Raw genomic sequence first — 223382 nt, forward strand, 5'->3', positions numbered from 1 at the left:
AAAAACCCCAAAACCCGCCCAAAACCCCACAACCCCCCCAAAACCCCACAACCTCCCCAGAAACCCCACAGCCCCCCCAGAAACCCCATAAGCCCCACCAAAAACCCCACAACCCCCCCAAAAACCCCACAGCGCCCTAGAAACCCCACAAGCCCCCCATAATCCCACAACCCCCCCAAATCCCCCCATAACCCCAAATCCCCCCAAATCCCCCCATAATCCCACAGCCCCCCCCATATCCCCCCCATAACCCCATAACTCCAAATCCCCCCCGTAATCCCAAATTCCCCCCATATCAGCCCATAACCCCATATTCCCCCCATAACCCCCAAAACCCCAAATCCCCCCATATCCCCCCATAACCCCAAATCCCCCCATATCTCCCCATAACCCCAAATCCCCCCCACATCCCCCCATAACCCCAAATCCCCCACATCCCCCCATAACCCCATAACCCCAAATCCCCCCCACATCCCCCCCGTATCGCCCCCATAACCCCCAAAACCCCAAATCCGCCCTATAACCCCCCCCATAACCCCCCATAACCCCAAATCCCCCCCGTAACCCCAAATTCCCCCCATGTTCCCCCCATAACCCCAAATCCCCCCCATAACCCCGTAACCCCAAATCCCCCCCATAACCCCAAGTTCGTTTCGTTCATCAGTGCTTCCGGTTTTTTAATTAAGTGCTTTTTTAATTACAGCCTCCGTCGTTGGTCGTCATTGGGGGGGGGGGGGGGGGTCAATATGGGGTCTGTGGGGTCTCTATGGGGTCTCTGTGGGGTCAATGGGGCTCTATGGGGTCTGTAGGGTCTCTATGGGGTCTCTATGGGGTCTCTGTGGGGTCAATGGGGCTCTATGGGGTCTGTGGGGCTCTATGGGGTCTCTATGGGGTCTCTGTGGGGTCAAGGGGTCTCTATGGGGTCTCTATGGGGTCTCTATGGGGCTCTATGGGGTCTCTATGGGGTCTCTATGGGGTCTGTGGGGCTCTATGGGGTCTCTGTGGGGTCAATGGGGGTCTATGGGGTCTGTAGGGTCTCTATGGGGTCTCTCTGGGCTCTATGACGTCTATGGGGTCTATGATGTCTATGGGGTATCTATGGGGTCTGTGGGATCTCTGTGGGGTCTCTCTGGGGTCAATGGGGCTCTATGGGGTCTGTGGGGCTCTATGGGGTCTCTATGGGGTCTCTGTGGGGTCAAGGGGTCTCTATGGGTCTCTATGGGGTCTCTATGGGGTCTCTGTGGGGTCTGTGGGGCTCTATGGGGTCTGTGGGGTCTCTATGGGGTCTCTATGGGGTCTCTGTGGGGTCTCAGTGGGGTCAATGGGGCTCTATGGGGTCTGTGGGGCTCTATGGGGTCTCTATGGGGTCTCTGTGGGGTCTGTGGGGTCTCTGTGGGGTCGATGGGTCTCTATGGGGTCTGCAGGGCTCTATGGGGTTCTATGGGGTCTCTATGGGGTATCTGTGGGGTCTGTGGGTTTCTATGGGGTCTGTGGGGCTCTATGGGGTCTCTATGGGGTCTCTGTGGGGTCAAGGGGTCTCTATGGGGTCTCTATGGGGTCTGTGGGGCTCTATGGGGTCTCTGTGGGGTCTGGGGGGTCTCTATGGGGTCTGTAGGGTCTCTATGGGGCTCTATGGGGTCTCTATGGGGTCTCTATGGGGTCTGTGGGGCTCTATGGGGTCTCTGTGGGGTCTGTGGGGGTCTATGGGGTCTATGATGTCTATGGGGTCTCTATGGGGTCTGTGGGATCTCTATGGGGTATCTATGGGGTCTGTGGGATCTCTGTGGGGTCTCTCTGGGGTCAATGGGGCTCTATGGGGTCTGTGGGGCTCTATGGGGTCTCTACGGGGTCTCTGTGGGGTCAAGGGGTCTCTATGGGTCTCTATGGGGTCTCTGTGGGGTCAAGGGGTCTCTATGGGGTCTCTATGGGGTCTGTGGGGCTCTATGGGGTCTCTGTGGGGTCTGGGGGGTCTCTGTGGGGTCTGTAGGGTCTCTATGGGGCTCTATGGGGTCTCTATGGGGTCTTTATGGGGTCTGTGGGGCTCTATGAGGTCTCTGTGGGGTCTGGGGGGGTCTCTGTGGGGTCAGTGGGGGTCTATGGGGTCTGTAGGGTCTCTATGGGGTCTCTATGGGGTCTCTCTGGGGTCTATGATGTCTATGGGGTCTCTATGGGGTCTAATGGTCCCTGTGGGGTCTCTATGGGGTCTCTATGGGGTCTGTGGGATCTCTATGGGGTCTCTATGGGGCTCTATGGGGCTTTATTGGGGTCTCTATGGGGTCTGTGGGTCTCTATGGGGTCTCTATGGGGTCTCTGTGGGGTCAATCGGTCTCTATGGGGTCTGTGGGTCTCTATGGGGCTCTATGGGGTCTCTATGGGGTCTTTATGGGGTCTGTGGGGCTCTATGGGGTCTCTGGGGGGTCTGGGGGGTCTCTGTGGGGTCAGTGGGTCTCTATGGGGTCACTATGGGGTCTCTGTGGGGTCAAGGGGTCTATATGGGGTCTCTATGGGGTCTCTGTGCGGTCTGGGGGGCTCTATGGGGTCTCTATGGGGTCTCTGTGGGGTCAATGAGTCTCTATGGGGTCTCTATAGGGTCTCTATGGGGCTCTATGGGGTCAGTGGGGCTCTATGGGATCTCTATGGGGTCAGTGGAGCTCTGTGGGGTCTGTAGGGTCTCTATGGGGTCAGTGGGGCTCTGTGGGTCCTCTATGGGGTCAGTGGAGCTCTGTGGGGTCTGTAGGGTCTCTATGGGGTCTCTGTGGGGTCTCTATGGGGTCAGTGGGGCTCTATGGAATCAGTGGGGATCTGTGGATGTCTATGGGATTTGTGGGGCTCTATGGGGTCTCTATGGGGTCAGTGTGGTTCTGTGGGTCTCTATGGGATTTGTGGGGCTCTATGGGGTCTCTATGGGGTCAGTGTGGTTCTGTGGGTCTCTATGGGGTTTGTGGGTCTCTATGGGGTCTCTATGGGGTCAGTGTGGTTCTGTGGGTCTCTATGGGGTTTGTGGGTCTCTATGGGGTCACTATGGGGTCAGTGGGGTTCTGTGGGATCTGGGAGGTCTCTGTGGGGTCAGTGCAGCTCTGTGGGTCTCTATGGGATCTGTGGGGTCTCTATGGGGTCCACTGGGGTCAGAGGGGTCACAGTGGGGTCATGGCAGGGTTATGGGGGAGTCATAGGGTCACGGTGGGGTCACAGGAGGTCACGGTGGGGTCACACGGGGGCACAGCGTGGTCACGGGGTCACGGCGGGGTCACGGGGTCACACGAGGTCACAGTGGGGTCACAGTGTGGTCAAAGGGTCACGGCGGGGTCACGGGGTCACGGCGGGGTCACGGGGTCACACGAGGTCACAGTGGGGTCACAGTGTGGTCAAAGGGTCACGGCGGGGTCACGGGGTCACAGTGTGGTCATAGGGTCATGGCGGGGTCACGGTGGGGTCACGGTGGGGTCACGGGGTCACGGCAGGGTCACGGGGTCAGCTCGGCGCCCGCCATGTTCTCATAGGAGCCAGCATCTGTGGGAGGGACGGACAGACAGCCCTACTGTCCCCAATGTCCCCAATGATGACCCCATTGACCCCATTGACCCCATTGATCCCATTGACCCCACTGATCCCCATTGATCCCAATGTCCCCAGTGACCCCATTGATCCCCAGTGACCCCATTGATCCCATTGACCCCATTGGCCCCATTGATCCCATTGACCCCACTGACCCCATTGACCCCAATGTCCCCATTGATCCCAATGTCCCCATTGACCCCATTGAACCCCACTGACCCCCAATGTCCCCACTGACCCCATTGACCCCATTGATTCCTGTTGACACCATTGACCCCCATTGACCCCAATGTCCCCAATGACCCCATTGACCCCAATGACCCCAATGTCCTCATTGATCCCCATTGACCCCATTGATCCCACTGACCCCATTGAACCCCATTGATCCCATTGATCCCATTGACCCCACTGACCCCATTGATCCCCAATGTCCCCACTGACCCCATTGACCCCACTGACCCCACTGGCCCCATTGACCCCATTGATTCCTGTTGACCCCATTGACCCCCATTGACCCCAATGTCCCCAATGACCCCATTGACCCCAATGACCCCAATGTCCTCATTGATCCCCATTGACCCCATTGATTCCCATTGACCCCATTGATCCCATTGACCTCATTGATCCCATTGACCCCACTGACCCCATTGACCCCATTGACCCCATTGGCCCCATTGACCCCATTGATTCCCACTGACCCCATTGACCCCATTGACCCCCATTGACCCCATTGACCCCAATGTCCCCATTGACCCCAATGACCCCAATGTCCTCATTGATCCCCACTGACCCCATTGATCCCACTGACCCCATTGATTCCCACTGACCCCATTGACCCCATTGACCCCATTGGCCCCATTGACCCCATTGATTCCCGTTGACCCCATTGACCCCCATTGACCCCATTGACCCCATTGACCCCAATGACCCCAATGTCCTCATTGATCCCCATTGACCCCATTGATCCCACTGACCCCATTGAACCCCATTGATCCCATTGATCCCATTGACCCCACTGACCCCATTGATCCCCAATGTCCCCACTGACCCCATTGACCCCACTGACCCCATTGACCCCATTGATTCCTGTTGACCCCATTGACCCCCATTGACCCCAATGTCCCCAATGACCCCATTGACCCCAATGACCCCAATGTCCTCATTGATCCCCATTGACCCCATTGATTCCCATTGACCCCACTGACCCCATTGATTCCCATTGACCCCATTGACCCCATTGATTCCCATTGACCCCATTGACCCCATTGATTCCCATTGATCCCATTGACCTCATTGATCCCATTGACCCCACTGACCCCATTGACCCCATTGACCCCATTGGCCCCATTGACCCCCATTGACCCCATTGACCCCAATGTCCCCATTGACCCCAATGACCCCAATGTCCTCATTGATCCCCACTGACCCCATTGATCCCACTGACCCCATTGATTCCCACTGACCCCATTGACCCCATTGACCCCATTGGCCCCATTGACCCCATTGATTCCCGTTGACCCCATTGACCCCCATTGACCCCATTGACCCCATTGACCCCAATGACCCCAATGTCCTCATTGATCCCCATTGACCCCATTGATCCCACTGACCCCATTGAACCCCATTGATCCCATTGATCCCATTGACCCCACTGACCCCATTGATCCCCAATGTCCCCACTGACCCCATTGACCCCACTGACCCCACTGGCCCCATTGACCCCATTGATTCCTGTTGACCCCATTGACCCCCATTGACCCCAATGTCCCCAATGACCCCATTGACCCCAATGACCCCAATGTCCTCATTGATCCCCATTGACCCCATTGATTCCCATTGACCCCATTGATCCCATTGACCTCATTGATCCCATTGACCCCACTGACCCCATTGACCCCATTGACCCCATTGGCCCCATTGACCCCATTGATTCCCACTGACCCCATTGACCCCATTGACCCCCATTGACCCCATTGACCCCAATGTCCCCATTGACCCCAATGACCCCAATGTCCTCATTGATCCCCACTGACCCCATTGATCCCACTGACCCCATTGATTCCCACTGACCCCATTGACCCCATTGACCCCATTGGCCCCATTGACCCCATTGATTCCCGTTGACCCCATTGACCCCCATTGACCCCATTGACCCCATTGACCCCAATGACCCCAATGTCCTCATTGATCCCCATTGACCCCATTGATCCCACTGACCCCATTGAACCCCATTGATCCCATTGATCCCATTGACCCCACTGACCCCATTGATCCCCAATGTCCCCACTGACCCCATTGACCCCACTGACCCCACTGGCCCCATTGACCCCATTGATTCCTGTTGACCCCATTGACCCCCATTGACCCCAATGTCCCCAATGACCCCATTGACCCCAATGACCCCAATGTCCTCATTGATCCCCATTGACCCCATTGATTCCCATTGACCCCATTGATCCCATTGACCTCATTGATCCCATTGACCCCACTGACCCCATTGACCCCATTGACCCCATTGGCCCCATTGACCCCATTGATTCCCACTGACCCCATTGACCCCATTGACCCCCATTGACCCCATTGACCCCAATGTCCCCATTGACCCCAATGACCCCAATGTCCTCATTGATCCCCACTGACCCCATTGATCCCACTGACCCCATTGATTCCCACTGACCCCATTGACCCCATTGGCCCCATTGACCCCATTGATTCCCGTTGACCCCATTGACCCCCATTGACCCCATTGACCCCATTGACCCCAATGACCCCAATGTCCTCATTGATCCCCATTGACCCCATTGATCCCACTGACCCCATTGAACCCCATTGATCCCATTGATCCCATTGACCCCACTGACCCCATTGATCCCCAATGTCCCCACTGACCCCATTGACCCCACTGACCCCACTGGCCCCATTGACCCCATTGATTCCTGTTGACCCCATTGACCCCCATTGACCCCAATGTCCCCAATGACCCCATTGACCCCAATGACCCCAATGTCCTCATTGATCCCCACTGACCCCATTGATTCCCACTGACCCCATTGATCCTAATGTCCCCACTGGCCCCATTGATCCCATTGATCCTAATGTCCCCATTGACCCCATTGAATCCATTGATCCTCATTGTTCCCATTGACCCCATTGACCCCATTGGAGCCATTGACCCCATTGACCCCATTGGCCCCATTGGCCCCCAATCCCCACTGACCCCACAAACCCCATTGATCCCAATGTCCCCATTGATCCCATTGACCCCATTGACCCCACTGACCCCATTGATCCCATTGACCCCATTGATTCCCGTTGACCCCATTGACCCCCATTGACCCCACTGACCCCATTGATCCCATTGACCCCATTGACCCCATTGACCCCATTGACCCCACTGACCCCATTGATCCCATTGACCCCATTGATTCCTGTTGACCCCATTGACCCCCATTGACCCCATTGACCCCATTGATCCCATTGACCCCACTGACCCCATTGATCCCATTGACCCCATTGATTCCTGTTGACCCCATTGACCCCCATTGACCCCAATGTCCCCATTGACCCCATTGACCCCAATGACCCCAATGTCCTCATTGACCCCATTGACCCCATTGACCCCATTGATCCCCACTGACCCCATTGATTCCCATTGACCCCATTGACCCCATTGACCCCATTGATCCCCACTGACCCCATTGATTCCCATTGACCCCATTGATTCCCATTGACCCCATTGAACGCCATTGACCCCACTGACCCCATTGATCCCCATTGACCCCATTGATCCCCACTGATTCCTATTAATCCCCATTGATCCCATTGACCCCACTGACCCCATTCCCCCCCACCGTCCCCAATGTCCCCAATGTCCTCATTCCCCCCCCACCGTCCCCAATGTCCCCCCTGTCCCCCCCCAGTCCCCATTCCCCCCCACTGTCCCCAATGTCCCCATTCCCCCCCCGATGTCCCCGACCCCCCCTTCCCCCCCCAGTGTCCCAAAGTCCCCCCAGTGTCCCCCATTTCCCCCCGTCCCCAATGTCCCCAATGTCCCCCCCCAGTTCCATTCCCCCCCAATGTCCCCAATGTCCCCATTCCCCCCCACTGTCCCCAATGTCCCCCCTGTCCCCCCCCCAGACCCCATTCCCCCCCACTGTCCCCAATGTCCCCATTCCCCCCCAGTGTCCCCAACCCCCCCCAGTGTCCCCCATTCCCCCCCACTGCCCCCATTCCCCCCCCCCGTCCCCAATGTCCCCAACCCCCCCATCCCCCCCCCAGACCCCATTCCCCCCAATGTCCCCACTGTCCCCAATGTCCCCATTCCCCCCCGATGTCCCCAACCCCCCCATTGCCCCCCAGTGTCCCCAGTGTCCCCAACCCCCCCCAGTGTCCCCCATTCCCCCCCACTGCCCCCATTCCCACCCCCCGTCCCCAATGTCCCCAACCCCCCCATCCCCCCCCCAGACCCCACTCCCCCCCACTGTCCCCAATGTCCCCATTCCCCCCCGATGTCCCCAACCCCCCCTTTCCCCCCCCGGTGTCCCCAAGTCCCCCCAGTGTCCCCCTTCCCCCTCCTAGACCCCATCCCCCCCCCAGTCCCCATTCCCCCCCCCGTCCCCACTGTCCCCAATGTCCCCATTCCCCCCCGATGTCCCCAACCCCCCCATTGCCCCCCAGTGTCCCCAGTGTCCCCAATGTCCCCCCCCCTCACCATCCTCATTTCCGTCCCGTCGCGGCGCTGCCACCCTTCTTGTCCCCCCCATCTCCTCATAGGGCTGCGAACCTGGGGGGGGGGAATGGGGACATTTGGGGGGGGGTTGGGGACACTGGGGGGGGGCATTGGGGACATGGATTGGTGGCTTTGTGTCCGTCCCCCCCCCCCCCCCCCATTTGGGGACATTGGGAGTGACTTTGTGTCCTCCATCCCCCCCCAATTTGGTGGCTTTGCCCCTCCCCCCCATTTGGGGACACTGGGGGGTGGCTTTGTGTCCCCCCCCCCATTTGGGGACACTGGGGGGTGGCTTTGTGTCCCCCCCCCCATTTAGGGACATTGGTGGTGGCTTTGCGCCCCCCCCCCCCAATTTGGGGACATTGGAGAGTGGCATTTTATGTCCCCCCCCCATTTGGGGACATTGGGGGTGGCTTTGCCCCTTCCCCCCATTTGGGGACATTGGGGGTGGCTTTGTGTGTCCCCCCCCGATTTGGTGGCTTTGTGCCCCCCCACCCCCATATGGGGACATTTGGGGGTGGCTTTGTGTGTGTCCCCCCCAATTTGGGGACATTGGGGGTGTGGCTTTGTGTCCCCCCCCCCCATTTGGGGACATCAGGGGGTGGCATTTTGTGTCCCTCCCCCCCCATTTGGGGACATCAGGGGGTGGCATTTTGTGTCCCCCCCCCCAATTTGGGGACATTGGGGGTGGCTTTGTGTCCCCCCCCCATTTGGGGACATCAGGGGGTGGCATTTTGTGTCCCCCCCCCCCCCACCTGCAGATCCCTCGCTGCGCCCATCCCAGCGCTGTGCCACCAGCAGCGCCCGCTGCAGCCCTGGGGACAAACGGGGGACATTGGGGACACTGGGGACATTGGGGACATTGGGGGGGGGTTGGGGACATTGGGGGGGTTGGGGACATTGGGGGGGAATGGGGACATTGGGGACATTGGGGGGGGTTGGGGACAGTGGGGGGGTTGGGGACAGTGGGGGGGTTGGGGACATTGGGGGAATGGGGGACATTGGGGACATTGGGGGGCAGTGGGGACAGTGGGGACATTGGGGGGGGTTGGGGACAGTGGGGGGGTTGGGGACATTGGGGGAATGGGGGACATTGGGGACATTGGGGGGCAGTGGGGACAGTGGGGACATTGGGGGGGGTTGGGGACAGTGGGGGGGTTGTGGACATTGGGGACAGTGGGGGAATGGGGACATTGGGGGGGGTTGGTGACATTGGGGGGGAATGGAGACATTGGGGGGTTGGGGACATTGGGGGAATGGGGGACAGTGGAGGGGTTGGGGACATTGGGGACATTGGGGACAGCAGGGGGGGGTTGGAGACATTGGGGGGGTTGGGGACATTGGGGACATTGGGGACAGTGCGGGGGTTGGGGACATTGGGGGGGAATGGGGACATTGGGGACATTGGGGGGGGTTGGGGACAGTGGGGGGGTTGGGGACATTGGGGACAGTGGGGACATTGGGGGAATGGGGACAGTGGAGGGGTTGGGGACAGTGGGGACATTGGGGACAGCAGGAGGGGGTTGGGGACAATGGGGGGGGGTTGTGAACATTGGGGACAGTGGGGGAATGGGGACATTGGGGGGGGTTGGGGACAGTGGGGGGGTTGGGGACATTGGGGGAATGGGGGACAGTGGAGGGGTTGGGGACATTGGGGACAGTGGGGACATTGGGGGAATGGGGACATTGGGGGGGTTGGGGACACTGGGGACATTGGGGACATTGGGGACATTGGGGGGTTTGGGGACAGTGGGGACATTGGGGACAGCAGGGGGGGTTGGGGACATTGGGGGAATGGGGGACAATGGGGGGGTTGGGGACAGTGGGGACAGTGGGGGGCAGTGGGGACAGTGGGGACATTGGGGACAGTAGGGGGGGTTGGGGACATTGGGGGGGTTGGGGACATTGGGGACAGTGGGGACATTGGGGCAATGGGGACACTGGGGGGGGGTTGGGGACAGTGGGGGGGTTGGGGACATTGGGGACATTGGGGGAATGGGGACATTGGGGGGGGTTGGTGACATTGGGGGGGAATGGAGACATTGGGGGGTTGGGGACATTGGGGGAATGGGGGACAGTGGAGGGGTTGGGGACAGTGGGGACATTGGGGACAGCAGGGGGGGTTGGGGACATTGGGGGGGTTGGGGACATTGGGGGGGAATGGAGACATTGGGGACATTGGGGACAGTGGGGGGGTTGGGGACATTGGGGACATTGGGGACATTGGGGACAGTGGGGGGGTTGGGGACATTGGGGACAGTGGGGGAATGGGGACATTGGGGGGGAATGGGACATTGGGGGGTTGGGGACATTGGGGGGGGTTGGGGACAGTGGGGGGGTTGGGGACATTGGGGGAATGGGGGACATTGGGGGGGGTTGGGGACAGTGGGGACAGTGGGGGGCAGTGGGGACAGTGGGGACATTGGGGACATTGGGGGGGGTTGGGGACAGTGGGAGGGTTGGGGACATTGGGGACAGTGGGGACATTGGGGACATTGGGGACATTGGGGGGGTTGGGGACAGTGGGGGGGTTGGGGACATTGGGGACAGTGGGGACATTGGGGCAATGGGGACACTGGGGGGGGGTTGGGGACAGTGGGTGGGTTGGGGACATTGGGGACATTGGGGACAGTGGGGGGGTTGGGGACATTGGGGACATTGGGGACATTGGGGGAATGGGGACATTGGGGGGGTTGGGGACAGTGGGGGGGTAATGGGGACATTGGGGACAGTGGGGGGCTTGGGGACATTGGGGAGATTGGGGACAATGGGGGGGTTGGGGACATTGTTGGGGACATTGGGGGGGAAATGGGGACAGTGGGGGGTTGGGGACAGTGGGGACATTGGGGGGTTTGGGGACAGTGGTGGGAATGGGGGACAATGGGGGGGTTGGGGACATTGGGGACATTGGGGGGCAGTGGGGACAGTGGGGACATTGGGGACAGCAGGGGGGGTTGGGGACATTGGGGAGGAATGGGAACATTGGGGACATTATGGGGGGTTGGGGACACTGGGGGGGGAATGGGGACATTGGGGGGGGAATGGGGACAGTGGGGACATTGGGGACAGTGGGGGGGTAATGGGGACAGTGGGGGGAGTTGGGGACCTATAAGGGTTGGTGACCCTATAAGGGCTGGTGGCCCTATAAGGACAGGCTGACCCTATAAGGGTGTGCGACCCTATATGGGCTGGCTGACCCTATAAGTGTCGGTGACCCTATAAGGGCTGGTGACCCTATATGGGTGTGCGACCCTATAGGGGCTGGCTGACCCTATAAGTGTCGGTGACACTATAAGGGCTGGCTGACCCCATATGGATGTGTGACCCTATAGGGGCTGGCTGCCCCTATAAGGGCTGGTGGCCCTATAAGGGCTGGCTGACCCTACAAGGGTTGGTGACCCTCTAGGGGCTGGCTGACCCTATAAGGGTTGGTGACCCTATATGGGTGTGCGACCCTATATGGGCTGGCTGACCCTATAAGTGTCGGTGACCCTATAAGGGCTGGTGACACTATAAGGGCTGGCTGACCCCATATGGATGTGTGACCCTAGAGGGGCTGGCTGACCCTATAAGTGTTGGTGACCCTATAAGGGCTGGTGACCCTATAGGGGCTGGCTGACACTATAAGGGTTGGTGACCCTATAAGGGCTGGCTGACCCCATATGGATGTGTGACCCTAGAGGGGCTGGCTGACCCTATAAGTGTTGGTGACCCTATAAGGGCTGGTGACCCTATAGGGGCTGGCTGACACTATAAGGGTTGGTGACCCTATAAGGGATGGTTGACCCTATAAGGGCTGGTGGCCCTATAAGGGCTGGCTGACCCTGTAAGGGTTGGTGACCCTATAAGGGCTGGCTGACCCTATAAGGGTTGGTGACCCTATAGGGGCTGGCTGACCCTATAAGGGCTGGCTGACCCTATAGGGGCTGGCTGACCCTAAAAGGGTTGATGACCCAATATGGGTGTGTGATCCTATAGGGGCTGGCTGACCCTATAAGGGCTGGTGACCCTATAAGGGCTGGTGACCCTATAAGGGCTGGCTGACCCTATAAGGGCTGGCTGACCCTAAAAGGGTTGATGACCCAATATGGGTGTGTGATCCTATAGGGGCTGGCTGACCCTATAAGGGTTGGTGACCCTATAAGGGCTGGTGACCCTATAAGGGCTGCCTGACCCTATAAGGGCTGGCTGACCCTAAAAGGGTTGATGACCCTATATGGGTGTGCGATCCTATAAGGGCTGGTGACCCTATAAGGGTTGGTGACCCTATAAGGGATGGCTGACCCTATAAGGGCTGGCTGACCCTATAAGGGCTGGTGGCCCTATAAGGACAGGCTGACCCTATAAGTGTAGGTGACCCTATAGGGGCTGGCTGACCCTAAAAGGGTTGATGACCCAATATGGGTGTGTGATCCTATAGGGGCTGGCTGACCCTATAAGGGCTGGTGACCCTATAAGGGCTGGCTGACCCTATAAGGACTGGCTGACCCTATAAGGGCTGGCTGACCCTATAAGTGTTGGTGACCCTATAAGGGCTGGCTGACCCTATATGGGTGTGCGATCCTATATGGGCTGGCTGCCCCTATAGGGCCGTTACCTGTGATGAGTTTTGCTGCTCCAGGGCTCAGCGCTGTGGGTTCGCTGGGATTTGGGGTGGAGGCTGTAGGGTGAGAAAGGAGCGGCCCTATAGGAACCGGCGCGGCCCTATAGGAAGCGGAGCGGCCCTATAGGAACTGACGCCGCCCTATAGGAAGCGGAGCGGTCCTATAGGAACAAGAGCGGCCCTATAGGAAGGAGCACGGCCATATAGGAACCGGAGCGGACCTATAGGAAGCGGATCAGCCCTATAGGAAGTGCAGCGGCCCTATAGGAACAAGAGTGGCCCTATAGGAAGCAGCACGGCCCTATAGGAAGCGGAGCGGCCCTATAGGAAGTGCAGCGGCCCTATAGGAACTGGCGCGGCCCTATAGGAACCGGTGTGGCCCTATAGGAACTGGCGCGGCCCTATGGGAAGCAGCACGGCCCTATAGGAACTGGAGTGGCCCTATAGGAAGCAGCGCGGCCCTATAGGAACAGGCATGGCCCTATAGGAACTGGCGCGGCCCTATAGGAAGCAGAGCGGCCCTATAGGAACTGGAGCTGCCCTATAGGAACTGGCGCGGCCCTATAGGAAGAGGAGAGGCCCTATAGGAACCGGAGCGGCCCTATAGGAAGCAGAGCGGCCCTATAGGAACTGGAGCGGCCCTTTAGGAAGCGGAGCGGCCCTATAGGAAGAGGAGCGGCCCTATAGGAACCGGAGCGGCCCTATAGGAAGTACAGCGGCCCTATAGGAAGCAGAGCGGCCCTATAGGAACTGGAGCGGCCCTATAGGAACCGCGTGGCCCTATAGGAAGCGGAGTGGCCCTATAGGAAGCAGAGCGGCCCTATAGGAAGCGGAGCGGCCCTATAGGAAGTGGAGCGGCCCTATAGGAACTGGCGCGGCCCTATAGGAACCGGTGTGGCCCTATAGGAACTGGCGCGGCCCTATGGGAAGCAGCACGGCCCTATAGGAACTGGAGTGGCCCTATAGGAAGCAGCGCGGCCCTATAGGAACAGGCATGGCCCTATAGGAACTGGCGCGGCCCTATAGGAAGCAGAGCGGCCCTATAGGAACTGGAGCTGCCCTATAGGAACTGGCGCGGCCCTATAGGAAGAGGAGAGGCCCTATAGGAACCGGAGCGGCCCTATAGGAAGCAGAGCGGCCCTATAGGAACTGGAGCGGCCCTTTAGGAAGCGGAGCGGCCCTATAGGAAGAGGAGCGGCCCTATAGGAACCGGAGCGGCCCTATAGGAAGTACAGCGGCCCTATAGGAAGCAGAGCGGCCCTATAGGAACTGGAGCGGCCCTATAGGAACCGCGTGGCCCTATAGGAAGCGGAGTGGCCCTATAGGAAGCAGAGCGGCCCTATAGGAAGCGGAGCGGCCCTATAGGAAGTGGAGCGGCCCTATAGGAACTGGCGCGGCCCTATAGGAACCGGTGTGGCCCTATAGGAACTGGCGCGGCCCTATGGGAAGCAGCACGGCCCTATAGGAACTGGAGTGGCCCTATAGGAAGCAGCGCGGCCCTATAGGAACAGGCATGGCCCTATAGGAACTGGCGCGGCCCTATAGGAAGCAGAGCGGCCCTATAGGAACTGGAGCTGCCCTATAGGAACTGGCGCGGCCCTATAGGAAGAGGAGAGGCCCTATAGGAACCGGAGCGGCCCTATAGGAAGCAGAGCGGCCCTATAGGAACTGGAGCGGCCCTTTAGGAAGCGGAGCGGCCCTATAGGAAGAGGAGCGGCCCTATAGGAACCGGAGCGGCCCTATAGGAAGTACAGCGGCCCTATAGGAAGCAGAGCGGCCCTATAGGAACTGGAGCGGCCCTATAGGAACCGCGTGGCCCTATAGGAAGCGGAGTGGCCCTATAGGAAGCAGAGCGGCCCTATAGGAAGCGGAGCGGCCCTATAGGAACTGGAGCGGCCCTATAGGAACCGGCGCGGCCCTATAGGAAGCGGAGTGGCCCTATAGGAACTGGAGCGGCCCTATAGGAACCGGTGCGGCCCTATAGGAACTGGAGCGGCCCTATAGGAACCCACGCGGCCCTATAGGAAGTACAGCGGCCCTATAGGAAGCAGAGCGGCCCTATAGGAACCGGAGCGGCCCTATAGGAAGCGGCGCGACCCCATAAAGTTGTGGGGTCGGAGGAACGTTTTATGGGGTGCTCACCTGAGGCTGGGCTGGAATTGGGGTCGTTCTCGTAGCTCCCTGTGGGGTGAAAAGGTTGTGGGGTCCAGGGGGGGTGGGGGGTTCTGTGGGGTTTTTATGGGGTCCCTATGGGGCTCTATGGGGATTCTGTGGGGTTTTTATGGGGTCTCTGTGGGGTCTCTGTGGGGTTTCTGTAGGGTTTCTATGGGGTTTCTATGGGGTTTCTGTGGGGTTTCTATGGGGTTTCTTTGGGGCTCTATGGGGTTTCTATGGGGTCCCTATGGGGCTCTATGGGGATTCTGTGGGGTTTTTATGGGGTATTTGTGGGGTTTCTGTGGGGTTTCTTTGGGGTCTCTATGGGGTCTCTATGGGGTCTCTGTGGGGTCTATGGGGTCTCTATGGGGTCGCTGTGGGTTTCTATCGGTCTCTATGGGGTTTTTATGGGGTCTCTGCGGGGTTTCTATGGGGTTTCTATGGGGTTTTTATGGGGTCTCTGTGGGGTTTCTGTAGGGTTTCTGTAGGGTTTCTATGGGGTTTCTATGGGGTTTCTGTGGGGTTTTTATGGGGTTTCTGTGGGGTTTTTATGGGGTCTCTGTGGGGTTTCTGTGGGGTTTCTTTGGGGCTCTATGGGGTTTCTATGGGGATTCTGTGGGGTTTTTATGGGGTCTCTGGGGTTTCTATGGGGTCCCTATGGGGCTCTATGGGGATTCTGTGGGGTTTTTATGGGGTTTCTGTGGGGTTTCTATGGGGTATTTGTGGGGTCTCTATGGGGTTTCTATGGGGTCTCTATGGGGCTCTGTGGGGTTTCTATGGGGTTTTTATGGGGTCTCTGTGGGGTTTCTGTGGGGTTTTTATGGGGTCTCTGTGGGGTTTCTGTGGGGTTTCTTTGGGGTTTCTATGGGGTCTCTATGGGGTCTCTGTGGGGTCTATGGGGTCTCTATGGGGTCGCTGTGGGTTTCTATCGGTCTCTATGGGGTTTCTATGGGGTCTCTATGGGGCTCTGTGGGGTTTCTATGGGGTTTTTATGGGGTCTCTGTGGGGTTTCTGTAGGGTTTCTGTAGGGTTTCTATGGGGTTTCTATGGGGTTTCTGTGGGGTTTTTATGGGGTTTCTGTGGGGTTTTTATGGGGTCTCTGTGGGGTTTCTGTGGGGTTTCTTTGGGGCTCTATGGGGTTTCTATGGGGTCCCCATGGGGCTCTATGGGGTTTCTATGGGGTCTCTGTAGGGTTTCTATGGGGTCTTTGTGTGGTTTCTATGCGGTTTCTATGGGGTCCCTATGGGGTTTCTTTGGGGTCCCTATGGGGTCTCTGTGGGATCTCTGTGGGGTCTCTATGGGGTCTCTATGGGGTCTCTATGGGGTTTCTATGGGGTTTCTATGGGGTTTCTTTGGGGGTCTATGGGGTTTCTTTGGGGTCTCTATGGGGTCTCTATGGGGTTTCTATGGGGTTTCTTTGGGGGTCTATGGGGTTTCTTTGGGGTCTCTATGGGGTCTCTGTGGGGTTTCTATGGGGTCCCTATGGGGCTCTATGGGGATTCTGTGGGGTTTTTATGGGGTTTCTGTGGGGTTTCTATGGGGTATTTGTGGGGTCTCTATGGGGTTTCTATGCGGTCTCTGTGGGGCTCTGTGGGGTTTCTATGGGGTTTTTATGGGGTCTCTGTGGGGTTTCTGTGGGGTTTCTTTGGGGCTCTATGGGCTTTCTATGGGGTCTCTGTAGGGTTTTTATGGGGTCTTTGTGTGGTTTCTATGGGGTTTTTATGGGGTCTTTATGGGGTTTCTGTGGGGTGTCTGGGGTTTCTATGGGGCTCTATGGGGTGTCTATGGGGTTTCTATGGGGCTCTGTGGGGTTTTCTTTGGGGTCTATGGTCTGTCTATCGGTCTCTATGGGGTCTATGGGCTCTATGGGGTTTTGGGGTTTCTGTGGGGTTTCTATGGGACCGTAGGGGGTCCCTATGGGCTCTATGGGGTTTCTATGGGGTCTATGGGGTCTCTATGGGGCTCTATGGGTCCCTATGGGTCTCTATGGGGTTTCTATGGGGTCTATGGGGTCCCTATGGGTCTCTATGGGGTTTCTATGGGGTCTATGGGGTCTCTATGGGGCTCTATGGGTCCCTATGGGTCTCTATGGGGTTTCTATGGGGTCTATGGGGTCTCTATAGGGCTCTATGGGGTTTCTATGGGGTCTATGGGGTCTCTATGGGGCTCTATGGGGTCCCTATGGGCTCTATGGGGTTTCTATGGGGTCTACGGGGTCTCTATGGGGCTCTATGGGTCCCTATGGGCTCTATGGGGTTTCTATGGGGTCTATGGGGTCTCTATGGGTCCCTATGGGTCTCTATGGGGTTTCTATGGGGTCTATGGGGTCTCTATGGGTCCCTATGGGTCCCTATGGGTCTCTATGGGGTTTCTATGGGGTCTATGGGGTCTCTATGGGTCCCTATGGGTCCCTATGGGCTCTATGGGGTTTTGGGGTTTTTGTGGGGTCCCTATGGGGTCGCACAGACCAGCAGAGCTCCGTGACGCAGGCGCTCCGGGTTCGTTCTCGTATCCATCTGTGGGGTGGGGATCAGTGGGGCGGCGCCCCATAGCGCCCCATAGCAACCCATAGAGCCCCATAGCAACCCATAGAGCCCCATAGCGCCCCATAGAGCCCCATAGCGCCCCATAGCGCCCCATAGAACCCCATAGAGCCCCATAGCGCCCCATAGCGCCCCATAGCGCCCCATAGAGCCCCATAGCACCCCATAGCGCCCCATAGAACCCCATAGCGCCCCATAGAGCCCCATAGCACCCCATAGCGCCCCATAGAACACCATAGAACCCCATAGAGCCCCATAGCACCCCATAGCACCCCATAGCGCCCCATAGAGCCCCATAGAGCCCCATAGCACCCCATAGCGCCCCATAGAGCCCCATAGCGCCCCATAGCGCCCCATAGCGCCCCATAGAACACCATAGAACCCCATAGAGCCCCATAGCACCCCATAGCACCCCATAGCGCCCCATAGAGCCCCATAGCGCCCCATAGACCCCCATAGCACCCCATAGCACCCCATAGCGCCCCATAGAACACCATAGAACCCCATAGAGCCCCATAGCACCCCATAGCGCCCCATAGAGCCCCATAGCACCCCATAGCGCCCCATAGAACACCATAGAACCCCATAGAGCCCCATAGCACCCCATAGCGCCCCATAGAGCCCCATAGCACCCCATAGCGCCCCATAGAACACCATAGAACCCCATAGAGCCCCATAGCACCCCATAGCGCCCCATAGAGCCCCATAGCACCCCATAGCGCCCCATAGAGCCCCATAGCGCCCCATAGCCCCCCATAGCACCCCATAGCACCCCACAGCACCCCATAACTCCCCATAGCGCCCCATAGCGCCCCATAGCAACCCATAGAGCCCCATAGTGCCCCATAGCACCCCGTAGCGCCCCATAGCACCCCGTAGCGCCCCATAGAACCCCATAGCGCCCCATAGCACCCCGTAGCGCCCCATAGAACCCCATAGCGCCCCATAGCGCCCCATAGAGACCCATAGGGACCTATAGTGACCCATAGCAACCCATAGCGATCCCATAGAGACCCATAGCACCCCACAGCACCCCATAGAAACACCACAGCACCCCATAGCACCCAATAGCACCCCATAAAACCCCATAGCACCCCATAGCGCCCCATAGCGCCCCACAGCACCCCATAAAACTCCATAGCACGCAATAGCACCCCATAGGGACACCACAGCACCCCATAGCACCCCATAGCGCCCCACAGCACCCAATAGGGAACCCATAGCGACCCCACAGCACCCCATAGCACCCCATAAAACCCCATGGCACCCCATAGTGACCCCATAGCGCCCCATAGCGCGCCATAGAAACCCCACAGCACCCCTTAGTGCCCCATAGCACCCCACAGCACCCCATAGCACCCCACAGCACCCCATAAAACCCCACAGCACCCCATAGCACCCCATAAAACCCCATAGTGCCCCATAGCAGCCCCATAGCACCCCATAGCGCCCCATAGCGCCCCATAGCACCCCATAAAACCCCACAGCACCCCACAGCACCCCATAGCACCCCATAGCGCCCCATAGCGCCCCATAGCGCCCCACAGCACCCCGCAGCACCCCATAGCGCCCCATAGCGCCCCATAGGGACCCCACAGCACCCCACAGCACCCCATAGCAGCCCCATAGCGCCCCATAGCACTCCATAAAACCCCGTAGCACCCCTTAACACCCCATAGCACCCCACAGCAGCCCATAAAACCCCACAGCACCCCGCAGCACCCCATAGCGCCCCATAGAACCCCATAGCATCCCATAGGGACCCCATAGGGACACCACAGCACCCCATAGCGCCCCATAGCGCCCCATAGCGCCCCATAGCGCCCCATAGCACCCCACAGCACCCCATAGCACCCCACAGCACCCCATAAAACCCCATAGTGCCCCATAAAACCCCATAGTGCCCCATACCACCCCACAGCAGCCCATAAAACCCCACAGCACCCCACAGCACCCCATAGCGCCCCATAGCGCCCCATAGCACCCCATAGAAACCCCATAGCACCCCACAGCACCCCATAGAGCTCCACAGCACCCCATAGCGCCCCATAAAACTCCATAGCACCCCATAGAGACCCATAGCACCCCATAGCGCCCCATAGCACCCCATAGCACCCCATAGCGCCCCATAGAGACCCATAGGGACCTATAGTGACCCATAGCAACCCATAGCGATCCCATAGAGACCCATAGCACCCCACAGCACCCCATAGAAACACCACAGCACCCCATAGCACCCAATAGCACCCCATAAAACCCCATAGCACCCCATAGCGCCCCATAGCGCCCCACAGCACCCCATAAAACTCCATAGCACGCAATAGCACCCCATAGGGACACCACAGCACCCCATAGCACCCCATAGCGCCCCACAGCACCCAATAGGGAACCCATAGCGACCCCACAGCACCCCATAGCACCCCATAAAACCCCATGGCACCCCATAGTGACCCCATAGCGCCCCATAGCGCACCATAGAAACCCCATAAAACCCCATAGCGCCCCATAGCGCCGCATAGCACCCCATAGAAACCCCACAGCACCCCATAGAGCTCCACAGCACCCCATAGCACCCCATAAAACCCCATAGTGCCCCATAGCACCCCATTGCACCCCATAGCACCCCATAAAACCCCATACCACCCCATAGCACCCCAGAGCAGCCCATAAAACCACATAGTGCCCCATAGCACCCCATAGCACCCCATAAAACCCCATAGCACCCCACAGCAGCCCATAAAACCCCATAGCACCCCATAGCACCCCACTGCACCCCATAGCACCCCACAGCACCCCATAGCGCCCCATAGCACCCCATAGCGCCCCATAGCATCCCATAGGGACCCCACAGCACCCCGCAGCACCCCATAGCGCCCCATAGAGCCCCATAGCGCCCCATAGGGACCCCATAGGGACACCACAGCACCCCATAGCGCCCCTTAGCACCCCATAGCGCCCCACAGCACCCCATAGCGCCCCATAGCACCCCTTAGCACCCCATAGCACCCCTTAGCACCCCATAGCGCCCCACAGCACCCCACAGCACCCCATAGCGCCCCATAGCACCCCATAGCGCCCCACAGCACCCCATAGCGCCCCATAGCGCCCCATAGCCTCCCATAGCACCCCATAGGGACCCTACAGCACCCCGCAGCACCCCATAGCGCCCCATAGGGACCCCATAGGGACACCACAGCACCCCATAGCGCCCCATAGAACCCCATAGCACCCCATAGGGACCCCATAGGGACACCACAGCACCCCATAGCGCCCCATAGCGCCCCATAGTGCCCCATAGCGCCCCACAGCACCCCATAGCGCCCCATAGCACCCCATAGCACCCCATAGCGCCCCATAGCACCCCACAGCGCCCCACAGCGCCCCATAGCACCCCATAGAAACCCCATAGCACCCCACAGCACCCCATAGAGCTCCACAGCACCCCATAGCACCCCATAAAACCCCATAGTGCCCCACAGCTCCCCACTGCACCCCATAGCACCCCACAGCACCCCATAGCGCCCCATAGCACCCCATAGCGCCCCATAGAGCCCCATAGCGCCCCATAGGGACCCCATAGGGACACCACAGCACCCCATAGCGCCCCATAGCGCCCCATAGCGCCCCATAGTGCCCCATAGCGCCCCACAGCGCCCCATAGCACCCCATAGCACCCCATAGCGCCCCATAGCACCCCACAGCGCCCCACAGCGCCCCATAGCACCCCACAGCACCCCATAGAGCTCCACAGCACCCCATAGCACCCCATAAAACCCCATAGTGCCCCACAGCTCCCCACTGCACCCCATAGCACCCCACAGCACCCCATAGCGCCCCATAGCACCCCATAGCGCCCCATAGAGCCCCATAGCGCCCCATAGGGACCCCATAGGGACACCACAGCACCCCCATAGCACCCCACAGCACCCCATAGCACCCCGTAGCGCCCCATAGCGCCCCATAGCACCCCACAGCGCCCCACAGCGCCCCATAGCACCCCATAGAAACCCCATAGCACCCCACAGCACCCCATAGAGCTCCACAGCACCCCATAGCACCCCATAAAACCCCATAGTGCCCCATAGCACCCCACTGCACCCCATAGCACCCCATAAAACCCCATAGTGCCCCACAGCACCCCATAGCGCCCCATAGCATCCCATAGGGACCCCACAGCACCCCGCAGCACCCCATAGCGCCCCATAGCGCCCCACAGCGCCCCATAACCGCCCCCCATCTGACCGCTGTTGCTGTCTGGGTGCTCGTAGCCTTCGTCCTCCTCCTCTTCCTCCTCCTCCTCCTCCTCCTCCTCCTCGTCGTCGTGCTGTGGGTCGCTGCCCCACAGCGTCTGGGGGGGGGCGCCTATGGGGCTGCCCAGCTGAGCGGGGGGCGCTGGGGGGGAAGATGGGGGGCTGATGTGGGGCGGGATGGGGGGTGGGAGGTGGGGCAGAAGGGGGAGATGTGGGGCAGGATGTGGGGCAGGATGTGGGGTAGGATGGGGGGCAGAAGGGGGAGATGTGGGGCGGGATGTGGGGCAGGATGTGGGGTAGGATGGGGGGCAGAAGGGGGAGATGTGGGGCGGGATGTGGGGCAGGATGTGGGGTAGGATGTGGGGCACAAGGGGGAGATGTGAGGCACAATGTGGGGCAGGATGGGGGGTAGGATGTGGGGCAGAAGGGGGAGATGGGGGGTGGGATGTGGGGCAGGATGTGGGGTAGGATGTGGGGCAGATGGGGGAGATGTGAGGCACGATGTGGGGCGGGATGTGGGGTAGGATGTGGGGCAGATGGGGGAGATGTGGGACGGGATGTGGGGCAGGATGTGGGGCAGAAGGGGGAGATATGGGGCAGGATGTGGGGCAGGACGTGGGGCAGGATGTGGGACAGGATGTGGGGCAGATGGGGGAGATGTGGGGCACGATGTGGGGCACGATGTGGGGCAGGATGTGGGGCAGATGGGGGAGATGTGGGGCACGATGTGGGGCAGGATGTGGGGTAGGGGGGTGGGATGGGTGGCAGAAGAGGGAGATATGGGGCAGGATGTGGGGCAGATGGGGGAGATGTGGGGCAGCATGTGGGGCAGGATGTGGGGCAGGATGTGGGAGATGTGGGACGGGATGTGGGGCAGGATGTGGGGCAGGATGTGGGAGATGTGGGGCGGGATCTGGGGCAGGGATGTGGGGCAGAAGTGGGAGATGTGGGGTAGGATGTGGGGTAGATGGGGGAGATGTGGGGCGGGATGTGGGGCAGGATGTGGGGCAGAAAGGGGCGATGTGGGGCGGGATGTGGGGCAGGATGTGGGGTAGGATGGGGGGCAGAAGGGGACATGTGGGGCAGGATGTGGGGCAGGGATGTGGGGCAGAAGGGGGACATGTGGGGCAGGATGTGGGGCGGGATGTGGGGCAGAAGGGGGAGATGTGGGGCGGGATGTGAGGCAAAAGGGGGCAGGATGTGGGGCAGGATGTGGAGTGGGATGTGGGGCAGGATGTGGGGCAGGATGTGGGCCAGCATGTGGGGCAGAAGGGGGAGATGTGGGGCGGGATGTGGGGCAGGATGTGAGGCAGAAGGGGGCAGGATGTGGGGCAGGATGTGGGGCAGGATGTGGGCCGGCATGTAGGGCAGAAGGGGGAGATGTGGGGCGGGATGTGGGGCAGGATGTGGGGCAGATGGGGAGATGGGGGGCAGAAGGGGTAGATATGGAGCAGGATGTGGGGCAGAAGGGGGAGATATGGGGCAGGATGTGGGGCAGGATGTGGGGTAGGATGTGGGGCAGAAGGGGGAGATGTGGGGCGGGATGTGGGGCAGGATGTGGGGTAGGATGTGGGGCACAAGGGGGAGATGTGAGGCACAATGTGGGGCGGGATGTGGGGTAGGATGTGGGGCAGATGGGGGAGATGTGGGGCAGGATGTGGAGCAGGATGTGGGGTAGGATGTGGGGCAGAAGGGGGAGATGTGGGGCGGGATGTGGGGCAGGATGTGGGGTAGGATGTGGGGCAGAAGGGGGAGATGTGGGGCGGGATGTGGGGCAGGATGTGGGGCAGGATGTGGGGCAGGATGTGGGGCGGCATGTGGGGCAGAAGGGGGAGATGTGGGGCAGGATGTGGGGCGGGATGTGGGGCAGGATGTGGGGCAGATGGGGGAGATGTGGGGTAGGGGGGTGGGATGGGTGGCAGAAGAGGGAGATATGGGGCAGGATGTGGGGTAGATGGGGGAGATGTGGGGCAGCATGTGGGGCAGGATGTGGGGCAGGATGTGGGAGATGTGGGGCGGGATCTGGGGCAGGGATGTGGGGCAGAAGTGGGAGATGTGGGGCGGGATGTGGGGCAGGATGTGGGGCAGAAGGGGGAGATGGGGGGCGGGATGTGGGGCAGGGATGTGGGGCAGAAGGGGGAGATGTGGGGCAGGATGTGGGACGGGATGTGGGGCAGGATGTGGGGCAGGATGTGGGGTAGGATGTGGGGCAGAAGGGGGAGATGTGGGGCAGGATGTGGGGCAGGATGTGGGGTAGGATGTGAGGCAGAAGGGGGAGATGTGGGGCAGGATGTGGGGCAGGATGTGGGGCGAACTCACAGGGATGCGCCGTGGGGCAGAGCGCGTTCCCATAATTGTTGTGGGCCCCGGGCTCCGACACACGCAGAAATCTGTGGGGCAGAGGGGTGGCTCTGCCCCATAGATCCCTGCCCCATAGATCCCCAGCCCCACAGATCCCTGCCCCATAGATCCACTGCCCCATTGATTCCCAGCCCCACAGATTCCCAGCCCCACAGATCCTTGCCCCATAGATCCGCTGCCCCATTGATTCCCAGCCCCACAGATCCCTGCCCCACAGATTCCCTGCCCACAGATCCCCTGCCCCACAGATCCTTGCCCCATAGATCTCCTGCCCCATTGATTCCCAGCCCCAAAGATCCCAGCCCCACAGATTCCCTGCCCCACAGATCCCTGCCCCACAGATCCGCTGCCCCGTTGATTCCAGCCCCACAGATCCTGCCCCACAGATCCTTGCCCCACAGATCCCCTGCCCCATAGATGCCCTGACCCACAGATCCCAGCCCCACAGATCCCAGCCCCACACAACCCCAGCCCCACACATCCCAGCCCCACAGACCCAAGCCCCACAGATCCCAGCCCCATAGATGCCAAGCCCCACAGATCCCTGCCCCACAGATCCCAGCCCCACAGATCCCTGCCCCACACATCCCCAGCCCCACAGATTCCCTGCCACATAGATCCACTGCTCCATTGATCCCCAGCCCACAGATCCTTGCCCCACACATCCCAGCCCCATTGATTCCCAGCCCCACACATCCCAGCCCCACAGATTCCCAGCCCCACAGATCCCTGCCCCACAGATCCGCTGCCCCATTGATTCCAGCCCCACAGATCCTGCCCCACAGATCCCAGCCCCACAGATCCCCTGCCCCATAGATGCCCTGCCCCACAGATCCCTGCCCGAGATTCCCTGCCCCACAGATTCCCTGCCCCATTGATTCCAGCCCCACAGATCCCCTGCCCCATAGATGCCCTGCCCCACAGATCCCAGCCCCACAGATCCCAGCCCCACACAACCCCAGCCCCACACATCCCAGCCCCACAGACCCAAGCCCCACAGATCCCAGCCCCATAGATGCCCAGCCCCACAGATCCCTGCCCCACAGATCCCAGCCCCACAGATTCCCAGCCCCACAGATCCCAGCCCCACACATCCCAGCCCCACAGATTCCCAGCCCCACACATCCGAGCCCCACAGATCCCCTGCTCCACAGATCCCCTGCCCCATTGATTCCCAGCCCCACAGATCCCAGCCCCACAGATTCCCTGCCCCACAGATCCGCTGCCCCATTGATTCCAGCCCCACAGATCCCCTGCCCCATAGATGCCTTGCCCCACAGATCCCAGCCCCATTGATTCCCAGCCCCACACATCCCTGCCCCACACATCCCCAGCCCCACAGATTCCCAGCCCCACAGATCCCTGCCCCACAGATTCCCTGCCCCACAGATCCGCTGCCCCGTTGATTCCAGCCCCACAGATCCTGCCCCACAGATCCCAGCCCCACAGATCCCCTGCCCCATAGATGCCCTGCCCCACAGATCCCTGCCCCAGATTCCCTGCCCCACAGATTCCCTGCCCCATTGATTCCAGCCCCACAGATCCCCTGCCCCATTGATTCCCAGCCCCACAGATCCCTGCCCCACAGATCCCTGCCCCACAGATTCCCTGCCCATAGATCCCCAGCCCCACAGATCCTTGCCCCATAGATCCTCTGCCCCATTGATTCCCAGCCCCAAAGATCCCTGCCCCACAGATCCCAGCCCCATACATCCCCAGCCCCACAGATTCCCAGCCCCACAGATTCCCTGCCCCACAGATCCGCTGCCCCATTGATTCCAGCCCCACAGATCCCCTGCCCCACAGATCCCAGCCCCACAGATCCCTGCCCCAGATTCCCTGCCCCATTGATTCCAGCCCCACAGATCCCCTGCCCCATTGATTCCCAGCCCCACAGATTCCCAGCCCCACAGATCCCTGCCCCACAGATTCCCTGCCCACAGATCCCCAGCCCCACAGATCCTTGCCCCATAGATCCGCTGCCCCATTGATTCCCAGCCCCAAAGATCCTTGCCCCACAGATCCCAGCCCCATACATCCCCAGCCCCACAGATTCCCAGCCCCACACATCCCTGCTCCACAGATCCCCTGCCCCACAGATCCCTGCCCCACAGATCCCTGCCCCATACATCCCCAGCCCCACAGATTCCCAGCCCCACACATCCCTGCCCCACAGATCCCAGCCCCACTGATCCCCAGCCCCACAGATTCCCAGCCCCACAGATCCCCAGCCCCACGGATCCCTGCCCCACAGATCCACTGCCCCATTGATTCCCAGCCCCACAGATTCCCAGCCCCACGGATCCCTGCCCCACAGATCCCCAGCCCCACAGATCCACTGCCCCATTGATTCCCTGCCCCACAGACTCCCAGCCCCACAGATTCCCTGCCCCACAGATCCGCTGCCCCATTGATTCCAGCCCCACAGATCCCCTGCCCCATAGATGCCTTGCCCCACAGATCCCAGCCCCATTGATTCCCAGCCCCACACATCCCAGCCCCACACATCCCTGCCCCACAGATTCCCAGCCCCACAGATCCTGCCCCACAGATCCCAGCCCAACAGATCCCCTGCCCCATAGATGCCCTGCCCCACAGATCCCTGCCCCAGATTCCCTGCCCCACAGATCCACTGCCCCATTGATTCCAGCCCCACAGATCCCCTGCCCCATAGATGCCCTGCCCCACAGATCCTTGCCCCACAGATTCCCAGCCCCACAGATCCCAGCCCCACACAACCCCAGCCCCACACATCCCAGCCCCACAGACCCAAGCCCCACAGATCCCAGCCCCATAGATGCCTAGCCCCACAGATCCCTGCCCCACAGATCCCAGCCCCACAGATTCCCTGCCCCACAGATCCGCTGCCCCATTGATTCCAGCCCCACAGATCCCAGCCCCACACATCCCAGCCCCACAGATTCCCAGCCCCACACATCCAAGCCCCACAGATCCCTGCCCCACAGATCCCTGCCCCATAGATGCCCTGCCCCACAGATCCACTGCCCCATTGATTCCAGCCCCATAGATGCCCTGCCCCACACATCCCAGCCCCACAGATTCCCAGCCCCACACATCCGAGCCCCACAGATCCCTGCCCCACAGATCCCTGCCCCACAGATCCCAGCCCCATAGATGCCCTGCCCCACAGATCCACTGCCCCATTGATTCCAGCCCCATAGATGCCCTGCCCCACAGATCCCTGCCCCACAGATCCCTGCCCCACAGATTCCCTGCCCCACAGATCCGCTGCCCCATTGATTCCAGCCCCACAGATCCCAGCCCCACACATCCCAGCCCCACAGATTCCCAGCCCCACACATCCGAGCCCCACAGATCCCTGCCCCAGAGATCCCTGCCCCATAGATGCCCTGCCCCACAGATCCACTGCCCCATTGATTCCAGCCCCATAGATGCCCTGCCCCACAGATCCCTGCCCCACAGATCCCAGCCCCACAGATTCCCTGCCCCACAGATCCGCTGCCCCATTGATTCCAGCCCCACAGATCCCAGCCCCACACATCCCAGCCCCACAGATTCCCAGCCCCACACATCCAAGCCCCACAGATCCACTGCCCCATTGATTCCAGCCCCATAGATGCCCTGCCCCACAGATCCCTGCCCCACAGATCCCTGCCCCACAGATGCCCCTCACCTGCTGTCCCACAGGCGCTGCTGCCGTGCTTGGATCTGCCGAGCTGTGGGGCAGAGATTGGGGCGGCTCTTGTCTGCCCCATAGCGCCCCATAGCGCCCCATAGAGACCCCATAGACCCCATAGAGCCCCATAGAGACCCCATAAAAACCCCATAGACCCCATAGACCCCATAGAGACCCCATAGAGACCATACAGACCCCATAGACCCCATAGACACCATAGACCCCATAGAGACCCCATAAAAACCCCATAGACCCCATAGAGACCCCATAGAGACCCCATAAAAACCCCATAGACCCCATAGACCCCATAGAGACCCCATAGAGACCATACAGACCCCATAGACCCCATAGACCCCATAGAGACCCCATAAAAACCCCATAGACCCCATAGAGACCCCATAGAGACCCCATAGACCCCATAGAACCCATAGAACCCATAGACCCCATAGACCCCATAAAGCCCCATAGAGACCCCATAAAAACCCCATAGAGACCCCCCCCCACGACCCCATAACCCCACGGTGACCCCATAGACCCCATAGATCCCATAAAGCCCCATAGAGACCCCATAAAAACCCCATAGAGACCCCCCCCCCCACGACCCCATAACCCCACGGTGACCCCATAGACCCCATAGATCCCATAGACCCCATAAAGCCCCATAGAGACCCCATAGACCCCATAGAGACCATAAAGACCCCATAGAGACCCCATGAAAACCCCATAGAGCCCCCATAGAGACCCCATAGACCCCATAGAGCCCCATAGAGACCCCATAGACCCCATAGACCCCATAGATCCCATAGACCCCATAGAGACCATAAAGACCCCATAGAGACCCCATGAAAACCCCATAGAGCCCCCATAGAGACCCCATAGACCCCATAGACCCCATAGACCCCATAGACCCCATAGACCCCATAGATCCCATAGACCCCATAGAGACCATAAAGACCCCATAGAGACCCCATAAAACCCCCATAGAGACCCCATAGACCCCATAAAGCCCCATAGAGACCCCATAAAAACCCCATAGAGACCCCCCCCCCGCGACCCCATAACCCCACGGTGACCCCATAGACCCCATAGATCCCATAGACCCCATAAAGCCCCATAGAGACCCCATAGACCCCATAGAGACCATAAAGACCCCATAGAGACCCCATGAAAACCCCATAGAGCCCCCATAGAGACCCCATAGACCCCATAACCCCATAAAAACCCCATAGAGACCCCCCCCCCGTGACCCCATAACCCCACTGACCCCGGTGTCGCCTCCACAGCCCCACAGCCACCGCCGACCCCACAGCGACGTACAGGACCCCAAAAAGCCCCACAGGAACCGCGCGACCCCACAGCGCCGGGAACAGACCTGGGGTCAACGGGGTCAATGGGGTCACAAGGACCCCACAGATCCCAGAAACGGCCCCATAGATCCCATAAACGGCCCCATAGATCCATCACAACCCATAGATCCTATAAATGGCCCCATAGATCCCATAAATGGCCCCATAAATCCGTCACAACCCATAGATCCTATAAACGGCCCCATAGATCCCATAAATGGCCCCATAGATCCCATCGTGGCCCTATAAATCCATCACAACCCATAAATCCTATAAATGGCCCCATAGATCCATCACAACCCCATAGATCCTATAAATGGCCCCATAGATCCCATAAACGGCCCCATAGATCCATCACAACCCATAGATCCTATAAACGGCCCCATAGATCCCATAAATGGCCCCACAGATCCCATCGCGGCCCTATAAATGCATCACAACCCATAGATCCTATAAAGGGCCCCATAAGTCCCATAAACGGCCCTATAGATCCCATAAACAACCCCATAGATCCTATAAATGGCCCCATAGGTCCATCACCACCCATAGATCCTATAAACGGCCCCACAGATCCCATTCTGGCCCCATAAGTCCATAACCCAAAATCCACCCCATACCCATCCCATCACCCCATTCCTGATCCCATACCCACCCCATACCCACCCCATAACCTCATTCTTGACCCTATAACCACCCCATAACCCCATTCCTGACCCCGTAACCCCATATCCACCCCATACCCACCCCATAACCCCAATCCTGACCCCATAACCCCAATCCTGACCCCATAACCCCATTCCCGACCCCATAACCCCATTCCTGACCCCATATCCACCCCATAACCCCATAAGCACCCCATAACCCCATTCCTGACCCCATAACCCCATATCCACCCCAAATCCAGCCCATAACCCCATAACCCCATACCCACCCCATAACCCCATTCCTGACCCCATATCCACCCCATAACCCCATTCCCGACCCCATAACCCCATTCCTGACCCCATATCCACCCCATAACCCCATAAGCACCCCATAACCCCATTCCTGACCCCATAACCCCATATCCACCCCAAATCCAGCCCATAACCCCATAACCCCATACCCACCCCATAACCCCATTCCCGACCCCATAACCCCAATCCTGACCCCATAACCCCATACCCACCCAATAACCCCATTCCTGACCCCATAACCCCATATCCACCCCAATCCTGACCCCATAACCTCATACCCACCCCATAACCCCATTCCTGACCCCATAACCCCATTCCTGACCCCATAACCACCCCATAACCCCATAACCCCAATCCTGACCCCATAACCCCATTCCTGACCCCATAACCCCATTCCCGACCCCAGAACCCCATACCTGACCCCATAACCCCATAACCCCATAACCTCATACCCACCCCATAACCCCATAACCCCATTCCCGACCCCATAACCCCAATCCTGACCCCATAACCCCAATCCTGACCCCATGACCCCATTCCTGACCCCATAACCCCATAACCTCATAACCCCATAACCCCAATCCCGACCCCATAACCCCATACCCACCCCATAACCCCATTCCCGACCCCATAACCCCATACCCACCCCATAACCCCCTTCCCGACCCCATAACCCCAATCCCGACCCCATAACCCCATAACCCCATAACCCCATAACCACCCCATAACCCCATAACCCCGTAACCCCATAACCCCATTCCTGACCCCATAACCCCATTCCCGACCCCATAACCCCATTCCTGACCCCATACCCACCCCATAACCCCAATCCTGACCCCATAACCCCAATCCCGACCCCATAACCCCATAACCCCATAACCCCATAACCCCATAACCCCAATCCCGACCCCATAACCCCATAACCCCATACCTGACCCCATAACCCCATAACCCCATAACCCCATAACCCCATACCCACCCCATAACCCCATAACCCCAATCCCGACCCCATAACCCCATAACCCCATAACCCCATAACCCCATACCGACCCCATAACCCCATACCCACCCCATAACCCCATAACCCCCTTCCCGACCCCATAACCCCATAACCCCATAACCCCATAACCCCAATCCCGACCCCATAACCCCATAACCCCATTCCTGACCCCATACCCACCCCATAACCCCATAACCCCATAACCCCAATCCCGATCCCATAACCCCATAACCCCCTTCCCGACCCCATAACCCCAATCCCGACCCCATAACCCCATAACCCCATAACCCCATAACCCCATAACCCCATTCCTGACCCCATACCCACCCCATAACCCCATAACCCCAATCCCGATCCCATAACCCCATAACCCCCTTCCCGACCCCATAACCCCAATCCCGACCCCATAACCCCATAACCCCATAACCCCATAACCCCATAACCCCAATCCCGACCCCATAACCCCATAACCCCAATCCCGACCCCATAACCCCCCCCCTCACCGTCGGGGTCGCTGACTTGCAGCTCCACTTCCTGCACCCCCCCGCCTTCCTCTTCCACTTCCTTTTCCGCTTCCTCCTCCACTTCCTCTTCCTCTTCCTCCTCCTCCCCCCCCCCGCCCTCATCCCCTTTTAGGGGAGGGAGGGGGGGGAAATCCCAATCGCCGGGGGCGGGGCTTAACTCGGGGGCGGGGCTTAACCCGGGGGCGTGGCCTCGCTTAGGAGCGCGGCTATTGGGGTGGGCGGGGCTACCGGGATGGGCGGGGCTTCGATCGGAGGCGTGGCTCCCCGTGTGGGCGGGGCCACCGGGATGGGCGGGGCTACGGTTAGGTTTGCGAAAGTCGTCGTGGGCGTGGCTTCGGTTGTGGGCGTGGCCCGGAAGCCCCGCCCACTCGCAGCGGTACCGCCCACTTTGCGACGGCCGCAGCCCCCATAGGCGCAGCCCCCCCATGGCACCCAATGCCAAACCCGGCGCCGCCCAACCTTTTAAAATGGGGGGACCGGAAGTCCCGCCCCTAAGGTTCCCCCGGAACCACGTGACGTGGGAGGGTGGCGGGGGGAGGGGCTGGGGCGGATTTTTGGGTGGGGGGCGAGGGGTGGGGGGGAGGCAGGGGATCTCCAGCGTTGAACCTGGGGCGGCCCAAAGGGACTGCAGAGCTGTGGGGACACAGACACGGGGAACCCATAGGGACCCATAGGGACCCCATAGGGACCCCATAGGGACCCATAGATCCCATAGGGACCCCATAGAGACCCCATAGGGACCCATAGAGACCCCATAGACCCCATAGGACCCATAGAGACCCCATAGAGACCCCATAGGGACCCCATAGGGACCCCATAGGGACCCATAGGGACCCCATGACCCATAGATCCCACAAAGACCCCATAGGGACCCATAGATCCCATAGGGACCCCATAGAGACCCCATAGGGACCCATACAGACCCCATAGACCCCATAGGACCCATAGAGACCCCATAGAGACCCCATAGGGACCCCATAGATCCCATAGGGACCCATAGGGACCCCATGACCCATAGATCCCACAGAGACCCCATAGACACCCCATAGATCCCATAGGGACCCATAGAGACCCCATAGGGACCCATAGAGACCCCATAGACCCCATAGGACCCATAGAGACCCCATAGAGACCCCATAGGGACCCCATAGATCCCACAGAGACCCTATAGAGACCCCATAAAGACCCCATAGGGACCCCATAGAGACCCCATAGGGACCCATAGAGACCCCATAGACCCCATAGGACCCATAGAGACCCCATAGAGACCCCATAGGGACCCCATAGATCCCATAGGGACCCCATAGGGACTCCATGACCCATAGATCCCACAGAGACCCCATAGACACCCCATAGATCCCATAGGGACCCATAGAGACCCCATAGGGACCCATAGAGACCCCACAGACCCCATAGGACCCATAGAGACCCCATAGAGACCCTATAGGGACCCCATAGATCCCATAGGGACCCATAGGGACCCCATGACCCATAGATCCCACAAAGACCCCATAGGGACCCCATAGATCCCATAGGGACCCCATAGAGACCCCATAGACCCCATAGGACCCATAGAGACCCCATAGAGACCCCATAGGGACCCCATAGATCCCACAGAGACCCTATAGAGACCCCATAAAGACCCCATAGGGACCCCATAGAGACCCCATAGATCCCATAGGGACCCATAGGGACCCCAAAGGGACCCCATAGGGACCCCACAGATCCCATAGGGACCCATAGGGACCCCATAGGGACCCCATAGATCCCATAGGGACCCCATAGAGCCCCACAGACCCCATTTACCCCCATACCCCCCCCCCCCACGTGACCCCCCCGTGACCCCCCCGTGACCTCTCACCTCCCAACATCACGTGAACAGTTCCGGAACGTTCTCCAATAGCGCAATCGTAACGACCCACGTACTCGATTCTCATTGGTCCCAATTTAAGACCCACCCCTTCCGGCCACGCCCCCAAATCAAGGGGGCGACCCTCGTGGAACCAACGCGCGGGGGGCGTGGCTTGGCGAGGGGGCGTGGCTTGGCGAATGGGCGTGGCTTGGCGAGGGGGCGTGGCTTGAGGGCCATTTGTGGGCGTGGCTTCGGCGGGGGGCGTGGCCACGGGGCAGCGCAGGGTCAGATTGGAGCCAACGGGGGCGGCCACATAAAGCTTCTCTATGGGGGGTGGAAATTTTGGGGTAATTCGGCCCTTTTTGATCATTTTCCACATTTTTCCCCCCCTCCTCCCCCTCCCCCAGCCTCCCCTTCTTCCCGTTTGCTCCGTTTTTCCACACTTTTCCCATTTTTTTCTACCAGATTCCACACGATATTCCCAGTTTCTGCCCATTTCCACGTCCTTTTCCCCCATTTCCCCATTTCCTCCCGGTTTTCCCCATCGTTTTCCCACAATTTCCCCATTTCCCACCAGTTTCCCCATTCATTTCCTTAATTTCCCCATTTCCCCCCGGTTTTCCCCACCAATTTCCCACAATTTCCCCATTTCCCCCCAGTTTCCTCATTCATTTCCTTAATTTCCCCATTTCCCCCCGGTTTTCCCCACCAATTTCCCACAGTTTTCCCATTTCCACCCAGTTTCCTCATTCATTTCCTTAATTTCCCCATTTCCCCCCCGGTTTTCCCCATCAATTTCCCACAATTTTCCCATTTCTCCCCAGTTTCCTCATTCATTTCCTTGATTTCCCCATTTCCCCCCTAGTTTCCCCACCAATTTCCCACAATTTTCCAATTTCTCCCCAGTTTCCCCATTCATTTCCTTAATTTCCCCATTTCCCCCCGGTTTTCCCCACCAATTTCCCACAATTTTCCCATTTTCCCCCCCAGTTTCCCCATTCATTTCCTTAATTTCCCCATTTCCCCCCGGTTTTCCCCACCGATTTCCCACAATTTCCCCATTTCCCCCCAGTTTCCCCATTCATTTCCTTAATTTCCCCATTTCCCCCCAGTTTCCCCACCAATTTCCCACAATTTCCCCATTTCCCCCCAGTTTCCTCATTCATTTCCTTAATTTCCCCATTTCCCCCCGGTTTTCCCCACCAATTTCCCACAATTTTCCCATTTCCCCCCAGTTTCCCCATTCATTTCCTTAATTTCCCCATTTCCTCCCGGTTTTCCCCACCAATTTCCCACAATTTCCCCATTTCCCCCCAGTTTCCCCATTCATTTCCTTAATTTTCCCATTTCCCCCCCAGTTTCCCCACCAATTTCCCACAATTTCCCCATTTCCCCCCAGTTTCCCCATTCATTTCCTTAATTTCCCCATTTCCCCCCAATTTCTTCATTCATTTCCTTAATTTCCCCATTTCCCCCCCAATTTCCCCATCCATTTCCACCAGTTTCCCCATTTCCCCTCCAGTTTCCCCATGAATCTCCCCCAGTCTCCCCATTTCTGCCCAGTTTCCCCATTCATTTCCTTAATTTCCCTATTTCCCCCCCAGTTTCCCCATGAATCTCCCCCAATTTCCCCACTTCCCCCCAATTTCCCCATCCATTTCCACCAGTTTCCCCATGAATCTCCCCCATTTTCCCCATTTCTGCCCAGTTTCCCCATTAATTTCCTTAATTTCTCCATTTCCCCTCCAATTTCCTCATTAATTTCCTCAATTTCCCCATTTTCCCTCCAGTTTTCCCCATCAATTTTCCCCAGTTTCCCCGTTTTTCCTCCAATTTCCTCATTCATTTCCGTAATTTCCCCATTTGCCCCCAATTTCCCCAATATTTCCCCCAGTTTCCCCATTTCCCCCCAATTTACTCATCAATTTCCCCCAATTTCCACATTTTCCTCCCTATTTCCCCATGAGTTTCCCCCAGTTTCCCATTTGCCCCCAATTTCCCCAATGTTTCCCCCAATTTCCTCATTCATTTCCCCAGTTTCTCATCAATTTCCCCCAATTTCCCCATTGCCCCCCAATTTCCTCATTCATTTCCCCCAATTTCCCCATTTGCTCCCAATTTCCCCAATATTTCCCCCAATTTCCTCCCAAGTTCCTCATTCATTTCCTTAATTTCCCCATTTACCCCCAATTTCCCCAATAATTTCCCGAATTTCTTCATTATTTTCCCAAAATTCCTCATTATTTTCCCCAATTTCCCCATTAATTTCCTCATTTCACCATAATTTCCTCATAATTTCCCCAATTTCCCCATTTGTTCCTCAATTTCCCCATTAATTTCCCCATTTCCTCCCAATTTCCCTATTAATTCCCCAATTTCCCTGTTAATTTTCCCAATTTCCCCAATAATTCCCCCAATTTCCTCATTGATTTCCCCATTTCCCCCAATTTCCTCATTATTTTCCCCAATTTCCCCATTAATTTCCCAAAATTCCTCATTATTTTCCCCAATTTCCCCATTAATTTCCTCATTTCACCATAATTTCCTCATCAATTTCCCCACTAATTTCCCCATTTGTTCCTCAATTTCCCCATTAATTTCCCCATTTCCTCCCAATTTCCCCAATAATTTCCCCAATTTCTTCATTAATTTCCCAAAATTCCTCATTTTTCCCTCAATTTCCGCATTAATTTTCCCATTTCCCTATTCATTTCCCCATTCATTTCCTCAATTTCCTCATAAATTTCCCCAATTTCCCCATTTCTTCCCCAATTTCCCCGTTCATTTCCCATTTTTCCCCAAATTTCCTCACTTTTCCCCCAAATTTCCCCAATATTCTCTCCTATTTCTTCCCATTTCCCCTCAAATTCCCCCCTTTCCCCCCAAATCTCATTTTTACCCCCATTTCCTCCTGTTTTACCCCCAAATTTTCTCATTTCCCCCCCATTTCCCCCCCATTTCTCCATTTCCCCCAATTTCCTTTACCAAAATTCCCCTTTTTTCCCCCAATTCCCCTTTCTTCCATTTTCCCCCAATTCCCCCCCCATTTTCCCCATTTCCCAAAATCCCCTTTTTCTCCCCCCTCCCCCCTCTCTCTCCCTTTTCCCCCCACCCTTTTCCCCTCCCAATTCCCGCATTTTTCCCAAAATTCCCCTTTTTTCCCCCAATTCCCCCTTTCCCCCATTTTCCCCCAATTCCTCCCCAATTTCCCCCATTTCCCAAAATCCTCTTTTTTTCCCCTATTCTTCCCATTCCACCTTTCCCCCCCCACCCTTTTTTCATCCCAATTCCCCCATTTTTCCCAAAATTCCCCTTTTTTCCCCCAATTCCCCCTTTCCCCCATTTTCCCTCCATTCCTCCACAATTTTCCCCAATTCCCCTTTTCCCCCATTTTCCCCCAATTCCTCCCCAATTTCCCCCATTTCCCAAAATCCCCTTTTTCTCCCCCCTCCCCCCTCTCCGTCCCTTCCCCCCCCACCCTTTTTCCCTCCCAATTCCCGCATTTTTCCCAAAATTCCCCTTTTTTCCCCCAATTTCCCCTTTTCCCCATTTTCCCCCAATTCCTCCCCAATTTTCCCCATTTCCCAAAATCCTCTTTTTTTCCCCTATTCTTCCGATTCCACCTATTCCCCCCCACCCTTTTTCCCTCCCAATTCCCCCATTTTTCCCAAAATTCCCCTTTTTTCCCCCAATTCCCCCTTTCCCCCATTTTCCCTCCATTCCTCCACAATTTTCCCCAATTCCCCTTTTCCCCCATTTTCCCCCAATTCCTCCCCAATTTCCCCCATTTCCCAAAATCCCCTTTTTCTCCCCCCTCCCCCCCCCCTCCTTTCCCCCCCCACCCTTTTTCCCTCCCAATTCCCCCATTTTTCCCAAAATTCCCCTTTTTTCCCCCAATTCCCCCTTTCCCCCATTTTCCCCCAATTCCTCCCCAATTTCCCCCATTTCCCAAAATCCTCTTTTTTTCCCCCATTCTTCCGATTCCACCTTTCCCCCCCCACCCTTTTTCCCTCCCAATTCCCGCATTTTTCCCAAAATTCCCTTTTTTTCCCCCAATTCCCCCTTTCCCCCATTTTCCCTCCATTCCTCCACAATTTTCCCCAATTCCCCTTTTCCCCCATTTTCCCCCAATTCCCCCCCAATTTCGCCCATTTCCCCAAATCCCCTTTTTCTCCCCCCTCCCCCCTCCCTCCTTTCCCCCCCCACCCTTTTTCACTCCCAATTCCCGCATTTTTCCCAAAATTCCCCTTTTTTCCCCCAATTCCCCCTTTCCCCCATTTTCCCCCAATTCCTCCCCAATTTCCCCCATTTCCCAAAATCCCCTTTTTTTCCCCTATTCTTCCCATTCCACCTTTCCCCCCCCACCCTTTTTCCATCCCAATTCCCGCATTTTTCCCAAAATTCCCTTTTTTTCCCCCAATTCCCCCTTTCCCCCATTTTCCATCCATTCCTCCACAATTTTCCCCAATTCCCCTTTCCCCCATTTTCCCCCAATTCCTCCCCAATTTCCCCCATTTCCCAAAATCCCCTTTTTCTCCCCCCTCCCCCCTCTCTCTCCCTTTCCCCCCCACCCTTTTTCCCTCCCAATTCCCCCATTTTTCCCAAAATTCCCCTTTTTTCCCCCAATTCCCCCTTTCTCCCATTTTCCCCCAATTCCTCCCCAATTTCCCCCATTTCCCAAAATCCTCTTTTTTTCCCCTATTCTTCCCATTCCACCTTTCCCCCCCCACCCTTTATCCCTCCCAATTCCCCCATTTTTCCCAAAATTCCCCTTTTTTCCCCCAATTCCCCTTTCTTCCATTTTCCTCCATTTCCCCCCCCATTTTTCCCATTTCCCAAAATCCCCTTTTTCTCCCCCCTCCCCCCCCTCCCCCCTTTCCCCCCCCACCCTCCCCCGTCCACCAATCCCCCCCTTTTTCCCCAAAACCCCACTTTTTCACCCCATTTCCCCCCCCCCCCGCTCACCTCCACCCACCACGTTGACCAACGCTCTGCTTCTGACCCCGCCCACCCGACAAACGTAGGGCCCCGATTGGCTGAGCCGGAGGCGGGGCAACAACAAAGCCCCGCCCTCTCCCAGCCCCAAAGCCCCGCCCCTCCGACCGACAGCCAATAGGAGGAGGGGCGGAGCTCCGGCCACGCCCCCTCGCGTCCAACGTAACCGCGGGGGGAGAAACGAGGGGGGGGAACCGCGGAGGGCGGAGTCACAGCGGAGCAGCGCCGAACCTGGGGATATATCGGGATATATCGGGATATATCGGGACATATCGGGATATATTGGGACATATCTGGGATATATGGGGGCATATGGGAACCTATGGGGAAGTGTGGGGACGTATGGGGACATATCGGGATATATAGGGACATATGGGGCTATATTGGGACATATCAGGAGATATCGGGACATATCGGGACATGTGGGGACATATCGGGACATATAGGGGACATATGGGGGCATATGGGGACATATGGGGACGTGTGGGGACGTATGGGGACATATTGGGATATATAGGGACATTTGGGGATATATCGGGACATATCAGGAGATATCGGGACATATGGGGACGTATTGGGACATATAGGGCAATATGGGGACATGTTGGGACCCCATGGAAACCATAGGGACCCACAGGGACATATAGGGGCACATTGGGACCACGGGGACCCCATGGACCCCATAGGGACCCCATAGGGACCCATAGAGATCCATGGACCCCATAGGGACACATAGGGACACATGGAGACCCCATAGATCACATAGAGACCCATAGAAACCCCATAAAGCCCCATAGAACCCCATAAAACCCCACAAAGCCCCATAGAAACCACATAAAACCCCATAGAACCCCATAAAACCCCACAGAGCCCCATAGAAACCCCATAAAACCCCATAGAACCCCATAAAACCCCACAGAGCCCCATAAAACCCCACAGAGCCCCATAGAAAACACATAAAGCCCCATAGAAACCCCATAAAAGCCCAGAGAACCCCATAGAACCCCATAAAGCCCCATTTCCTGACCCCATTGCCACCCCATAAGACCCTGACCCCATTTCTCAACCCCATTGGCACCCCGTTATGGGAATTGGCCCCACAGATCCCAAAGAGCCCCATAGAACCCCTATAAAGCCCCATAAAACCCCATAAAACCACACAGAGCCCCATAGAAACCCCATAAAGCCACATAGAACCCCATAAAGCGCCATAGAACCCCATAAAGCCCCATAGAAAACCACAGAGCCCCATGAAACCCCATAAAACCCCACAGTGCCCCATAGAATCCCCATAGAGCCACATAAAACCCCATAGAGCCCCACAGAGCCCCATAGAAACCCCCATAAAACCCCATAAAGCCCCATAAAACCCCATGGAGCCCCATAGAGCCCCATAAAACCCCATAAAACCCCATAGAGCCCCATAAAACCCCATGGAGCCCCATAGAGCCCCATAAAACCCCATAAAACCCCATAGAGCCCCATAAAACCCCATGGAGCACCATAGAGCCCCATAAAACCCCATAAAACCCCATAGAGCCCCATAAAACCCCATGGAGCCCCATCGAGCCCCATAGAACCCCACAGAGCCCCATAGAAACCCTATAAAGCCCCATAAAACCCCATAAAGCTTCACAGAACCACACAGAGCCCCATAAAACCCCATAAAGCCCCATAGAAACCCCATAAAATCCCACAGGACCCCCATAGAAACCCCATAGAGCCCCATAGAAACCCCATAAAACCCCATAAAACCCCATAAAACCCCACAGAGCCCCATAGAAACCCCATAAAGCCCCATAAAACCCCATAAAACCCCATAAAACCAGACAGAACCCCCATAAAGCCCCATAGAACCCCATAGAAACCCCTTTGAACCCCACCGAACCCCATAGAGCCCCATAGAAACCCCATAAAGCCCCATAAAACCCCATAAAGCCCCATAGAGACCCCATAAAACCCCATAAAGCCCCATAGAGCCCCATAAAACCCCATGGAGCCCCATCGAGCCCCATAGAACCCCACAGAGCCCCATAGAAACCCTATAAAGCCCCATAAAACCCCATAAAGCTCCATAGAACCCCACAAAGCCCCGTAGGAACCCCATAAAGCCCCATAGAACCCCATAAAATCCCACAGGACCCCCATAGAAACCCCATAGAGCCCCATAGAAACCCCATAAAACCCCATAAAACCCCATAAAACCAGACAGAACCCCCATAAAGCCCCATAGAACCCCATAAAACCCCAGCGAACCCCATAGAGCCCCACAGAAACCCCATAAAGCCCCATAAAACCCCATAAAGCCCCATAAAACCCCATAGAGCCCCATAGAAACCCCATAAAGCGCCATCGAACCCCATAAAACCCCATCGAACCTCATAGAGCCCCATAGAAACCCTATAAAACCCGATAAAGCCCCATAGAACCCCATAAAACCCCATAAAACCCCATCGAACCCCATAGAATCCCATAAAGCCCCATAGAGCCCCATAAAGCCCCATAAAACCCCATAGAAACCCCATAAAACCCCTTTGAACCCCATTGAACCCCATAGAGCCCCATGGAAACCCCATAAAGCCCCATAAAGCCCCATAGAGCCCCATAGAGACCCTATAGAGCCGCATAGAAACCCCATAAAACCCCATAAAGCCCCATAGAACCCCATAAAACCCCATCGAACCCCATAGAGCCCCACAGAGCCCCATTAAGCCCCATAGAAACCCCATAAAACTCCATAAAGCCCCATAAAACCCCATAGAGCCCCATAGAAACCCCATAAAACCCCATAGAGCCCCATAAAACCCCATTAAGCCCCATAGAAACCCCATAAAACCCCACAGAGCCCCATAAAACCCCACAAAACCCCACAAAACCCCATAGAGCCCCATAGAACCCCATAAAACCCCATCGAACCCCATAGAATCCCATAAAGCCCCATGGAAACCCCATAGAGACCCCATAGAGCCCCATAGAACCCCACAAAACCCTCATCAAACCCCATAGAATCCCATAAAGCCCCATAGAGCCCCATAGAAACCCCATAAAACCCCTTTGAACCCCATCGAACCCCATAGAGCCCCATAAAACCCCATAGAGCCCCATAGAGACCCTATAGAGCCGCATAGAAACCCCACAGAGCCCCCTAGAAACCCCATAAAACCCCATAAAGCCCCATAGAACCCCATAAAACCCCATCGAACCCCATAGAGCCCCATAGAAACCCCATAAAACCCCATCGAACCCCATAGAATCCCATAAAGCCCCATAAAGCCCCATAGAAACCCCATAGAAACTCCATAAAACCCCATAGAGGCCCATAGAACCCCATAAAACCCCATAGAGCCCCATAGAACCCCATAAAACCCCATCGAACCCCATAGAATCCCCTAAAGCCCCATAAAACCCCATAAAACCCCATAAATCCCCATAAAGCCCCATAAAACCCCATAGAGACCCCATAGAGACCCCATAGAGCCCCATAGAAACCCCATAAAACCCCATAGAGCCCCATAGAACCCCATAAAACCCCATCGAACCCCATAGAATCCCATAAAGCCCCATAAAACCCCACAAAACCCCACAAAACCCCACAAAACCCCATAACCCCCCCCCCCCCCAAACCCGGATCATCACCCACCGGTGGCCGTCGCTTTTAGGGTGACCCCATAAACCGCCCCAAACCCCATAAAGCAGAGCAGGGCCAGCAGCTCCGCCATGCTTATAGGGTCAGAAATAGGGACAGGATGTGGCGTCACTTATAGGGCCGTGGGCCGTGACCGAAAAAGGGGAGGGTTTGGGGTGGGGGGGTCCCTGGGGACCCTACAGGTGGCACCGCGTCTCCTCCCAACCCCAAACTTTCTCATCGACCCTATTTCTCCACCCTATGGGCGGCCCTATATCACATCGTCCCCGTTTCCCGACCCCATTGGCAACCCGTTATGGGATTTGGCCCCACAGATCCCATAAAACCCCATAAAACCCCATGGAACCCCATAAAACCCCACAGAGCCCCATAGAAAGCCCATAAAGCCCCATAGAACCCCGCAGAGCCCCATAAAACCCCATAAAACCCCATAAAACCCCATGGAACCCCATAAAACCCCCACAGAGCCCCATGGAAACCCCATAAAACCCCATAAAACCCCGCAGAGCCCCATAAAACCCCATAAAACCCCATCGAACCCCACAGAGCCCCATAGAAACCCCATAAAGCCCCATAGAACCCCATAGAACCCCATAAAACCCCATTGAACCCCAAAAAACACCATAAAGCCCCATAGAACCCCATAAAACCCCATCGAACCCCATAGAAACCCCATAAAGCCCCATAAAACCCCATAGAGCCCCATAGAACCCCATAAAACCCCATAAAACCCCCACAGAGCCCCATGGAAACCCCATAAAACCCCATAAAACCCCATAGAAACCCCATAAAACCCCATGGAACCCCATAAAACCCCACAGAGCCCCATAGAATCCCATAAAACCCCACAGAGCCCCATAGAAACCCCATAAAGCCCCATAGAACCCCATAAAACCCCACAGAGCCCCATAAAACCCCATAAAACCCCATAGAAACCCCATAAAACCCCATTTCCTGACCCCATTGCCACCCCATAAGACCCTGACCCCATTTCTCGACCCCATTGGCACCCCGTTATGGGATTTGGCCCCATAGATCCCACAGAGCCCCATAAAACCCCATAAAGCCCTATAGAACCCCCACAGAAACCCCACAGAGCCCCATAAAACCCCATAAAACCCCATAAAGCCCCATAGAACCCCATAAAACCCCACAAAACCCCACAGAGCCCCATAAAACCCCATAAAGCCCCATAGAACCCCATTAAACCCCATCGAACCCCACAGAGCCCCATAGAAACCGCATAAAGCCCCATAGAACCCCACAGAGCCCCATGGAACCCCATAAAACCCCATAAAACCCCATAAAGCCCCATAGAACCCCATAAAACCCCACAGAACCCCATAAAACCCCATGGAACCCCATAAAACCCCACAGAGCCCCATAAAACCCCATAAAGCGCCATAGAACCCCATAGTACCCCATAGAACCCCATAAAACCCCATAAAACCCCACAGATACTCCATAAAACCCCACAGAGCCCCATAGAACCCCATAAAACCCCACAGAGCCCCATAAAACCCCATAAAGCCCCATAGAACCCCATAGAGCCCCATAGAAACCCCATAAAACCCCATAAAACCCCATAAAGCCCCCATAGAACCCCATAAAACCCCATCGAACCCCACAGAGCCCCATAAAACCCCATAAAACCCCATCGAACCCCACAGAACCCCATAGAAACCCCACAGAGCCCCCATAGAACCCCATAAAACCCCATAAAACCCCATAAAGCCCCATAGAACCCCATAAAACCCCCACAGAGCCCCATGGAAACCCCATAAAACCCCACAGAACCCCATAAAACCCCATAAAGCCCCATAGAACCCCATAGTACCCCATAGAACCCCATAAAACCCCATAAAACCCCACAGATAATCCATAAAACCCCACAGAGCCCCATAGAACCCCATAGAGCCCCATAAAACCCCATAAAACCTCACAGAGCCCCATAAAACGCCATAAAGCCCCATAGAACCCTCATAAAACCCCATAAAACCCCATCGAACCACATAAAACCCCACAGAGCCCCATAAAACCCCATAAAACCCCATTGAACCCCATAAAACCCCATAAAGCCCCATAGAAACCCCATAGAAACCCCATAAAGCCCCATAGAACCCCATAAAACCCCATAGAACCCCATAAAGCCCCCATAGAACCCCATAAAACCCCATAAAACCCCATAAAACCCCCATAGATCCCCATAAAACCCTATAAAACCCCATTTCCCGACCCCGTTGTCCCTTTATGGGACACCGTTATGGGGTCAGCGGGTTTTCTGGGGCCCTATAAATCACAGCCAACACAGGCAGCTTTTTGGGGTCGTTTATTGCCACGCCGTCCCCGTCCCGACCCCATAACCTTCCCCCCCCATCCCGTATCCCATATCCACGGGTCTTTTTATGGGGTTTTTATGGGGCCGTTGTGGGGTATTTGGTGCCCCCATAGATATGGGGCAGGATTTAGGGGGGAACTTATAGGGGAACGGGGAAACAATGGGGGAAATGGGGATTTTGGGGTCAGCGGGGACATTGGGGTCACAATGGGGTCAGTGGGGGAAATGGGGTCAATGGGGGAATGGGATCAATGGGGTCAATGGGGTCACAATGGGGTCAATGGGGGAAATGGGAACTTTGGGGTCAACGGGGAAATGGGGTCACAATGGGGTCAATGGGGGAAATGGGAACTTTGGGGTCAATGGGGACACTGGGGTCACAATGGGGTCAATGGGGGAAATGGGGACAATGGGGTCAATGGGGACATTGGGGTCACAATGGGGTCAATGGGGGAAATGGGGACTATGGGGACTTTGGGGACTTTGGGGTCAATGGGGACATTGGGGTCACAATGGGGTCAATGGGGCCACAATGGGGTCAATAGGGGAAATGGGGACATTGGGGTCACAATGGGGTCAGTGCAGGAAATGGGGTCACAACGGGGTCACAGTGGGGTCACAACGGGGTCAATGGGGTCACAATGGGGTCAGTGCAGGAAATGGGGTCACAACGGGGTCACAGTGGGGTCACAACGGGGTCAATGGGGTCACAATGGGGTCAGTGCAGGAAATGGGGTCACAATGGGGTCAGAACGAGGTCACAATGGGGTCAATGGGGTCACAATGGGGTCAATCCAGGAAATGGGGTCACAAGGGTCACAATGGGGTCACAATGGGGTCAATGGGGTCACAAGGATCACAATGGGGTCAATCCAGGAAATGGGGTCACAATGGGGTCAGTGCAGGAAATGGGGTCACAATGGGGTCAATGGGGTCAAAGGGGTCACAATGGGGTCAATGGGGTCACAATGGGGTCAATGGGGTCAATGGGGTCAGTGGGGGAAATGGGATCAATGGGGTCAAAGGGATCACAATGGGGTCAATGGGGGAAATGGGGTCACAATGGGGTCACAATGGGGTCAATGGGGTCACAATGGGGTCAATGGGGTCATTGGGGTCACAATGGGGCCACAATGGGGACATTGGGGTCACAATTGGGTCACAATGGAGTCAATGGGGTAAATGGGGTCACAATGGGGTCACAATGGAGTCAATGGGGTAAATGGGGTCACAAGGGTCACAATGGGGTCACAATGGGGTCAATGGGGTCATGATGGGGTCAGAACGGGGTCAATGGGGTCACAAGGGTCACAATGGGGTTGCAATAGGGTCAATGAAGGAAATGGGGTCAGAATGGGGTCACAATGAGGTCAATGGGGGAAATGGGGTCACAATGGGGTCAATGGGGTCAGAATGGGGTCAATGGGGACATTGGGGTCACAATGGGGTCACAATGGGGGAAATGGGGCCACAATGGGGTCAGTGCAGGAAATGGGGTCACAATGGGGTCACAATGGGGTCACAACGGGGTCAATCCAGGAAATGGGGTCACAATGGGGTCACAGTGGGGTCACAACGGGGTCAATGGGGTCACAATGGGGTCAGTGCAGGAAATGGGGTCACAGTGGGGTCACAATGGGGTCACAGTGGGGTCACAACGGGGTCAATGGGGTCAGAATGGGGGACGACGCAGCCGAGGTAGCTCAGAACAGTGTCATGTGACCCCTGTCCCAAACATGGACAGGAAGTGACGTCAGGAGTGACAGGAAGTGAGGTCAGTAGAGACAGGAAGTGACGTCAGTGCCGCCAGGAAGTGGTGTTAGTACTGACAGGAAGTGACATCAGTAGTGCCAGGAAGTGATATCAGTAGAGACAGGAAGTGAGGTCAGTAGAGACAGGAAGTGACGTCAGTGCCGCCAGGAAGTGAGGTCAGTAGACACAGGAAGTGACATCAGTAATACCAGGAAGTGAGGTCAGTAGTGAAAGGAAGTGATGTAAGTACTGACAGGACGTGATGTCAGTGGCGCCAGGAAGTGAGGTCAGTAGTGACAGGAAGTGGCATCAGTGCCGCCAGGAAGTCAGATCACTAGAGACAGGAAGTGAGGTCAGTAGAGACAGGAAATGAGGTCAGTAGGGACAGGAAGAGATGTCAGTGGCGCCAGGAAGTGACGTCAGCAGTGCCAGGAAGTGACGTCAGTGACGCCAGGAAGTGGGGTCAGTAAAGACAGGAAGTGACGTCAGTAGTGTCAGGAAGTGGTGTTGGTAGTGACAGGAAGTGACATTAATAGCGTAAGGAAGTGGTGTCCATACCAACAGGAAGTGGCGTCAATAGCGACAGGAAATGATGTCATGAGTGACAAGAAGTGAGATCAATAGCAGCAGGAAGTGACAGCAATCGCGACCGGAAGTGACGTCATTAGCAGCAGGAAGTGACGTCATTAGCAGCAGGAAGTGACGTCAGTAACAACAGGAAGTGAGAACAATAGCAGCAGGAAGCGACGTCAGTAGAGACAGGAAGTGATGTCAATAGTGACAGGAAGTGACATCAATAACGACAGGAAGTGACATCAGAAGTGGCCAGCGATGTCAGTATTGTTCCAGAAGAGACTTCCACAGCTTCAGGAAGTGACATCACTAGTGACAGGAAGTGACGTCAGCAGCAACAGGAAGTGCCGTCAGTAGAGACAGGAAGTGCTCAACCCAACCCACACGCACCCTCCGAATGGAGGGAGGGCGGGGCTAAGGCACGGGACCGGCCAATCAGCAGCGAGCAAGGGGGCGGGGCTAAGGCACGGAGCCAGCCAATCAGCATCGAGCAAGGGGGCGGGGCTCAGCCGGCGGTCACTGAAGCAGCGATGATGGTGATGAGGATAACGAGGGTGAGGACGAGGCAGGCGGCCATCATGAAGCGTTTCTGGGGGGATTAATGAGGGATTATGGGGGATTATGGGGGATTATGGGAGGATTAAGGATGGATTAAGGGGGGGTTGGGGGGATTATGGGGGGATTAAGGGGGATTATAGGGGGATTATGAGGGATTATGGGGGATTGTGAGGATTATGGGGGATTATGGGGGGATTATGGGGGATTATGGGCGGATTAAGGGGGGATTATGGGGAGATTATGGGGTATTATGAGGGATTATGGGGAATTATGGGGGACTATGGGGGATTATGGGGGATTATGGGGGATAATGGGGGATTATGGGGGGATTATGGGGGATTATGGGGGATGATGGGGACTATGGGGGGATTAAGGGGGGATTATGGGGGATTATGAGAGGATTATGGGGGATTATGGGGGATAATGGGGATTATAGGGGGATTATGAGGGATTATGGGGATTATGGGGGATTATGGGGGATTGTGAGGATTATGGGGGATTAAGGGGGGATTATGGGGATTATGGGGTGATTATAAGGGGATTATGGGGATTGTGGGGGATAATGGGGATTAAAGGGGGATTATGAGTGATTATGGGGGATTATGGGGGGATTATGTGGGATTATGGGTGGATTAAGGGGGGATTATGGGGAGATTATGGGGTATTATGAGGGATTATGGGGGATTATGGGGGACTATGGGGGATTATGGGGGATAATGGGGGATTATGGGGGGATTATGGGGGATTATGGGGAATTATGAGGATTATGGGGGATTAAGGGGGGATTATGGGGGATTATGGCGTATTATGGGGGGATTAAGGGGGGATTATGAGGATTATGGGGGGATTATGGGAGGATTAAGGGTGGATTAAGGGGGGGTTGGGGGGATTATGGGGGGATTAAGGGGGATTATGAGGGATTATGGGGGATTATGGGGGATTATGGGGGGATTAAGGGGGGATTATGGGGATTATGGGGGGATTATGGGGGATTAAGGGGGGATTATGGGGGGTTACGGGGGATTATGGGGGGATGAAGGGGGGATGAAGGGGGGATTATGGGGGGATTATGGGGGATTAATGAGGGATTATGGGGGATTAATGAGAATAATGGGGGATTAATTAGAATAATGGGTATTAATGGGGGATTATGGGGGATTTATTGGGGATTAAGGGGGATTATGGGAGGATTAATGAGGGATTATGCGGGATTATGGGGGATTAAGGGGGGATTATGAAGGAATAAAGGGGGGAAAAGGGGGGATTATGGGGGATTATAGAGGATAAATGGGGGATTATGGGGGATTAATGAGAATAATGGGGGATTAATGGGGGATTATGGGGGATTAATTGGAGATTAAGGGGGATTATGGGGGATTAAGGGGATTATGAAGGAATAATGGGGGATTAAGGGGGATTATGGGGGATTATAGAGGATAAATGGGGGATTACGGGGGATTAATGACTATAAGGGGGATTAATGGGGGATTATGGGGGATAAATGAGAATAATGGAGGATTAATGAGAATAATGGGGGATTAATGAGGGATTATGGGGGATTAATTGGGGACTAATGGGAATTATGGGAGGATTAATGAGGGACTATGCGGGATTATGGGGGACTGAGGGGGATTATGGGGGATTATGATGGAATAATGGGGGATTATAAAGGATAAATGGGGGATTATGAGGGATTAACGAGGATAAGGGGGGATTATGGGGGTTATGAGGGATTAATTAGAATAACGGGTATTAATGATGGATTAGGGGAGATTAATTGGGGATTAAGGGGGATTATGGGAGTATTAATGAGGGATTATGCGGGATTATGGGGGATTAAGGGGGACTATGTGGGATTATGGGGGATTATGGGGGATTATGAAGGAATAATGGGGGATTATAGAGGATAAAAGGGGGATTATGGGGGATTAATGAGAATGGGGCTGCTATGGGGCGGCTATGGGGCAGCTATGGGGCAGCTATGGGGCAGCTATGGGGTATCTATGGGGCAGCTATGGGGCGGCTATGGGGCAGCTATGGGGCGGCTATGGGGCGGCTATGGGGCGGCTATGGGGCGGCTATGGGGCAGCTATGGGGCGGCTATGGGGCGGCTATGGGGCGGCTATGGGGCAGCTATGGGGCGGCTATGGGGCAGCTATGGGGCGGCTATGGGGCGGCTATGGGGCAGCTATGGGGCAGCTATGGGGTATCTATGGGGCAGCTATGGGGCGGCTATGGGGCGGCTATGGGGTGGCTATGGGGCGGCTATGGGGCAGCTATGGGGCAGCTATGGGGTATCTATGATGCAGCTATGGGGCGGCTATGGGGCGGCTATGGGGCGGCTATGGGGCAGCTATGGGGTATCTATGGGGTATCTATGGGGCAGCTATGGGGCAGCTATGGGGTATCTATGGGGCGGCTATGGGGCAGCTATGGGGCAGCTATGGGGTATCTATGGGGTATCTATGGGGCAGCTATGGGGCAGCTATGGGGTATCTATGGGGTATCTATGGGGCAGCTATGGGGCAGCTATGGGGTATCTATGGGGCAGCTATGGGGTATCTATGGGGCGGCTATGGGGCAGCTATGGGGCGGCTATGGGGCGGCTATGGGGCAGCTATGGGGTATCTATGGGGTATCTATGGGGCAGCTATGGGGCAGCTATGGGGTATCTATGGGGTATCTATGGGGTATCTATGGGGCAGCTATGGGGCAGCTATGGGGTATCTATGGGGCAGCTATGGGGTATCTATGGGGCGGCTATGGGGCAGCTATGGGGCAGCTATGGGGCGGCTATGGGGCGGCTATGGGGCGGCTATGGGGCAGCTGTGGGTCGCACCCTCCTGGCCTTGCCCTGCTGTTCCCGCGCCGTCCTGAGCTGCCGCTGCCCTTTGTGCACCGCCGTCCCCGACTGCAGGATGTGCAGCTCGATGCGATTGATGGCCTCACCCTGAAACCAGTACGGACCAGTAGAAACCAGTAGGAACCGGTACGGTCCGGTAGGAACCGGTAGACACCAGTATGCACCGGTAGAAACCGTTAGGAACCAGTATAAACCAGTATACGTCACTACGGACCAGTATGGACCAGTTTCAACAGAATGGAGCAGTATGGGTGTGTAGGGACCAGTACAGACCAGTATGGACCAGTATAAACCAGTATAAGTCACTACAGACCAGTATGGACCTATATAAACCAGTACTGACCAGTACAGACCAGTACAGACCAGTATAAGCCAGTATATACCAGTATAAGTCACAACGGACCAGTATGGACCAGTTTCAACAGAATGGAGCAGTATGGGTGTGTAGGGACCTGTATGGACCAGTATGGACCAGTATGGACCAGTATGGACCAGTATAAACCAGTACAGACCCGTACGGACCAGTATGGACCTGTATAAACCAGTATGGACCAATAGAAACCAGTATAAACCAGTATAAGTCACTACAGACCAGTATGGACCAGTTTCAACAGAATGGAGCAGTATGGGTGTGTAGGGACCTGTATGGACCAGTATGGACCAGTATGGACCAGTATAAACCAGTACAGACCAGTACGGACCAGTATGGACCTGTATAAACCAGTACAGACCCGTACGGACCAGTATGGACCTGTATAAACCAGTATGGACCAATAGAAACCAGTATAAACCAGTATACGTCACTACGGACCAGTATGGACCAGTTTCAACAGAATGGAGCAGTATGGGTGTGTAGGGACCAGTACAGACCAGTATGGACCAGTATGGACCAGTATAAACCAGTACAGACCCGTATGGACCAGTATGGACCAGTATAAACCAGTACAGACCCGTACGGACCAGTATGGACCTGTATAAACCAGTATGGACCAATAGAAACCAGTATAAACCAGTATACGTCACTACGGACCAGTATGGACCAGTTTCAACAGAATGGAGCAGTATGGGTGTGTAGGGACCAGTACAGACCAGTATGGACCAGTATGGACCAGTATAAACCAATACAGACCAGTATGAACCAGTACAGACCAGTATGGACCAGTATGGATGTGTAGGGACCAGTACAGACCAGTCTCTCCCAGTACAACCCAGTATATCCCAGTCTCTCCCAGTCTCTCCCAATCCCTCCCAGTTCCCTCCCAGTCCATCCCAGTCCCTCCCAGTATATCCCAGTCCATCCCAGTATATGCCAGTTCCCTCCCACTCCCTCCCAGTTCCCCCCCAGTCCATCCCAGTTCCCTCCCAGTCCATCCCAGTCCCTCCCAGTATATCCCAGTTCCCTCCCACTCCCTCCCAGTCCATCCCACTCCCTCCCAGTTCCCTCCCAGTACATCCCAGTCCATCCCACTCCCTCCCAGTATATCCCAGTTCCCTCCCAGTCCCCTCCCACCCCCTCCCAGTCTATCCCAGTTCCCTCCCAGTCCCTCCCAGTCCCCTCCCACCCCCTCCCAGTTCATCCCAATCCATCCCAATTCCCTCCCAGTCCCTCCCAGTCCCCTCCCACCCCCTCCCAGTCTATCCCAGTTCCCTCCCACACCCTCCCAGTCCATCCCAGTTCCCTCCCAGTCCCTCCCAGTCCCCTCCCAACCCCTCCCAATCCATCCCAGTTCCCTCCCAATCCATCCCAGTTCCCTCCCAGTCCATCCCAGTTCCCTCCCACCCCCTCCCAGTCTATCCCAGTTCCCTCCCAGTCCCTCCCAGTCCCCTCCCAGCCCCTCCCAGTCCATCCCAGTTCCCTCCCACCCCCTCCCAGTCCATCCCAGTTCCCTCCCAGTCCCTCCCAGTATATCCCAGTTCCCTCCCAGTCCATCCCAGTTCCCTCCCACTCCCTCCCAGTTCCCTCCCAGTACATCCCAGTCCCTCCCAGTATATCCCAGTTCCCTCCCAGTACTTCCCAGTCCCTCCCAATCCATCCCAGTTCCCTCCCAGTCCTTCCCAGTCCCCTTCCACCCCCTCCCAGTCCATCCCAGTTCCCTCCCAGTCCATCCCAGTCCCTCCCAGTATATCCCAGTTCCCTCCCACTCCCTCCCAGTCCATCCCACTCCCTCCCAGTTCCCTCCCAGTACATCCCAGTCCATCCCACTCCCTCCCAGTATATCCCAGTTCCCTCCCAGTCCCCTCCCACCCCCTCCCAGTCTATCCCAGTTCCCTCCCAGTCCCTCCCAGTCCCCTCCCACCCCCTCCCAGTTCATCCCAATCCATCCCAATTCCCTCCCAGTCCCTCCCAGTCCCCTCCCACCCCCTCCCAGTCTATCCCAGTTCCCTCCCACACCCTCCCAGTCCATCCCAGTTCCCTCCCAGTCCCTCCCAGTCCCCTCCCAACCCCTCCCAATCCATCCCAGTTCCCTCCCAATCCATCCCAGTTCCCTCCCAGTCCATCCCAGTTCCCTCCCACCCCCTCCCAGTCTATCCCAGTTCCCTCCCAGTCCCTCCCAGTCCCCTCCCAGCCCCTCCCAGTCCATCCCAGTTCCCTCCCACCCCCTCCCAGTCCATCCCAGTTCCCTCCCAGTCCCTCCCAGTATATCCCAGTTCCCTCCCAGTCCATCCCAGTTCCCTCCCACTCCCTCCCAGTTCCCTCCCAGTACATCCCAGTCCCTCCCAGTATATCCCAGTTCCCTCCCAGTACTTCCCAGTCCCTCCCAATCCATCCCAGTTCCCTCCCAGTCCTTCCCAGTCCCCTTCCACCCCCTCCCAGTCTATCCCAGTTCCCTCCCAGTCCATCCCAGTTCCCTCCCACCCCCTCCCAGTCTATCCCAGTTCCCTCCCAGTCCCCTCCCAGTCCCTCCCAGTTCCCTCCCAGTACATCCCAGTCCCTCCCAGTATATCCCAGTTCCCTCCCAGTACTTCCCAGTCCCTCCCAGTCCATCTCAGTCCCCTCCCAGTCCCTCCCAGTCCCCTCCCACCCCCTCCCAGTCCATCCCAGTCCCTCCCAATCCATCCCAGTTCCCTCCCAGTCCCTCCCAGTCCCCTCCCACCCCCTCCCAGTCCCCGCCCCCCCCTCCCAGTTCCCTCCCAGTCCCCTCCCACCCCCTCCCAGTCTATCCCAGTTCCCTCCCAGTCCCCTCCCACTCCCTCCCAGTCTATCCCAGTCCCCTCCCACCCCCTCCCAGTTCCCTCCCAGTCCCCTCCCACCCCCTCCCACCCCCTCCCAGTCCCCTCCCACCCCCGCCCAGTCTATCCCAGTCCCCTTACAGTCCCTCCCAGCCCCCTCCCACCCCCTCCCAGTCTATCCCAGTCTACCCCAGTGGCTCCCAGTGCCCGACCTGCTCCTCCACGGCCGCCCCCACGGCCCCGAACAGCTCCTGCAATTCCCTCATCGCCCGCTCGAGGCGCTGCAGCTCCCGGTGCCGCGACGTCACCTCGTCCAACGCCGCCCGCGTGGCCCGGGCCGCACCGAGGACCTGGGGGCATCCCATAATCATCCCATCAACATCCCCATAGGGACCCCAAAGGGACCCCAGAAAGACCCCATAAGGACCCCATAATGACACATACCCATAGGGACCCATAGGGACCCATAGGGACACATAGGGACCCCATAGGGACCCATAGGGACACAGAGACCCTTAGGAACCCATAGGGACCCATAGGGACACATAGAAACCCATAGGAACCCATAGGGACCCATAGGGACTCCATAGGGACATAGAGACACATAGGGACCCATAGGGACCCATAGGGACCCATAGGGACACAAAGACCCTTAGGAACCCCATAGGGAACCATAGGGACCCATAGGAACCCATTGAGACCCATAGGGACACATAGGGACCCATAGGGACACATAGGGACCCATAGGGACCCACAGACGTCACCTCGTCCAACGCCGCCCGCATGGCCCGGGCCCCACCGAGGACCTGGGGGCATCCCATAATCATCCCATCAACATCCCCATACGGACCCCAAAGGGACCCCAGAAAGACCCCATAAGGACCCCATAATGACACATACCCATAGGGACCCATAGGGACCCCATAGGGACACATAGGGACCCCATAGGGACCCATAGGGACACAGAGACCCTTAGGAACCCATAGGGACCCATAGGGACACATAGGGACACATAGGGACCCCATAGGGACCCATAGGGACACAGAGACCCTTAGGAACCCATAGGGACCCATAGGGACACATAGAAACCCATAGGAACCCATAGGGACCCATAGGGACTCCATAGGGACATAGAGACACATAGGGACCCATAGGGACCCATAGGGACCCATAGGGACACAAAGACCCTTAGGAACCCCATAGGGAACCATAGGGACCCATAGGAACCCATTGAGACCCATAGGGACACATAGGGACCCATAGGGACACATAGGGACCCATAGGGACCCACAGACGTCACCTCGTCCAACGCCGCCCGCATGGCCCGGGCCCCACCGAGGACCTGGGGGCATCCCATAATCATCCCATCAACATCCCCATACGGACCCCAAAGGGACCCCAGAAAGACCCCATAAGGACCCCATAAGGACACATAGCCATAGGGACCCATAGGGACCCATAGGGACTCCATAGGGACACAGAGACCCATAGAGACCCATAGGGACCCATAGGGACCCATATGGAAGCATAGGGACCCATAGGGACCCATAGGGACCCATTGAGACCCATAGGGACACATAGGGACCCATAGGGACTCCATAGGGACACAGCGACCCATAGGGACCCATAGGGACCCATAGGGACACAGAGACCCTTAGGAATCCATAGGAACCCATAGGGACCCCATAGGGACCCATAGGGACCCATAGGGACACAGAGACCCTTAGGAACCCATAGGGACCCATAGGGACCCATAGGGACACAGAGACCCTTAGGAACCCATAGGGACCCATAGGGACCCATAGGGACACAGAGACCCTTAGGAACCCATAGGGACCCATAGGGAACCCATAGGGACACAGAGACCCTTAGGAACCCATAGGGACCCATAGGAACACAGAGACCCATAAGAACCCATGGGAACCCATAGGGACCCGTAGGGACACAGAGACCCTTAGGAACCCATAGGGACCCATAGGGAACCCATAGGGACACAGAGACCCTTAGGAACCCATAGGGACCCATAGGGACACATAGGGACACATAGGGACCCCATAGGGACCCATAGGGACACAGAGACCCTTAGGAACCCATAGGGACCCATAGGGACACATAGAAACCCATAGGGACCCATAGGGACTCCATAGGGACATAGAGACACATAGGGACCCATAGGGACCCATAGGGACACAAAGACCCTTAGGAACCCCATAGGGACCCATAGGGACCCATAGGGACACATAGGAACCCATTGAGACCCATAGGGACACAGCGACCCATAGAGACCCATAGGGACCCATAGGGACACAAAGACCCTTAGGAACCCCATAGGGAACCATAGGGACCCATAGGGACCCATAGGAACCCATTGAGACCCATAGGGACCCATAGGGACACATAGGGACCCATAGGGACCCACAGACGTCCCCTCGTCCAACGCCGCCCGCGTGGCCCAGGCCGCACCGAGGACCTGGGGGCATCCCATAATCATCCCATCAACATCCCCATAGGGACCCCAAAGGGACCCCAGAAAGACCCCATAAGGACCCCATAATGACACATACCCATAGGGACCCATAGGGACCCATAGGGACCCATAGGGACACATAGGGACGCATAGGGACACATAGGGACCCATAGGGACCCATAGGAACCCATAGGAACCCATAGGGACCCATAGGGACCCAGATGGAAGCATAGGGACCCATAGAAACTCATAGGGACCCATAGGAACCCATAGGAACCCATAGGGACACGAAGGGACACATGGGGACCCAGAGACCCTTAGGAACCCATGGGAACCCATAGGGACCTATAGGGACCCAGAGGGACACAGAGACCCATAGGGACCCATAAGGAACCATAGGGACACATAGGGACACATAGGGACCCATACAGAAGCATAGGGTTCCATAGGAACCCATAGCGACCCATAGGGACACATAGAGACCCATAGGGACCCATAGGGACACAGAGACCCATAGGAACCCATAGGGACCCATAGGGACCCATAGGGACCCATAGGAACCCATTGAGACCCATAGGGACACATAGGGACCCATACGGAAGCATAGGGATCCATAGGAACCCATAGGGACCCATAGGGACACATCGGGACACATAGGAAACCATAGGGACACATAGGGACCCATAGGGACACATAGGGACACAGAGACCCATAAGAACCCATACGGACACATAGGGACCCCATAGGGACCCCATAGGGACACACAGAGACCCTTAGGAACCCATAGGGACCTATAGGGACCCATAGGGACACATAGAGACCCATAGAGACCCATAGGGACCCATAGAGACCCATAGAGCCCCATACAGACCCCACAGAACCCATAGAGCCCCATAGAGACCCCATAGCAACCCATAGAGACCCCATAGAGACCCATAGAGACCCATAGAGACCCCATAGACACCACAGAGACCCCATAGAGACCACATAGATCCCACAGAGACCCCATAGAGACCCCATAGGCCCCATAGTGCCCCACAGACCCCATAGAGACCCATAGAGACCCCATAGGGACCCCACAGAACCCATAGAGCCCCATAGAGACCCCATAGCAACCCATAGAGACCCCATAGAGACCCATAGAGACCCCATAGAGACCCATAGAGACCCCATAGACACCACAGAGACCCCATAGAGACCACATAGATCCCACAGAGACCCCATAGAGACCCCATAGACCCCATAGTGCCCCACAGACACCATAGAGACCCATAGAGACCCCATAGGGACCCCACAGAACCCATAGAGCCCCATAGAGGCCCCACAGACCCCATAGAGACCGCATAGAGCCCAAAGACACCCCATAGAGCCCCACTGACCCCATAGAGACCCCATAGAGACGCCACAGACCCCATAGATCCCACAGACCCCATAGAGACCACACAGAGCCCATAGAGACCCCATAGAGCCCCATTGACTCCATAGAGACCCCATAGAGACCCCACAGACCCCATAGAGCCCCACAGACCCCATAGAGCCCCACAGACCCCATAGAGACCCCATAGTGACCCCACAGACCCCACAGAACCCATAGTGCCCCACAGAGCCCATAGAGACCCCACAGACCCCATAGAGCCCCATTGACCCCATAAAGACCCCAGAGAGACCCCAGAGAGACCCCACAGACCCCATAGAGCCCCAGAGACCGCATAGAGACCCCACAGACCCCACAGAGACCCCTTAGAGACCCCATAGACCCCCATAGAGACCCCATAGAGACCCCATAGAGCCCCATTGACTCCATAGAACCCCATAGAGACCCCATAGATCCCACAGACCCCATAGAGACCCCACTGACCCCACAGACCCCATAGAGCCCCATAGAGACCCCATAGAGACCCCACAGACCCCATAGAGCCCCATAGAGACCCCATAGAGCCCCACAGACCCCACAGACCCCATAGAGACCCCATAGAGCCCCACAGAGACCCCATAGAGACCCCATAGTGCCCCACAGAGACCCCATAGAGACCCCATAGAGCCCCATTGACCCCATAGAGACCCCATAGAGACCCCACAGACCCCATAGAGACCCCACAGACCCCATAGTGCCCCACAGAGCCCATAGAGACCCCATAGAGCCCCACTGACCCCATAGAGACCCCATAGAGACCCCACAGACCCCATAGAGACGCCATAGAGCCCATACACACCCCATTGAGCCCCATTGACCCCATAGAGACCCCACAGACCCCATAGACCCCACAGACCCCATAGAGACCCCATAGAGCCCCACAGACCCCACAGAGCGCATAGAGACCCCATAGAGACCCCATAGAGCCCCACTGACCCCATAGAGACCCCATAGAGACCCCACAGACCCCATAGAGACCCCATAGAGCCCCATAGAGACCCCATAGTGCCCCATTGACCGCATAGAGACCCCACAGACCCCATAGAGACCCCATAGAGCCCCATAGAGACCCCATAGTGCCCCACAGACCCCATAGAGACCCCATAGAGCCCCATAGAGACCCCATAGTGCCCCATTGACCCCATAGAGACCCCACAGACCCCATAGACCCCACAGACCCAATAGAGACCCCATAGAGCCCCATAGAGACCCCATAGAGACCCCACAGACCCCATAGAGACCCCACAGACCCCACAGACCCCCCAGAGCCCCCAGCTCACGTTGGAGACGAAGACTTCGCTCTGCCCGCTTTCCAGCATCTCCTCCAGTTCCTCATCGGTCACCGCTGAGTTTCCAGCTATGGGGCACCCCAGAAATCTTAGGGGATCCCAAAATACGGGGCCAGGCCCCCCAAAAAATCCCATAGAGATTCCCTCGGATCCCGAAACCCCATGGAATGAGCCCCAAATCCCACTGAGATCCCCCCAAAACCCCATTAATAGCCCCAAAAAAGCCATTAATAACCTCAAAAACCCCATTAATGGACTCCAAAGCCCCATTAATAGCCTAAAAACCCCGTTAATAAACCCCAAAGCCCCATTAATAGCCTCAAAAAGCCCATTAATAGCCCCCAAAACCCCATTAATAGCACCAAAAACCCCATTAATGGCACCAAAACCCCATTAATAGCCTCTAAAAACCCCATTAATAGCCTCAAAGCCCAATTAATTGCCCCCAAAACTCCATTAATAGCCCCAAAAAAGCCATTAATAGCCTCAAAACCCCATTAATAGCCCCCAAAACCCCATTATAGCCACAAAAACCCCATTAATAGCCTCAAAAACCCCATTAATAGCCTCAGAAACCCCATTAATAGACCCCCAAACCCCATTAATAGCCTCAGAAACCCCATTAATAGACCCCCAAACCCCATTAATAGCCCCAAACTCCATTAATAGACCCCAAATCCCCATTAATAGCACCAAAAACCCCATTAATAGACCCCAAAACCCCATTAATAGCGCCAAAAACCCCATTAATAGCCCCAAAATCCCATTAATAGCCCTAAAACCCCATTAATAGCCTCAAAAACAAATTAATAGCCTCAAAAACCCCTTTAATAGCACCAAAAACCCCATTAATAGCCTCAAAAACCCCATTAATAGCACCAAAACCCCATTAATGGCACCAAAACCCCATTAATAGCCCCCAAAATCCCATTAATAGCCCCCAAAACCCCATTAATAGCCTCAAAGCCCCATTAATAGCCTCAAAAACCCCATTAATAGCCCCAAAAACCCCATTAATAGCACCAAAATCCCATTAATAGCCTCAAAAACCCCTTTAATAGCACCAAAAACCCCATTAATAGCCTCAAAACCCCATTAATAGCACCAAAAACCCCATTAATAGACCCCAAAACTCCATTAATAGACCCCAAAACCCCATTAATAGCCTCAAAAACCCCATTAATAGCACCAAAACCCCATTAATAGCCCCAAAACCCCATTAATAGCCTCAAAAACCCCATTAATAGCCCCAAAACCCCATTAATAGCACCAAAACCCCATTAATAGACCCCAAAACCCCATTAATAGCACCAAAACCCCATTAATAGCCTCAAAAACCCCATTAATAGCCCCAAAACCCCATTAATAGCACCAAAACCCCATTAATAGACCCCAAAACCCCATTAATAGCCCCAAAACCCCATTAATAGCCTCAAAAACCCCATTAATAGCACCAAAACCCCATTAATAGACCCCAAAACCCCATTAATAGCACCAAAACCCCATTAATAGCCTCAAAAACCCCATTAATAGCCCCAAAACCCCATTAATAGCACCAAAACCCCATTAATAGACCCCAAAACCCCATTAATAGCCCCAAAACCCCATTAATAGCCTCAAAAACCCCATTAATAGCCTCAAAACCCCATTAATAGCCTCAAAAACCCCATTAATAGCACCAAAACCCCATTAATAGAAGCAAAACCCCATTAATAGCCTCTAAAACCCCATTAATAGCCTCAAAACCCAATTAATTGCCCCCAAAACCCCATTAATAGCCCCAAAAAAGCCATTAATAGCCTCAAAACCCCATTAATAGCACCAAAACCCCATTAATAGCCCCAAAACCCCATTAATAGCCTCAAAACCCCATTAATAGCACCAAAACCCCATTAATAGCCCCAAAACCCCATTAATAGCCTCAAAAACCCCATTAATAGAAGCAAAACCCCATTAATAGCCTCTAAAACCCCATTAATAGCCTCAAAACCCAATTAATTGCCCCCAAAACCCCATTAATAGCCCCAAAAAAGCCATTAATAGCCTCAAAACCCCATTAATAGCACCAAAACCCCATTAATAGTCACAAAAACCGGTTTAATAGCCCCAAAACCCCATTAATAGCCTCAAAAACCCCATTAATAGACCACAAAAACCCCACTAATAGCCCCCAAACCCCATTAATAGCCTCAAATACCCCATTAATAGCCTCAAAGCCCCATTAATAGCCTCAAAAACCCCATTAATAGCCCCAAAAACCCCATTAATAGCCTCAAAAAACCCATTAATAGCACCAAAAACCCCATTAATTGCCCCAAAACCCCATTAATTGCCCCAAACCCCATTAATAGCCAATTAATACCCCCAAACCCAATTAATAAATGTCAGTTTCAGGGCATTTTGGGGCCATTTCTGCATTTTTGGGGTCGTTTTTTAGGGCATTTTTGGGGTCATTTTTGGGGCCATTTTTGGGGTCATTTTTGCCATTTTTAGGGTCATTTTTGGGGTCATTTTTGCCATTCTTGGGGCCATTTTTGGGGTCATTTTTGCCATTTTGGGGGTCATTTTTGGGGCCATTTTTGGGTCATTTTGGGGTCATTTTTGGGGTCACTTTTGCCATTTTTGGGGCCATTTTGGGCGTCATTTTTGGTGTCATTTTTGCATTTTTGGGGCCATTTTTGCCATTTTTGGGGTCATTTTTGGGGCCATTTTTGCCATTTTTGGGGCCATTTTGGGCGTCATTTTTGGTGTCATTTTTGCATTTTTGGGGCCATTTTTGGGGTCATTTTTGGGGTCATTTTTGGGGCCATTTTTGCCATTTTGGGGGCCATTCTGGGGTCATTTTTGGGGTCATTTTTGCATTTTTGGGGCCATTTTGGAGTCATTTTTGGTGGCCATTTTGGGGCCATTTTTGGTGTCATTTTTGCATTTTTGGGGTCATTTTTGCCATTTTTGGGCCATTTTTGGGGCCATTTTTGGGGTCATTTTTGGGCCATTTTGGGGGTCATTTTTGGGGCCATTTTTGCCATTTTTGGGGTCATTTTCGGGGCCATTTCTGGGGTCATTTTTGGGATAATTTTTGCCATTTTGGGGTCATTTTGGGGGTCATTTTTGCCATTTTTGGGTCATTTTTGGGGTTCATTTTTTGGGTCATTTTTGGGGTCATTTTTGCCATTTTTGGGGTCATTTTTGGGGTCATTTTTGGGGCCATTTTTGGGGTCATTTTTGGGGTCATTTTTGGGGCCATCTTTGCCATTTTTGGGGTCATTTTTGGGGCCATTTTTGGGGTCATTTTTGGGGTCATTTTTGGGGCCATTTTTGCCATTTTGGGGGCCATTCTGGGGTCATTTTTGGGGTCATTTTTGCATTTTTGGGGTCATTTTTGCCATTTTTGGGTCATTTTTGGGGCCATTTTTGGGATAATTTTTGGGGTCATTTTTGGGATAATTTTTGGGTCATTTTTGCCATTTTTGGGGCCATTTTGGGGGTCATTTTTGGGGCCATTTTTGCCATTTTTGGGTCATTTTTGGGGTCATTTTTGGTGTCATTTTTGCATTTTTGGGGCCATTTTTGGGGTCATTTTTGCATTTTTGGGGCCATTTTTGCCATTTTTGGGGTCATTTTGGGCGTCATTTTTGGTGTCATTTTTGCATTTTTGGGGCCATTTTTGGGGTCATTTTTGGGGCCATTTTTGCCATTTTGGGGGCCATTCTGGGGTCATTTTTGGGGTCATTTTTGCATTTTTGGGGCCATTTTGGAGTCATTTTTGGTGGCCATTTTGGGGCCATTTTTGGTGTCATTTTTGCATTTTTGGGGCCATTTTTGCCATTTTTGGGCCATTTTTGGGGCCATTTTTGGGGTCATTTTTGGGGTCATTTTTGGGGCCCTTTTTCCCATTTTTGGGGTCATTTTTGGGGCCATTTTTGGGCCATTTTTGGGCCATTTTTGGGGTCATTTTTGGGGTCATTTTGCCATTTTTGGGGCCATTTTTGGGGTCATTTTTGCCATTCTGGGGGCCATTCTGGGGTCATTTTGGGGTCACTTATGGGGTCATTTTTGGGGCCACTTTTGGGGTCATTTTTGGGGCCATTCTGGGGTCATTTCTGGGGTCATTTTTGCCATTTTTGGTGCCATTTTGGTGTCATTTTTGGTGGCCATTTTGGGGCCATTTTTGGGGCCATTTTCAGCCATTTTTTCCCCTTTAAAGCCATTTGGGGGCCGTTTCGTTTCATTTTGGGGTCATTTTTGGGGCCCTTTTTCCCATTTTTGGGGCATTTTTGAGGCCATTTTTGGGGCCATTTTGGGCGTCATTTTTGGTGTCAATTTTGCATTTTTGGGGCCATTTTTGCCATTTTTGGGGTCATTTTTGGGGCCATTTTGGGGCCATTTTTGCCATTTTGAGGGCCATTTTGGGGTCATTTTTGGGGTCATTTTGCCATTTTTGGGGCCATTTTGGGGTCATTTCTGGGGTCATTTTTGCCATTTTTGGGTCATTTTTGGGGTCATTTTTGGGGCCATTTTTGCCATTTTGGGGGCCATTCTGGGGTCATTTCTGGGGTCATTTTTGCCATTTTTGGTGCCATTTTGGAGTCATTTTTGGTGACATTTTTGGGGCCATTTTTGGGCCATTTTTGGGGTCATTTTGGCCAATTTTGGGGCCATTTTTTGCCATTTTGGGGCCGTTTTCAGCCATTTTTTCCCCTTTAAAGCCATTTGGGGGCCGTTTCCTTTCATTTGGAGCCATTTTGGGGCCCTTTTTCCCATTTTTGGGGCATTTTGGGGCCATTTCGGGGGCCATTTTTGGGGTCCCTTTTGGGGTCATTTTTGGGGTCATTTTGCCATTTTTGGGGCCATTTTGGGGGTCATTTTTGCCATTCTGGGGGCCATTCTGGGGTCATTTTGGGGTCACTTTTGGGGTCATTTTGGGGCCATTTTGGGGCCATTTTTGCCATTTTTGGGGCCATTTTTGGGGTCATTTTTGCCTTTTTTGGGGTCATTTTTGCCATTTTTGGGGCCATTTTGGAGTCATTTTTGGTGACATTTTTGGGGCCATTTTGGCCATTTTTGGTGGCCATTTTGGGGCCATTTTTGCCATTTTGGGGCCATTTTGGGGCCATTTTCAGCCATTTTTTCCCCTTTAAAGTCATTTGGGGGCCGTTTCGTTTCATTTTGGGGCCATTTTGGGGCCCTTTTTCCCATTTTTGGGGCATTTTGGGGCATTTTGGCACTGACTGATGTGCAGATGGCGCCGCACTCGCTGCAGGCAGCGCTGCCTGTAGTGGCTCTGAGCTGCGTGGAGCCTCGAGGTCACATCCAGGAACTGCTGCAGGAGGACCCCGTGCTGCAAAAAACCCAAAAGCCCAAGAAATTAACCCAAAATCCCAACGAACGGCCCCAAAATCCCAAGAAACAGCCACGAAATCCCACCAAACGAGCTCAAAATCTCAATAAATGGCCACAAAATCCCAATAAATGACCCATAATCCCAATAAACGGCCACGAAATCCCAATAAACGACCCCAAAATCCCAATAAATGACCCCAAATACCAATAAATGGCCCCAAAATCCCAATAAATGGCCACGAAATCCCACCAAACGGCCCCAAAATCCCAATAAATGACACCAAATCCCAATAAACGGTCATGAAATCCCACCAAATGGCCACAAAATCCCAATAAATGGCCCCACAAATCCAACATATGGCCACGAAATCCCACCAAACGACCCCAAAATCCCAATAAATGACCCCAAATGCCACTAAACGGCCATGAAATCCCAACAAATGGCCACGAAATCCCAATAAATGGCCCCAAAATCCCAATAAATGGCTACAAAATCCCAATAAACAGCCACGAAATCCCAATAAATGATCCAAAATCCCACTAAACGGCCCCAAAATCCCACTAAACAGCCATGAAATCCCAAAAAATGACCCAAAATCCCACTAAACGGCCCCAAAATCCCATCAAATGGCCCCAAAATCCCAAGAAACAGCCACGAAATCCCACCAAACGAGCTCAAAATCTCAATAAATAGCCACAAAATCCCAATAAACAGCCACGAAATCCCATCAAATGGCCACGAAATCCCACCAAACAACCCCAAAATCCCAATAAGTGATCCAAAATCCCACTAAACGGCCCCAAAATCCCAATAAACAGCCACAAAATCCCAAAAAATGACCCAAAATCCCACTTAACGGCCCCAAAATCCCACTAAACAGCTACGAAATCCAATAAACAACCCCAAAATCCCAATAAATGGCCCAAAATCCCACTAAACGGCCCCAAAATCCCAATAAATGGCCACAAAATCCCACCAAACGAGCCCAAAATCTCAATAAATGGCCACAAAATCCCAATAAACGGCCACGAAATCCCATCAAATGGCCACAAAATCCCACTAAACGGCCCCAAAATCCCAATAAATGGCCACAAAATCCCACCAAACGAGCCCAAAATCTCAATAAATGGCCACAAAATCCCACTAAATGGCCCAAAATCCCAATAAACAGCCACGAAATCCCAATAAATGACCCAAAATCCCACTAAAAGGCCCCAAAATCCCAATAAACAGCCCCAAAATCCCAAAAAATGACCCAAAATCCCACTAAACGGCCCCAAAATCCCACTAAATGGCCCCAAAATCCCAAGAAACAGCCACGAAATCCCAAAAAATAACCCAAAATCCCACTAAACGGCCCCAAAATCCCACTAAACAGCTACGAAATCCAATAAACAACCCCAAAATCCCAATAAATGGCCCCAAATCCCACTAAACGGCCCCAAAATCCCAATAAATGGCCACAAAATCCCACCAAACGAGCCCAAAATCTCAATAAAGGGCCACAAAATCCCAATAAATGACCCATAATCGCAATAAACAGCCACGAAATCCCAATAAACGACCCCAAAATCCCAATAAATGATCCAAAATCCCACTAAACGGCCCCAAAATCCCAATAAACAGCCACGAAATCCCAATAAATGACCCAAAATCCCAATAAATGGCCCCAAAATCCCACTAAACGGCCCCAAAATCCCAATAAACAGCCACGAAATCCCAATAAATGACCCAAAATCCCAATAAATGGCCCCAAAATCCCACTAAACGGCCACAAAATCTCCCCAAATGACCCCAAAAGCAAAATAAATGACCCCAAATCCCACTAAACAGCCACGAAATCCCGTCAAATGGCCACGAAATCCCACCAAACGACCCCAAAATCCCAATAAATGATCCAAAATCCCAATAAATGGCCCCAAAATCCCAAGAAACAGCCACGAAATCCCAAAAAATAACCCAAAATCCCACTAAACAGCCCCAAAATCCCACTAAACAGCCACGAAATCCCAATAAATGACCCAAAATCCCAATAAACGGCCCCAAAATCCCATCAAATGGCCCCAAAATCCCAAGAAACAGCCACGAAATCCCACCAAACGAGCTCAAAATCTCAATAAAGGGCCACAAAATCCCAATAAACGGCCACGAAATCCCATCAAATGGCCACGAAATCCCACCAAACAACCCCAAAATCCCAATAAATGATCCATAATCCCACTAAACGGCCCCAAAATCCCAATAAACAGCCACAAAATCCCAAAAAATGACCCAAAATCCCACTAAACGGCCCCAAAATCCCATCAAATGGCCCCAAAATCCCAAGAAACAGCCACGAAATCCCAAAAAATGACCCAAAATCCCACTAAACGGCCATGAAATCCCACTAAACAGCTACGAAATCCCAATAAACAACCCCAAAATCCCAATAAACGGCCCCAAAACCCCACTAAACAGCCACGAAATCCCACTAAATGACCCCAAAAGTCCCCAAAAAGGCCCTTTTTCACCCCAAAATCCCCATCAACCCCAAATCTCCTCTTTCTCCCCAAAAATCCCCTTTTTCACCCCAAAATCCCCCTCAGAATCCCCCAAAAACACCAAAAATCCCACAAAAAAGCCCCCAAAAGCCCCAAAATGCCCCCAATTCACACAGCCCCAAAAATACCCTTTTTCACCCCAAATCCCCCTCAGAATGCCTGAAAAACACCAAAAATCCCACAAAAAAAGCCCCACAAAGACCCAAAATGGCCCCAAAAGCCCCAAAAATCCCATTTTTCACCCCAAAATCCCCCTCAGAATCCCCCAAAAACACCAAAAATCCCACAAAAAAGCCCCAGAAAGACCCAAAATCCCACAAAAAAGTCCAAAAAAGACCCAAAATCCCACAAAAAAGCCCCCAAAAACACCAAAAATCCCACAAAAAAGCCCCAGAAAGCCCCAAAATGCCCAAGATTCACACAGCCCCAAAAATCCCCTTTTTCACCCCAAATCCCCATCAACCCCAAATCTCCTCTTTCTCCCCAAAAATCCCCAAAAATCCCATTTTCACCCCAAAATCCCTCCCAATGTCCTCCAAAATGCCCAAAAATCCCCCCAAAAAGCCCCAAAATGCCCCAAAGTGGCCCCAAAAGCCCAAAAATCCCCTTTTTCACCCCAAAATCCCCCTCAGAATCCCCCAAAAACACCAAAAATCCCACAAAAAAAGCCCCACAAAGACCCAAAATGGCCCCAAAAGCCCCAAAAATCCCCTTTTTCACCCCAAAATCCCCTCTCAGAATCCCCCAAAAACACCAAAAATCCCACAAAAAAGCCCCAAAATGACCAAAAATCCCACAAAAAAGCCCCAAAATGCCCCAAATTCACACAGCCCCCAAAATCCCCTATTTCACCCCAAATCCCCACCGACCCCAAATCTCCTCTTTCTCCCCAAAAATCCCATTTTTCACCCCAAAATCCCCCTCAGAATCCCCCAAAAACACCAAAAATCCCACAAAAAAGCCCCAAAATGACCAAAAATCCCACAAAAAAGCCCCCAAAAGCCCCAAAATGCCCCAAATTCACACAGCCCCAAAAATCCCATTTTTCACCCCAAATCCCCACCGACCCCAAATCTCCTCTTTCTCCCCAAAAATCCCATTTTTCACCCCAAAATCCCCCTCAGAATCCCCAAAAAAGCACCAAAAATCCCCCCAAAAAGCCCCCAAAAACACCAAAAATCCCACAAAAAAAGCCCCAAAAAGCCCCAAAATGCCCCAAATTCACACAGCCCCAAAAATCCCCTATTTCACCCCAAATCCCCAACGACCCCAAATCTCCTCTTTCTCCCCAAAAATCCCATTTTTCACCCCAAAATCCCCCTCAGAATCCCCCCAAACACCAAAAATCCCACAAAAAGCCCCAAAATGAGCCAAAGTCCCACAAAAAAGCCCCCAAAAGACCCAAAATGGCCCAAATTCACACAGCCCCAAAAATCCCATTTTTCACCCCAAATCCCCACCGACCCCAAATCTCCTCTTTCTCCCCAAAAATCCCATTTTCACCCCCAAATCCCCCTAAAATCCTCCAAAATGCCCAAAAATCCCACAAATAAAGCCCCCAAATGCCCCAAAATGCCCCAAGTTCACACAGTCCCCAAAATCCCCTTTTTCACCCCAAAATCCCCGACCCCAAAACGGCCCCAATAGCCCCCAAAATCCCCTTTTTCACCCCCAAAATCCCCCCTCAGAATCCCCCCAAAACACCAAAAATCCCACAAAAAGCCCCAAAATGAGCCAAAGTCCCACAAAAAAGCCCCAAAAAGACCCAAAATCACACAGCCCCAAAAATCCCTTTTTTCACCCCAAATCCCCACCGACCCCAAATCTCCTCTTTCTCCCCCAAAACTCCCCAAAAATCCCATTTTCACCCCAAAATCCCCCCTAAAATCCTCCAAAATGCCCAAAAATCCCCCCAAAAAGCCCCAAAATGCCCCAAAGTGGCCCCAAAAGCCCAAAAATCCCATTTTCACCCCAAAATCCACCTCAGAATCCCCCAAAAACACCAAAAATCCCACAAAAAAGCCCCAAAATGGCCCCCAAATGCCCCAAATGTCCCTTTTTCACCCCAAATCCCCACCGACCCCAAATCTGCTCTTTCTCCCCAAAAATCCCATTTTTCACCCCAAAATCCCCCTCAGAATCGCCCAAAAACACCAAAAATCCCACAAAAAAGCCCCAAAATGACCAAAAATCCCACAAAAAAAGCCCCCAAAAGCCCCAAAATGCCCCAAATTCACACAGCCCCAAAAATCCCCTATTTCACCCCAAATCCCCACCGACCCCAAATCTCCTCTTTCTCCCCAAAAATCCCATTTTTCACCCCAAAATCCCCCTCAGAATCCCCCCAAACACCAAAAATCCCACAAAAAGCCCCAAAATGAGCCAAAGTCCCACAAAAAAGCCCCCAAAAGACCCAAAATGGCCCAAATTCACACAGCCCCAAAAATCCCATTTTTCACCCCAAATCCCCACCGACCCCAAATCTCCTCTTTCTCCCCAAAAATCCCATTTTCACCCCCAAATCCCCCTAAAATCCTCCAAAATGCCCAAAAATCCCACAAATAAAGCCCCCAAATGCCCCAAAATGCCCCAAGTTCACACAGTCCCCAAAATCCCCTTTTTCACCCCAAAATCCCCGACCCCAAAACGGCCCCAATAGCCCCCAAAATCCCCTTTTTCACCCCCAAAATCCCCCCTCAGAATCCCCCCAAAACACCAAAAATCCCACAAAAAGCCCCAAAATGAGCCAAAGTCCCACAAAAAAGCCCCAAAAAGACCCAAAATCACACAGCCCCAAAAATCCCTTTTTTCACCCCAAATCCCCACCGACCCCAAATCTCCTCTTTCTCCCCCAAAACTCCCCAAAAATCCCATTTTCACCCCAAAATCCCCCCTAAAATCCTCCAAAATGCCCAAAAATCCCCCCAAAAAGCCCCAAAATGCCCCAAAGTGGCCCCAAAAGCCCAAAAATCCCATTTTCACCCCAAAATCCACCTCAGAATCCCCCAAAAACACCAAAAATCCCACAAAAAAGCCCCAAAATGGCCCCCAAATGCCCCAAATGTCCCTTTTTCACCCCAAATCCCCACCGACCCCAAATCTGCTCTTTCTCCCCAAAAATCCCATTTTTCACCCCAAAATCCCCCTCAGAATCGCCCAAAAACACCAAAAATCCCACAAAAAAGCCCCAAAATGACCAAAAATCCCACAAAAAAAGCCCCCAAAAGCCCCAAAATGCCCCAAATTCACACAGCCCCAAAAATCCCCTATTTCACCCCAAATCCCCACCGACCCCAAATCTCCTCTTTCTCCCCAAAAATCCCATTTTTCACCCCAAAATCCCCCTCAGAATCCCCCCAAACACCAAAAATCCCACAAAAAGCCCCAAAATGAGCCAAAGTCCCACAAAAAAGCCCCCAAAAGACCCAAAATGGCCCAAATTCACACAGCCCCAAAAATCCCATTTTTCACCCCAAATCCCCACCGACCCCAAATCTCCTCTTTCTCCCCAAAAATCCCATTTTCACCCCCAAATCCCCCTAAAATCCTCCAAAATGCCCAAAAATCCCACAAATAAAGCCCCCAAATGCCCCAAAATGCCCCAAGTTCACACAGTCCCCAAAATCCCCTTTTTCACCCCAAAATCCCCGACCCCAAAACGGCCCCAATAGCCCCCAAAATCCCCTTTTTCACCCCCAAAATCCCCCCTCAGAATCCCCCCAAAACACCAAAAATCCCACAAAAAGCCCCAAAATGAGCCAAAGTCCCACAAAAAAGCCCCAAAAAGACCCAAAATCACACAGCCCCAAAAATCCCTTTTTTCACCCCAAATCCCCACCGACCCCAAATCTCCTCTTTCTCCCCCAAAACTCCCCAAAAATCCCATTTTCACCCCAAAATCCCCCCTAAAATCCTCCAAAATGCCCAAAAATCCCCCCAAAAAGCCCCAAAATGCCCCAAAGTGGCCCCAAAAGCCCAAAAATCCCATTTTCACCCCAAAATCCACCTCAGAATCCCCCAAAAACACCAAAAATCCCACAAAAAAAGCCCCAAAATGGCCCCAAAATGCCCCAAATGTCCCTTTTTCACCTCAAATCACCACTGACCCCAAATCTGCTCTTTCTCCCCAAAAATCCCATTTTTCACCCCAAAATCCCCCTCAGAATCCCCCAAAAACACCAAAAATCCCACAAAAAAGCCCCAAAATGACCAAAAATCCCACAAAAAAAGCCCCCAAAAGCCCCAAAATGCCCCAAATTCACACAGCCCCAAAAATCCCCTTTTTCACCCCAAATCCCCACCGACCCCAAATCTCCTCTTTCTCCCCAAAAATCCCATTTTTCACCCCAAAATCCCCCTCAGAATCGCCCAAAACACCAAAAATCCCACAAAAAAGCCCCCAAAAACACCAAAAATCCCCCCAAAAAGCCCCAAAATGCCCCAAATTCAGCCCCCAAAAATCCCATTTTCACCCCAAAATCCCCCTAAAATCCCCCAAAACCCCCCAAAATCCCACAAAAAAGCCCCAAAATGACCAAAAATCCCACAAAAAAGCCCCCAAAAGCCCCAAAATGCCCCAAATTCACACAGCCCCAAAAATCCCCTTTTTCACCCCAAATCCCCGCCGACCCCAAATCTCCTCTTTCTCCCCCAAAACTCCCCAAAAATCCCATTTTCACCCCAAAATCCCCCCTAAAATCCTCCAAAATGCCCAAAAATCCCCCCAAAAAGCCCCAAAATGCCCCAAAGTGGCCCCAAAAGCCCAAAAATCCCATTTTCACCCCAAAATCCCCCTCAGAATCCCCCCAAAACACCAAAAATCCCTCAAAAAAGCCCCAAAAACACCAAAAATCCCACAAAAAAGCCCCAAAAAGCCCCCAAACGCCCCAAATTCACACAGCCCCAAAAATCCCATTTTCACCCCAAAATCCCTCTCAGAATCCCCCCAAAACACCAAAAAGCCCAGAAAAAAGCCCCAAAATGCCCAAAACTCACACAGCCCCCAAAATCCCCTTTTTCACCCCAAATCCCCACCAACCCCAAAATGGCCCCAAAAGCCCCAAAAATCCCATTTTCACCCCAAAATCCCCCTCAGAATCCCCCAAAAACACCAAAAATCCCACAAAAAAGCCCCAAAATGGCCCCAAAATGCCCCAAATGTCCCTTTTTCACCCCAAATCCCCACCGACCCCAAATCTGCTCTTTCTCCCCAAAAATCCCATTTTTCACCCCAAAATCCCCCTCAGAATCCCCCCAAAACACCAAAAATCCCACAAAAAGCCCCAAAATGAGCCATAGTCCCACAAAAAAGCCCCAAAAAGACCCAAAATCACACAGCCCCAAAAATCCCTTTTTTCACCCCAAATCCCCACCGACCCGAAATCTCCTCTTTCTCCCCAAAAACCCCCAAAAATCCCATTTTCACCCCAAAATCCCTCCTAATATCCTCCAAAATGACCAAAAATCCCCCCAAAAAGCCCCAAAATGCCCCAAAGTGGCCCCAAAAGCCCAAAAATTCCATTTTCACCCCAAAATCCCCCTCAGAATCCCCCAAAAACACCCACAAAAAAGCCCCAAAATGGCCCCAAAATGCCCCAAATGTCCCTTTTTCACCCCAAATCCCCACCGACCCCAAATCTGTTCTTTCTCCCCAAAAATCCCCTTTTTCACCCCAAAATCCCCCTCAGAATCGCCCAAAAACACCAAAAATCCCACAAAAAAGCCCCAAAATGACCAAAAATCCCACAAAAAAGCCCCCAAAAGCCCCAAAATGCCCCAAATTCACACAGCCCCAAAAATCCCCTTTTTCACCCCAAATCCCCGCCGACCCCAAATCTCCTCTTTCTCCCCAAAAATCCCATTTTTCACCCCAAAATCCCCCTCAGAATCGCCCAAAACACCAAAAATCCCACAAAAAAACCCCAAAAAACACCAAAAATCCCCCCAAAAAGCCCCAAAATGCCCCAAATTCAGCCCCCAAAAATCCCATTTTCACCCCAAAATCCCCCTAAAATCCCCCCAAAACCCCCAAAAATCCCACAAAAAAGCCCCAGAAAGACCCAAAATCCCACAAAAAAGCCCCAAAAAACACCAAAAATCCCCCCAAAAAGCCCCAAAAAAGCCCCAAAATGGCCCCAAAAGCCCCCAAAATCCCCTTTTTCACCCCAAATCCCCACCGACCCCAAATCTCCTCTTTCTCCCCCAAAATCCCATTTTTCACCCCAAAATCCCCCTCAGAATCCCCAAAAAAGCCCCCAAAATCCCACAAAAAAGCCCCAAAAAACACCAAAAATCCCCCCAAAAAGCCCCCAAAAGCCCCAAAACGGCCCCAAAAGCCCCAAAAATCCCCTTTTTCACCCCAAAAAAAGGCACCTGCGTGCGCCTGACGCGGGCGCTGATGGAGCTGAAGTTTTCCTGGTCCTCCGGGCCGGGATCCAGGGCTGCGATTTGGGGTGAAATCCGGAGATTTTGGGGTATTTGGGGTTGGGGGGGGAGAAATGAAGGTTTTTTGTTTGTTTGTTTGGGGAGGGGGGGAAAATGGGGGAATTTGGGGGGAAATGAGGGGAAATTGGGGGGAAATGGGGGGAAATTGGGGGGAAATGGGGGATTTGGGGGGAAAATGGGGGTTTTGGGGGGAAATGAGGGGAAATTGGGGGGAAATTGGTGGTTTTGGGGGGAAACTGGGGGAAAATGGAGGTTTTTTGGGGGGGGAATTGGGGGTTTTGGGGGGAAATGGGGGAAAATGGGGGGGAAATGGGGGAAAATGGGGGGAAATTGGGGGTTTTGGGGGGAAATGAGGGGAATTTTGGGGGAAAATGGGGGATTTTGGGGGGAAATTGGGGGAAAATGGGGGGAAATTGGGGGATTTGGGGGGGAAAGGGGGAAATTTAGGGGGAAATCGGGGAATTTGGGGGGAAATGAGGGGAAATTGGGGGGAAAATGGGGGAAAATGGGGGATTTTGGGGGGAAATGGGGGAAAATGGGGGGGAAATGAGGGGTTTTGGGGGGAAATTGGGGGTTTTGGGGGGAAGTGAGGGGAATTTTTGGGGAAAATGGGGGATTTTGGGGGGAAATTGGGGGTTTTGGGGGGAAATTCGGGGTTTTGGAGGGGAAAGGGGGAAATTTAGGGGGAAATTGGGGAATTTGGGGGGAAATGAGGGGAAAATGGGGGGAAAATGGGGGAAAATGGGGGATTTTGGGGGGAAACGGGGGGAATTTGGGGGAAATTGGGGGTTTTGGGGGGAAATAGGGGGAATTTGGGGGGAAATTGGAGGTTTTGGGGGGAAACTGGGGGTTTTGGGGGGGAAAGGGGGAAATTTAGGGGGAAATTGGGGAATTTGGGGGGAAATGAGGGGAAATGAGGGGGAAAATGGGGGGAAAATGGGGGATTTTGGGGGGAAATGGGGGCAATTTGGGGGGATTTTGGGGGGGAAATGGGGGAAAATGGAGGGGAAATGAGGGGTTGTGGGGCGAAATTGGGGGCAATTTGGGGGGAAATGGGGGATTTTGGGGGGAAATGGGGGTAATTTGGGGGGAAAATGGGGGATTTTGGGGGGAAATGGGGGGAATTTGCGGGGAATTGGGGGTTTTGGGGGGAAATGGGGGAAAATGGGGGGGAAATGAGGGGTTTTGGGGGGAAATTGGGGGCAATTTGGGGGGAAAATGCGGGATTTTGGGGGGAAATGGGGGGAATTTGGGGGGAAAATGGGGGGAAATGGGGGAAAATGGGGGGGAAATGAGGGGTTTTGGGGGGAAATTGGGGGCAATTTGGGGGGAAATGGGGGATTTTGGGGGGAAATGGGGGGAATTTGGGGGGAAACTGGGGGTTTTGGGGGGGAAAGGGGGAAATTTAGGGGGAAACTGGGGAATTTGGGGGGAAATGAGGGGAAATTGGGGGGGAAATGGGGGGAAAATGGGGGAAAATGGGGGATTTTGGGGGGAAATGGGGGAAAATGGGGGGAAATGAGGGGTTTTGGGGGGAAATTGGGGGCAATTTGGGGGGAAAATGGGGGATTTTGGGGGGAAATGGGGGGAATTTGGGGGGAAACTGGGTGTTTTGGGGGGGAAAGGGGGAAAATGGGGGGGGAAATGGGGAATTTGGGGGGGAAATGAGGGGAAATTGGGGGGAAAACGGGGGATTTTGGGGGGGAAATGGGGGAAAATGGGGGGGGAAATGAGGGGTTTTGGGGGGAATTTGGGGGGAAAATGGGGGATTTTGGGGGGAAATGGGGGGAATTTGGGGGGAAATTTGGGGTTTTGGGGGGAAAACGGGCGAAAATGCGGGATTTTGGGGGGGGAATGAGGGATTTTGGGGGCATTTGGGGGGGAATTGGGGGATTTGGGGGGGAAATGGGGGTTTAGGGGGGAAATTGGGGGAAAATGGAGGTTTTTTGGGGGGGAATTGGGGGTTTTGGGGGGAAAATGGGGGAAAATGGGGGGGAAATGAGGGGTTTTGGGGGGAAATTGGGGGCAATTTGGGGGAAAAATGGGGGGAAATGGGGGGGAAATGGGGGGAATTTGGGGGGAAAATGGGGATTTGGGGGGAAATTGGGGGTTTTGGGGGGAAATTGGGGGAAAATGGAGGATTTGGGGGGGGGATTTGGGGTTTTGGGGGAAAATGGGGGAAAATGGGGGGGAAATGAGGGGTTTGGGGGTGAAATTGGGGGCAATTTGGGGGAAAAATGGGGGATTTTGGGGGGAAATGGGGGGAATTTGGGGGGAAATGGGGGAATTTGGGGGGAAACTCGGGGGTTATGGGGGGAAAGGGGGAAATTTAGGGGGAAATTGGGGAATTTGGGGGGAAATGAGGGGAAATTGGGGGGAAAATGGGGGAAAATGGGGGATTTTGGGGGGGAAATGGGGGAAAATGGGGGGGAAATGAGGGGTCTTGGGGGGAAATTGGGGGCAATTTGGGGGGAAAATGGGGGATTTTGGGGGGAAATGGGGGGAATTTGGGGGGAAATTGGGGGTTTTGGGGGGAAAACGGGGGAAATGGAGGATTTTGGGGGGGGATTGGGGGTTTTGGGGGGAAAATGGGGGATTTTGGGGGGAAATGGGGGAAAATGGGGGGGAAATGAGGGATTTTGGGGGCATTTGGGGGGGAATTGGGGGATTTGGGGGAAATGGGGGGAATTTGGGGGGAAATTGGGGGTTTTGGCGGGAAATTGGGGGAAAACGGAGGTTTTTTGGGGGAAATAGGGGGTTTTGGGGGGAAATGGGGGAAAATGGGGGGAAATGAGGGGTTTTGGGGGGAAATTGGGGGGGAAATGGGGGATTTTGGGGGAAAAAGGGGGGAATTTGGGGGGAAATTGGGGGTTTGGGGGGAAATGGGGGGAATTTGGGGGAAAATTGGGGGTTTTGGGGGGAATTTGGGGGGAAAATGAGGGATTTTGGGGGGAAATGGGATTTTGGGGGGAAATGGGAATTTGGGGGGGAAATGGGGGAAATTGGGGATTTGGGGGTGGATTTGGGGGATTCTGCGATGCTATAATGGGATTTTTTGATCCTATAGGGTTTCTTGGAGGGGAAAAATGGGATTTTGGAGGGGAAATGGGGGATTTGGGGGTGGATTTGGGGGATTCTGCGATGCTATAATGGGATTTTTTGATCCTATAGGGTTTCTTGGTGGGGAAAAATGGGATTTTGGAGGGGAAATGGGGGATTTGGGGGTGGATTTGGGGGATTTTGCGATGCTATAATGGGATTTTTTGATCCTATATGGTTTCTTGGAGGGGAAAAGGGATTTTGGAGAGGAAATGGAGGATTTGGGGGTGGATTTGGGGGATTTTAGGAATCCTATAATGGGATTTTTTGGACTTGTGGGGTTTCTTGGAAGGGAAAAGGGATTTTGGGGGGGAAATGGGGGATTTTGGGATGCTATAATGGGATTATTTGGACTTGTGGGGTTTCTTGGAGGAGAAAAAATGGGATTTTGGAGGGGAAATGGGGGATTTGGGGGTGGATTTGGGGGATTTTGCGATGCTATAATGGGATTTTTTGGACTTGTGGGGTTTCTTGGAGGAGAAAAAATGGGATTTTGGAGGGGAAATGGGGGATTTGGGGGTGGATTTGGGGGATTCTGCGATGCTATAATGGGATTTTTTGATCCTATAGGGTTTCTTGGTGGGGAAAAATGGGATTTTGGAGGGGAAATGGGGGATTTGGGGGTGGATTTGGGGGATTTTGCGATGCTATAATGGGATTTTTTGATCCTATATGGTTTCTTGGAGGGGAAAAGGGATTTTGGAGAGGAAATGGAGGATTTGGGGGTGGATTTGGGGGATTTTAGGAATCCTATAATGGGATTTTTTGGACTTGTGGGGTTTCTTGGAGGGGAAAAGGGATTTTGGGGGGGGAAATAGGGGATTTTGCGATGCTATAATGGGATTTTTTGATCCTATAGGGTTTCTTGGTGGGGAAAAATGGGATTTTGAGGGGGAAATGGGGGATTTTGGGGGTGGATTTGGGGGATTTTACGATGCTATAATGGGATTTTTTGATCCTATAGGGTTTCTTGGAGGGGAAAAATGGGATTTTGGAGGGGAAACGGAGGATTTGGGGGTGGATTTGGGGGATTTTAGGAATCCTAAAATGGGATTTTTTGGACTTGTGGGGTTTCTTGGAGGGGAAAAGGGATTTTTGGGGGGGGAAATGGGGGATTTGGGGATGCTATAATGGGATTATTTGGACTTGTGGGGTTTCTTGGAGGAGAAAAAATGGGATTTTGGAGGGGAAATGGGGGATTTGGGGGTGGATTTGGGGGATTTTGCGATGCTATAATGGGATTTTTTGATCCTATAGGGTTTCTTGGTGGGGAAAAATGGGATTTTGGAGGGGAAATGGGGGATTTGGGGGTGGATTTGGGGGATTTTGCGATGCTATAATGGGATTTTTTGATCCTATATGGTTTCTTGGAGGGGAAAAGGGATTTTGGAGAGGAAATGGAGGATTTGGGGGTGGATTTGGGGGATTTTAGGAATCCTATAATGGGATTTTTTGGACTTGTGGGGTTTCTTGGAGGGGAAAAGGGATTTTGGGGGGGGAAATAGGGGATTTTGCGATGCTATAATGGGATTTTTTGATCCTATAGGGTTTCTTGGTGGGGAAAAATGGGATTTTGAGGGGGAAATGGGGGATTTTGGGGGTGGATTTGGGGGATTTTACGATGCTATAATGGGATTTTTTGATCCTATAGGGTTTCTTGGAGGGGAAAAGGGATTTTGGAGAGGAAATGGAGGATTTGGGGGTGGATTTGGGGGATTTTAGGAATCCTATAATGGGATTTTTTGGACTTGTGGGGTTTCCTGGGGGGAAAAAATGGGATTTTGGAGGGGAAATGGGGGATTTGGGGGTGGATTTGGGGGATTTTGCGATGCTATAATGGGATTTTTTGATCCTATAGGGTTTCTTGGAGGGGAAAAAGCGGATTTTGAGGGGGAAATGGGGGATTTTGGGGCGGATTTGGGGGATTTTGGGGTCCCACCTTGGAGGTGGCTGCGGGTCTGGTTGGTGAGCTGCTGCAGCTCCTCCTGCTGGGCCTGCAGAGCGCGCTTCTGCTCTGATGGGGGAAAGGGCTGACGTGGGGGCTGCCCCATAGAAACCCCACAGAAAACCCATAGAAACCCCATAGAGCCCCATAGGAACCCATAGAGATCTATAGAGATCCATAAAGCCCCATAAAAACCCCATAGAGAACCATAGAGATGCATAGAAACCCCATAGAAATCCATAGAGATCCATAGAGATGCATAGAAACCCCATGGAAACCCCATAGAAACCCCATAGAGCCCCATAGGAACCCATAGAGATCCATAGAGATCCATGCAACCCCATGGAAACCCCACAGAAATCCATAGAGATCCATAGAGCCCCATAGAAACCCCACGGAAACCCCATAGAGCCCCATAGGAACCCCATAAAGATTCATAGAGATCCATAGAGGCCCATGGAAACCCCATGGAAACCCCATAGGAACCCATAGAGATCCATAGAGCCCCATAGAAACCCCATAAAACCCCATAGAAACCCCACAGACCCCATAGAAACCCATAGAGATCCATAGAGATGCATAGAAACCCCATGGAAACCCCATAGAAACCCCACGGAAACCCCATAGAGCCCCATAGGAACCCATAGAGATCTATAGAGATCCATAAAGCCCCATAAAAACCCCATAGAGAACCATAGAGATGCATAGAAACCCCATAGAGATCCATAGAGCCCCATAAAAACCCCATGGAAACCCCATAGAAACCCCATAGAGCCCTGGAGGAACCCATAGAGATCCGTAGAGATGCATAGAAACCCCATGGAAACCCCATAGAAACCCCACGGAAACCCCATAGAGCCCCATAGGAACCCATAGAGATCTATAGACATCCATAAAGCCCCATAAAAACCACATAGAGATCCATAGAGAAGCATAAAAACCCCATAGAGATCCATAGAGATGCATAGAAACCCCATAGAGATCCATAGAGCTCCATAGAAACCCCATGGAAACCCCATAGAGCCCCATAGAAACCCCATAGAGATCCATAGAGATCCATAGAGCTCCATAGAAACACCATGAAAACCCCATAGAAACCTCATAGAAACCCCATATAGTCCCATAGGAACCCATAGAGATCCATAGAGCTCCATAGAGGCCCATAGAAACCCCATGGAAACCCCATGGAAAACCCATAGGAACCCATAGAGATCCATAAAAACCCCACAGAGATCCATAGAGATGCATAGAAACCCCATAGAGATCCATAAAAACCCTATAGAGATCCATAGAGATCCATACAACCCCATAAAAACCCCATAGAGCCCCATAGGAACCCCATAGAGATCCATAGAGCCCCATAGAAACCCCATAGACATCCATAGAGCTCCATAGAAACCCCATGGAAACCCCATAGAAACCTCATAGAAAAACATAGAGATCCATAAAAACCCCATAGAGATCCATAGAGATGCATAGAAACCCCATAGAGATCCATAGAGCTCCATAGAAACCCCATGGAAACCCCATAGAGCCCCATAGGAACCCCATAGAGATCCATAGAGCCCCATAGAAACCCCATAGACATCCATAGAGCTCCACAGAAACCCCATGGAAACCCCATAGAGCCCCATAGAAACCCCATAGAGATCCATAGACATGAATAGAGCTCCATAGAAACACCATGAAAACCCCATAGAAACCTCATAGAAACCCCATATAGTCCCATAGGAACCCATAGAGATCCATAGAGCTCCATAGAAACCCCATGGAAACCCCATGGAAAACGCATAGAGCTCCATAAAAACCCCATAGAGATCCATAGAGATGCATAGAAACCCCATACAGATCCATAAAAACCCCATAGAGATCCATAGAGATGCATAGAAACCCCATAGAGATCCATAGAGCTCCACAGAAACCCCATGGAAACCCCATAGAAACCCCACGGAAACCCCATAGAGCCCCATAGGAACCCATAGAGATCCACAGAGATCCATAGAGCCCCATAGAAACCCCATGGAAACCCCATAGAGCCCCATAGAAACCCCATAGAGATCCATAGAGATCCATAGAAACCCCATAGAAACCCCATGGAAACCCCATAGAAACCCCATAGAGATCCCCATAGAGCCCCATAGGGCCCCAAAGAGACCCCACAGAGACCCCATAATGCCCCATAGGGCCCCATAGAAACCCCATAGAGCCCCATAATGCCCCATAGGGCCCCACAGAAACCCCATAGAGACCCATAGAGCCCCATAGGGCCCCAAAGAGACCCCACAGAGACCCCATAATGCCCCATAGAAACCCCATAGAGCCCCATTGTGCCCCAGAGAGACCCCATGACCCTGTGACCTTTGACCCCCATAGAAACCCCATGATGTACATGACCCCCAGTAACCCCATGACCTTCATGACCCCCCACAAGGCCATGACTCTTGATCCTACAAGACCCCATGACCTTTGACCCCCAATGACCCCGTGACCTTTGACCCTCGTGACCCCATGACCATCACGACCCCCCCACAACCCCATGACCCCCCACAACCTCGTGACCCTTGACCCCCCACAACCCTGTGACCTTCATGACCCCACGACCTTTGACCCTAATGACCCCGTGACCTTCATGACTCCACAACCCCACAACCTTCATGACTCCCCATGACCTTTGACCCCCGTGACCCCATAACCTTTGACCCCACACCCCACGACCTTCATGCCCCCCATAATCGCCATGACCCCCCATGACCTTTGACCCCTGTAACTCCGTGACCATGTCCTTCGTGACCCCATAACCTTTGACCCCCAGTGACCTCATGACCCCCACGATCCTGTGACCTTTGATCCCCATAGCCCTGTGACCTCCGTGACACCCCACAACCCCCATGACCTTTGACCCCCCAACCACATGACCTTCGTGACCCCCATAACCCTGCAACCTTCATGACCCCGTGACCTTTGACCCCACGACCCCATGACCTCCGTGCCCCCTCTAATCCCATGACCCCCCATGACTCCTGATCTTTAACCCCCCCATAATCTTCATAACCTCCACGACCCCCATGACCTTTGACCCCCGTGACCTTCCTGACCCCACGACCCCTCACCTTTGACCCCCCATTACCCCTTGACCTTCCTGACCCCCCATGACCTTCCTGACGCCCCATGACCCACAACCTTCCCGACCCTTCATGACCTTTGACCCCCGTGACCTTCCTGACCCCCCACGACCCCGTGACCTTTGACCCCCCATTACCCCATGACCTTCCTGACCCCCCATGACCTTCCTGACCCCCATCCTTCCCGACCCCCCATGACCTTTGACCCCAGTGACCCCGTGACCTTCCCGACCCCTGACCTTTGACCCCCCATAACCCCGTGACCTTCCTGACCCCTCATGACCTTCTTGACCCCGCATGACCTTCCTGACCCCCCATGACCTTTGACCCCCGTGACCCCATGACCTTCCCAACCCCCCCACGACCCCGTGACCTTTGACCCCCCCGTGACCCCACCGTTGTCAGGCAGCGCGTTTCCCAGCAGCGCCTCCTGCAGGGCCTCCAGCGCCGCCACCTTGTGCTCCATGGAGCGCAGCGCCGCCCGCACCGCCCGCGCCTGATTAATTACCCGTAATTAATCATTAGCCGCTAATTAGCGGCGCCTTAGGGGCTAATTAGGGGCTCATCGGGGACCCGGCTGACGTTTACCCCCGTTAAGCCCATCAAAACCCCTCGTTAGTGACAACATCGCCCCCCATTACCCATCCCTCCACAATGAGATGCTAATGAGATGCTAATGAGATGCTAATTGACACTAATTAGGGGCTTAGGGGTCTCCAGTGCCATTTCCCCCCGTTAAGCCCACTAAAACCCCTCGTTAGTGACACCATTGCCCCCCATTCCTCATCCCTCCACAATGAGATGCTAATGAGATGCTAATGAGATGCTAATGAGATGCTAATTGACACTAATTAGGGGCTTAGGGGTCTCCAGTGCCATTTCCCCCCGTTAAGCCCACTAAAACCCCTCGTTAGTGACACCATTGCCCCCCATTCCTCATCCCTCCACAATCAGATGCTAATGAGATGCTAATGAGATGCTGATTAGGAGATAATTGGCACTAATTAGGGACTTAGGGGTTTCCAGTGCCATTTCCCCCCCATTAAGCCCATTAAAACCCCTCGTTAATGACACCATCACCCCCCATTCCTCATCCCTCCACAATCAGATGCTAATTAGATGCTAAGGAGATGCTGATTAGGAGATAATTGGCACTAATTAGGGACTTAGGGGTTTCCAGTGCCATTTCCCCCCCATTAAGCCCATTAAAACCCCTCGTTAATGACACCATCGCCCCCCATTCCTCATCCCTCCATAATTAGATGCTAATGAGATGCTAATGAGATGCTAATTAGGAGATAATTGGCACTAATTAGGGACTTAGGGGTCTCCAGTGCCATTTCCCCCCGTTAAGCCCATTAAAACCCCTCGTTAATGACACCATCGCCCCCCATTCCTCATCCCTCCATAATTAGATGCTAATGAGATGCTAATTAGATGCTGAATAGGAGATAATTGGCACTAATTAGGGACTTAGGGGTCTCCAGTGCCATTTCCCCCCGTTAAGCCCATTAAAACCCCTCATTAATGACACCATTGCCCCACATTCCTCATCCCTCCACAATCAGATGCTAATTAGATGCTAAATAGATGCTAATTAGGGTGACTGGGGGCACCTCAGAGGTTGTCCAGTGCCATTTCCCCCCATTAACCCCATTAAAATCCCTCGTTAATGACACCATCACCCTCCATTCCTCATCCCTCCACCATCAGATGCTAATGAGATGCTAATGATATGCTAATGAGATGCTGATTAGGGTGACTGGGGGCACCTCACAGGTTTTCCAGTGCCGTTTTCCCCCATTAAGTCCATTAAAACCCCTCATTAATGACACCATCACCGCCCATTCCCCCACCTCCACACTGTCAATTGCTAATGAGATGCTAATTAGATGGTAACTGTATGCTAATTAGATGGTAATTAAGGGGTTCGGGGCACCCAATGCAACTTACCCCCATTAAACCCCTCGTTAATGACACCATTAACCCCCATTCCCCCACCTCCCCACAATCAGTTGCTACTCAAGCGTTAATTAGATGCTAATCAGATGTTAATTGGATGCTAATTAGATGTTAATTGGATGCTAATTAGGGGGGTTGGGGCACCTCGGGGGTCTCCCAATGCCATTTACCCCAATTAACCCCCCCCCCCTCGCCCCCCAGTGCCTTAACTACATACTCGACGCTAATTAGTTGGACGCTAATTAAAGCAGTTCGGGGTACTTGGCCCTCCTCTTATGCTAATTACATGCAAATGAGGTCCTAAACAGGATCAAGCAGCATGCCTGCTTGTGTTCCATCACCTCCACGCGTGCCCCCAATTAAACCTAATTAAACGATGGGGTTAATGAGCTCACAGACCCCCCGGATGCCCACCAGCGTGTTAATTAACACACTCTAATTATTCATTCCATGCTAATGACATGCTAATGACATGCTAATCACGCTCTACAAGCCATCCCAGAAAACCATGCGCCACACGTCGGTGTCCACAACCCCAACCGCCCCCCCAGCAACTTAATTAGCATCTAATTAGCTACGAGGCTATCCAATTAGGCTAAGAAATTAATGAGGCTGTTAATTAATCATGAATTAGTCGCCAATCAACAGGTGCTCAACACCTCCCCACACATCCCCCCATCAACTCCATTCCCCAAGCCACAACCCCGGCTCTACTTCCCCACCGCCGTGCTAATTAAGCGCTAATTAACCCCTAATTAACTCCTAATTACCCACTAATTAACCCCACCTTCAACAGCGTCTCATCCTCGCTGGACGCCTTCAACCCCACCAACGCCACCGTCTCTTCTCCTTCCTCATCGCTGGGGATGTAATCCTGCGGGCGGAGGACCCCCTCGTTAATGAGCGCTAATTAGCGCGTTAATTAAGCGCGGCCCCTTTAAGAGCGCCCGGCTTTTTTTTTTTTTTCCCGCGCCCCCCGCAGACCTGGAGGATTTCCCGCGTCCGGTCCCGCATGGCGGCTTCAAAGCCCCACTTCCGCTCTTAGCCACGCCCACTTCCGCCCGCTCACTTCCGATTGTAACCCCGCCCTTTTGCGGATCCAGAGCGGAAGTGGGGAGGTGCGCAGGGAGCATAGAGAGGGCCGCTCTAGGCGCGGAGTCCTCCGGGGGATGAATGAAGGGGATTGGAAGGGGGGGATGAATGGGGTTTTCTATGGGGTCTGCAATGGGGTTTCCTATGGGGTTTGCAATGGGTCTATGGGGTCTCCTATGGGGTCCGCTATGGTGTTATGGGGTCCTGTGGGGTTTGCAATGGGTTTTCCCGCGGGGTTTTCAATAGCATAATGGGGTCTATAGGTTTTCCTATGGGGATTGCAGGAGATTCTATGGGATTCTGGGGTTCGTTATGGGGTTTCTAATAGGTTCTATGGGGTTGTGGAGCCCATGGGGTCCGCTACGGGGTCTCCAATAGGTCCCATAGGGTTTGCAATGGGGTGATGGGGTTTGCAATGGGGTCTATGGGATCTGTGGGGTTTCCTATGGCAACAGACCCTATGGGGATCCCTAAAAACCCTATTTTTACGTCCCCTAAATCCCACTTTTCCCCCCAAAAAACCCCAGAGAATCCCCAAATCCCGCTTTTTCCACCCAAAACCCCGTGTTTTTTTTCCTATAAGGAATTCCCCTGCCCCTAAACCCCGGTTTCCTGCCCCTAACCCCCAATTTCCCACCCCATAAACCCCCTTTTCCTACCCTAAACCCCATTTCCCACCCCACATCTCAATTTTCCCACCCCATTTCCCACCCCACAACCCCATTTCCTGCCCCACACCCCCATTTCCCACCCCTTTAATCCCCATTTCCCACCCCATAAACCCCTTTTCCCTCCCCAAAACCCCATTTCCCACCCCAAAAACCCTTTTCCCACCCCACAAGTCCCATTTCCTGCCCCAAACCCCCATTTCCCACCCCATAAACCCCATTTCCTGACCCCATAAACTCCATTTCCTGCCCCAAAACCCCTTTTCCCACCCCAAATCCCCATTTCCCAACCCTTAAATCCCCTTTTCCCACCCTATAACCCCCATTTCCCACCCCATAAGTCCATTTTCCCACACCAAATCCCTATTTTCCACCCCAAAACCCCTTTTCCCAACACCTAAATCCCGTTTTGCCACCCCAAATCCCCATTTCCCACCCTGAAACCCCATTTCCCACCTCAAAACCCCATTTCCCACCCCTTAAATCCCCATTTCCCACCCCATAAACCCCATTTCCCACCCTAAAACCCCATTTCCCTGCCCCAAATCCCCATTTCCCACCCCATAACCCCATTTCCCATCCCTTAAATCCCATTTCCCACCCCTTAAATCCCCATTTCCTACCCTAAAACCCCATTTCCCACCTCAAAACCCCATTTTCCCCTACTTAAAACCCTTTTCCTACCCTAAAACCCCTTTTCCCACCCCATAAACCCCATTTCCCACCCCAAATCCCCATTTCCCACCCCATAAACCCAATTTCCCACCCCAAAACCCCCTTTCCCACCCCAAATCCCCATTTCCCTCCCCACAACCCCATTTCCCACCCCATCAACCCCCTTTTCCACCCCAAATCCCCATTTCCCACCCTAAAATCCAATTTCCCACTCCAAAACCCCATTGCCCTCCACTTCAATCCCCTTTTCTCACCCCATAACCCCATTTCCCACCCTATAAAATCCATTTCCTCCTCCTTAAATCCCCTTCTCCCACCCCAAAACCCCCATTTCCCACCCCATAACCCCATTATCCCACCCCAAATCCCCATTTCCCACCCCAAAACCCCATTTCCCACCCTATAAACCCCATTTCCCACCCCATAAAACCCCATTTCCCCCCCTTAAACCCTCCTTTCCCACCCTAAATCTCCCCATTTCCCACCCCAAAACCCCATTTCCCACCCCATAAATCCCCATTTCCCTCCCCATAACCCCCATTTCCCACCCCAAAACCCCATTTTCCCTCCTTAAAACCTCATTATCCCACCCCAAATCCCCTTTTCCCACCCCAAATCCCCATTTCCCACCCCAAAACCCCATTATCCCACCCCAAATCCTCATTTCCCACCCCAAAACCCCATTTCCCACCTCTTAAATCCCATTTCCCACCCCTTAAATCCCCTTTTCCCATCCCAAAACCCCCATTTCCCACCCTGAAATCCCATTTCCCACCCCATAACACCATTTCCTCCTCCATAAATCCCCATTTCCCACCCCAAATCCCCATTTCCCAACCCTTAAATCCCATTTTCCCACCCTATAACCCCTATTTCCCACCCCAAATCCCCATTTCCCACCCCATAAACCAGATTTCCCACCCCAAATCCCCATTTCCCACCCCTTAAATCCCCTTTTCCCACCCCAAAACCCCATTCCCACCCCAAAACCCCATTTCCCACACTATAAACCCCATTTCCTCCTCCTTAAATCCCCACTTCCCACCCCAAAACCCCATTTCCCTGCCCCCAATCCCCATTTCCCACCCCTTAAATGCCCTTTTCCCATCCCAAAACCCACATTTCCCACCCTGAAATCCCATTTCCCACCTCAAAACCCCATTTCCCCTCCTGAAACCCTATTTCCTCCTCCTTAATTCCCCTTTTCCCACCCCTTAAATCCCCATTTCCCACCCTAAACCCAATTTCCTTCTCCTTAAATCCCCATTTCCCACCCCAAATCCCCATTTCCCACCCCATAAACCCCATTTCCCACCCTAAAACCCCATTTCCCTGCCCCAAATCCCCATTTCCCACCCCATAACCCCATTTCCCACCCCTTAAATCCCATTTCCCACCCCTTAAATCCCCATTTCCCACCCCTTAAATCCCATTTCCCACCCCAAAACCCCATTGCCCTCCCCTTCAATCCCCTTTTCTCACCCCATAACCGCATTTCCCACCCTATAAACTCCATTTCCTCCTCCTTAAATCCCCGTTTCCCACCCCAAAACCCCATTTCCCACCGCAAATCCCCATTTCCCTCCCCAAAACCCCATTTCCCTCCCCAAAACCCAATTTCCTTCCCCTTAAATCCCAATTTCCCACCCCAAATCCCCATTTCCCACCCCAAATCCCCATTTCCCACCCCATAACCCCATTTCCCACCCCTTAAATCCCCATTTCCCACCCCATAATCCCCATTTCCCACCCTAAAACCCCATTTCCCTGCCCCAAATCCCCATTTCCCACCCCATAAACCCCTTTTTCCCACCCCATAACCCCATTATCCCACCCCATAACCCCATTATCCCACCCCAAATCCCCATTTCCCACCCCATAAACCCCATTTCCCACCCTATAAACCCCATTTCCCACCCCTTAAATCCCCATTTCCTACCCTAAAATCCCATTTCCCACCTCAAAACCCCATTTTCTCTTACTTAAAATCTTTTTCCTACCCTAAAGCCCCTTTTCCCACCCCATAACCCCATTTCCTCCTCCTTAAATCCCCATTTCCCACCCCAAATCCCCATTTCCCACCCCATAACCCCATTTCCCACCCCTTAAATCCCCATTTCCCACCCCATAACCCCATTTCCCACCCCTTAAATCCCCTTTTCCCACCCCAAAACCCCATTTCCTACCGTGAAATCCCATTTCCCACCTCAAAACCCCATTTCCTCCTCCTTAAATCCCCATTTCCCACCCCAAATCCCCATTTCCCACCCCATAACCCCATTTCCCACCCCTTAAATCCCCATTTCCCACCCCATAAACCCCATTTCCCACCATAAAACCCCATTGCCCACCCCTTAGATCCCCATTTCCCTCCCCTTAGATCCCCATTTCCCACCCCAAATCCCCATTTCCCACCCCATAAACCCAATTTCCCACCCCAAAACCCCATTTCCCACCCCTTAAATCCCCATTTCCCACCCCAAATCCCCATTTCCCTCCCCTTAAATCCCCATTTCCCATCCTAAAACCCCATTTCCCACCCCATAAACCCCATTTCCTCCTCCTTAAGTCCCCATTTCCCACCCTGAAACCCCATTTCCGATCCCATAAAACCCATTTTCCCTCCTTAAAACCCCAATTCCCACCCTAAAACCCCATTTCCCACCCCAAATCCCCATTTCCCACCCCATAAACCCAATTTCCCACCCCAAAACCCCATTTCCCACCCCTTAAATCCCCATTTCCCAAAACCCCAAATACCCATTTCCCACCCCTTAAATCCCCTTTTCCCACCCCAAATCCCCATTTCCCACCCCATAAACCCCATTTCCTCCTCCTTAAATCCCCATTTCCCACCCTGAAACCCCATTTCCCACCCCATAAACCCCATTTTCCCTCCTTAAAACCCCATTTCCCACCCTAAAACCCCCATTTCCCACCCCATAATCCCATTATCCCACCCCAAAACCCCATTTTCCCACCCCACATCCCAATTCTTCCACCCCATTACCCCCATTTCCCACCCTAAAACCCCATTTCCCACCTCAAAACCCCATTTCCTCCTCCTTAAATCCCCATTTCCCACCCTAAATCCCCATTTCCCACCCCTTAAATGCCCATTTCCCACTCCAAAGCCCCCATTTCCCACCCCAAAACCCCATTATCTCACCCTAAATCCCCATTTCCCTCCCCAAAAGCCCATTTCCCACCCCTTAAATCCCCATTTCCCACCCCATAACCCCCATTTCCCACCCTAAAACCCCATTTCCCACCCTATAAACTCCATTTCCTCCTCCTTAAATCCCCTTTTCCTACCCTAAAACCCCATTTCCCACCCCATAACCCCATTTCCCACACTAAAACCCCATTTCCCACCCCAAAACCCCCATTTCCCACCCCATAACCCCCATTTCCCACCCTAAAACCCCATTTTCCACCCTAAAACCCCATTTCCCTGCCCCAAATCCCCATTTCCCACCCCATAAACCCCTTTTTTCCACTCCATAACCCCCATTTCCCACCCCATAACCCATTTTCCCACCCCATAACCCCATTTCCCACCCCATAAACCCCATTTCCCACCCTATAAACCCCATTTCGCACCCTATAAACCCCATTTCCCACCCCTTAAATCCCCATTTCCTACCCTGAAATCCCATTTCCCACCTCAAAACCCCATTTTCTCTTACTTAAAATCCTTTTCCTACCCTAAAGCCCCTTTTCCCACCCCAAATCCCCATTTCCCACCCCATAAACCCCATTTCCTCCTCCTTAAATCCCCATTTCCCACCCTATAAACCCCATTTCCCACCCCTTAAATCCCCTTTTCCCTTCCCAAAACCCCCATTTCCCACCCCATAACCCCATTTCCCACCCCATAAATCCCATTTCCTCCTCCTTAAATCCCCATTTCCCACCCCAAAACCCCATTTCCCACCCCTTAAGTCCCCATTAGCCCACCCCAAATCCCCATTTCCCACCCCATAAACCCCATTTCCCACCCCAAATCCCGTTTTCCCACCCCCTAAATCCTGTTTTCCCAGCCCTTAAATCCCCATTTCCTACCCTAAAACCCCATTTCCCACCCCATAACCCCATTTCCTCATCCTTAAATCCCCATTTCCCACCCCAAATCCCCATTTCCCAACCTTTAAATTCCCATTTCCCACCCCTTAAACCCCCATTTCCCACCCCAAATCCCCATTTCCCACCCCAAAACCCCATTTCCCACCCCAGAAACCCCATTTCCCCCCCTTAAACCCCATTTCCCACCCTAAATTGCCCCATTTCCCACCCCTTAAATCCCCATTTCCTACCCTAAAATCCCCATTTCCCACCCCAAAACCCCATTTTCCCTCCTTAAAACCCCATTATCCCACCCCAAATCCCCTTTTCCCACACCAAATCCCCATTTCCCACCCTGAAATCCCATTTCCCACCTCAAAACCCCATTTCCCACCCCTTAAATCCCCATTTCCCGCCCCATAAACCCCATTTCCCACCCTAAAACCCCATTTCCCACCCCATAACCCCATTTCCCACCCCTTAAATCCCCATTTCCCGCCCCATAAACCCCATTTCCCACCCTAAAACCCCATTTCCCTGCCCCAAATCCCCATTTCCCACCCCATAAACCCCTTTTTTCCACTCCATAACCCCCATTTCCCACCCCATAACCCCATTATCCCACCCCAAATCCCCATTTCCCACCCCATAAACGCCATTTGCACCCCATAAACCCCATTTCCCACCCCAAAACCCCATTTCCCACCCCTTAAATCCCCATTTCCTACCCTAAAATCCCATTTCCCACCTCAAAACCCCATTTTCTCTTACTTAAAATCCTTTTCCTACCCTAAAGCCCCTTTTCCCACCCCAAATCCCCATTTCCCACCCCATAAACCCCATTTCCTCCTCCTTAAATCCCCATTTCCCACCCTATAAACCCCATTTCCCACCCCTTAAATCCCCTTTTCCCTTCCCAAAACCCCCATTTCCCACCCCATAACCCCATTTCCCACCCCATAAATCCCATTTCCTCCTCCTTAAATCCCCATTTCCCACCCCAAAACCCCATTTCCCACCCCTTAAGTCCCCATTAGCCCACCCCAAATCCCCATTTCCCACCCCATAAACCCCATTTCCCACCCCAAATCCCGTTTTCCCACCCCCTAAATCCTGTTTTCCCAGCCCTTAAATCCCCATTTCCTACCCTAAAACCCCATTTCCCACCCCATAACCCCATTTCCTCATCCTTAAATCCCCATTTCCCACCCCAAATCCCCATTTCCCAACCTTTAAATTCCCATTTCCCACCCCTTAAACCCCCATTTCCCACCCCAAATCCCCATTTCCCACCCCAAAACCCCATTTCCCACCCCAGAAACCCCATTTCCCCCCCTTAAACCCCATTTCCCACCCTAAATTGCCCCATTTCCCACCCCTTAAATCCCCATTTCCTACCCTAAAATCCCCATTTCCCACCCCAAAACCCCATTTTCCCTCCTTAAAACCCCATTATCCCACCCCAAATCCCCTTTTCCCACACCAAATCCCCATTTCCCACCCTGAAATCCCATTTCCCACCTCAAAACCCCATTTCCCACCCCTTAAATCCCCATTTCCCACCCCATAAACCCCATTTCCCACCATAAAACCCCATTTCCCTGCCCCAAATCCCCATTTCCCACCCCATAAACCCCTTTTTTCCACTCCATAACCCCCATTTCCCACCCCATAACCCCATTATCCCACCCCAAATCCCCATTTCCCACCCCATAAACGCCATTTGCACCCCATAAACCCCATTTCCCACCCCAAAACCCCATTTCCCACCCCTTAAATCCCCATTTCCTACCCTAAAATCCCATTTCCCACCTCAAAACCCCATTTTCTCTTACTTAAAATCCTTTTCCTACCCTAAAGCCCCTTTTCCCACCCCATAAACCCCATTTCCTCCTCCTTAAATCCCCATTTCCCACCCTAAAACCCCATTTCCCACCCCATAACCCCATTTCCCACCCCTTAAATCCCCATTTCCCGCCCCATAAACCCCATTTCCCACCCTAAAACCCCATTTCCCTGCCCCAAATCCCCATTTCCCACCCCATAAACCCCTTTTTTCCACTCCATAACCCCCATTTTCCACCCTATAACCCCATTATCCCACCCCAAATCCCCATTTCCCACCCCATAACCCCCATTTCCCACCCCAAAACCCCATTATCTCACCCCAAAACCCCATTTCCCACCCTTCAATCCCCTTTTTCCACCCCATTTCCCTGCCCCATTTTCCCACCTCAGCCCCATTATTTCCCCCCCATTCTTTTCCCACCCCCCCTATTTCCCCCCCTTCATTTCCCCCCAATTTCCCCTCCCCCCACCCCATTATTTTCCCGCGTCGCGCTCCCCTTTCTTGTCCTTACTTAATTGCTAATTCACTTATTTACTTAATTACTTACTTATTAACTTATTTACAGTTCTATTTATCTCCACGTCTATTTCCCGCGCCCGAACGACGCGCGCTTTTTTTCCCGCGCCCGCGCCCGGACCACGCGCCTTTTTTTTCCCGCGCCCGCGCTTTTTATTCCCGCGCCCGGACCACGCGCTTTTTTTTTTTTCCCGCGCCCGCGCCTGGATCACGCGCTTTTTTTTTTTTTCTGCCCTCGCCCCACGTGTTTTTTTCCCGCGCCCGGATCACGCGCGCTTTTTTTCCCGCGCCCAAACCACGCACTTTTTATTTCCCGCGCCCGCGCCCGGACCACGCGCTTTTATTTTTCCCGCGCCCAAACCACGCGCCTTTTTTTTTCTGCCCTCGCACCACACGCGTTTTTTTCCCACGCCCGGATCACGAGCGTTTTTTTTCCCGCGCCCAAACCACGCGCCTTTTTTTTTCTGCCCTCGCACCACACGCGTTTTTTTCCCGCGCCCGAACCACGCGCGCTTTTTTTCCCGCGCCCGCATCACGCGCGGTTTTTTTTTTTCTGCCCTCGGCCCACGTGTTTTTTTCCCGCGCCGGGATCACGCACTTTTTATTGCCCGCGCCCGCACCACGCGCTTTTTTTTCCCGCGCTCGCACCACGCGTTTTTTTCCCGCACCCGCATCACGTGTTTTTTTTCACGCGCCCGCACCACGCGTTTTTTTCCCGCGCCCGCATCACGTGTTTTTTTCCCGCGCCCGCGCCCTAACCACGGGCTTTTTTCCCGCGCCTGGACCACGCGCTTTTTTTTTCCCGCGCCCGCATCACGTGTTTTTTTCCCGCGCCCGCGCCCGGACCACGCGCGGTTTTTTTCCCGCGCCCGCACCACGCGTTTTTTTTCCGCGTCCGCATCACGCGCTTTTATTTTTCCCGCGCCCGCACCACGCGTTTTTTTCCCGCGCCCGCACCACGCGTTTTTTTTCCCGCGCCCGGGTCACGCGCGTTTTTTTTCCCGCGCCCGCACCACCCGTTTTTTTTTCCCGCGCCCGGGTCACGCGCGCTTTTATTTTTCCCGCGCCCAAACCACGCGCGGTTTTTTTCCCGCGCCCGCACCACGCGTTTTTTTTTCCCGCGCCCGGGTCACGCGCGCTTTTATTTTTCCCGCGCCCGCACCACGCGTTTTTTCGCGCGCCCGCATCCCGTGTTTTTTTCCCGCGCCCGCACCACGCGCGTTCTTTTTCCCGCGCCCGAACCACGCGTTTTTTTTCTCGCGCCCGCATCACGCGCGCTTTTTTCCCGCGCCCTGACCACGCGCTTTTTTCCCGCGCCCGCGCCCGAACCACGCGCTCCTTTTTTTCCCCGCGCATGCGCAGCGCTCTCCTCCTCCTCCTCCTCCCCCCCCCCCCTCGCCCCCCCATTTTCCCTCCGCCGCCGCAGCGCCCGCGCGCCCCTCCCCCCCCTCCGCTTTTTTTTCCCCTCCCTTCCCCCCCCCGCGCAGCGTAGGGAGGGAAAAAAAAAAAAAAAAAAAAAACCCCAAAACCCCCCGCATTTTTTTTAATTTAATATTTCAAAAAAGGGGGGGGGGGAAAAACCAAAAATAAAAAAAAAAAAAAGGAGGGGGGGGGAGAGGAATTAAATGTAAGGAGCTGCGGTTGGGGGGGGGGCGGCGACACTGCGGTGTTTTTTTTTTTGGGGGGGGGGTGAAATTTTTTGGGGGGGGGGTTTCGTTTTTTGGGGTTTTTTTTTTCCGGTTTTTCTTTTTTTTTTTTATCGGGGTTTTTTTTGCCCCCCGACACAGAGATGAAGGACCGCACCCAGGAGCTGCGCACCGTATGTGGGGCTTCTATGGGGCTGGGGGGGATCTATGGGGCTGGGGGGGGGGTCTGGGGGGCTGGGGGGGCGATTTATGGGGCTGGGGATGGTGGATTTATGGGGCTGGGGGGGGAATCTATGGGGCTGGGGATGGATTTATGGGGCTGGAGGGGTTTCTATGGGGCTGGGGGGGATCTATCGGGCTGGGGGGGGTTGGGGGGTTGGGGGGGATCTATGGGGCTGGGGGGGGTTGGGGGGGTTTCTATGGGGCTGGGGGGGCGATTTATGGGGCTGGGGGGTGCATTTATGGGGCTGGGGGGGGAATCTATGGGGCTGGGGGGGGTTGGGGGGTTTCTATGGGGCTGGGGGGGGGTCTGGGGGGCTGGGGGGGCGATTTATGGGGCTGGGGATGGTGGATTTATGGGGCTGGGGGGGGAATCTATGGGGCTGGGGATGGATTTATGGGGCTGGAGGGGTTTCTATGGGGCTGGGGGGGATCTATCGGGCTGGGGGGGGTTGGGGGGTTGGGGGGGATCTATGGGGCTGGGGGGGGTTGGGGGGGTTTCTATGGGGCTGGGGGGGCGATTTATGGGGCTGGGGGGTGCATTTATGGGGCTGGGGGGGGAATCTATGGGGCTGGGGGGGGTTGGGGGGTTTCTATGGGGCTGGGGGGGGGGTCTGGGGGGCTGGGGGGGCGATTTATGGGGCTGGGGATGGTGGATTTATGGGGCTGGGGGGGGAATCTATGGGGCTGGGGATGGATTTATGGGGCTGGAGGGGTTTCTATGGGGCTGGGGGGGATCTATCGGGCTGGGGGGGGTTGGGGGGTTGGGGGGGATCTATGGGGCTGGGGGGGGTTGGGGGGGTTTCTATGGGGCTGGGGGGGCGATTTATGGGGCTGGGGGGTGCATTTATGGGGCTGGGGGGGGAATCTATGGGGCTGAGGGGCTTTCTATGGGGCTGGGTTTATGGGGCTGGGGGGCGTGGATCTATGGGGCTGGGGGGGATCTATGGGGATGGGGGGGGTTGGGGGGGTTTCTATGGGGCTGGGGGGGAATCTGTGGGGCTGGGGGGTGGATTTATGGGGCTGGGAGGTGGGGGGAGGATTTATGGGGTTGGGTTTCTATGGGGCTGGGGGGGGGATTTATGGGGTTTGGGGGGGATCTGTGGGGCTGGGGGGGTGGGTTTATGGGGCTGGGGGTTTCTATGGGGCTGGGGGGGAATCTGTGGGGCTGGGGGGGCGGATTTATGAGGCTGGGGGTTTCTATGGGGGTTTATGGGGCTGGGGGGGCACTTATGGGGCTGGTGGGGAATCTGTGGGGCTGGGGGGTGGGGGGAGGATTTATGGGGTTGGGTTTCTATGGGGCTGGGGGGGATTTATGGGGTTCGGGGGGGATCTGTGGGGCTGGGGGGCTGGATTTATGGGGCTGGGGGGGCGATTTATGGGGCTGGGGGGGGTGGATCTATGGGGCTGGGGGGGATCTATGGGGATGGGGGGGGTCGGGGGCGTTGGGGGGGCGATTTATGGGGCTGGGGGGGGAATCTATGGGGCTGGGGGGGGTTGGGGGGGATTTATGGGGCTGGGGGGGCACTTATGGGGCTGGGGGGGGAATCTGTGGGGCTGGGGGGGATTTATGGGGCTGGGGGGGATCTGTGGGGCTGGGGTGTGGGTTTATGGGGCTGGGGGGGGTTGGGGGGGATTTATGGGGCTGGGGGGGTTTCTATGGGGCTGGGTTTATGGAGCTGGGGGGGGATCTATGGGGCTGGGGGGGATCTATGGGGCTGGGGGGGAGTCTGGGGGGCTGGGGGGGCGATTTATGGGGCTGGGGGGGGAATCTATGGGGCTGGGGGGTGGATTTATGGGGCTGAGGGGCTTTCTATGGGGCTGGGTTTATGGGGCTGGGGGGGGTTTCTATGGGGTTGGGGGGGCTGGGGGGCTTTCTATGGGGCTGGGGGGGGATCTATGGGGTTGGGTTTCTATGGGGCTTTATGGGGATGGGGGGGGTTGGGGGGGTTTCTATGGGGCTGGGGGGGCGATTTATGGGGCTGGGGGTGGTGGATTTATGGGGCTGGGGGGGGAATCTATGGGGCTGGGGGGGCGGATTTATGGGGTTTGGGGGGAATCTATGGGGCTGGGGGGCGATTTATGGGGCTGGGGGTGGTGGATTTATGGGGCTGTGGGGGCACTTATGGGGCTGGGGGGGCGGATTTATGGGGTTTGGGGGGAATCTATGGGGCTGGGGGGGATTTATGGGGCTGGGGGGGTTCTATGGGGCTGGGGGGACACTTATGGGGCTGGGGGGGGAATCTGTGGGGCTCGGGGGGTTTCTATGGGGCTGGGGGGGGATCTATGGGGCTGGGGGGGTTTCTATGGGGATGGGGGGGGATCTATGGGGTTGGGTTTCTATGGGGCTTTATGGGGATGGGGGGGGTTGGGGGGGTTTCTATGGGGCTGGGGGGGCAGATTTATGGGGCTGGGGGTGGTGGATTTATGGGGCTGTGGGGGCACTTATGGGGCTGGGGGGGCGGATTTATGGGGTTTGGGGGGAATCTATGGGGCTGGGGGGGATTTATGGGGCTGGGGGGGTTCTATGGGGCTGGGGGGACACTTATGGGGCTGGGGGGGGAATCTGTGGGGCTCGGGGGGTTTCTATGGGGCTGGGGGGGGATCTATGGGGCTGGGGGGGTTTCTATGGGGCTGGGAGGGGATCTATGGGGTTGGGTTTCTATGGGGCTTTATGGGGGTGGGGGGGGTTGCGGGGGTTTCTATGGGGCTGGGGGGGTGTCTGTGGGGCTGGGGGGGTTTCTGTGGGGCTGAGGGGGGTGGATTTATGGGGCTGGGGGGGGAATCTATGGGGCTGGGGGGGGTTGGGGGGTTTCTATGGGGCTGGGGGGGGATCTGGGGGGCTGGGGGGGATCTATGGGGATGGGGGGGTTGGGGGGTTTCTATGGGGCTGGGGGGGTTTCTGTGGGGCTGGGGGGGTGGATTTATGGGGCTGGGGGGGGAATCTATGGGGCTGGGGGGTTTCTATGGGGCTGGGTTTATGGGGCTAGGGGGGTTTCTATGGGGCTGGGGGGGGATCTATGGGGTTGGGTTTCTATGGGGCTTTATGGGGCTGGGGGGGGTTGGGGGGCTTTCTATGGGGCTGGGGGGGGATCTATGGGGTTGGGTTTCTATGGGGCTTTATGGGGATAGGGGGGATTGGGGGGGTTTCTATGGGGCTGGGGGGGCGATTTATGGGGCTGGGGGTGGTGGATTTATGGGGCTGGGGGGGAATCTGTGGGGCTGGGGGGTGGATTTATGGGGCTGGGGGGGATCTATGGGGCTGGGGGGTTTCTATGGGGCTGGGGGGTGGGCGGGGATTTATGGGGTTGGGTTTCTATGGGGCTGGGGGGGGATTTATGGGGGTGGTGGGGATCTGTGGGGCTGGGGGGGTGCGTTTATGGGGCTGGGGGGGGATCTGGGGGGCTGGGGGGGATCTATGGGGCTGGAGGGGGTTGGGGGGGATTTATGGGGCTGGGGGGGTTTCTATGGGGCTGGCTTTATGGGGCTGGGGGGTTCTATGGGGCTGGGGGGGCACTTATGGGGCTGGGGGGGAATCTGTGGGGCTGGGGGGGTTTCTATGGGGCTGGGGGGGTGGATTTATGGGGCTGGGGGTTTCTATGGGGATTTATGGGGCTGGGGGGGGAATCTGTGGGGCTGGGAGGTGGGGGGAGGATTTATGGGGTTGGGTTTCTATGGGGTTGGGTGGGCGATTTGTGGGGCTGGGGGGTTTCTATGGGGGTTTATGGGGTTGGGGGGGGATCTATGGGGCTGCGGGAGGGATTTCTATGGGGCTGGGGGGGAATCTGTGGGGCTAGGGGGGTTGGGGGGGTTTCTGTGGGGCTGGGGGGGCGATTTATGGGGCTGGGGGTGGTGGATTTATGGGGCTGGGGGGGGCTGGGGGGCTGGGGGGGATCTATGGGGATGGGGGGGGTTGGGGGGGTTTCTATGGGGCTGGGGGGCGATTTATGGGGCTGGGGGGGGAATCTATGGGGCTGGGGGGGTTTCTATGGGGCTGGGGGGCTGGGGGGGGATCTATGGGGCTGGGGGGGAATCTGTGGGGCTGGCAGGGTTTCTATGGGGCTGGGGGGGGATTTATGGGGCTGGGGGCTGGGGGGAGGATTTATGGGGTTGGGTTTCTATGGGGTTTGGGGGGATTTATGGGGCTGGGGGGGTTTCTATGGGGATGGGAGGTGGGGGGGGATTTATGGGGTTGGGTTTCTATGGGGCTGGGGGGGGCTGGGAGGGGGCTTCTATGGGGCTGGGGGGGATCTGGGGGGCTGGGGGGGGGATCTATGGGGCTGGGGGGGTTTCTATGGGGCTGGGGGGGCGATTTATGGGGCTGGGGGGGGTGGATCTATGGGGCTGGGGCGGGGCTGGGGGGCTGGGGGGGTCTGGCAGGGGGCTTCTATGGGGCTGGGGGGGGATTTATGGGGATGGGGGGGATCTGTGGGGCTGGGGGGGTTTCTATGGGGCTGGGGGGGATCTATGGGGTTGGGTTTCTATGGGGCTTTATGGGGCTGGGGGGGGTTGGGGGGGTTTCTATGGGGCTGCTGGGGGCTGGGAGGGGGCTTCTATGGGGCTGGGGGGGGAATCTGTGGGGCTGGGGATGGATTTATGGGGCTGGGGGGGTTTCTATGGGGCTGGGGGGGGAATCTATGGGGCTGGGGGGGGTTGGGGGGTTGGGGGGGATCTATGGGGCTGGGGGGGTTGGGGGGCTTTCTATGGGGCTGGGGGGGATCTATGGGGTTGGGTTTCTATGGGGCTGGGGGGGTTGGGGGGGTTTCTATGGGGCTGGGGGGGCGATTTATGGGGCTGGGGGTGGTGGATTTATGGGGCTGGGGGGGGAATCTATGGGGCTGGGGGGGCGGATTTATGGGGTTTGGGGGGAATCTATGGGGCTGGGGGGGGATTTATGGGGTTGGGGGGGGATTTATGGGGCTCGGGGCTGGGGGGAGGATTTATGGGGTTGGGTTTCTATGGGGCTGGGGGGTGGATCTATGGGGCTGGGGGGGGAATCTATGGGGCAGGGGGGGTTTCTATGGGGCTGGGGGGGCGGATTTATGGGGCTGGGGGGTTTCTATGGGGCTGGAGGGGCACTTATAGGACTGGGGAGGCGTTCTATGGGGCTGGGGGGCGATTTATGGGGTTGGGTTTCTATGGGGCTGGGGGGGGCTGGGGGGGATCTATGGGGCTGGGGGGGCGATTTATGGGGCTGGGGGGGTGGATTTATGGGGCTGGGGGGGGATCTATGGGGCTGGGGGTTTCTATGGGGCTTTATGGGGCTGGGGGGTGGATTTATGGGGCTGGGGGGTTTCTATGGGGCTGGGGGGGTGGATTTATGGGGCTGGGGGGGGATCTATGGGGCTGGGGGTTTCTATGGGGCTTTATGGGGCTGGGGGGTGGATTTATGGGGCTGGGGGGTTTCTATGGGGCTGGGGGGGTGGATTTATGGGGTTGGGGGGGGAGAGGGGTTATTATGGGGCTGGGGAGGAGGGAATCTATGGGGCTGGGGGGGGTTGGGGGGGTTTCTATGGGGCTGGGGGGGAATCTGTGGGGCTGGGGGATTTCTATGGGGCTGGAGGGGCACTTATAGGGCTGGGGAGGCGTTCTATGGGGCTGAGGGGGGATTTATGGGGTTGGGTTTCTATGGGGCTGGGGGGGGCTGGGAGGGGGCTTCTATGGGGCTGGGGGGGATCTGGGGGGTTGGGGGGGTTTCTATGGGGCTGGGGGGAGGGGGGGATTTGATGGGGCTGGGGGGGATCTATGGGGCTGGGTTTATGGGGCTGGGGGGGGATCTATGGGGCTGGGGGGGGTTGGGGGGATTTCTATGGGGCTGGGGGGGGATCTATGGGGTTGGGTTTCTATGGGGCTTTATGGGGTTGGGGGGGTTTCTATGGGGCTGGGGGTGGTGGATTTATGGGGCTGGGGGGGGAATCTATGGGGCTGGGGGGGCGGATTTATGGGGTTTGGGGGGAATCTATGGGGCTGGGGGGGGATTTATGGGGCTGGGGGGTTTCTATGGGGCTGGAGGGGCACTTATAGGGCTGGGGAGGCGTTTTATGGGGCTGGGGGGGGATTTATGGGGTTGGGTTTCTATTGGGCTGGGAGGGGGCTTCTATGGGGCTGGGGGGGATCTGGGGGGCTGGGGGGGATTTATGGGGCTGGGGGGGTTGGGGGGGTTTCTATGGGGCTGGGGGGGCGATTTATGGGGCTGGGGGGGGAATCTATGGGGCTGGGGGGGGCGGATTTATGGGGCTGGGGGGTTTCTATGGGGGTTTCTATGGGGCTGGGGGGGGATCTATGGGGCTGGGGGGGAATCTGTGGGGCTGGGGGGGGTTTCTATGGGGCTGGGGGGAGGATTTATGGGGTTGGGTTTCTATGGGGTTGCGTGGGGGATTTATGGGGCTGGGGGGGGAATCTATGGGGCTGGGGGGTGGATTTATGGGGTTGGGGAATCTGTGGGGCTGGGGGGCATTTATGGGGCTGAAGGGGTAGATTTATGGGGCTGGGGGGGTTTCTATGGGGCTGGGGGGGCGATTTATGGGGCTGGGGGTGGTGGATGTATGGGGCTGGGGTGGGATTTATGGGGTTGGGTTTCTATTGGGCTGGGGGGGGCTGGGAGGGGGCTTCTATGGGGTTGGGGGGGTTTCTGTGGGGCTGGGGGGGCGATTTATGGGGCTGGGGAGGAGGGAATCTATGGGGCTGGGGGGGGTTGGGGGGGTTTCTATGGGGCTGGGGAGAGGGGGGGATTTATGGGGTTGGGGGGTTTCTATGGGGCTTTATGGGGATGGGGGGGCATTTATGGGGTTGGGGGGGATCTATGGGGCTGGGGGGAGAATTGGAGGGGGATTTATGGGGTTGGGGGGGGATCTATGGGGCTGGGGGGGACATTTATGGGGTTGGGGGAGGAATCTATGGGGCTGGGGGGTGGATTTATGGGGTTGGGTGGGGGATTTATGGGGCTGGGGGGTTTCTATGGGGGTTTATGGGGCTGGGGGGGGATCTATGGGGCTGGGGGGGAATCTGTGGGGCTGGGGGGGGTTTCTATGGGGCTGGGGGGGATTTGGGGTCTGGGGGCTGGGGGGAGGATTTATGGGGTTGGGTTTCTATGCGGTTGCGTGGGGGATTTATGGGGCTGGGGGGGGAATCTATGGGGCTGGGGGGGGTTGGGGGGGTTTCTATGGGGCTGGGGGGAGGGGGGGATTTATGGGGTTGGGGGGTTTCTATGGGGCTGGGAGGGGAGGGGGGGCATTTATGGGGTTGGTGGGTTTCTATGGGGCTGGGGGTTGGGGGGGGATTTATGGGGTTGGGGGGGGAGAGAGGGGATTTATGGGGTTGGGGGAGGAATCTATAGGGCTGGGGGGAGATTTGTGGGGCTGGGGGGGAAATCTATGGGGCTGGGGGGGATTTATGGGGCTGGGGGAGAATTATGGGGTTGGGGAGGGGGAAATCTATGGGGCTGGGGGGGATTTATGGGGCTGAAGGGATAGATTTATGGGGCTGCGGGGGTTGTGGGGTTTGCTTTGGGGCTGGGGGGGATCTATGGGGTCTGTGGGGGTTTTTATGGGGCAGGAATGGGGGCTGTGGGGCAGGAATGGGGTCTATGGGGCGGCTGTAGGGTTATGGGGCAGGAATGGGGTCTGTGGGGCGGCTGTGGGGTCTGTGGGGCAGGAGTGGGGTCTGTGGGGTGGCTGTGGGGTCTATGGGGCAGCTTTGGGGTCTGTGGGGCGGCTGTGGGGTTATGGGGCAGGAATGGGGTCTGTGGGGCAGGAATGGGGTCTGTGGGGCGGCTGTGGGGTCTGTGGGGTGGCTGTGGGGTCTATGGGGCAGCTTTGGGGTCTGTGGGGCGGCTGTGGGGTCTGTGGGGCAGGAATGGGGTCTGTGGGGCTTATGGGGCAGCTGTGGGGTCTGTGGGGCAGGAATGGGGTCTATGGGGCGGCTGTAGGGTTATGGGGCAGGAATGGGGTCTGTGGGGCGGCTGTGGGGTCTGTGGGGCAGGAATGGGGTCTATGGGGTGGCAGTGGGGTGGCTTTGGGGTCTGTGGGGTGGCTGTGGGGCGGCTGTGGGGCAGGAATGGGGTCTGGGGTCTGTGGGGCAGGAATGGGGTCTGTGGGGTTTATGGGGTGGCTGTAATGTTTATGGGGAGGCTGTGGGGTCTGTGGGGCAGGAATGGGGCCGTTGTGGGGTTTATGGGGTAGTTGTAGGTTTATGGGGCAGGAATGGGGTCTGTGGGATTTAGGGGCGGCTGTAAGGTTTATGGGGGGGCTGTGGGGTCTGTGGGGCAGGAATGGGGTCTGTGGGGTTTATGGGGTGGCTTTGGGGTCTGTGGGGTGGCTTTGGGGTCTATGGGGCAGGAATGGGGTCTGTGGGGTTTATGGGGTGGCTGTAATGTTTATGGGGCGGCTGTGGGGTCTGTGGGGTGGCTGTGAGGTTTATGGGGTGGCTTTGGGGTCTGTGAGACAGGAATGGGGTTTATAGGGTGGCTGTGGGGTCTGTGGGGCAGGAATGGGGTCTGTGGGGTTTATGGGGCGGCTGTGGGGTCTGTGAGGTGGCTGTGAGGTCTGTGGGGCTACTGTGGGGTCTGTGGGGTTTATGGGGCGGCTGTGGGGTCTGTGGGGCAGGAATGGGGTCTGTGGGGTTTGTGGGGTGGCTTTGGGGTCTGTGGGGCGGCTTTGGGGTCTGTGGGGCAGGAATGGGGTCTGTGGGGTTTATGGGGTGGCTGTGGGGTCTGTGGGGCAGGAATGGGGTCTGTGGGGTCTGTGGGGTGGCTTTGGGGTCTGTGGGGCGGCTTTGGGGTCTGTGGGGCAGGAATGGGGTCTGTGGGGTTTATGGGGCGGCTGTGGGGTTTATGGGGTGGCTGTGGGGTGTGTGGGGTGGCTGTGAGGTTTATGGGGCGGCTGTGGGGTCTGTGGGGCAGGAATGGAGTCTGTGGGGTTTATGGGGCAGCTGTGGGGTCTGTGGGGCAGGAATGGGGTCTGTGGAGTTTATGGGGTGGCTGTGGGGTCTGTGGGGTGGCTGTGAGGTTTATGGGGCGGCTGTGGGGTCTGTGGGGCAGGAATGGAGTCTGTGGGGTTTATGGGGCAGCTGTGGGGTCTGTGGGGCAGGAATGGGGTCTGTGGGGCGGCTATGGGGTGGCAGTGGGGCGGCTGTGGGGTTTCTGGGGTCTGTAGGGCCGGCGGTGCCGTGGCAGTGGTGCAGTGCAGTGGTGCAGTGGGGGATTGCAGTGCTGTGCTCGGGGTTATGGGGCCGCTTGTGGGGCTGCTTATGGGGCCGCTTATGGGGTTGGTTATGGGGCTGGTTATGGGGCTGGTTATAGGGTTGGTTATGGGGTTGGTTATGGGGCTGGTTATGGGGCCGCTTATGGGGCTGCTTATGGGGTTGGTTATGGGGCTGCTTATGGGGTTGCTTATGGGGCCGCTTATGGGGTTGGTTATGGGGTTGGTTATGGGGCTGCTTGTGGGGCCGCTTATGGGGCTGGTTATGGGGCTGGTTATGGGGTTGGTTATGGGGCTGCTTGTGGGGCTGCTTATGGGGTTGGTTATGGGGCCGCTTATGGGGCTGGTTATGGGGTTGGTTATGGGGCTGCTTATGGGGCCGCTTATGGGGCTGCTTATGGGGGTGCTTATGGGGTTGGTTATGGGGCTGGTTATGGGGCTGGTTATAGGGTTGGTTATGGGGTTGGTTATGGGGCTGGTTATGGGGCCGCTTATGGGGCTGGTTATGGGGCTGCTTATGGGGCTGGTTATGGGGTTGGTTATGGGGTTGGTTATGGGGTTGGTTATGGGGTTGGTTATGGAGCGATAGACTGCTTATGGGGCTGCTTGTGGGGCCGCTTATGGGGTTGGTTATGGGGTTGGTTATGGGGTGATAGACTCCTTATGGGGCTGCTTATGGGGCTGGGTATGGGGGTGCTTATGGGGTTGGTTATGGGGCTGCTTGTGGGGCCGCTTATGGGGCTGCTTATGGGGTTGGTTATGGGGCTGCTTGTGGGGCCGCTTATGGGGCTGCTTATGGGGCTGCTTATGGGGTTGGTTATGGGGCTGCTTGTGGGGCCGCTTATGGGGCTGCTTATGGGGCTGCTTATGGGGTTGGTTATGGGGCTGCTTATGGGGCTGCTTATGGGGCTGGTTATGGGGTTGGTTATGGGGCTGCTTATGGGGCTGCTTATGGGGCTGCTTATGGGGCTGGTTATGGGGTTGGTTATGGGGCAGTGAGCTGCTTGTGGGGCTGCTTATGGGGTTGGTTATGGGGCTGCCTGTGGGATTGGTTATGGGGCTGCTTATGGGGTGGTGGGCTGCTTATGGGCTGCTTATGGGGTTGGCTATAGGGTTGGTTATGGGGCTGCCTATGGGGCTGCCTATGGGGTTGCTTATGGGACTGCTTATGAGGTTGGTTATGGGGCAGTGAGCTGCTTGTGGGGCTGCCTATGGGGTTGGTTATGGGGCTGTTTATGGGGCTGCCTATGGGGTTGGTTATGGGGTTGGTTATGGGGCTGTTTATGGGGCTGCCTATGGGGTTGGTTATGGGGTTGGTTATGGGGCTGTTTATGGGGCTGCCTATGGGGTTGGTTATGGGGTTGGTTATGGGGCTGCTTATGGGGTCGGTTATGGGACTGCTTATGGGGCTGCCTGTGGGGTTGGTTATGGGGCTGGTTATGGGGCTGCTTGTGGGGTTGGTTATGGGGCTGCTTGTGGGGCCGCTTATGGGGCAGCCTATGGGGCTGCCTATGGGGCTGCTTATGGGATTAGTTATGGGGCTGGTTATGGGGTTGTTTATGGGGCAGTGAGCTGCTTGTGGGGCTGCTTATGGGGTCGGTTATGGGGCTGCCTGTGGGATTGGTTATGGGGCTGCTTATGGGGCTGCCTATGGGGTGGTGAATTGCTTATGGGGCTGCTTATGGGGCGGTGGGGTGTTATGGGGCTGCCTGTGGGGCTGGCTGGCTATGGGGTGCAGTGGGGTGCAGTGGGGCTCTATGGGGCGCAGTGGGGTGCTATGGAGTGTTATGGGGCGCAGTGGGGCGCTATGGGGCGCAGTGGGATCCTATGGGGTTCTGTGGGGCGCAGTGGGGTGCTGTGGAGTTCTTTGGGGTGCAGTGGGGCGCTGTGGGGTTCTGTGGGGTTCTCTGGGGTGCAGTGGGGCGCTATGGGGCACAGTGGGGTGCTGTGGGGTTCTGTGGGGTGCTATGGGGCTCTGTGGAGTGCTGTGGGGTGCTATGGGGCGCTGTAGGGTTGTGTGGGGCGCTGTGGGGTGCTGTGGGGTGCTATGGGGCGCTATGGGGTTCTGTGGGGCGCTATGGGGTGCAGTGGGGCGCTGTGGGGTGCTGTGGGTCGCTATGGGGCTCTATGGGGTTCTGTGGGGTTCTATGGGGTGCAGTGGGGCGCTATGGGGCGCAGTGGGGTGCTGTGGGGTTCTGTGGGGTGCTATGGGGCTCTGTGGAGTGCTGTGGGGTGCTATGGGGCACTATGGGGTTGTGTGGGGCGCTGTGGGGTGCTGTGGGGTGCTATGGGGCGCTATGGGGTTCTGTGGGGTGCTATGGGGTGCAGTGGGGCGCTATGGGGCACAGAAGGGGTGCTGTGGGGTTCTGTGGGGTGCTATGGGGCTCTGTGGAGTGCTGTGGGGTGCTATGGGGCGCTGTAGGGTTGTGTGGGGCGCAGTGGGGTGCTGTGGGGTGCTATGGGGCGCTATGGGGTTCTGTGGGGTGCTATGGGGTGCAGTGGGGCGCTATGGGGCACAGAAGGGGTGCTGTGGGGTTCTGTGGGGTGCTATGGGGCTCTGTGGAGTGCTATGGGGTGCTATGGGGCGCTGTAGGGTTGTGTGGGGCGCTGTGGGGTGCTATGGGGCGCTATGGGGTGCAGTGGGGCTCTGTGGGGTGCAGTGGGGTGCAGTGGGGCTCTATGGGGCGCAGTGGGGTGCTATGGAGTGTTATGGGGCGCAGTGGGGCGCTATGGGGCGCAGTGGGATCCTATGGGGTTCTGTGGGGCGCAGTGGGGTGCTGTGGAGTTCTTTGGGGTGCAGTGGGGCGCTGTGGGGTTCTGTGGGGTTCTATGGGGTGCAGTGGGGCGCTATGGGGCGCAGTGGGGTGCTGTGGGGTTCTGTGGGGTGCTATGGGGCTCTGTGGAGTGCTGTGGGGTGCTATGGGGCACTATGGGGTTGTGTGGGGCGCTGTGGGGTGCTGTGGGGTGCTGTGGGGCGCTATGGGGTGCTATGGGGCGCTATGGGGTTGTGTGGGGCGCTATGGGGCGCTGTGGGGCACTATGGGTTTCTGTGGGGGGCGCTGTGGGGAACTATGGGGTTGTGTGGGGTGCTATGGGGCGCTATGGGGTTGTGTGGGGCGCTGTGGGGTGCTATGGGGCACTATGGGGCTCTATGGGGTGCTGTGGGGCGCTGTGGGATGCTATGGGGCTCTATGGGGCGCTATGGGGTTTTATTGGGTTGTGTGGGGCTCTGTGGGGTGCTATGGGGTTCTGTGGGGCTCTATGGGGCTTTATGGGGTGCTGTGGGGCTCTATGGGGCGCTGTGGGGCTCTATGGGGTGCTATGGGGCGCTATGGGGTTTTATTGGGTTCTGTGAGGCTCTATGGGGCTCTGTGGCGCTCTATGGGGTTGTGTGGGGCTCTATGGGGTGCTGTGGGGTTTTATTGGGTTCTGTGGGGCGCTGTGGGGCTCTATGGGGTTGTGTGGGGCTCTGGGGTGCTGTGGGGCTCTATGGGGCGCTATGGGGTTTTATTGGTTTCTGTGGGGCGTTATGGGGCTCTGTGGGGCTCTATGGGGTTGTGTGGGGCTCTATGGGGTGCTGTGGGGTTTTATTGGGTTGTGTGGGGCTCTATGGGGCTCTGGGGGCTCTATGGGGTTGCGTGGGGCGCAGTGGGGCGCTATGGGGCTCTGTGGGGTGGTATGGGGCGCAGTGGGGTGCTATGGGGCTCTGTGGGGCTCTATGGGGTTGTGTGGGGCGCTGTGGGGCGCTATGGGGTGCTATGGGGCTCTATGGGGTTGTGTGGGGCTCTATGGGGCTCTATGGGGTTGTATGGGGCTCTATGGGGCGCTGTGGGGCTCCGTGGGGCGCTATGGGGCGCAGTGGGGCGCTATGGGGCGCAGTGGGGCGCAGTGGGGCAGCGCTGCCGCCGTTCCCGCAGGCGAAGGACAGCGATGACGAGGAGGAGGTGGTGCACGTGGACCGCGACCACTTCATGGACGAGTTCTTCGAGCAGGTGATGCCCAGGGCGGCCCCATAGCGACCCCATAGCGACCCCATAGAGACCCCACAGCGACCCCGTAGAGACCCCATAGCGACCCCATAGCGACCCCATAGGGACCCCATAGAGACCCCATAGCGACCCCATAGAGACCCCATAGCGACCCCATAGCGACTCCATAGAGACCCCATAGCGGCCCCATAGAGACCCCATAGCGGCCCCATAGCGGCCCCATAACGACCCCATAGCGACCCCATAGCGACCCCATAGGGACCCCATAGAGACCGCATAGCGGCCCCATAGAGACCCCATAGCGGCCCCATAACGACCCCATAGCGACCCCATAGCGACCCCATAGCAACCCCATAGCAACCCCACAGTGACCCCATAGTGGCCCCATAGAGACCCCATAGCGGCCCCATAGGGACCCCATAGGGATCCCATAGCGGCCCCATAGGGACCCCATAGAGACCCCACAGCGACCCCATAGCGGCCCCATAGAGACCCCATAGAAACCTATAGGGGCCCCATAGTGACACCATAAGGAACTGCATAGAGACCCCGTAGAGACCCCACAGCGACCCCGTAGCGATCCCATAGCAACCCCATAGAAACCTATAAGGACCCCATAGCGGCCCCATAAGGAACTGCATAGCGACCCCATAGAGACCCCATAGAAACCCCATAGAGACCCCATAGCGGCCCCATAGAGACCCTATAGGTCCCACCTCAGACTCCTTAGGGTCCCCATAGAGACCCCGATCCCCAGAGTTTCCCCCCCAGACCCCATTTGTCACCCCCCCCATGTCCCCCCCATGTCCCCCCCATGTCCCCCATACCCAAATCCCCCCCGTGTCCCCCCCATGTCCCCCCCTCCCCAATTCCCCCCCATGTCCCCCCCATGTCCCCCCCATGTCCCCCCCCATGTCCCCCCATACCCAAATCCCCCCCATGTCCCCCCCCATGTCCCCCCCCATGTCCTCCATGTCCCCATGTCCTCCCCCCCATGTCCCCCCATGTCCCCCATACCCAAATCCCCCCCCATGTCCCCCCCATGTCCCCCCCATGTCCCCCCACATGTCCCCCCCATACTCAGTGCCAGTGCCCCCCCATGCCCCCCCCATGTCCCCCCACATGTCCCCCCCCCATACTCAGTGCCAGTGTCCCCCCATGCCCCCCCCATGTCCCCCCACATGTTCCCTCCATACTCAGTGCCAGTGTCCCCCCCATGCCCCCCCCATGTCCCCCCCCATGTCCTCCATGTCCCCCCCATGTCCCCCCATGCCCAAATCCCCCCCCATGTCCCCCCCCATGTCCTCCATGTCCCCATGTCCTCCCCCCCATGTCCCCCCATGTCCCCCCATGCCCAAATCCCCCCCCATGTCCCCCCCATGTCCCCCCCCATGTCCTCCATGTCCCCATGTCCTCCCCCCCATGTCCCCCCCATGTCCCCCCCCATGTCCCCCCCCATGTCCTCCATGTCCCCATGTCCTCCCCCCCATGTCCCCCCCATGTCCCCCCCCATGTCCCCCCCCATGTCCTCCATGTCCCCATGTCCTCCCCCCCATGTCCCCCCCATGTCCCCCCCCATGTCCCCCCCCATGTCCTCCATGTCCCCATGTCCTCCCCCCCATGTCCCCCCCCATGTCCCCCCCCATGCCCCCCCCATGTCCCCCCACATGTCCCCCCCCATACTCAGTGCCAGTGCCCCCCCATGCCCCCCCCCATGTCCCCCCACATGTCCCCCCCCATACTCAGTGCCAGTGTCCCCCCCATGTCTCCCCCATGCCCCCCCCCATACGCAGTGCCAGTGCCCCCCCATGCCCCCCCCATACCCAAATGCCCCCCCATGTCCCCCCCCCATACCACACGTCCCCCCCCCACGCCCCCCATACCCAATCCCTCCTCAGTGTCCCCCCCATACTCACCCCCAAGGACCCCCCCCCCACCCAATAACCCCCCCCATACCCTCTGCCCCCCCCGTATCCCCCTACATGTCCCTCCCCCACCCCCATTTATGTCCCCCCCCCCCCCAATTTATGTCCCCCCCCCAGGTGGAGGAGATCCGGGGCTGCATTGAGAAGCTGTCGGAGGACGTGGAGCAGGTGAAGAAGCAGCACAGCGCCATCTTGGCCGCCCCCAACCCCGATGAAAGTGAGTGGGGGGCGACGGGGGGAGGGGGGGGTCATGGGGTCAGCGGGGGACTTTGGGGTCAGTGGGGTGGTTGGGGTCGTTGGGGTGGTTGGGGTCAGTGGGGACATTGGGGTCGTTGGGGTGGTTGGGGTCATTGGGGGACGTTGGGGTTGTTGGGGTGGTTGGGGTCATTGGGGTGGTTGGGGTCAGTGGGGACATTGGGGTCGTTGGGGTGGTTGGGGTGGTTGGGGTCATTGGGGTGGTTGGGGTCAGTGGGGACATTGGGGTCGTTGGGGTGGTTGGGGTCATTAGGGGACGTTGGGGTTGTTGGGGTGGTTGGGGTCATTGGGGTGGTTGGGGTCAGTGGGGACATTGGGGTCAGTGGAGGCGTTGGGGTGGTTGGGGTCAGTGGGGACGTTGGGGTCGTTGGGGTGGTTGGGGTCAGTGGGGACGTTGGGGTCGTTGGGGTGGTTGGGGTCAGTGGAGACATTGGGGTCACTGGGGACATTGGGGTCGTTGGGGTGGTTGGGGTCACTGGGGACATTGGGGTCGTTGGGGACATTGGGGCCGTTGGGGACGTTGGGGACATTGGGGCCGTTGGGGTCGTTGGGGTGGTTGGGGTCAGCGGGGACATTGGGGTTGTTGGGAGCAATGGGGTCATTGGGGTCAACGGGGTCGTTGGGGTCAGTGGGGTGGTTGGGGTCAATGGGGACAGTGGGGTCGTTGGGGACATTGGGGCCGTTGGGGTCGTTGGGGTGGTTGGGGTCAGTGGGGTGGTTGGGGTCAATGGGGTCGTTGGGGTGGTTGGGGTCACTGGGGACATTGGGGTCACTGGGGACATTGGGGTCGTTGGGGTGGTTGGGGTCAATGGGGACATTGGGGTCGTTGGGGACCTTGGGGTGGTTGGGGTCGTTGCAGTGGTTGGGGTCACTGGGGACATTGGGGTCACTGGGGACATTGGGGTCGTTGGGGTGGTTGGGGTCACTGGGGACATTGGGGTCGTTGGGGACCTTGGGGTGGTTGGGGTCGTTGCAGTGGTTGGGGTCAGTGGGGACATTGGGGTCAATTGAATCATTGGGGTCAGTGGGGTCATTGCGGACATTGGGGTGGTTGGGGTCAATGGGGACGTTGGGGTGGTTGGGGTCAATGGGGACAGTGGGGTCGTTGGGGACATTGGGGCCGTTGGGGTCGTTGGGGTGGTTGGGGTGGTTGGGGTCATTGGGGTGGTTGGGGTCAGTGGGGTCAATGGGGTCAGTGGGGTCATTGGGGTCATTGGGGACATTGGGGTGGTTGGGGTCAACGGGGACAGTGGGGTCAACGGGGTCGTTGGGGACATTGGGGTGGTTGGGGTCAATGGGGACAGTGGGGTCGTTGGGGACATTGGGGCCGTTGGGGTCGTTGGGGTGGTTGGGGTCAGTGGGGTGGTTGGGGTCAATGGGGACGTTGGGGTGGTTGGGGTCAGTGGGGACATTGGGGTCAATTGAGGCATTGGGGCCATTGGGGTCGTAGGGGTGGTTGGGGTGGTTGGGGTCATTGGGGTGGTTGGGGTCAGTGGGGACATTGGGGTCAATTGAGGCATTGGGGTCAGTGGGGTCATTGGGGTCATTGGGGACATTGGGGTGGTTGGGGTCAACGGGGACAGTGGGGTCGTTGGGGACATTGGGGTGGTTGGGGTCAATGGAGACATTGGGGTCATTGGGGTGTTTGGGGTCAATGAGGACAATGGGGTCATTGGGGACATTGGAGTCAACTGGGACATTGGGGTCGTTGGGGACACTGGGGTCAATGGGATCATTGGGGTTGATGGGGTCAGTGGGGTCGTTGGGGACATTGGGGACATAGGGATGGTTGGGGTCTATGGGAACAGTGGGGTCAACGGGGACAATGGGGTTAATGGGGACATTGGGATCAATGTGGACAATGGGGTCGTTGGGAGCAGTGGGATCATTGGGGTCATTGGGGTGGTTGGGGCCATTGGGGTCGTTGGGGTGGTTGGGGTCAATGGGGACAGTGGGGTCGTTGGGAGCAATGGGGTCATTGGGGTCAACGGGGTCGTTGGGGTCAGTGGGGTGGTTGGGGTCAATGGGGACGTTGGGGTGGTTGGGGTCAGTGGGGACAGTGGGGTCGTTGGGGACATTGGGGACATTGGGGTGGTTGGGGTTGTTGGGGTCGTTGGGGTGGTTGGGGTCAATGGGGACGTTGGGGTGGTTGGGGTCAGTGGGAACATTGGGGTCGTTGGGAACATTGGGGCCGTTGGGGACCTTGGGGTGGTTGGGGTGGTTGGGGTCGTTGCGGTGGTTGGGGTCAGTGGGGACATTGGGGTCAATTGAGGCATTGGGGTCATTGGGGACATTGGGGTGGTTGGGGTCAATGGGGACAGTGGGGTCGTTGGGGACATTGGGGTGGTTGGGGTCAACGGGGACAGTGGGGTCAACGGGGTCGTTGGGGACATTGGGGTGGTTGGGGTCAATGGGGACAGTGGGGTGGTTGGGGACACTGAGGCCGTTGGGGTCGTTGGGGTGGTTGGGGTCAGTGGGGTGGTTGGGGTCAATGGGGACGTTGGGGTGGTTGGGGTCAGTGGGGACATTGGGGTCAATTGAGGCATTGGGGACATTGGGGTCATTGGGGTCATTGGGGACATTGGGGTGGTTGGGGTCAATGGGGTCAGTGGGGTCATTGGGGTCATTGGGGACATTGGGGTGGTTGGGGTCAATGGGGACAGTGGGGTCAACGGGGTCGTTGGGGACATTGGGGTGGTTGGGGTCAATGGGGACAGTGGGGTGGTTGGGGACACTGAGGCCGTTGGGGTCGTTGGGGTGGTTGGGGTCAGTGGGGTGGTTGGGGTGGTTGGAGTCAGTGGGGACGTTGGGGTCGTTGGGGACATTGGGGTCAACGGGGTCGTTGGGGTGGTTGGGGTCATTGGGGTGGTTGGGGTCAGTGGGGGCATTGGGGTCAATTGAGGCATTGGGGTCAGCGGGGCCATTGGGGTCATTGGGGACATTGGGGTGGTTGGGGTCAATGGGGTCAGTGGGGTCATTGGGGTCATTGGGGACATTGGGGTGGTTGGGGTCAATGGGGTCAGTGGGGTCATTGGGGTCATTGGGGACATTGGGGTGGTTGGGGTCAATGGGGACAGTGGGGTCGTTGGGGACACTGAGGCCGTTGGGGTCGTTGGGGTGGTTGGGGTCATTGGGGTGGTTGGGGTCAGTGGGGACATTGGGGTCATTGGGGACATTGGGGCCATTGGGGTGGTTGGGGTCATTGGGGTGGTTGGGGTCAGTGGGGACATTGGGGTCAATTGAGGCATTGGGGTCATTGGGGTCATTGGGGACATTGGGGTGGTTGGGGTCAATGGGGTCAGTGGGGTCATTGGGGACATTGGGGTGGTTGGGGTCAACGGGGACAGTGGGGTCAACGGGGTCGTTGGGGACATTGGGGTGGTTGGGGTCAATGGGGACAGTGGGGTCGTTGGGGACATTGGGGCCGTTGGGGTCGTTGGGGTGGTTGGGGTCAATGGGGACGTTGGGGTGGTTGGGGTCAGTGGGGACATTGGGGTCAATTGAGGCATTGGGGTCAGTGGGGTCATTGGGGTCATTGGGGACATTGGGGTGGTTGGGGTCAACGGGGACAGTGGGGTCAACGGTGTCGTTGGGGACATTGGGGTGGTTGGGGTCAATGGGGACAGTGGGGTCGTTGGGGACATTGGGGTCAGTGGAGGCATTGGGGTCGTTGGGGTGGCTGGGGTCAGTGGGGACAGTGGGGTCGTTGGGGACAGTGGGGTCAGTGGAGGCATTGGGGTGGTTGGGGTGGTTGGGATCGTTGCGGTGGTTGGGGTCAGTGGGGACATTGGGGTCAATGGGGATGTTGGGGTGGTTGGGGACAGTGGGGTCAATGGGGTCGTTGGGGACGTTGGGGTGGTTGGGGTCAGTGGGGTCATTGGGATTGTTGGGGTCAGTATTGGGGGCGTTGGGGTCAGTGGGGTCATTGGGATCATTGGGGACGTTGGGGTGATTGGGGACGTTGGGGTGGTTGGGGTCAATGGGGTCATTGGGATTGTTGGGGTGGTTGGGGCCAATGGGGACATTGGGGTCAATGGAGGCATTGGGGTCATTGGGGTGGTTGGGGTTGTTGGGGCCATTGGGGTCGTTGGGGTGGTTGGGGTCAATGGGGACAGTGGGGTTGTTGGGGACAGTGGGGTCATTGGGGACAGTGGGGTCATTGGGGTCGTTGGGGACTTTGGGGGCTTTGGGGTCGTTGTGGACAATGGGGTCAGTGTGGACAATGGGGTCGTTGGGGTGGTTGGGGTCGTTGGGGACAATGGGGTCGTTGGGGACAGTGGGGTCATTGGGGTGGTTGGGGTGGTTGGGGGCTTTGGGGTCGTTGGGAGCAATGGGGTGAATGGGGACTTTGGGGTGGTTGGGTTCTGTTGGGCTCTATGGGGTTCTGTTGGGTTCTATGGGGTTCTGTTGGGCTCTGTGGGGTTCTGTTGGGCTCTATGGGGTTCTGTTGGGCTCTGTGGGGTTCTGTTGGGCTCTATGGGGTTCTGTTGGGTTCTGTTGTTTCTATGGGGTTCTGTTGGGTTCTATGGGGCTCTATGGGGTTCTGTTGGGTTCTGTTGTTTCTATGGGGTTCTGTTGGGTTCTATGGGGTTCTGTTGGGTTCTGTTGTTTCTATGGGGTTCTGTTGGGCTCTATGGGGTTCTGTTGGGTTCTGTTGTTTCTATGGGGTTCTGTTGGGTTCTATGGGGTTCTGTTGGGTTCTGTTGTTTCTATGGGGTTCTGTTGGGCTCTATGGGGTTCTGTTGGGTTCTGTTGTTTCTATGGGGTTCTGTTGGGTTCTATGGGGCTCTATGGGGTTCTGTTGGATTCTTTGGGCTCTTTGGGCTCTTTGGGTTCTTTGGGCTCTTTGGGCTCTTTGGGCTCTTTGGGTTCTTTGGGTTCTTTGGGTTCCGTGGTTCTGCCGGGCTCTTTGGGCTCTTTGGGTTCCGTGGTTCTTTGGGCCCTTTGGGCCCTTTGGGTTCTTTGGGCCCTTTGGGCTCTTTGGGTTCTTTGGGCCCTTTGGGCTCTTTGGGTTCTTTGGGCCCTTTGGGCTCTTTGGGCCCTTTGGGTTCTCTGGGCTGTTTGGGTTCCGTGGTTCTGTGGGCTGTTTGGGTTCCGTGGTTGTTTGGGCTGTTTGGGTTCCGTGGTTCTGTGGGCTGTTTGGGTTCCGTGGTTCTGTGGGCTGTTTGGGTTCTGTGGGCCGTTTGGGTTCTGTGGGCTGTTTGGGTTCCGTGGTTCTGTGGGCTGTTTGGGTTCCGTGGTTGTTTGGGCCGTTTGGGTTCTTTGGGCCCTTTGGTTCTGTGGGCTGTTTGGGTTCCGTGGTTCTGTGGGCTGTTTGGGTTCCGTGGTTCTCTGAGCTGTTTGGGTTCCGTGGTTCTGTGGGCTGTTTGGGTTCCGTGGTTCTGTGGGCTGTTTGGGTTCCGTGGTTCTGTGGGCTGTTTGGGTTCCGTGGTTCTTTGGGCCCTTTGGGTCCTGTGGTTCTTTGGGCCGTTTGGGTTCTGTGGGCCGTTTGGGTTGTTTGGGCCGTTTGGGTTCTGTGGGCTGTTTGGGTTCCGTGGTTCTGTGGGCTGTTTGGGTTCTGTGGGCTGTTTGGGTTCTGTGGGCCGTTTGGGTTCTGTGGGCTGTTTGGGTTCCGTGGTTCTGTGGGCTCTTTGGGTTCCGTGGTTCTGTGGGCTGTTTGGGTTCCGTGGTTCTGTGGGCTGTTTGGGTTCCGTGGTTCTGTGGGCTGTTTGGGTTCCGTGGTTCTGTGGGCTGTTTGGGTTCTGTGGTTCTGTGGGCTGTTTGGGTTCCGTGGTTCTGTGGGCTGTTTGGGTTCCGTGGTTCTTTGGGCCGTTTGGGTTCTGTGGGCTGTTTGGGTTCCGTGGTTCTGTGGGCCGTTTGGGTTCCGTGGTTCTGTGGGCTGTTTGGGTTCCGTGGTTCTGTGGGCTGTTTGGGTTGTTTGGGCCGTTTGGGTTCTGTGGGCTGTTTGGGTTCCGTGGTTCTGTGGGCTGTTTGGGTTCCGTGGTTCTGTGGGCTGTTTGGGTTCCGTGGTTCTGTGGGCTGTTTGGGTTGTTTGGGCCGTTTGGGTTCTGTGGGCTGTTTGGGTTCCGTGGTTCTGTGGGCTGTTTGGGTTGGTTGGGCTGTTTGGGTTCTGTGGGCTGTTTGGGTTCCGTGGTTCTGTGGGCTGTTTGGGTTGTTTGGGCCGTTTGGGTTCTGTGGGCTGTTTGGGTTCCGTGGTTCTGTGGGCTGTTTGGGTTGTTTGGGCCGTTTGGGTTCCGTGGTTGTTTGGGTTCCGTGGTTCTGTGGGCTGTTTGGGTTCGGTGGTTCTGTGGGCCGTTTGGGTTCCGTGGTTCTGTGGGCTGTTTGGGTTCCGTGGTTCTGTGGGCCGTTTGGGTTCTGTGGGCTGTTTGGGTTCCGTGGTTCTGTGGGCCGTTTGGGTTCCGTGGTTCTGTGGGCTGTTTGGGTTCCGTGGTTCTGTGGGCTGTTTGGGTTCCGTGGTTCTGTGGGCTGTTTGGGTTCCGTGGTTCTGTGGGCTGTTTGGGTTCCGTGGTTCTGTGGGCCGTTTGGGTTCCGTGGTTGTTTGGGTTCCGTGGTTCTGTGGGCTGTTTGGGTTGTTTGGGCCGTTTGGGTTCTGTGGGCTGTTTGGGTTCCGTGGTTCTGTGGGCTGTTTGGGTTCGGTGGTTCTGTGGGCTGTTTGGGTTCCGTGGTTCTGTGGGCTGTTTGGGTTGTTTGGGCCGTTTGGGTTCTGTGGGCTGTTTGGGTTCCATGGTTCTGTGGGCTGTTTGGGTTCCGTGGTTCTGTGGGCCGTTTGGGTTCTGTGGTTCTGTGGGCTGTTTGGGTCCTGTGGTTGTTTGGGCCGTTTGGGTTCTTTGGGCCGTTTGGGTTCCATGGTTCTGTGGGCCGTTTGGGTTCCGTGGTTCTGTGGGCTGTTTGGGTTCCGTGGTTCTGTGGGCTGTTTGGGTTCCGTGGTTCTGTGGGCCGTTTGGGTTCCGTGGTTCTGTGGGCTGTTTGGGTTCTGTGGTTGTTTGGGCCGTTTGGGTTCTGTGGGCTGTTTGGGTTCCGTGGTTCTGTGGGCCGTTTGGGTTCCGTGGTTCTGTGGGCTGTTTGGGTTCCGTGGTTCTGTGGGCCGTTTGGGTTCCGTGGTTCTGTGGGCTGTTTGGGTTCCGTGGTTCTGTGGGCTGTTTGGGTTCCGTGGTTCTGTGGGCTGTTTGGGTTCCGTGGTTCTGTGGGCTGTTTGGGTTCCGTGGTTCTGTGGGCTGTTTGGGTTCTGTGGTTCTGTGGGCTGTTTGGGTTCCGTGGTTCTGTGGGCTGTTTGGGTTCCGTGGTTCTGTGGGCCGTTTGGGTTCCGTGGTTCTGTGGGCTGTTTGGGTTCCGTGGTTCTGTGGGCTGTTTGGGTTCCGTGGTTCTGTGGGCCGTTTGGGTTCCGTGGTTCTGTGGGCTGTTTGGGTTCCGTGGTTCTGTGGGCTGTTTGGGTCGGGCGGTGCCGGCGGTGCCGCAGTGGCGCTGGTGCTGACGGCGCCCCGCAGGGACGAAGCAGGAGCTGGAGGAGCTGACGGCCGACATCAAGAAGACGGCCAACAAAGTGCGCTCCAAGCTCAAAGGTGCGTCCTATGGGGTCCTATGGGGTTACTTGTGGGGTCCTATGGGGTCCTGTGGGGTCCTGTGGGGTCTTGTGGGGTCCTGTGGGGTCTTGTGGGGTCCTATGGGGTCTTATAGGATCTTATGGGGTCCTGTGCGCTCCTGTGGGGTCCTATGGGGTCCTGTGGGGTCCAGTGGGGTTACTTATGGGGTCCTGTGGGGTCCTATGGGGTCTTATGGGGTCCTATGGGCTCCTATGGGGTTACTTGTGGGGTCTTATGGGGTCTTACGGGGTCCTATGGGGTCCTGTGGGGTCCTGTGGGGTCCTATGGGGTTACTTGTGGGGTCCTATGGGGTCCTGTGGGGTCCTATGGGGTCCTATGGGGTCTTATGGGGTCCTGTGGGGTCCTGTGGGGTCCTGTGGCGTGTTATGGGGTCTTATGGGGTTCTGTGGGGTCTTATGGGGTCCTGTGGGGTCCTATGGGGTCTTATGGGGTCCTATGGGGTCCTGTGGGGTCCTATGGGGTCCGGTGGGGTCCTGTGTGGTCCTGTGGGGTCTTATGGGGTCCTGTGGGGTCCTGTGTGGTCCTGTGGGGTCTTATGGGGTCCTGTGGGGTCCTGTGCGGTGTTCTGGGGTTACTTGTGGGGTCTTATGGGGTCCTGTGGGGTCCTGTGGGGTTACTTGTGGGGTCCTGTGGGGTCCTGTGGGGTCCTGTGGGGTTACTTGTGGGGTCCTGTGGGGTCCTATGGGGTCCTGTGGGGTCCTGTGGGCTCTTATGGGGTTACTTGTGGGGTCCTGTGGGGTCTTATGGGGTTACTTGTGGGGTCCTATGGGGTCTTATGGGGTTACTTGTGGGGTCCTGTGGGCTCTTATGGGGTTACTTGTGGGGTCCTGTGAGGTCCTATGGGGTTTTATGGGGTCCTATGGGGTTACTTATGGGGTCTTATGGGTTCCTATGGGGTCCTGTGGGGTCTTATGGGGTCCTGTGGGGTCTTGTGGGGTCCTATGGGGTCTTATAGGATCTTATGGGGTCCTGTGCGCTCCTGCGGGGTCCTGTGGGGTCCTATGGGGTCCTGTGGGGTTACTTGTGGGGTCTTATGGGGTCCTGTGGGGTCCTGTGGGGTCTTGTGGGGTCCTGTGGGGTCTTATAGGATCTTATGGGGTCCTGTGTGCTCCTGTGGGGTCCTGTGGGGTCCTATGGGGTCCTGTGGGGTCCGGTGGGGTTACTTATGGGGTCCTGTGGGGTCCTATGGGGTCTTATGGGATCCTATGGGCTCCTGTGGGGTTACTTGTGGGGTCCTATGGGGTCTTATGGGGTCCTATGGGGTCTTATGGGGTCCTGTGGGGTCCTATGGGGTCCTGTGGGGTCCTGTGGGGTCCTGTGGGGTCCTATGGGGTCCTGTGGGGTCTTATGGGGTCTTATGGGGTCCTGTGGGGTGTTATGGGGTGTTATGGGGTCTTATGGGGTCTTATGGGGTCCTGTGGGGTGTTATGGGGTCTTATGGGGTCTTATGGGGTCTTATGGGGTCCTGTGGGGTGTTATGGGGTCCTATGGGGTCCTATGGGGTTACTTGTGGGGTCCTATGGGGTCCTGTGGGGTCCTATGGGGTCCTGTGGGGTCCTGTGGGGTCCTATGGGGTCCTATGGGGTCTTATGGGGTCTTATGGGGTCCTGTGGGGTGTTATGGGGTCTTATGGGGTCTTATGGGGTCTTATGGGGTCCTGTGGGGTGTTATGGGGTCCTATGGGGTCCTATGGGGTTACTTGTGGGGTCCTATGGGGTCCTGTGGGGTCCTGTGGGGTTACTTGTGGGGTCCTATGGGGTCCTGTGGGGTCCTGTGCGGTCCTATGGGGTTACTTGTGGGGTCCTATGGGGTCCTGTGGGGTCCTATGGGGTCCTATGGGGTCCTGTGGGGTCCTATGGGGTCCTGTGGGGTCCTGTGTGGTCCTGTGGGGTCTTATGGGGTCCTGTGGGGTCCTGTGCGGTGTTATGGGGTTACTTGTGGGGTCTTATGGGGTCCTGTGGGGTCCTGTGGGGTTACTTGTGGGGTCCTGTGGGGTCCTGTGGGGTTACTTGTGGGGTCCTGTGGGGTCTTGTGGGGTCCTATGGGGTCTTATAGGATCTTATGGGGTCCTGTGCGCTCCTGTGGGGTCCTGTGGGGTCCTATGGGGTCCTGTGGGGTCCGGTGGGGTTACTTATGGGGTCCGGTGGGGTCCTATGGGGTCTTATGGGATCCTATGGGCTCCTGTGGGGTTACTTGTGGGGTCCTATGGGGTCTTATGGGGTCTTATGGGGTCTTATGGGGTCCTGTGGGGTCCTATGGGGTCTTATGGGGTCCTATGGGGTCTTGTGCGGTCCTATGGGGTCCGGTGGGGTCCTGTGGGGTCTTATGGGGTTACTTGTGGGGTCCTATGGGGTCCTATGGGGTTACTTGTGGGGTCTTATAGGGTCCTATGGGGTCCTGTGGGGTCCTGTGGGGTCTTATGGGGTTACTTGTGGGGTCCTATGGGGTCCTGTGGGGTCCTATGGGGTCCTATGGGGTCTTATGGGGTCCTATGGGGTTACTTATGGGGTCTTATGGGGTCCTATGGGGTTTTATGGGGTCCTATGGGGTCCTGTGGGGTCTTGTGGGGTCCTATGGGGTCTTATAGGATCTTATGGGGTCCTGTGCGCTCCTGTGGGGTCCTGTGGGGTGTTATGGGGTCTTATGGGGTCTTATGGGGTTCTATGGGGTCCTGTGGGGTCCTATGGGGTTTTATGGGGTCCTATGGGGTTACTTATGGGGTCCTGTGGGGTCCTATGGGGTGTTATGGGGTCCTATGGGGTCCTATGGTGTCTTATGGGGTCCAATGAGGTCCTGTGGGGTCCTGTGGGGTCTTATGGGGTCTTATGGGGTCCTGTGGGGTCCTGTGGGGTCTTATGGGGTCTTATGGGGTCCTATGGGGTTACTTGTGGGGTCCTATGGGGTCTTATGGGGTCCTATGGGGTCTTATGGGGTCCTGTGGGGTCCTATGGGGTCTTATGGGGTCCTATGGGGTCTTGTGCGGTCCTATGGGGTCCGGTGGGGTCCTGTGGGGTCTTATGGGGTTACTTGTGGGGTCCTATGGGGTCCTATGGGGTTACTTGTGGGGTCTTATAGGGTCCTATGGGGTCCTGTGGGGTCCTGTGGGGTCTTATGGGGTTACTTGTGGGGTCCTATGGGGTCCTGTGGGGTCCTATGGGGTTACTTGTGGGGTCCTATGGGGTCCTGTGGGGTCCTATGGGGTCCTATGGGGTCTTATGGGGTCCTATGGGGTTACTTATGGGGTCTTATGGGGTCCTATGGGGTTTTATGGGGTCCTATGGGGTTACTTATGGGGTCTTGTGGGGTCCTATGGGGTCTTATAGGATCTTATGGGGTCCTGTGCGCTCCTGTGGGGTCCTGTGGGGTCTTATGGGGTCTTATGGGGTCCTGTGGGGTCCTATGGGGTCCTATGGGGTCTTATGGGGTCTTATGGGGTCCTGTGGGGTGTTATGGGGTCTTATGGGGTCTTATGGGGTCTTATGGGGTCCTGTGGGGTGTTATGGGGTCCTATGGGGTCCTATGGGGTTACTTGTGGGGTCCTATGGGGTCCTGTGGGGTCCTATGGGGTTACTTGTGGGGTCCTATGGGGTCCTGTGGGGTCCTGTGGGGTCCTGTGGGGTTACTTGTGGGGTCCTATGGGGTCCTGTGGGGTCCTGTGCGGTCCTATGGGGTTACTTGTGGGGTCCTATGGGGTCCTGTGGGGTCCTATGGGGTCCTGTGGGGTCTTATGGGGTCCTGTGGGGTCCTGTGCGGTGTTATGGGGTTACTTGTGGGGTCTTATGGGGTCCTGTGGGGTCCTGTGGGGTTACTTGTGGGGTCCTGTGGGGTCCTGTGGGGTCCTGTGGGGTTACTTGTGGGGTCCTGTGGGGTCTTGTGGGGTCCTATGGGGTCTTATAGGATCTTATGGGGTCCTGTGCGCTCCTGTGGGGTCCTGTGGGGTCCTATGGGGTCCTGTGGGGTCCGGTGGGGTTACTTATGGGGTCCGGTGGGGTCCTATGGGGTCTTATGGGATCCTATGGGCTCCTGTGGGGTTACTTGTGGGGTCCTATGGGGTCTTATGGGGTCCTATGGGGTCTTATGGGGTCCTGTGGGGTCCTATGGGGTCTTATGGGGTCCTATGGGGTCTTGTGCGGTCCTATGGGGTCCGGTGGGGTCCTGTGGGGTCTTATGGGGTTACTTGTGGGGTCCTATGGGGTCCTATGGGGTTACTTGTGGGGTCTTATAGGGTCCTATGGGGTCCTGTGGGGTCCTGTGGGGTCTTATGGGGTTACTTGTGGGGTCCTATGGGGTCCTGTGGGGTCCTATGGGGTTACTTGTGGGGTCCTACGGGGTCCTGTGGGGTCCTATGGGGTCCTATGGGGTCTTATGGGGTCCTATGGGGTTACTTATGGGGTCTTATGGGGTCCTATGGGGTTTTATGGGGTCCTATGGGGTCCTGTGGGGTCTTGTGGGGTCCTATGGGGTCTTATAGGATCTTATGGGGTCCTGTGCGCTCCTGTGGGGTCCTGTGGGGTGTTATGGGGTCTTATGGGGTCTTATGGGGTTCTATGGGGTCCTGTGGGGTCCTATGGGGTTTTATGGGGTCCTATGGGGTTACTTATGGGGTCCTGTGGGGTCCTATGGGGTGTTATGGGGTCCTATGGGGTCCTATGGTGTCTTATGGGGTCCAATGAGGTCCTGTGGGGTCCTGTGGGGTCTTATGGGGTCTTATGGGGTCCTGTGGGGTCCTATGGGGTCTTATGGGGTCTTGTGGGGTTCTGTGGGGTCCTATGGGGTCTTATGGGGTCCTGTGGGGTCCTGTGGGGTCTTATGGGGTCTTATGGGGTCCTATGGGGTTACTTGTGGGGTCCTATGGGGTCCTGTGGGGTCCTGTGGGGTTACTTGTGGGGTGTTATGGGGTCCTGTGGGGTTACTTGTGGGGTCCTGTGGGGTCCTATGGGGTCCTGTGGGGTCCTATGGGGTTACTTGTGGGGTCCGGTGGGGTTACTTATGGGGTCCTGTGGGGTCCTGTGTGGTCCTGTGGGGTCTTATGGGGTCCTGTGGGGTCCTGTGTGGTCCTGTGGGGTCTTATGGGGTCCTATGGGGTCCTGTGGGGTCCTGTGCGGTGTTATGGGGTTACTTGTGGGGTCTTATGGGTTCCTATGGGGTCCTGTGGGGTCTTATGGGGTCCTGTGGGGTCTTGTGGGGTCCTATGGGGTCTTATAGGATCTTATGGGGTCCTGTGCGCTCCTGTGGGGTCCTGTGGGGTCCAGTGGGGTTACTTATGGGGTCCTGTGGGGTCCTATGGGGTCTTATGGGGTCCTATGGGCTCCTATGGGGTTACTTGTGGGGTCTTATGGGGTCTTACGGGGTCCTATGGGGTCCTGTGGGGTCCTATGGGGTCCTGTGGGGTCTTATGGGGTTACTTGTGGGGTCCTATGGGGTCCTGTGGGGTCCTGTGGGGTTACTTGTGGGGTCCTATGGGGTCCTGTGGGGTCCTGTGGGGTCCTATGGGGTTACTTGTGGGGTGTTATGGGGTCCTGTGGGGTCCTGTGGGGTTACTTGTGGGGTCCTGTGGGGTCCTATGGGGTCCTGTGGGGTCCTGTGGGCTCTTATGGGGTTACTTGTGGGGTCCTATGGGGTCTTATGGGGTTACTTGTGGGGTCCTGTGGGCTCTTATGGGGTTACTTGTGGGGTCCTATGGGGTCCTATGGGGTTTTATGGGGTCCTATGGGGTTACTTATGGGGTCTTATGGGTTCCTATGGGGTCCTGTGGGGTCTTGTGGGGTCCTATGGGGTCTTATAGGATCTTATGGGGTCCTGTGCGCTCCTGTGGGGTCCTATGGGGTCCGGTGGGGTTACTTATGGGGTCCTGTGGGGTCCTATGGGGTCTTATGGGGTCCTATGGGCTCCTATGGGGTTACTTGTGGGGTCTTATGGGGTCTTACGGGGTCCTATGGGGTCCTGTGGGGTCCTGTGGGGTCCTATGGGGTTACTTGTGGGGTCCTATGGGGTCCTGTGGGGTCCTATGGGGTCCTATGGGGTCTTATGGGGTCCTGTGGGGTCCTGTGGCGTGTTATGGGGTCTTATGGGGTTCTGTGGGGTCCTGTGGGGTCCTATGGGGTTTTATGGGGTCCTGTGGGGTCCTGTGGGGTCCTGTGGCGTGTTATGGGGTCTTATGGGGTTCTGTGGGGTCCTGTGGGGTCCTATGGGGTTTTATGGGGTCCTATGGGGTTACTTATGGGGTCCTGTGGGGTCTTATGGGGTCCTGTGGGGTCCTATGGGGTCTTATGGGGTCCTATGGGGTCTTGTGCGGTCCTATGGGGTCCGGTGGGGTTACTTATGGGGTCCTATGGGGTCCTGTGGGGTCCTATGGGGTCTTATGGGGTCCTATGGGGTTACTTGTGGGGTCCTATGGGGTCCTGTGGGGTTTTATGGGGTCCTATGGGGTCCTGTGGGGTCCTATGGGGTCTTATGGGGTTTTATAGGGTCTTATGGGGTCCTGTGGGGTGTTGTGGGGTCTTACAGGGTGTTATGGGGTCCTATGGGGTTTTATGGGGTCCTATTGGGTCCTATGGGGTTTTATGGGGTCCTATGCGGTCTTACGGAATTTCATGGGGTCCTGTGGGTTCTTATGGGGTCTCATGGGGTTACCTATGGGGTCCTGTGGGGTTTTATGGGTTCCTATGGGGTCTTATGGGGTCCTATTGGGTCTTATGGGGTTTTATGGGGTCCTATGAGGTTTTATGGAGCCCTGTGTGGTTTTCTGGGGTCTTATGGGGTGCAGTGGGGCTTTATGGGGTCCTATGGGGTTTTACGGGGTCTTATGTGGTCCTGTGGGGTGTTATGGGGTCTTACAAGGTGTTATGGGGTCCTGTGGGGTCTTATGGGGTTTTTTGGGGTCTTATGGGGTCCTGTGAGGTGTTATGGGGTCTTATGGGGTCCTATGGGGTTTTACGGGGTCTTATGGGGGCCTGTGGGGTGTTATGGGCTGTTATGGGGTCCTATGGGGTCCTGTGGGGTCTTATGGGGTTTTTTGGGGTCTAATGGGGTCCTGTGAGGTGTTATGAGGTCCTATGGGGTCTTATGGGGTCCTATTCGGTCTTATGGGGTGTTATGGGGTCCTATGGGGTTTTATGGGGTCCTATTTGGTCTTATGGGTTTTTATGGGGTCCTATGGGGTTTTATGGGGCCCTATGGGGTTTAATGGGGCCCTGTGGGGTTTTCTGGGGTCTTATGAGGTGCAGTGGGGCTTTATGGGGTCCTATGGGGTCTTATGGGGTCCTGTGAGGTGTTATGGGGTGTTATGGGGTCCTATGGGGTTTTATGGGGTCCTATTTGGTCTTATGGGGTTTTTATGGGGTCCTATGGGGTTTTATGGGGCCCTGTGGGGTTTAATGGGGCCCTGTGGGGTTTTCTGGGGTCTTATGGGGTACAGTGGGGCTTTATGGGGTCCTATGGGGTCTTATGGGGTCCTGTGAGGTGTTATGGGGTCTTATCGGGTCCTATGGGGTCTTATGGGGTCCTATTTGGTCTTATGGGGTTTTATGGGGTCCTATGGGCTTTTATGGGGCCCTATGGGGTTTAATGGGGCCCTGTGGGGTTTTCTGGGGTCTTATGGGGTGCAGTGGGGCTTTATGGGGTCCTATGGGGTTTTACGGGGTCTTATGGAGTCCTGTGGGGTGTTATGGGGTCTTACAAGGTGTTATGGGGTCCTGTGGGATCTTATGGGGTTTTTTGGGGTCTTATGGGGTCCTGTGAGGTGTTATGGGGTCCTATGGGGTCCTATGGGGTCTTATGGGGTCCTATTTGGTCTTATGGGGTGTTATGGGGTCCTATGGGGTTTTATGGGGTGCTATTTGCTCTTATGGGGTTTTATGGGGTCCTATGGGGTTTTATGGGGTCCTATTTGGTCTTATGGGTTTTTATGGGGTCCTATGGGGTTTTATGGGGCCCTATGGGGTTTAATGGGGCCCTGTGGGGTTTTCTGGGGTCTTATGAGGTGCAGTGGGGCTTTATGGGGTCCTATGGGGTCTTATGGGGTCCTGTGAGGTGTTATGGGGTGTTATGGGGTCCTATGGGGTTTTATGGGGTCCTATTTGGTCTTGTGGGGTTTTTATGGGGTCCTATGGGGTTTTATGGGGCCCTGTGTGGTTTTCTGGGGTCTTATGGGGTGCAGTGGGGCTTGATGGGGTCCTGTGGGGTTTTATGGGGTATTACAGGGTCCTATGGGGTTTAATGGGGCCCTGTGTGGTTTTCTGGGGTCTTATGGGGTGCAGTGGGGCTTGATGGGGTCCTGTGGGGTTTTATGGGGTATTACAGGGTCCTATGGGGTTTTATGGGGTCTTATGGGGTTACTTATGGGGTTTTATGGGGTCCTGTGGGCTTTTATGGGGCCCTATGGGGTTTAATGGGGCCCTGTGTGGTTTTCTGGGGTCTTATGGGGTGCAGTGGGGCTTTATGGGGTCCTGTGGGGTTTTATGGGGTATTACAGGGTCCTATGGGGTTTAATGGGGCCCTGTGGGGTTTTCTGGGGTCTTATGGGGTACAGTGGGGCTTTATGGGGTCCTATGGGGTTTTATGGGGTATTACAGGGTCCTATGGGGTTTAATGGGGCCCTGTGTGGTTTTCTGGGGTCTTATGGGGTGCAGTGGGGCTTGATGGGGTCCTGTGGGGTTTTATGGGGTATTACAGGGTCCTATGGGGTTTTATGGGGTCTTATGGGGTTACTTATGGGGTTTTATGGGGTCCTGTGGGCTTTTATGGGGCCCTATGGGGTTTAATGGAGCCCTGTGTGGTTTTCTGGGGTCTTATGGGGTACAGTGGGGCTTTATGGGGTCCTGTGGGGTTTTATGGGGTATTACAGGGTCCTATGGGGTTTAATGGGGCCCTGTGTGGTTTTCTGGGGTCTTATGGGGTGCAGTGGGGCTTGATGGGGTCCTGTGGGGTTTTATGGGGTATTACAGGGTCCTATGGGGTTTTATGGGGTCTTATGGGGTTACTTATGGGGTTTTATGGGGTCCTGTGGGCTTTTATGGGGCCCTATGGGGTTTAATGGGGCCCTGTGTGGTTTTCTGGGGTCTTATGGGGTACAGTGGGGCTTTATGGGGTCCTGTGGGGTTTTATGGGGTATTATAGGGTCCTATGGGGTTTAATGGGGCCCTGTGTGGTTTTCTGGGGTCTTACGGGGTGCAGTGGGGTTTTATGGGGTCCTATGGGGTCTTATGGGGTCCTGTGGGGTTACTTATGGGGTATTACAGGGTCCTGTGGGGTTTTATGGCGTCTTATGGAGTCTTATGGGGTTTTATGGGGCCCTATGGGGTTTTATGGGGCCCTATGGGGTTTAATGGGGCCCTGTGGGGTTTTCTGGGGTCTTACGGGGTGCAGTGGGGCTTGATGGGGTCCTGTGGGGTTATAGGGCCGAGCGTTGTGGGGCTGCCATGCCATGTTTTGCCCCGCAGCCATCGAGCAGAGCATCGAGCAGGAGGAAGGGCTGAACCGCTCCTCCGCCGACCTGCGCATCCGCAAAACGCAGGTGGGCCGAAACCCCAAATCCCCCACGGCCCTTTTGGGGTGCGGGGTTGGGGTGGGGGTTTGGGGTGGGGATGGGGTTTGGGGTGAGGATGTGGGGATTTGGCGTGGGGATGGGATTTGGGGATTTGGGATTTGGGGTGAGGATGTGGGGGTTTGGGGTGTGGGTTTGGGGTGGGGGGTTTGGGGTGGGGATGGGGTTTCGGGATGGGGTTTGGGGTGAGGGGTTTGGGGTGAGGATGTGGGGATTTGGGGTGGGGGGTTTGGGGTGGGGATGGGATTTGGGGTGGGGGGTTTGGGGTGGGGATGGGGTTTGGGGTGAGGATGTGGGGATTTGGGGTGGGGGTTTGGGGTGGGGATGGGGTTTGGGGTGAGGATGTGGGGATTTGGGGTGAGGATGTGGGGATTTGGGGTGGGGGTTTGGGGAGGGGATGGGGTTTGGGGTGAGGATGTGGGGATTTGGGGTGGGGATGGGTTTTGGGGTGAGGGGGTTTGGGGTGGGGATATGGGGTGAGGATGTGGGATGGGGGGTTTGGGGTGAGGGGTTTGGGGTGGGATGTGGGTATTTGGGGTGGGGGTTTGGGGTGGGGATGGGGTTTGGGGTGAGGATGTGGGGATTTGGGGTGGGGATGGGGTTTGGGGTGAGGATGTGGGGATTTGGGGTGGGGGTTTGGGGTGGGGATGGGGTTTGGGGTGAGGATGTGGGGATTTGGGGTGGGGGTTTGGGGTGGGAATGGGGTTTGGGGGTTTGGGATTTGAGGTGGGGGGTTTGGGGTGGGGATGGGGTTTGGGGTGAGGATGTGGGGGTTTGGGGTGGGCATGGGATTTGGGGTGAGGATGTGGGGATTTGGGGTGGGGGTTTGGGGTGAGGATGTGGGGGTTTGGGGTGGGGATGGGGTTTGAGGTGGGGGGTTTGGGGTGGGGATGGGGTTTGGGGTGAGGATTTGGGGGTTTGGGGTGAGGATGGGGTTTGGGGATTTGGGATTTGGGGTGAGGATGTGGGGATTTGGGGTGGGGGTTTGGGGAGGGGATGGGGTTTGGGGTTTTGGGATTTGAGGTGGGGGGTTTGGGGTGGGGATGGGGTTTGGGGTGAGGATGTGGGGGTTTGGGGTGGGGATGGGATTTGGGGTGGGGATGGGGTTTGGGGTGAGGATGTGGGGGTTTGGGGTGGGGATGGGATTTGGGGTGGGGATGGGGTTTGGGGTGAGGATGTGGGGATTCGGAGTGGGGATGGGATTTGGGGATTTGGGGTTTGGGGTGAGGATGGGATTTGAGGAGGGGGGTTTGGGGTGGGGGGGTTTGGGATGGGGATCTGGGGTGAGATGTGGGGATTTAGGGTGGGGATGGGGTTTGGGGTGGGAGGTTTGGGGTGGGGTTTTGGGTGGGGATGGGATTTGGGGTGGGGAGTTCGGGATGGGATGTGGGGTGGGGGGTTTGGGGTGGGGATGTGGGGATTTGGGGTGGGGATGGGATTTGAGGTGGGGGGTTTGGGGTGAGGATGTGGGGATTTGGGGTGGAGGTTTGGGGAGGGGATGGGGTTTGGGGTGAGGATGTGGGGGTTTGGGGTGGGGATGGGATTTGGGGTGGGGGGTTTGGGGTGGGGATGGGGTTTGGGGTGAGGATGTGGGGATTTGGGGTGGGGGGTTTGGGGTGGGGATGGGGTTTGGGGTGAGGGGTTTGGGGTGGGGGATTTGGGGTGGGGATGTGGGGTGGGATCGAGAGATTTGGGGTGGGGGGTTCGGGATGTGGGGTGGGATGGGGGATTTGGGATGGCGGGTTTGGGGTAGGGATGCGGGGTGAGATGTGGGGATTTGGGGTGGGGATGGGATTTGGGGTGAGGATGTGGGGATTTGGGGTGGGGGGTTTGGGGTGGGGATGGGGTTTGGGGTGAGGATGTGGGGGTATGGGGTGTGGGTTTGGGGTGGGGGGTTTGGGGTGGTGATGGGGTTTCGGGATGGGGTTTGGGGTGAGGGGTTTGGGGTGAGGATGTGGGGATTTGGGGTGGGGGGTTTGGGGTGGGGATGGGATTTGGGGTGGGGGGTTTGGGGTGGGGATGGGGTTTGGGGTGAGGATGTGGGGATTTGGGGTGGGGGTTTGGGGTGGGGATGGGGTTTGGGGTGAGGATGTGGGGATTTGGGGTTAGGATGTGGGGATTTGGGGTGGGGGTTTGGGGAGGGGATGGGGTTTGGGGTGAGGATGTGGGGATTTGGGGTGGGGATGGGTTTTGGGGTGAGGGGGTTTGGGGTGGGGATCTGGGGTGAGGATGTGGGATGGGGGGTTTGGGGTGAGGGGTTTGGGGTGAGGATGTGGGGATTTGGGGTGGGGGTTTGGGGTGGGGATGGGGTTTGGGGTGAGGATGTGGGGATTTGGGGTGGGGATGGGATTTGGGGATTTGGGGTTTGGGGTGAGGATGGGATTTGAGGAGGGGGGTTTGGGGTGGGGGGGTTTGGGATGGGGATCTGGGGTGAGATGTGGGGATTTAGGGTGGGGATGGGGTTTGGGGTGGGAGGTTTGGGGTGGGGTTTTGGGTGGGGATGGGATTTGGGGTGGGGAGTTCGGGATGGGATGTGGGGTGGGGTGGGGGGTTTGGGGTGGGGATGTGGGGATTTGGGGTGGGGATGGGATTTGGGGTGAGGATGTGGGGATTTGGGGTGGGGGTTTGGGGTGGGGATGGGGTTTGGGGTGAGGATGTGGGGATTTGGGGTGTGGGTTTGGGGTGGGGGGTTTGGGGTGGGGGTGGTGTTTCGGGATGGGGTTTGGGGTGAGGGGTTTGGGGTGAGGATGTGGGGGTTTGGGGTGGGGGGTTTGGGGTGGGAATGGGGTTTGGGGTTTTGGGATTTGAGGTGGGGGGTTTGGGGTGGGGATGGGGTTTGGGGTGAGGATGTGGGGGTTTGGGGTGTGGGTTTGGGGTGGGGGGTTTGGGGTGAGGATGTGGGGGTTTGGGGTGGGGATGGGATTTGGGGTGGGGGGTTTGGGGTGGGGATGGGGTTTGGGGTGAGGATGTGGGGATTTGGGGTGGGGGTTTGGGATGGGGATGGGATTTGGGGTGGGGGGTTTGGGGATGGGGATGTGGGGATTTGGGGTGGGATGTGGGGTGAGGATTTGGGGTGGGGATTTGGGCTGGGGGGTTTGGGGTGGGGGTTTGGGGTGGGGATGGGATTTGGGGTGGGGGGGGGATGTGGGATGGGGGGTTTGGGGTAGGGATGGGTGGTGATGATGTGGGGATTTGGGGTGACCCTATAAGCGGCCCTATAAGCGGCCCTATAAGCGACCCCACAGGCGCCCCGTTGCCCCGCAGCACTCGACGCTGTCCCGCAAATTCGTGGAGGTGATGACGGAGTACAACGCCACCCAGTCCCAGTACCGCGACCGCTGCAAGGACCGCATCCAGCGCCAGCTGGAGATCAGTGCGTGCTTTTGGGGTCGGGCTTTGGGGTTTGGGGTTTGGGTTTGGGGTCTTTGGGGTTTGGGGTTTTGGGGTTTGGGGTTTTGGGGTCTGGGGTCTTTGGGGTTTGGGGTCTTTGGGGTTTGGGGTCTGGGGTTTGGGGTTTGGGGTTTGGGTGCCACCCAGTCCCAGTACCGCGACCGCTGCAAGGACCGCATCCAGCGCCAGCTGGAGATCAGTGCGTGCTTTTGGGGTCGGGCTTTGGGGTTTGGGGTTTGGGTTTGGGGTCTTTGGGGTTTGGGGTTTTGGGGTTTGGGGTTTTGGGGTCTGGGGTCTTTGGGGTTTGGGGTCTTTGGGGTTTGGGGTCTGGGGTTTGGGGTTTGGGGTTTGGGTGCCACCCAGTCCCAGTACCGCGACCGCTGCAAGGACCGCATCCAGCGCCAGCTGGAGATCAGTGCGTGCTTTTGGGGTCGGGCTTTGGGGTTTGGGGTTTGGGTTTGGGGTCTTTGGGGTTTGGGGTTTTGGGGTTTGGGGTTTTGGGGTCTGGGGTCTTTGGGGTTTGGGGTCTTTGGGGTTTGGGGTCTGGGGTTTGGGGTTTGGGGTTTGGGTGCCACCCAGTCCCAGTACCGCGACCGCTGCAAGGACCGCATCCAGCGCCAGCTGGAGATCAGTGCGTGCTTTTGGGGTTTTGGGGTTTGGGGTTTGGGGTTTGGGGTTTGGGGTCTTTGGGGTTTGGGGTCAGGGGGGGTTTGGCTTCTGGGGGGTTTGGGGTTTTTGGGGTCTGGGTTTGTGTTTTTGGGGTTTTCGGGTCTGGTTTTGGGGTTTTGGGGTTTTGGGGTCTGGGGTTTTGGGGTTTGGGGTTTTGGGGTTTGGGGTTTGGCGTCTTTGGGGTTTGGGGTTTTGGGGTTTTGGGGTTTGGGGTTTTGGGGTCTGGGAGGTTTGGGGTCTGGGTTTGGGGTCTGGGGGGTTTGGGGCCTGGGTTTGGGCTTTTGGGGTTTGGGGTCAGGGGGGTTTGGCTTCTGGGGGGTTTGGGGTTTTTGGGGTTTGGGGTCTGGGGTTTTGGGGTTTGGGGTTTGGGGTTTGGGGTCTGGGGGGTTTGGGGTCTGGTTTTGGGCTTTTGGGGTTTGGGGTCAGGGGGATTTGGCTTCTGCGGGTTTGGGGTCTGGGTTTTTGGGTTTGGGGTTTTGGGGTTTGGGGTTTGGGGTTTGGGGTTTGGGGTTTGGGGTTTGGGTGCCACCCAGTCCCAGTACCGCGACCGCTGCAAGGACCGCATCCAGCGCCAGCTGGAGATCAGTGCGTGCTTTTGGGGTCGGGCTTTGGGGTTTGGGGTTTGGGGTTTGGGGTTTGGGGTCAGGGGGGTTTGGGGTTTGGGGTCTTTGGGGTTTGGGGTTTGGGGTTTGGGGTTTGGGTGCCACCCAGTCCCAGTACCGCGACCGCTGCAAGGACCGCATCCAGCGCCAGCTGGAGATCAGTGCGTGCTTTTGGGGTCGGGCTTTGGGGTTTGGGGTTTGGGGTTTGGGGTTTGGGGTTTGGGGTTTGGGGTTTGGGGTTTTGGGGTTTTGGGGTTTTGGGGTTTGGGGTTTGGGTGCCACCCAGTCCCAGTACCGCGACCGCTGCAAGGACCGCATCCAGCGCCAGCTGGAGATCAGTGCGTGCTTTTGGGGTTTTGGGGTTTGGGGTTTGGGGTTTGGGGTTTTGGGGTCTGGGGTCTTTGGGGTTTGGGGTCTTTGGGGTTTGGGGTCTTTGGGGTTTTGGGGTTTGGGGTTTGGGGTTTGGGGTTTGGGGTTTTGGGGTTTTTGGGTCTGGGGTCTGGGGTTTTGGGGTTTGGGGTCTTTGGGGTTTGGGGTTTGGGGTTTGGGTGCCACCCAGTCCCAGTACCGCGACCGCTGCAAGGACCGCATCCAGCGCCAGCTGGAGATCAGTGCGTGCTTTTGGGGTTTTGGGGTTTGGGGTTTGGGGTTTGGGGTCTTTGGGGTTTGGGGTTTGGGGTTTGGGGTTTGGGGTTTGGGGTTTGGGGTCTTTGGGGTTTGGGGTTTGGGGTTTGGGTGCCACCCAGTCCCAGTACCGCGACCGCTGCAAGGACCGCATCCAGCGCCAGCTGGAGATCAGTGCGTGCTTTTGGGGTTTTGGGGTTTGGGGTTTGGGGTTTGGGGTTTGGGGTCTGGGGTTTTGGGGTTTGGGGTTTTGGGGTTTTGGGGTTTGGGGTTTGGGGTCTTTGGGGTTTGGGGTCTGGGGTTTGGGGTTTGGGTGCCACCCAGTCCCAGTACCGCGACCGCTGCAAGGACCGCATCCAGCGCCAGCTGGAGATCAGTGCGTGCTTTTGGGGTCGGGCTTTGGGGTTTGGGGTTTTGGGGTCTGGGGGCTTTGGAGTCTGGGTTTGGGGTGCGATGTGGGGTGAGGATGTGGGGTGGGGATGTGGGGGTTTGGGGTGAGGATGGGATTTGGGATTTGGGGTGGGGATGTGGGGGGTTGGGGTGGGGATGGGATTTGGGATTGAGATTTGGGGTAGGGATTTGGGGTGAGATGTGGGGGTTTTGGTGTGGGGGGGTTTTGGGGTGCGATGTGGGGTGAGGATGTGGGGTGGGGTTTCGTGGTGAGCTTTCGAGCCGGATGTGGGGTGAGTGATTCGGGGTGGGGGGGTTTTGAGGTGATGATTTGGGGTCAATCGGGGTTGTGGGGTGGGATGTGGGTCACAGAGATGTGGGGTGGGGGATTTGGGGTTTAGGGTTGGATTTGGGGTGGGGGGTTTGGGGTGGGAATGCGGGGGTTTGGGGTGAGGATGGGATTTGGGATTTGGGGTGGGAATGTGGGGGGTTGGGGTGGGGATGGGATTTGGGATTGGGATTTGGTGTGGGGGGGTTTTGGGGTGCGATGTGGGGTGAGGATGTGGGGTTGGGTTTTGGGGTGAGCTTTCGAGCCGGATGTGGGGTGAGTGATTCGGGGCGGGGGTTTGAGGTGATGATTTGGGGTCAGTCGGGGTTGTGGGGTGGGATGTGGGTCACAGAGATGTGGGGTGGGGGATTTGGGGTTTAGGGTTGGATTTGGGGTGGGGGGTTTGGGGTGGGAATGTGGGGGTTTGGGGTGAGGATGGGATTTGGGATTTGGGATTTGGGGTGGGGGATTTGGGGTTTAGGGTTGGATTTGGGGTGGGGGTTTGGGGTGGGGATGGGATTTGGGATTGGGATTTGGGGTGGGGATTTGGGGTGGGATGTGGGGCTTTGGGGTGAGGATGGGATTTGGGATTTGGGGTGGGGATGTGGGGGGTTGGGGTGAGGATGGGATTTGGGATTTGTGGTGGGAATTTAGGGTGGGAATGTGGGGGGTTGGGGTGGGGATGGGATTTGGGATTTGGGATTTGGGGTGGGGATGTGGGGTGGGGATGTGGGGGGTTGGGGTGGGGATGGGATTTGGGATTGGGATTTGGGGTGGGGATGTGGGGTGAGATGTGGGGGTTTGGGGTTGGGGGGGTTTTGGGGTGAGGATGTGGGGTGGGGTTTCGGGGTGAGCTTTCGAGCCGGATGTGGGGTGAGTGATTCGGGGTGGGGGTTTGAGGTGATGATTTGGGGTCAGTCGGGGTTGTGGGGTGGGATGTGGGTCACAGAGATGTGGGGTTGGGGATTTGGGGTTTAGGGTTGGATTTGGGGTGGGGGGTTTGGGGTGGGGTGTAGGGTGGGATGGGGGGATTTGGGGTGGGGGATTTGGGGTTTAGGGTTGGATTTGGGGTGGGGGGTTTGGGGTGGGAATGTGGGGATTTGGGGTGAGGATGGGATTTGGGATTTGGGGTTGGGGGTTTGGGGTGGGAATGTGGGGGTTTGGGGTGAAGATGGGATTTGGGATTTGGGGTGGGGATGTGGGGTGAGATGTGGGGGGTTGGGGGGGTTTTGGGGTGCGATGTGGGGTGAGGATGTGGGGTGGGGATGTGGGGGTTTGGGGTGAGGATGGGATTTGGGATTTGGGGTGGGGATGTGGGGGGTTGGGGTGGGGATGGGATTTGGGATTGGGATTTGGGGTGGGGATTTGGGGTGGGAATGTGGGGGTTTGGGGTGAAGATGGGGTTTGGGATTTGGGGTGGGGATGTGGGGTGGGATGTGGGGGGTTGGGGTGGGGATGGGATTTGGGATTGGGATTTGGGGTGGGGATGTGGGGTGAGATGTGGGAGTTTTGGTGTGGGGGGGTTTTGGGGTGCGATGTGGGGTGAGGATGTGGGGTGGGGATGTGGGGGTTTGGGGTGAGGATGGGATTTGGGATTTGGGGTGGGGATGTGGGGGGTTGGGGTGGGGATGGAATTTGGGGTGGGGATGTGGGGTGAGACGTGGGGGTTTGGGGTTGGGGGGGTTTTGGGGTGAGGATGTGGGGTGGGGTTTTGGGGTGAGCTTTCGAGCCGGATGTGGGGTGAGTGATTCGGGGTGGGGGGTTTTGAGGTGATGATTTGGGGTCAGTCGGGGTTGTGGGGTGGGATGTGGGTCACAGAGATGTGGGGTGGGGGATTTGGGGTTTAGGGTTGGATTTGGGGTGGGGGGTTTGGCTGGGAATGTGGGGATTTGGGGTGAAGATGGGATTTGGGATTTGGGGTGGGGGGTTTGGGGTGGGGATGTAGGGTGGGATGGGGGGATTTGGGGTGGGGGATTTGGGGTTTAGGGTTGGATTTGGGGTGGGGGGTTTGGGGTGGGAATGTGGGGGGTTGGGGTGAGGATGGGATTTGGGATTTGGGGTGGGGGGTTTGGGGTGGGAATGTGGGGGTTTGGGGTTGGGGGGGTTTTGGGGTGCGATGTGGGGTGAGGATGTGGGGTGGGGATGTGGGGGTTTGGGGTGAGGATGGGATTTGGGATTTGGGGTGGGGATGTGGGGGGTTGGGGTGGGGATGGGATTTGGGGTGGGAATGTGGGGTGAGATGTGGGGGTTTTGGTGTGGGGGGGTTTTGGGGTGCGATGTGGGGTCAGGATGTGGGGTGGGGTTTTGGGGTGAGCTTTCGAGCCGGATGTGGGGTGAGTGATTCGGGGTGGGGGTTTGAGGTGAAGATTTGGGGTCAGTCGGGGTTGTGGGGTGGGATGTGGGTCACAGAGATGTGGGGTGGGGGATTTGGGGTTTAGGGTTGGATTTGGGGTGGGGGGTTTTGGGTGGGAATGTGGAGGTTTGGGGTGAAGATGGGATTTGGGATTTGGGGTGGGGATTTGGGGTGGGATGTGGGGGGTTGGGGTGAGGATGGGATTTGGGATTTGGGATTTGGGGTGGGGATGTAGGGTGGGATGGGGGGATTTGGGGTGGGGGGATTTGGGGTTTAGGGTTGGATTTGGGGTGGGGGGTTTGGCTGGGAATGTGGGGATTTGGGGTGAAGATGGGATTTAGGATTTGGGGTGGGGATTTGGGGTGAGATGTGGGGGTTTGGGGTTGGGGGGGTTTTGGGGTGAGGATGTGGGGTGGGGTTTCGTGGTGAGCTTTCGAGCCGGATGTGGGGTGAGTGATTTGGGGTGGGGGGTTTTGAGGTGATGATTTGGGGTCAGTCGGGGTTGTGGGGTGGGATGTGGGTCACAGAGATGTGGGGTGGGGGACACCCCCTCCCAGCCCCCCCCCCCCCCCCAGCCTCCCACCCCCCTTTTTTTTTTTCTTTACCAGCCCTTTTTCCTTTCGCCCCGCAGCCGGCCGGACCACCACCAACGAGGAGCTGGAGGACATGTTGGAGAGTGGGAAGTTGGCCATCTTCACCGACGACGTACGTGGGGGATCTGGAACCTTCCTGGGGGATCTAGAACGTTGCTGGGGGGGTGGGGGTGGGGGGGCTGGGACACCTAGAACGCTGCTAGGGTGGACTTGGAACCTTATTGGGGGTCTGGAACCGTGTTGGGGGAGGGTAGAACACCACTGGGGGGGTTGAAGCTCATTGGGGGACCTAGAACGTTGCTAGGGTGGACCTAGAACCTCATTGGGGGTCTGGAACTGTGTTGGGGGAGGATAGAACACAAGTGTGGGGTCTAGAACCTCATTGGGCACCTAGAACACTGCTAGGGTGGACCTAGAACCCCTTTGGGGACCTGGAACCGTGTTGGGGTAGGGTAGAACAGCAGTATGAGGGCTAGAACCCCATTGGGGGACCTAGAACACTGCTAGGGTGGACCTAGAACCCCTTTGGGGACCTGGAACCGTGTTGGGGTAGGGTAGAACAGCAGTATGAGGGCTAGAACCCCATTGGGGGACCTAGAACACTGCTAGGGTGGACCTAGAACCCCATGAGGGGTCTGGAATCGTGCTGGGGGAGGGTAGAACAGCAGTATGGGGGCTAGAACCCAATTGGGGAACCTGGAACACTGCTAGGGTGGAGCTAGAACCTCATTGGGGGTCTGGAACCGTGTTGGGGGATTTTAGGACATCAGTGTGGGAGCTACGTCCTCATTGGGGGACCTAGAACACTGCTAGGGTAGATCTAGAACGCCATTGGGGGTCCGGAAGCATGTTGGGGGAGTTCAGGACATCAGTGTGGGGGCTAGAACCCTATTGGGGGGCCTAGAACACTGCTGGGGTGGACCTAGAACTCTGTTGGGGATCTGGAACCGTGCTGGGGGAGGGTAGAACACCATTGGGGAACCTAGAACGCTGCTAGGGTGGATCTAGAACCCCATTGGGGCTCTGGAACCGTGTTGGGGGAGGATAGAACACCAATGTGGGGGCTAGAACCCCGTTGGGGAACCTAGAACGCTGCTAGGGTGGACCTAGAACCTCATTGGGGGTCTGGAACCGTGTTGGGCGATTTTAGGACATTAGTGTGGGAGCTACGTCCTCATTGGGGGACCTAGAACACTGCTAGGGTGGAGCTAGAACTCTGTTGGGGATGTGGAACCGTGCTGGGGGAGGGTAGAACACCATTGGGGAACCTAGAACACTGCTAGGGTGGAACTAGAACTCTGTTGGGGCTCTGGAACCGTGTTGGGGGAGGATAGAACACCAATGTGGGGGCTAGAACCCCATTGGGGAACCTGGAACACTGCTAGGGTGGACCTAGAACCTCATTGGGGTATGGAACCGTGTTGGGGGATTTTAGGACATCAGTGTGGGGGCTAGAACCCTATTGGGGGGCCTAGAACACTGCTGGGGTGGACCTAGAACTCTGTTGGGGATCTGGAACCGTGCTGGGGGAGGGTAGAACACCATTGGGGAACCTAGAACGCTGCTAGGGTGGATCTAGAACCCAATTGGGGCTCTGGAACCGTGTTGGGGTAGGATAGAACACCACTCAAGTGGCTAGAACCCCATTGGGGAACCTAGAACCCAATATTTAGAGGCAGATTCAGGTTTTCTTTGGGGCTTTCTGAGGTTTCTGGTTTTCTTTGGGTCATCCAGAACCCTATGTGTGATCTAGAACCCAATATTCAGAGACAGATTTGGGTTTTATTGGGCGTTTTTGAGGTTTCTGCTTTTCTTTAAGTCATCCAGAACCCACTGGGTCACCTAGAACCCAATATTCAGAGACAGATGTGGGTTTTTTTGGGGCTTCTTGAGGTTTCTGCTTTTCTTTGGGTCATCTGGAACCCATTGGGTAACCTAGAACCCAATATTCAGAGACAGATTTGGGTTTTTGGGGGCTTTTTGAGGTTTCTGCTTTTCTTTGGGTGATCTAGAACCCTATGGGTGACCTAGAACCCAATATTCAGAATCAGATTTGATTTTCTTGGGGCTTTTTGAGGTTTCTGCTTTTCTTTGGGTCATCTAGAACCCTATGGGTGACCAGGAACCCAATATTCAGAGACAGATTTGGGTTTTTTGGGGCTTTTTGCGGTTTCTGCTTTTCTTTGGCTCATCCAGAACCCACTGGGTGACCTGGAACCCAACCTACAGGGAGAAATTCGGGTTCTTCTGGGTTTTGGGGTGGGTTCTGCTGCCAATTGGGTGACTTAGAACTTCTTAAGTTAGCCCAAATCACAGTAGAGTTACCTAGAACCCGTGGAGGTACCCCAGAACCATTTGGGCCACCCGGAACCCACGGAATTCCCCCAAAATCTTCTGGAGGAACCCACTGAGATACCTTAAAACCCTCCTGAGTCACCCAGAACCCATCGAGGGACCCCAGAACCCACCGGTGGAACCCATAGAGGGACCCCAAAATCCACGGGGTGATCTGGAACCCACCAAGATCCCCCAAAACCCAACAAAATGCCCCAAATCCCCACGCGGCCGAGAAAACCACCAGGTCCCCAGTGACCTCCTCGAGTTCTCTGGAAACTGTGGGGCGATCTAGAACCCACCCCACACTTTCTTTCCCACCCCTTTTTTTTGCGTTCTAGATCAAAATGGATTCTCAGATGACCAAGCAGGCCCTGAACGAGATCGAGACGCGACATAACGAGATCATTAAGCTGGAAACGAGCATCCGGGAGCTGCACGACATGTTTGTCGACATGGCCATGCTGGTGGAGAGCCAGGTGGGGGAAAAAAGAGGAGAACAACCCTGATCTAGAACCCACAAATCCAGCCAGAAGCTCTCGTTGAGGGCCTTCGGCCCGTTGGGTCACCTAGAACGCGTCAAAAGCTTTGAGAGGGGTTTTGTTGGCTTACCTAGAACGCCTTAAAAGGCAAATTTAGGGTTCTTGATGCCCCCCCGGAAGCCATTAAGGTTTGAAAGGGTGGCCTAGAACACCCTGAGAGGCTTTTGAGCTCACTGAGAGTCACCTAGAACCCACCAAGAGCTCTAAGAAGGGTTTGTTGGCTGATCTAGAACCCATCAAAAAGCAAACTTAAGAGTTTCTGATGGCTACCGGGAAGTCACTAAGGTCATTAAGGTCATTAGGGTTTATAAGACTTATCTAGAACGTACTCTGAGAAGCTTCTGAGCCCACCAGGGGTCACCTAGAACCCACCAAAAGCTCTAAGAAGGGTTTGTTGACTGGTCTAGAACCCATCAAAAGATATTCAGCTGCTCCCAAGCCCCCCAAGACCTACCTAGAATCCCTTGAGCCACCTAGAACCCACCCCAAGAAGCTCAGAACCCCCCCCAAGTGCTCCCTAGGACCCTCCCAAGAAGGTCCTGAACTCCAGAACTCCTTGAGCTACCTAGAACCCCACCCCAAGAAGTTCCCAAGCCCCCCTAGACCTACCTAGAACCCCTTGAACCACCTGGAACCCTCCCCCAAGAACCTCCCAAGCCCCCCTAGACCTACCTAGAGCCCCTTGAGCCACCTAGAACCCACCCCAAGAAGCTCAGAACCCCCCCAGGTGCTCCCTAGGACCCTCCCAAGAAGGTCCTGAACTCCAGAACTCCTTGAGCTACCTAGAACCCCACCCCAAGAAGCTCCCAAGCCCCCCAAGTCCTACCTAGAACTCTTTCAACCACCTAGAACCCACCCCAAGAAGCTCCCAAGCCCCCCTAGACCTACCTAGAACCCCTTGAACCACCTAGAACCCACCCCCAGAAGTTCCCAAGCCCCCCTAGACCTACCTAGAACTTTTTGAACCACCTAGAACCCACCCCAAGAAGCTCCCAAGCCCCCAAGACCTACCTAGAACCCCTTCAGCCACCTAGAACCCTCCCCCAAGAAACTCCCAAGCCCCCCAAGAGCTCCCTAGAACCCCTTGAACCTCCTAGAACCCACCCCAAGAAGCTCCGAACGCCCCCCAGGAGCCCCCCGGGACCCTCCCACACATCTCCCCTCCATCTTTTCCTCCCTCCCAAGCCCCCAAGACGTACCTAGAACCCCTTGAACCACCTAGAACCTCTCCCAAGAATCTCCTGCGTCCCCAAAGGCTACCTAGAACTCCTTGAGCTACCTAGAACCCTCCCCCAAGAAACTCCCAAGCCCCCCTAGACCTACATAGAACCTCTTGAACCACCTAGAACCCACCCCCAAGAACCTCCCAAGCCCCCCAAGAGCTGCCTAGAACCCCTTGAACCACCAAGAACCCACCCCCAGAAGTTCCCAAGCCCCCCTAGACCTACCTAGAACCCCTTGAAGCACCTAGAACCCACCCCAAGAAGCTCCGAACGCTCCCCAGGAGCCCCCCGGGACCCTCCCACACATCTCCCCTCCATCTTTTCCTCCCTCCCAAGCCCCCAAGACGTACCTAGAACCCCTTGAACCACCTAGAACCTCTCCCAAGAATCTCCTGCGTCCCCAAAGGCTACCTAGAATTCCTTGAGCTACCTAGAACCCACCCCCATAAGCTCCCAAGCCCCCCAAGTCCTACCTAGAACCCCTTGAACCCCCTAGAACCCACCCCCAGAAGCTCCCAAGCCCCCCTAGACCTACCTAGAACCCCTTGAACCACCTAGAACCCACCCCCAGAACCTCCCAAGCCCCCCAAGTCCTACCTAGAACCCCTTCAACCACCTAGAACCCTCCCCCAAGAAGCTCCCAAGCCCCCCAAGACCTACCTAGAACCTCTTGAACCACCAAGAACCCACCCCCAGAAGTTCCCAAGCCCCCCTAGACCTACCTAGAACCTCTTGAACCACCTAGAACCTCTCCCAAGAACCTCCCATGTCCTCCAAAACCTACCTAGAACCCCTTGAACCACCTAGAACCCTCCCCCAAGAAGCTCCCAAGCCCCCCTAGACCTACCTAGAACCTCTTGAACCACCTAGAACCCACCCCCAGAACCTCCCAAGCCCCCCAAGTCCTACCTAGAACCCCTTCAACCACCTAGAACCCTCCCCCAAGAAGCTCCCAAGCCCCCCTAGACCTACCTAGAACCCCTTGAACCCCCTAGAACCCACCCCCAGAAGCTCCCAAGCCCCCCTAGACCTACCTAGAACCCTTTCAACCACCTCAAACCCCCCAAAAGACCCCCCCGGGACCCTCCCACACATCTCCCCCTCCATCCCCTCACCTCCCATCCCCCCCAAAATACAACTCAGGGTGAAATGATCGACCGCATCGAGTACAACGTGGAGCACTCGGTGGATTACGTGGAACGCGCCGTGTCCGACACCAAGAAGGCCGTCAAGTACCAGAGCAAAGCCAGGAGGGTGAGTCCGCTGTGGGGCGAAGCTCCGGCTTCGGGGTTGGTTGTAGGGTCGCCCCATAGATTCGGGTTGGGGGTACGACACTCATGGGTTTTGGGGTACAACCCCATAGGTTTTGGGGTATGACCTCCACAGATTTTGGGATACAACCCCCACGAATTTTGGGGTACAATCCCATGGATTTTGGGTTATGACCCCATAGATTTTGGGGTCATGACCCACAGATTTTGGGGTATGACCCCAAGGATTTTAGGGAACGACCCCACAGGTTTTGGGGCATGACCCTACAGATTTTGGGGTACCATGGATTTTGGGTAATGACCCCATGGATTTTGGGTTATGACCCCATGGATTTTGGGGTACAGTCCCACAGATTTTGGGGTACAACCCCACCGGATTTTGGGGTCATGACCCATAGATTTTGGGGTATGACCCCAAGGATTTTAGGGAACGACCCCACAGGTTTTGGGGCATGACCCTACAGATTTTGGGGTACCATGGATTTTGGGGTATGACCCCGTGGGTTTTATTTTATGACTCCATGGATCTTGGGGTATGAACCCATAGATTTTGGGGTACGACCCCATAGATTTTGGGGTACAAACCCACGGATCTTGGGGTACGACCTCCATGGATTTTGGGGTACAACCCCATGGATTTTGGGTTATGACCCCATGGATTTTGGGGTACAGTCCCACAGATTTTGGGGTACGACCCCCCCGGATTTTAGGGTCACGACCCCATAGATTTTGGGGTACAGCCCCATGGATTTTGGGGTACAAGGATTTCTGGGGTATGACCTCATGGATTTTGGGATGCGACCCCCCGGATTTTGGGGTACAATAGATTTTGGGGTACGACCTGATGGATTTTGGGTTATGACCCCATGGATTTTGGGGTACAGTCCCACAGATTTTGGGGTCACGACCCCACAGATTTTGCGGTACGACCCCACGGATTTTGGGGTACGACCTCCACGGATTTTGGGGTACGATGGATTTTGGGGTACGATCCCATGGATTTTAGGGTACAACCCCACGGATTATGGGCTATGACCCCATAGATTTCGGGGTACGACCCCACAGATTTTGGGGTACGATCCCATAGATTTGGGTGCGGGTACAACCCCAGGATTTTGGGGTACGGCCCCATGGATTATGGGTTATGACCCCATAGATTTTGGGGTGTGACCCCAAGGATTTTGGGGTACGACCCCATAGATTTTGGGATGCGACCCCATGGATTTTGGGATCCAACCCCACAGATTTTGGGGTACGACCCCATAGATTTTGGGTTATGACCCCATTGATTTTGGGATGCGACCCCATGGATTTTGGGGTTACGACCCCATAGATTTTGGGGTCCAACCCCACAGATTTTGGGTTACGGCCCTACGGATTTTGGGGTACAACCCCACCAGATTTTGGGGTCCGACCCCATGGATTTTGGGATGCGACCCCACAGATTTTGTGGTACGACCCCACAGATTTTGGGGTCTGACCCCATAGATTTTAGGGTATGAACCCATAGATTTTGGGATGTGATCCCCTGGACTTTGGGGTACGACCCCACAGATTTTAGGGTATGACCCCATAGATTTTGGGTTACAACCCCACAGATTTTGTGGTACTCCCCCATGGATTATGGGTTATTACCCCACAGATTTTGGGATGTGACCCCATAGATTTTGGGGTCTGACCCCATAGATTTTGGGATCCAACCCCCCAGATTTTGGGTTATGACCCCATAGATTTTGTGGTACTACCCCATAGATTTTGGGTTACGACCCCCCAGATTTTGGTGTCTGACCCCATAGATTTTGGGATGCGACCCCATGGATTTTGGGGTACGACCCCACAGATTTTGGGGTCTGACCCCATAGATTCTGGGATGCGACCCCGTGGATTTTAGGGTACGACCCCATAGATTTTGGGTTACGACCCCACAGATTTTAGGGTATGACCCCATAGATTTTGGGATGCGACCCCATGGATTTTGGGTTATGACCCCACAGATTTTGGTGTCTGACCCCATAGATTTTGGGATGCGACCCCATGGATTTTGGGGTCCAACCCCACAGATTTTGTGGTACGACCCCATGGATTTTGGGATGCGACCCCAAGGATTTTAGGGTCTGACCCCATAGATTTTGGGATCCAACCCCACAGATTTTGGGGTTACGACCCCACCAGATTTTGGGTTATGACCCCATAGATTTTGGGATGCGACCCCATGGATTTTAGGGTCTGACCCCACAGATTTTGGGTTATGACCCCATAGATTTTGGGTTATGACCCCATAGATTTTGGGATGTGACCCCATGGATTTTGGGTTACGACCCCACAGATTTTGGGGTCCAACCCCACAGATTTTGTGGTACTCCCCCATGGATTTGGGGTTATTACCCCACAGATTTTGGGATGCGACCCCATAGATTTTGGGGTCTGACCCCATAGATTTTGGGATCCAACCCCCCAGATTTTGGGTTATTACCCCATAGATTTTGGGATGCGACCCCATGGATTTTGAGGTACGACCCCACAGATTTTGGGTTATGACCCCATAGATTCTGGGATGCGACCCCGTGGATTTTAGGGTACGACCCCATAGATTTTGGGTTACGACCCCACAGATTTTGGGGTCTGACCCCATAGATTTTGGGTTACGACCCCACAGATTTTGGGGTATGACCCCATAGATTTTGGGATGCGACCCCATGGATTTTGGGGTCCAACCCCACAGATTTTGGGTTATGACCCCATGAATTTTAGGGTACGACCCCATAGATTTTGGGTTACGACCCCACAGATTTTGGGTTATGACCCCCCAGATTTTGGGGTCTGACCCCATAGATTTTGGGATGCGACCCCATGGATTTTGGGTTACGACCCCACAGATTTTGGGGTCCAACCCCACAGATTTTGTGGTATGACCCCACCAGATTTTGGGGTCTGACCCCATGGATTTTGGGATGCGACCCCACAGATTTTGTGGTATGACCCCACAGATTTTGGGGTCTGACCCCATAGATTTTAGGGTATGAACCCATAGATTTTGGGATGTGATCCCCTGGACTTTGGGGTACGACCCCACAGATTTTAGGGTATGACCCCATAGATTTTGGGGTCCAACCCCACAGGTTTTGTGGTACTACCCCATGGATTTTGGGTTATTACCCCACAGATTTTGGGATGTGACCCCATAGATTTTGGGGTCTGACCCCATAGATTTTGGGATCCAACCCCCCAGATTTTGGGTTATGACCCCATAGATTTTGTGGTACTACCCCATAGATTTTGGGTTACGACCCCCCAGATTTTGGGGTCTGACCCCATAGATTTTGGGATGCGACCCCATGGATTTTGGGGTACGACCCCACAGATTTTGGGGTCTGACCCCATAGATTTTGGGATGCGACCCCATGAATTTTAGGGTACGACCCCATAGATCTTGGGATGCGACCCCATGGATTTTGGGTTATGACCCCATAGATTTTGGGGTCTGACCCCATAGATTTTGGGATGCGACCCCATAGATTTTGGGTTACGACCCCACAGATTTTGGGGTTGATTTGGTGGTTTTTGGGGTTTTTTTGGGGTTGGAGTTTCTCCGTAACGTTCCTCTCTTCTCTCCTCCTAACGCTGCCTGGATTTCTTCATTATTTTTTATTGTCATTATTATTACTTATTATTAATTATTTTTGTTATTGCTCTTATTATCCTTCTTCTTCTTCCTATTATTATTATTATTATTATTATTATTATTATTATTATAATTATCATTATTATTGTTATAATTTTGGTGTGTTTCTTGTTTTTATTTAATTCCGATGGTTGCTGTTGATTATTTTAATTATTATTGATTATTTTTATTATTGTTATTGATTATTTTAATTATCATTGTTATTATAATCACTGTTATTGGTGTTTATTTCAATTATTATTATTGATTATTTTAATTATTATTATTATCACTATTATTGGTGTTTATTTCAATTATTGATTATTTTAATTATTATTATTATTATTATAATCACTATTATTGGTGTTTATTTCAATTATTATTATTGATTATTTTAATTATTATAATCATTATTACTGGTGTTTATTTCTTCATTACAACGGTTGCTGCTCATTAATTACTATTGTTTTATTATTATTATTGTTGTTGTTGTTTTGTCGTTTGTTTCTTAATTACAATGGTTGCTGTTAATTATTTTAATTATTATTATCATTATTATCATTATTGTTGATTTTTTTTAATCATCGTGCTTGCCGTTATTTTAATTATTATTGTTGTTGTTGTTGTTTTAATTACGATGCTGGCTGTTCATTTTTTTTTTTTTAATTTCTAAAATTTTTATTTAATTCTATTATTATTTATTTTTCTTTTCTAATTTTTTGTTCTATTTTTTAATTTTTATTATAATTTTATTTTTCTCATCTTTTTTTATTTCTTATTTTTTATTTTCCTTATTTTTCAATTTTTTTCATTTCATTTTTTTAAATTATTGAAATTATTTTTGTTTTTGTCTTTAAAATTTTTACATTTAAATTTTTTTAATTTTTATATTTAACTTTTTTATTTTAAAATTTTTCAAATTTTTTAATTTTATTATTTTATTTTTCGTTTTAATTTTTCCATTTTTTATTTTTAAATATTTTTATTTTATTTTTTTATTTTACTTTTCATTTTTAAATTTTTTTTATTTTTATTTTTCTTATTTTTCAAATTTTTAATTTTTTTTCCGTTTTTTTCCCGTTTTTTAATTCTTTAATTTTTTATTTTTTATTATTTTCTAATGCTTAAATTTTATTTCCTTTTCAATTTTTAAAATTGCTTTTTTTTGCTTCTTTTGTTTTTTTAATGTTTTCAATTTTTTTTAATTAAATTTTTTTAACTTTTTTTTCCTAATTTTTTTATCTATTCAAATTTTGTTTATTCTTAAATTTTTCAAAATTTTTTTTACTTCCTTTTTTAAAAAAAATTTTTCAATTTTCTTATATTAATTTTTTGATTTTTTACTATTTTTTTATTTTAATTTTTACTTATTTCTTTTTAAATTTTTAATTTTTTTAACTTCTTTTGTTTTTCAATTTATTTTTTAATTTTTTTTACTTCTATTTTTTTTCCTAATTTAAATTTTACTTATTTTTAAATTTTTTTAATTTCTTTTTTACTTTAATTTTTCTAAAATTTTTGTTTTTTTAATTTTTTTTTACTACTTTTAATTTTTTTCCTAATTATTTAAATTTTATCTAATTATTTTTAAATTTTAAATTTTTTTTTACTTCAAATTTTTTTCCAATTTTTTAAATTTATTTAAAATTTTTTTTTACTTTTATTTTTTTTTAATTTTTTCAAACTTTTTTTTTGACATTTTTTTTACTTCTTGTAATTTTTACCACTTTATTTAAATTATTTTTCAAAATTTTTTAATTTATTTTCAATTTTTTTTTTACTTTTCATTTTTTTCTTTCTTTATATTTTTCAATCTTTTTAAATTTATTTTTGAATTTTTTTTTACTTCTTTTAATTTTTTTCCCTAATTTTTTTTTAACTTCTTTCAATTTTTTCCCTTGTTTATTTATTTATTTTCAATTTTTTTTTACTTTTATTTTTTTTTAATTTTTTCAATTTTTTAATCTATTTTTGACTTTTTTTTTCCTCGTAATTTTTTTCCTAATTTATTTTCCAATCAATTTTTTACTTCTTTTGATTTTTTTCCTCATTTTTTTATTCATTTCAATTTTTCCACATTTTTTTAATTTATTTTTGAATTTTTTTTCTTCAATTTTTTTCCTAAATTCTTTTGATTTATTTTTGAATTTTTTTTTCTTCGTTTAATTTTTTTCTTAAATTTTTTATTTCAATTTTTTTCATATTTTTTAAATCTATTTTTTGTAATTTTTTTTTTTACTTCTTTTAATTTTGTTCCTATTTTTTATTTATTTAAATTTTTTTCAAATTTTTTTATTTACTTTTTAAATTTTTTTTACTTCTAATTTTTTTCCTAATTTTTTTCAATTTATTTTCAATTTTTTTTTAATTTATTTTTGAATTTTTTTCCCTTTTTTTCTTAAATTTTTTCTTTAAATTTTTTTTCATTTTTTTAATTTATTTATTGAATTTTTTTTATTACTTCGTTTTTTTCCTAAATTTTTTATTTCAATTTTTTCCCATTTTTTTAAATTTATTTTTGAATTTTTTTTTACTTCGTTTAATTTTTTTTCCTAAATGTTTTTTTAATTTTTTTTCCATTTTTTAAATTTATTTATTGAATTTTTTTTATTACTTCTTTTTTTTCCTAAATTTTTTATTTCAATTTTTTTTCCATTTTTTTTAATTTATTTTTGAATTTTTTTTCTTCGTTTAATTTTTTTCCTAATTTTTTTGAAATTTTTTTCCATTTTTTAAATTTATTGAATTTTTTTTTACTTCTTTAATTTTTTTCCTAAATTTTTTATTTCATTTTTTTTCCCAATTTTTTTTTAATTTATTTTTGAAATTTTTTTTCTTCGTTTAATTTTTTTCCTAATTTTTCTTGAAATTTTTTTCCATTTTTTTAATTTATTGAATTTTTTTTACTTCTTTAATTTTTTTCCTAAATTTTTTATTTCATTTTTTTTCACAATTTTTTTTAATTTATTTTTGAAATTTTTTTTCTTACTTCGTTTAATTTTTTTCCTAATTTTTTTGAAATTTTTTTCCATTTTTTAAATTTATTGAATTTTTTTTACTTCTTTAATTTTTTTCCTAAATTTTTTATTTCAATTTTTTTCCCAAATTTTTTTAATTTATTTTTGAAATTTTTTTTCTTACTTCGTTTAATTTTTTTCCTAAATTTTTTCTTTAAATTTTTTTCCATTTTTAAAATTTATTGAATCTTTTTCCTTCTTGTAATTTTTTTCCTAAATTTTTTATTTCAATTTTTTTCCCAAATTTTTTAAATTATTTTCGATTTTTTTTTTTTTTTACTTCCTGTATTTTTTTCCCTAATTTCTTTATTTCTTTGTTTCTTTATTCGTTTCTTTTCCAATTAATCCTTTAATTAATTTTGTTTCGGGCTTTTTTTTATGTATTTCTTCATTCATGTCTTTTCTAATTAATTTCTTAATTAATTTTGTTCTGGGCATTTATTTATGTTTATCATTATTTATTCCTTTCTTTTCCAATTAATCCCTTAATTAATTTCATTGCGGGTCTTTATTTATGTATATCTTTATTTATTCCTTTCTTTTCCAATTAATTCCTTAATTAATTTTGCTCCGGCGTTTATTTCTTTATTTCTTCATTCATTCCTTTCTTTTCCAATTAATCCCTTAATTAATTTTGCTCCGTGGCTTTTCCTCATCCTGGGGGCCCTGGGGGGGCGGGGGGGGGTCTTTAATTGGGGCTGGGGTCTTTAATTGGGGTCTTTAATTGGGGCTGGGGTCTTTAATTGGGGCTGGGGACTTTAATTAATTGGGGCTGGGGTCTTTAATTGGGGGCTTTAATTAATTGGGGCTGGGGTCTTCAATTAATTGGGTCTGGGGTCTTTAATTGGGGCTGGGGTCTTTAATTAATTGGGGCTGGGGTCTTTATTTGGGGCTGGGTTCTTTAATTGGGGTCTTTAATTAATTGGGGTGGGGTCTTTAATTGGGGCTGGGGTCTTTAATTGGGGTCTTTAATTAATTGGGGCTGGGGTCTTTATTTGGGGCTGGGGTCTTTAATTGGGGCTGGGGTCTTTAATTGGGGTCTTTAATTAAATGGGGCTGGGGTCTTTAATTAATTGGGCTGGGGACTTTAATTAAATGGGGCTGGGGTCTTTAATTAATTTGGGATGGGGTCTTTATTCGGGGCTGGGGTCTTTAATTGGGGTCTTTGATTAATTGGGGCTGGGGTCCTTATTTGGGGCTGGGGTCTTTAATAATTGGGGCTGGGGTCTTTAATTGGGGCTGGGGACTTTAATTAATTGGGGCTGGGGTCTTTGATTAATTGGGGCTGGGCTCTTTATTTGGGGCTGGGTTCTTTAATTGGGGTCTTTAATTAATTGGGGCTGGGGTCTTTAATTGGGGCTGGGGTCTTTAATCGGGGTATTTAATTAATTGGGGCTGGGGTCTTTATTTGGGGCTCCTGTCTTTAATTAATTGGGGCTGGGGTCTTTAATTGGGGTCTTTAATAATTGGGGCTGGGGTCTTTAATTGGGGTCTTTAATTAATTGGGGCTGGGGTCTTTAATTGGGGCTGGGGTCTTTAATAATTGGGGCTGGGGTCTTTAATTGGGGCTGGGGTCTTCAATTGGGGTCTTTAATAATTGGGGCTGGGGTCTTTAATTGGGGCTGGGGTCTTTAATTGGGGTCTTTAATTGGGGCTGGGGTCTTTATTTGGGGCTGGGGTCTTTAATTAATTGGGGCTGGGGTCTTTAATTGGGGTCTTTAATAATTGGGGCTGGGGTCTTTAATAATTGGGGCTGGGGTCTTTAATTGGGGCCTTTAATTAATTGGGGCTGGGGTCTTTAATAATTGGGGCTGGGGTCTTTAATTGGGGCCTTTAATTAATTGGGGCTGGGGTCTTTAATAATTGGGGCTGGGGTCTTTAATTGGGGCCTTTAATTAATTGGGGCTGGGGTCTTTAATAATTGGGGCTGGGGTCTTTAATTGGGGTCTTTAATAATTGGGGCTGGGGTCTTCAATTAATTGGGGCTGGGGTCTTTAATTGGGGCTGGGGTCTTTAATCGGGGTCTTTAATAATTGGGGCTGGGGTCTTTAATCGGGGTCTTTAATTGGGGCTGGGGTCTTTAATTGGGGCTGGGGTCTTCAATTGGGGTCTTTAATAATTGGGGCTGGGGTCTTTAATTGGGGCTGGGGTCTTTAATTGGGGTCTTTAATTAATTGGGCTCCTGCAGAAGAAAATCCTGATCATCATCTGCTGCGTGGTGCTGGGGGTGGTCCTGGCTTCGTCCATCGGGGGCACCTTGGGCTTATAGGATTTCCTGTGCCCTAATTAATTCGTTCATTAACGCCCCCCATCACCCGCCCCACCCCCCATCTCCCGGTAATGAGCAATTAACCCCCTGTGAATAAATTAAGAGATAATTAACGAGTCACGCGAACGGACATCGCAGCACGTGGTCCAATCGCCCCCCCCCAAAAACCCCAAAACCCCAAACAACCCCAAAATCCCCCCCATCTCCCCCCCACTCCCCCCCGCATCTCCTCATAATGAGCAATTAACCCCCCTTGAATAAATTAAGAGATAATTAATGATTCATGCGGACGGACATCGCAGCACGTGGTCCAATCGCCCCCCCCCCCTCAAAAACCCCAAAACCCCAAACCCCAAAACAACCCCAAAATCCCAACCCCCATCTCCTCCCCACTCCCCTCCCCATCTCCTCATAATGAGCAATTAATCCTCCTTGAATAATTTAAGAGATAATTAATGATTCATGCGGACGGACATCGCAGCACGTGGTCCAATCGCCCGCCCCCCAAACCCCAAAATCCCAAAACAACCCCAAAAAACCCCAAATCGAGCCCTCACCCCCCATCCTCCCCCCCCCCCCCCCATCTCCTGGTAATGAGCAATTAACCCTCAATGAATAAATTAAGAGATAATTAATGATTCACGCGGACGGACATCGCAGCACGTGGTCCAATCGCCCCCCCCCCAAAAAACCCCAAATCCCCCAAACCCCAAAATCCCAAAACAACCCCAAAATCCCCCCCATCTCCCCCCCACTCCCCCCCGCATCTCCTCATAATGAGCAATTAACCCCCCTTGAATAAATTAAGAGATAATTAATGAGTCACGCGAACGGACATCGCAGCACGTGGTCCAATCGCCCCCCCCCCTCAAAAACCCCAAAACCCCAAACCCCAAAACAACCCCAAAATCCCCCCCATCTCCCCCCCACTCCCCCCCGCATCTCCTCATAATGAGCAATTAACCCCCCTTGAATAAATTAAGAGATAATTAATGATTCATGCGGACGGACATCGCAGCACGTGGTCCAATCGCCCCCCCCAAAAACCCCAAATCCCCAAAACCCCCCCAAAAAAACCCCAAATCGACCCCTCACCTCCCATGCCCCTCCCCCCCATCTCCCAGTAATGAGCAATTAACCCCCCCGTGAATAAATTAAGAGGCAATTAATTAATGATTCATGCGGACGGACATCGCAGCACGTGGTCCAATCGCCCCCCCCCCAAAAAACCCCAAAACCCCAAACAACCCCAAAATCCCCCCCATCTTCTCCCCACTCCCCTCCACATCTCCTCATAATGAGCAATTAACCCCCCTGTGAATAAATTAAGAGGCAATTAATTAACGAGTCACGCGAACGGACATCGCAGCACGTGGTCCAATCGCCCCCCCCCCCAAAAACCCCAAAACCCCAAAACCCCCCAAAAAACCCCAAATCGACCCCTCACCCCCCATCCTCCCCCCCCCCCCATCTCCTGGTAATGAGCAATTAACCCCCTGTGAATAAATTAAGAGATAATTAATGAGTCACGCGAACGGACATCGCAGCACGTGGTCCAATCGCCCCCCCCCAAAAACCCCAAAACCCCAAAACCCCCCAAAAAACCCCAAATCGACCCCTCACCCCCCATCCTCCCCCCCCCCCCCCCATCTCCTGGTAATGAGCAATTAACCCCCAATGAATAAATTAAGAGATAATTAATGATTCATGCGGACGGACATCGCAGCACGTGGTCCAATCGCCCCCCCCCTCAAAAACCCCAAAACCCCAAACCCCAAACAACCCCAAAATCCCCCCCATCTTCTCCCCACTCCCCCCCGCATCTCCTCATAATGAGCAATTAACCCCCCTTGAATAAATTAAGAGATAATTAATGATTCATGCGGATGGACATCGCAGCACGTGGTCCAATCGCCCCCCCCCAAAAAAAACCCCAAAACCCCAAACCCCAAAACAACCCCAAAATCCCAACACCCCCCCACCCCAAAACCCCAAATCAAACCCCAAAACAAACCCCAAAATCCCAACACCCCCCCAAACCCCAAAACAACCCCAAAATCCCAACAGCCCCCCCACCACAAAACAACCCCAAAACCCCAAAACAACCCCAAAATCCCCCCACACCCCAAAACCCCAAAACATCTCCAAAATCCCAACACCCACCCACCCCAAAACCCCAAATCTAACCCCAAAACAACCCCAAAATCCCCCCCAACCCCAAAACCCCAAATCAAACCCCAAATCAAACCCCAAAATCCCAACACCCCCCCAAAACCCCAAAACGACCCCAAAATTCCAACACCCCCCCCACCCCAAAACCACCCCAAAACCCCAAAACAACCCCAAAATCCCCCCACACCCCAAAACCCCAAAACGACCCCAAAATCCCAACAGCCCCCCCCAAACCCCAAATCAAACCCCAAAACAAACCCCAAAATCCCCCCCACCCCAAAACCCCAAAACAACCCCAAAATCCCAACACCCCCCCCACCCCAAAACCCCAAATCAAACCCCAAAACAAACCCCAAAATCCCAACACCCCCCCCACCCCAAAACCCGAAAACCACCCCAAAACCCCAAAACAACCCCAAAATCCCAATACCCCCCCACCCCAAAACCCCAAAAGGACCCCAAAACCCCAAAACAACCCCAAAATCCCAATACCCCCCAACCCCAAAACCCCAAAATGACCCCAAAATCCCAACACCCCCCCACCCCAAAACCACAAATCAAACCCCAAAACAAACCCCAAAATCCCCCCACACCCCAAAACCCCAAAACGACCCCAAAATCCCAACACCCCCCCCACCCCAAAACCCCCAAACCACCCCAAAACCCCAAAACAACCCCAAAATCCCCCCACCCCAAAACAAAACAACGCCAAAACCCCAAAACAACCCCAAAATCCCAATACCCCACCCCAAAACCCCAAATCAAACCCCAAAACAAACCCCGAAATCCCAACACCCCCCCAAAACCCCAAAACGACCCCAAAATCCCCCCACACCCCAAAACCCCAAAATGACCCCAAAATCCCAACACCCCCCCCACCCCAAAACCACAAATCAAACCCCAAAACAAACCCCAAAATCCCCCCACACCCCAAAACCCCAAAATGACCCCAAAATCCCAACACCCCCCACCCCAAAACCCCAAAACAACCCCAAAACCCCAAATCAAACCCCAAAATCCCAATACCCCACCCCAAAACCCCAAATCAAACCCCAAAACAAACCCCGAAATCCCAAAACCACCCCAAAATCCCAACACCCCCCCACCCCAAAACCCCAAATCAAACCCCAAAACAAACCCCAAAATCCCAACACCCCCCCACGCCAAAACCCCAAAACAACCCCAAAATCCCAATACCCCACCCCTAAACCCCAAATCAAACCCCAAAACAAACCCCAAAATCCCCCCACACCCCAAAACCCCAAAACAACCCCAAAATCCCAACACCCCCCCCACCCCAAAACCCCAAAACCCCAAAACAACCCCAAAATCCCAATACCCCCCCCACCCCAAAACCCCAAAATGACCCCAAAATCCCAACACCCCCCCACCCCAAAACCCCAAAATCAAACCCCAAAACAACCCCAAAATCCCCCCACATCCCAAAACCCCAAAACGACCCCAAAATCCCCACCACCACCACCCTACAAATCCCTGCCATCTTCTGCCCCATATCGCATCCCGCCCACCCCATAACCTGGGGGGGGGGGGGAAAAAGGGTTTGGGGGGGGTCGGTTATGGGGTGGGGAGTTGGGTTTATGGGGTGGATGACTTATGGGGTCGGGGGGAGCCTTGGGGTCGTTTATGGGGTTGGGTTGACCCATAGAATCGGTTATGGGGTCAGGGAGAGCTTTGGGGTCATTTATGGGGTTGGGTTGATCTACGGGATCAGTTGTGGGGTCAAGGTGGTCTTTGGGGTCGTTTATGGGGTTGGGTTGACCTATGGGATCAGTTGTGGGGTCAGGGGGAGCCTTGGGGTCGTTTATGGGGTAGGGTTGACCCACGGGATCTGTTGTGGGGTTGATGTGACCCACAGGATTGGTTATGGGGTCAGGGGGAGCCTTGAGGTCGTTTATGGGGTTGGGTTGACCCATGGAATCAGTTATGGGGTCGGAGAGAGCCTTGGGGTCGTTTATGGGGTTGGGGTGATCTACGGGATCAGTTATGGGGTCAGGGTGAGCCTTGGGGTTGTTTATGGGGTTGGGTTGACCCATGGGATCAGTTAGGGGGTTGAGAAGATCTTTGGGGTTGTTTATGGGGTTGGGTTGACCCACAGAATCAGTTATGGGGTCGAGGTGATCCTTGGGGTCGTTTATGGGGTTGGGTTGACCCATGGAATCAGTTATGGGGTCGGAGAGAGCCTTGGGGTCGTTTATGGGGTTGGGGTGATCTACGGGATCAGTTATGGGGTGGATGACTTATGGGGTTGGGTGGACCCATAGAATCAGTTATGGGGTCGAAGTGATCCTTGGGGTTGTTTATGGGGTTGGGTTGACCCACAGAATCAGTTATGGGGTCGAGGTGATCCTTGGGGTCGTTTATGGGGTTGGGTTGACCCATGGAATCAGTTATGGGGTCGGAGAGAGCCTTGGGGTCGTTTATGGGGTTGGGTTGACCCACAGAATCAGTTATGGGGTGGATGACTTATGGGGTTGGGTGGACCCATAGAATCAGTTATGGGGTCGAGGTGATCCTTGGGGTTGTTTATGGGGTTGGGTTGACCCACGGGATCAGTTATGGGGTCTGGGAGAGCCTTGGGGTCGTTTATGGGGTTGCGTTGGCCCATGGGATCAGTTATGGGGTCGAGGTGATCCTTGAGGTCGTTTATGGGGTTGGGTTGACCCATAGAATTAGTTATGGGGTCAGGGGGAGCCTTGGGGTCGTTTATGGGGTCGGGGTGACCCATGGGATCGCTTATGGGGTCTGAATGACCTATGGGATCACTTATGGGGTCGGGGTGACCCATGGGATCAGTTACGGGGTTGAGGGGAGCCTTGAGGTCGTTTATGGGGTTGGGTTGACCCACAGGATCAGTTATGGGGTCAAGGTGGTCTTTGGGGTCATTTATGGGGTTGGGTTGACCCACAGAATCAGTTCTGGGGTCGAGGTGACCCATAGGATCGGTTATGGGGTCGAGGTGATCCTTGTGGTCGTTTATGGGGTTGGGGTGACCTGTGGGATTACTTATGGGGTCAGAGTGACCTATGGGATCACTTATGGGGTCGGGGTGACCCATGGGATTGTTTATGGGATTAGAATGACCTATGGGTTCACTTATGGGATCAGGGCGACCTTTGGGTTTGTTTATGGGGTTAGAGTGACCTATGGGATCACTTATGGGGTCGGGGTGACCCATGGGATCGGTTATGGGGTCGGAGTGATCTATGGGATCACTTATGGGGTCAGGGCAACCTTTGGGTTTGTTTATGGGGTCAGGGCGACCCATGGGATTGTTTATGGGGTTAGAATGACCTGTGGGATCACTTATGGGGTCGGGGTGACCCATGGGATTGCTTATGGGGTCAGAATGACCTATGGGATCACTTGTGGGGTCGGGGTGACCCATGGGATCAGTTGTGGGGTTGGGTTGGTTGGACCCAGCTCTGGATGTGGGGTCTGAGGCGGTTCTGCCCCCTTCCCACCATGCGTGGGCTGCCCAACTAACCAGCTAACCAACCACCCATCCGACCAGCTAACCAACCAGCCATCCGACCAGCTAACTACCCATGCGGCCGGTTAACCGACCACCCGACTGGTTAACCGCCCAGCTAACCACCCATCCAACCAGCTCCCCAACTGGTTAACTACCCACCCACCCACCCAACCGACCAGTTATCACCCAGCTGGTTAACCGACCACCCAACTGGTTAACCACCCAACCAGCTAACCAACCCATCCAACCTCCCAGCAGGTTAACCAGCCATCCAGCTGCTTAACCGACGGTCATCTCAACCAGCTAACCACTCATCCACCCACCCACCCACCTGGTTAACCACCCAACCAGCTAACTGCTCGCTCAACCAGCTAACCGGTGACCCATCCAACCAGCTAAGCAACCAACCAGCTAACAACTGCCCACCCAACCAGCTAACTAACCCGCCTGACTAGCTCACGACTCGCACACCATCCATCCAACCAGCTAACCGACCTCCTAACTAACCAGCTCACCAACTCATCGCTCAGCTGACTGCCTCATTAACTCATTAACCATGCTGCTAGCTAACTAACCCACCGACCAGCTAACCAACCCACCGACCAGCTAACCAACCACCCCACCGACCAACTAACCAACCCGCTGCCCAGCTAACCAACCCAGCAGTCATCCAGCTACATCTTCACCTCTCCAACCACCCACCCAACAACCCAACCAACCACCCAACAAACCAACCAACAACCCAACCACCCAACATACAACTAACCAACCACTCAACAAGCCAACCAACCACCCATCCAACAACCCAACCAACCAACCACCCAACCAGTCACCCACCCAACAACCCACCCAACCACCCAACAACCCACCCAACAACCCACCCAACCAACCAAGCACCCAACAACTCAACCAACAACCCACCCAACCACCCAAAAAACCACCCAACAACCCACCCAACAACCCAAAAAAACACACAACAACCCAACCAACCACCCACCCAACCAACCACCCAACCAACAATCCACCCAACTACCCACCCAATCAACCACTCAACAACCCAACCACCCACCCAAACAACCACCCAACAACTCAACCAACCACCCAACCAACCACCCACCCACCCAACAACCCACCCAACCAACCACCCAACCAACAATCCACCCAACTACCCACCCAATCAACCACTCAACAACCCAACCACCCACCCAAACAACCACCCAACAACTCAACCAACCACCCAACCAACCACCCACCCACCCAACAACCCACCCAACCAACCACCCAACAACCCACCCAACCACCCAACCAACAGGCCAACCACCCAAACACCCACCCACCCAACCACCCACCCACCCAACAACCCAACCAACCACCCACCCACTCAACCAACCACCCAACAAACAACCCAACCAACCACCTACCCACCCAACAACCCAACCAATCACCCAACAACTCAACCAACCACCCAACAACCCACCCAACCAACCACCCAACCACCCACCGAACCACCCACCCACTCAACCAACCACCCAACAACCCAACCACCCACCCAACAACCCACCCAACCACCCAACTAACAACCCAACCACCCACCCAACAACCCAACCAACCACCCAACAACCCACCCAACCAACAACCCAACCACCCAACCAACCAACCACCCAACTAACAACCCAACCAACCACCCAACAACCCACCCAACCAACAACCCAACCACCCAACCAACCAACCACCCAACAGCCCAACCACCCGCCCAACAACCCAACCAACCACCCACCCAACCAACCACCCAACCAACCACTCAACAACCCAACCAACCACCCACCCAAACACTCACCCACCCAAACACCCACCCAACTAACAACCCAACCACCCACCCACCCCACCAACCACACTACAACCCAACCAACCACCCACCCAACCAACCACTCAACAACCCAACCAACCACCCACCCACTCAACCAACCACCCAACAAACAACCCAACCACCCACCCACCCAACCAACCACCCACCCAACCACTCAACAACCCAACCACCCACCCACCCAACCAACCACCCACCCAACCACTCAACAACCCAACCAACCACCCACCCAACCACCCACCCAACAACCCACCCAACCAACCACCCAACAACCCAACCAACCACCCACCCAGCCAACCAAGCACCCAACAACTCAACCAACAACCCACCCAACCACCCAAAAAAACACACAACAACCCAACCACCCACCCAAACAACCACCCACTCACCCAACCAACAACCCAACCAACCAACCAACCACCCAACCAACCACCCAGCTACACCCCACAACAACCCCACAACAACCCAACCACACCCCATAACAACCCAACTACACCCCACAACCACCCCACAACAACCCAACCGCCCTACAACCCAACTCCACCCCGCAACAACCCCGCAACAACCCAACCACACCCCACAACAACCCATCTACACCCCCACAGCCACCCTACAACCCAACTACACCCCACAACCACAACACAACCACACCCCGCAACCACCCAACACCCCAACCATCCTACAACCCATCTGCACCCCACAACAACCTAACTACACCCCACAACCCAAAGAGCCCACAACACCCCAACCACACCCCACAACAACCCCACGACAACCCAGCTACACCCAGCCACAACCCCATAACAACCCTCATACACCCCACAAAGACCTCACAACACCCCAACCACACCCCACAACCAAACTACACCCCACAACGACCCCACAGTGATCCCACAACCCAAAGACCCCGCAATCACACCCCACAACCCCATAACAAACCAACTGCACCCCACTACACCCCACATCTACCCTGCAACAACACAACGACCCCACAACACCCCAACTGCACCCCACAACAACCCCATAACCACCCACCTACACCCCACAACAACCCCACAACCACCCCAACCACACCCCACAACAACCCCATAAGAACCCAACCTCACCCCACAGCAACCCCACAACTCCACAACACCCCCACAACAACCCCACAACCACCCAACTCCACCCCACAACGACCCCACAACCCCATAACCACCCAACTACACCCCCGCAACAACCCCACAGACCCCAACTGCACCTCACAACCCCACAACCACCCAACTACACCCCACAACGACCCCATAACCACCCAACTCCACCCCACGACCCTACAACGACCCCACAACAACCCACAGACCCCACAACGACCCCACAACCCCATAACCACCCAACTCCACCCCACAACAACCCCACAACGACCCAACCGCACCCCACAACGACCCCACAACAACCCACACACCCCATAATCACCCAACTCCACCCCACAACACCCCAACTACACCCCATAACGACCCCACAACGGCCCCACAACCCCATAACCACCCACCTCCACCCCACAGCAACCCCACAACGACCCAACCGCACCCCACAACGACCCCATAACCGCCCAACTACACCCCACAACGACCCCACAACACCCCACTCCACAGCGACCCCACAACGACCCAACCACACCCCACAACGACCCCATAACCACCCAACTACACCCCACAGCGACCCCACAACTCCCCAACCACGCCCCACAACGACCCCACAACACCCCAACTACACCCCACAACGACCCTACAACGACCCAGCCGCACCCCACAACGACCCCACAACCCCATAACCACCCAACTCCACCCCACAACGACCCCACAACTCCCCAACCGCACCCCACAAGGACCCCATAACCACCCAACTGCACCCCACAACCCCATAACCACCCAATGACACCCCACAACAACCACATAACCACCCAACTCCACCCCACAACGACCCCACAACCCAATAATCACCCAACTCCACCCCATAACCACCCCAACTACACCCCACAACGACCCCACAACGGCCCCACAACCCCATAACCCCCCAACTCCACCCCACAGCAACCCCACAACGACCCAACCGCACCCCACAATGACCCCATAACCGCCCAACTACACCCCACAACGACCCCACAACACCCCACTCCACAGCGACCCCACAACGACCCAACCGCACCCCACAACGACCCCATAACCACCCAACTACACCCCACAACGACCCCACAACGGCCCCACAACCCCATAACCCCCCAACTCCACCCCACAGCAACCCCACAACGACCCAACCGCACCCCACAATGACCCCATAACCGCCCAACTACACCCCAACTCCACCCCACAACACCCCACTCCACAGCGACCCCACAACGACCCCATAACCACCCAACTACACCCCACAACGACCCCACAACCCCATAACCACCCAACTCCACCCCACAGCGACCCTACAACTCCCCAACCGCACCCCACAACGACCCCATAAACACCCAACTGCACCCCACAACCCCATAACCACCCAATGACACCCCACAACAACCACATAACCACCCAACTCCACCCCACAACGACCCCACAACCCCATAATCACCCAACTCCACCCCATAACCACACCAACTACACCCCACAATGGCCCCACAACCCCATAAACACCCAACTACACCCCACAACGACCCCACAACACCCCAACCCCACCCCACAGCGACCCCACAACGACCCAACCGCACCCCACAACGACCCCATAACCACCCAACTACACCCCACAACGACCCCACAACCCCATAACCACCCAACTCCACCCCACAGCGACCCCACAACTCCCCAACCACGCCCCACAACGACCCAACCACACCCCACAACCCCATAACCGCCCAAATCCACCCCACAATGACCCCACAACCCCATAATCACCCAACTCCACCCCACAACACCCCAACTACACCCCATAACGACCCCACAACGGCCCCACAACCCCATAACCACCCACCTCCACCCCACAGCAACCCCACAACGACCCAACCACACCCCACAACGACCCCATAACCGCCCAACTACACCCCACAACGACCCCACAACACCCCACTCCACAGCGACCCCACAACGACCCAACCGCACCCCACAATGACCCCATAACCACCCAACTACACCCCACAACGACCCCACAACCCCATAACCACCCAACTCCACCCCACAGCGACCCTACAACTCCCCAACCACGCCCCACAACTCCCCAACCACGCCCCACAACAACCCCATAACCGCCCAAATCCACCCCACAACGACCCCACAACCCCATAATCACCCAACAACCCCACAACACCCCAACTACACCCCACAACGGCCCCACAACCCCATAACCACCCAACTCCACCCCACAGCAACCCCACAACGACCCAACCGCACCCCACAACGACCCCATAACCGCCCAACTACACCCCACAACGACCCCACAACACCCCACTCCACAGCGACCCCACAACGACCCAACCGCACCCCACAACGACCCCATAACCACCCAACTACACCCCACAGCGACCCCACAACTCCCCAACCACGCCCCACAACAACCCCATAACCGCCCAAATACACCCCACAACGACCCCACAACCCCATAATCACCCAACAACCCCACAACAACCCAACCCCACCCCACAGCGACCCCACAACGACCCAACCGCACCCCACAACAACCCCATAACCACCCAAATCCACCCCACAGCAACCCCACAACGACCCAACTCCACCCCACAACGACCCCACAACCCCCCAACCCCACCCCACAGCGACCCCACAACGACCCAACCGCACCCCACAACGACCCCATAACCACCCAACTACACCCCACAACGACCCCACAACGACCCCATAACCACCACACTACACCCCACAACGACCCCATAACCGCCCAACTACACCCCACAGCGACCCCACAACTCCCCAACCGCACCCCACAACGACCCCATAACCGCCCAACTACACCCCACAACGACCCCACAACCCCATAATCACCCAACAACCCCACAACAACCCAACCCCACCCCACAGCGACCCCACAACTCCCCAACCACGCCCCACAACAACCCCATAACCGCCCAAATACACCCCACAACGACCCCACAACCCCATAATCACCCAACAACCCCACAACAACCCAACCCCACCCCACAGCGACCCCACAACGACCCAACCGCACCCCACAACAACCCCATAACCACCCAAATCCACCCCACAACGACCCCACAACCCCTCCCCCCCCCAAACTCCCACCCCCTTCCCCCACCGTCGGCCAAAGAATCGCCTCCCCCTCCCCCCCCCCCCGCCCCATAGATTTCCCTCCCCCCAAATTTGGGATCCTCCGCCGCGCCGCCGCCGCCGCCGCCCCACAAAACCGCTCCTCCCCGCCCCCCACCTTTATTTGGGGCACCCCATAACCGCCCCCCCCCAACCCCAAGCTCTGTATCCCCCCCCCCCCCCCCCCTACGACCCCCCGGTTCCCCCCCCTTCTGTGCTGTATTTGCTACGAAACCCATTGGCACAAACGCAGCCGCCTCCGTTGTTCTTCAGCCTCCTCTTCTTCCTCCTTTGTGGGTTTTTTTTGGGGGGGGGGGGGATTTATGGGGTGGGGGGCGTTTATGGGGTGGATGGGGGGGGATTATGGGGTGGGGGGTGAGGAGGGATTTATGGGGTGGTGGATGGGGGGGATTTATGGGGGGAATGGGGTGGGAGATAGGGATTTATGGGGTGGATGGGGGGGTTATGGGGTGGGGGGTGAGGAGGGATTTATGGGGTGGATGGGGGGGGAGATGGGGATTTATGGGGTGGGGGGGGGTTTATGGGGTGAGATGGGAGGGGTGGGGGGCATTTATGGGGTGGACGGGTGGGTTTATGGGGTGGATGGGGGGGGAGATGGGGATTTATGGGGTGGGAGGGTTTATGGGGTGGATGGGGGGGGGATGGGGGGTTATGGGGTGGGGGGTGAGGAGGGATTTATGGGGTGGATGGAGGGGGTTATGGGGTGGGGGGGTGGGGAAGGCATTTATGGGGTGGATGGGGGGGGGAGATGGGGATTTATGGGGTGGGGGGGGATTTATGGGGTGGATGGGGGGGATTATGGGGTGGGGGGTGAGGAGGGATTTATGGGGTGGATGGGGGGCGTTTATGGGGTGGATGGGGTGGGAGATGGGGATTTATGGGGTGGGGGGGGATTTATGGGGTGGATGGGGGGGTTATGGGGTGGGGGGATTTATGGGGGGCGTTTATGGGGTGGATGGGGTGGGAGATGGGGATTTATGGGGTGGGGGGGGATTTATGGGGTGGATGGGGGGGTTATGGGGTGGGGGGATTTATGGGGGGCGTTTATGGGGTGGATGGGGTGGGGGGTGAGGAGGGATTTATGGGGTGGGGGGTTGGGGAAGGCATTTATGGGGTGGATGGGGGGGAGATGGGGATTTATGGGGTGGGGGGGGTTTATGGGGTGGATGGGGGGGGAGAAGGGATTTATGGGGTGGGGGGGGGGAGACACATCCCGTATAAAAGGCTTTAATAGGGGCGGAGGCGGAAGCTGTGGGTCCGCCCCACACTTATGGGTCGGGGATGTCGTCGGCCAGCGCCATGGGGAGCTGAGAGCCCCATAGGGACACAGAGGGACCCATAGGGACCCATTGAGCCCCATAGAGCCCATAAAGACCCCATAGAGCCCCATAGAGCCCCACTGACCCCATAGAGACCCCATAGAGCCCCATTGACCCCATAGATCCCCATAGAGACCTCATAGAGCCCCATCGAGACCCCATAGAGACCCCATAGTGCCCCATAGAGGCCCACTGACCCCATAGAGACCCCATAGAGCCCCATAGAGCCCCATAGAGACCCCATAGAGACCCCATATTTCCCCATAGAGCCCAATTCTGCCTCATAGGCCCCACGGAACCCATAGAGACGCCATAGGGACCCCATAGAGCCCATAGAGCTCCATAGAGCCCCATAGAGACCCCATGGACCCCAAAGAGACCCCATAGAGCCCCATTGACCCCATAGAGACCCCATAGAGCCCAATAGAGACCCGATTGACCCCATAGAGGCCCCATAGACCCCATAGAGACCCCATAGAGCCCCACTGACCCCATTGACTCCATAGAGCCCCATACAGCCCCATAGAAACCCCATAGAGACCCCATAGATCCCCATAGAGCCCCATAGAGACCCCATAGAGCCCCACTGACCCCATAGAGACCCCATAGAGCCCCAGAGAGCCCCATTGACCCCATAGATCCCCATAGAGACCTCATAGAGCCCTAGTGACCCCATTGACCCCAAAGAAGCCCTATAGAGACCCCATAGAGCCCCACTGACCCTATAGAGACCCCATAGAGACGCCATAGACCCCATAGAGACCCTATAGTGCCCCATAGAGCCCCACTGACCCCATAGAGCCCCATAGAGCCCCACTGTCCCCATAGAGACCCCATAGAGCCCCATAGAGCCCCATAGAGCCCACAGTTCCCCTTAGAGACCCCATAGAGCCCCATAGAGCCCTACTGACCCTATAGACCCCATAGAGACCCCATAGAGACCATAGAGACCCCATAGAGACCCCATAGACCCCATAGAGACCCCATAGAGCCCTAGTGACACCATTGACCCCATAGAGGCCCCATAGACCCCATAGAGACCCCATAAAGGCCCCATAGACCCCATAGAGCCCCATAGAGACCCCATAGAGCCCCATTGACCCCATAGATCCCCATAGAGACCCCATAGAGCCCTAGTGACCCCATTGACCCCATAGAAGCCCCATAGAGACCCCATAGAGCCCCATAGAGCCCCACTGACCCCATAGACCCCATAGAACCCCATTGAGCCCCATTGACACCGTAGTTCCCCTTAGAGACCCCATAGAGATTCCATTGACCCCATAGAGCCCCATAGAGACCCCATAGAGCCCCATAGAGCCCCACTGACCCCATAGAGACCCCATAGAGCCCCATAGAGCCCCATTGACCCCATAGATCCCCATAGAGACCTCATAGAGCCCTAGTGACCCCATTGACCCCATAGAAGCCCTATAGAGACCCCATAGAGCCCCACTGACCCTATAGAGACCCCATAGAGACGCCATAGACCCCATAGAGACCCCATAGTGCCCCATAGAGCCCCACTGACCCCATAGAGCCCCATAGAGCCCCACTGTCCCCATAGAGACCCCATAGAGCCCCATAGAGCCCCATAGAGCCCACAGTTCCCCTTAGAGACCCCATAGAGCCCCATAGAGCTCTACTGACCCTATAGACCCCATAGAGACCATAGAGACCCCATAGACCCCATAGAGACCCCATAGAGCCCTAGTGACACCATTGACCCCATAGAGGCCCCATAGACCCCATAGAGACCCCATAAAGGCCCCATAGACCCCATAGAGCCCCATAGAGACCCCATAGAGCCCCATTGACCCCATAGATCCCCATAGAGACCCCATAGAGCCCTAGTGACCCCATTGACCCCATAGAAGCCCCATAGAGACCCCATAGAGCCCCATAGAGCCCCACTGACCCCATAGAGACCCCATAGAGCCCCATTGACCCCACAGTTCCCCTTAGAGACCCCATAGAGACCCCACAGACCCCATAGAGCCCCACTGACCCCATAGAGCCCATAGAGCCCCAGAGAGACCCCAGAGAGACCCCAGAGAGACCCCACTGACCCCATAGATCTCCATAGAGACCCCATAGAGACCCCATAGAGCCCCATAGAGCACCATAGAGCCCACAGTTCCCCTTAGAGACCCCATAGAGCCCCACTGACCCCATAAAGCCCCATAGCGCCCCATAGAGACCCCATAGAGACTCCATAGACCCCATAGAGCCCCATAGAGCCCCAGAGAGACCCCATAGAGACTCCATAGACCCCATAGAGCCCCATAGAGCCCCATAGAGCCCATAAAGACCCCATAGAGCCCCATAGAGCCCCATAGAGACCCCATAGAGCCCCATAGAGCCCACAGTTCCCCTTAGAGACCCCATAGAGACTGCATTGACCCCATAGAGCCCCAGAGAGCCCCACTGACCCTATAGACCCCATAGAGACCCCATAGACCCCATAGAGACCCCATAGAAACCCCACAGAGCCCCATAGATCCCATAGTGACCCCAATGACCCCATAGAGGCCCCATAGACCCCAATAGAGACCCCATAAAGACCCCATAGACCCCCATAGAGCCCCATAGAGACCCCATAGAGCCCCATAGAGCCCACAGTTCCCCTTAGAGACCCCATAGAGACTGCATTGACCCCATAGAGCCCCAGAGAGCCCCACTGACCCCATAGAGACCCCATAGAGCCCCATCGAGACCCCATAGAGACCCCATAGAGACCCCATAGAGCCCCATGACCCCATAGAGACCCCATAGAGCCCCATAGAGCCCCATACAGCCCCATGACCCCATAGAGACCCCATAGAGCCCCATAGAGCCCCATAGAGCCCCACTGACCCTATAGACCCCATAGAGACCCCATAGACCCCATAGAGACCCCATAGAGACCCCATAGACCCCATAGAGACCCCATAGACCCCCCAGGCTCTTATAGGGCGCCCCCATTTCCTTCTCCCCCTCCCCCCCCCTCCCCGTTCCCCCTCCACTTTTGGTTGTAGGGCGGCGTTTCCTGTCCCGTTCCCCACTTCCTGCCCCATAACCGCCTCCGCCCCAACGGCCCTAAAGGTAACGGGGTGCCGGTTATGGGGTGGGAGGGGATGGGGGTGTAAATTATGGGGTCTATGGGGCAGAAAAAGGGGTTATGGGGAAACCCGGATGGGATACGGGGGGATTTGAAAGGGTTTTTGGGATTTTTTTGGTACGTATGGGGCGCTATGGGGTTTATAGGGTGCGCTATGGGGAGATGTGGGGCAGCCATGGGGGGATTATGGGGTCCGTGGGGCAGAAATGGGGTTATGGGGTTTTGGAGTCTATGGGGTTTCGGAGTCTATGGGGCACTGTGGGATCTATGGGGCAGGAAGGGGAGTTATGGGGTTTCGGAGTCTATGGGGCAGAAATGCGATCTATGGGGCAGAAGTGGGGTTATGGGGTTTCAGAGACTCTATGGGGCACTGTGGGATCTATGGGGCAGAAATGGGGTTATGGGGTTTTGGGGTCTATGGGGTTTCAGAGTCTATGGGGCAGAAATGGGATCTATGGGGCAGAAGTGGGGTTATGGGGTTTTGGGGTCTATGGGGTTTCAGAGTCTATGGGGCAGAAATGGGATCTATGGGGCAGAAGTGGGGTTATGGGGTTTTGGAGACTCTATGGGGCGCTATGGGATCTATGGGGCAGGAAGGGGAGTTGTGGGGTTTCGGAGTCTATGGGGCAGAAATGGGATCTATGGGGGAGAAGTGGGGTTATGGGGCTTTGGAGTCTATGGGGCGCTATTGGGTTTATAGGGCGCTATGGGGAGATGTGGGGCAGCCATGGGGGGATTATGGGGTCTGTGGGGCAGAAATGGGGTTATGGGGTTTCGGAGTCTATGGGGCAGAAATGGGGTTATGGGGTTTCGGAGTCTATGGGGCACTATGGGGTCTATGGGGCAGAAATGGGATCTATGGGGCAGAAGCGGGGTTATGGGGTTTTGGAGTCTATGGGGTTTCGGAGTCTATGGGGCAGAAATGGGGTTATGGGGTCTCCGAGTCTATGGGGTTTCGGAGTCTATGGGGCAGAAATGGGGTTATGGGGTCTCCGAGTCTATGGGGTTTCGGAGTCTATGGGGCAGAAATGGGGTTATGGGGTTTCGGAGTCTATGGGGTTTCGGAGTCTATGGGGCACTGTGGGATCTATGGGGCAGAAGTGGGGTTATGGGGTTTCAGAGACTCTATGGGGCACTGTGGGATCTATGGGGCAGAAATGGGGTTATGGGGTTTTGGGGTCTATGGGGTTTCAGAGTCTATGGGGCAGAAATGGGATCTATGGGGCAGAAGTGGGGTTATGGGGCTTTGGAGTCTATGGGGTGCTATTGGGTTTATAGGGCGCTATGGGGAGATGTGGGGCAGCCATGGGGGGATTATGGGGTCTGTGGGGCAGAAATTGGGTTATGGGGTTTCGGGGTCTATGGGGTTTCGGAGTCTATGGGGCACTGTGGGATCTATGGGGCAGGAAGGGGAGTTATGGGGTTTTGGAGTCTATGGGGCAGAAATGGGATCTATGGGGCAGAAGTGGGGTTATGGGGTTTTGGGGTCTATGGGGTTTCAGAGTCTATGGGGCAGAAATGGGATCTATGGGGCAGAAGTGGGGTTATGGGGCTTTGGAGTCTATGGGGCGCTATTGGGTTTATAGGGCGCTATGGGGAGATGTGGGGCAGCCATGGGGGGATTATGGGGTCCGTGGGGCAGAAATGGGGTTATGGGGTTTCGGGGTCTATGGGGTTTCGGAGTCTATGGGGCAGAAGTGGGATCTATGGGGCAGAAGTGGGGTTATGGGGTTTCCGAGTCTATGGGGCAGAAGTGGGGTTATGGGGTTTTCGGAGTCTATGGGGTTTTGGAGTCTATGGGGCACTGTGGGATCTATGGGGCAGGAAGGGGAGTTATGGGGTTTCGGAGTCTATGGGGCAGAAATGCGATCTATGGGGCAGGAAGGGGAGTTATGGGGTTTTGGAGTCTATGGGGCAGAAATGGGATCTGTGGGGCAGAAGTGGGGTTATGGGGTTTCGGAGTCTATGGGGTTTCCGAGTCTATGGGGCACTGTGGGATCTATGGGGCAGAAGTGGGGTTATGGGGTTTCGGAGTCTATGGGGCAGAAATGGGGTTATGGGGTTTCGGGGTCTATGGGGTTTCAGAGTCTATGGGGCAGAAATGGGATCTATGGGGCAGAAATGGGGTTATGGGGCTTTGGAGTCTATGGGGCGCTATGGGGTTCATAGGGCGCTATGGGGAGATGTGGGGCAGCCATGGGGGGATTATGGGGTCTGTGGGGCAGAAATGGGGTTATGGGGTTTCGGGGTCTATGGGGTTTCGGAGTCTATGGGGCAGAAATGGGATCTATGGGGCAGAAGTGGGGTTATGGGGTTTTGGAGACTCTATGGGGCGCTATGGGATCTATGGGGCAGGAAGGGGAGTTGTGGGGTTTCGGAGTCTATGGGGCAGAAATGGGATCTATGGGGGAGAAGTGGGGTTATGGGGTTTCGGAGTCTATGGGGCAGAAATGGGATCTGTGGGGCAGAAATGGGGTTATGGCGTTTCGGGGTCAATGGGGTTTTGGAGTCTATGGGGCACTGTGGGATCTATGGGGCAGAAGTGGGGTTATGGGGCTTTGGAGACTCTATGGGGCGCTATGGGGTTTATAGGGTGCGCTATGGGGAGATGTGGGGCAGCCATGGGGGGATTATGGGGTCCGTGGGGCAGAAATGGGGTTATGGGGTTTCGGGGTCTATGGGGTTTCGGAGTCTATGGGGCAGAAGTGGGATCTATGGGGCAGAAGTGGGGTTATGGGGTTTCCGAGTCTATGGGGCAGAAGTGGGGTTATGGGGTTTTCGGAGTCTATGGGGTTTTGGAGTCTATGGGGCACTGTGGGATCTATGGGGCAGGAAGGGGAGTTATGGGGTTTCGGAGTCTATGGGGCAGAAATGCGATCTATGGGGCAGGAAGGGGAGTTATGGGGTTTTGGAGTCTATGGGGCAGAAATGGGATCTGTGGGGCAGAAGTGGGGTTATGGGGTTTCGGAGTCTATGGGGTTTCCGAGTCTATGGGGCACTGTGGGATCTATGGGGCAGAAGTGGGGTTATGGGGTTTCGGAGTCTATGGGGCAGAAATGGGGTTATGGGGTTTCGGGGTCTATGGGGTTTCAGAGTCTATGGGGCAGAAATGGGATCTATGGGGCAGAAATGGGGTTATGGGGCTTTGGAGTCTATGGGGCGCTATGGGGTTCATAGGGCGCTATGGGGAGATGTGGGGCAGCCATGGGGGGATTATGGGGTCTGTGGGGCAGAAATGGGGTTATGGGGTTTCGGAGTCTATGGGGATTTGGAGTCTATGGGGCAGAAATGGGATCTATGGGGCAGAAGTGGGGTTATGGGGCTTTGGAGTCTATGGGGCACTGTGGGATCTATGGGGCAGATATGGGGTTATGGGGTTTCAGAGTCTATGGGGCAGAAATGGGATCTATGGGGCAGAAGTGGGGTTATGGGGCTTTGGAGTCTATGGGGCGCTATTGGGTTTATAGGGCGCTATGGGGAGATGTGGGGCAGCCATGGGGGGATTATGGGGTCTGTGGGGCAGAAATGGGGTTATGGGGTTTCGGAGTCTATGGGGCAGAAGTGGGGTTATGGGGTTTCGGGGTCTATGGGGTTTCGGAGTCTATGGGGCAGAAATGGGATCTATGGGGCAGAAGTGGGGTTATGGGGTTTTGGAGACTCTATGGGGCGCTATGGGATCTATGGGGCAGGAAGGGGAGTTGTGGGGTTTCGGATTCTATGGGGCAGAAATGGGATCTATGGGGGAGAAGTGGGGTTATGGGGTTTTGGAGTCTATGGGGTTTCGGAGTCTATGGGGCACTGTGGGATCTATGGGGCAGAAGTGGGTTTATGGGGTTTTGGAGTCTATGGGGCAGAAATGGGATCTATGGGGCAGAAATGGGGTTATGGGGTTTCGGGGTCAATGGGGTTTTGGAGTCTATGGGGCACTGTGGGATCTATGGGGCAGAAGTGGGGTTATGGGGCTTTGGAGTCTATGGGGCAGAAATGGGATCTATGGGGCAGGAAGGGGAGTTATGGGGTTTCGGAGTCTATGGGGCAGAAATGGGATCTATGGGGCAGAAATGGGGTTATGGGGCAGCTATGGGGTCTATGGGGCAGCTATGGGGCACAGTCAGATCTATGGGGCAGCTATGGGGTCTATGGGGCAGCTATGGGGCACAGTCAGTTCTATGGGGCAGCTATGGGGTCTATGGGGCACCAATGGATCTGTGGGGCAGCTATGGGGTGCTCTTGGCTTCTATGGGGCAGCTATGGGGCACAGTCAGAGCTATGGGGCTGCAATGGATCTGAGGGGCAGATATGGGGTCTATGGGGCACTGTAGGGTTCTATGGGGCAGCTATGGGGCACAGTCAGATCTATGGGGCAGCTATGGGGTCTATGGGGCAGCTATGGGGCACCAGTAGATCTATGGGGCAGCAATGGATCTATGGGGCAGCTGTGAGGTCTATGGGGCAGCAATGGATCTATGGGGCAGCTATGGGGCACAGCCAGATCTATGGGGCACCAGTAGATCTATGGGGCAGCAATGGATCTATGGGGCAGCTATGGGGTCTATGGGGCGGTATGGGGTCTATGGGGCACTGTGAGGTTCTATGGGGCAGCTAAGGGCTGTATGGGGCAGCTATGGGGCACAGTCAGATGTATGGGGCACCAGTCAGATCTATGGGGCAGCAATGGATCTATGGGGCAGCTGTGGGGTCTATGGGGCAGCTATGGGGCGCTGTGAGCTTCTATGGGGCAGCTACGGGGCACTGTAGGGTTCTATGGGGCACAGTCAGATCTATGGGGCAGCTATGGGGTCTATGGGGCAGCTATGGGGCACCAGTAGATCTATGGGGCAGCAATGGATCTATGGGGCAGCTGTGAGGTCTATGGGGCAGCTGTGGGGTCTATGGGGCACCAATGGATCTATGGGGCAGCTATGGGGCAGAGTCATATCTATGGGGCAGCTATGGGGTCTATGGGGCAGTTATGGGGCAGCTATGGGGCAGCTATGGGGCGCTGTAGGGTTCTATGGGGCAGCTATGGGGCACAGTCAGATCTATGGGGCAGCTATGGGGTCTATGGGGCACCAATGGATCTATGGGGCAGCTATGGGGTCTATGGGGCAGCTATGGGGTGCTGTTGGCTTCTATGGGGCACAGTCAGAGCTATGGGGCTGCAATGGATCTGTGGGGCAGCTATGGGGTCTATGGGGCAGCTATGGGGCGCTGTGAGCTTCTATGGGGCAGCTATGGGGCGCAATCAGATCTATGGGGCAGTTATGGGGTCTATGGGGCAGCTATGGGGCGCTGTAAGGTTCTATGGGGCAGCTATGGGGAACAGTCAGATGTATGGAGCAGCTATGGGGTCTATGGGGCAGCTATGGGGCACCAGTAGATCTATGGGGCAGCTATGGATCTATGGGGCAGCTGTGAGGTCTATGGGGCAGCTGTGGTGTCTATGGGGCACCAATGGATCTATGGGGCAGCTATGGGGCAGAATCAGATCTATGGGGCAGCTATGGGGCAGAGTCAGATCTATGGGGCAGTTATGGGGTCTATGGGGCACCAATGGATCTATGGGGCAGCTATGGGGCAGCTATGGGGCAGCTATGGGGTCTATGGGGCAGCTATGGGGCGCTGTGTGCTTCTATGGGGCGCCGTCTCATTTATGGGGCCGCACCCTACAGTACCGCCTTCTCTGTGCCCCACAGCTGCCCCATAAGTTGTGGGGCAGCCCCATGGCTCTCCCTCCAGCCGCCATCTTTGTCCTCCTGGCCGTCGCCCTCCAACCATCCCTGCTGGCCACCGTGGGCCACCCCACGGCCCCGGTGACTACCAAAGACCCCCAAGTGGCCACCGAAGACCCCCAAGTGACCACCAGAGTCCCCAACCACGGCGACCCCCAAGTGGGCCACCAACAGCTCAACCCTGGCCACCAAACAACCATATTGGCCACCAGTGGCCACCCACCAACCCCAGTGACCACCAGAAGCCACCAAGGAACCACCGTTGGCCACCAATCAACCGCTTTCGGCCACCAAAGAGCCTCCATTGGCCACCAACCGACCACCGTTGGCCACCAAATGTCCCAAGTGGTCACCGTTGGCCACCAACCGATCAGCACTGGCTACCAACCAACTGTTGTTGGCCACCAACTGATCAGCACTGGCTACCAACCAACCATCGTTGACCACCAACCAACCCAAGTGACCACAGTTGGCCATCAAAGAGCCTCCGTTGGCTACCAACCAACCATCGTTGGCCGCCAACCGACCCGAGAGACCACCGTTGGCCACCAAAGAGCCTCTGTTGGCCACCGACTGAGCAGCGTTGGCTACCAGCCGACCACCGTTGGCCACCAACCAACCACCGTTGACCACCACCGCCAACAACCGACCACCGTTGGCCACCGACCACCAACTTTTGACTACCAACCAACCACCGTTGACCACCACCAACAACAACCGACCACCGTTGGCCACCAACCGACCACTATTGACCACCAACCAACCACCGTTGACCACCAACCGACCACCGTTGGCCACCACCACCAACAACCGACCACCGTTGGCCACCAACCAACCACCGTTGGCCACCATCCACCCCAATTGGCCACCACCGACCCCCAACCGACCACCGTTGGCCACCACCACCACCAACCAACCACTGTTGGCCACCAACCGACCACCGTTGGCCACCATCCACCCCAACTGGCCACCACCGACCCCCAGCCGACCACCGTTGGCCACCACCACCCCCCAACCATCGGCCACCACCTCCCCCCATCTCCCACCACCCCGTTCCCAGCCCCCTCTTCCCATCCGGCCCCCTCATGGCTTATAGCCACGCTAGCCACGGCGGCCATCTTGGTAGTCACGGTGATTTTGGTGGCTACTTGGTGCCGTCGGAGGCGCCGTTCCGGTTCGACCAATTTGGGGCCTTGGATCGGACCGGCGCCGGTGGGGGAGGAGGATGTTGAGGCTTTGGCAACTGTGACGAAGCCTTTGGTGGCCACGGTGGCCACCGGTCAGGAGGTGGCTACTAAAATGAGCACCTTTGTAGCCACCAGGGAGGGGGAGGAGGGGGGGGCGGAGATGGGTGACCCCAATGGGACCCCAGTGGGAACCCAGAGTGACCCCAATGGGACCCTGATGGGTGACCCCAATGCGTGACCCCGATGGGTGACCTGAAGTGACCCCTGCGTGACCCCTGTGTGACCCCAGTGTGACCCCAAAGGGTGACCCCAATAGGACCCCAATGGGTGACCCCAATGTTGACCCCAGTGTGACCCCAATGGGACCCCAATGGGTGACCCCGATGTGACCTGAAGTGACCCCAGTGTGTGACCCCAGTGTGACCCCAATGTTGACCCCAATGTGACCCCAATGTTGACCCCAGAGTGACCCCAATGGGACCCCAATCTGTGACCCCAATGTTGACCCCAATGGGTGACCCCGATGTGACCTGAAGTGACCCCTGTGTGTGACCCCTGTGTGACCCCAGTGTGACCCCAGTGTGACCTGAAGTGACCCCAATGGGTGACCCCAATATGATCCCAGTGTGACCCCAATGTTGACCCCAGTGTGACCCCAGTGTGACCCCAAGGGGTGACCCCGATGTTGACCCCAATGTGACCTGAAGTGACCCCAATGGGTGACCCCTATGTTGACCCCGGTGTGACCCCAATCTGTGACCCCAATGTTGACCCCAATGGGTGACCCCGATGTGACCTGAAGTGACCCCTGTGTGTGACCCCTGTGTGACCCCTGTGTGACCCCTGTGTGACCCCAATGTGTGACCCCAAAGGGTGACCCCAATAGGACCCCAATGGGACCCCAATAGGACCCCAATGGGTGACCCCAATGTTGACCCCAGTGTGACCCAAATGGGACCCCAATGGGTGACCCCGATGTGACCTGAAGTGACCCCAGTGTGACCCCAGTGTGACCCCAGTGTGACCCCAATGTTGACCCCAATGTTGACCCCAGTGTGACCCCAATGTTGACCCCAATGTTGACCTCAGTGTGACCCCAATGGGACCCCAATGGGTGACCCCGATGTGACCTGAAGTGACCCCTGTGTGTGACCCCAGTGTGACCCCAGTGTGACCCCAATGTTGACCCCAATGGGACCCCAATGTTGACCCCAGTGTGACCCCAGTGGGACCCCAATGGGACCCCAATGTTGACCCCAATGGGACCCCAATGTTGACCCCAGTGTGACCCCAGTGGGACCCCAATGGGACCCCAATGTTGACCCCAATGGGTGACCCCGATGTGACCTGAAGTGACCCCAGTGTGACCCCAATGTTGACCCCAATGTTGACCCCAATGTTGATCCCAGTGTGACCCCAATGTTGACCCCAATGGGACCCCAATGGGACCCCAATGGGTGACCCCGATGTGACCTGAAGTGACCCCTGTGTGTGACCCCAGTGTGACCCCAATGTTGACCCCAATGTGACCCCAATGTTGACCCCAGAGTGACCCCAATGGGACCCCAATCTGTGACCCCAATGTTGACCCCAATGGGTGACCCCGATGTGACCTGAAGTGACCCCAGTGTGACCCCAATGTTGACCCCAATGTTGACCCCAATGTTGACCCCAGTGTGACCCCAATGGGACCCCAATGGGTGACCCCGATGTGACCTGAAGTGACCCCTGTGTGTGACCCCAGTGTGACCCCAGTGTGACCCCAATGTGACCTGAAGTGACCCCAATGGGTGACCCCAATATGACCCCAAAGTGTGACCCCAATGGGACCCCAATGTTGACCCCAGTGTGACCCCAATGTTGACCCCAATGGGACCCCAATGTTGACCCCAGTGTGACCCCAATGTGACCCCAATGCGTGACCCAAAGTGACCCCAATCTGTGACCCCAAAGTGTGACCCCAATGTGACCCCAGTGTGACCTCAAGATGACCTCAAGATGACCTCAAAATGACCCCATATAACCCCAAGTGACCCCAAATGACCCCATGTGACCCCAAACGACCCCAAGTGACCCCAAGTGATTCCAATGTAACCCCAAACGACCCCATGTGACCCCATGTGACCCCAAATGACCCCAGTGCCCCCCAGGTTCCCATTTTTCTCCTTTATTCCCATTTTTGTACATTTCTGTAGAAAATACACCAAAAAAGAAAATAAAAATCCCACCAACGGCTCCCGATTTCCTCTTTTTTCCCCCCAAAATTTCACTCCTTTGCCCAATTTCCCACGATTTCCCCCCAAAAGGCCCTGATTTCCCCCCAAATGCTCTGATTTCCCCCCAAATGCTCTCATTTCCCCCCAAAAGCTCCCATTTCCACCCCAAAATGCTCTGATTTCCCCCCAAAAAGCTCCCATTTCCCCCAAAAAAGCTCTGATTTCCCCTAAAAGCCCCAATTTGCCCCCCAAATGTTCTGTTTTCCCTCCAAAATGCCCTGATTTCCACCCAAAAAGCTCCCATTTCCCCCAAAAAACTCTGATTTCCCCCCAAAATGCTCTGATTTCCCCCAAAAAGCTCCCATTTCCCCCCCAAAAAGCTCCAATTTCCCCCCAAAAGCTCCTATTTCCCCCCAAAAAGCTCCCATTTCCCCCAAAAAAACTCCGATTTCCCCCCAAATGCTCTGATTTCCCCCAAAAAAGCTCTGATTTCCCCCCAAAAACTCCGATTTCCCTCCAAATTGCCCTGATTTCCTCCAAAAAAGCTCCGATTTTCCCCAAAAATGCTCCCATTTCCCCCCAAATGCTCTGATTTCCCCCAAAATGCTCCCATTTCCCCCCACAATGCTCTCATTTCCCCCAAAATGCCCTGATTTCCCCCAAAAAAGGTCTGATTTTCCCCCAAAAGCTCCCATTTCCCCCCAAATGCTCTGATTTCCCCCAAAATGCCCTGATTTCCCCCCAAAAAGCTCCCATTTCCCCCCAAAATGCCCTGATTTCCCCCCAAAAAACTCTGATTTCTCCCCAAAAGCTCCCATTTTCCCCCAAAAACTCCCATTTCCCCCCAAAAGCTCCCATTTCCCCCCAAAATGCCCTGATTTCCACCCAAATGCTCTGATTTCCCCCAAAAAAGCTCCCATTTCCCCCCAAAATGCCCTGATTTCCCCCAAAATGCCCTGATTTCCCCCCAAAAAGCTCCCATTTCCCCCCCAAAAAGCTCCAATTTCCCCCCAAATGCTCCCATTTCCCCCCAAATGCTCTGATTTCCCCCAAAATGCTCTGATTTCCCCCAAAAAGCTCCCATTTCCCCCCAAAAAACTCCGATTTCCCTCCAAAACTCCCTGATTTTCCCCCAAAAGCTCCCATTTTCCCCCAAAATGCCCTGATTTTCCCCCAAATGCTCTGATTTCCCCCCAAAAAAGCTCCCATTTCCCCCCAAAAAGCTCCCATTTAACCCCAAAATGCCCTGATTTCCCCCCAAAATGCCCTGATTTCCACCCAAATGCTCTGATTTCCCCCAAAAAAGCTCCCATTTCCCCCCAAAATGCCCTGATTTCCCCCAAAATGCCCTGATTTCCCCCCAAAAAGCTCCCATTTCCCCCCCAAAAAGCTCCAATTTCCCCCCAAATGCTCCCATTTCCCCCCAAATGCTCTGATTTCCCCCAAAATGCTCTGATTTCCCCCAAAAAGCTCCCATTTCCCCCCAAAAAACTCCGATTTCCCTCCAAAACTCCCTGATTTTCCCCCAAAAGCTCCCATTTTCCCCCAAAATGCCCTGATTTTCCCCCAAATGCTCTGATTTCCCCCCAAAAAAGCTCCCATTTCCCCCCAAAAAGCTCCCATTTAACCCCAAAATGCCCTGATTTCCCCCCAAAATGCCCTGATTTCCACCCAAATGCTCTGATTTCCCCCAAAAAAGCTCCCATTTCCCCCCAAAATGCCCTGATTTCCCCCAAAATGCTCTGATTTCCCCCCAAAAAACTCTAATCTCCCCACAAATGCTCCGATTTCCCCCCAAAATGCCCTGATTTCCCCCCAAAAGCTCCCATTTCCCCCCAAAAGCTCCCATTTCCCCCCAAAAGCTCCCATTTCCCTCCAAAATGCCCTGATTTCCCCCCAAATGCTCTGATTTCCCTCCAAAAACCTCCCATTTCCCGCCAAAAACTCCAATTTCCCTCCAAAATGCTCTGATTTCCCCCCAAAATGTTCCAATTTCCCCCCCATTTTAGTGATGGGTGCCCATGGGTGCCGATGGGTGCCCGTGGATTACATTGGGTGCCAATGGGGGCCAGTAGGGTGGCAGTGGGGGGCAATGGGTGCCCATAGGCGCCAATGGGTGCCAATGGGTGCCAATGGGGGTCAATGGGTGCCAATGGGTGCCAATGGGTACCAATGGGTGCCAATGGGTGCCAATGGGTGCCAATGGGGGTCAATGGGTGCCAATGGGTGCCAATGGGGGCCAGTGGGTGCCAATGGGTGCCAATGGGTGCCAATGGGGGTCAATGGGGGTCAATGGGTGCCAATGGGGGCCAGTGGGTGCCAATGGGTGCCAATGGGGGTCAATGGGGGTCAATGGGTGCCAATGGGGGCCAGTGGGTGCCAATGGGTGCCAATGGAGACCAGTGGGGGCCAATGGGTGCCAACGGGGGTCAATGGGGGTCAATGGGTGCCAATGGGGGCCAGTGGGTGCCAATGGGTGCCAATGGGTGCCAATGGGGGTCAATAGGTGCCAATGGGTGCCAATGGGTGCCAATGGGGGTCAATGGGGGTCAATGGGTGCCAATGGGTGCCAATGGGTACCAATGGGTGCCAATGGGTGCCAATGGGTGCCAATGGGGGTCAATAGGTGCCAGTGGGTGCCAATGGGTGCCAATGGGTGCCAATGAGGGGGAATGGGTGCCAGTGGGTCCCAATGGGTTCTATGGGTGCCAATGGGGTACAGTGGGGAGCAATGAGGGCAAGTGGGTGCCAATGGATTACAATGGGTGCCAATGGGTGCCAATGAGTTACAATGGGTGCCAATGGGGGCCAGTGGGAGACAATGGAGGTTGATGGGTGCCAATGGGTGCCAATGGGTTACAATGGGTGCCAATGGAGTACAATGGGTGCCAACGGGGCCAATGGGGGCAATGCATGCCAATGGGTGCCAGTGGGTTATTATGGGTGCCATCGCATTACAATGGGTGCCAATGGGGAGTAATGAGGCCCAATGGGTGCCAATGGGTGCCAATGGGTGCCAATGGGTTACAGTGGGTTACAATGAGTGCCAATGGGGGCAATGAGGGCCAATGGGGGCCAATGGGTGCCAATGGGGGGCAATGAGGGCCAATGGGGGCCAATGGGTGCCAATGGGGGCCAATGGGTGCCAGTGGGTTATAATAGGTGCCAATGGGTTCTATGGGTGCCAATGCATTACAATGGGTGCCAATGGGGGCAATGAGGGCCAATGGGGGCCAATGGGTGCCAATGGGGGGCAATGAGGGCCAATGGGTGCCAATGAAGGCCAATGGGTGCCAATGGGTGCCAATGGGGGCCAATGGGGGTCAATGGGGGCCAATGGGTGCCAGTGGGTTATAATAGGTGCCAATGGGTTCTATGGGTGCCAATGCATTACAATGGGTGCCAATGGGGGCAATGAGGGCCAATGGGGGCCAATGGGTGCCAATGGGGGGCAATGAGGGCCAATGGGTGCCAATGAAGGCCAATGGGTGCCAATGGGTGCCAATGGGGGCCAATGGGGGTCAATGGGGGCCAATGGGTGCCAGTGGGTTATAATAGGTGCCAATGGGTTCTATGGGTGCCAATGCATTACAATGGGTGCCAATGGGGGCAATGAGGGCCAATGGGGGCCAATGGGTGCCAATGGGGGGCAATGAGGGCCAATGGGTGCCAATGAAGGCCAATGGGTGCCAATGGGTGCCAATGGGGGCCAATGGGGGTCAATGGGGGCCAATGGGTGCCAGTGGGTTATAATAGGTGCCAATGGGTTCTATGGGTGCCAATGCATTACAATGGGTGCCAATGGGGGCAATGAGGGCCAATGGGTGCCAATGGGTGCCAATGGGTCCCAATGGGTTTCAATGGGTTTTAATGGGTGCCAATGGGTTTTAATGGGTGCCAATGGGCCACAATAGATGCCAATGGGTGCCAATGGGTGCCAATGGGGGCCAGTGGGTTATAATGGGTGCCGATGGATTACAATGGGTGCCAATGGGTGCCAATGAGTTACAATGGGTGCCAACAGGTTACAGTGGGTTACGAGTGCCAATGGGGGCAATGAGGGCCAATGGGTGCCAGTGGGGGGCAATGGACGGCAATGGGTGCCAATGGGGGTCAATGGGGGCCAATGGGGGCCAGTGGGTTATAATGGGTGCCAATGGGTTACAATGAGTTTTAATGGGTGCCTATGCATTACAATGGATGCCAAGGGGTGGCTCCCATCACTGCAGCCCCTTCAGCCAAGCGGCGGTGCGACGCCTGGCGGCCCTCCAGGCCACACGGGTGTAATGGGTGCCAATGGGTGCCAATGGCTTACAATGGGCGCCAATGGGAGCTAATGGGTGCCAATGGGGGCCAATGGGAGACAATGGGTGCCAATGGGTACCAATGGGTGCCAATGGGTTCTATGGGTGCCAATGGGAGCCAATGGGGGTAATGAGGGCCAATGGGCTCCAATGGATTTCAGTGGGTGCCAATGGGCTCCAATGGGTGCCAATGGGTTACAATGCGTGCCAATGGGGGCCAATGGTGGCCAATGGGGGCCAGTGGGTTATAATGGGTGCCGATGGATTACAATGGGTGCCAATGGGCTTCAATGAGTTTTAATGGGTTTTAATGGGTTTTAATGGGTGCCAATGGGCCACAATAGGTGCCAATGGGTGCCAATGGGTGCCAACGGGTGGCTGCCATCACTGCAGCCCCTTCAGCCAAGCGGCGGTGCGACGCCTGGCGGTCCTCCAGGCCACACGGGGGGCAATGGGTGCCAATGGCTTACAATGGGTGCCAATGGGAGCTAATGGGTGCCAATGGGGGCCAATGGATTACAATGAGTGCCAATGGGGGCCAATGGGAGACAATGGGTGCCAATGGGGGCCAATGGGTGCCAATGGGTTCTATGGGTGCCAATGGGAAACAATGGGGGTAATGAGGGCCAATGGGCTCCAATGGATTTCAATGGGTGCCAATGGGCGCCAATGGGTGTCAATGGGTGCCAATGGGTGCCAGTGGGTTATAATGGGTGCCAATGGGTTCTATGGGTGCCAATGAGTTACAATGGGTGCCAATGAATTACAATGGGTCACAATGGGTGCCAATGAGGGCCAATGGGTGCCAATGGATTTCAATGGGTCCCAATGGGTTTCAATGAGTTTTAATGGGTTTTAATGGGTGCCAATGGGGCACAATAGATGCCAATGGGTGCCTATGCATTACAATGGGTGCCAACGGGTGGCTCCCATCACTGCAGCCCCTTCAGCCAAGCGGCGGTGCGACGCCTGGTGGTCCTCCAGGCCACATGGGGGGCAATGGGTGCCAATGGCTTACAATGGGCGCCAATGGGCGCCAATGGGTGCCAATGGGTGCCAGTGGGTTATAATGGGTGCTGATGGGTTCTATGGGTGCCAATGAGTTACAATGGGTGCCAATGAATTACAATGGGTGCCAATGGGTTTCAATGGGTTTTAATGGGTGCCAATGAGTTACAATGGGGGCCAACGGGTGCCAATGGGTTACAATGGGTCCCAATGGGTTTCAATGAGTTTTAATGGGTTTTAATGGGTGCCAATGGGGCACAATAGATGCCAATGGGTGCCTATGCATTACAATGGGTGCCAAGGGGTGGCTCCCATCACTGCAGCCCCTTCAGCCAAGCGGCGGTGCGACGCCTGGCGGCCCTCCAGGCCACACGGGTGTAATGGGTGCCAATGGGTGCCAATGGCTTACAATGGGCGCCAATGGGAGCTAATGGGTGCCAATGGGGGCCAATGGGAGACAATGGGTGCCAATGGGTACCAATGGGTGCCAATGGGTTCTATGGGTGCCAATGGGAGCCAATGGGGGTAATGAGGGCCAATGGGCTCCAATGGATTTCAGTGGGTGCCAATGGGCTCCAATGGGTGCCAATGGGTTACAATGCGTGCCAATGGGGGCCAATGGTGGCCAATGGGGGCCAGTGGGTTATAATGGGTGCCGATGGATTACAATGGGTGCCAATGGGCTTCAATGAGTTTTAATGGGTTTTAATGGGTTTTAATGGGTGCCAATGGGCCACAATAGGTGCCAATGGGTGCCAATGGGTGCCAACGGGTGGCTGCCATCACTGCAGCCCCTTCAGCCAAGCGGCGGTGCGACGCCTGGCGGTCCTCCAGGCCACACGGGGGGCAATGGGTGCCAATGGCTTACAATGGGTGCCAATGGGAGCTAATGGGTGCCAATGGGGGCCAATGGATTACAATGAGTGCCAATGGGGGCCAATGGGAGACAATGGGTGCCAATGGGGGCCAATGGGTGCCAATGGGTTCTATGGGTGCCAATGGGAAACAATGGGGATAATGAGGGCCAATGGGCTCCAATGGATTTCAATGGGTGCCAATGGGCGCCAATGGGTGTCAATGGGTGCCAATGGGTGCCAGTGGGTTATAATGGGTGCCAATGGGTTCTATGGGTGCCAATGAGTTACAATGGGTGCCAATGAATTACAATGGGTCACAATGGGTGCCAATGAGGGCCAATGGGTGCCAATGGATTTCAATGGGTCCCAATGGGTTTCAATGAGTTTTAATGGGTTTTAATGGGTGCCAATGGGGCACAATAGATGCCAATGGGTGCCTATGCATTACAATGGGTGCCAACGGGTGGCTCCCATCACTGCAGCCCCTTCAGCCAAGCGGCGGTGCGACGCCTGGTGGTCCTCCAGGCCACATGGGGGGCAATGGGTGCCAATGGCTTACAATGGGCGCCAATGGGCGCCAATGGGTGCCAATGGGTGCCAGTGGGTTATAATGGGTGCTGATGGGTTCTATGGGTGCCAATGAGTTACAATGGGTGCCAATGAATTACAATGGGTGCCAATGGGTTTCAATGGGTTTTAATGGGTGCCAATGAGTTACAATGGGGGCCAACGGGTGCCAATGGGTTACAATGGGTCCCAATGGGTTTCAATGAGTTTTAATGGGTTTTAATGGGTGCCAATGGGGCACAATAGATGCCAATGGGTGCCTATGCATTACAATGGGTGCCAAGGGGTGGCTCCCATCACTGCAGCCCCTTCAGCCAAGCGGCGGTGCGACGCCTGGCGGCCCTCCAGGCCACACGGGTGTAATGGGTGCCAATGGGTGCCAATGGCTTACAATGGGCGCCAATGGGAGCTAATGGGTGCCAATGGGGGCCAATGGGAGACAATGGGTGCCAATGGGTACCAATGGGTGCCAATGGGTTCTATGGGTGCCAATGGGAGCCAATGGGGGTAATGAGGGCCAATGGGCTCCAATGGATTTCAGTGGGTGCCAATGGGCTCCAATGGGTGCCAATGGGTTACAATGCGTGCCAATGGGGGCCAATGGTGGCCAATGGGGGCCAGTGGGTTATAATGGGTGCCGATGGATTACAATGGGTGCCAATGGGCTTCAATGAGTTTTAATGGGTTTTAATGGGTTTTAATGGGTGCCAATGGGCCACAATAGGTGCCAATGGGTGCCAATGGGTGCCAACGGGTGGCTGCCATCACTGCAGCCCCTTCAGCCAAGCGGCGGTGCGACGCCTGGCGGTCCTCCAGGCCACACGGGGGGCAATGGGTGCCAATGGCTTACAATGGGTGCCAATGGGAGCTAATGGGTGCCAATGGGGGCCAATGGATTACAATGAGTGCCAATGGGGGCCAATGGGAGACAATGGGTGCCAATGGGGGCCAATGGGTGCCAATGGGTTCTATGGGTGCCAATGGGAAACAATGGGGATAATGAGGGCCAATGGGCTCCAATGGATTTCAATGGGTGCCAATGGGCGCCAATGGGTGTCAATGGGTGCCAATGGGTGCCAGTGGGTTATAATGGGTGCCAATGGGTTCTATGGGTGCCAATGAGTTACAATGGGTGCCAATGAATTACAATGGGTCACAATGGGTGCCAATGAGGGCCAATGGGTGCCAATGGATTTCAATGGGTCCCAATGGGTTTCAATGAGTTTTAATGGGTTTTAATGGGTGCCAATGGGGCACAATAGATGCCAATGGGTGCCTATGCATTACAATGGGTGCCAACGGGTGGCTCCCATCACTGCAGCCCCTTCAGCCAAGCGGCGGTGCGACGCCTGGTGGTCCTCCAGGCCACATGGGGGGCAATGGGTGCCAATGGCTTACAATGGGCGCCAATGGGCGCCAATGGGTGCCAATGGGTGCCAGTGGGTTATAATGGGTGCTGATGGGTTCTATGGGTGCCAATGAGTTACAATGGGTGCCAATGAATTACAATGGGTGCCAATGGGTTTCAATGGGTTTTAATGGGTGCCAATGAGTTACAATGGGGGCCAACGGGTGCCAATGGGTTACAATGGGTCCCAATGGGTTTCAATGAGTTTTAATGGGTTTTAATGGGTGCCAATGGGGCACAATAGATGCCAATGGGTGCCTATGCATTACAATGGGTGCCAAGGGGTGGCTCCCATCACTGCAGCCCCTTCAGCCAAGCGGCGGTGCGACGCCTGGCGGCCCTCCAGGCCACACGGGTGTAATGGGTGCCAATGGGTGCCAATGGCTTACAATGGGCGCCAATGGGAGCTAATGGGTGCCAATGGGGGCCAATGGGAGACAATGGGTGCCAATGGGTACCAATGGGTGCCAATGGGTTCTATGGGTGCCAATGGGAGCCAATGGGGGTAATGAGGGCCAATGGGCTCCAATGGATTTCAGTGGGTGCCAATGGGCTCCAATGGGTGCCAATGGGTTACAATGCGTGCCAATGGGGGCCAATGGTGGCCAATGGGGGCCAGTGGGTTATAATGGGTGCCGATGGATTACAATGGGTGCCAATGGGCTTCAATGAGTTTTAATGGGTTTTAATGGGTTTTAATGGGTGCCAATGGGCCACAATAGGTGCCAATGGGTGCCAATGGGTGCCAACGGGTGGCTGCCATCACTGCAGCCCCTTCAGCCAAGCGGCGGTGCGACGCCTGGCGGTCCTCCAGGCCACACGGGGGGCAATGGGTGCCAATGGCTTACAATGGGTGCCAATGGGAGCTAATGGGTGCCAATGGGGGCCAATGGATTACAATGAGTGCCAATGGGGGCCAATGGGAGACAATGGGTGCCAATGGGGGCCAATGGGTGCCAATGGGTTCTATGGGTGCCAATGGGAAACAATGGGGATAATGAGGGCCAATGGGCTCCAATGGATTTCAATGGGTGCCAATGGGCGCCAATGGGTGTCAATGGGTGCCAATGGGTGCCAGTGGGTTATAATGGGTGCCAATGGGTTCTATGGGTGCCAATGAGTTACAATGGGTGCCAATGAATTACAATGGGTCACAATGGGTGCCAATGAGGGCCAATGGGTGCCAATGGATTTCAATGGGTCCCAATGGGTTTCAATGAGTTTTAATGGGTTTTAATGGGTGCCAATGGGGCACAATAGATGCCAATGGGTGCCTATGCATTACAATGGGTGCCAACGGGTGGCTCCCATCACTGCAGCCCCTTCAGCCAAGCGGCGGTGCGACGCCTGGTGGTCCTCCAGGCCACATGGGGGGCAATGGGTGCCAATGGCTTACAATGGGCGCCAATGGGCGCCAATGGGTGCCAATGGGTGCCAGTGGGTTATAATGGGTGCTGATGGGTTCTATGGGTGCCAATGAGTTACAATGGGTGCCAATGAATTACAATGGGTGCCAATGGGTTTCAATGGGTTTTAATGGGTGCCAATGAGTTACAATGGGGGCCAACGGGTGCCAATGGGTTACAATGGGTCCCAATGGGTTTCAATGAGTTTTAATGGGTTTTAATGGGTGCCAATGGGGCACAATAGATGCCAATGGGTGCCTATGCATTACAATGGGTGCCAAGGGGTGGCTCCCATCACTGCAGCCCCTTCAGCCAAGCGGCGGTGCGACGCCTGGCGGCCCTCCAGGCCACACGGGTGTAATGGGTGCCAATGGGTGCCAATGGCTTACAATGGGCGCCAATGGGAGCTAATGGGTGCCAATGGGGGCCAATGGGAGACAATGGGTGCCAATGGGTACCAATGGGTGCCAATGGGTTCTATGGGTGCCAATGGGAGCCAATGGGGGTAATGAGGGCCAATGGGCTCCAATGGATTTCAGTGGGTGCCAATGGGCTCCAATGGGTGCCAATGGGTTACAATGCGTGCCAATGGGGGCCAATGGTGGCCAATGGGGGCCAGTGGGTTATAATGGGTGCCGATGGATTACAATGGGTGCCAATGGGCTTCAATGAGTTTTAATGGGTTTTAATGGGTTTTAATGGGTGCCAATGGGCCACAATAGGTGCCAATGGGTGCCAATGGGTGCCAACGGGTGGCTGCCATCACTGCAGCCCCTTCAGCCAAGCGGCGGTGCGACGCCTGGCGGTCCTCCAGGCCACACGGGGGGCAATGGGTGCCAATGGCTTACAATGGGTGCCAATGGGAGCTAATGGGTGCCAATGGGGGCCAATGGATTACAATGAGTGCCAATGGGGGCCAATGGGAGACAATGGGTGCCAATGGGGGCCAATGGGTGCCAATGGGTTCTATGGGTGCCAATGGGAAACAATGGGGATAATGAGGGCCAATGGGCTCCAATGGATTTCAATGGGTGCCAATGGGCGCCAATGGGTGTCAATGGGTGCCAATGGGTGCCAGTGGGTTATAATGGGTGCCAATGGGTTCTATGGGTGCCAATGAGTTACAATGGGTGCCAATGAATTACAATGGGTCACAATGGGTGCCAATGAGGGCCAATGGGTGCCAATGGATTTCAATGGGTCCCAATGGGTTTCAATGAGTTTTAATGGGTTTTAATGGGTGCCAATGGGGCACAATAGATGCCAATGGGTGCCTATGCATTACAATGGGTGCCAACGGGTGGCTCCCATCACTGCAGCCCCTTCAGCCAAGCGGCGGTGCGACGCCTGGTGGTCCTCCAGGCCACATGGGGGGCAATGGGTGCCAATGGCTTACAATGGGCGCCAATGGGCGCCAATGGGTGCCAATGGGTGCCAGTGGGTTATAATGGGTGCTGATGGGTTCTATGGGTGCCAATGAGTTACAATGGGTGCCAATGAATTACAATGGGTGCCAATGGGTTTCAATGGGTTTTAATGGGTGCCAATGAGTTACAATGGGGGCCAACGGGTGCCAATGGGTTACAATGGGTCCCAATGGGTTTCAATGAGTTTTAATGGGTTTTAATGGGTGCCAATGGGGCACAATAGATGCCAATGGGTGCCTATGCATTACAATGGGTGCCAATGGATTACAATGGGTTCCAATGGGTGCCTATGGCTTACAATGGGTGCCAATGGATTACAATGGGTTCCAATGGGTGCCAATGGGTGCCAATGATTGCCAGTGGGTTATAATGGGTGCTGATGGGTTCTATGGGTGCCAATGAGTTACAGTGGGTGCCAATGGGTTTCAATGAGTTTTAATGGGTTTTAATGGGTGCCAATAGGCCACTATAGGTGCCAATGGGTGCCAATGGGTGCCAAGGGGTGGCTGCCATCACTGCAGCCCCTTCAGCCAAGCGGCGGTGCGATGCCTGGCGGTCCTCCAGGCCACACGGGGGGCAATGGGTGCCAATGGGGGGCAATGGGTTACAATGAGGGCCAATGGGGGCCAATGGGGGGCAATGGGGGGCAATGGGTTACAATGGGTGCCAATGAGAAACAATGGGTGCCAATGATTTCCAATGGGTGCCAATGGGGGCAATGAGGGCCAGTGGATGCCTATGCGTTCTATGGGTGCTAATGGGTTACAATGGGTGCCAATGGGTGCCAATGGGTGCCAATGGGTTCTGTGGGTGCCAATGAGTTACAGTGGGTGCCAATGGGGGCCAGTGGGTTATAATGGGTGCCGATGGATTACAATGGGTGCCAATGGGTGCCAATGGGTTCTATGGGTGCCAATGGGGGGCAATGGGGGTAATGAGGGCCAATGGGTGCCAGTGGGGGGGCAATTGGTGCCAATAGGGGCCTATGGGTGCCAATGGGGGGCAATGGGGGCCAGTGGATTATAATGGGTCCCAATGGATTACAATGGGTGCCAATGGGGTTTAATGGGTTTTAATGGGTGCCAATGGGCCACAATAGGTGCCAACGGGTGCCAAGGGGTGGCTGCCATCACTGCAGCCCCTTCAGCCAAGCGGCGGTGCGACGCCTGGCGGTCCTCCAGGCCACACGGGGGCAATGGGTGCCAATGGCTTACAATGGGTGCCAATGGGGGGCAATGGGTTACAATGAGGGCCAATGGGGGCCAATGAGAGACAATGGGTGTCAATGGATTTCAATGGGGGTCACTGGGGGGCAATGGGTGCCAATAGGGGGCAATGGGTGCCAATAGGGGGCAATGAGGGCCAATGGGGGCAATGGGGGCCAATGGGGCCAATGGTGGCCAATGGGTGCCAATGGGGGCCAGTGGGTTATAATGGGTGCCGATGGATTACAATGGGTGCCAATGGGTGCCAATGAGTTACAATGGGTGCCAACGGGTTACAGTGGGTTACGAGTGCCAATGGGGGCAATGAGGGCCAATGGGTGCCAGTGGGGGGCAATGGGGGCCAATGGGGGCCAGTGGGTTATAATGGGTGCCAATGGGCTTCAATGGGTTTTAATGGGTGCCTATGCATTACAATGGGTGCCAAGGGGTGGCTGCCATCACTGCAGCCCCTTCAGCCAAGCGGCGGTGCGACGCCTGGCGGTCCTCCAGGCCACCCGGGGGCAATGGGTGCCAATGGGTGCCTATGGCTTACAATGGGTCCCAATGGATTAAAATGGGTGCCAATGGGGGGCAATGGGTGCCAATGGATTTCAATGGGTGCCAATGGGTTTTAATGGATTTTAATGGGTTTTAATGGGTGCCTATGGATTACAATGGGTGCCAATGGGTGCCAATGGGTGCCAACGGGTGCCAACAGGTGGCTGCCATCACTGCAGCCCCTTCAGCCAAGCGGCGGTGCGACGCCTGGCGGTCCTCCAGGCCACCCGGGGGCAATGGGTGCCAATGGGTGCCTATGGCTTACAATGGGTCCCAATGGCTTACAATGGGTTCCAATGGGTGCCTATGGCTTACAATGGGTGCCAATGGATTACAATGGGTTCCAATGGGTGCCAATGGGTGCCAATGGGTGCCAGTGGGTTATAATGGGTGCTGATGGGTTCTATGGGTGCCAATGAGTTACAATGGGTGCCAATGGGTTTCAATGAGTTTTAATGGGTTTTAATGAGTGCCAATGGGCCACGATAGGTGCCTATGCATTACAATGGGTGCCAAGGGGTGGCTGCCATCACTGCAGCCCCTTCAGCCAAGCGGCGGTGCGACGCCTGGCGGTCCTCCAGGCCACACGGGGGGCAATGGGTGCCAATGGGGGGCAATGGGTTACAATGAGGGCCAATGGGGGCCAATGGGGGGCAATGGGGGGCAATGGGGGGCAATGGGTTACAATGGGTGCCAATGAGAAACAATGGGTGCCAATGATTTCCAATGGGTGCCAATGGGGGCAATGAGGGCCAATGGATGCCTATGCGTTCTATGGGTGCTAATGGGTTACAATGGGTGCCAATGGGTGCCAATGGGTGCCAATGGGTTCTGTGGGTGCCAATGAGTTACAGTGGGTGCCAATGGGGGCCAGTGGGTTATAATGGGTGCCGATGGATTACAATGGGTGCCAATGGGTGCCAATGGGTTCTATGGGTGCCAATGGGGGGCAATGGGGGTAATGAGGGCCAATGGGTGCCAGTGGGGGGGCAATTGGTGCCAATAGGGGCCAATGGGTGCCAATGGGGGGCAATGGGGGCCAGTGGGTTATAATGGGTCCCAATGGATTACAATGGGTGCCAATGGGGTTTAATGGGTTTTAATGGGTGCCAATGGGCCACAATAGGTGCCAACGGGTGCCAAGGGGTGGCTCCCATCACTGCAGCCCCTTCAGCCAAGCGGTGGTGCGACGCCTGGCGGTCCTCCAGGCCACACGGGGGCAATGGGTGCCAATGGCTTACAATGGGTGCCAATGGGAGCTAATGGGTGCCAATGGGAGCTAATGGGAGACAATGGGTTCTATGGGTGCCAATGGGAAACAATGGGGGTAATGAGGGCCAATGGGCTCCAATGGATTTCAATGGGTGCCAATGGGCGCCAATGGGTGTCAATGGGTGCCAATGGGTGCCAGTGGGTTATAATGGGTGCTGATGGGTTCTATGGATGCCAATGAGTTACAATGGGTGCCAATGCATTACAATGGGTGCCAATGGGGGCCATGAGGGCCAATGGGTGCCAATGGATTACAATGGGTCCCAATGGGTTTCAATGAGTTTTAATGGGTTTTAATGAGTGCCAATGGGCCACGATAGGTGCCTATGCATTACAATGGGTGCCAAGGGGTGGCTGCCATCACTGCAGCCCCTTCAGCCAAGCGGCGGTGCGACGCCTGGCGGTCCTCCAGGCCACCCGGGGGCAATGGGTGCCAATGGGTGCCTATGGCTTACAATGGGTCCCAATGGATTAAAATGGGTGCCAATGGGGGGCAATGGGTGCCAATGGATTTCAATGGGTGCCAATGGGTTTTAATGGATTTTAATGGGTTTTAATGGGTGCCTATGGATTACAATGGGTGCCAATGGGTGCCAATGGGTGCCAACGGGTGCCAACAGGTGGCTGCCATCACTGCAGCCCCTTCAGCCAAGCGGCGGTGCGACGCCTGGCGGTCCTCCAGGCCACCCGGGGGGCAATGGGTGCCAATGGCTTACAATGGGCGCCAATGGGCGCCAATGGGTGCCAATGGGTGCCAGTGGGTTATAATGGGTGCCAATGGGTTCTATGGGTGCCAATGAGTTACAATGGGTGCCAATGAATTACAATGGGTCACAATGGGTGCCAATGAGGGCCAATGGGTGCCAATGGATTTCAATGGGTGCCAATGGGTTACAATGGGTCCCAATGGATTACAATGGGTCCCAATGGATTACAATGGTTGCCAATGGATTACAATGGGTGCCAATGGGTGCCAATGGGTGCCAACGGGTGGCTCCCATCACTGCAGCCCCTTCAGCCAAGCGGCGGTGCGACGCCTGGTGGTCCTCCAGGCCACACGGGGGGCAATGGGTGCCAATGGCTTACAATGGGTGCCAATGGGAGCTAATGGGTGCCAATGGGGGCCAATGGATTACAATGAGTGCCAATGGGGGCCAATGGGAGACAATGGGTGCCAATGGGGGCCAATGGGTGCCAATGGGTTCTATGGGTGCCAATGGGAAACAATGGGGATAATGAGGGCCAATGGGCTCCAATGGATTTCAATGGGTGCCAATGGGCGCCAATGGGTGTCAATGGGTGCCAATGGGTGCCAGTGGGTTATAATGGGTGCCAATGGGTTCTATGGGTGCCAATGAGTTACAATGGGTGCCAATGAATTACAATGGGTCACAATGGGTGCCAATGAGGGCCAATGGGTGCCAATGGATTTCAATGGGTCCCAATGGGTTTCAATGAGTTTTAATGGGTTTTAATGGGTGCCAATGGGGCACAATAGATGCCAATGGGTGCCTATGCATTACAATGGGTGCCAACGGGTGGCTCCCATCACTGCAGCCCCTTCAGCCAAGCGGCGGTGCGACGCCTGGCGGTCCTCCAGGCCACACGGGGTCAATGGGTGCCAATGGGTGCCTATGGCTTACAATGGGTGCCAATGGATTACAATGGGTTCCAATGGGTGCCTATGGCTTACAATGGGTGCCAATGGATTACAATGGGTTCCAATGGGTGCCAATGGGTGCCAATGATTGCCAGTGGGTTATAATGGGTGCTGATGGGTTCTATGGGTGCCAATGAGTTACAATGGGTGCCAATGGGTTTCAATGAGTTTTAATGGGTTTTAATGGGTGCCAATAGGCCACTATAGGTGCCAATGGGTGCCAATGGGTGCCAAGGGGTGGCTCCCATCACTGCAGCCCCTTCAGCCAAGCGGCGGTGCGACGCCTGGCGGTCCTCCAGGCCACACGGGGGGCAATGGGTGCCAATGGGTTACAATGGGTGCCAATGGGGGGCAATGGGTTACAATGAGGGCCAATGGGGGCCAATGAGAGACAATGGGTGTCAATGGATTTCAATGGGGGTCACTGGGGGGCAATGGGTGCCAATGGGGGGCAATGGGTGCCAATAGGGGGCAATGGGTGCCAATAGGGGGCAATGAGGGCCAATGGGGGCAATGGGGGCCAATGGTGGCCAATGGTGGCCAATGGGTGCCAATGGGGGCCAGTGGGTTATAATGGGTGCCGATGGATTACAATGGGTGCCAATGGGTGCCAATGAGTTACAATGGGTGCCAACGGGTTACAGTGGGTTACGAGTGCCAATGGGGGCAATGAGGGCCAATGGGTGCCAGTGGGGGGCAATGGGGGCCAATGGGGGCCAGTGGGTTATAATGGGTGCCAATGGGCTTCAATGGGTTTTAATGGGTGCCTATGCATTACAATGGGTGCCAAGGGGTGGCTGCCATCACTGCAGCCCCTTCAGCCAAGCGGCGGTGCGACGCCTGGCGGTCCTCCAGGCCACCCGGGGGCAATGGGTGCCAATGGGTGCCTATGGCTTACAATGGGTCCCAATGGATTAAAATGGGTGCCAATGGGGGGCAATGGGTGCCAATGGATTTCAATGGGTGCCAATGGGTTTTAATGGATTTTAATGGGTTTTAATGGGTGCCTATGGATTACAATGGGTGCCAATGGGTGCCAATGGGTGCCAACGGGTGCCAACAGGTGGCTGCCATCACTGCAGCCCCTTCAGCCAAGCGGCGGTGCGACGCCTGGCGGTCCTCCAGGCCACCCGGGGGGCAATGGGTGCCAATGGCTTACAATGGGCGCCAATGGGCGCCAATGGGTGCCAATGGGTGCCAGTGGGTTATAATGGGGGCTGATGGGTTCTATGGGTGCCAATGAGTTACAATGGGTGCCAATGAATTACAATGGGTCACAATGGGTGCCAATGAGGGCCAATGGGTGCCAATGGATTTCAATGGGTGCCAATGGGTTACAATGGGTCCCAATGGATTACAATGGGTCCCAATGGATTACAATGGTTGCCAATGGATTACAATGGGTGCCAATGGGTGCCAATGGGTGCCAACGGGTGGCTGCCATCACTGCAGCCCCTTCAGCCAAGCGGCGGTGCGACGCCTGGCGGTCCTCCAGGCCACCCGGGGGCGATACCCGAAGCGTCGCCTGGCGGCGCTGCTGGCGGCCGTGAACGGGGTGGCGGCGGCGGCGGCGGTTTGGGGCAGCAACAACGGGGCGGCAGCGGGGCGGAACGGAGGAGGGAGGAACCGGGCCAAAGCCCAAAGGACGGCGTTGACGTGGGCAACGAGGAGGAGGAGGGGACGAGGGATTCGGGGCCCGGCCAAACGGAGCCCGGCGGGGCGCAGCAGGAGGGCGGTGAAGGCGTCGTACGGGGCGTAAGGGGAAGAATCCGTGCAGAAAAACGCGGCGCCGCCGACGGAAGACGGGCGAAGGAGGGCGGAGCGCGCGGCCAGGATGTGCATCCAGGCCACGTTGCCTGAGGGGGGGTATGGGGTCATGTGGGGTCGTGTGGGGTCATATCGGGTCATGTGGGGTCATATGGGGTCATGTGGGGTCATGTGGGGTCATGTGGGGTCATATGGGGTCATGTGGGGGGATATGGGGGGATATGGGGTCATGTGGGGTCATGTGGGGTCGTGTGGGGTCGTGTGGGGGGATATGGGGTCATGTGGGGTCATATGGGGTCATTAGTGGTCATATGGGGTCATATGGGGTCATATGGGGTCATGTGGGGGGATATGGGGGGATATGGGGGGATATGGGGGGATATGGGGTTATATGGGGGGATATGGGGGGATATGGGGTGACATGGGGTCATATGGGGTCATTAGTGGTCATATGGGGTCATATGGGGTCATATGGGGTCATGTGGGGGGATATGGGGGGATATGGGGGGATATGGGGGGATATGGGGTTATATGGGGGGATATGGGGGGATATGGGGGGATATGGGGTGACATGGGGTCATATGGGGTCATTAGTGGTCATATGGGGTCATATGGGGTCATATGGGGTCATGTGGGGGGATATGGGGGGATATGGGGTCATCTGGGGGGATATGGGGGCCAGGATGTGCATCCAGGCCACGTTGCCTGAGGGGGGGGGTGGGGTCATGTGGGGTCATGTGGGGTCGTGTGGGGTCGTGTGGGGTCATGTGGGGTCATGTGGGGTCATGTGGGGTCATGTGGGGTCGTGTGGGGTCATGTGGGGGGATATGGGGGGATATGGGGTCATGTGGGGTCATGTGGGGTCGTGTGGGGTCGTGTGGGGTCATGTGGGGTCATGTGGGGTCATGTGGGGGGATATGGGGTCATGTGGGGTCATGTGGGGTCATATGGGGTCATATAGGGCTCTATGGGGCCAGGATGTGCATCCATGCCACGTTGCCTGAGGGGGGGCGTGGGGTCATGTGGGGTCATGTGGGGTCATGTGGGGGGATATGGGGTCATGTGGGGTCATGGGGGGTCATATGGGGGGATATGGGGTCATGTGGGGGGATATGGGGTGACATGGGGTCATGTGGGGTCATGTGGGGTCATATGGGGTCATGTGGGGTGACATGGGAAGATATGGGGTCATATGGGGTGATATCGGGTGATATGGGGTCATATGGGGGGATATGGGGTCATATGGGGGGATATGGGGTCATATGGGGGATATAGGGGGATATGGGGTCATATGGGGTCATATGGGGGGATATGGGGGGATATGGGGTCATATGGGGGGATATGGGGGCCAGGATGTGCATCCACGCCACGTTGCCTGAGGGGGGGGGTGGGGTCATGTGGGGTCATGTGGGGTCATGTGGGGTCATGTGGGGGGTATGGGGTCATGTGGGGGGATATGGGGGGATATGGGGTCATATGGGGTCATGTGGGGTCATATGGGGTCATATAGGGCTCTATGGGGCCAGGATGTGCATCCACGCCACGTTGCCTGAGGGGGGGCGTGGGGTCATGTGGGGTCGTGTGGGGTCGTGTGGGGTCATGTGGGGTCATGTGGGGTCATGTGGGGGGATATGGGGGGATATGGGGGGATATGGGGTCATGTGGGGGATATGGGGGGATATGGGTTGATATGGGGTGACATGGGGTCATGTGGGGTCATGTGGGGTCATGTGGGGGGATATGGGGTCATGTGGGGTCATGTGGGGTCATGTGGGGGGATATGGGGTCATATGGGGTCATATGGGGTGATATGGGGGGATATGGGGTGATATGGGGTGATATGGGGGGATATGGGGGGATATGGGGGGATGTGGGGAGATATGGGGGGATATGTGGGGTTATGTGGGGTCATGTGGGGTCATGTGGGGGGATATGGGGGGATATGGGGGGATATGGGGTCATGTGGGGGGATATGAGGCCATGTGGGGTCATGTGGGGTCATGTGGGGGGATATGGGGTCATGTGGGGTCATGTGGGGGGATATGGGGGGATATGGGGTCATATGGGGTCATGTGGGGTCATGTGGGGTCATGTGGGGTCCTATGGGGGAATATGGGGTCATGTGGGGGGATATGGGGGGATATGGGGCTCTATGGGGCCAGGATGTGCATCCAGGCCACGTTGCCTGAGGGGGGGGGTGGGGTCATGTGGGGTCGTGTGGGGTCATGTGGGGTCATGTGGGGGGATATGGGGTCATATGGGGGGATATGGGGCTCTATGGGGCTCTATGGGGCCAGGATGTGCATCCACGCCACGTTGCCTGAGGGGGGGTATGGGGTCATGTGGGGTCATGTGGGGTCATGTGGGGTCATGTGGGGGGATATGGGGTGATATGGGGGGATATGGGGGGATATGGGGTCATATAGGGTCATATGGGACAGTACGGGGCTCTATGGGGTGATATGGGGTGATATGGGGGCAATGGGGAGCTATGGGGTGATATGGGGTGGTGTGGGGCCATTATAGGGCAGCTATGGGGCAGCTGTGGGGCAGCTATAGGGCCATTATAGGGCCATTATAAGGCTGTTATGGGGCCATTATAGGGCTGTTATAGGGCAGCTGTGGGGCAGCTGTGGGGCAGCTATGGGGCAGCTATGGGGCAGCTATGAGGCAGCAGTGGGGCAGCTATGGAGCGGCTATGGGGCAGCTATGGGGCAGCTATGGGGCAGCTATGAGGCAGCTGTGGGGCAGCTATGGAGCGGCTATGGGGCAGCTATGGGGCAGCTATGAGGTTATTATAGAACAGCTATGATGCCATTACAGGGCCATTATAGGGCAGTTATGGGGCCATTATAGGGCTGTTATAGGACAGCTATAGGGCAGCTATGGGGCAGCTATAGGGCTGTTATGGGGCAGCTGTGGGGCAGCTATGATGCCATTATAGGGCCATTATAGGGCAGTTATGGGGCCATTATAGGGCAGCTATGGGGCAGCTATAGGGCAGCTATGGGGCAGCTATGGGGCAGCTGTGGGGCAGCTATGGGGCAGCTATGAGGCTATTATAGAACAGCTATGATGCCACTATAGGGCCATTATAGGGCAGCTATGGGGCCATTATAGGGCCGTTATAGGGCAGCTATGGGGCAGCTATAGGGCCATTATAGGGCCATTATCGGTCCGCTATGGGGCAGCTATGGGGCAGCTATTGGGCCATTATAGGCCCATTATAGGGCAGTTATGGGGCCATTATAGGGCCGTAATAGGGCTGTTATGGGGCCATTATAGGGCTGTTATAGGGCAGCTGTGGGGCAGCTATAGGTCCATTATAGGACCGCTATGGGGCAGCTATGGGGCAGCTGTGGGGCAGCTATGGGGCAGCTATGAGGCTATTATGGGGCAGCTATGATGCCATTATAGGGCCATCATAGGGCAGTTATGGGGCCAATATAGGGCTGTTATAGGGCAGCTATGGGGCAGCTATGAGGCTATTATAGAGCAGCTATGATGCCATTATAGGGCCATTATAGGGCTGTTATGGGGCCATTATAGGGCTGTTATAGGGCAGCTGTGGGGCAGGTATGGGGCAGCTATGGGGCGGTTATGGGGCAGCTGTGGGGCAGCTATGAGGCGATTATAGAGCAGCTATGATGCCATTATAGGGCCATTATAGGGCAGTTATGGGGCCATTATAGGGCTGCTATAGGACAGCTATAGGGCAGCTATGGGGCAGCCATGGGGCAGCTGTGGGGCAGCTCTGGGGCAGCTATAGGGCCATTATAGGGCCATTATAAGGCTGTTATGGGGCCATTATAGGGATGTTATAGGGTTGTTACGGGGTGGCTATGGGGCAGCTGTGGGGCAGCTATGGGGCAGCTATGGGGCAGTTATGGGGCAGCTATGAGGCTATTATAGAGCAGCTATGATGCCATTATAGGGCCATTATAGGGCAGTTATGGGGCCATTATAGGGCCATTATAGGGCTGTTATGGGGCCATTATAGGGCTGTTATAGGACAGCTATAGGGCAGCCATGGGGCAGCTGTGGGGTAGCTATGGGGCAGCTATAGGGCCATTATAGAACAGCTGTGGGGCAGCTCTGGGGCAGCTATAGGGCCATTATAGGGCCATTATAAGGCTGTTATGGGGCCATTATAGGGATGTTATAGGGTTGTTACGGGGCGGCTATGGGGCAGCTATGGGGCAGCTGTGGGGCAGCTATGGGGCAGCTATGGGGCAGCTGTGGGGCAGCTGTGGGGCAGTTATGGGGCAGCTATGAGGCTATTATGGGGCAGCTATAGGGCCATTATAGGGCCGTTATAGGGCTGTTATGGGGCAGCTATGGGGCAGCTATGAGGCGATTATAGAGCAGCTATGATGCCATTATAGGGCCATTATAGGGCAGCTATGGGGACATTATAGGGCTGTTATAGGGAAGCTGTGGGGCAGCTGTGGGGCAGCTGTGGGGCTATTATAGGGCCATTATAGGGCAGTTATGGGGCCATTATAGGGCTGTTATAGGGCAGCTGTGGGGCAGCTATGGGGCAGCTGTGGGGCAGCTGTGGGGCTATTATAGGGCCATCCTAGGGCAGTTATGGGGCCATTATAGGGCAGCTATGGGGCAGCTATGGGGCAGCTATGAGGCGATTATAGAGCAGCTATGATGCCATTATAGGGCCATTATAGGGCTGTTACGGGGCAGCTATGGGGTAGCTATGAGGCTATTATAGGGCCATTATAGGGCAGCTATGGGGCAGCTGTGGGGCAGCTATGGGGCTGTTACGGTGCTGCTATGGGGCGGCTATAGGGCTGTTATGGGGCAGCTATGGGGCCATTATAGGGCCATTATAGAACAGTTATGGGGCCATTATATGGCTGTTATAGGGCAGCCATGGGGCAGCTGTGGAGCAGCTGTGGGGCAGCTATGGGGCAGCTATGGGGCCATTATAGGCCCATTATAGGGCAGTTATGGGGCCATTATAGGGCTGTTATAGGGCAGCTATGGGGACATTATAGGGCTGTTATGGGGCAGCTATGGGGCCATTATAGGGCAGCTATGGGGCAGCTATGGGGCAGCTGTGGGGCAGCTATGGGGCAGCAGTGGGGCAGCTATGGGGCGGCTATGGGGCAGCTCTGGGGCAGCTATGAGGCTATTATAGGGCCATCATAGGGCAGTTATGGGGCCATTATAGGGCAGCTATGGGGCCATTATAGGGCTGTTATAGGCCAGTTATGGGGCAGCTATGGGGCAGCTATGGGGCAGCTGTGGGGCAGCTGTGGGGCAGCTATGGGGCAGCTATGGGGCAGCTGTGGGGCAGCTGTGGGGCAGTTATGGGGCAGCTATGAGGCTATTATGGGGCAGCTATGGGGCCATTATAGGGCTGTTATAGGCCAGTTATGGGGCAGCTATGGGGCAGCCGTGGGGCAGCTGTGGGGCGCTCACCCACGTAGACGCGGCCGTGCTCGCAGTGGGGCGGCAGCGTTCGGGGCAGCCAGCCCCCCAGGGCCTTCCCACGCCGGTAGAAGTGCTGCAGCAGGGGGTGTCCCTCCCCATAGATCCCCGTGGGGCGCAGCGACACCGTCACCAGGCGGGAGCCCCCCGAAACCTAACGGGGTGCGGAGCGGCCCCATAAGGAACCCACACGGACCCCGTAAGGAACCCACAGGGACCCCATAAGGAACCCACACGGACCCCGTAAGGAACCCACAGGGACCCCATAAGGAACCCACAGGGACCCCCCCGAAACCTAACGGGGTGCGGAGGGGCCCCATAAGGAACCCCATAAGGACCCCGTAAGGAACCCACAGGGACCCATAGGGACCCAGAGGGACCCCAGAGGCACCACAGACAGAGCCCAGAGGGACCCCATAGGGACCCCGGAGGGACCCCATAAGGACCCCAAAGGGACCCCATAGGGACCCCACAGGGACCCATAGGGACCCCAAAGGGACCCCAGAGGGAACCCATAAGGAACCCAGAGGGACCCCATAGGGACCCATAGGGACCCCATAAGGAACCCAGAGAGACCCGATAAGGAACCCACAGGGACCCCATAAGGAACCCACAGGGACCCATAGGGAGCACAGAGGGAACCCATAAGGACCCCACAGGGACCCCGTAAGGAACCCAGAGGGAACCCATAAGGAACCCACAGGGACCCCATAGGGACCCCACAGGGACCCATAGGGACCCCATAAGGAACCCAGAGAGACCCGATAAGGAACCCACAGGGACCCCATAAGGAACCCACAGGGACCCATAGGGAGCACAGAGGGAACCCATAAGGACCCCACAGGGACCCCGTAAGGAACCCAGAGGGACCCATAGGGACCCCAGAGGGAACCCAGAGGGACCCCATAGGGACCCCGTAAGGAACCCAGAGGGAACCCATAAGGAACCCAGAGGGACCCCGTAGGGACCCCACAGGGACCCATAGGGACCCCATAAGGAACCCAGAGGGAACCCATAAGGAACCCACAGGGACCCCATAAGGAACCCACAGGGACCCATAGGGAGCACAGAGGGAACCCATAAGGACCCCACAGGGACCCCGTAAGGAACCCAGAGGGACCCCAAAGGGACCCCCCCGAAACCTAACGGGGTGCGGAGCGGCCCCATAAGGAACCCACAGGGACCCCGTAAGGAACCCAGAGCGACCCCATAAGGAACCCACACGGACCCCATAAGGAACCCACAGGGACCCATAGGGACCCCATAAGGAACCCAGAGGGAACCCATAAGGAACCCAGAGGGACCCCATAAGGACCCCAAAGGGACCCATAGGGACCCCATAAGGAACCCAGAGGGACCCCATAGGGACCCCCCCGAAACCTAACGGGGTGCGGAGGGGCCCCATAAGGAACCCACATGGACCCCGTAAGGAACCCAGAGGGACCCCGTAAGGAACCCACAGGGACCCCGTAAGGAACCCAGAGCGACCCCATAAGGAACCCAGAGAGACCCCATAAGGAACCCAGAGGGACCCCATAAGGAACCCAAAGGGACCCCAGAGGGAACCCAGAGGGACCACAGAGGGACCCCATAAGGAACCCAGAGGGACCCCATAGGGACCCCACAGGGACCCATAGGGACCCCATAAGGAACCCAGAGGGAACCCATAGGGACCCCCCCGAAACCTAACGGGGTGCGGAGGGGCCCCATAAGGAACCCACACGGACCCCGTAAGGAACCCAGAGGGACCCCATAAGGACCCCAAAGGGACCCCGTAAGGAACCCAGAGGGACCCCATAAGGAACCCAGAGGGACCCCATAGGGACCCCATAAGGAACACAGAGGGACCCCATAAGGACCCCACAGGGACCCCCCGAAACCTAACGGGGTGCGGAGTGACCCCATAAGGAACCCACACGGACCCCATAAGGAACCCAGAGAGACCCCATAAGGAACCCACAGGGACCCATAGGGAGCACAGAGGGACCCCATAGGGACCCCATAAGGAACCCAGAGGGACCCCATAAGGAACCCACACGGACCCCGTAAGGAACCCAGAGGGACCCCATAAGGACCCCAAAGGGACCCCGTAAGGAACCCAGAGGGACCCCATAAGGAACCCAGAGGGACCCCATAGGGACCCCATAAGGAACACAGAGGGACCCCATAAGGACCCCACAGGGACCCCCCGAAACCTAACGGGGTGCGGAGTGACCCCATAAGGAACCCACACGGACCCCATAAGGAACCCAGAGAGACCCCATAAGGAACCCACAGGGACCCATAGGGAGCACAGAGGGACCCCATAGGGACCCCATAAGGAACCCAGAGGGACCCCATAAGGAACCCACACGGACCCCGTAAGGAACCCAGAGGGACCCCATAAGGACCCCAAAGGGACCCCGTAAGGAACCCAGAGGGACCCCATAAGGAACCCAGAGGGACCCCATAAGGACCCCAAAGGGACCCCGTAAGGAACCCAGAGGGACCCCATAAGGAACCCAGAGGGAACCCATAAGGAACCCAGAGGGACCCCATAAGGACCCCAAAGGGACCCCAGAGGGAACCCAGAGGGACCACAGAGGGACCCCATAAGGACCCCAAAGGGACCCCAGAGGGAACCCATAGGGACCCCATAGGGACCCTGTAAGGAACCCAGAGGGACCACAGAGGGACCCCATAAGGAACCCAGAGGGAACCCATAAGGAACCCACAGGGACCCATAGGGAGCACAGAGGGAACCCATAAGGACCCCACAGGGACCCCGTAAGGAACCCAGAGGGACCCATAGGGACCCCATAAGGACCCCAAAGGGACCCATAGGGGATGGGGAGCGGGGGGTGACACGCACAGCGACCCCATAAGGAACCCAGAGGGACCCCATAAGGAACCCACAGGGACCCCGTAAGGAACCCAGAGAGACCCCATAAGGAACCCAGAGGGACCCCATAAGGACCCCACAGGGACCCCAGAGGGAACCCAGAGGGACCACAGAGGGACCCCATAAGGAACCCAGAGGGACCCCATAGGGACCCCACAGGGACCCATAGGGACCCCATAAGGAACCCAGAGGGAACCCATAAGGAACCCAGAGGGACCCCATAGGGACCCCCCCGAAACCTAACGGGGTGCGGAGGGGCCCCATAAGGAACCCACACGGACCCCGTAAGGAACCCAGAGGGACCCCATAAGGACCCCAAAGGGACCCCAGAGGGAACCCAGAGGGACCACAGAGGGACCCCATAGGGACCCCAGAGGGACCCATAGGGACCCCGTAAGGAACCCAGAGGGACCCCATAAGGACCCCAAAGGGACCCAGAGGGACCCCATAAGGAACCCAGAGGGAACCCATAAGGAACCCAGAGGGACCCCATAGGGACCCCCCCGAAACCTAACGGGGTGCGGAGCGACCCCATAAGGAACCCACACGGACCCCGTAAGGAACCCAAAGAGACCCCAGAGGCACCACAGACAGAGCCCAGAGGGACCCCATAGGGACCCCGGAGGGACCCCATAAGGACCCCATAAGGACCCCAAAGGGACCCCAGAGGGAACCCAGAGGGACCACAGAGGGACCCCATAAGGACCCCAAAGGGACCCCAGAGGGAACCCATAGGGACCCCATAGGGACCCTGTAAGGAACCCAGAGGGACCACAGAGGGACCCCATAAGGAACCCAGAGGGAACCCATAAGGAACCCACAGGGACCCCATAAGGAACCCACAGGGACCCATAGGGAGCACAGAGGGAACCCATAAGGACCCCACAGGGACCCCGTAAGGAACCCAGAGGGACCCCATAAGGAACCCAGAGGGACCCCATAGGGACCCCCCCGAAACCTAACGGGGTGCGGAGCGACCCCATAAGGAACCCACACGGACCCCGTAAGGACCCCAAAGGGACCCCAGAGGGAACCCATAGGGACCCCATAGGGACCCTGTAAGGAACCCAGAGGGACCACAGAGGGACCCCATAAGGAACCCAGAGGGAACCCATAAGGAACCCAGAGGGACCCCATAGGGACCCCCCCGAAACCTAACGGGGTGCAGAGCGACCCCCATAAGGAACCCACAGGGACCCCATAAGGAACCCACACGGACCCCGTAAGGAACCCACAGGGACCCCGTAAGGACCCCAAAGGGACCCCAGAGGGAACCCAGAGGGACCACAGAGGGACCCCATAAGGAACCCAGAGGGACCCCATAGGGACCCCACAGGGACCCATAGGGACCCCATAAGGAACCCAGAGGGACCCCATAAGGAACCCACAGGGACCCATAGGGAGCACAGAGGGAACCCATAAGGACCCCACAGGGACCCCGTAAGGAACCCAGAGGGACCCATAGGGACCCCATAAGGAACCCAGAGAGACCCGATAAGGAACCCACAGGGACCCCATAAGGAACCCACACGGACCCCGTAAGGAACCCAGAGGGACCCATAGGGACCCCATAAGGACCCCAAAGGGACCCATAGGGGATGGGGAGCGGGGGGTGACACGCACAGCGACCCCATAAGGAACCCAGAGGGACCCCGTAAGGAACCCAGAGGGACCCCATAAGGAACCCACAGGGACCCCGTAAGGACCCCACAGGGACCCCAGAGGGAACCCAGAGGGACCACAGAGGGACCCCATAGGGACCCCAGAGGGACCCATAGGGACCCCGTAAGGAACCCAGAGGGACCCCATAAGGACCCCAAAGGGACCCAGAGGGACCCCATAAGGAACCCAGAGGGACCCCATAGGGACCCCCCCGAAACCTAACGGGGTGCAGAGCGACCCCCATAAGGAACCCACAGGGACCCCGTAAGGAACCCACAAGGACCCCATAAGGACCCCAAAGGGACCCCAGAGGGAACCCAGAGGGACCACAGAGGGACCCCGTAAGGACCCCATAAGGAACCCACAGGGACCCCATAGGGACCCCGTAAGGAACCCAGGGGGACCCCAGAGGGAACCCATAGGGACCCCATAAGGACCCCGTAAGGAACCCAGAGGGACCCCATAAGGAACCCAGAGGGACCACAGAGGGAACCCATAGGGACCCCATAAGGACCCCGTAAGGAACCCAGAGGGACCCCATAAGGAACCCAGAGGGACCCCATAAGGACCCCACAGGGACCCCATAAGGAACCCAAAGGGACCCATAGGGACCCCGTAAGGAACCCACAGGGACCCCATAAGGACCCCGTAGGGACCCCATAAGGACCCCACAGGGACCCCATAGGGACCCCATAAGGACCCCACAGGGACCCTACAGGGACCCACAGGACCCCATAGGGACACACACAAACCCCATAGAGGCCCACCAACACCCACTGTCCTCCAGCCCCCCCGACCCCATAGACCCCCCCAATTCCCCCCCGACCCCATAAACCGCCCCCGACCCCACAGCCCCCCAATCCCCCCCCTGCCCCATAGACTCCCCCAACCCCACAGCCCCCTCTGACCCCAAAGACGCCCCCAATTCTCCCCTGACCCCACAGCCCCGCAACCCCACAGACCCCACAGACCTCCCTGACCCCATAAATCCCCCCTAACCCCACAGCCCCCCAACCCCACAGCCCCCCCCCGACCCTACAGACCCCCCCTGACCCCACAGACCCCTCCTGACCCCACAGACCCCCCTGACCCCACAGCCCCCCCCAACCCTACAGACCCCCCTGACCCCACAGCCCCCCAACCCCACAGCCCCCCCCGACCCTATAGCCCCCCCTGACCCTACAGACCCCCCCTGACCCCATAGACACCCCCGACCCCACAGCCCCCCAATCCTCCCCCTGCCCCATAGACTCCCCCAACCCCACAGCCCCCTCTGACCCCAAAGACGCCCCCAATTCTCCCCTGACCCCACAGCCCCGCAACCCCACAGACCCCACAGACCTCCCTGACCCCATAAATCCCCCCTGACCCCACAGCCCCCCAACCCCACAGCCCCCCCCCGACCCTACAGACCCCCCCTGACCCCACAGACCCCTCCTGACCCCACAGCCCCCCAACCCCCACAGCCCCCCCCGACCCTAAAGACCCCCCGACCCCACAGCCCCCCAACCCCACAGCCCCCCCCGACCCTACAGACCCTCCCTGACCCCATTAATCCCCCCTGACCCCACAGACCCCCCCTGACCCCACAACCACCCCCCAACCCCACAGACCCCCCTGACCCCATTAATCCCTCCTGACCCCACAGACCCCGCCTGACCCCACAGACCCCCCCCGACCCCATAGACCCCGACCATCCCCAAACCCACAGACCCCCCCCGACCCCATAAACCCACCCCATAGCACAGCCCCCCAATCCCCCCCCGCCCCATAAATCCCCCCTGACCCCATAGACCCCCCCGAACCCACAACCCCCCCCGACCCTACAGACCCCCCTGACCCCACAGCCCTCCCCCGAACCTACAGACCCCCCCGACCCCACTACGCCCCCTGACCCTACAGACCCCTCCTGACCCCACAGCCCCCCAACCCCACAGACCCCCCCTGACCCTACAGACCCCCCCCGACCCTACAGACCCCCCCCGACCCCATAGACCCCCCCGACCCTACAGACCCTCCCTGACCCCATTAATCCCCCCTGACCCCACAGACCCCCCCGACCCCACAGCCCCCCAACCCCACAGACCCCCCTGACCCCATAGACCCCCCCGACCCTACAGACCCCCCCCGACCCCATAGACCCCCCCGACCCTACAGACCCTCCCTGACCCCATAGACCCCCCCGACCCCACAGCCCCCCCTGACCCCACAGCCCCCCAACCCCACAGACCCCCCCCGACCCCACAGCCCCCCCCGACCCTACAGACCCTCCCTGACCCCATTAATCCCCCCCGACCCCACAGCCCCCCAACCCCACAGCCCCCCCCGACCCTACAGACCCCCCCCGACCCCATAGACCCCCCCTGACCCCATAGACTCCCCCGACCCCACAGACCCCCAACCCCAGAGACCCCCCCCGACCCTACAGACCCCTCCTGACCCCATTAATCCCCCCTGACCCCACAGACCCCCCCAATTCCCCCCTAACCCCACAGCCCCCCAACCCCACAGCCCTCCAACCCCACAGCCCCCCCCGACCCCACAGACCCCCCCGACCCTACAGACCCCCCCTGACCCCATAGACCCCCCCGACCCTACAGACCCTCCCTGACCCCATTAATCCCCCCTGACCCCACAGCCCCCCAACCCCACAGCCCCCCCTGACCCCATAGACCCCCCCGACCCCACAGCCCCCCCTGACCCCACAGCCCCCCAACCCCACAGACCCCCCCCGACCCCACAGCCCCCCCCGACCCTACAGACCCTCCCTGACCCCATTAATCCCCCCCGACCCCACAGCCCCCCAACCCCACAGCCCCCCCCGACCCTACAGACCCCCCTGACCCCATAGACCCCCCCCGCCCCTACAGACCCCCCCTGACACGACAGTCCCCCCCCGACCCTACAGACCCCCCCTGACCCCATAGACCGCCCCGACCCTACAGACCCCACCTGACCCCATAGATCCCCTCAACCCCACAGCCCCCCCCCGACCCTACAGACCCCCCCTGACCCCATACACCCCCCCGACCCCATAGACCCCCCCCAACCCCACAGCCCCCCAACCCCACAGACCCCCCCTGACCCTACAGAACCCCCAACCCCACAGCCCCCCCCCGACCCCACAGACCCCTCCTGACCCCACAGACCCCCCCTGACCCCACAGACCCCCCGTGACCCCACAGACTCCCCCGACCCCACAGACCCCCCCGGCCCCACAGACTCCCCCAACCCCACAGCCCCCCGACCCTACAGCCCCCCCCTGACCCCATAGACCCCCCCCAACCCCACAGCCCTCCAACCCCACAGCCCCCCCCGACCCCACAGACCCCCCCTGACCCCACAGCCCCCCCCGACCCTACAGACCCCCCCCGACCCCATAGACCCCCCCTGACCCCATAGACCCCCCCGACCCTACAGACCCTCCCTGACCCCATTAATCCCCCCTGACCCCACAGACCCCCAACCCCACAGCCCCCCCTGACCCCATAGACCCCCCCGCCCCTACAGCCCCCCCCTGACCCCATAGACCCTCCCGGCCATACAGACCCCCCCTGACCCCACAGCCCCCCAACCCCACAGCCCCCCCCGACCCTACAGACCCCCCCCGACCCCATAGACCCCCCCTGACCCCATAGACTCCCCCGACCCCACAGACCCCCAACCCCAGAGACCCCCCCCGACCCTACAGACCCCTCCTGACCCCATTAATCCCCCCTGACCCCACAGACCCCCAACCCCACAGCCCCCCCTGACCCCATAGAACCCCCCTGGCCCTACAGACCCCCCCCGACCCCATAGACCCCCCCTGACCCCACAGACCCCCCCCGACCCTACAGACCCCCCCTGACCCCATAGACCCCCCCAACCCTACAGACCCTCCCTGACCCCATAGACCCCCCCTGACCCTACAGACCCCCCCTGACCCCATAGACCCCCCCGGCCCTACAGACCCCTTCTGACCCCATACACCCCCCCGACCCCATAGAGCCCCCCCAACCCCACAGCCCCCCAACCCCACAGCCCCCCCTGACCCCATAGACCCCCCCCGACCCTACAGACCCCTCCTGACCCCATTAATCCCCCCTGACCCCACAGACCCCCCCAATTCCCCCCTAACCCCACAGCCCCCCAACCCCACAGACCCCCCCGCCCCTACAGCCCCCCCCTGACCCCATAGACCCCCCCCAACTCCACAGCCCCCCAACCCCACAGCCCCCCCCTGACCCCATAGACCCCCCCCGACCCTACAGACCCCCCCTGACCCCATAGACCCCCCCGGCCCTACAGACCGTGACCCCGTTGGCGTCCAGCACCAATCTCTCGGCCTGCGCCTTGCTGAGGGAATAGGGCTGCGTGTGCCTTGTAGGGTACGGGGTCTCCTCGTCCCCCCTGTAGGGTGCGGAGACCCCAAAATCAATGGGGTCACCAACGACGGGGGTCCCAAATCAATGGGGTCACCAACAATGGGGTCACAAATCAATGGGGTCACAAACAATGGGGTCACAAAATCAATGGGGTCACAAACAATGGGGTCCCCAATGATGAGAGACCCAAATCAATGGGGTCACAAATAATGGGGTTCCCAAATATTGGGGTCCCAAATCAATGGGGTCACAAACAATGGGGTCACCAATGATGAGAGACCCAAATCAATGGGGTCACAAACAATGGGGTCCCCAATGATGAGAGACCCAAATCAATGGGGTCACAAATAATGGGGTCCCAAAATCAATGGGGTCACAATCAATGGGGTCCCCAATTATAGGGGTCCCAAATCAATGGGGTCCCAAATCAATGGGGTCACAAACAATGGGGTCCCCAATGATGGGGGTCCCAAATCAATGGGGTCCCAAATCAATGGGGTCCCCAATGATGAGAGACCCAAATCAATGGGGTCACAAACAATAGGGTCCCCAATTATAGGGGTCCTAAATCAATGGGGTCCCCAATGATGAGAGACCCAAATCAATGGGGTCACAAACAATGGGGTCCCAAAATCAATGGGGTCACAATCAATGGGGTCCCCAATTATAGGGGTCCCAAATCAATGGGGTCCCAAATCAATGGGGTCACAAACAATGGGGTCCCCAATGATGGGGGTCCCAAATCAATGGGGTCCCAAATCAATGGGGTCCCCAATGATGAGAGACCCAAATCAATGGGGTCACAAACAATGGGGTCCCCAATTATAGGGGTCCTAAATCAATGGGGTCACAAACAATGGGGTCACAAAATCAAATGGGGTCACAAACAATGGGGTCCCCAATTCAGTGGGGTCCCAAAATCAATGGGGTCACAAATATTGGGGTCCCAAATCAATGGGGTCACAATCAATGGGGTCACAAATCAATGGGGTCACAAACAATGGGGTCCCCAAATATTGGGGTTTCCAAATCAATGGGGTTCCAATCAATGGGGTCACAAATATTGGGGTCCCAAATCAATGGGGTCACAAAAAATGGGGTTCCCAAATCAATGGGGTCACAATCAATGGGGTCCCCAATTATAGGGGTCCCAAATCAATGGGGTCACCAACAATGGGGTCACAAATCAATGGGGTCACCAACAATGGGGTCCCCAATGATGAGAGACCCAAATCAATGGGGTCACAAATAATGGGGTCCCAAATATTGGGGTCCCAAATCAATGGGGTCACAAACAATGGGGTCACCAACAATGGGGTCACAAACAATGGGGTCCCCAATGATGAGAGACCCAAATCAATGGGGTCACAAATAATGGGGTCCCAAAATCAATGGGGTCACAATCAATGGGGTCCCCAATTATAGGGGTCCCAAATCAATGGGGTCCCAAATCAATGGGGTCACAAACAATGGGGTCCCCAATGATGGGGGTCCCAAATCAATGGGGTCCCAAATCAATGGGGTCCCCAATGATGAGAGACCCAAATCAATGGGGTCACAAACAATGGGGTCCCCAATTATAGGGGTCCTAAATCAATGGGGTCACAAACAATGGGGTCCCCAATTATAGGGGTCCCAAATCAATGGGGTCACCAACAATGGGGTCACAAATCAATGGGGTCACCAACAATGGGGTCCCCAATGATGAGAGACCCAAATCAATGGGGTCACAAATAATGGGGTCACAAAATCAATGGGGTCCCAAACAATGGGGTCCCCAATTCAGTGGGGTCCCAAATCAATGGGGTCCAATTATTGGGGTTCACAAACAATGGGGTCCCCAACAATGGGGTCCCCAATGATGAGAGACCCAAATCAATGGGGTCACAAATAATGGGGTCACAAAATCAATGGGGTCACAAACAATGGGGTCCCCAATTCAGTGGGGTCCCAAAATCAATGGGGTCACAAATATTGGGGTCCCAAATCAATGGGGTCGCAAACAATGGGGATCCCAATTATGGGGTCACAATCAATGGGGTTCCCAATTATGGGGTTACAAATCAATGGGGTCACAATCAATGGGGTCCCAAATCAATGGGGTCACAAACAACGGGGTCCCCAATTCAGTGGGGTCCCAAATCAATGGGATCCCAAATCAATGGGGTCCCAAATAATGGGGTCACAATCAATGGGGTTGCAAACAATGGGGTCCCCAATTCAGTGGGGTCCCAAATCAATGGGGTCCCAATCAATGGGGTCACAAACAATGGGGTCCCCAAATATTGGGGTCCCAACTCAATGGGGTTCCAATCAATGGGGTTTCCAAATCAATGGGGTCACAAATCAATGGGGTCCCCAATTATGAGGGTCCCAAATCATTGGGGTCCCAAATCAATGGGGTCACAAACAATGGGATTCCCAAATCAATGGGGTTACAAATCAATGGGGTCCCCAATTATGAGGGTCCCAAATCATTGGGGTCCCAAATCAATGGGGTCACAATCAATGGGGTCACAAACAATGGGATTCCCAAATCAATGGGGTCACAAATCAATGGGGTCCCCAAATATTGGGGTCGAAAATCAATGGGGTCCCAAATCAATGGGGTCACAAACAATGGGGTCCCCAAATAATGGGGTCCCAAACCCATGGGGTCCCCAATCCGGGGGTCCCACATCCATGGGGTCCCCAATTCGGGGGTCCCCAATTTGGGGGTCTCAAACCCATAGGGTTCCCCAATAGGGGGTCCCCAATTTGGGGGTCCCACATCCATGGGGTCCCCAATCTGGGGGTCCCCAATTTGGGGGTCCCAAACCCATGAGGTTCCCCAGTATGGGGGTCCCCAATTTGGGGGTCCCACATCCATGGGGTCCCCAATTTGGGGGTCTCAAACCCATAGGGTTCCCCAATAGGGGGTCCCCAATTTGGGGGTCCCAAACCCATGAGGTTCCCCAGTATGGGGGTCCCCAATTTGGGGGTCCCACATCCATGGGGTCCCCAATTTGGGGGTCTCAAACCCATAGGGTTCCCCAATAGGGGGTCCCCAATTTGGGGGTCCCACATCCATGGGGTCCCCAATCTGGGGGTCCCCAATTTGGGGGTCCCAAACCCATGAGGTTCCCCAGTATGGGGGTCCCCAATTTGGGGGTCCCACATCCATGGGGTCCCCAATTTGGGGGTCTCAAACCCATAGGGTTCCCCAATAGGGGGTCCCCAATTTGGGGGTCCCAAACCCATGAGGTTCCCCAGTATGGGGGTCCCCAATTTGGGGGTCCCACATCCATGGGGTCCCCAATTTGGGGGTCTCAAACCCATAGGGTTCCCCAATAGGGGGTCCCCAATTTGGGGGTCCCACATCCATGGGGTCCCCAATCTGGGGGTCCCCAATTTGGGGGTCCCAAACCCATGAGGTTCCCCAGTATGGGGGTCCCCAATTTGGGGGTCCCACATCCATGGGGTCCCCAATTTGGGGGTCTCAATCCCATGAGGTTCCCCAATAGGGGGCCTCCAATCCGGGGTCCCCATTATGGGATCTCCACCAATGGGGTCCCCCAATCCGGGGTCCCCAATTCGGGGGTCCCACACCCATGGGGTCCCCAATTTGTGGGTCCCCAATATGGGGGTCCCACATCCATGGGGTCCCCAGTAGGGGGTCCCCAATTTGGGGGTCACACATCCATAGGTTTCCCCAATAGGGGGTCCCCAATCTGGGGTCCCCAATTCGGGGGTCCCACATTCATAGGGTCCCCAATCTGGGGGTCTCAAACCCATGAGGTTCCCCAATAGGGGGCCCCCAATCCGGGGTCCCCAATTTGGGGGTCCCACACCCACGGGGTCCCCAGTATGGGGGTCCCCAATTTGGGGGTCCCACATCCATGGAGTCCCCAATTTGGGGGTCCCACACCCACGGGGTCCCCAGTATGGGGGTCCCCAATTTGGGGGTCCCACATCCATGGGGTCCCCAATTTGGGGGTCTCAATCCCATGAGGTTCCCCAATAGGGGGCCCCCAATCCGGGGTCCCCATTATGGGATCTCCACCAATGGGGTCCCCCAATGCGGGGTCCCCAATTTGGGGGTCCCACATCCATGGGGTCCCCAATTTGGGGGTCCCCAATCTGGGGGTCCCACATCCATGGGGTCCCCAGTAGGGGGTCCCCAATTTGGGGGTCACACATCCATAGGTTTCCCCAATAGGGGGTCCCCAATCTGGGGTCCACAATTCGGGGGTCCTACATTCATAGGGTCCCCAATCTGGGGGTCTCAAACCCATGAGGTTCCCCAAATAGGGGGCCCCCAATCCGGGGTCCCCAATTTGGGGGTCCCACACCCACGGCGTCCCCAGTATGGGGGTCCCCAATTTGGGGGTCCCACATTCATAGGGTCCCCAATCTGGGGGTCCCAAACCCATAGTGTTCCCCAATAGGGGGCCCCCAATCCGGGGTCCCCATTATGGGATCTCCACCAATGGGGTCCCCCAATCCGGGGTCCCCAATTCGGGGGTCCCACACCCACGGGGTCCCCGATAGGGGGTACCTGACGAAGGGGTCTCCCCTGTCGTTGGGCCCGACCACCTCCATGGAGGAGGTGAACACGAAGCACCGCACGCCGGCGGCGCGGCAGCCCCGGAGCAGCGCCTTCGTGCCTGCAATGCAACCGCCGGCCGCTGGGGGGCGCTGAGCGACCCCAAAAAAACCCACCCCAAAAATCCACCCCGAAACCTCACCCCAAAACCTCACCCCAAAACCTCAACACCCACAGCCGCCCCAGATCCCCCCCCCACGTCCCCCCCAGACCCCCATAACCCCCCCAGATCCCCAGATCCCCCACATATCCGCCCCAGACCCCCATATCCCCCCATATCTCCCCGCCAGACCCACATATCCCCCCATATCCCCCCCAAAACCCCCAGATCTCCGCAATATCTCCCCATATCTCCCCCATATCCCCCCATATTTTCCCATATCCCCCCCATATCCCCCCATTTCCCCCCATCTCCCCCCACTTTCCCCCCCCAGACCCCCATATCCCTCCATATCTCCCCCATATCCCCCCTCTCTCCCCCCCAGACCCCCATATCCCCCCATATCTCCCCCATATCCCCCCATATCCCCCCCCAGACCCCCATATCTCCCCATATCCCCCCCATATCTCCCCCATATCCCCCCATATTCCCCCCCAGACCCCCATACCCCCCCATATCCCCCCCAGACCCCCATATCTCCCCCATATCCCCCCATATCCCCCCTCTCTCCCCCCCCAGACCCCCATATCTCCCCCATATCCCCCCATATCCCCCCCCCCGGCCCCCACCCTTCACGTTGACCCTGGTGATGCTCTGCGGGTCATAGCCCCCCCCAGACCCCCATATCTCCCCATATCCCCCCGTATCTTCCCCATATCCCCCCATATCCCCCCCAGACCCCCATATCTCCCCATATCCCCCCATATCTCCCCCATATCCCCCCATATCCCCCCCCAGACCCCCATATCTCCCCCATATCCCCCCCCTGACCCCCATCTCCCCCCATATCTCCCCATATCTCCCCATATCTCCCCCATATCCCCCCCCACACCCCCATATCCCCCCATATCTCCCCCATATCCCCTCCCAGACCCCCATATCCCCCCATATCTCCCCCATATCCCCCCCCAGACCCCCATATCCCCCCATATCTCCCCCATATCCCCCCATATCTCCCCATATTCCCCCCCCGGACCCCCATATCTCCCCCATATCTCCCCCATATCCCCCCATATCTCCCCCATATCCCCCCTCTCTCCCCCCCAGACCCCCATATCCCCCCATATCCCCCCATATCCCCCCACCTCCCCCCATATCCCCCCCCCGGCTCCCACCCTGCACGTTGACCCTGGCGATGCTCTGCGGCTCGCTGTTTCCCCACACGTCCACCAGGGCCGCCGTGTGCAGCACCACGTCCGCCCCGTCCAGCGCCCGCCTCACCGCGACCGTGTCGCCGACATCGCCGATAATCGCGCGGACACGGGGGTCTGGGGGGGGGGGGGGAAATAGGGGGGGAGGTGAGGGGATTTAGGGGGTTATGGGGGGATATGGGGGTCTGGGGTGGGATATGGGGGGATATGGGGGGATATGGGGGATATGGGGGGATATGGGGGATATGGGGGGGAAAAGAGGGGGGATATGGGGGAGATATGGGGGGATATGGGGGAGATATGGGGGGAGATGGGGGTCTGGGGGGGGATATGGGGGGATATGGGGGAGATATGGGGGTTATGGGGGTCTGGGGGGGGATATGAGGAGGTATGGGGGTCTGGGGGGGGAATATAGGGAGATATGGGGGGATATGGGGGGATATGTGGGGATATGGGGGATATGGGGGGGAAAGAGGGGGGATATGGGGGGATATGGGGGAGATATGGGGGGAGATGGGGGTCTGGGGGGGGATATGGGGGGATATGGGGGCATATTGGGGGATATGGGGGGATATGGGGGAGATATGGGGGTCTGGGGGGGGATATGGGGGGATATGGGGGGATATGGGGGGATATGGGGGGATATGGGGGAGATATGGGGAGATATGGGAGGATATGGGGGTCTGGGGGGGGAAAGAGGGGGGAGATGGGGGAGATATGGGGGTCTGGGGGGGATATGGGGGGATATTGGGGGAGATATGGGGGGATATGGGGGTCTGGGGGGGAAAGTGGGGGGATATGGGGGGATATGGGGGCATATTGGAGGATATGGGGGAGATATGGGGCTCTGGGGGGGGATATGGGGGGATATGGGGAGATATGGGAGGATATGGGGGTCTGGGGGAGGAAAGTGGGGGGATATGGGGGGATATGGGGGAGATATGGGGAGATATGGGGGTCTGGGGGAGGGGAAAGAGGGGGTAGATGGGGGGGGCTGGGGGGTATGGGGGGTCTGGGGGTCTGGGGGGGGATATGGGGGGATATGGGGGTCTGGGGGGGGAGATATGGGGGTCTGGGGGAGATATGGGGGGATATGGGGGATTTAGGGGGTATGGGGGGATATGGGGGTCTGGGGGGGGGATATGGGGGGGATATGGGGGGATTTAGGGGGGAAAGAAGGGGGATATGGGGTGGGGGGGCGGTCCCAAGAGTGGGGGTGCAGAATATGGGGTGGGGGTCCCGTAATGGGGTCCCCAAATGTGGGGGTCCGAAGTGATGGGGATCCCAAAGGTTGGAGGAACAAAATATTGGGGGGCAAAAGTTGGGGGTCCCAAAAGTTGGGGGTCCTAAAGGTTGGGGGTCCTAAAAGTTGGGGGTCCCAAAAGTTGGGGGTCCCAAAGAATGGGGTCCCTAAAATTGGGGGGGGGTCCCAAAATTTGGGGTCCTTAAAGGGACAGCGCAGAACTTTGGGGTCTTAAAGCTGAGCGCTCTTAAAGGGACAGAGCACAATTTGGGTGGCCCCAATGTTGGGGTTCTTAAAGGGACAGAGCACAATTTTGGGGGTCCCTCAACTTTGGGGTCCCTTAGGATCTATGGGGCGGGTGTGGGGCTGCCCCACAAGTGTGGGGTGCCCAAATCTGGGGGTCCTTAAAGGCACAGCGAAGCATTTTGAGGTCCTTAAAGGGACAGCACAACAATTTAGATCTCTCCTAATTGGGATTCTTAAAGAGACAGAGCACAATTTTGGGGGTCCTTCAGCTTTGGGGTCCCATAGGATCTATGGGGCGGGTGTGGGGCTGCCCCACAAGTGTGGGGTGCCCAAATCTGGGGGTCCTTAAAGGCACAGCGAAGCATTTTGAGGTCCTTAAAGGGACAGCGCAACAATTTAGGTCTCTCCTAATTGGGATTCTTAAAGAGACAGAGCACAATTTTGGGGTCGGCCGAAATTTGGGGACCCATAGAATCTATGGGGCGGATGTGGGGCTGCCCCACAAGTGTGGGGTCCCCAAATTTGGGGGTCCTTAAAGGGACAGTGAAGCATTTTGAGGTCCTTAAAGGGACAGCGCAACAATTTAGGTCTCTCCTAATTGGGATTCTTAAAGGGACAGAGCACAATTTTGGGGGTCCTTCAACTTTGGAGTCCCATAGGATCTATGGGGCGGATGTGGGGCCGCCCCACAAGTGTGGGGTGCCCAAACCTGGGGGTCCTTAAAGACACAGCGAAGCACTGTGAGGTCCTTAAAGGGACAGCGCAACAATTTATGTCTCTCATAATTGGGATTCTTAAAGGGGCAGAGCACAATTTCGGGGTCGACCGAAATTTGGGGACCCATAGAATCTATGGGGCGGATGTGGGGCTGCCCCACAAGTGTGGGGTGCCCAAATCTGGGGGTCCTTAAAGGCACAGTGAAGCGTTTTGAGGTCCTTAAAGGGACAGCGCAACAATTTAGGTCTCTCCTATTTGGGATTCTTAAAGGGACAGAGCACAATTTCGGGGCTGACCGAAATTCGGGGACCCATAGAATCTATGGGGCGGATGTGGGGCTGCCCCACAAGTGTGGGGTGCCCAAATCTGGGGGTCCTTAAAGGGACAGTGAAGCGTTTTGAGGTTCTTAAAGGGACAGCGCAACAATTTGAGTCCGTCCAATTTAGGACTCTTAAAGGGGCAGAGCACAATTTTGGGGTCGACCGAAATTTGGGGACCCATAGAATCTATGGGGCCGCCCCACAAGTGTGGGGTGCCCAAATTTGGGGGTCCTTAAAGCCACATCTGAACCATTTTGAGGCCCCCGGTGCGGCGATCCTTAAAGAGACAGCGCAACGATTTCGGGGATCCCCCGACTCGGAAGCCCCGTAGGGTTCGTAGGGGCGGTTGTGGGGCCGCCCCACACTTATGGGGCGCTCACCGTCGGGCAGCTCGGGGTCGAGGTGGAGGTCGAAGACGCGCAGCTCCCGCAGTTCGGGTTCCTCCTCCAGCAGGAGCCGCACGAGGTGCCGGCCCAGGAAACCGCAGCCGCCCGTCACAACGAAAACCAAACCGGGGATGGGGGGCGGAGGCTGTGGGGCGGGGATGTGTGGGGCGCCGATGTGGGGCGGGGATGTGTGGGGTGGGATGTGGGGCGGGGATGTGGGGTGGGGATGTGTGGGGTGGGGATGTGGGGCGGGGATGTGTGGGGTGGGGATGCGTGGGGCGGGGATGTGTGGGGCGGGGATGTGGGGCGGGGATGTGTGGGGTGGGGATGTGGGGTGGGGATGTGTGGGGTGGGATGTGGGGCGGGGATGTGGGGTGGGGATGTGTGGGGTGGGGATGTGGGGCGGGGATGTGTGGGGTGGGGATGCGTGGGGCGGGGATGTGTGGGGCGCCGATGTGGGGCGGGGATGCGTGGGGTGGGGATGTGTGGGGTGGGGATGTGGGGCTGGGATGTGTGGGGTGGGGATGTGGGGCTGGGATGTGGGGCTGGGATGTGGGGTGCTGATGTGGGGCGGTGATGTGTGGGATGGGGATGTGTGGGGCAGGGATGTGGGGCTGGGATGTGTGGGATGGGGATGTGTGGGGCGGGAATGTGGGGCTGGGATGTGGGGCGGGGATGTGGGGCTGGGATGTGGGGTGGGGATGTGGGGCACCGATGTGGGGCGGGGATGTGTGGGGTGGGGATGTGGGGATGTGGGGGACGGATATGGGATGTGGGGCTGGGATATGGGGCGGGGATGTGTAGGGCGCCGATGTGGGGCGGGGATGTGTGGGGTGGGGATGCGTGGGGTGGGGATGTGTGGGGTGGGATGTGGGGCGGGGATGTGGGGTGGGGATGTGGGGTGGGGATGTGTGGGGTGGGATGTGGGGTGGGGATGTGGAGCGGGGGTGTGTGGGGTGGGGATGTGGGGTGGGGATGTGTGGGGTGGGATGTGGGGCGGGGATGTGTGGGGTGGGGATGTGGGGCTGGGATATGGGGCGGGGATGTGGGGCGGGGATGTGTGGGGTGGGGATGTGGGGTGGGGATGTGTGGGGTGGGATGTGGGGCGGGGATGTGGGGCGGGGATGTGGGGCTGGGATATGGGGCGGGGATGTGGGGCGGGGATGTGTGGGGTGGGGATGTGGGGCTGGGATGTGGGGTGGGGATGCGTGGGGTGGGGATGTGTGGGGTGGGGATGAGGGGATGTGGGAGACGGATATGGGATGTGGGGCTGGGATGTGGGGCGGGGATGTGTGGGGTGGGGATGTGGGGTGGGGATGTGGGGCTGGGATGTGTGGGGCGGGGATGTGTGGGGTGGGGATGTGGGGCTGGGATGTGGGGTGCTGATGTGGGGCGGTGATGTGTGGGATGGGGATGTGTGGGGCAGGGATGTGGGGCTGGGATGTGTGGGATGGGGATGTGTGGGGCGGGAATGTGGGGCTGGGATGTGGGGCGGGGATGTGGGGTGGGGATTTGGGGCGGGGATGCGGGGCACCGATATGGGGCGGGGATGTGTGGGGTGGGGATGTGGGGATGTGGGGGACGGATATGGGATGTGGGGCTGGGATGTGGGGCGGGGATGTGTGGGGTGGGGATGTGGGTGGGGATGTGGGGCTGGGATGTGGGGCGGGGATGTGTGGGGTGGGGATGTGGGTGGGGATGTGGGGCTGGGATGTGGGGCGGGGCATGTGGGGCGCTGATGTGGGGCGCTGATGTGTGGGATGGGGATGTGTGGGGTGGGGATGTGGGGCTGGGATGTGTGGGATGGGGATGTGTGGGGTGGGAATGTGGGGCTGGGATGTGGGGTGGGGATGTGGGGTGGGGATGTGGGGCGCCGATGTGGGGCACCGATGTGGGGCAGGGATGTGTGGGATGGGGATGTGTGGGGCGGGAATGTGGGGCTGGGATGTGGGGCGGGGATGTGGGGCTGGGATGTGGGGTGGGGATGTGTGGGGTGGGGATGTGGGGCGGGGATGTGGGGTGGGAATGTGGGGCGGGGATGTGGGGCGGGGATGTGTGGGGTGGGGATGTGTGGGGTGGGAATGAGGGGCGGGGATGTGGGATAGGGATGTGGGTGGGGGATCTATGGGGCACGGATGCGGGGTGGGGATGTGGGGTGGGGATGTGTGGGGTGGGGATGTGGGGATGTGGGGCACGGATATGGGGCGGGGATGTGGGGCGGGGATGTGTGGGGTGGGGATGTGAGGCGGGGATGTGGGGATGTGGGGCACGGATATGGGGCGGGGATGTGGGGCGGGGATGTGTGGGGTGGGGATGTGAGGCGGGGATGTGGGGCTGGGATGTGGGGCGGGGATGTGGGGCGCCGATGTGGGGCGCCGATGTGGGGCTGGGATGTGTGGGGCAGGGATGTGGGGCTGGGATGTGTGGGGTGGGGATGTGTGGGGTGGGGATGTGGGGCAGAGGGAAAACTAGGAGGACTTGGGGTCTGGGACCCATAGAAACCCCATAGAAACCCCATAGAAAGCCCACAGCGCCCCGTTCTGTGGGTCCCAGCCCCATAGGATCCCATTTCTGACCCCCAGAACCCATCGTGTGGCTCCGGGACCCATAACTCCCATATAGGGCCCAGTTCTAGGGGGCCAGGACCCCAAAGAACCCCATAGGGCCCCATAGGATCCCATAGGATCCCATAGGACCCCACAGAGCCCCCTTAGGACCCCATAAAAACCCATAGGACCCCATAGGATCCTATAAGATGCCATGGGATCCCACAGAGCCCCCATAGGACCCCATAAAACCCCATAGGACCCCATAGGATCCCACAGAGCTCCCATAGGACCCCATAAAACCCCATAGGATCCTATAAGATGCCATAGATTCCCACAGAGCCCCCATAAAACCCCATAGGACCCCATAGGATCCCACAGAGCCCCCATAGGACCCCATAAAACCCCATAGGACCCCATAGGACCCCACAGAGCCCCCATAGGACCCCATAAAACCCCATAGGACCCCATAGGACCCCACAGAGCCCCCATAGGACCCCATAAAACCCCATAGGACCCCATAGGACCCCACAGAGCCCCCATAGGACCCCATAAAACCCCATAGGACCCCATAGGACCCCACAGGACCCCACAGGATCCCATAGGATCCCACAGAGCCCCATAGGACCCCACAGAGCTCCCATAGGATCCCATAGGACCCCGTAGGACCCCATAAAACCCCATAGGACCCCATAGGATCCCATAGGATCCCACAGAGCTCCCATAGGACCCCATAAAACCCCATAGGATCCTATAGGATCCCATAGGACTCCACAGAGCCCCCATAAGACCCCATAGGACCCCATAAAACCCCATAGGATCCTATAGGACCCCATAGGACACCACGGAGCCCCATAGAACCCCATAGAACCCCACCGGACCCTACAAGACCCCATAAAACCCCATAGGACCCCACAGGATCCCATAGGACCCCACAGAGCTCCCATAGGATCCCATAGGACCCCGTAGGACCCCATAAAACCCCATAGGACCCCATAGGATCCTATAGGATCCCATAGGACCCCACAGAGCCCCCATAGGACCCCATAAAACCCCATAGGCCCCCATAAAACCCCATAGGACCCCATAGGATCCTATAGGATCCCATAGGACCCCACAGAGCCCCCATAGGATCCCATAGGACCCCATAAAACCCCATAGGATCCTATAGGATCCCATAGGACCCCACAGAGCCCCCATAGGATCCCATAGGACCCCATAAAACCCCATAGGATCCTATAGGATCCCATAGGACCCCACAGAGCCCCCATAGGATCCCATAGGACCCCATAAAACCCCATAGGATCCTATAGGATCCCATAGGACCCCACGGAGCCCCATAGAACCCCATAGGACCCCATAGGACCCCACCGGACCCTACAAGACCCCATAGAACCCCATAGGACCCCACAGAGCCCCATAGGATCCCATAGAATCCCACAAGACCCCATAGAACCCCATAGGACCCCACAGAGCCCCATAGGATCCCATAGGATCCCACAAGACCCCATAGAACCCCATAGGACCCCACAGAGCCCCATAGGACTCCATAGGATCCCATAGGACCCCATAAAACCCCATAGGACCCCATAGGACCCCATAGGACCCCACCGAACCCTACAAGACCCCATAGAACCCCATAGGACCCCACAGAGCCCCATAGGACCCCACAGAGCCCCATAGGACCCCATAGAATCCCATAAGACCTCATAGGACCCCATAGGACCCCATAGGATCCCATAGGACCCCATAAAACCGCATAGGACCCCATAGGACCCCATAGGATCCCATAGGACCCCACAGGATCCCACAGGATCCCATAGGATCCCACAGAGCCCCATAGGACCCCACAGAGCTCCCATAGGATCCCATAGGACCCCGTAGGACCCCATAAAACCCCATAGGACCCCATAGGATCCCATAGGATCCCACAGAGCTCCCATAGGACCCCATAAAACCCCATAGGATCCTATAGGATCCCATAGGACTCCACAGAGCCCCCATAAGACCCCATAGGACCCCATAAAACCCCATAGGATCCTATAGGACCCCATAGGACACCACGGAGCCCCATAGAACCCCATAGAACCCCACCGGACCCTACAAGACCCCATAAAACCCCATAGGACCCCACAGGATCCCATAGGACCCCACAGAGCTCCCATAGGATCCCATAGGACCCCGTAGGACCCCATAAAACCCCATAGGACCCCATAGGATCCTATAGGATCCCATAGGACCCCACAGAGCCCCCATAGGACCCCATAAAACCCCATAGGCCCCCATAAAACCCCATAGGACCCCATAGGATCCTATAGGATCCCATAGGACCCCACAGAGCCCCCATAGGATCCCATAGGACCCCATAAAACCCCATAGGATCCTATAGGATCCCATAGGACCCCACAGAGCCCCCATAGGATCCCATAGGACCCCATAAAACCCCATAGGATCCTATAGGATCCCATAGGACCCCACAGAGCCCCCATAGGATCCCATAGGACCCCATAAAACCCCATAGGATCCTATAGGATCCCATAGGACCCCACGGAGCCCCATAGAACCCCATAGGACCCCATAGGACCCCACCGGACCCTACAAGACCCCATAGAACCCCATAGGACCCCACAGAGCCCCATAGGATCCCATAGAATCCCACAAGACCCCATAGAACCCCATAGGACCCCACAGAGCCCCATAGGATCCCATAGGATCCCACAAGACCCCATAGAACCCCATAGGACCCCACAGAGCCCCATAGGACTCCATAGGATCCCATAGGACCCCATAAAACCCCATAGGACCCCATAGGACCCCATAGGACCCCACCGAACCCTACAAGACCCCATAGAACCCCATAGGACCCCACAGAGCCCCATAGGACCCCACAGAGCCCCATAGGACCCCATAGAATCCCATAAGACCTCATAGGACCCCATAGGACCCCATAGGATCCCATAGGACCCCATAAAACCGCATAGGACCCCATAGGACCCCATAGGATCCCATAGGACCCCACAGGATCCCATAGGATCCCATAGGACCCCATAAGACCCCATAGAACCCCATAGGACCCCACAGAGCCCCAAAGGACCCCACAGAATCCCATAAGACCCCATAAAACCCCATAGGACCCCATAGGATCCCATAGGACCCCACAGAGCCCCTACAAGACCCCATAGGACCCCATAGGACCCCACAGAGCCCCATAGGATCCCATAGGACCCCATAGGACCCCACCGAACCCTACAAGACCCCATAGAACCCCATAGGACCCCACAGAGCCCCATAGGATCCCATAGAATCCCACAAGACCCCATAGGACCCCATAGGACCCCACCGAACCCTACAAGACCCCATAGGACCCCATAGGATCCCACAAGACCCCATAGAACCCCATAGGACCCCATAGGATCCCACAAGACCCCATAGGATCCCATAGGACCCCACAGAGCCCCATAGGACCCCATAGGATCCCATAGGACCCCATAAAACCGCATAGGACCCCATAGGACCCCATAGGATCCCATAGGATCCCATAGGACCCCATAGGACCCCATAGAATCCCACAAGACCCCATAGAACCCCATAGGACCCCATAGGACCCCATAGGATCCCATAGAATCCCACAAGACCCCATAGAACCCCATAGGACCCCATAGGACCCCATAGGATCCCATAGGACCCCACAAGACCCCATAGAACCCCATAGGACCCCATAGGACCCCACAGAGCCCCATAGGATCCCATAGGATCCCACAAGACCCCATAGAACCCCATAGGACCCCATAGGACCCCACAGAGCCCCATAGGATCCCACAAGACCCCATAGAACCCCCCAGCCCCCGCCGTACCTCCGGCCCATCATCGGGGCCGTCATCTGGGAACTCGTATAATTCCTCATCGGAATCCTCGTAGTTCTCCTCTTCATTAAGATCCTCATTAAGGACCCCATTAGAATCCCAAGGCCGATCCATGGCTTCTCTCCGATCCTTCCCGGAAAACCCCGCCCCGGAGCTCCGGATGGGTTCAGGGTCGGGGCCGGGGATGGGCGGGGGGTGGGCGGGGAGAGGAATTACGCAAGGCCGGGGATTCGGGGGGCGGAGTAGGCCGCGGTGGAGGGGGGGGGGGGGGGGCAAAATCTGGGTCTGAGGGTGGATGGGAAGATGGGGGGGGTCTGTGGGGTCCTGTGGGGGTCCTATGGGGTCCTATGGGGTCCTATGGGGTCCTGGAGCCACATTATGGGGTCCTATGGGGGTCCTGTGGGGTCCTATGGGGTCCTGGAGCCACATTATGGGGTCTTATGGGGGTTCTGTGGGGTCCTAAGGGGGTCCTATGGGGTCCTATGGGGTCCTATAGGGTTTTATGGGGTCCTATGGGGGCTCTGTGGGATCCTATGGGGTCCTATAGGGTTTTATGGGGTCCTATGGGGGCTCTGTGGGATCCTATGGGGTCCTATAGGGTTTTATGGGGTCCTATGGGGGCTCTGTGGGATCCTATGGGATCCTATGGGGTTTTATGGGGTCCTATGGGGTCCTATAGGGTTTTATGGGGTCCTAAGGGGGCTCTGTGGGATCCTATGGGATCCTATGGGGTTTTATGGGGTCCTATGGGGTCCTATAGGGTTTTATGGGGTCCTAAGGGGGCTCTGTGGGATCCTATGGGATTCTATAGGATCCTATGGGGTCCTATGGGTTTTTATGGGGTCCTATGGGGGCTCTGTGGGATCCTATGGGATCCTATAGGATCCTATGGGGTCCTATGGGGTTTTATGGGGTCCTATGGGGTCCTATGGGGTTTTATGGGGTCCTATGGGGGCTCTGTGGGATCCTATGGGATCCTATAGGATCCTATGGGGTCCTATGGGGTTTTATGGGGGTCCTGTGGGGTCCTATGGGGTCCTGGAGCCACATTATGGGGTCCTGGGGGGGGTCCTGTGGGGTTCTATGGGGGTCCTATGGGGTCTGAGGGATCCTATGGGGGTCCTATGGGGTCCTGGAGTCACATTATGGGGTTTTATGGGGGTCCTGTGGGGTCCTATGGGGTCCTGGAGCCACATTATGGGGTCCTGGGGGGGGTCCTGTGGGGTTCTATGGGGGTCCTATGGGGTCTGAGGGATCCTATGGGGGTCCTATGGGGTCCTGGAGTCACATTATGGGGTTTTATGGGGGTCCTGTGGGGTCCTATGGGGTCCTGGAGCCACATTATGGGGTCCTATGGGGTCTGTGGGGTTTCTATGGGTCCTGGACCCACATAATTGGGGTCCTATGGG

General features: G+C 55.8%; 5 protein-coding genes across 15 annotated transcripts; 2 read left to right on the plus strand and 3 right to left on the minus strand.

The window, feature by feature from the left end:
- Positions 1 to 740: 740 nt before the first annotated feature.
- On the minus strand, positions 741 to 42534 carry LOC116241183 (uncharacterized). Of its 8 annotated transcripts, XR_016461364.1 has the most exons (15): positions 42167 to 42527; positions 38497 to 38757; positions 33541 to 33855; positions 31659 to 32312; positions 29118 to 29225; positions 27851 to 27893; positions 24154 to 24224; positions 21827 to 21976; positions 17510 to 17557; positions 15030 to 15068; positions 12882 to 12944; positions 9040 to 9099; positions 8267 to 8338; positions 3389 to 3510; positions 741 to 3350 (listed from the first exon to the last, which is right to left on the minus strand). XR_016461364.1 is itself a non-coding variant. In XM_090130342.1 (14 exons), the coding sequence occupies exons 1-14, from the start codon at positions 42243 to 42245 to the stop codon at positions 3464 to 3466; spliced, it is 2010 nt and encodes a 669-aa protein (XP_089986468.1). In that variant the 5' UTR covers positions 42246 to 42527; the 3' UTR covers positions 741 to 3463. The 8 variants fall into 8 exon arrangements, 7 of the variants coding, with proteins under 7 accessions (XP_089986468.1, XP_089986470.1, XP_089986469.1 ...); XM_090130342.1 differs by having other exon boundaries at positions 741 to 3510; XM_090130344.1 differs by lacking the exon at positions 12882 to 12944 and having other exon boundaries at positions 741 to 3510; positions 42167 to 42532.
- A 3076-nt stretch (positions 42535 to 45610) lies between these two features.
- STX4 (syntaxin 4) lies at positions 45611 to 84127 on the minus strand. The gene is made up of 10 exons (XM_090130311.1): positions 84038 to 84127; positions 83841 to 83927; positions 81488 to 81587; positions 77964 to 78038; positions 72854 to 72921; positions 63830 to 63938; positions 58589 to 58665; positions 53640 to 53777; positions 50233 to 50343; positions 45611 to 47424 (listed from the first exon to the last, which is right to left on the minus strand). Exons 1-10 carry the CDS (start codon positions 84065 to 84067, stop codon positions 47341 to 47343), a joined length of 879 nt encoding a protein of 292 aa, XP_089986437.1. The 5' UTR covers positions 84068 to 84127; the 3' UTR covers positions 45611 to 47340.
- A 24-nt stretch (positions 84128 to 84151) lies between these two features.
- STX1B (syntaxin 1B) lies at positions 84152 to 149715 on the plus strand. 3 transcript variants are annotated; one of them, XM_090130313.1, is made up of 11 exons: positions 84152 to 84171; positions 93706 to 93737; positions 106898 to 106972; positions 109012 to 109111; positions 116634 to 116708; positions 126191 to 126264; positions 129559 to 129667; positions 135282 to 135355; positions 137919 to 138056; positions 140486 to 140596; positions 149480 to 149712. In XM_090130313.1, exons 2-11 carry the CDS (start codon positions 93708 to 93710, stop codon positions 149558 to 149560), a joined length of 867 nt encoding a protein of 288 aa, XP_089986439.1. In that variant the 5' UTR covers positions 84152 to 84171; positions 93706 to 93707; the 3' UTR covers positions 149561 to 149712. The 3 variants fall into 3 exon arrangements, with proteins under 3 accessions (XP_089986439.1, XP_089986438.1, XP_089986440.1); XM_090130312.1 differs by lacking the exon at positions 84152 to 84171 and adding an exon at positions 93512 to 93545; XM_090130314.1 differs by lacking the exons at positions 84152 to 84171; positions 116634 to 116708 and having other exon boundaries at positions 93655 to 93737; positions 149480 to 149715.
- Positions 149716 to 165753: 16038 nt separating this feature from the next.
- LOC149913229 (uncharacterized) lies at positions 165754 to 174967 on the plus strand. The gene is made up of 4 exons (XM_090130349.1): positions 165754 to 165808; positions 171521 to 173019; positions 173289 to 173311; positions 173602 to 174967. Exon 2 carries the CDS (start codon positions 171548 to 171550, stop codon positions 172979 to 172981), a length of 1434 nt encoding a protein of 477 aa, XP_089986475.1. The 5' UTR covers positions 165754 to 165808; positions 171521 to 171547; the 3' UTR covers positions 172982 to 173019; positions 173289 to 173311; positions 173602 to 174967.
- A 16634-nt stretch (positions 174968 to 191601) lies between these two features.
- Positions 191602 to 222171, minus strand: HSD3B7 (hydroxy-delta-5-steroid dehydrogenase, 3 beta- and steroid delta-isomerase 7). 2 transcript variants are annotated; one of them, XM_090130360.1, is made up of 7 exons: positions 221965 to 222171; positions 215559 to 215709; positions 212617 to 212769; positions 211294 to 211402; positions 206682 to 206781; positions 197838 to 198000; positions 191602 to 192487 (listed from the first exon to the last, which is right to left on the minus strand). In XM_090130360.1, exons 1-7 carry the CDS (start codon positions 222085 to 222087, stop codon positions 192075 to 192077), a joined length of 1212 nt encoding a protein of 403 aa, XP_089986486.1. In that variant the 5' UTR covers positions 222088 to 222171; the 3' UTR covers positions 191602 to 192074. The 2 variants fall into 2 exon arrangements, with proteins under 2 accessions (XP_089986486.1, XP_089986487.1); XM_090130361.1 differs by lacking the exon at positions 191602 to 192487 and adding an exon at positions 194669 to 194718.
- Between the last annotated feature and the right edge of the window lie 1211 nt (positions 222172 to 223382).

This window comes from Phasianus colchicus, chromosome 40 (genome assembly GCF_987193195.1).
Source record: "Phasianus colchicus chromosome 40, bPhaCol1.hap1.1, whole genome shotgun sequence".
Lineage (NCBI taxonomy): Eukaryota > Metazoa > Chordata > Aves > Galliformes > Phasianidae > Phasianus > Phasianus colchicus.

Excerpts from the sequence above, each read along its gene's own strand:
- LOC116241183 (XM_090130342.1), bottom strand. The coding sequence starts at position 42,245 with ATGGCGGAGCTGCTGGCCCTGCTCTGCTTTATGGGGTTTGGGGCGGTT. Across the intron at positions 12,945-15,029 it reads CAATTCCAGCCCAGCCTCAG|CCTCCACCCCAAATCCCAGC; the intron begins GTGAGCACCCCA and ends CTCACCCTACAG. Across the intron at positions 9,100-12,881 it reads AGCAGCAAAACTCATCACAG|GGCTGCAGCGGGCGCTGCTG; the intron begins GTAACGGCCCTA and ends GTTTGTCCCCAG.
- STX4 (XM_090130311.1), bottom strand. The coding sequence starts at position 84,067 with ATGCGGGACCGGACGCGGGAAATCCTCCAG. Across the intron at positions 83,928-84,037 it reads GGACGCGGGAAATCCTCCAG|GATTACATCCCCAGCGATGA; the intron begins GTCTGCGGGGGG and ends CTCCGCCCGCAG. Across the intron at positions 72,922-77,963 it reads GACCCGCAGCCACCTCCAAG|CCCTGGATCCCGGCCCGGAG; the intron begins GTGGGACCCCAA and ends CCCAAATCGCAG.
- STX1B (XM_090130313.1), top strand. The coding sequence starts at position 93,708 with ATGAAGGACCGCACCCAGGAGCTGCGCACC. Across the intron at positions 129,668-135,281 it reads CCAGCGCCAGCTGGAGATCA|CCGGCCGGACCACCACCAAC; the intron begins GTGCGTGCTTTT and ends TTCGCCCCGCAG. Across the intron at positions 138,057-140,485 it reads CCATGCTGGTGGAGAGCCAG|GGTGAAATGATCGACCGCAT; the intron begins GTGGGGGAAAAA and ends AATACAACTCAG.
- LOC149913229 (XM_090130349.1), top strand. The coding sequence starts at position 171,548 with ATGGCTCTCCCTCCAGCCGCCATCTTTGTCCTCCTGGCCGTCGCCCTC.
- HSD3B7 (XM_090130360.1), bottom strand. The coding sequence starts at position 222,087 with ATGGATCGGCCTTGGGATTCTAATGGGGTCCTTAATGAGGATCTTAAT. Across the intron at positions 212,770-215,558 it reads CGACCCCGAGCTGCCCGACG|ACCCCCGTGTCCGCGCGATT; the intron begins GTGAGCGCCCCA and ends CCCCCCCCCCAG. Across the intron at positions 192,488-197,837 it reads GCACGGCCGCGTCTACGTGG|GCAACGTGGCCTGGATGCAC; the intron begins GTGAGCGCCCCA and ends ACCCCCCCTCAG.